The 221065-nt window shown below is 35.5% G+C and overlaps 10 protein-coding genes, 2 long non-coding RNA genes and 1 pseudogene across 12 annotated transcripts; 5 read left to right on the plus strand and 8 right to left on the minus strand.

The window, feature by feature from the left end:
- Positions 1-1232: 1232 nt before the first annotated feature.
- Positions 1233-6327, minus strand: LOC144356522 (uncharacterized). The gene is made up of 4 exons (XM_085498576.1): positions 5718-6327; positions 3051-3201; positions 2560-2704; positions 1233-2316 (listed from the first exon to the last, which is right to left on the minus strand). The coding sequence occupies exons 1-4, from the start codon at positions 6299-6301 to the stop codon at positions 2165-2167; spliced, it is 1032 nt and encodes a 343-aa protein (XP_085354702.1). The 5' UTR covers positions 6302-6327; the 3' UTR covers positions 1233-2164.
- A 246-nt stretch (positions 6328-6573) lies between these two features.
- On the minus strand, positions 6574-17545 carry LOC144356518 (uncharacterized). The gene is made up of 3 exons (XM_078011220.2): positions 17320-17545; positions 11271-11357; positions 6574-6681 (listed from the first exon to the last, which is right to left on the minus strand). The coding sequence occupies exons 1-3, from the start codon at positions 17491-17493 to the stop codon at positions 6574-6576; spliced, it is 369 nt and encodes a 122-aa protein (XP_077867346.2). The 5' UTR covers positions 17494-17545.
- Positions 17546-23291: 5746 nt separating this feature from the next.
- LOC146747225 (uncharacterized) lies at positions 23292-27701 on the minus strand. Its single transcript, XM_085498345.1, has 5 exons — positions 27624-27701; positions 26708-27447; positions 26127-26277; positions 25000-25144; positions 23292-24210 (listed from the first exon to the last, which is right to left on the minus strand). Exons 1-5 carry the CDS (start codon positions 27699-27701, stop codon positions 24059-24061), a joined length of 1266 nt encoding a protein of 421 aa, XP_085354471.1. The 3' UTR covers positions 23292-24058.
- A 9188-nt stretch (positions 27702-36889) lies between these two features.
- On the plus strand, positions 36890-43058 carry LOC144356523 (uncharacterized; annotated as a pseudogene).
- Positions 43059-43838: 780 nt separating this feature from the next.
- Positions 43839-44759, minus strand: LOC146747226 (uncharacterized). Its single transcript, XM_085498346.1, has 2 exons — positions 44258-44759; positions 43839-43999 (listed from the first exon to the last, which is right to left on the minus strand). Exons 1-2 carry the CDS (start codon positions 44757-44759, stop codon positions 43839-43841), a joined length of 663 nt encoding a protein of 220 aa, XP_085354472.1.
- Positions 44760-51496: 6737 nt separating this feature from the next.
- LOC144356520 (uncharacterized) lies at positions 51497-58004 on the minus strand. The gene is made up of 4 exons (XM_078011222.2): positions 57278-58004; positions 56618-56768; positions 53818-53962; positions 51497-53289 (listed from the first exon to the last, which is right to left on the minus strand). Exons 1-4 carry the CDS (start codon positions 57892-57894, stop codon positions 53138-53140), a joined length of 1065 nt encoding a protein of 354 aa, XP_077867348.2. The 5' UTR covers positions 57895-58004; the 3' UTR covers positions 51497-53137.
- A 165-nt stretch (positions 58005-58169) lies between these two features.
- Positions 58170-60780, minus strand: LOC144356519 (uncharacterized). Its single transcript, XR_013421443.2, has 2 exons — positions 60560-60780; positions 58170-58261 (listed from the first exon to the last, which is right to left on the minus strand). It is a non-coding gene; the product is annotated as an uncharacterized LOC144356519 (long non-coding RNA).
- Positions 60781-65353: 4573 nt separating this feature from the next.
- LOC146747227 (uncharacterized) lies at positions 65354-66202 on the plus strand. The gene is made up of 2 exons (XR_014929118.1): positions 65354-65437; positions 65627-66202. It is a non-coding gene; the product is annotated as an uncharacterized LOC146747227 (long non-coding RNA).
- A 6596-nt stretch (positions 66203-72798) lies between these two features.
- On the plus strand, positions 72799-77642 carry LOC100371579 (uncharacterized). Its single transcript, XM_002737085.4, has 2 exons — positions 72799-72937; positions 75828-77642. The coding sequence occupies exon 2, from the start codon at positions 75843-75845 to the stop codon at positions 77640-77642; it is 1800 nt and encodes a 599-aa protein (XP_002737131.2). The 5' UTR covers positions 72799-72937; positions 75828-75842.
- Positions 77643-80559: 2917 nt separating this feature from the next.
- LOC100371422 (uncharacterized) lies at positions 80560-102209 on the minus strand. Its single transcript, XM_085497999.1, has 16 exons — positions 102050-102209; positions 100619-100779; positions 99310-99492; positions 98409-98651; positions 97462-97611; positions 95687-95889; positions 94698-94925; positions 93775-93891; positions 92456-92607; positions 86704-86824; positions 86008-86167; positions 84747-84949; positions 84210-84350; positions 83439-83568; positions 82816-83095; positions 80560-82570 (listed from the first exon to the last, which is right to left on the minus strand). Exons 1-16 carry the CDS (start codon positions 102175-102177, stop codon positions 82480-82482), a joined length of 2691 nt encoding a protein of 896 aa, XP_085354125.1. The 5' UTR covers positions 102178-102209; the 3' UTR covers positions 80560-82479.
- An 873-nt stretch (positions 102210-103082) lies between these two features.
- Positions 103083-114055, minus strand: LOC100371272 (uncharacterized). Its single transcript, XM_085498577.1, has 5 exons — positions 113899-114055; positions 112785-113023; positions 111360-111533; positions 105313-106944; positions 103083-104382 (listed from the first exon to the last, which is right to left on the minus strand). Exons 2-5 carry the CDS (start codon positions 113013-113015, stop codon positions 103822-103824), a joined length of 2598 nt encoding a protein of 865 aa, XP_085354703.1. The 5' UTR covers positions 113016-113023; positions 113899-114055; the 3' UTR covers positions 103083-103821.
- A 5005-nt stretch (positions 114056-119060) lies between these two features.
- LOC100371118 (bridge-like lipid transfer protein family member 1) lies at positions 119061-190310 on the plus strand. The gene is made up of 43 exons (XM_085498347.1): positions 119061-119643; positions 124043-124121; positions 126488-126549; positions 127104-127272; positions 128178-128265; positions 128860-129050; positions 131485-131564; positions 132929-133046; positions 134119-134275; positions 135223-135393; positions 135788-135905; positions 136283-136438; positions 136666-136763; positions 137508-137683; positions 138006-138279; positions 139358-139555; positions 140429-140566; positions 140728-140904; positions 142019-142267; positions 143069-144905; positions 145468-145591; positions 146351-146585; positions 147263-148191; positions 148346-148526; positions 148885-153890; positions 158480-158755; positions 159070-159244; positions 160449-160643; positions 160939-161311; positions 161661-161885; positions 162249-162494; positions 162932-163084; positions 163248-163514; positions 167264-167453; positions 168299-168456; positions 168608-168800; positions 169132-169364; positions 173605-173856; positions 174215-174415; positions 175467-175628; positions 176444-176572; positions 184828-184975; positions 187081-190310. The coding sequence occupies exons 1-43, from the start codon at positions 119406-119408 to the stop codon at positions 187292-187294; spliced, it is 15039 nt and encodes a 5012-aa protein (XP_085354473.1). The 5' UTR covers positions 119061-119405; the 3' UTR covers positions 187295-190310.
- A 9521-nt stretch (positions 190311-199831) lies between these two features.
- LOC144356524 (galactosylceramide sulfotransferase-like) lies at positions 199832-215904 on the plus strand. The gene is made up of 2 exons (XM_078011223.2): positions 199832-200221; positions 212604-215904. Exons 1-2 carry the CDS (start codon positions 200167-200169, stop codon positions 214007-214009), a joined length of 1461 nt encoding a protein of 486 aa, XP_077867349.1. The 5' UTR covers positions 199832-200166; the 3' UTR covers positions 214010-215904.
- The last annotated feature ends 5161 nt before the right edge of the window (positions 215905-221065 follow it).

Below are 221065 nucleotides of genomic sequence, written 5' to 3' on the forward strand. Positions count from 1 at the left end.
CATTGTAAAGCTGGATTGAAATATGACATTGTGAAGCTGTAGAGAAATATGACATTGTGAAGCTGTATTGAAATACGACATTGTGAAGCTGTATTGAAATATTACATTGTGAAGCTGTATTGAAATATGACATTGTGAAGCTGTATTGAAATATGACATTGTAAAGCTGGATTGAAATACGACATTGTGAAGCTGTATTGAAATACGACATTGTGAAGCTGTATTAAAATATGACATTGTAAAGCTGTATTGAAATATGACATTGTGAAGCTACATTGAAATATGACATTATGAAGCTGTATTGAAATATGACATTGTGAAGCTGCATTGAAATATGACATTGTGAAGCTGCATTGAAATATGACATTATGAATCTGTATTGAAATATGCCATTATGAAGCTGTATTGAAATATGACATTGTGAAGCCACATTGAAATATGACATTGTGAAGCTGCATTGAAATATGACATTGTAAAGCTGCATTGAAACATGACATTGTGAAGCTGTATTGAAATATGACATTGTGAAGCTGCATTGAAATATGACATTATGAAGCTGTATTGAAATATGCCATTATGAAGCTGTATTGAAATATGACATTGTGAAGCTACATTGAAATATGACATTGTGAAGCTGCATTGAAATATGACATTGTAAAGCTGCATTGAAACATGACATTGTGAAGCTGTATTGAAATATGACATTGTGAAGCTGCATTGAAATATGACATTGTAAAGCTACAATGAAATATGACACAGTGAAGCCGTTTTGCAATCTGACATTGTAAAACTGTATTGACATCTGGCATTGTGAAGCTACATTGAAAATATGACATTGTGAAGCTGTTTTAAAATATGACATTGTGAGGCTGAATTGAAACATATTGTAAAGTTGGATTGAAATAGACATTGTGAATTTGCATTGTAAAGCTGGATTGAAATATGACATTGTGAAGCTGTTTTAAAATATGACATTGTGAGGCTGAATTGAAATATATTGTAAAGTTGGATTGAAATAGACATTGTGAATTTGCATTGTAAAGCTGGATTGAATGCAGCTTCACAATGCCTTCTTAGCTTCATCAAAATAACCAAATTGTGCGAATAAAAATAATCAAGTTCGATACTACTTTCGCAATAGACTACACACTGCTAGTTTGTTTAGTTGTTTACTTAAATATATTATGGGATAGCCACAAATCAATTGTGTAAACGATGTTCCCTAAACGTCCTTTTATTTCGTAGTAGCTATTTTTATTTATTGTACTGAACAAAAAATACAAAAATTATAAGAACCATATAAAGTTGGATTTGATAATTTATTATATTGAACAACAGTGATGGTCTGGTATAATACTGATAGTTCGTTTCCTGTCAAGGTCTATGTCAGATGAACACTACGATTTAAAATGATGAACACGAAAATATTGTAGAAGAATGGAACACAAAGATATAACAAAAGAAAAATATTATACATAAATGGTTTAAATACAAATCCCGTACTATACATAATAAGTTTGTTTTTTAATTTGTAATAAAGTTGCATTTCAAATCAATTACTAAATGATGTACATGAAGGATCCGGGGAATAAACTTGGCATTCTAATGTGCATAATTATTTCAGCGTATTCACTGCCAAGCTGCATTTCAAATCGATTGCTAAATGATGTACATGAAGGATCCGGGGAATAAATTAGCCTTCTAATGAGCCTAATTATGTATAGTGCTGGTGATTTTACAAATGGTAGCAGCAACGGTATTGAACATAATACAAAAATGAATGCTGTGATACAACTATGTATGTCTCTATTTAAATCAACTCACTACTGTGTATCACATTACGTCAGCGTCTGCTTCAATTATTGTTCTTTGTATATAAACTAGCATTGGTATCAATAATATAACACATGAAGGCGTGAATGAAATACGTCTTAGTCAAAATATTTGATTTGTGACGAAATATATTCAGTACGAAGGCTAATTCTGAAGAACACTTTAGAACTCACAAAAAAATAAAGGGTTGTTCGTCCTGCAGTGCGAATTTGAGGTACGACTATTGACAGTATTATATAAATATTACGACAACCAAACACCACCACCACATCTGTCGCATTTTAAGAAATGTGAACTATTGCGACAATTAGAAATTCTCACTATTTGTATATTATTTTTTTACGATACGATACCCTTCGAGTACATCTTGTGGCGTACCAGGAATGTCTTGATACGTGTGAGTTTTCTTGTTCTGTGCTGTTCTCGTGTATTCAACAAACCCACTCCAATTAGACCACCGATTCTTGATAAATATAGCGGCGTCTAATTGATAATCAGAAAAAGGTTATCTGTATTGTGGTATTTGTGAAACTTTTTAAGGAGCGATGACAGTCTTGTAGCTTCTAAATTTACGCGGGTTACATATCAAATTTGATTTGATGCAACAATTTTAGCAAATTTGATGGGCAAGGGATTTTGTCAGATTTTACCATCTAACGTAAGTAAAGGTCTGGCCCGCTTGCCAAGTTTGAGCGAAATCGGCCCTATCTATAAACTGCTACTTACTAACAGATATCTCTTGTTCCAATAGCGACATTTTGTATGGGTCTTCCAAAAACATCTCCATATCCCTTCCATACTTTGATGTATTACGAAGCGAGTTATTATCTATTATACGAAGTCCTGTGCTCTTGAAAAGTTCTATCATTTTCTGAAATAAATTAATAGTTTATGCATGAACGTGTAATGGTTAATCATTTTGATGAATTGAGAAATTACTTTTGAGCACAGTAGAAGACCATTGAAGAAGATACATGCAGAAATACAATTGAAGACCATTGAAGAAAATAATGTCCATTGAGGATTATAACGTACGAATCAAGTCGCACAGTGTTGAATACAATTGCATTGTAAGTAAGGATAGAATACGGCTCTGTACATCTATTATGTTGTTAACAGCACGTGTGCAGCTAGCGTAAATATTTTCATAATGTTGACATTCAGTTGACACCACCCTCGCCCTTAACCACTTTTTGCAAATATGAGAAATAAATTACCTTTTGTGAAGCAGGAGCGGATATGTACATACATTGAATATGTTGTGATTTTACAAAATTATATGTCAAATTTACGATTTCATTTCTTTTCTTGTTTAACAGCAAGTATGAAGCACATGTTTTGGAAGGTGGATCCGTCATTCTATGACAACTAAAAAAAATCAATAATGAAATTGTTAGCATATATACCATAATGTTTACTTACGAGTACTTAGACTTTGACTCAATGTTGTTAATACTGCTTGCATAAAATTAGATGCATTTTGAAAAACATGTATTTTTGTGTGTTTACAACGTGCTTAATTTTTATCTAAAAGTGTTTTAAAAAACTCTCACAAACACTTTTATAAACAATACTGTTTTGATAGTAAAATACAAGTACTTTATAATATAATGCAGATGTTTTTAATTGCACTGGTGTGATTTACAGTGTATGTACCTAGTTTCATTGAAATGTCTTAACTACCTATAATTTGGTTATCTTAACTTCGGAAGTTAGTACGTATACTTGAATTTCATCGACAAATAATCAGGTCTGCGCATTATCTAAGAGCATCTGTGTATCGTGTCTCATTACAAAATGTCAAATGGTGCTTGAGAAACAAGTGACAATGTGCATTATTCTAGAGCATGTATCAACCAAGTTTTATTGAAATATATAAAATAATACATGAGAAACAAGTACAAATGCTTGAAAACCGGCTAATTAATACCACAGCATTCATGTACCAAGTAAAAATCTGATAATTGGTTCTTGGGATATCAGTTAATACACACACTTAGTATATGTTCCGAGGACTCCGTTTGGATTAACTTTAATATAGTTGAATTCATTTTTGATATAGTTGAATTATGTTTGGATTAAAACGCGACTCTATATGGGATTGTGAGTTCAATTAAACACAATTACATACATAACTGTGTTGTAATTCAAGTTTAATTACATAAAAATTAAACAAAGCATGAATAACATCACACATCATGTGACTTAGAAATATTTGCAAAGCTAAAGGTTAGTAAAGGGGCAAGTAATGGTACAGTTTATATTAATATTAATATAATATTATTAAAACATAATCTATTAATGAAAATTATGTTTCTCGAAGACTATGAGAAACGTTCCTAAAAAGATTGTATGTCCTCCGAAGTTGGTATATATATATAATATGTATAAAATGTATTTGTGTTCTCACAATATTAGGCATGCCAGTACACACACAGACACGTCTAATCGTTGTAACACACATATGATTGCTTAGTATATATAGTTATGCGCTCGTTAAAAATGCGTTCTTATGTAGGATTGTGTGTTTTTTTAATTTAGATGAATATTTACCTATTACCAAATAGCTATGTACTTTATTGTGATCTTGCGTTTTTTTCTTTTTTATTTGAGTTTTGTGATGTGTTATATAGTAGAAATAAACGAAATTAAATATATATAAAAAAAGTTGATCAAAAAGCTTTATTATTACACACTAAGTTTGGCCTGTCACCAGTCTGTTTGTTGGGTTTTGTTCAACACTTCGGGAGTCAACTCCAACCAACATATCAAACCACGGGACGCAATATACAGACACCTAAAAAATGAGATTCAATTATCAATAGACAAAATACCATGTCCACTAATCAAATCAACAGACCGAAACTGTCACCGGCACTATTTGTTAACGCGGCATAAAATGACCTATATTGCATTATACTATACAGCAATAAAAACCGGATGAATGAAAAACACAACTTTCTCCTGAACAGCAAATCCGTTGGCTGAATTGTTTTACGAAAAATATCTACACCACTGTTTATTGCGTTTTATCAATGATAGCAAAGTTAACAAAACAATCATCCACAGCATTATTTTAATCATTACATAGAGACTGCGATGTTCATGTAGTGATCATATCAAGCTGTGATTTTTGACTATATGAGAGCTAAAGTATATTGAAATGACAACTCGTACCGTAGCAGCTTATCAGTAAGAGATTGTCCGCCTGTTATTACCATGATAAATTTGAAAGAATTATCCACCATAATCGGACAAAAACACAAAATGACAACTTATATGTAAAGATAAAAGACCAGAACCATAATTAAATTAACATATGGATGTAAAATACCATCACAAAACTGTAAATTCGATCTTTTAGTAGAGAATCTGGAGGTATAATTGATATAATTGACTGATATAAGGATTAGCATACCACATCTAGTGGCCATTTCAGATTGAATTTACTCCGGTCAAAGATTAAATTTACTTTCTAAATAGTAATTCAGTTACCAATGCATCCCTTAATATAAATAATCACAAATAAACATATTCTCTAATGGCTTCAAAAATATCGGACAGAAATAGGTATTGAAATAACAGCAAACATGTACGAAAAATAGCAATACTTGAACACGCGCTTATAATTACGTTTCTGAGATATTAGATATTGCCTGTAATATTAGATTATTCGAACATGTGTAATAATCTTGTCACTAATACGACAATTTGTGTGTATATTTGGGTATCTGACCTTGTATATTATTAGAAGATTCAGCAAGTAAGTATTGTAGTTCACTGGAAACAAAAGATGTTATATCAGATTCAAAAAGGTGTATCATTGTTGTAATTGCTCAAAACCTTAATTGTTGTACCTTAGTCAAACTAATTGTATTACTTGCCTTTCAACCATTGCTCTCCAGTGCAATGATACGAAGGGTTTACCATCACAAATCACTCTGCTAACTTGGTCTGCCATTTTACGTATATACATTGATCGTGTCAGATATTTGTCGATCAGAGGATAACTCTCTTCATGGTATTTGTCCACAGTACGATACACTAGACCAGCGTCCCTCAGCAATACTGCTATACATTGTGTTTCAAATGAATTTTCGAAATTATTTCGAATTTTTGCTGCAGACAGTCCAGGATCGGGAATAGCAGGGAGTGTCACACCTAATACGTCTTCTAACATATCAACGTCCTTGTATACTTGTAGTTTAATATGCGTCCAATCTTGCGTTAAGCTTTGTTTACCAACACGTAAGTTCACTAAAGATGCCAAAGGTACATTTCTTCCACAGTCTCTTATAAAATCACTAATAGTAGACACAGGAACAAGTTTGGACAACTTATCTACGTCGAATGTTTCATTAAATAGCTTAATCCTCGACATTCCATCTGCCATTGGTGCTGAGCCATGTGCATTGAATGGGACTTGAACTATACTTCTGTTCTCATGCAGAGCGTAATTAATTGCCATACGAATTCCTTGATAAATGGAATTAGGCCCCATTGGACAGTAATAAACAAGAGGAAGCAAGTACCGTGGCTTGTTACTATGTAGTTTACTGTCTTTTGCTGACTCACCCTGAACCGTTATATTTGCATTGTCGTTGCTGGCGGAGGAAATATTCGTTACCACCTTAATTGCGTCCTACAACAAAATACATTATGAAAATACACACAGAAAGGACAATATGTCTGCAGTTTTAACTTGTCTTTATTCGTGAACAATTAGCTTAATTTTTAGAATTAAACCTTACGTACCTGTTTATTTTCTTTTTCTACTCGCACGTGATGTTCCTTGGCAACATCGTTGACAACAGATTCATTGAAATGCGTCAGTTGCAGATTTTCTTTCTAAAATAATATGTAAATATATTCTTATTATTAACATTATTAATATTTCAGGCCAAAGTCCGATCGAAATACGCCAACACTGATAAAGGTCTAAAAATAGTCCAATTTACTACTCTGATTTCATTACAACTGACCATCATACCTTCATGATATTTCACTTCATTCAAATATTGTTTTGACAATTTGTTACACACTGAATGGGGAGATTTATAGTGCTAGACATATTACACATGTTTGTTTGCCTATCGCAACCCTATATAATGGACTGTATAGGGCCAACATTTTTAGCCATATTAACAGAATTTCAAAAGCGCCGCGATTTCTCCCTGCAATAACTTATTAGCTAACTCATCAGGCCTAGCTTGTTCGTCGTTTCTCTTACAAATACATCCCAGTAGTTTAAATTTTGTCCGCATTTTACGCATCATTACAATTACGCTTATCTTACATACATCTCTAGAAATGTAATGAAAATCATGAACTTCCATTCTGAGTTAGTCATTGGTCATTCCATCCTGAGTTAACAGTTGGTATATTATCATTAGACGCTGCATGCGACGATTGAACAATATCAGCATAGTAACAGTTACGAGTGGTCATATGGTCTCGGTTTGTGCGATTAGGATCTCGACAAACCAGTACGTTATTTGGTATATTAATATCACACATACTGGTATATTCTAGCTTGATATAAGTAACCTTAGACCATTTCGGCATGTCTTATGGCAATTTCCACGTCTAGGCTGTGGTTCAAAATTAAGACCAGCACATTTTCTATTTCAACGCTGAGAGGGGAAGTAATTTTAGTACATAAAATCATTAATATTACGTACATTCTTAATTGCATTGTGTGCAGAAGGTGTACTAAAGCAGTGATCTGACCACCCAGTACTAGCATGAGCCTCGATGTAATATGTAGAATTTTCAGTGAACCCACCAAGAAAACGTCTATCAGAAACATCTATATTTTTTCTGTGCAAATAGACGAAAACCCTGTGAAGGCCGCCATCGTGAATAAATATCACGGCATTACAAGGCGTTACAGTCTCGATCAAATCTCGCCTTGATGTCCAGCAAAGGGGAATACCCGTTCGCGCAGTTTATTTTAGAAGAAAAGGAATACTGAAAGCTGATTTTTTGTTCACTTTTCCCTTTAATAAATGTAAAATGAATATTATTCGTATTGGAAATAATAAATAAAGTAATTCACAGTATACTACAGTGTATCAAAAAAGGTTCTCGTGATTTGCATATTACAATTATCTATAAACAACTTGGGGACTCATTAAAAATGACATCTCCAGCACGAGTACACAGTTTGTACAAACAAAAAATTACAGAAGTATTTTGGATATGACCTTAACAATGCACAATCACTGACTGGATTTGGCAAATATCATTTGTTTGTAAATACACTACATTTAATTGATAACACCAACAGTTCATCACATCAAAGATTTTATATTGGACCAAGTGTAAAATTTATCAGCGAAGGGTATTTATTAGTTGTGCTGGGATCTCACAGAAATGAATAAACAAATAATTAATCGACGAGGGGTGTAGTACTTATACAACCCTTAAAATAGTATTCCCAGATTGTAAATATGTGAAACAAATCTCCCACAAGTTAAAAACATAAATAATATGTTTTGCTAAAAAATATGAATTATTAAAGGGACAATAGCTAACAATCATTATTTTTACTTCAATTTTTATTTTTAATAAAACATTTTCTGTGTCATCAGCGCCAATTTGTAATTTGTAATTGCTGAAATATGAACACTGAAAGCATATACTGACGTTATAATATCACTGCAGATTAAACAAAGATGGCCACGGGGGTCACTCATCCAATGAAATGCAGTTTTGTCGAGTTATCCTTGGGGATGACGGTACAAGATAACGTACCCGGGGGCCTGGGCAAAATATCAAATACGTATAAGTTAAGTATAAGAATTATATATGCACTGAAATGTAAGCATACGTTGCCTCAGTATATTAGCAAATAAACACAATTGCAAGTGTATGACAGTTGACATTACGTAATTTTCCTGACTCATTTTTAATAGTAAAAACAAAGTGAGATACATGTAGCCTGAATATGGCGGACAATTTCAAAACAAGTTGCTTTTAAATTAATATGTCACCAAACTTGTACAGGAAAGTTATCTGAGTGCAAGATGAAGATGTTCCATACAGCAGTGATGATATGCTGGACTATATTTTTTATACCTAATTTTAATTACCTATGACAAGCACGGTCTCCACCCTTGGACAGGGAATGTAGACTTGTGTAATAATTTAAGAACAGCTCTGAAAGTTAGCTCATATAAAAACAAAAAAAATGCATTTACCATAATTGTTCTATTAGCAGTGCATGTATTAAGCATATGGCAGAGGCGTGTCTGTGGCCAAAATTAATCATATTAATAATCCACAATAAAGTAAAATAACAAGTTTAGTGTATGTACGCTTAAATTGGGACATTTATAGACAATATTTTGGAAAAAAATACTTTATTATTTTCAATACGATTACAGATCATTTTGCATTTATTATAGTAAAAAGTGAACAAAAAAATCACCATCTTTCAGTATTCCTTTTCCTCTAGAATAAACTTTCCGCGAAGGGGGATATCCCATTTGCTTGGACGTCAAGACGAGATCTCATCGAGACTGACGCATTGTGACTCGACGTCACGATAATTTATTCACGATGGCGCCCTTTACGGGTGTTTTGCCGATGTTTTCACAGCTTCTTACGCTTTCGTTGTGAAATCGACCAATTTTGGACCATCGTCCTCCAATTACGTGGTAAACTAGTTTCGGAACCCATCGACAGTAGAAAATTATAAACTTGATGCCAGAAAAACGACCTGAGTTCAGGTCTGTAAAATAGGATAACTCGCATATGATGGCATTGTAGCTCCGTGGTTTCGCGTTAACACCACGACGAACAAAATAATTCGCAGCGAAATCAAACGAGCTACAGAGCATTGAACGATAATTTGTTAGGCACAGTAGTTTCAGTGACGTCATTCATGTGATATACTATGTAAAATTCACTTGGCGGTAATATACCATGTTATATCCATTTTATTTAATGTCATGTGGCTTAGTCTCAACCAATCTCAGCATGCCCAACTACAGTGAGATGTGATAAAGATGTATGTTAGGTGCAATTATGCACGGTGGGCGTCTGTTTGATATGAGAAAATAAATAATACATGGTCATTCGGGCAATATTACGATTTTTTGTTGGTCATGACTATAATAATGATGAATTCCTCGCCTTCGGCATCAATATTATGGCTATGGCCACCATCCCTTGGGCGCGAAACAGATCGCAATATTGCTCTCTTCAACATGTAATACTATTTAACCATTTTTGATGGCTAAAGTTCATTCAAAAACTTAAAAACAACCCCGGAAGTGACCAGAAACGACAATTTGTTATGTGTAATATCATTGTGCAGTAGTTTCAGTGACGTCATCCATGTGATATATCATTTGATATCTACTGGCAATATACCATGGAATGTACATTTTAGTGTTATGTGACTGAGTCTCAACTAATTATAGAATGCGACATACAACAGTGAGATGTGATAATAATGATACATGCAAAACACAAGAATTCGTATCCGCATATTTTTCCCAGAACATTTTTAACACCGCCTTTCTGAAATTCTAATTCACATGAATAGGATAAGTAAAGCAACAAGTCGTTCAATTCAGGGGAAATTACACAATAACTACCGCACAGGGAGGCAATTGTGAGCGTTTCAAATATTAATGACAAGCCACTCATAGTCAGAATTAGTATCATCAGTGTTGAAGATGGATATACGTGTTTTATTTGTTTACATCGTACACTTATCCACTCCTTGTCAGAGTCAAAGCTGATCATAACATTTACATATACAATCTGGACCACAGAGAAAAAATGTAATAGTTGCTCATATCAGCCTCTAAATACTTGTCATATTGCCACAATGCTCCCTTTCTTCTGTGCAGGCAGTCACTAAAACCTTGATACAACTTATTTTTATTAAAAGGCAATAGATTTTTTAATAATTTTAAATAAATCTAAATCATAGTATTTTCTGAACCAAATTTCATCAACATCGATTGAAGCATTCTCAAGATATCGTTGGAACAAGCTATCTGCACAGGCTCACACACAAATACACTAGCTACAGAGGCTCCCACTGTGTGCTCCGCATACGGGGGCCAACAAAGGAGATCATATAGTAACGATTGTTGCTTGTATTCATTGCTTGTCAACATGATGTACCAACGTTGCGAATTTTTTGTTAGTGATTTACTTTGTCGACAAAGATGACATGTTCTCTCGTCTCGTGCGCTATTGTTGAGTTTGTCTGCTAAAATGGCAACATGTTCAAGGTACAGTAATATATGGAATAAATAATACATGACACACTGCAATTCATGCGTTATTGGAAGACTATTAATTTGTCCTGCAACAAAATATTTTACACAAATACATAGAGAAAGAACAATCTATCTGCAGTCTCTACTTATGTTTATTCTGCAACAAAATCAAGCATTTTGGAATTAGTGACGTACCTGGTCATTTGCTTTGTCCACGTGATGTTCTTTGGCATCATCATTGACAACAGAGTCATTTAAATGAGTCAGTCGTATATCTTCTTCCTAAAATGGCAATAATGATGTTAGTGATGTTTGGAACATGACACAATATTGTTGTCACAGTGAGTGGATATTGATAAATCTGACGTATGTAGAGACATTTGGTCTTTTTAATTAATTTGCTGTAAATCACCTAATGCTCAACAATAAATATTGCGTTTAAGTCCAATCTACATTATAGTTTCAAACAAGCTTTTAGTTCACAAATCCCATTTATGTTTCTTAGAATTGGCAGCCGATCAAAACTATTTATACAGACAAATCCTACCATAATAAAATAGTAACTGATAGAAAAGAAAAGCTTCTTAACTATCCTCGGGGGCGGTGCTACGTCACGGACGTTCTACGTTGCTAAGACGCGCATCACTGTACCACGTATTTCTATGAGCGTTGTGCGCGCTGCTGTGGAACGCCGGTGGAGCCGGTGAAAATTCGAGAAAACAACACAAACTCAACTTTGAAGTAATCCTGAACAACCAAATTCACATATGTTACACACGTAGGGCTAATATTGTTACACTGTTCAGGGGACTCTCAACAACCATCGCAAAGTACCGTTTTCTGCGAGTTTTTGATCTTTGTTTTCACCGCGAGGGTTGCCAGGCGGTAGAAAATGCCCGGATGTCCGCCCCCGAGGATTGGCATACGTTTAAAAATATGGATAACTTCTGCATGTGCCCAACTGTGCCGTCCATATGCAAGTGTAACACAAGAATTGAGTTTTTTCTAGAAAATGTTCAACACTGGGAAAATGGCCAATGACGATGACAAATGGCCAATGTTGTGATCAGAGAAATTGTTTACATATGAGAGTTTCTGCTTACAATTCTTCGAAATGAGATCTGGATTATAACACGATTTAAATCCTTCTTTAATCCCATAATCCTTCCTTTGTGTTTAGTGCTAAACTCCTTATTTCGTTGGTGTTTGTGAGCTCTTGTATGATTGGTCAATGCATGGACAGCTCTTCTAATACTCCCTGTTAGTTTGTGCCTTTTTACCCCGGGTTACGTCTAAAAGACTGTAGAAGAGTTATAAAATTTCCAATCATTTTAAAACCAAAACTGACTAAGATGTTTCGACTACAGTGAGGGGTTTTCTATGCAGATCATTGAACGCCGGGATCGTACGACATGCCTATGAAAAAGAGCATTTTTTAATCGAATTTAAATAAATCAATATAAAGCATAGATTATAGACAGATAATCAGATTTATATACATGCAATTGTATTTTAATACCAGTTGGAGAGCGCCCTCTATGGCTGGCGCATTCTTGTTTAATTGTGCCTTAGAGGGGGGCAGCAACATTGATCCACCTCTTTTGAACTACACCGTCGACTTGCCGGCTTGCAGTTTATTTCTTCTACAATTTTAGTCGCCCTCCACCCCCATTGTAATTATGGCACAGGTGGGTGTGGGCGTTTCTGGGGCCCACACCTTTGTGGGAGATTAATTTGTGCTTAATTGTCATTGATTTATTGTTTTGAAAGTTTTCCTCGCCAGTTGACCTTTGACCTCCTTGGAGGTTTTCCTGTTGTAATCTTTCAGTTTGAGGAAACTGGCGAGGGATTTTTTAAGGTTTACAAGCCTCTCATTTTTCAATAAATGTCAAGAATACTTGGCCTTTCATTCCATCTCATTTGTGTTATTATCGTTTATCTCCCACAAACAGAGCAAAATGACCAGAAGTGGTTCAGTTTAAGTGCAGGAATATAAAATCAATTTCGAATTACTCTTTACTCTACTAATGGTGAACTTTATTGATTCGCTCTAACTACTAAACCATGAATGGTAGACGTTACTTTAATATATATTCTAGAGATAAAATTCAATAAAAAGATAAAATAAAAAAATAGAACAGCAGAGAGATGTAAAAATGTCAAGGAAGCTGAAGACACAGTCGCTTTATGAAAATCAGTGTTTCACTCCTTCTCCTACAGGCAGCTTCAATACCTAACACCACTCTCTCGACTGGAGATCGGTGTTGAAAAGTAATTCATTGTTGTTTCGGTGTGCGCAAGACGATGAACAACGTGTTATGTGTTTAACATCACTTCACCCATTAACGATTCACCCTTACACGTGACATCTCAATAGTACAACTCGTTGTCAAAATAATCACAACCTCATGGGTAGTCAATTTCTATTCTTACCCACAAGCCACACTGTGACTACCCCATGCCATTTATCAAAACTAGTGGACTAGATATACTCTGTCTGTAATGCTATATGATAATTCTAGACCAACCTTCACGCGAAACCAAATAATATACAAACTAAAATAACGTTCTAACACCCAATTCATTCTGGAGTCATTGACCAGAGAGAAAAAATGACCTTTACGATAATAATCGTAGAACACGTCCTGGTTGTAACGTTCGGTCGATGTTACAATAGTACTGATTGGACCTACACGGATACTAACGAATGTCACATAGCCAATTGTTTTTTCTCCGATTTTCAATATATCATTATTTTAGGTAGTAACTCCGAAAACGAAGTCCCATATCTTCAACAGAGCGTAGCGGTTACAACGTGCAAACAAAGTTTGTTAGGTGCGATCGTCTCTTAAGTAGCGTAGAATTTTTTTTTATTTTGGCTCATTTAAAAAATACGAACGGTGTCAATAATATTCAAAGGTGCATTTTTTCTCTCGTTGGCGTACTTCAGAATGATAAATCTTGACCGGTCATATTTCTACAAAGGATCTGCAATTGAGAGGGCCAACCACAGAACTCACACTGAACAAGGGGTTGTTTCACTGCTAGAATGGGGCAGACAAGACAATAGTACTGAAAATGAAATACACATCCAACAAAATATCGAGTTAAAGCCCATGGCTTTAATACCTCTCAAAATAATTACAAGAAATAACGCACATAAAATACAATGAATAAAGTCACTCAAATAGCTGATTGCTTAGAGAAGTGTGCATTGGTGATAACTCACAGTTCCAGGATGTAGAAAAGAACGATAGTCAATGGCTTCTGCAACTGCAACACTACAACGAAGAAATACAGGAATCTTGCTTGCAGAGGAACGCTGGTATCCTGGAGGGCACTGCTGAAAGCAGAAGTTCGCAGAGCAGTTCATACAAGTCTCACAGAATGATGGTTGAAGCGTGTATCACTTGATTCACAATATGGCAGTAGCTACACACACAGGATACACAGTAGAAATAATGGATCCCAACTGTCCTCAGTCTGTCCAATTTATAGGCATGATTCAGTGACACCACCTGGGTTCCTACATGAGCCAATCAGAATGTGATCTTGCTAGCAGCCGCATCACGTAGGCAACTCAGTAGACCATAAACATCCTTTGTTATTCAAATAACAGCACACCTGGTAGATTCCAATTTTCCTTTCAAAGTTGTAAACACCCTTTATTATGTAAATCACAAGCACGCCTGGCAGATTCCACTGTCCTTCCAGAGTTGAAAACAAGTATGACCTGTCAATCACCTTTATGACAGTTATTATACGGCAATGCACACCATTTCTTCCCATGATTCCATGCACACTTCTATTTGCAGAGTTTGAGGTAAAAAACATAAAATGAAGGATGCTGACACCGACCGAATGTACTGTATTAATTTCATCCAACCTCTCGCTCGCTACCACTTTTTGATCGTTTGTTTTCGCTCGCTTTTGCAATCGCTTGTTGAATTTGACCGGATAATTTCCGCTTTATTTTCAACTGCACAAACCCGGAAATATTGCCCACTCGCTCGCATCTTAAGTACGGGTCTTTGGCATCGTTATTTTTGGGAAAAACACATCAATATTTCCTCGTTTCTTTGCCCTAAGTTGAGTTAGCATTGCCCTTATCACGTAACTGTCTTGATAATCATTGTTGAAAGGAGGGAGCTGGATTCAAACGGAAAACAACAACTTCTCATCAACATGTTGAACAAAAGGTCATAGTTCGCGAACGATACAAGGTGTCGTTCGGAATTTGAAAATAGTTAATACTCGTTTTAGCATCAAACGTTACCATTAAAACAACAAATTCGGCCACTCATGTGCCAGTGGTCAGTGTTTAGGCGAGCGGTCGGTGTTTTAAATAAGCGAGCGAGAAAAGAAAGCAATCTGGCCGAAAAAGACCGCGTGGTCGGTAACTAAGCGATAATCGATCGATTAAAAAATGATGAAAGCGGGGGATTGGGCGATATATGTACCGTAGTCCGTTTAAAGCTTGACAAACGTCGCCAAGTGAAGACACGATAAAAGAATTGGTAGTACACGCGGGGAGGGAGTCCGAGAGGGAACAGCCACTACCCCTTTACGAGGAAAACGTGAAATCTCGACGGATTTATTTATTTACATTAGGTTTTGAGGACCGCCGAGTCGGAAAAAGACTAAATGAACCTACAGAATGCGTTAATGACATACATGTGCAGCATTTGGTTTGCCAGTACTTAATTCATGTGTAACACCTTGGTTACATTGGCTGCTTATCCTATTGATTTGGTACTTGAATTGACAGACCATTTAGTGCACGTTTTCGACACGGATTAAAAATCAGTTGTGACCTGAAATGTTGTAAACTCGTCTAAGTATAGCTTATTGTTATTAGGCACGTTCTGCTATGTAACATCCGGAAAACGAAAAATAATAAATAATACTAATTTTAACAATTGAATAATAATTAAAATACAGATTTATCAACATTTTTAAAAAGCACACTGGAAGACAATTTGATATTATATATATTCACAATATTCTTACATAATAATCCACAATCTTTCCTGCGTCGCTAAAACAGAATTGTAAATAATATAGTTCAAATGACAATGAAAAAAGGGTCAGTCATCTAGCGGCTATTATAATTTCACAACTTCAACATAAAAATACATAATTCCTCAGCCAATCCCATAATAAATAAAAGTTCTCTTCGTACGTACTTATAGTGTTATATCCAGTCATGTGGCACTATTCGCATAATACTCTGGATGGGAAAGAGCCCCTATCCTTGGCAGGTAGATGAATGTGTGGGTCAATTCTGCATTAGTTTTAGTAAAACATGCTATTGAATATGTTTTTTATGTTTATAAGTTTATGTTTTCTAGGGCAATATTCCGTATACCATATTTCCTGCATTGATATGTCAGTGACGTGCCTGAATGTTTAATATACATGTAGAAGTGTTGATTTATCATACCATTGCGAATAATTTCAGTAGTAGTGTCAATGGTTGGCAACTAACCACAACATAGCACAATAAGAAAGAAGAAGAAATGCAACAACATTATGTTACAAATTTATTATTATTTTCATTAAAGACATATATAACGGTATAGTGTATCCATTTGTGACTCGCACTGGTAAAAAGTTGTATGAAAAATGTGACCATTTCTATCATGAATTCAAGAATGACATATTTTACCATTATTTTATTATTATGTATTATGATGTGTTGTGTACATTTCGTATTTATACCTCCATTTTCCACTGAAATTGGAAACGCCTAGTTTCTCTCGAATCAATTTAATTAGCACTGTATCCCTGTAAATGTTGGGTTGAGAATAATGGTCAATTGATTGTGTTGTGTTGGACACTCTCAATAGATACATTCATTCCCACACGCCTAATAAAAACTAAATCTGGTTTTATAACAGTCCCATCTGGTACGTCAGGCATAGATTGGCATCAGCAAATGAAAGTTTAGACACGTGTATAGACGTTCATCTATATATATATATAATTACTAATTATAATTATAATTATGGCACCCGTGTTTTCACCATTTCGAATCGAGAGAAATTACTCAATTAGTTAATGATAGATATAAACATTTCCCGACATAATTACTAGTCCACCTACACTATGTGGTTAGATAATCATATCAACATAGTGGATATTTGGATATGATATTATACCGTTTAGTCCTTCATAGTATTGGTGTAACTGTCATTGTGTATCTATATGTTGATATACATAGATTGAGAAAACGTACACTTACCGTTGAATGTACCTTCTCTTTGAACTGTCGAATATATGGTTTAATAGAGAGATGTTTATAGAAATCCAGGTTTGAGAATGAGACAATGATCATTCTATCAACTAGGATACATGCAGATATCAGAAAGAGTCCTCCAATTACAAAAATAAAAGGCAGTCGGGTTAAATTCACCATATTGGTGTTATGTGTTATTAAGTCGTTACTGGTGGATAGGTATCAGTGCAAAATGTACAGATACAGCTGTTTCGAGCAGAACACCATGTCATGTGGCCGATTTGCATTTTATTTAAATTCAATGCAATGCAGTTCATGATGAAGTAGTCAAACTATACTACAACGTTTGAACAACTTCAGAGAAAACTACAACCTAGACATAGTAGATTCATTATTAGCTTGCTTCGATCCTTCATTTCCGAAATAGTCGTAATTAGTGGTGGACACGCCTCTGCAGTTGGCATTACATTATAAAATGATAAAATTGCTCTTTCTCACTTTGTGACGTCAACAATGTGAAATAAGGCTGATAGAAGAAATGTTATGTAATCTCATTTACAATTAATGAATCCATGACGTTTTTCGTATAGTTAGTTTTATTCCAGTGAACATATTTATGTAATTGTGATTAAAGCTTTCAACCCCCAAATACCACGTTCAAGTTGATATTTTGACCTCATTTTTATCATCATGAGCATTTTTGCCGATTTTAGGTAACTGTTTTGCGAAAACGGCAATTTTTAAGCAAAGTGATGTTGAGAACCCTCAACCGAAATTCAAGCGTATTCCCTAGTACAAGTGCCTGGTACATGTGAGTTTCTAAGTTCCATTATTTGTCCTTAGTGTACAATCTTTTTGAATATTGCTCACAAGTCTGGTCGCCTTTATTAAACTATTAAGTAGAAATATATTGAAAGGGAATAAAAAAATCAAATTTGTCAAATTGTTAACAAGTTCATATACCTTTCTGTTTCCCTGAATGCGAAGAATTCAGCAAAACATATTTCCTCACACAGACTTCTTCTACATGATCTGATTAAACGAGCACGTGTTCAACAGCCCTGTAGAGACGCCAGTGATTGATTATGTGTACTTAGAGTTTATTAAATATCATCAGGAGGATCGCGGAAATCAAGGTCTAATTACTCAATGATGATGTGATTCCAGCCGCCAACACAAGGAGTAATCATTTTTTTCTAAACAGCACAAGTCATCGAAGTAAATGAAAAAGTTCACATTAAAAGAAACGGTCATGCGGCTGAACATGCATTCGGTAGACCATTAATAGTGGTTTTATGCTATAAATGTAACCCACCTAATCAATTAAAATCAATTGAACCTGTTGAGATACAATCAATGGATGAAATGAAATGTCTAAAGCCAAGCCCTAATAAGAAAGTTTTAAATGTGGTGAATAACCCTGCAGGGGTCTCTAAATGCCAGTGGTAAAAGCTGTTAACGGTCGTGTAGTAACATTCTCATTATTTCGTACATAATGATAATCCATAGACCCTACCGTACAAGGTTTCCCTGTGTGGCTATGTTTATGCCTAAATCGAGCTAATGAAACAGGCTAGGAAACCTATACGCAACTATATTACACGTAAGTGACCACAAATAATTAAATATTCATTTAATGTTCGATTTAAGAGTGTAGCAGAATATTGCGATTTAAAAACGGTAGACAAACATGTCAAGTTTCAATAAAACATGTCAAGTTTCAATCGAGCTAATGAACGAATAGGAAACCTATACGCAGTTATTTAAGTGACCAAAAATAGCTAAATTTTTATTTAACATCTGATTTGAGAATGTAGCAAAAATTTGCGATTGAAAAATAGGGAGACGAACGATAAACTGAGAGCCATACGCGATCGGTAGTGAGCCATTATATCACCACGAGTAAGTGCACATTACAATAAAGAAGTTATCCGAAGTTGTTGAAAATAACATTAAAACAAGATTTTACAAAAAAGAGACCAGACATGGATGCAGAGTAACAAAAACAGAACCAGCGACGCAACGGTATTAATGAAGTATATGTCAGTGGGATGCTCTTGCTAATTATGTATGCAAAGCAAAATCGTTCCAAGTGTACTATTACTCTATTGTCTTTCGCCAGTGTTTCTTATCCCTCGTTTTTCAGGGTCTATGCCTAAATGAATCAAGACGGTAAATGTTTGACACAATCACACAAAACCACCAGATATCTTAGTTCGAGATGGGGATTTATTGTAATGAAAAACTACAGAGAGCCCGGGAACTATGATCAACTGCACACAGATTCTATGAGCGGGGGGGGGGTATCGGCTGGTATCTAGTGTAAGAAATAGACAAGGAATGAAAGCTCTAACGAGCCCAAATTTTTAAAACTGGAAAAAACTATAAATGCATCTATAACAAATACCATCTTGAAGAATATTGGTTACTCTTTCAAATTTCGCCAAAGCTATATTTGCGGAGTAAGAAAACCATTTATGAATAAATAACGGTTGCCCGAAAGCACGGCACAGTCAGAGGCGTGGCCTATTCAGAATGTGTCAACAACCAATCATAAGACTGGTCACGAACCACACTGAGTTTACGACTCGATTAGCCTCGCTCAACTGGTTCGTAACCAGTCTTCCGATTGGTTCTTATTTTTTCCAGTTTAAACAATATGAGCTCGCCGGAGCTTTCATCCCTTGTCTATTTCTCACACTAGATACCAGCCGATACCCCACCCCAGCTCATAGGGACTGCATACAGTTGATTGTAGTTTCTTGGCTCCCTGTGGAAAAACATTGTACTGTAGTGAATTGTATTGAATTGTACTGCACTGCTATCTGCTGCTACTAGTAGTGCCGGTACAACGGGTGTATTACGGGCAGTAAGCTTCAATACTAGTGGTTTCCGTTGATCAGCAAGGATTACAGCACAGCACGTCTGTATATGTACCTCAGTACAGGGTACAGCTCACTGGGGCCACTAATCAGCATCACAGTTTTAGTTTCCTGAGGATACTCGGGTCAATGATGTCATATATATTTTCATTGCCAACAACACTGGGCTCAGCACATTCCAAGGTGTTTCACAATCACGAATCACCATGCCAATGTCTGAAACATACCATTATGCCACAGGGAGAGACAGGACAGACAGAGACAACACAATCCAGTGACTATATCAGCAGTCTAAAAATAAACATGTACAATGGGTTGTTGCAAAGTATCCAAACATGTGTGCTTTTCATTCACATAGAAAGCGGTTCGTTTATATAAGTGAAAGTGTCATAATACAATAGTCTTCGCAATCTAGCTATTATAATACGGTGGCCTGGATAGTCTAGCTTTAACTAATTGGATGATCTGGGCCAGTAAGGAGCTACTAGTATTCTAATACAATAACCTAAGGGCAGTCTAGTCTTCATTATACAGTGGACTAGCTATCACAATGGTCCAGGGCATTCTAGTCCACAGTAAGCTGGTACACAAGTGCGATATTTACTAAAATGGGGCCGCCATATTGAATACAGCATGAAAGTAAATAAGTAGGAAAGGTTTTCAGATTCCTGTCATGAATTTGTTTTCGCGTATCTGTTAACCGACTTAATTAGTTGATTATTAGCTGAATTGCTGTGTTATGTCTGTCATCGTTTAGGTCTATTTGAAGTTTTGGACGGAACTTGGCTCAGTGATTTGGAACTAATTACAAGATACCGTCGCTATTCTGACGACCGTAGTTATTAATGTAGTGAACGATTAATCAAAAGATATGACGTATTCAGTACTTAGTGTGATTGGCTTTATGATTGAAGGTTACGCCCTAGAGTCTTTTTACTGTTTTGTAATTGGTTAGAGTTTTGAAAATGAATAAAGAGAGTTTGAGTTGGTCTTGGCGAATACAGCACGATAGACGCAGTAGAGAGAGAGAGCAGTCCTGGGCAGTCGAGTCGAGTCCGAGAGAGTCCAGGGGCGAGCCTTGACGCAGTCCAGTCTTGGGCGAGTCTTGGTTCAGCCTTGCGATATAGTCTTGGGGACTTTTCCCCAGGGCGCTGTGTCTTATAGAGTGCTCCAAAAGATCGACTAAGACGAGAGTTGAAACGTATTTCGTTGTGTGTGCCTTATTTGACTGTAAAGTTAAAGTGACTTTCCCGATCCCGTACCTCAAGGGGACGAGATAGAGAGACGAGACGAGTTTCCCCCTGACAAGTGTGGAGAACCCGAGAGAAAGAAGATTTTCCCCCTGATACGTGGTGTGAGAACCCTGGGCATTGCGTCTTACGCACATTGACATCCTGTGAAGAGAAGTGAATTGGCGAAGATGTGTCTTTCTTGTGAACCGAACTAACCGGCTCGATGGCAGAGACGACTCAGAAACCGCGCTCGACGACTAACACCGTTACCAGTATGGCACCGATGAACGACGCTGAAGAGATGAAGATTTCAGAACCCCTTCGGAAGGACCAGTACCGGATAGGACTGTATAATTAAGAATTGAGCGACATTAAAGACAAGAAGATGACAAAGAACGACCCGGACTAACGCGACGACAAGAGAAGAAGACGCTTATAGACTTTGATTAGAACTTTAGCTATTTGCTTGGAGAACCGCTCGTTGGACACTGTAACGGACACTGTAACTCAGGACGTTGAACTCTTTTCCACATTCCTAACCCTATTGCTCAGTAAGGCAATGTATTGTTTGCTTTTTCTATCTTTTTTCTTACCTTTTTTTTGTGATGTTGAATTGTATGTATGTAAGCGCCCAGATCTTTGTTTTGAACTGATATTTGGTGACGTGCGAGGTCCTTTATAACGATTTAAGCGCGCCTCAGTGGACAAGTATTTGCAACACAGTGTTTTGAGTTTTGTGAAGTTTCATGGTGTTTTAATGAGTTTATGAGTATGGATTATGATGGGGAAAGTAATGCCCCAATGAGTTTTTCAGAGTCTTGAAATTTGTCGAGTACAGAGATATCGACGTTTTAAGAGTTGTTTTTGTTTATGTGTTGTTTTCCGGAATACTTCTGACGCTTTTTGAGTGGAGAGCACCTTTGTAACGTTTTTTAATGTCTTTTTGAGATAGGAGTGTGGTGCGCTTATGTAAGTATTGTTTGATATCGCAAGCTTTTGTTCATGATTGACAGGTTTATATGTGATATTCCTACAAATCAGGGGGAAAATACCAATATATCACAGCCAAACGATCCGTTGAGGAAATATTAAGCCAGCCACTAACAAATTTCGTCCAAATTCCTCGTTTTTGTGTGGAACCATGCCTTGCATACGAATACCTAAAATACACAGAGAACATAATTTCCTGGGATATTTGAAACCAAAAATTATCATTCCATCTAAGCAGCCAATCAGCGTCGGCCTTACAGTTAGATGAAAATTTCAGTTTCAAATACCCCGAAAAAAGCATTCTATGTTTTTCGTGTTATTAGGTGTTCGTACATTTTATCCAAAATGGAATTCCAAATTAAATCTGAGCTTGTTTGTTAATTCTTACCTCCAGGTTGTAACACTATTAAAAGCTGAATTTACAAAAATACCACATGATGGGGATAGCTAGTGTTGAACCCTGAACATATTTATAACAGGAGGTTATGCAAATGTGTTACTGTGCATAATGAATAGGTAATATTGTGACTGGCAGATTATTAGCATATCTGTGGCAGGCACTGTGCTAGTAGACAAAATGTGGACAAGGGCATTTCACTACTCGTAGGACGGAGCTATGTCATGCTATTATTTGTTATCTAATGTAATTATCTTATTTAATTTGTATGCAAATTAGTTTATTATTATTCCAATATCGTACTGATCAATCGTACAAGTTCCAATTGATACTAGTAAAATACAATGAATACAGTACAGATAGTTAATACGAAGTTAATATGCAGATAAATGCTAAACTATCATTATACATTGCACCACAAACACAATCTACTTTTGAAATTTCTGATATTAAACTTATTGTAGAGATAGAATAAACTATGTAGACAGATTACCAATTACCATTTTGTATTCTGACTGATTGGTTGGTTTTTACTCATGAGGCTATAAACTAAAACTGTAGTAACAAAATAAATATAAAGTATCCCAATAAAGCTTGATTGCACACACACCTTATACGAGGAAATATAGACGATATCCCACAAATGGTCTTGTTAATTAATACCACTAGTGTCACACAAATGACGGATATAATAAAATCAGAAAAATGCACGTTTTATCAATAAACAAATAAAACACTTAATTTGATGAACCCAAACGATTTCTAAATATTAATAAATGTGTATACAACACAGGTGTCGCTACAAAATAAAAACACTTACCATGTAGCAATTAGCAGTCCGTTACCTACATACAATATTCACTAGTACTTTGCTCCCAAGCAAATCCCCAAAAATTGATGTCAACATTCTCATCAACTGTTATTATTGGTGCCTATATTCTCTAATAAATGCATACTGTCAATGCAAGCCTTGCGGATGACCTACTTAAACGCGCAGACAGTGTACAAATTCCATGAATGAACAAACGCGAATGTGATTTAATAAACATGTATATCAATAGCGTTCATATATTATTTTGATAGTGGTGCATTAAAATAAGATGCTGCTAGCAATTAATATCATTGCTCCCAACAATAAATAATACAATAAAAAAATCATAAAACCTACAGCGAATATTCTATATTTTATATTTGATGACAAAGGTCGCACTGTTCATCATGATTAAAACATTTAGAAAATCTCACTATTTTTTTACGATACGATACCCTTCTAGTACATCTTGTGGCGTACCAGGAATGTCTGCATACGTGTGAGTTTTCTTGTTCTGTGCTGTTCTCGCGTATTGAAAAAATCCACTCCAATTGGACCACCGATTTTCGATAAATATGGCGGCGTCTAATCAGCAATCAGAAAAAGGTTTATCTGTACTGTGGTGTTTATGAACAGTTTTAAAGGTCGTTAATCAAACAAAACAAACAATATGATTTGTTTGAACACGACAGTAAGTAAAGATTGCCGCAGTCATTAGAGAGGACCGAACGACCCACTAAGTAATAGAAAAGTAACAGGCTAGCTATAATCCGATGTATGCATGCCATTCATTCATTTAATCTTTTAAGTACTAGTATGCCATTCATTCACTCACTCATTCTTTCATTCGTTTACCTAATGTAAGACATGCCCTATACATATGTGTCTGTGATCGGTTACAGTGTAATCTAAAATCTACAAATCGATATATTGGAAATACTCACTAACGAATATCTCTTGTTCCAATAATCTAAAATCTACAAATCTATATATTGGAAATACTCACTAACGGATATCTCTTGTTCCAATAATCTAAAATCTACAAATCTATATATTGGAAATACTCACTAACGGATATCTCTTGTTCCAATAATCTAAAATCTACAAATCTATATATTGGAAATACTAACGGATATCTCTTGTTCCAATAATCTAAAATCTACAAATCGATATATTGGAAATACTCACTAACGGATATCTCTTGTTCCAATAATCTAAAATCTACAAATCTATATATTGGAAATACTCACTAACGGATATCTCTTGTTCCAATAATCTAAAATCTACCAATCTATATATTGGAAATACTCACTAACGGATATCTCTTGTTCCAATAATCTAAAATCTACAAATCGATATATTGGAAATACTCACTAACGGATATCTCTTGTTCCAATAGCGACATTTTGTATGGGTCTTCTAAAAACTCCGTTATGTCCTTCCCATACTTTGTTGTATTATGAAGTGAGTTGTTATCTATAATACTAAGCCCTGTGTTCTTGAAAAGGTTCATCATTAACTGAAATAAAAAAAGAATGATTTATTGATCTAAATATATATAATGTGTACAATGGTCGAACAACCTCATTTCTAGTAATGATCACCCTCTTGGGTATCGGCCCAATAACTTATGGTTTGTTGTGCACAAGGGCACAAGGACAATGGGTTGTGTCAGAATACTATTGTATAAGGTTATTACGAGGATATTCCAAAGTATGCACATCTTTTCCATCTACGGATACATCATGGAATGCCGAAATCCAAAAAGTTTAGAACAGAAACAGAAACTTCTTTGTGTGCGGTCGGTGAAACCCTTGTGTGGCAGGCATGTTTGTTTTTATTATTAGAGGACGCTTACGTAATCATTCTATATTCGGAAATATGGTAGAATGAAAATAGCCCGTAAAATACCGCAAAATTACGGCACAATATACTCAATATACGAGTTTCGTATGTAAAAAAAGAACGGAGATTGACTGTTGTCTCTTATGTGTTTTTTACTATCATGCACCAAATTATTATCAACATTATATTTGCAAACTTTATATTTTACGTTCGTTTTATACCAATGGTAAAGCATCAACCTATAATGCAAACTCACAATATTTGGTATAAAAATGAAAGTTGTATAGTGATTTTTCTGTCTACAATTTTCCTGATTATTGATAGTGTATCAACAAATATCACCCCTCATGTGTGTTTATGAGAACGACATTGATTCTAAAGAATGCCCTCTTTGAACTGAAATTATTGAACCTCTATTCAATTAAAACACACAATAAAGTTACGCATTAAGATTATTATCCATCAAGCATTTTGTAATAAAAATGTAAATGTAAATCTTAGGTTCCGAAGCAGAAACCGTTATGATTTTTCTCACTTGTTCGGCAACACCAGACATCACTTCATGTATACCATGGAGTCCATGTATTTGTTCCAAACGAACTTTACTATGCTGTGTAATGTTTTAATGATATATTATAGTACGGGTAGCAAATTACCGTTTGTGAAGGAGGAGCTGAAATGTACATGCACTGAATATCTTGTGATATTACAAAATCATAAGTCACATTCACGATCTCATTTCTTCTCTTGTTTAGCACCATGTATGATGCACATGTCTTAGAAGGAGGATCTGTCATGTGCGGACATCTAGAAAAATCAATGTTGAAAAGTTCAGAATGTATATATATATATACCTTGAAATATGCAAATTATAATATAACATCAGGCTATTTTGTAGATAGTAGCGATATTTGATTATATTAATACTAGAGCCATGGCAAACCGAGCAACGGTATGAATGAGCTTCTAACATGGTTATCTACCTCATATTTCACAATATGGGTACGTGTATACGCTGTTCTAAATGAATAACAATGGTGAAAAGTGAATATGTAATAGTACATTTTTAATGATATTCGCATTGGTTCAAACAAATACGCAGTCAAAATTGATTTCGCGGTTATTTGATAACATTATGACAACTTGTAATATTTCACTAATGTTGTATCGCTTTGAAACAGAGCATTTTAGAGTCGGTATATGTGTCATCTTTAGCCAATGAAAGAAAACAGCTTACCGTTCTACCATGGATCTCCAGTGTAACGATACGAAGGGTTTACCATCACACATCACTCGACTAACTTTGTCTGCCATTTTACGTATATACAATGACCGTGTCAGATATTTGTCGATCAGAGGATAACTCTCGTTATGATAATAGTTCACATTACGATACACTTGACCAGCGTCCCTCAGCAATACTGCTATACATTGTGTGCCAAATGAATTTTCGAAATTATTTCTAACTTTTGCTGCAGACAGTCCAGGATCGGGAATAGCAGGGAGTGTCACACCTAATATGTCTTCTAGAGTATCAGCGTCCCTGTATACTTGTAGTTTACGATGTGCCCAATCTTGCGTTAAGCTTAGTTTACCCACACGTAAGTTAACTAACGATGCCAAAGGTATATTTCTTCCACAGTCTCTTATAAAATCGCTAATAGTAGACACAGGAACAAGTTTGGACAATTTATCCACGTCAAATGTCTCATTAAATAACTTAATCCTCGACATTCCATCTGGTATTGGTGCTGAGCCGTGTGCATTGAATGGAACTTGAACTATACTTCTGTTTTCGTGTAAAGCATAATTAATTGCCATACGAATTCCTTGATAAATGGAATTAGGACCCATTGGACAGTAATAAACTAAAGGAAGCAAATAACGCGGTTTGTTACTTTGTAGTTCTTGACGGACCTTGGTGTTCTCAACATCTCTGCTGATAGACGAAACAATCCTTGCAACCGTCTTTTCGTCCTGACAACAAAACACATTGCACGAATTAATAAAAGGACAATCGTATTTTGTCTACAACTTTGCAATAACTTTTATTTTAGTATAAAAAATGGACTTCTTTCACGGCTTACTTCATTTCCCGAAACAAAGTCACACATTTTTACAGAATAAATAAAATTATTGAAGTCATGACATGCCTTTTCATCAATTTTCGTCTCTACTAACACATTATCTTCTTCGTCATCTTTGTAAACCGATGCATTGATGTGCTTCATTGACCTATTTTCAGCCTGCAATGATATTATGTTATTTATTTATTTATTCATCATTAAAAAAAAACAATATTGTTTTATAACAAATATTTCAACTTGACTAGCCATATAAATACAACAAGGAGGTGCAACTGGTCTCCCAGACTCGGATTTGAATAGAAAGTTTGAATATACGTAAGTTGCATTGTACGTTGATAGTATCAACTAGGCAATAACAAACGAAAGTTTCATCAACCTCATTTTTCATGAAGTTAAAAATGTCATGTTTGAGTTAATCAATAATTTGAGAAGGAAATGGGCATAGATATTGCATCCTACATTAAGAGTTTAAACTAGGCTATACAAATTTTTTCATAAATCTCATTTTTCAGTCAGTCAGTCATACATTAAGTTAACCCTGAAATGAAATGTACTGTTCTATTGCCTGAGTAAGGTAATACTTTGTTCCAAAGAGGCATTTCAAATACAAGAAAAAAATGCTAGCCCGTTATGCTGCTAAATTCATTATTTGTAGCAATTTAAATGCTCGTACGGCAAACCTATTTGAATAACAAGTAAGCGACGCTAATCTTTTCCGTCGACAATGGAGGACGTCAGTAATGAGATGCATATGCCAGTCCGGATGTATAAGGATGAAACGTGTAATACTTATAGATTTTTGTAGTTATGTAAACACAAAAACATACGTATGTTAATCGTCGTTTTTCTGATATCGAAGTTGGGAAAATTTTACATGCATATAAAAACATGCTGGCAGTTTGATTGATTACGTAGTAACAAAATATGAAAAACTTTTTGGTAATTTCCGTGTTTCTGAAAAACCCGAATCAGATCACCAACCCTCCACCTTTGACATAGCAATTCCTAATAAAGAGAGTTTAAATATAAATGGAATGAGCAGTATAAAGAAACTTTTGAATATTACTGGGAAGACGAAAATGGGACTGAGATGGCAACTAAATTTAATGGGACTAATGCTTAAATGAGTGATTTGCTAAAAAAGCAAACAAAAAATCTGTGTATCGTGTCAACAAAATGCTGAGTAGGATTTCCTGCATTCAAAGTGTTTGATTGTAAGGTTCTGCTAATGCATGGCAGTGAAATTTGGGACTTCATCGTTGGGAATGTATCGAGACCATATGTAATCATTTTTGCTGTTTTGGTTTACAATAATGAATTGGTCAGTTTCACAGGTTATCAAGAGCTATCATGTATGGCTTAGACTACCGACTTTCAAGAAGTAGAGAAAAACAAATTTAGTGTTGCTAAAGCTTGGGTGAATTAAGGGTTGGGTAGCTTGACATCTTCATGGTCCTATTATAACAAAAAATGTCGTAATATGGCAATTCAGGAAAAAGTGGATACCTTTTAGAAAATTGGGTTAAAATAACGTTTTTGTTAATTTGAATTAATCTTAATTTTGCTCTATTTTTATGATACTGTACACATTTGGGTCAGCCGGTGAAGTATTGTTGTCCTAAGACAATTGAAAAAACGGTACTATACTATGAACCTAATTCGATATATGTTTGTAAGCCTGCTTCAGGAACAAAAATTATTTAAAGTGATCATACATTTTGTGGTGGAATTAATGTTTGTTTACAAATGTAATGTTTACAAATAACACATACGTATCACATGTATTTAAGTTATATATCAATTTATAGCACGCGCACAATTCTGTAAAAACACATTTAGTTGACTACTAATTGGTCAGGTACTTAATTAAATTATTTGCCGTTTATCTAAAAGAGCAGCAATTGCACAATCTGATATAAAATGGTACCTCGTGTTGTAAATTTGAAAGATTTATGTTACTCGAAATTCGACTCATAATAGTAGAAAATGTATACTGAGCATTTTTGACTGACTCGTACATTAATTATGTTTGCTCATTAGTAACATTTATTCTGCCTTATGTAATTATTATATTCTGTGCATGGGAATATCCTTTTGACAGTATATAATATTTATGTATAGTTTATTTAGTACGAACAAAGAAAAAACGAAAATGCTACATCTCTTTCCCCGGCGTGTCCAGCGAGTCAAAGAGAATTAACAGATTAGAAACAGTGACTTTGACACGCTTTTGGAAGACTAATAGCAAAATAAATAAGTCTATTTTATGCACACTACCTTAATGCTAGCATTCTACAATGCATGCACAGTTATGTAACAAAGAACGAAACAAATATGTGCCTAATAATATATTGTTCAGCTTTACGTCTTTAATGTATATATTTAATAGCTGTCATCTCGTACATAGTGCAATTGTTTTGGCTCTACTAAAAAGCTAAAATTTCATCTAACTTTTTATAGTAAAAGTACACTCTACAGCTACATGAATATACAGTGATAACAGTAAGTACATTTTCTTGTCAGAGTCTTGTTGCTGTAGCTAATTGTGGTGATTTTATATTGTACTCAGACTAGATGCTGCCATGTAAATTTCAAGAACAACAGGAAGGTGAAGAAGCACAGTAGACAATGGATACACTAATAAATAGGAAGAACAATAGAAGACAATCAGTGGAGGTAACTGATTAGAAGAAAACCATATGGAGGCCTCACTTCCAAGTCTAATCGCGCCTAAACATCTGTAAACTCCTAGAAAAAGCAAACAATAAACTGTTACATCTGCATTGTATGACCTGTAATGCACAAACATAATACGAACGCTCAAACAAAGAACAATTAGAACAAAAGAGAGATAAATTGCTCAAAACAAAACACAGTGCTAGCCTACCTAGTCAAATCAGTTAAAATTTTGAATTTAAAATGGCCAGTAATACTTTTGATGTCATAGCACCAATAGCAATAGGATTGAAGGATTTAACTTGTAACTGGGCAGTTCCTTTGGCCAATGTAAAAAGGGCAAAATAAACAAGCAATCAGTTTCATTGATATCAAATAAGAACTCCACTGACAATCGGTTAAGCTGTTTGAGGAAAGCGTACCCAGAGAATCAACACCAATATGAAATTAAACTGACGACATTTAACAAATCCAGAGGGCATACTATAGGTTTATTGAAATGAGACACTGCTGTACTCTTATCACAAATGAATAATGAATGACGGTTTAGCACTGATAAGACATAAACAGCGACAAATACAACTATAAGTAGAAATCAGCAATAAAGATACAGATACAAAAAGGCAACGGATAAGAAGAAAGAACACACAATTTTTAGGGTACAGAGATACTAGTTCAGATGACTCGGAATCTGAAGGGGTAACCACTGATTCTGACAACAAACATCAACCAAATGATGAAACGCTAACTCAATGACAACAAATATTGGAACAAGAACACCAAGCACCGGGCCCAGACAAAGGGTAAGTTGAAAGTGAAATAACAAAAAAAGATAAGGGGATACCTGGAAAGCTATCAAGATCACTTCACTTAAAGATGGTTTACGAAGGAAAACTACAGAAATTGAAAATAAATAATTCCCTGAATCAAAAAAAAATATATTCATTCCAACCATACTCACCAACATATTAAACAAGTGCAGTGACACAAGAAGACAAAGAAGATATGTACTGCCCTTAGATAGAAATAGACCCAGAGGACATGATGAATACATCCATGACACCAAATTACATTACAATTGGTCATTGGAACACTGTTTGTCTAACTCCATACCAAGGCACAGAACATAAGGTTCACTATATCTAGAATCACACATTAAAATATCACCACATATATGGAATAAAAGAAGCATGACTGGATACTGAAAGTAGAGAACTAACTGCACAGCCTAAGGGATACTATACTTATTACAACATTAAGACAAACATATGAAAATTGATGCTTACAAGTCTTAGTAGGGGATTTGGATTATAACACGATCTAAATCCAACGTTAAGCCTATAAACGTTCCATTGTTTTTAGTGCCAAACCCCTTTGTTAAGTACAACAACAAATATTTCGTTGGTGTTTGTGAGCTCTTGTGTGATTGGTCAATGCATGGACAGCTCTTCCACTTCCGTGTTTTACTCCCTATCAATTTGGGCCCTGTTTAACCATAGACAGTATAGTAGTATAGTAACACCAATGTCAAACGCCGTATGCCCAACGTAAGCAGGGCTGGAATATTATGATGAGCAAGTAAACAATGACGTCATATTTACTTCCATACGATGTCACTAATTAATTGAATAAAATTACAAGTTAGTTTCAGACGGCAGTAATGTTTCCGTACATGTTATATTCAGTCTGTACCCCATTTTCGACAAAATATTTGAATATTTTTGTTTTCATGGTGCATGAATCTTATTATGTTATTGTTTACCGACTATGCTCGTTTTTTATTTTTCTCTGCCACGCATTTTTTTTTCAAACAGACTTTGAATCCGTATGTTCTCTCGTCTGTCACCATCTTGACAATAGCTCACACTTTTTCAACCGGAAAAGATTGTACCCCGTTTTCGTCAAAATACTCGAATATTTTAGTTTTCATGATGCATGAATCTTCTTATTATGTTATTTTCCACCGACTGTGCTCGGTTTTTGTTGTTCTCTGTCTTGCACTTATTTTGAAATTAACTTTCAATCCGTCCGTTTTTATGTCTGTCGTCATCTTGACTACTTATTCACACTTTTAAACGGAATGCATGTGTAAGTTTGTGCCCCGTATTCGACAAAATACACGAATATTATTGTTTTCATGATGCATGAATCGTCAAATTTTGTTATTTTCACTGACTACACTTGTTTTTGTTGTTGTCTGTCTCGCATTTTTTTAATAGACTTTCATTCCGTTTTCCGTTTTCACGTCTGTCGCCATCTTGACTACACGTCCAGTCTTTCAGCCTGAATGCACGTCTACCTACGTTATACCCTGTTTTTATTAATAATTTCAACAAAATAACTCGAATACTTGTGAATAAATGAGGCACGATTGTCTTTATTATTTTATTTTCACTATTATCGGTTTTTTGTTAGCGTTTCAAAAGGTTTCTTTTACGTGACGATCAAGAAAACGCAAATCTTCGTTATTTTCGATGTTGATGCCCGGGCTCTGAATCACACACACAGAGTTGTTAACATGAATTGCTGTGTCTACTGCGTTTGGATCTTCTTCACTATCATTTCCACCGTCATCAAAATCCGAAAAAAAACATCGAGCAAATCATCTACACACGGGAACTCGTGATCAGCAACGGCCATTTAGAATACCCATGGAATACCGTAGGCGACTCTCATCAACGAAATTACGCAGTCCGCTTCATTGATTGTTTAGTTTGATAATATATAAACATATATTCAGTGTGAGACTGTTGCTTTCAAGTTGTGTTAATACAAAGATGATTTAAACTTGTCCCTTCCGTTACCAACGTATTCAATATACGGAAATAGCATGTGTGTGCGTTTGCGTGAGTGAAAGATGCAGGCGAAATATCTCGTCAGTTCTATATATTTCGAACGCGCGTGGTCGGCGCCTTTGATTGCGTTTATTTTGTTCTTTCATTCGCAAAATCTATCACTGGCACCGTTTATTTTTTCATGTCTCACAACTGAATGTCCAAGCTGACTTTGTTTTGTCTGTATATAGTTTTGTGGACAAGTGAGGTCATCTTGGTTGCCTAATTAACTAATTAAAATACCTGTCAGGCATCTCTACCTTAACGAGAAATCGAAATAAATATTTAGTTTATGTTAACGGTTAGTTTAAATCAGCTTAACTTATTTCCAGCCTACCCTGCTACAATAGAATCGCTGGAGTTGCTTGTCCTTCCTACTATATTGTCTATGGTTTAACTCCGGGGTTACGTCCAAACGCCACCCTCTTGACTGGAGATCTGTGTTAGAAAATAAACCTTTGTTGTTGCGGTGTACGCAAGAAGATGAACTACTTATGTTTTTAACATCACTTCACCTATTAACAATTCACCCCTAGACGTGATAATTTCATTTCAATAGTAAAAATCCGTTCTCAAAAATCCAAATAATCACAACCTCACCGAAATTCATTTTCTATTCTTGCCCACAAGCCACACCCAGACCATTCATCAAAACGAGTGGTCTGGGGTATACTTAATAATAATTTTATTAACACTTACACATTTCTCGGAGGGATTGGCAATGGTTACAAAAGTTTAAGAAGGAATAAAAGGTTACAAAACAGTGAATAGATAAAAAAAAAAAAAAAAAAAAAAAAAAAAAACAATCTAAGCTAATACATTACAGATAATAGCTAGTATAAAATTATGATACTACGATAGATAGAAAACAAAATGCAAAACTCAAATAGTGAGAGAAGGTTGTCACTGGGGTTGCTGTCTTATTTCAAAACACTTCTTTAGGTACTTTGCTACGGGGAGTGTTAGGCCACTGTTGTTTAGCAAGGCTATGAATTGTGTCTTTAGCGGCAAATTTTTAAAGTTTTGGATTATGGTTTTTGCTATTTCGAATAGGACATTTCTTTCGGGGGTATATCTTTTACATGACATCATGAGGTGATACTCATCTTCTACTTCATTTTTATCACAAAGGTTGCATACTAGTACTCTGACCCATACCGAGGACTTCCTGTTTGTAATGCTATATGATAAATCAGATTAACTATCACGTGAAACCAAAGACAATTGTCTTTGGTGAAACCAAATGAAAATCATTCTAAAATAACGTACTTATACCCAATTGATTCTGGAAAAAAAATGACATTTGCTATAATAATCGACGAGCAGGTCCGGGTAGTAACGTTCGGTTGACGAAATAGACGATACAACAGTACTGATTGGACCTACATGAATGTTACTCTATTTCACATAACCAAATGTTGTTGTTTTTTGCTGTCGTACATTATCTTCGGTAATAACTCCGAAAGTGAAGTCTTATATCTTCAGCAGAACGTAGCCGTTAAAACTTGCAAAACGAGTCTGTTTCGATCCATCATCGCTTAAGCAGCATACAATTTATTTATTTTTTGACTCATTTAAAAAATACGAACGGTGTCAATATTTAAAACTGCATTTTGTCTGTCTCTAGCGTGCCTCAGAATGATATAGATCTTGGCCGATCGTATTTTTTACAAAGGACCTGAATGTACAGCACTAATTTCACCCAACCTCCTGCTCGCTTCTGCTTTTCGATTATCATTTTTAATCGCTTTTGCAACCGCCTGTTGAATAATTTTCGCTTATTTTTTCGAGCGCGCGAACCCAGAAATATCGCCCGTCTGCATGCTCGCATTTTAAATACATGGCCGTGGCATCAATATGTTCCTGGTGTATCTGCTCTCTGCCCTAAGGAGTTAGCATTGCATGTATCACGTAATTGTCTCGATAATCATGTTGTTGAAACGATATAGCAGCCCTGGATTCAAACGGAACACAGTCCCGCTGTACGTTCGCGAACGAAACAAAGTATGATGGTTTGGAAGTGTCGTTCAAAATTAAATAATGGTTAATACTCATTGAATCCTCAAACTTTAGCACTAAAACCACAGGGAGCCCAGGAACTATAATCAACTGTAATACGCAGTCTCTATGAGCGGGGGGGGGGGTATCGGCTGGTATCTAGTGTAAGAAATAGAAAAGGGATGAAGGCTCCAGCCAGCTCACATTTTTTAAACTCGAAAAAACAGACGAAAAAAATAAAAAGAATGAAAAATAAAATCTAAAAAAAATACCAGGTTGAAGAATATTAGTTGCTCCTTCAAATTTCGCCAAAGCCTTACCTACATTTTACCGATATCTGCAGAATAAATCAAGAAAACTACACAAATTGACTCCATTTAGGAATTCCTAACGGTTTGCCCGAACGCACGGCACAGTTGGAGGCGTGGCCTGTTCAGCATTTGTCAACAACCAATCACAAGACTGGTTACGAACCATGTCGAGGTCACGACTCGGTTAGCCTTGCTCAACTGGTTCGTAACCAGTATTGTGATTGGTTGTTGACAAATGCTGAACAGGCCACGCCTCCAACTGTGCCATGCGTTCGGGCAAACCGTTAGGAATTCCTAAATGGAGTCAATTTGTGTAGTTTTCTTGATTTATTCTGCAGATATCGGTAAAATGTAGGCAAGGCTTTGGCGAAATTTGAAGGAGCAACTAATAATCTTCAACCTGGTATTTTTTTTAGATTTTATTTTTCATTCTTTTCGTCTGTTTTTTCGAGTTTAAAAAATGTGAGCTGGCTGGAGCCTTCATCCCTTGTCTATTTCTTACACTAGATACTAGCCGATCCCCCCCCCCCGCTCATAGAGACTGCGTATTACAGTTGATTATAGTTCCTGGGCTCCCTGTGCTAAAACAACCATTTCGACAACTCATGTGCCAGTGTTCAGTGTTTGGACAAGCGGTCAGTGTTTTTAATAAGCGAGTGAGAAAAAAAGGGATAAAAACATGGTCGTGTTTCCGGTCGGAAATTAAGTGATATGTTATAAAATGTTATAAAAGCGAAATATTGGGCGAAATGAGTATTGATGCCCATTTATAGTTGACATGCGTCACCAAATGGGGACATGGTTAGAGTTGGTAGTACCATGGAAGGTACTAATCCATGGTAGTACCAGTACTAGTATACGCGGGGAGGGAGTCCAGAGAGGGAACAGCCAGCACCCCTTTTACGGGAAAACGTGAAATCTCGACGTATTTGTTTCGTTCTCACATGTAATATCAGGTTTTGCGGGCTTCTGAGTTCAAAAATGATGACTAAATCAGCTAAAAAGCAAGCGTTTAGAAACATACCTATGCAGAAGCTGGTTTGCCAGTACTTAATCCATTTTTAACACCTAGGCTACTCTATTGACATTGGTTGTTTATTTCATGGATTTGGCACTTGAGGTAGCTGATAAGCCGTGTCGAAAACGTGCACAAAACGACCATTCTGTGCACGTTTTCGACACGGATTAAAAACCAGTTGTAAGCACAAATTTTCATATGAAAAAGCATTGAGGTCATCAGGAGGAATCACTATTTTCATCCGATTTAGTATTAAAATTGAAGTCAGAATTTTTATTTGGTGTGAAATGTGCAAAGAATTCTTCAACCTTGAAATGGTCATCTACGTAGGTACCATATATAGTCCACAAAAAATTCCAGTTTCTACTATGAAAAAGACTGCAGTCCATATGTCGAAAAACACAAAGTGTAGCCTCAATAGGCCGCCATTTCCGTGACTTTTGCTTGACCCCGAATGTTTACATCCGGGTACTTTTGACGGTGTGCCAAAACAAAATGGGTGAACACAGCAATATATATGCTAATGTCGATCTCCTTGAAGAAGATATTCCAGGCGCAAAATTATTAGTTTCTGACCCAGCAGATGCAACTATCAAACAACTAAGACGGTGGTTACAACGTAGGCGTGGAGCAACTACATCGGGAAGAAAATCTTACCTAGTTAAGAGGTAATAAATCACATCGCGTTGACTTTTAGTTGTCATCATAAAGTACCCTTGTAGTTTAAATGTCTGTCGGTTGCTATGTTCATTATTTCATTTCCCGGTGAATAAAAACATTCCAAATATTGGGTATGTGACTTTTTAAAATTAAAAATAACTGGCTGATTTTACTGGCGTAACTGACATGTTTAAAATCGTTCAATAGAAGTAAAGCTGTGCATCACAATTTATACTGTAGACTTATTACATTCTCAGAACATATTTTATATATAGGGAATATAAAAACGAGTGTCCTAATAAAACCATTCGATTTTTGGTGTGTTCTTGTAAGTTGTATTTGGTATATTTTTGTAGCAAGCATTGTATAGTCTTCTAGACATCCTTGTCAATACCACTGTGTACCTGTTCTCAATTTGGAGATTCTTTTATTATCAGGTGGGACTTTGTAATTTATTGTCTTACACACTTCCCCCTCTATTGTTTTAGAGTTCGTGATTATATATCAGGTGGTTTAGATAAAATCTTGGTGGATCCTGATAATGGAGCAAATATTAAAAGAAAGCTTGAAGGAAGAGGGCTACAATGTCCATCGGCATTGAGCAGTGAATTTATCATCCCACCTGAGGAAGGGTGGATTAGTGATTTATCTAAAGTTTATTCAGCAGTTTAAGTTAGAATAATGTCTGCATTAGTTATTAAAAACAGTTTAGACTACTTTAAAAATAGTATATGATATACATTTAACTGTTTTTTTTAAATTTCATATTTTTATTATTATTTACATTTTTAACTTAATATGTATTAGATATTTTAGTATTTTAACATGATATTAAATTATTTTATTTTATTTACCTGTAACTGAAAAAAATCTTTATAATGGTAATAATGATTTTTATTATTTTTATGATATTTATTATTATAAAACACTTTCCAGTTATAATAACAATCTGTTGCTTTCTGCGCTTTACTCAGGTTTATCAATCGCATTTTCTGTTTCTTCCAGGTACCTGAAGTTGACTACAGTGCTATGTGGCATTTCCTTGTAAACCAACCATATTTAAATGTGAAAGCAAAGGGTACTGATAAACAATTTGGCAAAGGTTATAGAACATGTTTGAAAAATCACCATTTGTCTACCTGAAGGCAATAATTCTCCCATTAATGAAGAGAACTGTCTACAGCACTTACATTGCCATCCACAAAGCAAATTTAATGATCCAGTCTGCCCACTGCACATGTGTGGCTGGTTTGTCAGGGGTGTGTTGTCATGTTGCTGCAATGTTATATGGACTAACTGATTATTCTTAAGGCAAACACACACAGTTTCAAAATACCTCATGCACATCAAGAGCACAGCAGTGGAGTGTACCAACCCGGAAACCAAAGATGGACAACATACCAATCCACCGTGCAGTTTTCAAGAAACACCAACCAGGTAAAACAACAAAACTCAAAACTGTTAACAAACACAGTGATCCAAGACATCAAGACACAGTTGGCAATAATGCTGAGAGAGTACATCATATGCGATATAAATTACAGTACAATAGTGGAAAGACTTGTGGTTTCCTACATGTAATGCCATTTGCATTGTCACACAGAGCTATCATTGCGAACCACACATACTCAGCTTGATATTGATAAACCAGCAAACACTGACACTTACCTAGATTCACCAAGTAGTGATTTTTGATAAGCAGTTTGACAAGAACAAGTAACGTAAATGAAAGCAAAAAAATGTACAACGTTAAGCTTTGGGACCCTGCAAGTAGGCCAATCTCACTGGTTCTCACCACAAGGGGTTACGATCCCCCTTACCAGTCCCAAAACAGAAATAAAACACACAACAAAGTTTAAAAACTACGTGATAATACTACCAGTTGATTTATTCGTGATAAAAAGTGGACATGATTTAAAATGACAGTAGGCGGGTTCAGTGTGTGAAAAAACAATGTTTTATTTGAGATTTGACAGTCACCCGTGACACGACGTGGCAGAGCGTACTCAGGCCACCCAACGTAGCTAACTGGAAGCTTGGTGTTTATAGCACCGTACCAGCAAAATTTGTACAGAGAACAAAAAAAAAAACTGTGAAAACCATCATTGCCACCTAATGGTGTGAGCTGGTCACGTGACATTAGAACAGCGAAACGAGACGGCCAGCCTTAGGATATCAAAATATCCGATTATGCATTCATGTTTGTCATACAATCTTTGCTTCATATATGTTTACAGTAGTAGTAGTGATCGGGAAACCGACCAAAACTTGAAGTGAAAATCAGCGTGATATACATAAAGTATGTCACCCCACGAAGCCGACTTGAAGCCAGGTACACCAGCACATATGGGTCTTCTCAATTGTGACGACCTTACCCGTGAAAACAATACCAATACAACAGACTGGTCCAGGAATATGAATAAAAATGGGATATTAGTGTTCGATTGCGAAAAATTGGCATGAACCAGAAATCTGCCAGTAGTGTATGCTCCATGTATAATGCGCCACTGCAAGTCCCCTTCTAACTTAGTAACCGGGGAAGCATAGCAAGCTATGAAGTTCGGTTTAACTTCTTCCGAGAGATTCAAGATTTCCCGCCACACTGTGTCACATTTATCCGTCCGGATGTCGTTTAATATGAAGCAATGTAATCATGTATTTATACACTGTTCCTTTTTCTAGTTTATATAAGGGCAAGTTTATTTCATTAGAATGATGAAGTTGGTAGTAGTCATTCCAGGGTTGGGGTGGTTTAATCTCGTTACTATTCAGGTAAGTGTTGATTGTTACTTTCTATTTTTCAGGAATACTTTGATGTAATGATTTTAAATGGAGATGTAGTGTGCGTTCCGATCGGATATTAAGTTTGTTGTATATCTCCGTACTCGAAGACCATGCTTTACTCTGTTTATCGACTAGGTCGTGTATCTTGATGATCCCGGCCGCCGGGAGAAATTTCATCAAAAAATTCTCATTGAAGGTAGGAAGACAAAGTAAAGGATTATTAAAAAGTGGCTCATTAAGGAGACTGACCAGATTAGTATCATTGATTTTACGCCTTTTTGCAAGCGAATTCCAGCAGTGTAACAGCCCAGCGTAAACACTAGGTAACTTTGGAAGTGGTAATGTTATATTAGTTGCAAGCAGATGCTTGGTGAGCATCAAATTGCCTACTTTACTGAAATAATAATCTGTGAATTTGAAACTGGGATGATCATAATCACTATACAAATATCTTTGAATATATTGAACACGATTAGCATTAATACGTGATTGTACGATGAGTTGGTGTAAAAGTTGTGATGAAACAAGTTGATTTACAACGAGAACACGCCCTCTATAGGACATTCCTGCGGCGAATTTAGACCAGAAGGCGATTTTGCCTTCAACATTTTGTACTAGTTCTGGCCAGTTTTTGTCCTCGTATGATTTCGTATTAGCCAGATATACACCAAGCAATTTTAGTCCCACATTATTCCATTTAATACTTAGTGACGACTCGTTACGATTGCGCCACCCGCCAGCCCAAAGTCCTTCGGATTTTTCGTAATTTATTCTTGCATTAAATGCTTGTTCATAGACACGAAGCCAATATGCAAGCTTATTGAAATCTTGATCACGTGTCATAGAGAATTCAACATCGTCAGCGTAGGCGGTTAATTTGCATCGGTAGCCGTTACTTTCAGGTATTTAAAGGCCCAGAATACCATCGTCATTTCGAATTTTGTCTAGAAGGGGTTCAATCGCTAAGACATAAAGTTGAGATGACAATGAACAGCCTTGTCTAATCCCTCTGGAAAACATAACAGGAGACGTGAGCGCACCATTAACACGAACAAGTGACTGAGCATTACCATACATAAGTTTGATATACGCAATAAACCGTGAACCAAAGCCAAAGGCTGACAGAGCACACGATAGGTACGAGTGATGTACTCTATCGAACGCCTTTTCTTGGTCCAGAGCTACGATGCCAAGTATGATATTAGATGTATTAGCGTAGTCAATGGAATCGCGTAGGAGGTTTATGTTATCGTGAATACGCCGATTAGGTATACTACAACGTTGGTCGGGATGAACAATAGTGACACAGTGAAAGCGTTTTAGTGAATAGTTTATAGTTGCTATCGAGCAGACTGACAGGGCGCCAATTTTTGAGCTTAGTGTTATCACCCTTTTTGGGGAGGAGAGTTACGACTGCACGCGAGAACGAGAGTGGTAACACGCCATCATCAATAGATGTTATAATGACCGCATGCAGATCTCTGCCTATAACATGCCAAAACGTTTGATATAATTCGTTTGGCAGGCCATCCAACCCCGGCGTGCGACCCCGTGGTAGCAGCTTAAGTGTTTTATTCAATTCATCGAAAGTAATTTCACTATCGAGATCCTCGCGGTCTTCTGCAGCGACTTGGGGTAACCTTGCAAGAATGATATTTTGTGCATTGGTGTCAATTGGATCCGGGCTATACAGATTTTGGTAAAAAGATCGAGTAAGCCTTTGAATTTCACTCGAGTCTTCAGTAATGGTGCCATCGTGTCGTGAAAGATGAACAATGGCTTTCTTTTTCCCATTTTGTTTTTCTAAACTTAAAAAGAAAGAATTACAAATATCGGTTTCATTAAGAAACTTATGGCGCGCGCGAGTTGCGGCACCTTTGGCTGCGTGATTTACTAAGCGCGCAAGTAATTCTTTTTTCTCAGTATACTGCCTAGGAAGTGGTGTGTTGTGTTTTAAATTTTTTTCGAGTGATCGTATTTCAGATTCCAGATCATTTGTGCATAGTTTGTAGTTGTTATGTTTATGATAACAATACTGTTGTGTCAAAAGTTTAACTTTATAAACACTGGTATTCAAGCACCAAAGTGGATTGCGGCGATCAGAGTTATTATGTGATATATTAATAAAAACCAAAGAATGGTCAGAGAGAGCAAGAGATGAATTATGAATTTCAACGGTTTTAACTTTATTACATAGATGTTTATTGATATAAAATCTATCTAAGCGCACCAGTGTATTACCACGGCCCCAGGAATACTGTTTTGTATCACCATGGTAATGGCGCCTACCGTCAACAAGTTTAAACCGTCGCATGATAGTGCTCAATAAGTTTGAAGTCCGCATATCCGGTTCTGAACCTCCATTGCGATCAACGTCGGGCGCAGTAGTACAATTGAAGTCACCTCCAATAATAATAGGATCATCACTTAATGTGTTTAGATGGCGTTTTAACAACTGGAACCAAGTAGTAGTAGTAGTAATTCCGATACACTTTCTACATCTGTGCAAGACAAATTACAACCTGCAGCGCCACCGTCACCTGCTGTACCACATAACCAAGACACAACATACCCATTATCAAAAGACGAACAATTCCAGATATCTTGTAAATCATTTATTGACAAACAAAAGCTTGACAATGAAAAAGTGTTGAATATTGAACTTGAAACCAGGGGGCAGTCGGAAAATGAAAAATGGCTTGAACATAGATGTGCCAGAGATACTGCTTCAGTCATAGGTAATATAATGAGTCGGCGGAAGACAACACCCCCGGATAATATCATTAAAAAAAATCATGGGATACAGCAGGTCAAAATATGTACGAAAAGCTTGCCAACATGGGCTAGATATGGAGCCAAAGGCTGCAGCTGCATATACACAACATATGATGAATAAAGGTTATGGTGTTTCCACATCAGAAGCAGGACTTGCTGTCATGCCTGAACACTCATTGACAGAAAAGTTATAGATACAACAAGCCGACCAAGTGTGGGGTGTTTGGAAATCAAGTGCCCGATGTCTGCTTTGTCAATAGAAAAGCTGTGTGAAGAACGTGGGAATGCATTCTCTCTTAAAAAGCACTCCGCAGGCTATCTGTACCTCAGCAAGAATCACCAGTATTTCTACCAGATACAATGTCAGATGGCTGTCACTAAATCAAAATGGTATACACAGAGACCCCAACTGGTACATATATTCATATTGAACGAATTTTTTTGATGAAGTGCTCTGGAATAATATTGTTTTCCCCAAGATTCTGAAATTTTCTACAGACTTTGTTATTCCAGAAATTTTGAGCTGCAAAATTAAACAGGGTTATCCTCTATTTCCAGAGCTTTTTACCTATAAGCAGAGAAGTGATTAAACTAGCCAGCCCTAATCTGATACTGTAAAATATTTTATTTTAGCTGGAATTAATTTTTGCTGAAAATACTTTTTGGGTGTTTTGTATGCAATTTATTTGTCACTGATTTTTGACAAGTTTTATGTGAAATATAGGAAAACAAGCATATTTGCTGTTTTTATTGAAGTTTTGTTACCGCATAAAACTAAAGTTAAACTGATATTTATTTTTCAATGTTTTTTTTTTACATTTTCCAATGCATACTATTAACAATTACACATCATTTACAACTTATTTTTTTTTATTATTGGTGCTATAACAATAATCACACATGCTGTATGTAAATTTAAATAATTTAAACACCATGTTTTAAGTGTAACTGTTTATTAATTTATTTCTTTATTTAAAATACAGTATTATCTTAATAAATAATACAACATCAACAGTATACACACTGTTTCTTATTAACCTCCGGTATCAAAGGAGGTAGAAAGTTTGTTAGAATGGCACAAATATAGAACATTTGATTTGCTATCCCACATAATGAAATGGGTATGGGTCTATCAAATATAGTTCTTTATTCTTTCCATACATCTTTCTACATGGATTCGAACGGATGCAATACTGCGAGTTTCAATAACATGTTCTATGGACATCTACTGACCTGCAGTTACAAATGGTGGTATATTTAGATTTGCACCAGTAGCTGCCAACTGGTCTTGTATATCAAATCCTTTGTCGGCCATAACACCATCTTCACGCTCCAATTTTTCTGGCAGTTTGCTCAGTTTGGTAATCTGCTTGTCTGAGATTGACCCTGAAATGATAAATTATTTCCATTTGTTATAACAAAATTAGTATGTGTGTGTGGTGGGGTGCATTTTGTAAATTAGTCAATACGGTTATTAAAATATTATTACACCAGAAGATTTATAATATATTAAATTCATCTTAACACATACTTTAAAACAACATACCTGTGTAAAGATCAGACACAAATGGGACTGCTCCACTGGGTGTAATTCCAATTAAAACCACTGTGTTATGACTTTTGTAACAGGAGTATGTGATGGACTGCATGTCAGGTGATGATGGATTTCCATTTCTATCTCAGTAGCATCTATTATTACTCTAGTAGCAGGATAGTTATCCTTAAAACACTGTGGCATATTTATATCAACAAGTTCCCTTGATGGCCATATATCAATCTCTTTGAGGTCGTGATACATTAAATTTACCCACTTGTTGAATAATCTAGACACAGTAGTCTTCGAAACATTAAAACGTTCAGCTAGGTCTTTTACAAACAGTCTAAGTCGCAGTCTACACATAACTATGATGAACTGATTCATGGGTGTCAATTTATCCCTGGGCGAGGTGATCTGGTTGACTGAATTCCCGAAATATTCAAAACAAATCTTAAAACGTTCGAAGTCAGGAAACCCAGTATAGAAAGATATGTCATCGTCATTATTGTTGAACTTCTCAATACCAAACGCTCCATTTCTTAGCTGGTCGACCACATTGTTGAGTTGCATATTTTCAGTGTGCTGTTTATGTTCATTTTGTCTATGCATGTCTAGTTCGCCTTTTAGCTGCTTAATGTCATTCTCTAGATGGTCTACCTAGCTTTTGTTTTTTTCCAACAGTTCCGCCATTTTGCTTACTTGGTTTCGTAGCTCCACAAGTTCTTCCGACTCTTTTTTATCCAATACATTATTACTACGACTGCTTTGGTCATGTGCTGCTTTTGACTCAGATAACTCATTTTTCAACGGTTTACGTCCACGGGAAAATGGTAGGTAAATGGCTTCCCCACTGCTTTTCTCCTCCGTCAAAATGGGCGATACAAATTCGCGTTTGTTTGGACTCCGCCTTTACTGTGTCGTTTCTAATAAGCACTGTATACTTCTTTAACAATGTTTCCTGCTTTGGTAGTCAGTAGAAATGTAAATTCTTATTCTTTGATGAATTATTGAAGCATAAAGGGACACAGCAATTGTAAGGCATGTTTATCTCAATCAGCGACTAAATTCAAAATGGCCGCTCCACACCGTCAAAAGTACCCGGATGTAAATACACCGGGGTCAAGCAAAGGTCACGGGAATGGCCTATGGATGTCATTTATTCAAGAAGAATTTAATGCTAGAGCAAAAGACTTTGAAGATACAATTCAAGATGAAAAGACAAACTTCATATAAACATGCCATTACCATACATATATCCATATGATAACACAGTCAAAGGGCGGAAAATCACTAATTCATGGAAGAATGCATTTGGAGTGGAACTAACAAAACTATGTAAAGAAAATCATCTACGGAAACTAAATGGACGGACTTCAGGCGGTTGGTTAGGTCAACTGACATGCCACGGTTATTGTTATGCAGCAGAGTGGACTATACAACCACAAGAGAAACACTAATACAGAATATCATCCATTTTAAAGATGAACAACTACACCAGGCAAGTGACCACTGTCTATAATCACAACTGTCTTGAAAACACCAAAACACATGAATGAAGTCATAAAACCAATACATCAATGCTATCAATGGAATGCAACAAATAAAAGCACTGGCAAGATATATATGAAGAAAAAGGGGAGAAGATTTGGTGTCATAGTAAATAATACTGACAATACAAGACATTGCAATACAATTCCAAAAGATGATACACAATATAAAAACTGGAAAACTAAAAACAAAAAAGAAGACCATGCATAGGAAAGTTAATTAAACAGACAGTCAATGTAATATGAAGAAAAAAGAACTAAAAACTCTTGCCGATATATTACAAAGAAACCTTTCAGATGGGATTCTTATATACTTTACTACACTAAGAAAAAAAACTGCAAAAATAATGCAAAAATACAAGAAGTGAAAAATATTATCTCGCATAGAGCTCGTAGATGAAAATGAACATGTACAAGAGTTTTGTGAGAAAATGAATTCAATCACAAATACCAAAGTAAATAGCAAACTGAAAGAAATCACACACTTTCAACGAATTAGAAACAATAACTGCCAGATAGAATAAAACAAATTAAAACACAACTAAAAGAGAAGACAACAAGAAATAACAAAGCAAGTAGGCCAGACTGTATCTAAGGAAATTAAAATACAGCAACATACAAATTAAACAAGCATTGAAACATATGTAAATTACGTGCTAGAAACAGGAGGTAACCCAGAAATATGGAACACTGGAGTTATTATCACAAGACACAAGCAAGGAGACAGGATGGGTACAAACAACTACCGTGGTTTATCAGTTGGTAATATCATAGCTAAAGTATTTATGATAATCATAAACCCATTGCATTTATATAGAATGTAATAAGATTATTCACCCAAATGAAGCAGGGTTCCGACAAAAACTCCAAACAAATATTCCGACTCTCAAATTAAATATATTGTTGTTTTGGGACCTTAAAAGTGTTTCGATACAATTTGGAAGAAAGCATTGTACTACGGAAATGTATATATCATAATTAAGAACATGTACACAAACATGAATTTTGTAGTCAAATTAGGTGATGTTATAACAGAACAATTTAAAACTGAAAATGGAGTTAAGCAAAATTGTCCTGTGAGTCCAAACCTGTTCCAAACTTCATAAATGACTCACGGAGCAGAGGCGGCGACCTTACTAGGGGGTCCTGGGGCATGCTCCCTCGGAAAAATTGAAATCCAGAAACTGTTTCGAGGGGCGACAGAACTACCACATTGCACTACTATCAAAATCCTATGAAGTACTACAAACTACATATAATCTCTCCATAAATGCACATCAGACAACAAGTAAACACAAAGAAAACGCAAGTAATTGTATTCAGGAATTCGGGATGCAAACCAGATACAAGGCGATTTGCATGTGGCAAATAAGAAACATTAAAGAGTCAATAACCTGCAGACATACTTGTGGCACTGGAATGTGGCACACCTATCCATATTAACATATACAGGTGAGATGTGTGGTGTTTTCCAAAATCAGACGAAACAGCAACATAAATATATCACCTACACTTTTGTCGTCAAATTCTTAAAATTGGCAACAGAGTGAGCAAAATTGAATGCAGAATGAAACATGGAAGAACATAATGTACTGCAACTGAATATTAGAAACATCTCAAGACGATAGACAGACATGGCCAACAATACTTACACAGAAGCATGTTTTACTATCTTAGAACGAAACTTTAAAATAAAAACAATGTCACAGATTTGACGAAACAATATTACATCAAAAGTACAGACAACAAAAGGGAAGTTCCAAATTATACAGGACATTCAAAAAGAATACATAGAAGTGATGTACAACCAACTGTATGTCAACAAAATGGCTCAACTTAAATTAAATTTTCAGAAACTTGCCATTAAAAGAGGTCGTTACACTAAACCAAAATAACCAGTGGAAGACAGACATTATGCTCCCATTGTACAAAGTTGAAAATAAGGAGCACCATTTAAGACATTGTAAATTATACACAAAACAAAAAGGCACCATGTTTTATACTTTAAAGAGTGCAAATGCAAATTACAATCCAAACATAGACATTTTTATAGCCCTCTATGTGTACTTGAGCAACAGTAAATGAACAAACAAAAGAATACACTTAGCCACACTTTTTTACTTTTTATGTACTCAACTTTTCGCATTATTACCTTTTGTTCATCTTATAAACCAAATTAGAATGGTTGTACTAAAGCTGTTATATATTTATCTATTAAAAATAAAATTAAATATGCTTCATGTTAAATTGAATTGTTGGGTGAGCATGGTAACTACATATCATATGTGTTAAATTGAGAGCAGACTCTTCAGTTATATTATATTTTCTATTTTGTTTTTTACTATTTTCTATCATTAAATTACTATTTAAGGTAGCGAGACTATTATTTGTGTTGAAAATTACGATTTTCACATTTATTTATTAATTGATGAAATGCACCATAAACTTTCATATGATAAAGTCAATATAACATAGAATGTCATGTAAGTTGGTTAAAATATAGATTTTCAGAAGGGAAGCAAGGCAGCCTCAGTAGTGTTTTCCAAAATCAACAACACAGGTTTAATCTGTGTGCCTATAAGTTTCAAAGATAAACTCAAGACAAAGCAATGTTAGGATGTGTTATCAGTAGCTATCTGACACACAATGAGTGTTTCCAAACATTTGAGTGGTTTGTCTCCGCCCCTGTTTGTTTCACAGATTAGTCATTTGCATATGAATGTGTCAGACACAAGGTCACACAGCCACTGAAAAAAAATCATTGATTTTGGTGTTTTCATATGCCGAATTTATCCAATTATAGCTATCCCATTCCTATATTTTTTGGTTTCCAATAGCCTTACACATTTGGATGTCCCTACACATGGTAAAACAGACCTTGATGGGAAAACAAATTGATTGTGCCGATAAACAAGCTTGAAAATCTTTGCTGTTACTTCATGGACGTTTTCTAGGAGTTTATGTTTTTCAAAATACAAGGTCTTTAACAAAAACTAACGTATACTTATTGTCGTCGGATTAACACCAAATTTTCACAGCTTTAAGGTGACAATGAGAGGAACTTGAATGTGTCCAGACAAACTATTTCATCGATTATTTACCAACGAGTTGTGGTTTGAGTTGGGGGCAATGCGACTAAAACAGTAATTGAAATTCAGGACACTATTTTTTAAAACGCGTTGCTTGAATAACACTAACCAGACACATTCAATTTACCAGACTATTGAACAACTAGGAAAAGCGAAAAAAATACTTCTTATCGCCAACATAAATGCGTAATTTTTTTTTTTTACAGAAAAAGTAATTTTTCACCTTTAATTGAGTGACGCGTCGTAGATTGCAGATACGGGCATGCAAAATACACTTGTGAAAAGCTTGAAGTCTGGCGATTCTAAAAATATATACTTTCCCGGGTCTATTTGTAGTCATTTAGTCACAATTAGAAGATGAAAACAAGTATGCAAATAATAGTCCCGCTACCTTAAATACAAACAGTACATTGTATTTAATATATTGAAACTATATTATGAACTTCTGTATATGGACTTTGTACATGGATCGGAATGCTTTCTGTTTTTTACCCCAATTCTTTATCTCATTTTAACTTAATAGATCTAGACGTGCATCACTTAATAGCAAATTGCTGGCATCCCTAGTTGGTCATGTTACATTTTCTACAATATCACATAATACTTAGTAAGGGACACAAGACATTTGTTTTGGTTTTTCTAAGAATAATTTGCATATCGCGATCACATCAGTTCTTTTTGGGGAAAAAGAGTGAAACAAATTAAAGCATATTAAAATGAGTCCAGACTAAGTGTAATTTGGTGTGTCAGAAATGGACAGATCGCCTAGGAGATCTGGTTATTTTTAACTGATCGTGTTATATAATACGGTTACCTATTAAACACTAGTCAAATGAATGAATTTTATAGTAACATATTGTTGCCTTTCCCGCTGCTGTGTTCACTCCCTGGCGTTGAATCACTCCACATGCTGGTCAAATACGAACGAGTATGAGATTAGTGTTATACTTCAACATGACAATCCAAAGATACAATTGTAGACATCTTAACAGCAAATACCACTCTCCCCAACCTATGGGGCACACTACCTAACTAATTATCTCAAATTATTAAATCGAAAGTTTTCAGGTACTTTCCTTACTATAAAAACATTAATTTGTTGGCGGAAGTGGTAAGATTGTCACAATAGTACATAATACGATTCAGCAAGATGTGCTACCCCTTTACGAATAGAAAATTACACTTACTGTTGTCTGTACATTCTGTTTGAACTGTCGAAGTAATGGCTTAATGGAGAGATGTTTATAAAAATCCAGTTTTGAGAATGAGACAATAATCATCCTATCAACCAGCATACATGCAGATATCAGACAGAGTCCTCCAATTACAAATATAACATATAATCTGTTTAAATTCACCATGTTAGACTGTTGTGTTATCAGACTGTTATGGACGGTATCTTTCCAGGTAAACGCAGTCTTCTGGAAGTAATAACAGACTCGTGTATAATAACGTAAACGACTGATAAAGAGAACCCAGCTGTTGATTGCAGTACATAAGTACATTACTCGTTTGCTTGTTTTTTTGTTTTTTTGTGTTTTTTTTGGCTATTGTTATTTCGATGTAAGGTAAAAAAAACAAGGAAAATAGAAATTAGATCACAGTTGTCAAATTACTTATAATATGGAAATTTGTCTTCGAAAATAAAATTATGTCATACTAATATATGCTCTGAATGTCAAGGTGGTTGTCATCTGATTAGAATCAGATGTGGGTATAAGATCTAACTTTTTTCAACTACTACAAAGGTAGTGAGGAGAGACAACAAACAACCTAAGGCACACGCCGAAAACTAAGCTAGCGGCGATGAACGTTGTTCGACTAAAACAAGTTCCTTCATTCGTCGTCTAAATTAAAATGAATGTAATTTACGTTGAATATTTCTACCTCAAATAGAGTTAATTTATATTTGACATTTTATGTGTCGAGCCTGCACATGCGTCGGACGACAGAAAAGACTTTACAATTGTGGGAACCTTCCCGGGAAATATTAGCCCGTTCAAATGTCACCAAAGAAGAATACAGGAAGTCGCGGATCAACGGAAGACGACAAACAAGAGAGAAAAGTCGATGATTGATGAAAGCGAGCAATGAAAATATGGTGATGCAGATACAAGTGATTCAAGATGACGCCCCACAGAACGTTATGCGGACTGCAAAGATAGATCAGTGGATTAGAGCCTATAAGAGAGCAACTTGAGGAACGAATCGGGCATTATTGGTCATTTTTATTCAAAGTTTTAAATAAATTAAAATTTTGGCATAATTTTCAAACTTGAAATTAAAACACTTCCTAACAACATCGAGGGCTGTGTAACGTTAGATTTGGCATATATTATATTATATGGATATTTTAAACTAAAAAGAGGAGTATGACAAGGTGACCGCTGTCACCTATGCTATTTGGTTTTGTCTTAGAAATGCTCTGAATGGCAATTAATACACAAATATGATATGACATGTTTCATGTCAAACACTGAATCTACAGGGGTAATATTTGTGTTGCGTGGGATGTTTCATGGGTGCTCAGGGTTCAAAGTAAATCGGGAAAAAAACTGGGGGAGCGTGGCTTAGAAAGTGGAAGAACAAGAAAGATGTTGTAAAATGACAAATTTCACCGATCACGATTGTGGGAATTTATTTACTGTACAATAAAGAAGATAGCTACAGGGAAATACAAGTCAATTAATAATATGAACATTATACTAAATCATTGGAAAAAATGGAAATTATCTTTATTCAGTACAAACACTAAAGACGTTATGTATGTCACAATTTACATATATTCTTAACTCAGTGATGATTACAAAGAAGACAATTCAGGAAGTTCATTAAATAATTTACAATTTGTATAGGGTGTGATCGAATCTTATATTCATCTGTAGTTAAAACAAGAATGCTGCCAGTACGGTTGAGTGACTTCATCAATTAATGTTAAGATACTTGGGAAGGGGCAACAACATCTCACAGGATAATATAAATCAAATAATATGGAACAACAAGAAAATATTGATGGCCAAAAATATTGTGAAGTCTTTAGGCAAAAAGATATATTGAGTGTGTCAGGTTTTTTATTGATATAATCTGATAATCTTGCAAACTACAAGTCAAGACAATCTCTCCTTCTTGTTGTTATCGCACCGTTAAGTGAACAGGAATTTGAACAGAAAGTTTTCCACTAAATGTAGTACAAAGAGAATTTATTATAAGTTGCCAGTAATGAATACATCTTCATGGATGATCCATGCATTTTGAAAATGTTCTTCAATGTTATTTTTTTGTTGTGACTTTATGTAATTACGGTATCGTTAAAAAAGTACGACGTGCTAAGCTTTTGATATCTTTTTTAATAGAATCAAGTAAAACCAGGACAATATAAAATGTCAGATTAAAATTCATTTTAATTTTTCAAAGTCTTTCAAATTTAAGCCAATAATTTTCAAAATAGAAAACATTGCCTAGCCATGTTTTTTATATTCTCTCTAACAAGCAATCAACACATTGATGTTAATGAGCATAATACTTTTCTTCCCAAACAATGCAGAAACATTCACCATTATTTCAAAAATTCAAAAATAGGCCTTAAAAATGTTTAAAAAAGGCCTAAGCATTAGCTGTTGTACAGGTTTTCGTTAAACAATGCTTGTTCTGTAATATATGGTTGTTGTTGTAACCAACATCGTGTAGTATTTCAGACTTATGATTTCACTGTTGGATTCTGATGTACAACATGAATCTGTGTTCCGGACTGGGTATGTCTGTAACACTAATAAACAGACACAGCTAAGTAAACAAAACGTGCCAGATTTTATTTAGTAAGAGAATTCCTTTCCTTGTGCTTGTTGAAATATGTCATACCCTACTACAGTACCGTTACAACGTAATTTTACCATCGGATTTTAATGTACTGCATACATACGGTGGGTGGTTGGCGTGAGTGAGTGAAAACGTCCTTGATATGGATATAGATATTTTTCGAGACTTGAAAAGCTATACTCATTAGAAAAAAATGGTATTCGTCTCAAATACTCGCAGTCAGGCAGGTAATGCCTGGAAGTAAATAAATTCTAGGTATTTGCATTCATGAGTAGGCTTCTACCTTAAGAAATGTGCATACATTCCAAATGAACAATGTAAGTAAATGCACAGCTAGTGTACATATCTAGGAAACACGTATTCTAATAGCGTTTATATATTATTCTGATGTTGGTGCATTAATATTGGATGCTGCTGACAATTAATATTATTGCTAAAAGCGTAAATAAATAAGACAATAAGAAATTCATGAAACTTACAGCGAATCGCCACACAGTTTATCATTGAAGGTTATTACAATATTTACAAAATGTCACTATTTTTTCACTATACGATACCCAGACAGTACATCATATGGTGTACCAGGAATGTCTTCATACGTGTGGGTTTTTTTGTTCTGTGCTGTTCTCGTGTATTCAACAAATTCACTCCAATTAGACCACCGATTCTTGATAAATATAGCGGCGTCTAAATTAACAATAAGAAAATGGTTATCTGTATTGTGGTGTCTCTGAAACGTTTTAAAGGGCGATGTTCGTCATGTAGCGCCTATACAAACAACGAATTTTATGCGTGCTGTTCATGTCGTATGGACGCAAATCGAACATTACTGGAAGCGACGATTACCGTTTTTTTACAACCTCGGCAATTAGGCCAGTCCGTGACCACGTACAATCATAACCATCCTATTTTTTCATTGGTCCGTTGTCCCTCTCCACGCAAGTCTGAAAACTTTGACTCGATTTTAGCTCGTTAACTATGTAATGTATCCCAACGAAAGGGGCAGTTGTTTCTTTGACAACTGTTGATACAGGGCGTGCCAGAAACATATAAATGTTATAAATTGTTCGGAAAGTTAACATATTCAGATTAGCAGCGTCTATTGACCGTACGAAATCGAGGCAACGTTTCCAGGGACAACTGTAATCAGATACTTCACAATATGTCGTTCATTCATTCATAATCGATATACTTGAACACGTTTTTACTACTTACTAACGGATATTTCTTGTTCCAATAGTGACATTTTGTATGGATCCTCTACGAACACCCTGATATCTTTCCCATACGTTGATGTATTATGAAGTGAGTTACTATCGATAATACGAAGTCCAGTATTCCTGAAAAGGTCGACCATTTTCTGAAATAAAACGTATTGATTGACTGACTGACTGACTGACTGACTGACTGACTGACTGACTGACTGACCAACTGACTGACTGACTGACCAACTGACTGACTGACTGACTGACTGACTGACTGACTGACTGACTGACTGACCAATCAACTGAATGACTGACCGACTGAATGACCGAATGAGTGACTGACCGATTGACCGACTGACTGACTGACTGACTAACTGACTGGCTGTACTAAAATACTTTTATAGGGATGTTAGTTTGTGTTACGCAAAAGGGCAATAGATTGTACTAAAAATACTATTATTAGGGATGTTAGTTTGTATTACACAAAAGTGCAATAGATTGTACTAAAAATACTATTATTAGGGATGTTAGTTTGTGTTATGCAAAAGGTCAATAGATTGTACTAAAAATACCATTATAGGGATGTAAGTTTGTAATACTCACAGGGAAAATCGATTGTTTTAGAATACTATTATAACAATATTAGTTTGTATTACGCACAGGGACATTGGACTGTATTAGAATACTATTATAACAATATTAGTTTGTATTACGCACAGGGACAATCGATTGTTTTAGAATACTATTATAACAATATTAGTTTGTATTACGCACAGGGACATTGGACTGTATTAGAATACTATTATAACAATATTAGTTTGTATTACGCACAGGGACATTGGACTGTATTAAAATACTATTATAACAATATTAGTTTGTATTACGCACAGGGACAATCGATTGTTTTAGAATACTATTATAACAATATTAGTTTGTATTACGCAAAAGGACAATGGATTGTGTTAGAATACTATTATAACAATATTAGTTTGTATTACGCACAGGGACATTGGACTGTATTAGAATACTATTATAACAATATTAGTTTGTATTACGCACAGGGACAATCGATTGTTTTAGAATACTATTATAACAATATTAGTTTGTATTACGCAAAAGGACAATGGATTGTGTTAGAATACTATTATAACAATATTAGTTTGTATTACGCACAGGGACATTGGACTGTATTAGAATACTATTATAATAATATTAGTTTGTATTACGCAAAAGAATAATGGATTGTGTTAGAATACTATTATAACAATATTAGTTTGTATTACGCACAGGGACAATGGATTGTGTTAGAATACTATTATAACAATGTTAGTTTGTATTACGCACAGGGACAATGGATTGTGTTAGAATACTATTATAACAATATTAGTTTGTATTACTCACAGGGACAATGGATTGTGTTAGAATACTATTATAACAATATTAGTTTGTATTACTCACAGGGACAATGGTTTGTGTTAGAATACTATTATAACAATATTAGTTTGTATTACTCACAGGGACAATGGATTGTGTTAGAATACTATTATAACAATGTTAGTTTGTATTACGCACAGGGACAATGGATTGTGGTAGAATACTATTATAACAATATTAGTTTGTATTACTCACAGGGACAATAGATTGTGTTAGAATACTATTATAACAATGTTAGTTTGTATTACGCACAGGGACAATGGATTGTGTTAGAATACTATTATAACAATATTAGTTTGTATTACTCACAGGGAAAAAGGATTGTGTTGGAATACTATTATAACAATGTTAGTTTGCATTAGGAACAGAGCTAATGGATTGTACTCCAATACCTAATAGGGATGTTCGTTTTTATTAGGCACAAGTACAACAGATTGTACTAACAATGTTAGTTTGTATTAGGCACAAAGATAATGGATTGTACTAGAGTCATATTATATCAATATTAAATTGTATTACGCACGGGAACAATGGACTGTGTTATAATACTATTATGACAATGTTAGTTTGTATTACGCACAGAGACAATGGGTTGTACTAGAATACTATTATAGCGTTAGTTTGAGTATCAACGTCTATCACCCTTCTACCGTGTTTACGTGATCGACATTGATTCTAAAGATTGACCTCTTCGAAATGAAATTATTGAATCTCTATCACATTTGAAACATGCAATAACTTCATAAATTAACTAAATTAAAATTATTGAGAATATTATTAATCAAGCATTTTTTTCAGTAAAAATTGTTTTAGTCGCTTCAGATGAATAGTGGTTTAATAGAATAGTGCTTCTGCTTACTTTGTTGTAAACAAGACTGGTGCAAAACGTTTCTGTACTAAAATTTACATTTTACTCATTATCGTGTTTTGAGGATTTAGTTTTCACCAAAGTATCAGCATTATAATGGCAACAAATTGTGCTCCCATGCTGGCTGAACTGTTTTTTATTCATTTTATTCATTATTACATCCAGATTACATCTTGAATTTCTTGATTGCATCCAAAAAATAAGTTCATACATAAGTCTGTGCAAAAAATTTTACATTAATAGTCTGATATCTACCAGACTATATAACAAGAGATTTGTTCACACCTTTACAACAATGTTCCACCCTAAGCTACCTGGTGCTTACACTCGCTATGATCACAGACAATATCATTTTTCCAATGTTGACCTTACGTTGAAACAGGAACCATTAGATTATTAGACTCGGAAATATATTTGGGGGGTGCCACATGTGGAGCAAATTGTGCTCACTCTGATCTTGTGTTGTGTGTGGGTAACAAACAGGCTTCAGGTATGAGTAGCAAATTACCGTTTGTGAAGGAGGAGCTGATATGTACATGCACTGAATATCTTGTGATATTACAAAATCATAAGTCACATTCACGATCTTATCTCTTCTCTTGTTCAGCAGCAAGTATGATACACACGTATTAGAAAGTGGAAACGTCATGTGCGGACATCTGGAAAAATCAACATTGAAATGTTCAGAATGTACATATGCGAGCTTGATTTCATTGTCTATTTTGTCGACAAATGTAGACATATTTGATTACAATAATACTGGAACCAAGAAAAACTGAACAAAAACCTCATAACATCTGTATAGTGTATGCAACGTTTTTTAATAGTACACTTTAGGTGATTCTAGCATTAGTACAAAACAAACGAAATTGAATTATATGTATATTTTATTTACTGGTACTAGTCAAAAAGATCCGATTGTCTGCTTTCAAGCTATTTTCCGATTCCTTTTATCCAAATAATTTTCCTTGTTTTGTATTTTTAGTTATTTATTCTAATATCTTATTTATTTATTTTTAAATATTAGGTTATTGTTATTAATACATTCGGACAATAATAATAATAATAATAATAATAATAAATGTTAATCATGTCGGAATATATATCATCCTCAATCAATTAGAGAAAATACTTGATTTACAAATATTACAACGTAGAAACAGATTACCGTTCTACCATGGATCTCCAGTGCAGTGATACGAAGGGTTTACCATCACACATCACTCTGCTAACTTTGTCTGCCATTTTACGTATATACAATGATCGTGTCAGATATTTGTCGATCAGAGGATAACTCTCTTCATGGTACTTGTTCACAGTAAGATACACTTTACCAGAGTCCCTTAGCAATACTGCTATACATTGTGTGCCAAATGAATTTTCGAAATTATTTCTAACTTTTGCTGCAGACAGTCCAGGATCGGGAATAGCAGGGAGTGTCACACCTAATATGTCTTCTAACGCTTCAACGTCATTGTATACTTGTAGTTTGTGATGTGTCCAATCTCGCGTTAAGCTTTGTCTACCCATACGTAAGTTAACTAAAGATGACAAAGGCACATTTCTTCCACAGTCTTTTATAAAATCACTAATAGTAGACACAGGAACAAGTTTGGACAACTTATCCACGTCGAATGTTTCATTAAATAGCTTAATCCTCGACATTCCATCTGCCATTGGTGCTGAGCCATGTGCATTGAATGGGACTTGAACTATACTTCTGTTCTCATGCAGAGCGTAATTAATTGCCATACGAATTCCTTGATAAATGGAATTAGGACCCATTGGACAGTAAGGAACAAGCGGAAGCAAGTAACGTAGTTTGTTACTATGCAGTTCTTGACGGACATTGGTGTTCTCAACATCTCTGCTGATAGACGAAACATTCCTTGCAACCGTCTTTTCGTCCTGACAACAAAACGCATTGCACGAATTAATAAAGGACAATTGTTTTAACTTTATAAACTTTTTTTTCAAATAATCTTAGTATACAAAGTGGACAGCTTACGTTCTATAACAAATTCATATAAATGCCTAATAAATATTGAATGTGACGTGCCTTTTCTTTAATTTTTGTCTCTACTAACATATTATCTTCTTCGTCATCTTTGTAAATCGATGCATTGATGTGCGTCATTGACCTGTTTCCACCCTGCAATGATAGTATTTTATTTATTTATTTATTTATTTATTTACATCAAATATTTCAACTTGATCAGTCCTCCAAATACAACAGGGAAGTGCACAACTGGTCTCCCACGCTTTGTGAAGGAAGTTTGAATATATGATGCATTATACATTGATAGTACAAACTAGGCAATAACAAACGAAAGTTTCATCAATCTCATTTTTCATAAGTTAAAATGTTCATGCTTGAGTTAATTAATATTTTTTTTCTAAATCAAAGAAAGCTTAGAGAGAACTCCTGTGTGCTAAAGCTATTGGTGCATGAAATACGAATAATATTGTATTTACTTGAAGCACATCTCTTATTCACATAAAAATTGTACCTTATTTTGGTCACATACTTGCCTTTGTGTGAAATATACTATTATGCAACTTAATGAGGTCACATGACCATGCATGACCATGTGGTATGTTTGTCATGTCTCTTGTCTTTATTATATCCCTGATTGCATGTCATTATCTGCATCAGTTCTTCATATATTACAGTTATGCATATTCGGCCATATGAATACATATGTTCATTTGATATTTTAGTCATATCTTTTGTCAAAAAATCTTCTTTGTAGCACTATTTCTGTGCAACAGTGCTTGAGCTATCACATTTATGCATATTCATGAGGTCACATGATCGGATTTTTACCAGTAATTAATATACATGGAAATCAGTTAATCAGTAAGGGTATAATTTAACCTGAACTAAACATTTATATGGCTTATTCTAGAGCACATGTGTAACAAGTTTCAAACCGCTGATAATATTTTGATTATTTAACATCCTTTTTGCCAACAGCATCTGTTTTGGTGCGCGCCTTGTGGTGCAGAATTACCCATGATCGATTTTCCATTTCAGTAAAGAAATAGGAACGAAGTAATACAGGTTGTTAACGTTATATAACGCATACTCGGATGTGTTTCTTATTATGTCATGTTATAAACTATATTATTTTTTTGAGTCATCTGTGAGTACTACGCGCGTCACGTAATACCGAATTGTTTACATCTCTAGTTGGTTATATTAAATGTACTACAATGTCAATTTATACACCAGGACATAAATCATTCTTTTTTTTTTTTGCAAACACATCTGCATATCACTACAATTTGTAGTTTGTCACATTATTTTAGTTTCTCAAAATACAGAAAAATGAAAAAGAAAACTTTGTAAACATCATATTAAAATGAGCCCTGAGTAAATGGATCTTGTTGTGTCAGAAATGACCGAATCTACGAGATGTGGAGGTTTTTGACAAACTCTTGTAAATATAGTAAAAACTATACAGAGGAGTAAATTTTAATTTAATTATATAGTGGCCGTTCTAGTGTGCACACTCACTGGAGTTAAGTAACGCAATCGCAATATCCTCCATCCAAGTATGCACGAATACAATCCGGAAGTGTCATACTATAAGCACAAGTGACTGTCAAAATAAGATGTGTCAGGGTCAACAGTTCGGAGCAACAATATTATGTATGCCTGGTCACGTGATCAACCATAAAGCCCCGACTTCTTTGTATGGGAAGGGCAGACACAACCCAGTCCTCAAAACAAGTTGACTTATCATAACTAGCTATGGAACTGATATTAATCATTCTCTTATAAGCAGCTTATACTTATCCCATGGAGAGAGCAATTAACCGCCTACTTGGTAATTGTAAAGGTCCAAACATGAATAATTTACATTGAATTGACTCTAATAATCACCACTTTACTAGATTTTATAATAATTTATAATTAATTTTCTGAGCTGCGGTATTATGACCCAAGTTCATATTTTCACAAGACAGTAAGTGGATACTTACGTCGCCAATCCAATACGTTGAGGAATGGAATAAATTGATAGCGAATACAAAGCGAACTACCCAAGATAACGGGGCAGAAAGCACAAATGCACTGTAATATTAAGGTGTAACATCTGACCAGTAACTACATTAGGATGTAGTCCAGGCATCGTCATGTTTTATCTTGCGTAGCTTATTTCAAATGTACTTGCTATTATTATTTATGATTTTTAAACCCACGGCGTAAAAGTTCGTGATACTCAACATATTAACTTTGAGCCACGAAACCACGGCTTGTTCACACCCAACTTGCCAGCCTTGAAGGGGTATACACTACCAATGTATTTCATTATTAAATCAAAAGTTTTCAATTACTTTCCTTTATAATTAAGTGGTTGGCAGATGTGGTAACATTGTTACAATGTAACAAAATACGATTCATCAAGATGTGGTCACTCTTTACGAATAAAAAAAATACACTTACTATTGAATGTACATTTGCTTTGAACTGTCGAAGTAATGGCTTAATGGATAGATGCTTATAAAAGTCCAGTTTTGAGAATGAGACAATAATCATCCTATCAACCAGCACACATGCGGAAATCAGACAGAGTCCTCCAATTACAAATATAACATACAATCTGTTTAAATTCGTCATGTTAATATGTTGTGATATCAGACCGTTATATGGTCGGTATCATTCCAGGTAAACGCAGTCTGCTGGAAATAATATCAGACTCGTATATAATGACGTAAACGAATGATAAAGAGAGCCCAGCTGTTGATTGCTGTACAAGGTATTAGTTTGCTTGTTAATTCGATGTAAGAGAAAGAAAGGAAAAATTAAAAACGAAATTACAACGGAATGAAGTTGTAACAAAACTTAGAATTTGTACTAGACAAAAGCAAACCATTGAAAGTTGACGTGGTTATTCCAGCTGTGGTGCATTTGCTTTTAATGAATAGTTTGAACTGCAGTAGAATTAACGCTCTACCCAAACGATATCCAAATTAATAATTCAATGGCCCCAAAATACAAATCAAACAATGCACAAGTACACCACACACGACCTAATAATGCACAGTACAGAAACAAAGGGAAACTACACAGTTAGAAAACAAACGACTGATAAGTAAACAATTTACTAGCGCACTGCACTGTATTAACAATCAGGGACAGAAAGATTTGTGAACCAAAAATGAGTTTTTATATTTTAGTAACACATATTAAATGTATTGTTGTTGATACTGGATGTTGATTACTAAAAGTAAAATTGTGCCTTTGTAGCATACACAACAGAATAACAAACTCTAATACTTTCATACCCAAGAAAAAAAGATTGAAATCCATTCTTTGTGTAAAAAAACATCAAATTTATTTTTTGCCAGAAATCTTTAATGGGTTTCTATACAACAATTGTACAGGTGAAGCTTTTATTCAAAATTGCGCTAACTCGTGCTAAAGTGCGTCTAATTTCGTGCGTTAAATTTCCGAGTGATTTCTTCGTGAAACGCGTTTTCGGCCATGGTTGTATCAGGGGGAAATTATTCTACTCTCGGGTTCTCCACACGTGTCAGGGGGGAATCTCGTCTTCGAGTCCTCTCTATATCTCGTCCCCTTGAGGTATGGGATCGGGAAAGCCAGTTAAGCTTTACAGTCAAATAAGACACACACAACGAAATACGTTTCAACTCTCGTCTTAGTCGATCAGTCGAGCACTCTATAAGACACAGCGCCCTGGGGAAAAATCCCCAAGACTATCGCAAGGCTGAACCAAGACTCGCCTAAGACTGGACTGCCTCAAGGCTCGCCCCAGGACTACCCTCGACTGCGTCTCTCGTGGAGTATTCGCCAAGACCAACTCAAACTCTCTTTATTCATTTTCAAAACTCTAACCAATTACAAAGCAGTAAAAAGACTCTAGGGCATAACCTTCAATCATAAAGCCAATCACACTAAGTACTGAATACGTCATATCTTTTGATTAATCGTTCACTACATTAATAACTATGAATATAAATTGTCAGAATGAGTAGTCTGAATAGCGGCGGTTATCTGGTAATTAGTTCCAAATCACTGAGCCAAGTTCCGTCCAAAACTTCAAATAGGCCTAAACGATGACAGACATAACACAGCAATTCAGCTAATAATCAGCTAATTAAATCGGTCAACAGATACGCAAAAACAAATTCATGACAGTTGACTTCGATAGAATGACGATTCCACAGCTCAAAATCATTCTCCGTAAATTCGGCGTTTCATCGTTCAACTGTAAAAAGAATATTCTTTTTGCAATCGCTAAAGCTGCGTATTATTTGGAACTCGAGGAAAACGCTGATTTGTTACTGTAAATGCATTTATTATTCACATGGTTTTAATTTTGCTGTTTTCGCTGATGAGTAAAATCCGCTAAATTTAATCTGTGTGAACATGTAAAATAACAATAAAAATCAATCATTGTTTGCTGGACAAACTGGTGAAATTGTCATCTACGTAACTGTAAGGCCGCCGTTGATTGGCATCTGAGTTGGAATGACTATCTTTGGTTTCAAATGCTACAGGAAAGTGTTCTATGTTCTTCGTGTAATTAGGGGTTCGTATTAGGGATTTTTATCACACAAAAATGACGAATTCGGCCGAATTCTGTAGGCGGTTGGCTTAATATTACCCCCAGCGGATCGTTTGGCTGTGACAGATTGGTATTTTTTTTCTGATTTGTAGGAATCTGAAAAACGCGTTTCACAACTTGTCTCTTTATTTAGTTTCATGCCGTACTCAAGTTGGCGGTCCCATATAGTAAATATCGCGCTTGTTCGTCAGCTGACTGTGGCCGTAAGCGCACTGTTCAACTCTCAATGTATCTTCAAGTATCACAGATATTGTTTCGTGGTGAGATTTACAGCACGCATGGAAATGTGGTTGCCATCATATTGTACTGAAAGCTTGACAGGTATCGCGTGACTCCACAGGTTGTTGGGGTGCGTGAAGCGTGGTCACGCGCGATCTCGCAGCTTGCGGAACACGGCTTATTGTTATAAATGTACAAAATAATTGTATAATTCATATACTGAAATTTCTGTTCAGTGTTTTGGTGAATGCAAGTATTACGACTGAAAAGTATTTACAAATCTTTCGATTAGATGCTAACGTTGGCACTTTTTATTAGAGACATTCAGAAAATATCACAAATAATAGATTACTACACTGATTAACTCTTGAATATTAACTATTGTCAAAAGTAGTTTCAATTAGTTTATGATATATTAATTATGATGGTGTAAATCATATTTTTGTAACACATAGAGACTCATAAATTGGTTATAGAACCGTAATGCTTCGCCACTTTTATCCTATTTCACTACCGACACCTATGAATGGCCAACGTTAAATTTAGTCGAGTATCCTTTGCACGGGATGTAGAAGATTTCTTGCTCAAAATTATTCTCAATGATACGGCAATTTACAATGCAGTTTTAAAAATACAAATGCAGGCTCGTGAGAACTAATTTTATTAGTTAGAAGAGTTTTATTAGTGGCGCTATGCTAGATATAACCAACATAATAAACGAACTGAAACAATCACTAGCTCAAACGTATTGTGCATTTGGAGATAAATGTACATTTTGGTGGTTGTTCATTTAAGATCATTGTAACGTACCTGTTTCTTAGTCGGAGCACTTATAATAAAGATACGTATTTTTTTTTAATAATACATTATTGTATGTAAAAGTAGAATGAAGTTCCAAACTGTTCTACTTATTCCAAAAGACGACATTGGGTTTCCAAATTTGTTCAAGTTCATATGTCGATTATAGCACGTGTCTCCTGCAATCGGCCATATTAGAAACATGTTTAAACTGTTTGCCTCTCATTTTATTCAAATGTTATAGTGCATCTAATGGATTATTTGGTGGTAATAGGATGTTTTTCTGCATTGTGGAGTTTTATTTAAAGTTAAAACTTTCCAACCGATGATGTGTCATTCTGCAGAATTAGTACTTTGGTTTACAAGAAGTGTCCAGTCATGTCATGTCACTTAGATGACAAGGCTGTCACATGCAGACACTGTTCAGAGAAAACAATTGGGTGTGTAAGTTGTTAGTTTTATGGATCTCTGTATGAAATGGTTGTTGTAGTTGTCATTGTCCTAAATCCTAACCATTGCTCCTTACATACAATAACTAACTAATTCTAACATCCGGATTCACTTCGACTTATTAGTTAAAAACAAAAAGTATGAAGGAGACAGATACTTTAATTTCACATTTAGATATCTTAATGATGTAATTTTCATCAATAATTCTAAATCTAATTTAGTGAATATATTTAAACATTGTGAATGTGTAGCCTGAATTTGACTATAATGTTTTCTTTAACTACTGTAACATTTGTATACATATTAAAGCCATATCGGTGTATAGCTATTATGCCCTCAAAATACATGTATATATATTACCTATTTGCAAACATACTAATAAAAATAAAATAAAATGATTTTTTTGGGTGATGAAACATTGGAATTGTAAACATATGCTAACGGGTTAATTGCAAGTGCCATAGATTCGTCATTGTCTGTTTCATAAAACTGTCTGTTTTAGTGTAGTGCTGTAAATATGATTTATGCCCGCCTGACAGCATTAGATAATATGGTTTCAGCGCGTGTAAAACTGATAGTTAACTCAGATTACAGCAAGCTGTTGATGTATTCATGTCAGCCCTGCGTATAGTTGCTGTAAAATACAACAGACTCGCAACGCCCATTGTTTAAGGTGTTAATCGGCTTAATTGTATATGCATTGGCATAGGCACCGTATTACTAGGTAGTCTGAGATGTAATGTTTAACACGCAAATAACACTATTTTATCACATGTATCATGCACTTTCGGTGTAATAACACCCGTGTGATATTTTTGGTATTACACACTTTGAAAGTGACGTCACACTTTAAGTCTGTGATGTGATTGGCCAATACAGCTAATTTCACCTTTGACCTAATCAGTAAAGTTAGCACTGAATTATGCAACACTTATGATGAGGCAGATTTTAATGACAAATTATGTAGAAATTATTACATATTATACTTATTAGATTTTTAGATTCTATATAATCTCTGATTTTATCGCTGTTGAATAAACAAAATATTAAAGATATTAATCACAGTCTCAATTCTCCCAACCCGAAATTAGTTCGGGCATGATAATGTTTCGTCTGCTGTCAATCGTACAAATTTGCATCTCAAAGTAAACAAACCTTCAGCTGATCGAACGTTCGAAATCATGATATATATGGGCGACTTAGTCAATACTTTTGATATTGACGTGACAGAATTTATGATGACGAGCAAGAAAGACCAAGTGAAGGTACGTTTACGTTTTTTCTTTCGTCGGAACTGATAAACTGAGATCATGATCACTCGGCGTATTGTATGATCGCACAATGCATTGGGTAAAAATACATCACAATACTGCGAGTACTAAATAAAATAATTCCACAACATGAATTTATTTTTATACTTATAATAACAAATGTAACATTTCTTTTCGTCACAGAAAATGCTTCCTTGGGTGAAGCGACAGCACAGACCACTGACAGCGACGGCGCCGAGGTCGGGCATTCACGACCATGTAGATTTGTGCCAGTCACCGATGACGATGTCAGAAGAACAATCGAAACTCAACAAAACAAAAACACAACCAAGAAAACTCTATATGATATGAGATTACTGGGCAATTTTTTGAAGACACCAGAAATAAACGAAGCTAGAGAAATCCACGAAATCCCTCCAAAAGAACTGGAAACAATTCTATGCAAATTGTTTATCAGTGTCCGTAAACCAAGCGGTGATGACTACGAGCCTACTTCCTTACGATCTATGCTTTCTAGCTTTGAACGTCACCTGAAACGACACAAATACATGTATTCACTGATCAGTAGTATTGAGTTTAATGAGGTGCGGGAAACAATAAAAGCAAAACAAAAGAAATTAAAGAAAGATGGTAAGGGCAACCTACCGCGAACAGCTGAGGCGGCTACAGATGAGGAAATCGAAATTCTGTGGAAATCGGGACAGTTTGGGTCCCACAGTCCTGAAGCCATAATAAATACTATGTGGTTTTATAACACAGTACATTTTGGTCTGAGGGGTAATACCGAGCACAATAACATGTGTTGGGGGAGATGTGAGCTTATGTACTGATAGTAGCGGTCGTGAATATATTGAGTTCTCTGAACGGCAAACTAAAACTCGGACTGGAGAAAATCCAAGGGATACCAGAAAAGTGAAGCCAAAGATGTGGGACGTCCCTGCTATTTTCAAAAAATACATCAGTCTACGACCAGCTGGTTACACAAATAGTGACGACCCATACTACATCGCCACGCATTCTCGCGGACTGCCCAGACATTCAGTCCGTAACATTCAGTCCGTGAATGCATACAGCACTATATCAGAAAACCAACACAGAGAAATTTCTGGCATTTTAAATAATCAAGTAGCCACCCCTAACTATAGCACATCAAACCCGTGCCAAACATCAATACCTTCTGTTATGCAACCTCAGCCACAACGTAACATCGCGTCCCAGTTGACATCAACCAATATCAGCCATCATGCCTCGACCTTGAGTTCACAATCAACACCGATATTTGAAGGGGGCAAGGGTTATTTTCGTTCAACGTAATTGCAATATTTTTTTGTTCGTACAACGTAAATAGAAAAAATAAATTCCGTAATTCTGTAATCACAGGCTAGACGTACAACGTAATCAATCAAATATTTTTTTTCGTACACTGTAAAAATGTGTCATTTTTCTCGTACGTACAAAAATTCAAATCCAAATAAAAAAATCGTAAAGAATAACCCAGGGAAATTACATTTTAGAAACTGTAAAACGACTAGATGACACAATTCACTACAAAATTGAATGTCAAGACGTAAAAGGCCCTCGAACCGAATGAAGAGCATTACAAGGGTAATATGCGCATGGGTCTCTTCACACGGCGCAGCAATGGTGGAGAATTTGAGTCGGAGAGCTCTTCGGACCATTCAATGTTCCATTTGTTAACACTGTAAAAACGTCTTTTTTTTCTTCGAAAATTGTGAAAAGCCCTTTTTATTTCCCGTAAAACCGTACCAGCTACCCCCCTTGCCTCCCCTCATATTTGGAGGCCCCATTTCCGGCGGAGTATTTAATGTACACGTACATTACAACATTGCCAACAATGATAGCTCAACAATTCCACCGAAAAGACGTCGGATATATGTGTTTGATTCCTCTCAGTCATCAGATGAGAACTAAATAATAACTTTCAATCGACGCAGCGTTGACTTCCATGTTTGATCTCGTGGACCATGTCAATGACGTCATGGAGTGACGGGGAAACCTCCGATAAATACTTGTAGTTCCTACAGCTTTTTGATGTATTTAATAGTTTTTACTGCTTTCGTTTTTCGCTTTAAGCGTTTAAGTTAAAAATAATGTAATTTGTTTATTTGTATTCTAACTAGTTTGGTGTTTGGACTTTTATTAAAGTTCTTTTTGATCGTATTTGTCTCTTCAATGACTCTTCACTTTTACTTGTTCGACTGAATCAATGCGCCCAGTGTTTGCGTTGTCGATTTCGGCTGCCGACGACAGTGGAAACATTTGGCTTTGAATTACAACAAAAAAGAATACATGTGATATATAGGATCTCAAATTCGTGACCGTGTAATATCGGATTTATTAAACGAGTGTAGTAATTTTCATATGTTCCTTGCCAAAGGCTCGCCAAAGGCTCGGAACATATGAAAATTACTACACTCGTTTAATAAATCCGATATTACACGGTCACTCATTGGAGATCCTCTATTTACTTTTAGTCAGGAAGCCCAGATCTGATATGTTCAGATTCGTAGCACCCCCACACCCACCCCGTGGTATTTTTTGTGAAAATGTATCCTGTTAGGTGTGGTCATTTGTTGGCAGGCATTTGTCCTTTACATCATAATATTGTGACCCTGCCCTAAAATATGATTCACACATCTGTAATATTCGCTGCTTACAGACCAATAATTGCGAACAATGAAAATACAGAAGTAGTTGTTGAGATACAAATGTAAAATTGCACTAATAGAAACCTCGCTGAATTCACTCATCAAAAAATTAATAATTCTGAAGGATGTCCTTATTTCAGTAACGGGAAATAAGATCACACTTACGTTTGTGTCTTGACCATGGAATAGCGCGAATTGAATTGAATTGAGTTTTAGTGTCGAGTCAAATCAAATGCCGCGGTACTAGCGATTTCCAAAAAGGTAAAAGGTCAACTTCGAACAAAACGAAAAGACCACTAGAGGGCGCTACATATCTAACTTTGTTACGAACCGGCAGCAACACATGATACATGTATAGAACTATTTAGTACATGAGGCGGATTGGTTTGGTTGTGTGAAATTTATTATTCGCTTTTTACAATTAATGATTATGTGCATACTTCGAAATGTTGTTCTTCATTTATTATATGTAGACAATAAGTCGATTTATATAATTGTTACTTTGTCTTATGTTCATAGGACCGTATTGGAGCTCTGTATTATGCTGCTAAGGACTGTTTACTCGGAATATCCCAATCGCCATATGACTATTTTCGTTTGCCACACTGCTGCTGAGGTCGATTAAAGGGACATTGTATTATGAGAGATACACGTTAAGCAGTAGTGTTTAATTTGTGAAGGTAGGATCATAAAATATTAATTGAATTTTTAAGTACATATATAGCAAACAAGTATATATTTCCGTAAAAGCTCTGTAATAGATTTCGTATAATTGAGAATAATATGAGGTTATTAAGAGAATACCTCAAGGTATGCACGAAGACAGTACAGCAGGAGTATCTACCGACGCGCAGCGGAGGTCGATGCGACGGCGTACTGTCTGAGTGCATACTTTGAGGTATCCTCGTAATAACATTATTATTATACATCTTTTCCTTCCAAGAATACATCATGGGAATGCCGAAATCCAACAAATTTAGAACAGAATAAGCGAACTTCTTTGTGTGGAGTCCGGTCAAACCCTGGTGGCAGTCATGTTAGTTTTTATTATTAGAGGACGCTCACGCGCGTAATCATTTCATATTTGGAATTCGCATTTCTTAATATGGTAGGATGAAAATACCCCTTAAAATACCGCAAACTTACGGCACGCTGTAACTTATGGCGTTACTGTGACAGATGTATAATAATACTATATTAGTATCTGTTACGGTAAGAACAGTAATTATAAAGCGGGAGCGTCATCAACTTGAAGTAATCCAAGGAGGTGCAATAGAAACAAGTGAGTGCTCTTGTAAATTGCCCAATTATGTATTTAAATTGAAAATGTACTGTACTTCGTTATTTCATATCTTCAGTGAAAATAAAATTCATACAAAACACCCAACATTTATGAAACTGACATTGTCCTCGTTACACTTTCAAACGTTTGATATACAGCCTGCTAGTCCACCACTAGTCAAGTGATACAATTCATCACATGTGTCACATGTTATTATGACATTCTTGCATTTCACAAATACAGTAAAGCTGCATTCTGTGTACCTTCGGTGCACCTCTTGTACGCCGACCAGATTATGCGATCTTTGGCAATGGGGTGAGCGCTTCATTCTGAAAACATACAAGAAGGTGTGTCATACAAAATTCAAAAAGTTATCTAATGCGCACTTCCATTATGTAAAATTTGGCACCCATGTTTGTAGGCTCTGTTTTTCCCACTTTTTTAGATGGCAATTGCTTCAACTTTGGCTCCTGTATATTAGTATTATTGTGGGTGTTTTGATGCTGTCGCTCTTCATCAGGAATAACTTGACGCCACGGCGAGATTTCCTCTGTAAAGGCGCGACAATGTCATATAAATCATTATCGGATAATTATTCGTCTAATAAAATCTAATGAAATGTTGGCATCACTAACTCGTGTTACGGTTTTTTTCGCCGATATTATCGTCTAATAAAGTCTAAGTTATACACCCATGTCTGTGCAACTATTGGGGAAGGTAGTTTTTCTTGATATTATCTGATAATTATCGTCTAATAAAATCTAATGAAATGTTGGCAGAGATGTTTAACTTAGACATTTTTAGACATTATTAGAAGAAAAGAAGAAAAAGAAGAGAGAGGAAAACGAGCTGCCCCAATAGTTACTCAAAAAGAGATGTCTAACATTTTTGGACGTTACCCAAAGAGAGATGTCGAATTTAGACATTTTTAGATATTATTAGACGATAGTGTCGATATTATCGATAATATCGGAGAAAAAACGAAATGCCCAATAGTTACCCAATGAGAAATGTCTAACTTAGACATTATTAGACGATAATATCGATAATATCGGAGAAAAACGAACTTCCCCCAATAGTTACCCAAAGAGAGATGTCTAACTATAGACATTATTAGACGATAATATCGGAGAAAAACGAACTTCCCCCAATAGTTACCCAAAGACAGATGTCCAACTTAGACATTTTTAGACGATACTATCGATAATATCGGAGAAAAACGAACTGCCCCAATAGTTGCCCAGACAGCCCTTGGTCTAACTTATAATATCGGATAACGTTAAAAAGTACAATGTCGCGCCTTCTTATGGAAATTTCAATTATCCGTTTCCGAATCTGTGCGGCGACATAAAAAAAACAAAAATATTTTCCACTTTATAATTCTAAATTCATTCTCCGCTGCTTTGCTTGAAATTGATGCTGGGTATTCGTCGCTTGCAAGACAAACCCGAGTCTCCTCATGATCGACATCAACCAGACGACGGAGGCATCTTTCTTGCACTTTTTGTGAAATTCATTGCAGAATTTACATTGAACATCTTGTACATTTTCTGTATACAGTATATACGGTCCAAACAGAGGACAAACACAGATGGTTGTGCAACTCCACAAATAAACAAACATACAGTACATACAGCTGAGCAGAGGTCATAAAATAGAATGTTACACTTTCGAGGGGTAAAATGAGTCCAGGTTATAACTACATCAAACTGACTAATTATATCACAGAGACACACAAAATCATAAATGTTGTCAGACACAGCAATATTTTGCATTAGAAATGGTAATATTATGTTAGGTAGGCAATGTTAATACAACTACCACTCAAAACAACAGAACGTCCCATTGTGTTTATGATGAACATTTTTGTAGCTAATAAAATAACATAAAGTAATCAAAGTATAATAGAAATCCCCCAGACGGAGTATTTATGACATTTTAGATTTTAAGAGGGGGGAATAAAATCAGGGGAGGCAATAACACCTAGTTATACAAATATAGGAAATACGTGTTACTACAGATGGTGCAATAGGAACTAAGTACTATTGCAGGGGGTGTAGTAATAATAAGAGGGTTCAATCGCAGGGAGCCCCGGAACAATACCACACCGAGTTTACGGCTTGGTTAGCCTCGCTCAACTGGTTCGTAACCAGTCTTGTGATTGGTTGTTGACACATTCTGAACAGGCCACGCCTCCAACTGTGCCGTGCTTTCGGGGCAACAATTAATTATTCATAAATGGAGCCAATTTGTGTAGTTTTCTCGATATATTCTAGTGATATCGGTAAAATAAAAGTAAGTCTTTGGCGAAATTTGAAAGAGCAACTAATATTGCTCAAGCTAGTATTTTTTTATAGATTTTAGTTGTCATTCTTTTCGTCTGTTTATTGGAGTTTAAAAAATATGGGCTTACTGGAGCCTTCATCCCCTGTCTATTTCTTACACTAGATACCAGCCGATACCCCCCCCCCGCTCATAGGGACTGCGTACAGTTGATTATAGTTCCTGGGCTCCCTGTGATTTTGTGGGCTACCTTGTACTACCTCCATGCTTGTACGAATTTTCGGCTTTCGTGTATTTTATGATTTATGCCATGTCGGCGCGGTGTTTGTGTTCCGGGCGTTTGCCAATCTTTTTCTGGAACCATAAAGCTGGCCATAAAGTCTAGAAAAGTGGGCGTTGTCTAAATCCAGGAATTATTAGAAAATGCGAGGTGGTGTATGGGGACAGTCATAAAGGGTTGTATGGCGATACATAGCTCTGTGTACAGGTCTGTGAATGTGGAGGCGCAATATCACCCCTACACAGCCATGTACGCAGGGCTAGGCGATACAATGCAATAGCTCAATTTAGAAACCACCATTTTTATTAATGAGTAAGGTAAAGCTAGCTTGCTTTATCGAAGTTGTAATGAGATGAGCGCCCGGGGGACTACTTCCACATTAAGTGGGTAAGGGTGTGAAGCCCACCTCTCGTAAACCATACTCACTTCTAAACCATTTTTTTTCTATTTATATACCCACTTCTAAACAAAAGTGTTTTAGCGAAAAAAACACCCAGCTCACAACTTTCGCAACCAGTGAGCGCATCCGGCCGATGCAATTTATTCAGCCTTTTCCGGTATTTGGCCTTGAATATAAGGACCTGTGAAAAATGGAATAAATGCTACACACTTCTAAACCAAACCATTGATAAATGACCACCCACTTCTAAACAAAATAACGTGAAATGACACCCCAGTCGGGCGGCACATACCCGTATTGCACTTCTATGCAAGTAGCCAGCCCCCCCCCCCCCCCCCCCCCCAGGATGAGCGATGACTGTTCGTTTCTGATATAAACCCCACCCTTTCACCCCAACGATAATAGAATCGCCCAAACACAGGAAGTACTTACTGTTTACAGGGGTCGATATTGGCTTGTTAGAGCTTGTTATGACTGTAAGCGTCGCTTTGGTCTGAGTGCTTTGGTGTAGATACAGCTAGCGTCTGCTACACCACGAGGTCGAAACGCACCCAATCGTCATATAATTCAGACTTTGCAAGTAAGTCTTTCTTTATTTTCATTTTTTCAGTGAAAAAAATGTCGTAAACCGGCAGTGCAGCGTCTCCCCAGTGCAGCGTTCGCAAGTGAACGCCATAATTAACATTTAAATGTCTCGCCAGACCACAACATTCACTTGCGTGCCTTGACACCATCGTCGCCAACTTCCATGTGGGCGTCTACATTAGATTGGTTGTGATCAACTATAGTCACTGCATTTCTAATAAAATGCAAGAATTTATGAAAAACTATTTACTATCATTAACGGAATGATGTCATTTTTGATAGTGGAGTGTTTTCCCATTGCCATCAATAGTATAGAGTGGAATGGGGGGGGGGGGTGCATAGAAAAAAATATGGAAAAACAATGCCGGAGTTAATTATAAGGAGAAAATATTTTACATAGTGGAAAATAATTAAAGCAAATTCATTATGAAAATAATAAAATTAGTACAAAACTAAGTTAAAGGAAAAAAATTCATGTTCCACAGTTTTTCATTCCCTCCCAGATTTTCTGATGGTCCACACCTTAGTTCCAGCTTGGTGTTTAACACAGGGGTTGGGAATGACTGAATTTTAAGGCTATCAGATAATCTACTATTAATCATAATATTTAGGTTATCTGCACGTTCCCATCATTAGCTGTTAATGATTAAACAAAAAATGCGAATTATGGTCATTCGTTGCATTTACAAATGAATGAATGAATGAATGAATGAATGAATGAATGAAGAGAGGTCAGTCTATTTTTTCAAGTCTTAATTGTAGACATCAATTACTAGTAAATCGGTCCCTAGAAATTGCTATAATACATATTACAACATTTAATGTGGAAAATTCTTTATACACTTACAAAAAAAAAGATATTTGTACAAATTACGGATGAATAAAATAGCTGCATGATTGCATTTTACACCTCGCCCGTCTACGGTTTTATGTTTTTTCATTATTATAAAAATAAAAACAATTGATTACAGATTAAAAATTACCCCTTGCCAACCCTCATTACTCAATAGTGACAGTAATGAGATGTTTTATGACATTTTCCAGCAATGCATGGCTGTTTACCGTTGATCATGAACCAAGATAGTGGACATTTTTAAAATATAACCTAGCACACAAAGATGAGCTTGTTTTAGACACAATTGCATGAGCAAAGTGACCCAACACAAGGGTAGGGTACATATTCGACATTTCGCCCAGAGCCCTCCAGTAAAGTTGTCATCTTTTACCGTAACATCTGAGGTTCGCTTGACAAAACTGGATTTCAATAGATGGTGCCCTCTGGAAACCCGGATGCAACCCTGCAACCTTCTTTCCTGCAACCTTCTTTTTCTGCTGATCTGCACTGGCTCGGAAGATGAATTCTGATTGGCTAAAAAAACAAAAGACTTGTGGCGTTGAATGCACGTTCATTCTCAGTAATGTTATGCAAATTAGAAATTCAAACTAGCTAATCATTTGCAACCTTCCGAGCCAGTGCAGATTAGCCCTTCTTTTTCTACTTGCAAGTGATTTAATGTACAACGTCAGTATATAGCATACAGTGTATGCCATGCTTTCAGTGTCCACATTTCGGTGATGTTCGTCACAAATTGACACTATTAATTAAATGACACATGAAATGTTTTTTTAAAAAGAAAATCGGGTAGTGGATCGACAGTTATAGCTACTGTTGCTTTAATCAATAAGTTCACTGCTATGACAGCTGATAGGAAAGTGTCTCTTGTGACATGACTCAGAACTGCTTGATGGAACAGTGAATGTTGACTAATTTACATATAAATATATACATTATTAGCATATAATTAACTTATTATCTTCGATTATAATTCAAACATGTTCATATATACATGTACATACTGTAAAATACTTTATTTTCACTTGGAATTAATTTTCGCTATTTTCGCTGAAGGAATGATTCAGTGAAAATAAAATCCAGTGAATATACCTTTTTTCCCTCTATATTTTACATTCAACTTGTCAAAAATCAGTGAAAATAAATTCCATACAAAACATCCAAAAAATCCTTTCAGCGAAAATTAATTCCAGCTAAAATAAAGTATTCTACAGTAGCATGTTTGAAGGGCCTTAGATAGAATACTGAATATAGAACATTGTCATATTAAATTTATCAGTGTTTGACACTAAGCACAGTCCTATTATATATAACCTGGCTATTGTCGTAGTTAAGAATTTTATCACTATCATATGGCATTAAATATACAGCAACTAACTAACTTTAAGATTTCACATGTATGTATGTTTATTATTATGACATTTTTCATAACCCAAAAATGTCAACTATTATTGCTCTATTGTAAAAGTACTCAGAAGACAGAAACAAAGTCAACTGAAACATTGCCTATCCACAAGTCCAGTGGCTGCAATATTTATACCTCTTGTAAGAAATGTTGTTGTGAATGCAAGGCTACAAGATTTTTATTTTAATTACTGGGCATAACTTGTGCAGATGCAACTGTTTCTAGTGAGAACACTGTTTTTTTTAGGGTAAAACTAAGATTTTGAAATTATTACATATTAACCTAGAATCTGCTTTGTAAACTATTTTTACAGCACAAATGAAATTCTTCTAAATTTGGTGAACATTAACTTGAATGATTTATTTTCAATATTATTAAAATAATGACAACATTATTGTGAATGGGTCAATGGCTAAATCTTACATGTACATGTAGGTTTGGTTTGCATATTTTAATAAGAATGGATAAAACCAAGAGATCCAGTTTTATAATATTCATAATTTTCATAAATTATTGTGCACTTTTAAAATTCTGCTTCTTGTAATTCTCAAATAACCCATATTGTAGCTGCTCTTTAGCTGAACTACATTTACTAACAAAACTACCGGTATCATGTTTTCTCATTAGTATCCAGACGACAATATGACTGACAAAAATCTGATGGAAAACTGTGATCACTGCAGTGATGATGATTCTCAGACCTTGGAGTATTTGAAATCACAGGGAGACCATCCAGAAAGTGAGAAATTGCCAGAGAGTGCACTGGAACAAGTATCAGAGAATGTGCAAGAAAGGGTCCTTGAGAAATTACCAGAAAGTGTGTCCGAAAACAGACCACAGAGAGGTCCTGAGAATGTACAAGAAAATGCTCCAGAGAGTGTACCAGAGAGTGCTCCTGAGAAGTTACCAGAAAGTGTCTCTGAGAAGGTACCAGCAAGTGGTTCTAACAAAATGCCAGAGACCTGCTCTAAAAGGATGTCGGAGACTGTCAAAGAGAAGTTGCCAGAAAGAACCACAGAAAAAAATGGTAACCCTAACAGTACTGGTGAAACTATAACTGAGATGGAAGAAGATGAAAACTCAAAAGACAATAAGATAAATTCTTTTGTTTTTATGGACTTAGAAACTACAACATTGATACAGTATAACAAACCACTACCCAAAATAACTGAAATTGCATTGGTTGCTGTCAGTCGAGAAGCACTTATGACAGAGGGAGATATTCGCATTGTAGACAAACTTGTAATGTGTGTAGATCCACTGGACCAAATAGTGCCTATAGCCAGCCAAATGACAGGCCTTAGTAATAAAAGTCTGCAACTCCACAATAAACAGACATTTGATGTGAATGTGATGGTAGCTTTGAGACAGTTCTTCAAGCGCCAAATTCCTCCAATTTGCATGATAGCTCACAATGGCAACAAGTTTGACTTTCCAATCCTCAGAGATGAGCTGTTAAGGGTTCGAGGACAATTAGACATTCTCTGTGGTGATACACTGCAAGCATTTATTGAGATTCGTGACGAAGAGGAGAGAACAGCATTCGGCAATTACTATTCAAGCCCTATGCGCCAAAAAGGTGACTTGACTTTAAAGAGCCTACACCAAAAATATCTTGGGAGTCAATTTCTCAGTGCACATTGTGCAGAAAGTGATGCTATTGCGCTGATGAAGATTGTACAGAAACAGCACCATACACTACTTAGATGGTTTGATAGAAATGCAGTTCCCTTTATTACAACCACCTCTGTGCTGCATCCAATGCCAAGTCCATTGACACCTCCAAGAACACCTGTTAAGAATACTGGCCCCACTAATGGAAACAGGAAAAGGAAGACATGTGATGATGCAGACTTCGATAAAGATTCGGCCAATGGCAACCATGTTGTGGTCAAAGCTGTCAAACAATCCACTAAATGCCCAAGTACTGCTGTTGCCCAAACTAATACAAGTGATGTTAGCATCGGCCTTCCTCTGACTGATATTTCCACATCTATAGCAACTCAACAAACTGTCACTCCATCACAAGCGAATGCTAACCACTCTTCATCTGACACTAGGTCATCTGACGAAGCAAGGTGCATGCAAGATGAGGATAATGATGTGGGAGTGGTGCCAGCTTGCAGCACATCTTCTGTTGAACGTCCAGCCATCGATATAAGAAAAGACGCAGTGGCTATAATTAGCCAATCAAATGCAGCAGTGGAAGGTGACCATGCATCTACCAGTGACATGCAAGTTGTCCCATCAGCTGCTATAGTACATGAACCAGCTGATCATGAAGTACCCAAGGCATTCATAACTGGTTCATTGGCAACAAGGTCTTCAACAGTAGCAGAAACAGTATTGACTGATGATGTTACAGATACAAGTCATCCTTCTCTTTTTCCTAGCATGTCGTTTGGATTTGTGCCATCTACACAAAACAATGATACAAAGTGATTTACTAAGTTCTCCCACGTGATGTATTCTTGTGTTCGATAGCATTTAGCAAAGAGTTAACATTTACTCTACCAGATGAAACTTAGGTAGGATTTAAGCAACATTCTAGTAATTAGTATACCATACCTCAGTTATACCTGCATCAATTGAGCTATGTGTACATATGAAGCTTTAACCTTTTTGCCACCAAACTTTCTCGCCCAAATTTTTCAGCACTTTTTTTCTTATATTCCTCAATATTTCTGTAAGTGAACCTTCATTTTGGAGCCAACAGACAAAATTTGAGTCAATTTTCAGTTTGTACTCAAACAAATTTGCTATAATTGTCCCAGTCTTCTGAAGGAAAGTCCAGACTATAAACGGTACTATTTTGTGAAATTGTGATGAAAAGATGGAGCTGGTGGTGAAAAGGTTAACGATCAAATTACAGTGAAAAGTAGAGAGCTAGTGTAGCTTAGTTTTTAAGCAGGTAAATTACTCATCATCAACTTTCATTCAAATTCAAATATTTAATAACGATTGGCTCTTGAACTTCACATTGTTTACTACCATAATGCCAGTCTTCAAGTGACATACTAATTGCGATCCCACTTATTTAAAATAAAGTGTGTGCTAATTGGATGATGTGGAACTACCTTTTATAATATTAATTAGAACTTGAGATGATGTTGCCCTATCATTTTTTGATTGGTCAATTTAAATTCTACCAGTCATTTTGATTTATAAAAAATTATATTATAAAACATTTATAATATCCCCAGTTTTATGCCTTTTCCTGTAGTGGTAAAAGATTTACATATTATATAATTTACTAATTGTGTATCGAGTTTGATAATAGGATATTCCATTTGCTGTTTTAGAAGAGTATATTAACATTTCAGCATTACAAAATCTTGTCAAACAGAGTAAATACAGTATAATATTAATTTGCATCATGGGAGGTAATTATAACAATACATCCCAGGTGGTACCACCTTTGTGACAGCTAACTAATCCTAGACATCAACATGGCTAACACAATCATAACAGATCATTTGAGCAAACTACATGTATTATTTTTTTAGCTCCGCTGTCGACTTTGTCGAGCGGAGCTTATCATATGAGTGATTGTCCGTCGTCGTCGTCGTCCGTGTCAATGTTTTACTTTTTCGACTTCTTCTTGAAAACTACAAGCCTGAATGCTTTGATACTTGGTGTATATGTACCTTGGGTAGACCTCTCTCAGATTTGTTCATTTCATGATGATATCTTCAATTCTCTAATTTTGGTGAATATTTTTGTCATTTTTAGTAAAAAGTGATATTTTCGACTTCTTGTTGAAAACCGCAAGTGCAATTGTTTTGATATTACATATATAGGTACTACATGTGGACCTCTCTCAGATTTGTTCATTTTGTAATGATATCTTTAATTCTCTAATTTTGGTGAATATTTTTGTCATTTTTGGTAAAAAGTGATATTTTCGACTTCTTGTTGAAAACCGCAAGTCCAATTGCTTTGATATTTACATATATAGGTACTACATGTCGACCTCTCTCAGATTTGTTCATTTTGTAATGATATCTTCAATTCTCTAATTTTGGTGAATATTTTTGTAATTTTTGGTAAAAAGTGATATTTTCGACCTCTTGTTGAAAACCGCAAGTCCAATTGCCTTGATATTACATATATAGGTACTACATGTTGACCTCTCTCAGATTTGTTCATTTTGTAATGATATCTTTAATTCTCTAATTTTGGTGAATATTTTTGTAATTTTTGGTAAAAAGTGATATTTTCGACTTCTTGTTGAAAACCGCAAGTCCAATTGCTTTGATATTACATATATAGGTACTACATGTGGACCTCTCTCAGATTTGTTCATTTTGTAATGATATCTTTAATTCTCTAATTTCGGTGAATATTTTTGTAATTTTTGGTAAAAAGTGATATTTTCGACTTCTTGTTGAAAACCGCAAGTCCAATTGCTTTGATATTACATATATAGGTACTACATGTGGACCTCTCTCAGATTTGTTCATTTCATGATGATATCTTTAATTCTCTAATTTTGATGAATATTTTTGTAATTTTTCGTAAAAAGTGATATTTTCGACTTCTTGTTGAAAACCGCAAGTCCAATTGCTTTGATATATTATACATATAGGTACTACATGTGGACCTCTCTCAGATTTGTTCATTTTCTAATGATATCTTCTGTTCTTTAATTGCCATGTGCATTGCTAACAGCGGAGCTATCTCAGCCGACAGGCTGCTTGTTAAATATTTTATTAACAATTTTATGTGCATTTTTATATTTCATTGGTATATTTAAAAAAATATATATTTTTAATTGTATTAGAAATTGCAATATTTGTAGACATATTTATGTTTTATTTTTTTTGTGTTTGAATATATTTCAACAAAAACCCATGGTCTTGAATAATTATCATTAAACATGGATTTTTTCACTACATGCAAATATCAGTGTTTCTTATATCCTTGTTGTATTGGGTGCAGACACACGTATTCATTCATTTGGGAAAGCATGCATGCAAGCGCAGTAGGTGCTAAAATAAACTGATCGTCAAAACTATACTATTATGATCTTCAACAATATCACTTGCAGCCTTCGTAGTGGTATTCGATTTGTCTTTGGAACATTAAATCATAACAGCCGGGACACAACCATTGTCACCAGAATGGTTGGTGGTAAAAACCATATATAGTATACACTTTTTTTTTCAACTTTCAATCAAACTTGCTTGTTATTTTCCATATTTAAATTACAACCATTTACTGATTCTGTATCACATTGCAGAAGGATAGTTGATATTGTCGGCGATCTTTCTCGAAAAAGTTTTCAGACTTTAAGCAAATTAATTGCATGATAAGAGTAATCTACACTTGAATGCAATAAATTAAGTGATCACAAGTGTATAATTAAATATAAAATTTTAACTATCAAATATAGTAGTACATGTACAATTTCTTATCATCGCTAAGAATATTCCTGTATGCAGACAGTGTTAAACAAAATGACAACAAATCTTGAAATCAAAATGGTTTTTATTGAATTTCTTTGATACAATCATGTAAATACTTGTACCTGAATTCCACTTCAAGCATGATGCTTTGCAGAAAATTTCTTCAAAATTAGTAAATCTATGAAATTGCACTGAAAGCACCATCCTCTTGCATTAAATTGGAATTTCATGTAACTTGGTGTTAAAAATGTACTGGTATTTTACATACATTGTATACAAGTAAATGTACATGTATACTAGTAATATAGTATTGGAACCACACAATGCAACACCTAAAAAGTCACATTTCAGAGGTCGCCAGCATATTGCGATTGTTTACCAAAACTAAGTTGACATTCACAGAAACCATGAAAACTTGACAAGTCTCAGTTGTGTTAAAAATGAAAGATAGACATTACAGCAATTAACTATAAAAAAAGGGAGAAATTCAAGTCCAAAATCCAATCATTTGATTTTTGCAGAAGTTTGATCAGTGCATTTCATCAAGAATAAGTTATCTAACTTACAAACTGCCGCATTAAATCATCCATATATTATAGTACTGGGGAAAGACACTTTGCTACCTTTTCCAAATGGAATATGTCCTGGAGCCTTTTTAGGCAATGAGCGTAGGACACTCGGCAGTTTTGGAAATAGTTTTTATTCTCATAAAATTCAAAAGTAGGTTTTAGATTAGAACAATGATGTCAATGACAGGAAGAACTTTTAATAAAAATTTAATTGTATAGTTTGCATACGATAGAAATCTAGAATAAAAACTGTATTATATATATACATGTATAGAAATACTTGTATTTTATAATAAAATTGATTTGATAAAATTTGTTGCAATTCAACATTTCATTTCAGGTTACACACAGATGTGGTTTACTGTTAATTTATAAACAACATTTTGAAACTTAAATGGCAACTGGAAAAAACATTTTGTGGGGGACTCAGCCCTCTCTATACTAGTCTTGAAACACTGCCTCAATTTTGCTGGCAACTGAAAAAAACAAACATTTTGTGGGTTCTCAGCTATCTATACAAGTCTGAAAACGCTGGCTCAATTTCGCTGACAATTGAAAAAAACATTTTGTGGGTTCTCAGCCCTCTCTATACTAGTCTTGAAACACTGCCTCAATTTTGCTGGCAACTGAAAAAAAACAACATTTTGTGGGTTCTCAGCTGTCTATACAAGTCTGAAAACGCTGGCTCAATTTTGCTGGCAACTGAAAAAAAAACACTTTGTGGGTTCTCAGCTGTCTCTATACTAGCCAGGAAACGCTGCCTCAATTTTGCTCATTGATTCTGTAAATTTCTTTGTCTGTGTGTGACAACTATCAATCGATATAACTTGCATCTACTGTTCTGGACAGTAGCGTATTCAGATTAGTAGTGTGCTTCATGTATAATTATCATGTTGTGGTCACCCACTGACAGTACAAGTAAAATCAAAGACAGCATTTCCAGACTGTATGGAGAAGGCCTGAAATCAGTGTACTGCAATGAAAAAGTAATTCTGTTTCCGTCAGAAATTAAAAATGACAAAATGTGGCATGAAAACAAATTTACCAAACCAAAAATAATCCTATGAAAATCAAGTGTGTTTCTAATGCATAAGAACAGGCAATATAATGTATAATTACAGCAAATTAAAGCACTGATTCTATCAACCACTTGTGCCATCTTTATAACATAGACATTACTTGGTTAGTTACTAAAAAACACATGTCAGGTATTGCAATTTGTCATTAAGGGAAATTTTGATTGAATTTGACCGAAACAATCAACCCCGAAGATTTTTGTTTTAAAAAAGTAAAAAGTGTAAACTATTTCTTTTGTTGATTCATCATTTTCTGTCTTCTTTTGGCACATCTCTCCATGCAGTTAGCAATGACAGCAGTCCAGCCTGTCTGGTGACTGTAGAAAAAAAACCCAGTAGATTTTAGGTACAAAAACCTGAAGACTGATGCTGGTAATTTAAAGGCAGAGGTCGTTTGATAGGGGTCTCGAACAACATAAAGGAAAACCGTGCATATAAAACAAATAATTGTTTATAAACGTGTTGCATTTTAATCTTGTGAAATAAATGATCTCATATCAGCTGAGCTTCGTAGCTAGATAAGATAGGATAGGATTATTGCCCAAATATATTCCATATTTACCTAGCTCCACACCCTCTGCCAGTATCACCATGGAAAAACTCATAAAATAGAACCAAATCTTTCCAGTTTGGATCATCTCTATATTTCAAGTTATCCCCATGGCAGGGTCGTTTCCCAGTGTCTTTATCTGGCAAGAACACTTTGCTGAGTCTGTGTGATAACTCCTGTGCCACATCAGATAAACACATCATTTTACCAGACCCTGTTGGACATTCAACTTGGAGGTCGGCTCCGTAAAAGTATTCATATCTCTCTAAAGACTCAATTATCAGATAATTAACTGCAAGATGAAAACAAGAAAAAAAAAAAAACATAGCTTAATAATTTATGATAATTAATCTACTGTAAATGCATTAACTATTCGCTTATTTAGCTGATACCGGTAAGTAAAATCCACTAAATTAAATCTACGAGAACATGTACCGGGGGTAAAATAACAATAAAACTCATTGTTTATTTGACAAATTCGTGAAATTATAACACAGTGAATATGCTCAAAACATCAAAATAGTGAAATGTACTCAGTATTTTGTAAGGATCAGGTGATGGTTGGGTATATCCTTTAGCACATGTACATGTATAGTCTTCACCATGAACAAGCATGACGTCACCATAACACTTACCACACAACCATATTGGACCTCTCCAATTACTATTACCACCAAATAGATATGTATTAGATTCACCAGGTACATAGTCTACTCTATGTTCTTCACCATCTACATGCATTACAAATGGTTTATCTTTGTGAACCTTTAAGCAAAGACAACTTGTTATATACCAGATAAATGGCAATATCATTCTTTGATTCACAAAATACATATAGAAAAGTCACTGCAGGGTAAGTCTAAAACAAGTCTATATTAGTATCAACCACAATCAGTTGCAGACATTTCTATCACATGATGAGATGTGCATAACAAACCAGTCAGGAGTGTTGCTTATGACCTGATGTATGAAAAAATACAGCAGTGATAAAAAATAAAGCCCCCACCCCCCCACCCCCCCACACACACAACACACAGACAAATTCAATAATGTATAAATAATGTAAACTGTTAAATGTTAATTTTCACTGATAGATATTTTTTGTGATTTCAGGATTCTATGCATTCGTAATGAAAAAAATTTGTTGAAAGTCACTGACACCTGCTATAAACAATAATTCCCGGGAGCTTTTGAGTGGCACATTCATCCAGGGTAGATCCCTTTGATGTTTAATCTCAATCACGATTCAAACTTGGGCACAACGAATCATGGGTCTAGCACAACAGCCGCCAGAGCTCATGGCCTCCAACCCTCAGAACACGAACGAGGAAACGAACATTGTTTGGACATGCATGCTGCAAATTTGCGGATACATATATTTTGTTTGAATCATTATTTTAACTAACCTTTGACAATGATCGTATGCCGTAAGGTGCAAGGAACTCATTCTCATCTAACAAATACTTCAAAACACGAAGTAATCGGTCTTTGGATGGAATTGCTAATAACAGACGTCCTTTTACACCATCTTCAGACATGTAGGCAATCTAACAAAACAATCAGATGTGACAAAGCAGAAGTTTTATAACACATAAGACACCCTTATGAAAATCCTACACTAGAATCTGGCACAATCCAGCTTTCTGATTGGTTAATAACCAATTTCACCTACCAGATCAACTCGTGCATGGAAAAACATACCAGACATCGCTTAGCTTCAAGTGTTTGCATGTAGCTGAAAACATTTGCTTTCAATGAAACCAAGTTGAATTTTACTTGCATTTTATAACAAATCAATGGACATATTTTTGTATATTTTTGTACTCTCCCTGGTTTTTTTCTTTCAAAAAAGTTGGTTTGAAAATCTAATTTTTCCTCAAGTTATCCATGCCCCTCCTACATTTCTTAAAAGAGATCCATTAAGAGTACACCACTGAACTGACCTTGGATGCTAAGTCTGATCTGTATTTGAGAAACCACTTGGTACGTTTCATGAAACCATCAAGTTTAGACAATCTTTTTTCATCAATAACAAATATAGCGAAGAGTGGTACAAGGCCAACCATAGATCGTATACGTAAAGGTATTGTATGGTGATGAGTTCTTAGGACATCGTAGTAAAAACCATCTTCATCATCCCATAAACCTAAACAAAGATATTATGTTTCATCATCAAGTCAGTCTGTACAATATATGCAATATTTATGTTCTCAGGTCAGACGTTTTAATATTTACGTTCTCAGGTCAGACGTTTTAATATTTATGTTCTCAGGTCAGACGTTTTAATATTTACGTTCTCAGGTCAGACGTTTTAATATTATAAAGCAGGAGGGTCACATGCGCGGAAATTGAGTCCCAAGCGACGATAACAACACATGCTAAACAGTGACACACTATGGCCATCTGACGCATACACAGGTGACGACTTCCCCGCTTCAACTCAACACATAAAGAGTATTAACATAACAAAGCAGACTAGGCATACTCGAAAAGCAATTGATAACATGCTGAAATATTTACAGGGATTAAAATGGCCAACAGTCACAGGTCAATGAAACAAAAAAAAATTAATGTGTATAATTAAGTATACCGGTATGACATGCATCAGTGATCTATCATAGTGATGCCAATACCAAGTTTGAATGAAAATGGGTGAGGCATGCCTGGGAAACAGTAATTTGGTCCCCACATTGATGTGCATATGTATTCCATATTTGTCTTCGTACCAGCTGTGAACAAAATCAGTCCAGACATGTCTGATGATAATGTCACACAGATGAATAGACAGACGGAACACAAAACACAGGTCCCTGTTTCAAATTAATAATGAAAATTCTGCTGCCACTGTGTCCCAGTGAACTTCAAACATTGAACATTTCATACTTTCTAGATTTGTTGTGTTAAGCATCAGAAGCAGAATTCAAGCTGAATGATGAGATTTTAGGTTGTCCAGAAAAAAATAGTGACTGAGTGGCAAATGTATCAGAAGAAAACTTGCAAACAAGTAACTAGTAAATTTGATCCATGTTACTGCATACGCTAGACCCTTTCAAAATATAGATAATAATACAACTTTAATACAGCCAACATCAGTCAATGCAGTTGCTGTATCTTCATGCATACTTTGCTGCACTATCCTAATATGTAAATAATATATATAAAAGTGTGTGAAACTGACAATGCATTGTGGGAAGACTCACTTACCTCCCCCACCAGCTATCTGATTCATGGCATCTACAATAGAGATGAAATGTTCAAAGAATTTACTGGCCATATCTTCATAACTGGCATCTTCCAGTGCTAATTCCAATGCGATATCCAGCATAACCAGACAGAAAAACGCCATCCATGCTGTACCATCCGCCTAATATATACAATATCAATTATTATTATTATTATCTGTTTCCTCAATACGTTTAAACCATAACTGGGCAATGACGATATCATTATTGCAGGTCATACATCAACAAAATTATGAGAAAAGAAATATGTTGTTTTGAAAAAAAGAAATCCTCGGGATGGCACTATTGAGTCATGCGATAAGAGACTGAGAGTTTATGTTGTTTTGAAAAAAAGAAATCCTCGGGATGGCACTATTGAGTCATGCGATAAGAGACTGAGAGTTTATGTTGTTTAGAAATGTTAATCAGCCATGATGCGTCTTTAAAATATCACAGCTACTGACCTTTGGAATTTGGAATTTCTCAGTGAAATTTTAATGAAACATAATGCATTTTTTTTATAATTCCTTCATTAGAATTTTCTATTAGTAGTAGCTTTAGATTAATTGTTTTTGAAATTTCGGAAATGATTATGTGTTCATTTTGTGAAAAGTGAAAAAATTTGACAGTGGTGTTCAGAGGGTTAAATGAAAACAAGTTCAGTTCAATTGAGACTCACCTGTTCCAAAGTACCTCCAGTTGGTAGAGGTTTAGATCTATCAAATACACCAATATTATCTAATCCCAGGAATCCACCAGAGAAGATATTCTTGCCTTCTGGGTCTTTACGATTCACCCACCTTATAAGAAACAATTAAATAATAATAATAATAATAATAATAATGAAATAATTTTAAAATCTGTGACCAAGTCACTGCAAAATCGCAAATTGCAATTCAGATCTCAAAGAAAACAAGTCATTGAAAATGACACAGTCCCCGTTAAGTTCTCTTTGTGCTCGTCATATTAAAGCGGAGGGGTTGTCGCGAGCGTGTCCTTGAAATTTGAGTTCCAAGTGGCGTATACAACAGATTGTTTATTTACATCAAAACACGTGTTTCGTGTCATAGTAATATGGCTAAAATAAAAACAGCCGTTATTCAGCCATCTTTGATCTGATTATGAAACACACTGATATGTATGATGTATGTGCCAAATATGAATGAAAATGGTACATAAATTGTGGAAATATAGTAGTAAGGCCAAAAAGTCAGATGGCTGTCAATCTGCCATTCTTGACCAGATTTTGAAACAAATTGTCATGGACATGCATCCTAACATATATACATGTAAAGTACATGCATGTGCCAAATTTGAATGAAAACTGACAAAGCATGTCCAAAATACGACATTTTCAAAAAACAAGATGGCTGCCAGTCGGCCATCTTTGATCCAATTGTGAAATAAATCATCATGAACATGTATCTTAACATTTATAATCTATGTACCAAATTTGAATGAAAACTGACAAAGCATGTCCAAAATACAACATTTTCAAAAAACAAGATGGCTGCCAGTCGGCCATTTTGAATCGAATCGCTAAACTACTGCATGTGCATATGTCCCACATAAAGTACTAGGCACATGCAAAGAATGAACAGAATCGGTCCAAGGGATTCTGAAATATGACGTTGGATAGACTGACGCATGGACAGACGGACGGTCGGACGGACAGACTCAGGAACTCACGGATGGTTGGGGACATGTATCCTAACATGTATGATCTATGTACTAAATTTGAATCAAAACTGACAAAGCATGTCCAAAATACGACATTTTCAAAAAACAAGATGGCTGCCAGTCGGCCATCTTTGATCCAATTGTGAAATAAATCATCATGAACATGTATCCTAACATTTATAATCTATGTACCAAATTTGAATGAAAACTGACAAAGCATGTCCAAAATACAACATTTTCAAAAAACAAGATGGCTGCCAGTCGGCCATTTTGAATCGAATCGCTAAACTACTGCATGTGCATATGTCCCACATAAAGTACTAGGCACATGCAAAGAATGAACAGAATCGGTCCAAGGGATTCTGAAATATGACGTTGAATAGACTGACGCACGGACAGACAGACACACGGACGATCGGACGGACAGACTCAGGAACTCACGGATGGTTGGGGACATGTATCCTAACATGTATGATCTATGTACTAAATTTGAATCAAAACTGACAATGCATGTCCAAAATACGACATTTTCAAAAAACAAGATGGCTGCCAGTCGGCCATCTTTGATCCAATTGTGAAATAAATCATCATGAACATGTATCCTAACATTTATAATCTATGTACCAAATTTGAATGAAAACTGACAAAGCATGTCCAAAATACAACATTTTCAAAAAACAAGATGGCTGCCAGTCGGCCATTTTGAATCGAATCGCTAAACTACTGCATGTGCATATGTCCCACATAAAGTACTAGGCACATGCAAAGAATGAACAGAATCGGTCCAAGGGATTCTGAAATATGACGTTGGATAGACTGACGCATGGACAGACGGACGGTCGGACGGACAGACTCAGGAACTCACGGATGGTTGGGGACATGTATCCTAACATGTATGATCTATGTACTAAATTTGAATCAAAACTGACAAAGCATGTCCAAAATACGACATTTTCAAAAAACAAGATGGCTGCCAGTCGGCCATCTTTGATCCAATTGTGAAATAAATCATCATAGACATGTATCCTAACATGTAAAATCTATGTACCAAGTTTGAATGAAAACTGACAAAGCATGTCCAAAATACAACATTTTCAAAAAACAAGATGGCTGACAGTCGGCCATTTTGAATCGAATCGCTAAACCACTGCATGTGCATATGTCCCACATAAAGTACTAGGCACATGCAAAGAATGAACAGAATCGGTCCAAGGGATTCTGAAATATGACGTTGAATAGACTGACGCACGGACAGACAGACACACGGACGATCGGACGGACAGACTCAGGAACTCACGGATGGTCGGGGACATGTATCCTAACATGTATGATCTATGTACTAAATTTGAATCAAAACTGACAAAGCATGTCCAAAATACGACATTTTCAAAAAACAAGATGGCTGCCAGTCGGCCATCTTTGATCCAATTGTGAAATAAATCATCATGGACATGTATCCTAACATGTATAATCTCTGTACCAAGTTTGAATGAAAACTGACAAAGCATGTCCAAAATACAACATTTTCAAAAAACAAGATGGCTGCCAGTCGGCCATTTTGAATCGAATCGCTAAACTACTGCATGTGCATATGTCCCACATAAAGTACTAGGCACATGCAAAGAATGAACAGAATCGGTCCAAGGGATTCTGAAATATGACGTTGAATAGACTGACGCACGGACAGACAGACACACGGACAATCGGACGGACAGACTCAGGAACTCACGGATGGTTGGGGACATGTATCCTAACATGTATGATCTATGTACTAAATTTGAATCAAAACTGACAATGCATGTCCAAAATACGACATTTTCAAAAAACAAGATGGCTGCCAGTCGGCCATCTTTGATCCAATTGTGAAATAAATCATCATGAACATGTATCCTAACATTTATAATCTATGTACCAAATTTGAATGAAAACTGACAAAGCATGTCCAAAATACAACATTTTCAAAAAACAAGATGGCTGCCAGTCGGCCATTTTGAATCGAATCGCTAAACTACTGCATGTGCATATGTCCCACATAAAGTACTAGGCACATGCAAAGAATGAACAGAATCGGTCCAAGGGATTCTGAAATATGACGTTGGATAGACTGACGCATGGACAGACGGACGGTCGGACGGACAGACTCAGGAACTCACGGATGGTTGGGGACATGTATCCTAACATGTATGATCTATGTACTAAATTTGAATCAAAACTGACAAAGCATGTCCAAAATACGACATTTTCAAAAAACAAGATGGCTGCCAGTCGGCCATCTTTGATCCAATTGTGAAATAAATCATCATAGACATGTATCCTAACATGTAAAATCTATGTACCAAGTTTGAATGAAAACTGACAAAGCATGTCCAAAATACAACATTTTCAAAAAACAAGATGGCTGACAGTCGGCCATTTTGAATCGAATCGCTAAACCACTGCATGTGCATATGTCCCACATAAAGTACTAGGCACATGCAAAGAATGAACAGAATCGGTCCAAGGGATTCTGAAATATGACGTTGAATAGACTGACGCACGGACAGACAGACACACGGACGATCGGACGGACAGACTCAGGAACTCACGGATGGTCGGGGACATGTATCCTAACATGTATGATCTATGTACTAAATTTGAATCAAAACTGACAAAGCATGTCCAAAATACGACATTTTCAAAAAACAAGATGGCTGCCAGTCGGCCATCTTTGATCCAATTGTGAAATAAATCATCATGGACATGTATCCTAACATGTATAATCTCTGTACCAAGTTTGAATGAAAACTGACAAAGCATGTCCAAAATACAACATTTTCAAAAAACAAGATGGCTGCCAGTCGGCCATTTTGAATCGAATCGCTAAACTACTGCATGTGCATATGTCCCACATAAAGTACTAGGCACATGCAAAGAATGAACAGAATCGGTCCAAGGGATTCTGAAATATGACGTTGAATAGACTGACGCACGGACAGACAGACACACGGACGATCGGACGGACAGACTCAGGAACTCACGGATGGTTGGGGACATGTATCCTAACATGTATGATCTATGTACTAAATTTGAATCAAAACTGACAATGCATGTCCAAAATACGACATTTTCAAAAAACAAGATGGCTGCCAGTCGGCCATCTTTGATCCAATTGTGAAATAAATCATCATGAACATGTATCCTAACATTTATAATCTATGTACCAAATTTGAATGAAAACTGACAAAGCATGTCCAAAATACAACATTTTCAAAAAACAAGATGGCTGCCAGTCGGCCATTTTGAATCGAATCGCTAAACTACTGCATGTGCATATGTCCCACATAAAGTACTAGGCACATGCAAAGAATGAACAGAATCGGTCCAAGGGATTCTGAAATATGACGTTGGATAGACTGACGCATGGACAGACGGACGGTCGGACGGACAGACTCAGGAACTCACGGATGGTTGGGGACATGTATCCTAACATGTATGATCTATGTACTAAATTTGAATCAAAACTGACAAAGCATGTCCAAAATACGACATTTTCAAAAAACAAGATGGCTGCCAGTCGGCCATCTTTGATCCAATTGTGAAATAAATCATCATAGACATGTATCCTAACATGTAAAATCTATGTACCAAGTTTGAATGAAAACTGACAAAGCATGTCCAAAATACAACATTTTCAAAAAACAAGATGGCTGACAGTCGGCCATTTTGAATCGAATCGCTAAACCACTGCATGTGCATATGTCCCACATAAAGTACTAGGCACATGCAAAGAATGAACAGAATCGGTCCAAGGGATTCTGAAATATGACGTTGAATAGACTGACGCACGGACAGACAGACACACGGACGATTGGACGGACAGACTCAGGAACTCACGGATGGTCGGGGACATGTATCCTAACATGTATGATCTATGTACTAAATTTGAATCAAAACTGACAAAGCATGTCCAAAATACGACATTTTCAAAAAACAAGATGGCTGCCAGTCGGCCATCTTTGATCCAATTGTGAAATAAATCATCATGGACATGTATCCTAACATGTATAATCTCTGTACCAAGTTTGAATGAAAACTGACAAAGCATGTCCAAAATACAACATTTTCAAAAAACAAGATGGCTGCCAGTCGGCCATTTTGAATCGAATCGCTAAACCACTGCATGTGCATATGTCCCACATAAAGTACTAGGCACATGCTAAGAATGAACGGAATCGGTCCAAGGGAGTCTGAGATATGGCTCCGGACGGACACACGGACGCACGGACACACGGATGGACGGAGACCGAATTATAAGTCCCCGTTTTCGGACTTCGTCCGAACGGGGACTAATAAAGTGTACCTGAATTTCAATGTATTAAAATCAATGGCAGAACAAATTCAATCGTGCACATATGGCATCATGTTGTTTTTGAACTTCGATTAAAAAAGAGAATACCCAGTACTGTAAAATCTGTTTTAGAAGCTGCATCCCTAATAGAAGTCGCACCCATTCTTTTTGAACAATTCACACCCCAAAATTTACCATTTCTCATATGTGTAGATGCTCTAATAGAAGCTGCATCCCCTCTGTTGCATTGTACCGTTTTAAAGAAACCGCGGCTTTTAATACAGATTTTACAGTAATAGTCTAAGATAGATAAAGCCGGAATAGTAGTACCCTTTTCATTTTTCATGTTTATTTTATTTTAAGGAATGAATGCTTTGTATCATAATTTATAACTACCAGTACTAGTAATACTAAAGAGTCTCACCATGTGAAGTTCAACATCAATTTTTGAAAGCATCGTTTTAGAAAGAGCAGATCTCTCTGTCTTCTTGGTGCCACCATTTTGAATACTCTGAAGACTGCCCAGGCATGCACAGGTGGATTGACATCACCAAATTCAAACTCATACGCTGGCATCTACAAAATTTATAACAGAATATGGGCTACTGATAAGAAATAGAACCATGCCTATCAATTTCATCATACAATTGGCTGACCATTCAATTTTTATCTGCACCCCTTCGCTCTCATTATTAGTGCATGTTTTGTGTTCCTGAGTAGAACATCTTGTCCGACATTTCTGACTCCATAATTAAACTGGTCCAGTTACCAATGACAGTCTTTTGTAATATTTGTATTGTCGGTACACATACACATTCACATACATGGGACTTGTATTTGTCAGTCACAGTCAACTGGCATACAAGTGTAATCTAATGAATGCAATCTTCAATAAATGTATAAGAAAGCAAGTTGAGAAACAATTTTTCAAATACCCCAGAAAACAGTTGCGTTTCCAGGGAAAAATGTTGAATGTGATCAAATATTTTTAGTTTGGCTTACGAAGCATTTTGCTGTGAATGTTTGGTATAGTTTATGTGTATTGTAGGAATCTGATAAACTTGTTTCTCAACTTGTCCCTTTATTATACCTCAGATGGCAGCTCCATACAGTGAATATTTGTTAATTAATTGCATTCATTTGATACCACTTCTATGCTAGGTGACAGTTGTGCAAGTATACATCATGTGATTTAAATGGCATCTACATCACATATCACAATTTAGGGTTATGTAAGTTGCGTATTATCTCTTTAAAGTTGCACTCTGAGAGTATTCATAAACATTGTAATGCTTTTTCAGCATCTCTGAACACAGGTGATTGTTTTTGGCGCAGTTGATTATGTGTTCAAATTCCCTTTGCTAAGGCTTATGAATAGTACGTATTCCATCATTCATGGATTCCCAAAGGTTTGCTGCAGTTCTCTATTACTGCAGGTTGCAGTGATTCGAAACAAGTCAGAATCTTGGGGAATACTAGTTGTGATTCTAATAAAATTTTATGAAAGTTCTTAGAGGGCAACTTTAACTATCTTAATTTTCACTTATACATGTATATATTCCAATCAATACCAATAACACTATTTTCCCATACAGTAGACAGTATACATGAGTTCCCAAATACGTGTGTGTGGGTGTACCTGCAGGAATGATAAGTGAATTTTGTCATGCACATTGTGTGCAGCCAGTACATTTGTACATACATGGGTTGAGGGTTTACTCTAGGAAGTACATAACAATATACCTGTCCATTAGGAGAAAGATACCATTCCCTGAGAAACAGCAACAACTGGTCCTTGGCAAATTCTGGATCAACTACAGCCATGGGTATCATATGAAATGCCAGATCCCATGATGCGTACTGAAGTGTCATGGAAATCAAAAGACATTAAACATTGTAAATGCATTTATATGTACCAATAAGAGAATTCATCAGACACTCCATATTGTGATGTATTATACCAGCATATGTAACATTTCATTGTGATTGTTTTAAAGTAAAAAATGTTTCAATTTATGATTCAATGTCAAAAATGTTTCAATTTATATGGTTCAAAGTCAAAAATGTTTCAATTTATATGGTTCAAGGTCAAAAATGTTTCAACTTAGACAAACCAGTCTTAAATACTGAAATATAAATATAAGAAACTGTGATATCCACAGTGTCCTACAACAGTACAGCACAACTTCTATTCCATAGACAACATCACTTTTCCACAACCTATACTAGCCTATGTGTGGTATTAGCAAATAACCCATGCTAAAAGCGAAGTCAGCGAGATGATGTCTTGTTCACTTTAGAACATTTTATAGCAATAGTCTTAGGCGATTTCATTCGCTAATGAAGATAATCTAGTGTGTGCATTCAAAATTGTTTGCTAACTTAAGATACAATTTCTGATTTACTGAATATAGTACAGCAAATCATATATTTAACATCACATACTGTATTGCTAAAATGAGTAAGTAATATTACTCTGAACTTTTCCACCAAGGTAATACAATAGATTATTTTTATTCAGCAACATACACATGCTGGTTATGACAAATGTACATAAATAACAGCACATTGGTGGGTTGTAATAAAAAAAACAATGGGTACCATTAGGCTGAAATTTCAGTAACCATTAATGTTACAAAATGAGAGAATTATCAAGAAGTACTGACCCAAGGATATTCCCATTTATCTGGCATTGATATTATATCTCGATTAAAAAGATGTTTCCATTCAATATTCCTTCCTGATTTTCTATCTTCGGGTGGAGCAGGTTGATCTTGATCACCATCTAACCAGTCCTTTATAATGTAATGATAGAACTGTTTGCTCCACAGTAGACTAGAATAGCACTGCCTTGCAACATTCACCTGCTCTGTAGTATATATCTCAGGAAGAATCTATCAAAATCAAAATGTCATTGTTAATGACATAGTCCTTGTTTGTATTATATAAACACGATATATATATATGATGCAATGGAAAGCTAAATTGATTAAGTGTATATTTTCTTAAAATAAAAAAAAAATTATAAAGTAAAACAAGCCATGCATTGCACAGTCCCAGTTAGTTATAAAATCTAAGTTATATAGTTTTGTTTATAATAAAATATATACATCTGACTTGTACTTGTTCATATTGAGAGGAATTTCCATAGAAAAGCATTATTTAAAACAAAATGGCTATTGGTTGGCCATTTTGAATCTGATAGTTAAACCAATACATGTACATCTGTATATCTAAGACATGTATAATGAATATATAAAGTTTGAACATCAGTCAAAGCATGTCAGAGATATTGCTCTAGAATCGCATTCATTGTAACTAAATGGCCACCAGTCAGCCATTTTGAATCTGGTCTGAAAAACAAAAGGATGTGCATCGGGACCCATGATGTCTAATGTATGTACCAAGTTTGAATGAAATCCGTCCATAAATGCTAATTGTCCCAATGTAATATATTACAGAGTTTTTAAGAATCATGAATTGATGATAGACCACGAATAAAGATTTTATTTCAAATTATGTCTTAATACCACATGTTAGAAACATATACATCATTTTAATCCAATCACTGATTTATCCTTATTGTATTTTACCATTGATACAACCTTAAATGCAAACATCATAATAACTACATGACATATCACATGATATTTACCATTTTATAGTATTCATCTGCTTCTTGTATTCTTAATTTGAATACCTCATCAAATGCCTTGCCGAAATACTCTGTGGATGGTTTTTCATTATTACAGAAGAACCGTTGTCTAATAGTGACTGATTGACCAGCAGGTACATGTAAGGTGTAGTATGGTGCAACTTTAGTGCCACGAAGTTTAGGATTGATAGCTTCTTTCTCGTCTACAAACCAAATATACAATGCATGTATGTCATCAGTATATATCATCAATAACTAATTAAAAATATACTGACCATGAATAACACATAATGTATCAGTAGGTATACTTAATAACTATGACTAACATAAGGCATATCGGTACTTACCATTTATATTTATCACTGACATAAGGAGCACACTTATCACATATATTACACTATTATTTACATGGTGGAAGGGGGAACTAATTATACTTGGAAGATAACATCACTGACATTTGTATCTGATCGTCAAACGAGTATTGAGAGATATTGCTCTGGAACAGCATTAATTAAACCAAAATCAGCCATACATGTATAATGAATATATAAAATTTGAACATAATCAGTCAAAGCACGTCAGCACTAGAACTGCATTCATTAATACATAATGGCCACCAGTCGGCCATTTTAAATCCGATCTGAAAAATAAAATGACATGCATCAGGAACCCGTGATGTCTAATGTACGTACCAAGTTTGAACAAAATCCATCCATATAAATGCCAGAAATGCTTGATATTTGATGATTTTTTAGCACAAAAATTTTTAATTGGATCGTCAAACCAATATATCTCTATATCTATGACATAATTTATAATGCATATTTAAAATTTGAACATAATCACTCAAAGCAAGTCAGAGATATGGCACTAGAACCACATTCATTAAAACAAAATGGCTGCCAGTCGGCCATTTCGAATCTCACATGTATCTAAAGAACAAAATGATGTGCATCAAGGTCCTATAATGTCTAATGTATATACCAAGTTTGAACACCATTTGGCCATATTGAACCAGATCCTGAAACAAATTCATGTGCGTATGTATAATATCATGTATGATGTATGTGTGAAGTTTGATTGTGATTGGTCCAGGCATTTATAAGATACAGGTGCGGACGCACAGAAGCACGGAAGTCAAAACATACATGTAAGTCCCCGTTTTCGGACTACGTCCGAACGGGGACTAATAAGGCTAGTACCATTCAGAACTATCACTGACATAGGGAGCAGACTTAACATGAATATTACACTATCATTACATGGTGTGGGAATGGGTGGCTGGTCTGTCATAAGTGGTACTTAGATATCACTCACATAGTGGCACACTAAATCATAGATTCCTATCACTGACATAGGGAGCACACTTATCATATATATTACACTATCATTTACATGGTGTGGGAATGGGTGGCTGGTCTGTCATAAGTGGTACTTAGATATCACTGACATAGTGGCACACTAAATCATAGATTCCTATCACTGACATAGGGAGCACACTTATCATATATATTACACTATCATTTACATGGTGTGGGAATGGGTGGCTGGTCTGTCATAAGTGGTACTTGGATATCACTCACATAGTGGGACACTAAATCATAGATTCCTATCACTGACATAGGGAGCAGACTTAACATGAATATTACACTATCATTACATGGTGTGGGAATGGGTGGCTGGTCTGTCATAAGTGGTACTTAGATATCACTCACATAGTGGCACACTAAATCATAGATTCCTATCACTGACATACATGTAGAGGGCAAACTTACCATTGATAACATATCTATGGAATGCATCTCTCGTATATGGAGTATAGTTATCAAGGTTGTATAGTAGTCTTGTATTGCTTTCATTCTCAGTAAACAGTAACTGTGGTTCAGTTCCATCAGGACACTTATCAACTACAAACGTGTACTTTCCTAAAAAAAGAGATGGTTTGGAAATAGAATATATATCAAACTATGTATATTTAAAGATTAAATTTACTTTTAAAATCAATGTCATGTCAAACTTCACAATTACTGTGCAGCTAGTGTTCAAGTAGAAATAAGCTCAGAGTTATGCACACTGGAAGTTATATTTCTGCAAACAATTTTAGAGACATGACAAATCCAAGTTATTAAATTCAAAAACAGTGACAATAATAAAAAAAGTACTCAAATCTGTTTTCAAAGATCCGGACTAGAAATAAACACCTTTTTCCTGACCAGGTTTACAACACAGAATTCAATTGAATAACACATTGTTTGCTGAAATGAACGAATGGCAATTAACAACATCAGTAGGCGATGTATTAAAGGGGGAGAGTCGTCACCTCCACACGCACAGGAATTGAGTCCCAAGCTAAAACGCAAAGGCTCATGGGTAGTCACTTGTTTGTAAACATTGACACGCTATGGCCACCTGATGCATCCGCAGGTGATGACTCCCCCGCTTTAACAAATAAATGAACAATGAGTTACATAATAACCTGGAAGTAATAACGATTAAAATATTTGCCCTATCAAAAGCGTAGTTTATTGCACATAAACTAAACATTGCATTTATTGTTTACTTCGTCGTCTTTAAATAAATAAATTAACTCATAACTTAAAAATCAATGTCTCAGATTTTTAATTTCACTTTCATATCATACTTCATTCAGCCTATAAAAGTTTTATACAATTCAAAACTTTTGCATGATCACAAGCTGAAGGAGCTGTCCTTCAACACTTACCAAGGCTTTCATGTTGACATAAAACAGAACCGTCTTTCTGTAGTCTCATGCTAGGTTTCATAGTACAGCCTTCATGAGTACACCCCCATATCCATGTATTGCGGTACCATAGTGTTGGCAAAACATGAATAGTGGCTGCATCATTACTACGATTAGAGACAGTTATCTTACATAGTATGTCATTGGGTGAATTCTTAGCATACTCTGCAGTCACATCCCAGTATTTACCATCTTCAAACACACCTGAAAAAAGGACAATTGGAAGCTCCAATAATGATGCTAGTTTCTATAATGAACAATGATATGCTACATTTTCACTCAACAATAAACAAGTAAAGCCCGGCAAAAATAAACTTCTAGTCACAATTTTTAGGTGGTTGATATCAAACCAAGTTTGAATAATTTTTTTTTTTAAATTTTGGTTTGAACTGTGATATCATAAAAACTATAACCTTGTATATTTCTTGTACTATAATAACTATAAAAAGAATTTAACAATATTCCTTTGCATGATATCAGTATACATTTCATATGCAATGTACAAGCTGAGTCTTGAGCTGAACTGATTGAAAGGACAAACTAGCTACAATAATGTCTCTATATATACCCGGTAAATAGTACAAGTTTATTCAGCCATGACCAATAACAGCTGACTTCTCTGATCTAGCAATATGTGTACATATTGATGGTTTGCAACTAGATTGCCATCTCCAGAAAAAGACAGATATATGCATACTATTCAAATATCAAACAAAGTATGAAATATTGCATTAGGTGAATGAACACACATGTGGTTTTGTTGAACTGGCACCTGAAACTTGATGTGAAAAAACATCATTATGGAATATTAAATGGCCAGTTACATGTTTCTCTCACAATGACGTAGGTCTGACTGACTGACCTGAGTCTTCAAGTTCAAACTCGGGTTCATGAACGCCTCTACGTCGGTTTTCATCTACCAACAATCCATAAGGATATTCATTCTGTGGATACTTGTAAAGTGCTTTCATGTAGGAATTAGTTGGGGTACAGTCTAAGTAGTAGTAGTTCTCTTTGCAGTCTTCACCATGGTTACCTTGAGGTCCTATGGAGGAGAAATCCACAAATGGAACTAATTGTATGTATTCAAAAAAAAACTTTGCACACAGTATAATTAACCCTTTGAACAATAAAGTCAAATTTGTCATCTTTTTCAAAAAATAAATCAGCATAATTATTTAGCCTCTGACTAGACACATAGTGGTACCATGTTTAAGATTGGGTTCTGTTTTGTTCATTTGTCTGACACATTTTCTCAGAGGCTCATGGACCAAAGATTGCACATAGTTGATCCATGATAGTAAGGTATATGTATGCCCCTGATTTTTTGTATCAGATTCTTGATGGCCAACTGGCAGCCATATTTGACCAAAAGTTTCCCTGAAAAATATGTGTGTAGAGCATTTACCTTGTGAAAATTATTTCTGTTCAAACTTAGCATATCGATAACACCTGTGGACTTACTGAGGTACATCCATTTTTTTTTTAGAAATTGGCTATCACTAAGTTTATATAACTTCATACTGAAGTATTGAATTGTTTCACGAAAATGTAAGTTAATTTTTGCCATGATCCTATCCAAGACGACCAACTGGAATCCAGTCAATTTTGCACAATTTTGCTAATGTCTGAAAGTTCTTATTAAGTCTAAACTTGGTACATAACATATAGAACTGTGTTTTAGCACATAAATAAAACTTGATCTATGTCACAATCCATTCTAAAACTCTATCTTGCACAAAAATTGTAATTTTTTGTCTAATTAATGCACATCTATGCTTGTATATCAAATGTACACTCTTCAATCAGGTCTAAATTTGGTACATAGACAAATGTGTTTTTCTATTACATCAATGACAAGTTATCTGTGTCACAATCCAATGTAAAATAAACGACTGACAGCCATTTGTTTTAGATATCATTAACATATACATTACATGTTGCAGACCAATGCATGTAGTTCACATTGTGAAATGGAACATGCATTTGATGAAAAAAAAACCTGTAAATACTGACCGTTCATTTGTCATACAAGTATGGGAAGTCATGTCTGAATTGGTTGTGACATTGTCAAAGGCTCAATTGAAATTGTGAGTGTATTTTAACCTTTAAGTTCGTACCTTATAAAGGATAACCATGATTTAGTGAATTAATTGTAATGATATCATTACCTGTTAGTCCAAAGAGGCGTTCTTTCAATATAGGATCTTTTCCATTCCAAATAGCCAATGAAAAACACAACCGGCACTGCCTATCCGTGATGCCTAGCAACCCATCTTCTCCCCATCTATAAGCTCTGGATCTGGCATGGTCATGTGGAAAATAGTCCCAGCTACAAATATTTCAATTTTGTTAGTAAAAGGTAGGTCACGTCCAAAACTAATCACTATCTAATTTTTATCTGTGTATTAACTGCATACATACAGTACAGAAGTACCAACAGATAAGTTTTGGCCGAACCATAATTTTAGTTTTAAAATCTTGATACATCAATAGAGGGTGCTGTTTATGAAGATTTATCCATATCTACTACCGCCTGGCAACCCTCACGGTGAAAACAAAGACCAAAAACTCGCAGAAAACGATACTTTGCGATGGTTGTTGAGAGTCCCCTGAACAGTGTAACAAGATTAGCCCTAGGTGTGCAACATATATGAATTTGGTTGTTCAGGATTACTTCAAAGTCGAGTTTGTGTTGTTTTTCACCGGCTCTTTGACCGGCGTTCCACAGCAGCCTGCGCAGAGCCCATAGAAATGTATGTACAGTGGTGCGCGTCTTAGCAACATAAAACGTCTGTGACGTAGCTCCACCCCTGAGAATACAGGTAACAAATTGACTTGATTGTGTTAAATTTGTTTTCAGTATAAATTTCGAATAAAGTATAAAGTCTGCTGCACATATATAGATTTGCCTGTTCAGCTTTCTGTTGTAGCCACCAGTATATAGCGCCACCTAGTGGCAGCAAATTCTCAGTCTGCTTCAGTATTTTTGTTTTCCCCGGCTGTTTATGATTTTATCTATATACATGCATCTATATACAGACATTGACTAGATTATAGAAGACTGTTTTAATTGTTTGGAATTAAAGAACAAATATGCACCTATCATAGTAATACACTTAGAATAGAACATAAAAATATAGTTAGGACTTGTCAAATTGAAAGCACTGCGATAAACGACATATCGATATAATGCAATATGCAAGTCACTCAGATGACAGGGGGTGCTCAGCTCAAACAGAAGGACCAAATGTAACCAACCCGGAAATTCATTGTACCTAATGATTTAAATAAGGAAACTAAATGAAAAGTGTATACGGCTTTCCAAGAAATCAGGACATCAAATCCGGACGTTGCTCTACAAATCGTGTCCTCTTCCGGACTGAATTTGATTTTGGTGACTACATATTGGTTTTGTATACATCGAATAAAGTAAACAAATGCCATGTGTTAGTCGTTTGAATACATTGATGTAGCTATAGTACGGTACTAAAATTTGTAAATTTAAGATCAACTGACACCGAATGCAGCACATTTTGCAAAATATACAAAGAAATATCGGCGACAAACTTGAACGGTGAATTCCGCCGAACCGTACCTACCAACTGCCGTCTGCACTATAATCTTCTCGAACAGTTCCCCACTGTCTCTCTGATAGAAACGGTCCCCAACGTTTCCAATTCAAATGCCGTGACTTGTCTTCGGCGAGGCGATCTTTCTCAGCGGTCATTTTTAATGCCGATTTTCACAAATTGTACACACACCCACTTCAAGTCGCTATTCAAGATACAAATTTGCATGACTTGGAGGTCAGAGGTCATATTGTTTTCATAGGGTCATCTGAGTTCAGCAAAAGTTAGCAGGATGAGTTGGGGTTTTCGAGACGTTTTTTTTAATTAAACACGTTGGCATTTACTGTATGTACAGTTATATATATAGTTCCATGAAAAAATAATGTTTTTTAAATATTTCAGACTAAATGCTTTCTACCTGAATATGAATGGCAAATCTATTTTTTGTAGAAAATTTAATTTCAACATCAAATATCCATTTCTTCATTAATTTTTATTTGTTTCATCATCCTTTTTACACAAATTCATTTAAAAATGTTCTTCCATTCCTAGAAATTTATAAATATCCATAAAAATGAAGTGAATGGGTTTGTTGTGCCGAGTATTAAGATCTATAATTTGCTGGAAGATGCTAGGAGGGCAGAAGCAACTATAGACTAGAGGCATGAAAATTTACCAGTGGTATTAAAATATCTCATAAATCTAGAATACATTTTCAAAATTAATTTCTTTTTGTTCAAGCTCACTTCTTAGGAATGACTTACCACACCAAAGTACTAATTAGATGGGTTTTTTAGCATTGTTACAATTTTATTTCTAGTCTCAGTGACACTTCCCACTAGAATTTTTATACTTGTGCTGATTTTATTGGCCAGAACTAGAACTGGCCAAGGCTAAAAATAGATCCAATTGGGGCCAGTGCGCACCAGCTCAAAACTTTTCTAGTTTCTGCCAAAGTATTGTTAAAAATGAAAGAAAACGGCCAAAAAAAATAGGTGCTGATAGCTGAAAAGAATGTGTACGTAAATGCATCAAGTGAAATAAATACAAATGTATGTTCATAATAATATTTTTTTATTACAAATCATTCTTAAAAAAAAGTAAGTAGGTAGAATATAAACATTTATTGCCTAAATGGTCCACAAAATATACCAATTTTTTTTCTCAGAACCAGCCTTATATACTGCTGGAAATTTTTTTAAAAACCAGAAGCACATACTAATGCACACCGTAAAAGCCAAAAATGTTTGTTCCAGTATTATTTTTAGTAGAGCAGAGCAAATCATGTATTTGAGTATGCAGAGTAAATCTGATTGGTGCAAAATGTTTACTCAACAAAGTATACATATCCATGGAAAGATGAATTGCATTTTTCGGTTATCCATGGGTTGTATTTTTCAAAGTCTGCACTAATTTGCTTCAGCAAGCATCGTGACTGTTACCAAATGCTCCATACCTGTTAGTCAACTGATAATTCTTAAAAATGGATTTATTTTAATTGCATCATATATAGTCTCCACAATGAAACAAAACATAAAAATAAAAATCATATACACTATGAAACGTTGGATAACATGTTGCCACCCACGTTGCAATATCTCATAATACAGCTGAATTTGACAGGGAGTTATTGCTTTAATAAATATTTTATTACCGGTACTGTATATATAAACTACCTGATATATTTAATATAAACTACCTGATATATTTATAGTACCAGTATTTGTATCCTTGAATCTAGGAGTTGGACCAGCGTGTTTCACCAAAACTTACATTTTGATCAATTATTTATGAATTTTGTTTCAAACCTCTTCCCAAGAAAATGAAACATGATAACTGTACTCCCAGTTGTGATGAGTTTTAGTCTGAACCAGAGCCACTATGAACTTGCACTGTCCAGGTAAAAGATCTGATTGTATTGGTAAATCATGGGACGCAATCATATGTGCATAATCTATATTTATCGTCACATTGTATTTATTCTCCTTGCAGACATTAGCCATTTCCAGCACGCTTCCTGCTTTATTCTGTCTTTCTATTAAATAAACACAATTATTGTGAATGTTTTTGACTGCATTTTCAGTGCTAAGTACAGGTGGCATCCTATCCCAGGCAGGTGATTGGTTCAGTTTCACTGGCTGGCGTGGTTGTTTTAATGAGCAGATGCAAAGTTTGGTACTGACGCCATCATCAGCACAATTGTCGTACTGGCTATAGCTTGACACTCTCTCATAACTTAATAGCTTCATTCTGTGATGCTGGTTCATCACTGTCTCCACGGTAACAAAAAACACATCTTCTGTGTTTCCAGAGTTTTCACCAGCTGGAATATACAAGTCCATTTTGGTCCTAACGAGGTTGTCCTAGAAATAAACCCAAATAACTGTTTATCTGTCTATTAAAACGATATCTTTAATTAAAAATGACCACAGATGCAAACAATATCAATGCTGTGAAAGCCATTCCTTGTGCCCATTTACAACTCAAAAGTGATTCATAACTAGAGATTGTGACTTAATACCAGATTCAAATTTAACTTTGAATTGAAGAGTGATTTTTCCACAACCCACTGCACTCTACAGACAATTATTAGTCAAATAGACGTGTAATCTGGTGACATATAGGCTCTGTAGACAAGGAAGAACTGTTCATAGTAGTTTTGAAACATGTACTGAATCATAATTTTCTTTATATCTTTGGTACTGTCTCTTGGTACACTCAAAGTTGTTTTTGCAGATGTGTGTGCATTGTAATGTAATGTAATGTAATAAGTGATATGTTGATATCACAAAACTCAGTCGTAGAGCACCAACAGTTGATTTACTGATCCTTGGCAGATATTTCATGAAGATTTGTAAACCGAATGCTTCCCTCAAAATCAATTGATTTGATTTTGAGTTTGAACTTATTTTTGTTCACAGCTCAATGTCAAGATGCGAACCTTTCAGAAGAGAATACAGTGTTGAGATACCGTTACTTTATAAAAATTGACCATCATCAAATGGGTATAGCACAAGTTTGGAAATGGTTTTGAATTTGTTAAATCCCTAGAAATTTTGTAATGCTACTACAACAATATGACCCCTGCTTGTTTTGTCTTTCATGTACAATGCACAATTTCACCTCTCGGTGAATGTAAATGAAAATTGGTTGATATCTGGTGCATACGTGGCAAACTGAACACTGCCCTCTCAAGTTCAAATTGCAGAAAACATTGCAAAATCAGTTTTGATATGATAAACAAAAAAGACATACAAGAAAAAAAATCCTAATATGAATGAATATTTTCTCACCTCATTATGGCTTTCTCTAACGCTTCCAAACCGTGTCGCAATGAGTCTTCGACAAGAACCGAATCCAGTCTTGGCCTTTGGGTGGGCTGCTGTGAACTGCTCCTGTATGGCATTGTTTATTTGCCCTAACGCAAACTCCGCAATAATGGCGTGACTGCTATCATTTTTCACCCACGAATCAAATCCCTGACAGATGCATAGATTGGGTTGTATGCGTGGTATGTCATAGCATGATCTGTTGACTGAGATCAGTGACAATAATCCATCTCTTTGTATGCTGTATTTCTTATTTACATTTTCAACTTGTGTTTGTTTCTTGCTTGGCACTAAGGACTTCATCATGTAGTGCAAATCCAAAATGCTGACAAGCCTATATTGATTTTTGGATAAAGCGTTCATTCTCACAGGCCCAAGAACGTTGCTAACTGTCTTAGGAACAATAATAAAGAGAAAAGGATTAAAAAGTTCAATGCGTCCCTCTTCTGTTCCTTGGATATATCTTCCATATGCATTGCCATGATCTGCATACATAACTGTCAAAGCATGCTGTTTAGAGAGTTTATCAACTAATTGTGAAAGATCCTTATCCAGAGTTTGCACTCGTCTACCGGAATCTTCATGAGCCACATTTAGAAGAATATTGTTAAAATAAGGATGGCCAGTTTCATTCATTGCTTTTATGTACTGCTCAATGTACTCAAAAATATACTCGTGTTGGTACCTGCCATTGTAACAGACAGCATCTGGCCCATGAAATGGATCATGGTGATTATTCACCCGAAGAATCTCGCAACTTGATAGTGATGCATCAAATCGGTCAATCCCAGCCTTCTTCAGGGCATGCTGGAATATCCTCCATCTATGTGCTAAACTGCTTTCCTTTGACATCGCCAGAAGATCCTTCACAATTCCCCATTCCCAGGTCCAACATAAATCCTCTATCCAAGTAGTCTCATAGCCAACCTTTCTGAATTCATTCAACATTGCACCTGTGTTCAATGCTTTGGGCGGCAAGTCTAAAATACCAAATGGCTTTTCAACATCGTAGATTTCACCGGAGAAAAATGCTTGCAGATTTTCGTAAGTACGGCCTTTCAATGACTGCAATAACTTATAATCAAAGACGACAGCATGTTTGTGTGTATTAATCTGCTGGAATTTTTCAATTGTTTTTGGCAACGATCTAAAGAAATGATGTCTGGAGATGGAATCTAACATGATCATGTTAATATTAATTTTTTTATCAGTGGGTGCTACTCTCGGCTTATTAACATGCTGAGGCAGTATTAAAAGCTGATGAGCATAGTGCCCGATTTGATTCATTTTACCACCAATAAACATATCGTCTTCGTAAGCTTCATCACTTTCATAGTCATACCCAGCATAGTGTGATTTTTCATCATCCACTTCGCTTGAATCAGACGATAATTTTCTACATTTTATAAAAACAAACCCATAATGTTTTACTTTGCTTTTTCCTGATGTTAAGTCCTTGATGAAATCTTGCAGTTTTGCAATGGATGGAAATTCCTGCCATTCCAGTGTTCCTGTTGAATCATGTATGTTTGCCATGGAAACTGTCTTCTCAGGATCACAAATATCATTGTAGCATCTAACCATGTTATTCGTCTCCTAGTGAGGTAAACATATTTGAGTATTTGAGCACTTTCTTAGGGTCTTATAAAATGGGGGTAATGCCAACTTTACAATCATTGAAGAGTTATGACATGCTACACATACAATTCATGTATTATTAAAATGAATTTGAATTTAAAAGGTTTTCCAAATTTATTTTGGCACTTTTTTCCCGGCATCAAAGCTGAGCCTCCATTTTAAGGATATAGTATATTGTTGCATGTCATTACGAGGTGTAAATTCTTTGTAAATTTCTATTACTATTAGCCCAGTTACATCGCTAATTTTGTAAATCCATGGCCCTAGAATTAAATAATATAATAAATTTGTATTTAATATGAATGAATAAATATAAATAAATAAATTTGTTTTTAATTTGGTATTTTGAGTACCACAACCAAAACGCAGATATTTTAATACAGATTTAGTAGTGATATTAAATATTTGTAAATATTAAATATTATTCAGTTAGTTACCATGTACCTTTAAAAAAGGATTTAGCTCCATATATTGAATCAAAGTACAATGGATTAACACTGTTTTGGATTCAATGGTAATTCTTCATGCTGTTCATTTGTTATTGATTTTTCTACATACCTCATATTGTTGAAAATACTCACAATGATACATGTCACATAAATATGACACTTACACCAAACGATTAGAAATATTTCTTTTTGTCTGGCACTTATGGATGTATTTACAGAGTAACATGTTGCATGGCACTTTGAGTCAAATTTGTGTGCTGCACAAAAGGTTTTCCCTTTAACCTTTTAACCACCAGCTCCCTCTCCACAAAATACTCCTGTTTATAGTCTGCACTTTCCTTCCAAAAAATGGGACAAAAGTAGCCACATTTTTTGAGTAAAAACTGAAAATTGACTCAAATTGTGTCTGTTGACTCTAAATTTAGAATTCATTTTTAGAAATATTGAAGAATATAAGAAGGGCGGAAAAAATTGGGACGAGAAGGTCAATGTGGTGAAAAGGTCAAAGATGGTGTTATCACCATGTCTGTATTATCAAGTAAACAATAGGATCAAGTTATATGCTCATTTTATCTAATGATGTGAGACAATTCATAGAGATTTAATGGGGCTTTGGAACTACTGTATTAGTTATAGTTAATACATGGCAGATCTGATGGTCTGAATGTACACAGATCAGATGGTCTGAATGTGCACAGATCAGATGGTCTGAATGTGCACAGATCTGATGGTCTGAATGTACACAGATCTGATGGTCTGAATGTGCACAGATCTGATGGTCTGATAGTGCACAGATCTGATGATCTGAATGTGCACAGATCTGATGGTCTGAATGTACACAGATCAGATGGTCTGAATGTGCACAGATCAGATGGTCTGAATGTGCACAGATCTGATGGCCTGAATATTCAAATTTCAGTGTGTTTGAAATACTTTATTTTAGCTGGAATTAATTTTCATGCCAAGTGTATGTACTAAGTAAGAACAAAATCTATCTGTAAACAGCCGAGAACTGTTTCCTGAATGTAAGAAATGCTTGATTTTGATTATTTTACAGCACAAAAAAGGGCACCATTCGGCCATCTTGAATCAGATTGGAAACAAATTTCAGTGCATATAAATGGAATCAATCCAGTCATGTCTAAAATGTAGGTCCGGACACATACACGAACACATGCACAGATGTACACACAGAGGTCAATTCATCACTAAATCCGAACGAGGACTAATAAGCTTACTGCTATAATAAATAATATATAAAATTTATTTTATAATTAGAAGCATAAATACAACAGCTGTGGGTATATACAATACATGTATTATATTATGAACAATAAACATTATTTATGAAGCACTGAGCTTCTTGACTGAATGTTTTGATTTGGCTAAATAAATATTAAGTTATAAAGGGTACATGTATTTGCATAAGTCACAAAACATTTGTTAACTGAACCTTGTATGAAGTTGAAACCTGTCCAAACAGAATAGATTTTCTGATAATGGAACAATGAATATTCTAATTTGGGCCATATTACTATCTAACCCATGTCATTAGGTAAACTCCCAGAATACATTGCGCACACACACACATACATACATTGCTATATGTTCCGAGGACCTCGTTGAATTAACTTTTAATATAGTTGCGATATGAACTCAATTAAAATACGTTCCTATATAGGGTTGCGTTTTAATTGGAGTTTAATTAAACTCAATTACAATGCAATTCAATGTAGAATTGCATTTTAATTAAGTTTAATTAAACAAGTCATTGTCAATGACACGTCCCCGTTCCGTTCATATTTGAGTGACATATACATTCAAAGCAGATCATGACCGAAATCTCAGACCACTTTCAGTGGTCTGATCCGAAATGCACCTGCATATGTACAACACATTGTACTAAATCTGAACAAAATCCATCCATGCATGACTGAGATCCGGTTCCGGAATTGTGAAAATACGTGATTTTGATGCATTTTCGGCCTTAAAATGGCCATCATTCAGCTATTGTTAAGCGGATCATGAAACAAATGCACATATCTATTTGTGACATGATGTACCATGTGTGTGTGAAGTTTGAACTTGATCAATCCAGACATGTCTCGGATACGAATCCAGAACTGAATTCTTTAAAACAAAATGGCCGCCAGTCGGCCATTTTGAACTTGATCAGAAAAAAAAAAAAATGTCGTGCATCAAGGTCCTATTATGTTTAGTGTATGTACCAAATTTGAACAAAATCCGTCCATGAATAACTGAGATCCGGGTCTGGAATGGTGAAAATGTGCGATTTCAATGCATTTTCGGCCTTAAAGCGGCCGCCATTTGGCTATCGTTAATCGGATCATGAAAAAAATGCATGTGCATATGTCCCATATGCATGTGCATATGTGCATATGTCCCATGTGATGTATAAGTGAAGTTTGAACTTAATCGGTTCATGCATGTTCGAGATACAGGTGATCACACACGCACGGACGCACACAGGGCAAACCTTAAGTCCCCGTTTTCGGACTACGTCCGAACGGGGACTAATAAAAGTTGAATATTCTGAGACTGAACATAGAAATGTTTGCAAAGCTTAGGTTTAGTAAAAGGGGAAGGTATGGTACAATTATATTAATAATAACTATGACTAAATTTTGCCAAATTCACTATGACTATCAACACATTCAGAATTTGGCGTACTATCAAAACACAGTTTTTGGTCTAATTTATTGAACCTTAAATGCAAATGATTTCTGAGATTTCATTGAGAGATAGAGACAAAAGTTTGTTTACCGTTCAAATAGTGTTTCATTCTTTCTACCGATCTGTGTAATCAAGGTATTAGAACAGTAAAGAATGAAGAGCTTTTTGAGGGGCAAATACAAGTAGTGTGTGTCTCACACTCTCAAATAGATCTTTGTGAGCATTTTTTCTAACACATAGTCTGGTGAAAGCTTCCACGAATATTCAACGGAATGGAGTAGAACGGCATCAACAGGCAATGTGTTTAAGGTCCACTGGAGATTTTCTTATAGAACAAAATGTTTTTGTAAGGTTCAGAATCAAATTTTATTTCACACGGTTTTATTTAGAATTTTCATGAATTTTTCTTTAATTTTTTTCTGAAATTTTTGAAGAAACTGTGCTTATTTTCGGGGGGCTTACCGGTAATCTCTTTACACAGTGATTTAGCTATAATTTTCACACATGTTGTTATCGTCATTTGATAGTAAAACAAAACCAACAAAACAATTTTGCTTATACAAGAAAATAAATGTCAATTAAAACAAGCTGCCTCTTTGCTGAGATAACTCCACTGTTAGCAATGCACAAGAATTGATATCACAAAATAAACAAATCTTAGAGAGGCCGTCCTGTAGTTCCTATATGTATAATGTCAAAGCAATCGGATTTGCGGTCGAAAATATCACTTTTTACCAAAAATGACAAGAATATTCACCAAAATTAGAGAATTAAAGATATAATTACAAAATGAACAAATCTGAGAGAGGTCAACATGTAGTACCTATATATGTAATATCAAAGCAATTGGACTTGCAGTTTTTAACAAGAAGTTAAAACTATCACTTTTTACCAAAAATGACAAAAATATTCATCAAAATTAAAGAATTGAAGATATCATCATGAAATGACCAAATCTGAGTGAGGTCCACCTTCAGTGCCTATATGTATTAAATCATACTACCGGTAATCAGCCTTGCGGTTTTCCAAAAAAGTCGAAAATATTATTTTTTACCCAAAATGACAAAAATATTCAAATCTAAGGAACATATACACCAAGTATCAAAGCAATCAGGCTTGTAGTTTTCAAGAAAATGTCAAAAATGTAAAAAGTTGACAGGGACGACAACGACGGACAATCACTCATACGATAAGCTCTGCTTAGCGGAGCTAAAAAAAAAATGTCCATACCTGAATATCACAGATATTATAGTACTCTTGGTGTTGGCATGTTTCCAATGGTGAGTTGAAAAACAATTCATCAGCCAACTGGCAGGAACCTCTAATGGGATGGATTCGGTGACAAGACACATTCTCTGAATTGTAACTGTGACCAGCAAGATGAGGAATAGAACACCGACCGTCCTGCCCGACAAAAAATATTGTATTACATATTAGATATTACATATTGTATATTACATATACTGTGGAATACTTTATTTTCGCTGGAATTAATTTTCGCTGAAAAGGCTTTTTTGGCATTTTGTATAGAATTTATTTTCACTGATTTTTGACGAGTTTAATGTGAAATATAGGAAAAAAGGTATATTCGCTGGATTTCATTTTCATAGAATCATCCCTTCAGCAAAAATAGTGAAAATAAATTCAAAGTATTCTACAGTATTATAATTTCACCAAGACCTACATTCATCCAGCATGTGTTAAAACACTTACAATCCATTGTAACCTCCTTAGTGTGAAACATTATACCTTTGAGAGCCAAACTACCAAAATTCAGATGCAACATTTATATGCACAATTTATTAAAGCAGAGGGGTTGTCACCTGCGCACCTCGGGAAGCGAGTCCCAACCGACGTGAACAACACATGCTTGAAGCGCAAAGGCTCATGGGTGGACGCTTGTTTGTAAACAATGACACGCTATGGCCATCTGACGTATACGCGGGTGACGACACCCCTGCTTTAACAAGGCCCAGAAAAAGGGCTTCAAGTCAATTTGTTTTCTAAAATAAATATGTGCAGGGTTTTGTTTTTTTATTTTAAAATTGTCAAAAAATCATCCAAAAGATTTTTTTCTGGGGATAATTTTCAGATTAATTTTGAACAAATCTGTAAATAGTGGGCTTCATCACTAAAATTTTATTTGAAATCATATTACAAATTAATGCATTCAATCAATATTAAATATCCTATAGTCACTATGATTCATAATGGCATACATCATTTAGATGCAATGGAAAAATTATTGTTTTTTTGGACATTATTATCATTTAAACTAAAGTTTCATTAATCAGTAAAAAAAAAAAAATATGTGGAAAGATTTAGCTAATTAGTTTATATACAAATAGAGAATTGTCACTGTTTGGACAACATGCTTCAAAACATCCCATCTACTGTAGGTCAGATGGTATGCTGTCATGTAAATAGCTGGTAAATAATGTGCATCATGAATAGGTCTTATGCGTGACCCCTAATTTCAAATATTAAATTGATGTCAAAAATAATGAATAAAATTACATTGAAAGTAAATATGAATTTATCATCCCCATCGCTAGAGTACCAGAATGTTTGTATAAATCATGCATGAATTGATAATAGCCCACTTAACATAACTATGTGAAATATTCAACTGTAGATATGCAGTCACCAACTTACCTGCTTGTGCAAATCTAGTTTCCTTGCGACATTTCCCATCAGTTTGTTCATATTATTAACGGCGTACCTATCACTTGTCTTCAACTTGCTGTCACTCGCATACTCGAAAAGAAATAGCAGAACGAATATGCTCAAGGCAGCAACACAAAACCGAGATAAGTAATGTCGAGTTCGGACTCTTGTATTCATTATTCCTAGCACTCTACGACGTAGATTCATGTCACGCAACATAGTGTGCCCTGTACATGAAAAATGAAAAGTGTGATGAGACGTTGTTTGGGTAGATCATGTGTTAACTGCCACGTACCCAGCACAACCTCCCCACTCAACCTTACCACCATAGCCAACCCCATCCACTACCCGCCACATGGCTGTCACCAATTAATTAATTAATAACTCTTTCTTGATTTTAGAATTCACATGATTCAGATTTAAGTGAAAAATAAAAACCTAAACTTACTTTGATATTTACAGTTTTAAAAGAGTTTTTATACTGTCGTTTGAATTTGGTAGCTGCATAATACTTTTATTTACCCCTAACTATAACCCTATCCTCCAGCACTCCCCAATATAATTGTATGTTACTAAAGTAACTTTTTTCCAATCAGACATTGTTGGGTCACAGATTCGCCCTGTCAAATATGCACACTATGATCTTATAGCCGGCATCCAGATTTATAAATAGAACACGGTTTATAAAGACATACTAGTATTACTACCGGTATTAATAGTAATCTCTGGTAATACCTACATGTACTAAATGTAGCGGCATTATGTAAATACCCTGATCACATTATGAGAGCCGTGATTGTGTGACTGCGAATCGATAATAATGTTCTACTAGTGCTGTATTTTGACACGGAAGGGGTGACACTGAGTGATCGGACATGTTTGTTACAGTCAAGCGAAACTATCACTGAAAATGTACTTTTTGATATAAAACAATTAGATCAGACTGAAGCTACCACGTGTGCACAGAGTATAGAGATCACCATGACAACGGTTTAATATACTGCCGCGTTATTGCTGTGCCATTTTTTAAGTAAAACTGAACCGTTCATCGAGTTCGTCACCCCAATGTGTGCTAAGTCAATGTATGTTTGAACGTACGTACATTACTAGTATTCGAGACTCGTTTCCACGCGTTTCTGTGCACGTCATTGGTTTCAGTTGCAGACGAATATAGAAGCCAGTACATATATTGTTCGTTTATATGTATATTCCTCTCCGTCGTCAAATTCCTCGCCAACTGCGACCTGCAGACCAGATCAACGTACAAAGCCGTGTCGGATAAAAGAATAAGTATACCTAGCTGGGGAGCTTTGTGTAATACGCGTTCACTTAGGGAGTCTTAACAATCTTTCTCGATCCGACTTGATGAAGATTCAGGCTCTTGCGACAAATTGGAAGAAATAACTCACGTTTAATGAAAATACGTATTATTATTTCTTAAAGTAAAGACAAATTATGGACCCAGTCCAATTCTAATAAATAGTATCATGAATGGTCTTTGCTTTGGTCGTGCAGAATATCCAAAAGTGTGTATTTTTGTGTTGCATTTGATGTTGAAGGAATCTTCCATATGGAAACGTTCCATTTCCCAGTGCAGGAAAACATATGCCAAACAATTTCCATTTTTTTTCAAAAAGGACACGCACACTTTTAGTTTCTATTCACATTTCAATTGTTCTTGTACATGTATGTATAATTTTTGAAATAACAGAATTAAACAATGGAATGACTCTTTTTAATTTACAATTGTTGATTTTTATTTTTTTCACAGTTAAAAAAATAATGTGATTTAAGAAGATAAACTATATAACATTCTCACGTAATGTTTGTTCTGTTGACACGAATAGGTTGCCGTGACTACCTGATGTTTATTACTCACTACTAGTGTTTACTGCGTGTTCAAATAGTTACCTTGGTGATGCATGTCTTCTTTCTCTGCATGCCTACATCCTTACACCGAGACTTCGGTCTTAGTTTATATCCGCATGTGACAGACATGGTCTTTACCATCAATAACATGTTTTCAGTTTCTTAGGTAACTGGATTATCATCATGTACACAACGATTTGGCAAGCGATGGAGGCTATTATATTTCTGGTAATCGAGAAGATATGAACTAAAAATGTGTACCACCTTCTGATTTATCAAATTCTCTCAACAAAAATATGCAACAAAAAAGTCAGTAATTTATTTATTTATTCAGTGTCTGTGAATTATTGCTGTACTAATTATGAGAATTTTAACTCACCTGAAACAAATAACGCCCTCTACGGCGCTTACAGAGAAAAACGTCTTTGTTTTTACCATGTACTCCTTCTTACTGTTCACCTCGTACTTAGCCTACATTTTTTTAATAATTGCGTTAAATGACCCTTAACTTAATTATAAAGTTTACTTTATTTATTCTTTCATTCATTTATATATTGAATTATTCAAGTAAAGAAAAACGAGACAACTGTTAGTAATATAGTAGACATGGGCTCTTTTGAGTTACATACTACCGGAAAAGAAATATCTTCGAGTTCTAAACAAATCAAAAGTATTATTTATTAGTTGGCATTCATTTATTTCTTCCTCAGTAGCGGGAGTTATTTTTTCAATGAGAATTTCGTTGTATCCTGTCAAAATACCCTCTGGTATGCCCAACGACATTTTTATCCAAACATACAATTTAGACAAAAACAAACTAAAGAAATGTTAGCCATATTAATAAATTCAGTAAGTTATATATGTTAATATAAAATAACCACACAAACTGTCACACAGTCAGAATGATGAAACGTTGGATCGATCTGTTTACGTCGTTGTCATGGTGAAACCAAAGTAGTACGTCCGCGGGTGCGCTAGGGCAGTGACTGGTTCAAGTTGGCAAGAACCGGTCGTTCGTACTCGAAGATAAAATTACGGCGTTGTTCGCCGTTGTTATTAAATATACATATACAAGGCCGTTTACATATACAAGGCCGTTGCTGTTTATGATGTCAAATATTTCCCAGCCACCCACAGAATTCACACAATATTCTTTACAACACCTGTGAACGTTCTTCCCGAGACGTTCTGTGTCTGCACTTCGGCGGGTGAAGTTATGGACACGATCTAGCATGGCTCAAGACAGACTCAGTGCTCTTGCAATGTTACTAGTACACCGAGACACAGACATCATTTCTTCCCCAGAAGTGATTTATTCGAGGAAAGCTAACTGGAGATAAATTAATATGCTATTGCCTAAGTTGTAAACATAAACTGTGTATTGTACAACTATCAATTGTATTATTAATCAGTCCTGTACATTAATGTTGCTTATATATGAAGATAGAACAAAAGTGTTTCAGGTATTAAAGTTCATCCCGTGTTTTGTATATATTCATAAAATATATCAAGATGATTTTATTGTTAAAAATAGATAGATATACCCACCAGCCTCTACGCCTTTATACATTTATACGCATTTTATAAAAAATACATTGCTGCCCCCCTAGTGAAAAAAGCTAGCTACGGCCCTGATATATGTGTTCTTGTTAATGAAGCAACTTATGAGCAATGTTATCACAGCAGATCACAAGTCTGTGCTGATCAGGGGAGCCACAGTTGTTATCATAAAAAAATATGACGTCACAGTGTATTTCGATGTTGATGGTTGCGCCTCCATGGCAATCGCTAATTTTACTGCGTGGGGGGGGGGGTCTTCCAAGAGCCCTTCAGGGTTTATAAAACTCAACATACACCAAGTTCTCTCAATCGTAGTATTCCATGTGATGTACACTTAAAACAAACATCACAATTGCGTGAAATTAGTTAGCTGCAGTTCTGTAGCTCGCTTGGTTTCGCTGTCTGTCATTTGGTTCGTCGTGGTGTTAACGCGAAACCAGGGAGCTACAGTTCCATCCTATGCGAGTTACCCTATTTTACCGACCTGAAATCAGGTCGGGCCGTAACAGCCGTTTTTTTTTTCATTATTTTCGCCTCAAGTTTCTACTTTTCTACTGTCGATGGGTCCCGAAACTATTTCATCAATTATTTTGAGGGCGATTGTCCGAAATTGGTCGTATATTCATGTATCCAAGTATAAAATATCGTACTTCTAAATATAGTTTCTTTCTGCTATGTTTCGAAAGAACTACTTTGTTATTCTCAGACCTCATTTGCATATGTGGTGTGGAAATACTGATTTTGATTTCAGGGACGAATCAAAATAAACTGCAGTACATATGTAATAATGTGAAATACTTCATTTTCACTGTAAACATTTTTCCGCTAAAATAAATTCCAGTGAAAATGCCATTTCCCTCAAACTCCATTGAGACTTGACACAGCACAGTGAAAATTGGATTCACACGTAATGCTTGAAAACGAAAATAAATTAAGTGAAATTCTATGTTACTTCATGAGAGTTGGAAATGAACAAATTATATGACATCCAACCCTACCACTTTATACACAGTGTAAACTACACCCCAAAACATCCATTCACCGATGTATTCTATTTGACAGGAGAAATTGAAATAAACAAATTAACTTAACTTAATTATAATTTCAGCTTGTGGTTCAGCACTGGTTAAATAAACTACCTCGTTAGTCATTGCCTACATCAGTGACTTTAGAATCTGTGTTTCAATCCCAGGCATTTCACTTGCTATTAATTGCATGGGAGTGCCAGTCTTTTATTTTCTATTGCAATGTCAATTTCTTGCGATTACTCGGAACATGAAGCTGTAACCACAGACCGTCTAGGTGCTGTAATTAAATCCTGTATAAGCACCGGTTAGGCAGGCTTCAACTATGTATTTGAAGCCAGCTGAGAGGTAAATCCAATCCAATAGATTTCTCATTGTTTGGTAACTATTTGCTGCAAATGCAACAAAAATCGATATAAAAATATTACCAACACAGCATTCTACAGGTTACTTGTAATATATAGTATTGCATTGGATTTTGACGATGTGAAACACCAGCAACATAGATAGAAAAGATAATACGGCTATTGCGAAATGTGTATTAGGAACAAACATCGGACATGAGAATTTTGAATTAGCATTTACCAAGAAATAAAAAAATCCATGTCCATTCGCGGCCATCGCATAACGATAGAGCATAATCGATATTTCATATTCCATTAACACAATTGTTATCCCTTGAAGTGTCCAGAGGTATATCAATGTACATGCGAGTATACTCCATATGTCCATTTTCACATAAGTAGAAGGCGTGGAGAATACCAGGTATGAACCACGTAACGTATAATGCGTGTATCACACTTTACCGCTTTGAGCGTTTTGATATTCAACAATCGCATACGATACACGCGGTGATATTTATTCTAACAGGGATTGTCCATTGAAGCACGGGTAGATTTAAAAAAAAAATACAGAGGAAATTTCATGAAACAAATATTTAAATATTTTACGTCACCCGAATTCTACTAGTCGTCCAATCACAAATTCCTCGCACAATTTTACAACGCGTTACGCTGTCCCCTGTGAAAACCTGTCCACTCCCGCACCTCGACACACAGGCAAGATATGCATTCGAAAAAGGCGCACAAAGCCCGGGGATCAGACAAGATAAATTCTCACGGAACATGGAATATGCAAATGCTTTAGGATAAATGTATCTGCAAGAGCTATTCGGGGTTGCGTCTGAATCCGTCGCCGAGGGCGCAGAAACCATGCTGAACCAAGACTGTGTGATATCGATTATTTTGGAAACTAAAACATGATATCGGCTATCGGCTGGTATCTAGTGTAAGAAATTTAAGATACCAGCCGACACCCCCCCCCCCCCCCCGCTCATAGAGACTGCGTATACTTAGTTGATTATAGTTCTTGGGGTCCCTGTGCCGTGACGTCATCGACAACTTGAAACCGATGAGTAGAGTCTAGTGTATTTTACGAATTATTTGCAACTCCGAACACTAGATGACCTAAATGATAATTACACAGAATATTTCCCGGCAAATAGTCACTCCAGTCTCAAAAGCTTTTTTCCCATCCAAGATATCAAATTAACATCAGCAATTCATTAAGACAGAATTGCATAGCTGTTTAGGGGTAGGTGTGCAAATACTATCTTCATGTTTGAAAAGTTTTAAAAAGATCTTAATAACTGAAAAGAGTATACAGTGTTTAAAAAAACGTTCATTGTTGGAATCATTTAGTATCCATTATTGGTGAGTACGACCTCACGCGGTCAAAATTACAAATTCTGGTTGGCATGAAAATAGCGCCACCTAGCAATAATGTTTGTATTCTTTCATTCAACATGGCGTCTACAAATGTGTTACTGTTACAACAATGAGCAGAGCCCCATGAAGTCGTGTTTTATTGGGGGATGTGTTATTTCAAATCAACAAGTACGTAAAAATGACACCAAGATGAGCATGGAAGATCTCAGTATGTGTGTTGCTTCCTTGGATGTCTGATTGTCAATCAGTTTGCAGCTAAACTTGTACGACTACCTGCTGGTGCGGCGTCTCGACCCATCTCTGTGCGTCCTCTCGTTTGCATGAGTTCATCCGGTTTCGCTCATCCGATCACCTGAACACTGCCCAAAATAGCCCGCAACAATACACGATTTCAACCAGGATCGCTTGCTACTACAGTGTTTTGCAACATGTCCACCTCGGTCACCCCAATAATAACAACAATCCCGGACAATGAGACGATACAAACAACCGATGCGCCTGAACTGTCCGAGCTCATTTTCAAATCAGATGTTATATGGTTGATGTTCACGACTCTGATGACAGGTCTCTGGATTCTGTATCTCGTTTATTATAACTCACGTATGTTCGGGTTTGTGCTAACCAGGATTATTAATAAATTTGTAACAGGTGGATACGTTAAAATAGGTAAGTGAACAAGAATTTATTTTGCACTAAGTATGCATTCTTTGTTTGTTTATGAGTATTTACATTGATGTGTGCATTTCAAGGAGGGATATGAAATAAACATGCAGTCATCACTAAGTTATTTTGTATTGTTGTCTCACAGCGTGCAAATTTCTAATTCATTAATAATTAAAAGTTTTGCCATTGCGTAATTTAATTATAATGCTTGCAAGTTCTCTAGTTATTAGTTGTTCACAGTGATTCCCCTCCCCGGAGTGTCCATTGAATGTTCAGTGTAGCCCACACATTATAAATTTATAATTTCACAAGTGACAAATTTTCACAATATTGTAGCAGTGAGAATTTCTCAGAATTCACATGAAGTGAAATTTTCATGAAAATTTGCATACAGTGAACATAAATTTAAGAACCTTGTATACAGTTAATTTTTATGTAGATAATAATAAATAATATTTTCTGTATTTTTTTACTGATAAAAATACATGTAACATGTGGTTTTCAACCTTTCCTGGCATAATGTTTTTTGTAATTAATAACAATCAGGAAATAAAATATAGAGAATTAATCTGTACAATCATAATGCATTTTTCCACACAGGATTTTCCACTTCAAACATTTAAGCATTGCTTTTATTGATATACTCTGTAAGTCGCTCAAATTTCCATTCAATTTGTGTCGTGAGATGATAAAACTAAAATATACTGCAGTTAACAACATCCCTTGGTAATCTGAAATAGATGTATATTTTCATATGCTGGCAGTGAATGTTATTAAACAGTTCAATAAAAAGTAATGGTTTTCTGGGATTTCTCAACATCCAGATTAACTTTATTTTATAATACATACATGTACCCTGTCTTAGTATGTACTTGTTAACCTATTGAATTTTTCCAACCAGAATTTTGTATTTTTCTGAAATTACTTTGTCAATTCATTTTGAACCGAATGGACATCAGTTGTCATTGGTTTACATCACTTGACCAATATTTTGGAAACAGTTATTCAGGTTTATTCAGTGAGAGATGAAGTTGTCTCCATCTTTCAAAGAGTTCATGTGTGCTGTGGAATGCCACACTATTGTAAATAATGTCACAGCTGAAACAGAATTAATGACCTCCTAAAAATATCTGAATTGTTTGTATAAGACAGTATAAAGTTAAAAAACAGCTCTTCAGGTCACTTCAAATATAAGTGACACCAGACAGTAAAGGGGTTGATTTTCACCCATTTTCAAAATTGTCTTTAAATATAGTGTAAAGAAATTATATGAAATTCCTTGGAGACATCAAGGTCAAAATGGTAGAGCACCAATACAATTGGCTTTGATGTCTCAGTAAAATCAAGCCATGACAACTAAATAATAAAATGTAGATATGGTTTTGGCCATATCTGTAAATAAGACATTTCTATGGCAACCAGTAATATAAACTTCTTGAATTTTAAGCAAAATGTGTCACACTATTGTCACACTATAAAACCCTTAATTAAATCACCAAAACTAAAATTTAAATATAAGTTAAATCAGCAAATTTCAACTGTTTATACACAGCATGTAAGCGATCTAATTATATGAAATATTGTATAATAAATAATCGTTAATATGTTTTTATTATTACATTTCATCTTTATTAACCCCTTAATTACATTATCGAATCGTGTACATATAAATTTAATCAATACATTTCAACTATTTACATACAGCATGTATAGTGTTTATAAATATATGAAATATTATATAATAAATAATCGTTAATATGTATCATTATTGGACTTTGCATGTACAAATATAACTGTACTTTGTTAAATTATAAACAAACAAAATTCGGTGAATCAATTTTAAAAGCAATATGGTATGAGTGATTATTTCAGATATAGGACAGCTACATGTGAAAGAGAGAAATGTGTATTATTTGATCACAATGAGGTAAAAAATCCAGCATTTAAATACCCTGTCACAGTCGTCTCTGTAACAGATGGACTCAGTATTATACTGTGGGTTGCATAGATGTATCCATTCTAACTCTGAATTTGATTTGAATTCATTTTCTCTGAATGGGAAAAGAACATTTTATAATTGCATTTGACAAATCCGTGAAAATAGATTATGTTCAAAAATGTTTTCTATTTCCTTCATTTCACTGGTATTTATTTAATTTATATAATATTGACTGATTCTAGGTTGAATATAAAGAAATAGATTTTGTAGAGGATTTTTTTTTTCGTGCTGATCATTAATACAGAGAAAATAGAAAACAATAAATGACAATAAAATAATTTTCACTGTTTTGATTTTTTTTGATTTTTTGCTTATTAGTTACTTGCAAAGCTAAAATGGTTTTCAAAATTGTATGTTGTAGTGTAAAGTGCAGAAACTCATTTTTATCATCAGAATGGTTTTTGCTATTTCTTTAAAATATGTCACAAAATGTTTGCAAACGCTGCCTTAAACTCTGTTTGCAGTGCTCTTAAATTATGTGGCAATTTGAACTTTGACCTCTGAATCTTAGCAATTTCAAATAAAATAGTATGTAAAGCCTGGCAAAAATAAGGCCAGACTTTTATTATCACTTGTTTCGCGAACCCGTTGAATGAACAGGAGCCGAAAATGAAATAAAAAAAAACATTTTATTTCAGCGTAATTTCTCGCACCCACCAACTTGTAAGTGAAAAAAATTGCTAAAAAAAAATTATTTTTATCTTCATTTTTTTTCCACCCGCCGCATAACAAACTCAAGTTGCATTTTCATGGGAGTATCATAATCAAAGTACCAAAGTCCTGCGCAGATGAGAAACAAGGTTATACATGGAATAAAATTGTATTTCATTTCTTCTCTCCGAATGAATGAATGACTTACAATTTGTTGAGAATCACACAAATCTAATGAAAAAAAAGAATTAATTTTATTTTTTTCCCGCCCTCCTTATGAAAATTGCCTTATAAAAACTTGAGAAACAAGGAATAAAAAAAGTCTGGCCTAAAGTTAAAAAATGTGTCCCATGATTCCCTGATGCAATCCCTTGGATTGACAAGTTCCCCTTTAAGTAGGCGTGTCATGTTTATTTCTGTGACTGTGCATGTCTATTGCATATAAAATGTAGTGATGTACTAGTACATCTTCACAGTTGTCTAACACTGCCATCAAGATGTAAATAAAAACACCCACTACTGGTACACTGTAGGCTCACGATTTCTAGTATTTACTGTAAAATGACTAATTTTCACTGGTTTTAAATTTCGCTGATTTTACTATTTCAGGCATATTCAATGGGTTTTATCATTTAGATAATGTGTTCTATGCTAAATTCTACATATTCAGTGGGTTTTAATTTGGCGCAAAATTAAAACCCAGTGAATAATTGACCCCTTCACAGTACCCCAGAACAGTACAGAACAGTAACCACATCATTCATGTATGCAAATAATCACTACATATGGCAGGTATACATAATACTGTAAAATCTGTATTAGAAGCCACGGCTTCTATTAAAATGGTGGATTGCAACAGAGGGGATGCAGCTTCTATTAGAGCATCTACAAAAATGTACACATAACCTTTATTGATATATTTATTGATATCGTATCCCTTCTGGGATCTAGATTAGAATACAATAAGGATATAAGGAACAATAAAATACATATGGAATGTGTAGTTCGCTATAAAAAGTACAGAAGCAAGACCTTCTTGTCTCAGGTTCTCCTAAAAATTCTAATTGCTAAATGAAAGGGTACCAGCATTTTACAGTGTATATATTTGAATAATTTTGTTTTATTGATTTAGTTAATTAGTGGTTATACTATATGCTAAATATAGGGCCAAACAAAACAAACGTGACAATTTTGTGTGTGTCTATTTTTTAATGGCCAAACTGCAAAGTAGCCACTGGAGGGCGCTTATTTACTGTTACCAACTTACCTACCTCATCTATTTTTTTGATAATGTCAGGCATACCAAAAAAAGATGTTTATAGTCCATCTTTTTTTCTTTTTACTTATTTCACCAATGTACAGTGCCCTCAATTGACAAACCTGCAAAATTTGTACACCATCAAATATTTAAAACAATTGCCTCACCACCTGCTTCTTTATGAAAAACTGTTCAAGCAGAAACATGGACATCATTATTAGACACAGTATGGAATGTCACAAAATACAGAAAATAAACAACATTTAAAATCACAAATAATTGCATTTTTCTACATAAAATAGTCACCTCTGGCCCTGAGTACCGTATATTTACTTTACACAGGAAAACTTTCTAGCAGTAGAGTTCCATGATTTGAACTTTGGTTTTACACTACCAGTGAACGGTCTATGTACTTTTTTTGTTGTGTTTCTATTTTCTATTTCAAAAACCAGAGAGTAGAAACAAAACTAATTTTGTCTAATTTTGCCTTTCAGGTTCATTTTCTGTGTCGTTGTTGTCGGGTAAAGTTATGTTCCGTGATTTCCATTTTATGAATGAAGATTTCTCCCTAAGGTATGTACACCAGTAAACTCAGTGTTTGCCTTGCATTGCACACGATGTGAATTCTGTACACCCGTTTTCTCACAAATTAGCAGTGCGATCAATATTCGGCAACAAAAATACAGAAAAAGAAATCAATAAAAGTCATATGAACCATACTCCGCATTACCGACTGTCGTCAAATATCATGTTTTGTTACAAATATGACAAAAATGAAAATGTTTGGTATTTATTTAAATATGTACAGCTGTTTACGAACACAGATGTGTGTTCGGAATGTTTGAGGCCAATTATTCAGTATTTTATCGCATTGTGTGCTGTCAGTAGAATTATTAAACATATAGATATACCATGGTACATTGATATGGTCACATACGACTTACAGTGATATGTGTGTTTGTTAAATAATGTATACTTTGCTCCACTTACATTAAGTTAAGACATAAAAAACACTGATAACTGAAATATATACATAGAAGCTCGTTCAATTAAAGGCCCAATTCCAAGGCAAGTGTGAATTGGAGGTGTGGCTATGCTAATGAGTGTTGTTAATCACTTGCATAGCCTATGACGCATCCTGTTTCAGGGGTCCAACATCACGTGACTTTGATTGACAGTAGTTAATTATTCAAGAATTGTAGCGCGTCCCTTTCCCCGACTTTTATCCGCCAAAATCTCAGCTCGTACACTCTTTATTGTCATAAATATTACACACAGTCACTGCTGTGGTATTCATAGTCACATACATCCACTTTGGCACGACATAATTGACCTGTGAGTTCGAGAAAAACGCGTTTTTTACCGGAGCTTGGCTGGAGTTGTTTACTACAGCGTGACAAGCAAGGAAATAATCCCTATTGTTTAGGAGCGTATTTATAGTATACCTGGGCCTTTAACTGAATTAGTTTTTATGTCCATTGCAACATACTGGCAGCAAAATAATATTCATTGGCCTAACCCTTATATGTATCAACTGAAAGATTTCATGTATAGTACATTCTACATCTAGCATAGACTGTCAACAGTCATACCTAATATTAATCTGTTATTATGTTATTGAATATTGTGTATGAACATAATAGGTGTGAATAAATTGTGAACGCCGGGACAGGAAGTATGGAGTGTCGTTAGGCATGACTGACTGTCCGGTGCTGCAATTCACTGGTAAGATTTCTTACCAGAGCCGGGTACTTTCATATGCAAATGATAGTCGTGGAGATGTCTCTCATTTTATCATGACTACCATGATATTTCTTGCAAAGAATACCAGTGGGACATTATCGTAAACTACACAGAGGGAAAAGATGTGTTCGTCAGCGTGCTGTTGTTGACATTCGTCTTGTCAAAAAGAACTTGTTTCGAAACCAGGGATCCTCCACTTTCAGTTGCCATTCTCTTGGTAGAAAATGCCTGCGACTTTAATTTGTTGAAATTTCTTCCTGAATTCATCCATGTTTTTATGCAGAGTCGACGCTCTCAGTCCACATTTTCTGCATGCATACAAACTGCCAAGATGTAGATCGACCGTCTCTGCCACAACAAATTTGATTTCTTTGCATGTCGTAGTTCTGTTGATCCCCCGAAACAATCTCCTTCTGTTTTCTATATTTTCTATATCACTGCCACAAACAATGCATGTTGTTTCCTTGGTTCTAGGCGATTTAATATTTTCTTTGTTATTTTGGTTGGAGCGACTGTATTCATTGTGTTCATAACGTGAATAACCAATGCATTCAGGATGTCATTTAGAATAAATTTGCATATCATTTATTTTGTGATGTCAGCATCAACTATGAATTATTCATATCAACTAGAAACCTGCAAACGGGGACAGTCTCTCGGGACTAAAGTCGCTCGCGTGAAATGCTTCGCATTTCCCATCTGCGTTTTGAATGTCTAGGATACACAATTACAAGGCCCGAGGACTGTCGACAGTCTACATGTACCAGTATATGATTATATTAAACTTTAATGAGTGTAGTAATTTGGCATCATTGAACAGGAAGTTTGCATTCTACCTTATTTGGAAATCGAATTTCAAATAAGAAGAGACAAACAATATTCAAAACAAAATTAATTTTCATGCTCATTTACTGGTTTCATTATTGAAGCGATTGGATCGAGAAGACATATAATAATAGAGTTATTATAAGTATACTACAAAGTATAACTTGGGCAGGAAACTGGTGCACCATTATGCTTTGGTATATATGCCGAGCAGTAACAGTTTGCTCATGCATGTACGTTGCGATAGATACATATTATGACCTCAGAATATTCATTGGCCCAACCCTTATATGTGCTTAACATATCAACTACATTTATTGTTATGTACTTCACGATGTAATACATTATTAATGAGTGTTCTTAATTTTCAGAGTACAGGATGGCTGGGCTATATTTAGGTGGTGGAGGCCATACAAACCTATGCCAGACCAAGGTTAGAATCATTTTGTTCATAAGGGGTGGGCGAGTAGTGTGATAGAGGGGCTTGATCATGCATATCTTGAGCATGTGGCTTTTCAGTTCAATTTATAACTAAGTGTTAATTACTGATGTTTGATTTATTTATTTATTTGCAATCAACTTTTGCGGTGTACTTTCTCTCTGTACTTGGTTCTATTTTCAGTTAGTTAAAAATAAACTTGGTAGCAATCCATTATTTCAATATTTGTTTAAAAAAATATGGAGTCACCATACTTGATCTCAAAGTAGTGAATCTTTGCACAAAATTTCAGCTTTCTTAAGGGTTTGGGAGACAACTGAAAAAAACTAAAGAAATCCTTGTTTCATTGACAATGATGATTAAAATATTTATATAATCTGTAAAGTTTTATGGAATTATTTGCTAATATTCTTCAAACTAATATTTTTACTGCATATTTCAGCTTTGATTTCTAAAACTAAGAATGATTGTTCATTTTTGATGTAGTTCACTGTTTTCCATGATACTTGTAATCATTTGATTTGAACTACTTTGTGTGTTATTTCTAGCTGATATGTCGCATGCGGAGACCAGGCTAAATATATTACTGAATGGTTTGGAGTATCACCAATACAACAGATCTACACTCTTCAGTCAGATTGAAAAGAAGTTCGGACTTGAGCCTACTATGATACCAGAAAGTGAAAAAGAACGTAAAGAAGCAGCGAATCAGAAAAGGTATTTAGTTCTTAGATATATTCCAAGTCAGATCACATCCTAGTTAAACCAATTAAGCTATTGAAATGAGATTACAATAGCGTATGTTGCTTTTTAATGCAGTGAAACCTACAATGTATCTAAGAAATTGTCCAGTTTACAGGTATTTAGAGCCTGTCTAAACACTGAAGAGAAAATTGTTCAGTTTACAGAGGTGTTCAGTTTATAGAGGTCTTACAGTGAAACCTGTCTAAACTGAACACTGAAGGGACTGAGAAAACTATCTGATACATCAGAATGTTTGTGACCTGACCCATTATCCCTGTTTTGTCTGTAAATGGCAGTATAACTAGATGGTGCCGATTTATCATACATAGTTGTTCTGTTTGTAAATTCAATTATTCAAGGAGCCGATGTGGTGATGACAGTATTTAAGTTAAACTATGCTTGCCATTATTTTGTGTGTTTTCTTAGTGGAACATCATTGATGCATGTATATATGTAGACATTTGAGTTTAATTTATTGCTGTATTGATTGTTGTAATATAGGTACAATGTACAATGGTTGAGAATGGAATGAAGTGTAGTTTTGGGGTCACATGGCATCATGCTATGAGGCATGCTTGATCATGCGTGGGTTAGGATAGTGTTTGTGTATGAGAATCACAGGTCAGGTCAAACAAGGTCAGGGGTACGAGTCTTTCACAGAAGGTCAATACTATGTCAGGGTTGCGCTTGTTGGCATCATGTCATCTGAATAGATAAAGAAATCATCTCAGGTCAGGTTAGGCAAAGTTAGGGGTCATGGATGTGACGGTTATGTCAAGCATGAAAAGTTTGTCACAAGGTAGGTCAACGAAGGGTCACCACAGTAATACCAATTGAGGAAACCTGTGTGATTTTATTTTATTGTTTTTTTTCTCCAGACATGAGCAGACGGCAGCTATTCGTAAACAAAGCAAAGATGTGTCCTGGAGAGACTTAATACCTGTCATTAAAGTAGATGTATCAACGGTAAGTGAAAAATGTCCTGAATTTACCCAAGATGTACAAATGGTTAATTATCATTCGTCACATATTGTAGACATTTAATCAGTGCTTTATTGAAGACGTTGGGCACATGAGCTGATCAACATACTTAACGACCATATATGGCCATGTGACCTCATTAAAAATGCATATGAATATCGTATCTGGAGCACTATTGTAGATACAGAGATTGTAAAATAGATATAGGAGGATCTGATATTACTGATTGTTATTTTATTATTACTGCATCCTACATTACTAGGAAATGCAAACTCAAAATATGGAAAGATTACCAGTTATTTTCAGGATGGCAGCCTTGCTAGAAATTGAAGTTCTTAGTGAGAAAGTGTCACAAATCTTTGCAAATCTTGCCCAATTATGGGTTCCATATGCCAAGCATTTGGGTTGAAATGTTTTATATTAATAAACTTATCACTATGATAAGGCAAAGTATGAAATCAGACAGTACATGTTTGCATAAACCTCTGCTACGCCTCAGCCAACACTCCTGCCAAAATGTTTTCATTCCTATTTTGCGGTATCATAATATCTTCATATTATTTGTATTGCATCTTCCAGGGAAGAGTAGTGTTTGGTAATCGTCTTGTACCCACTACGTTGACTGTTAGTTTTGAAGATGCCCATATTATGTACACAACAAAGCAGGCTTCCACGCCATTAGACCAATTCATGCATAGCGTCAAATGTAACGGCGAGAATGTCAGACTCATGTTTGCACCAAGTCCAAAATTCCAGGGTCAATTGGATGAGTACGTATTCTTTATTTTACTATTACTACCGGTATGTTTTTTCAACCATTTGTATTTGTCCATGATTGTTGCTGTGTTGCCATGGTAATGAATTTGATTTCTTCAGTTTCTCTTTCATTAAAGCTGTTGTGTTGTGTTTATTGGAAGTCTCTCACCCATTATATCAACATTTATGATATTTTCAGATGTCTGGGTTCGCGTAGATTATTGTGTGTAATTTTCAGTATCTTAGGGCATCTTCCTGCCACTGAGTCACATGCTTGATGTTCACAAAATGAAATTCAGTGTGACGCCTATCCAATTAAGATTTCTCTGCACTACACACTTGTTTATTTCCTGTACAGCCATTGTGCCCATCCCTTTATAGGATAACTCTTTTACTTTGAACATTACATACTTGTTATAGTGTTGTGAATAGCTTACTCCCAAGGCAGCAATTCAAAACAGCATTGTATGACAGAATGTTTCAGCAGGGGTCTGTATGGCTTTCATATGCTATATTTTTCTAGATTGTTTGTGCCTTTTTTTTTTAATTTCAAATGGAAAATGAACAAAATAATGCCAACAACACAACTTAAACTTAACACAATAGTAAAACATACTTCATGTAAATTTATCATGTAAACTTGGAATGATATGATGAAGCCAATGTTTCACGCATAATTTGTTGCTTTGTAATTGCCTTACCAAAGTGATCAGATGTTTTCAGTCAAAACGTTTTTAATAAATTGAAATTTAATGATATTTTTTTCAAACTTTATTTATGAATGCATGACATTAGGACACAGACTGCTTTAATGGACTCACCAATGTCAATTGGCAAAGGTCTAGTTCAAAGCCGAGGGTCAATGGACAATCTGATATGTCATGGAAAATTTTCTCAGTTTCTGCTCTGGTTTCTATAGTGATAGTATTTTCTTCATGGAAATTTCCTCAGTGTCTTATACAAAAAAATTCTTATATTTTTATTGATAGAAATCCTAATATTATTAAAGACTTTCAGAAAAATTACACTAAATTTAGTGAGTTTTTGATGTGATCATCTTTTTCCAGTGTATTCAATGGGAATTTCTTCCAGTGATTCGTTGTACACATACTTAATAGCTCAATATTTAAATTTCCTACAGTACTGATATTAGCTTTCATTGATGTGTTACACAACATCTATTAGACGCATTTCACTCAAGTATGTCATTGTGGTGTATTGTAATATGATATCACAGACAGGGAAATGATTAATATTCTGGGATGATTGATAGTAATTATGACTGAATGGTTGACATGGTCTGATGAGATATTGGATGGGTATTTCATATGAATAGCACTTGTATAGTTAACAGTTTTATACACATAATGTAGGGTTAAATGTATGCATGCATCATCTCGTATAATTAACACTCTTCGCTAAAATGGTGCACCGGTAAATGTGATAACATTTTAAATTCAGATCAATTTCAAATTGGCCAAATTTTATCACTTCATTCTTGGGTATAGTATATTTCATGTCATACCACCCATCCTCCCCACCATGCCAAATGGTTTGACCCATTTGATCATCTTCTAAACTATTACCGTAATGCTCAAAGCATGTAGTGGCAAATACATGTATGAATATAAATCTATTACCAGTACTGTATTTGATGTAAACTAATATTTCTATGTAATGTTTTGGTTGAGTAGCCAAGCATAGATGCAATGTAATTCAAATTGCTACAACATTGATTTTAATAGAAAGTAATTCTTGAAACAGTTAATAATGTAAAAAAAAAATTATGGAATCAGGGCTTTGTTGCCATGTCAACTACCTATGCTGGTAGTCTGTCTGGATAGATGCATTAAAATCTAAGATGGGGGAACAATGACGAGTTCTGTATATACAAAATGTATATACCAGGGGTACATGTATTTCTTTGGAAGGAATGTTTTTGTTTATTTGCCATGGCTTATGCTATTCACATACCACAAAGCAATAAATTAAATCCTTTAGTGTGCCCTTCACTCTCTAAATCAGTTCAATATGTTAGTAAATCTTTTACCTGCACAGTTTGGTACTTGTGCCATCCCATTTCTGACCATGACACTCACCCAACTACTCAAATAGAACACCTCAGAAAATAGTTCTCAAGTAATGCCATCCCATTTCTGACCATGACACTCACCCAACTACTCAAATAGAACACCTCAGAAAATATACCATTTTGGTATATTTTGTACAATGTGAATTTCACCAATATGAAAATGCGTATCGAATAGAGACATTTTTTTTTTCATCATTGCTGATTACTAACAACTGAAAAATAAAATATTAAGTGAAAAAATATTTATCTACAGTCTTGATTGGAACATATCATACTATTACCCTATTTGTTATTAAATATATGCACTAAAAAAATGTTACCAAAGCATAACTCTCATTTGTTTTTTTATCTTTCAGACCACCACGGTACATGGGAGAAGGATTTGTCATGTTACAATCTAATGCTGTTGATTTCTATTATTATTGGGATGAACCTGGTGAGCACTCTCACATTAATATATTTTCATACTGTGATATACAAATTTCCCTTTCACTCATTTCATTGTCTACAAAGCATATATGGGATTATAGTAATCTTGCTAAAAATAAAACTGAAATTAGTGTAAAGGTTATTTGCAGGTTACCGCTGAAACAATTTTCACCATTGTTTTCTTTTATTTGCCTGCAACACAGCATGTCCTATTGTATTACATCTTGACAATATAGGGTATATTTATTTCAGTTTTATACACAATCAAACTTTTCCAGCGTACATACATGTATAACTCCATTGCTTGAAAATAAGTTTGATTGAGGACATACAGAATGATATTACATGGCTTCTTCACTGGATATTAAAGTTACAAAGTTACATGCCCATATAAATCCTTGATGGGGTATTATGTTTCTGATAGTGATTTTAATAATTTAATATGTCGACTACAATTCTGAGAAAAGTTTATATGAATTGTGATGTTACATTATATTTTAGTATCACTTACTGAGCTATATATTACATGAAAGGGTCACATCTTTGTAAAATAAACAATAGAGTTCAGTTACCATGACAACAAATAGAGTAGTGTTAATTAATATGTTCTATTATTATGTAAATTAGCAAAGAATACACTATTTTTCAGGTGAAAACGCTGAATGTGTCTAAGTGCAAATTAAAAGGAACTAATTTTAAAAGTAGTCAATCTATAAATGCATGTGTTCATGACCCATAAAGGTCACACATCCTGGTACTTTCTATTGCTATGGCAGTAGTAATAAATTTGTGCAAAATCTCATCATGAAAACATAATTTCACAACAATGTTTTGATATATTTTGCTCAAATTTTATTATATTTATTCTATTGCCAATTTCATTTTTATTAAGTTATGTAATATGTTGATAGCATATTGGTATCAATTGAGATATGTGACTTAACTTTGCCATAAGTAAGGTTCTTGAATAATAACAATATTACTTTAGGTGATTGCAAAAAGTGATAATTCATAAATGAATTAATATTGCATGTAGATTAATAATATTAATGAGGCTTGACAGAACCCTAGATGTAACACAATACTCTTACCGTAAAATCTGTATTAGAAGCGGCATCTCTAATAAAAGTCACAACCATTCTTTTTGAATAATTGAGAACCAAAAATTCACCGTTTCTCATATGTTTAGATGCTCTAATAGAAGCCACATCCCTTCTGTTGCAATGTACCATTTTAATAGAAGCCGCAGCTTCTAATACAGATTTTACAGTACTTGTTGACATTTATTTTAATATGTTTTAATAACTTAATTTAACTATATTACTTTTAATTAACTCAATAAATATTAAATTGTTATTTTTATGTGACTAGGCTTGGTGCCCGATACACTTGAAGATTATGAGATATCACCGGCACCGTGCTGGGGTATGAACGTCAAATGTGGTAAAGGGACTGACCTTAGCTACGGACCGTGGGCAGATAGACAAAGGTATTATATAAACAAATCTATTTATATTTTATTTATGCAAATTTCACCATTTATATGTGTGCTATAACTATCTCTACATATGGATGTTGCATTTGGTTTAACCCACCCACCTAATTTTTACATCATAATTTTGGTTCCAATTTTTATGTATTTGTTGATAAATTTTCAGATAATTTTGGATTTTCTATTAGCTACAAGTCATGATCAACATTTAAAAAGAAAATGAAATGTTGGTTTTTAATTTGTGATTGTGACAATAGTTGACGATGGTGCAGTTATAATACTAATTTTCCACAATATTTTGAGTAATACGTTGATAAATGTAACTATCTGACTGTCACTTTATATTTCTGACTTCCTTCTGAGTTTTGTATTACATAACTGTATCTACTGTACAGTTTGTAGATCACATTTCTATTTCCTTGTCACACACTGTGCTTGTCCTAGTAACCCCTGCTTAGCAACAAGTAATCAGCTGATATTTGGGTGGATGGGTGTGTGTATCTGTGTATGGAATTGGGCTTTGAGCTTTATATACATGTACATGTACATGTACTTGTACATGAATATACAATGTTATATTGACTTTGAATGTGAGTGTGTGTGAGTGCGTGTGTGGGGGGAACTTGTGTGGCTATGGTGTTAATTTCTTGTGAAAAGTGCTTCTGATTAAACAAAGATGTGGTACATTTTGTAAATTGTGTAATTCCATAGACTATTTTGCTCCATCAGTTGCCCATACATGTTAATTACAGAGGCGTTTTTCTATACTAGTTCAGTATACACCAAAAACACTTTTTTTTGTCAGTTTCTGTTTTTGTAGATTAGTTTATTTTTATTCCTTCCTTTCTGTATACTTTTACTAATATCTGTAATCATTGCTATTCCTTCTGGGGTGTGAATATGTGTTAATAAATAAAAAATAAAAAACAATTTAAAAAAAAAAAAAAATATAAAAGAAAAAATTGGAGACTTCATCGTTTCTATTGAAATAGACAAATACGTAATGGTCATAGCTTTTTACGCTGCAATCACTTATATTTTAACCATCATTATCATTTTTTCTCTCCAGGGAGTGGCTTCATAAGTTGTTCTATCCAGTGGATTACCAAGACTTAGTTGTAACCAAACCTGCGCAACCCGGGGATACCAGGCAATCCACAAGTTTTGATTTCAGATTAAATATTATAGCAGACGCTACTATTGACATATTATTTACAAAATGCAAAGTAAGTTTACACCGTGCAGTCTCAGCTACTTGTTTATTTTTGTTTATTTATTCTCACATTGATTAACAAAATTAATACTTTATTAATTAAACAGTCACCAGGTTTACTCATATTTGTAGCTAGCATTGTTTTATTTATTTAATTAGTAATTAATTATATGATTTTGAGTATGAGTTATTGATTAAATAACAATAAATATTTTATTGATTGATAAATTTGTAATATAAAAACCAAAGTATATGTGCAGAATTTTAGGTTCAGTTGTCTGAAAAATTTAGTATCTTTATTTATGAGATTACTATATGACTATTAATAATGAGTATTACTGTATCTGACATAAAAAGAAAGGGAAACAAAATGAATGCCACTGGAGGGCGCTAGTATTAATACTGTAAACCACTTTCAAAGAGCGACATGCCATTTTAGTGACTTTGACCCAGTGCATGAATTAGTATGATTCACTATGTAATGGTATTACATCTGAATTCTTATAAAATGAAATTAAAGTTGTTGATGACCTGTTGACCAGAAATTCGTCTGTTGTTTTTGTATCACAACTGAATGTTATGACTGAACTGTCACTATTTATGCTAATCATGTGATATGTAATGGATAAAAGCAACATTATAAAATAACAAATCACCTCCATGAGAAAATGAACTGAGAGGACTCTTATTTACAACAGAATATTTTAATTTGTAAACAAAAGAAAATATTGTAATTAATATTAATGAGGGAAAAACAAACATTATTGAGTCATGTGATGTGAATCGATAAAATGATTGCATAAATATCATATGAATAAATGTGCATTTTTCACATTCTCAGTTTTGATTTCTGTGACCACATTTACACATCCTACATTGAGGTTGATCCATCTACATTTCATCTTATGTTAACATGACTTTATACTGTTATACCATATTGTTATGTTGTTTTTGTGACAGGAAACTAACGCTATACATATGAATATTGGTGCCGGTTCGTACATAGAGGTCATAGTGCCATGGGTTGTGCATAGTGACGGATATAGGACGTCTATTACGGGGCAGTTATTACATGTAGATTCATCCACAAGTTTACAGTACAGGTCTTTCATTGAGAGTGAAACATTGCAGGTAAATTATGGCAAGGGTTGATGAGATAAAGGTCATGCAGCCTTCATAATAATGCAGATCTCATAGACATCTCATGGTTTGTTGTGGCTTGCATGGAACTGTGGAAACATGAATGCACTTGTAGTGAATGTAGCTACCACGCGCAGATTTAGGAGGTGTACTTCGGCCACGTCAATAGGAGCCCCCCACCCCCCCCTGCTGAATTTCTGGATCCACCAGTGGCTACTACCATAACATCGCAAGTCATCCTATGCATTCATTTTAATGGCACCATCACATTGCAGTTTCAGTGCAAGAAGATTGTTAATAAATAGTTCATCTGTGTGTGACCTTGAGATGCTTGACCATTAATTCAAAATTTTACCAAATTTAATTTCCTGTTTTATTTTGTTAGTTTTCAGTGAATGTGCACTACCCTATGATTTGGAATCACCATCAGACGTGGGAATGTGATTTGACATTCTGTAAAGGAACATGGTTTTTTATTTATCAACATAAAACTTTTCTCCTAGGTATGTTTCTCTTGATTATCTTTTTTTCAATTTTTTTTATTGAAATAACTTTAATTTGTTCTCATATTTAAATCCCCTTTATGTATGAAGACACCTGATTCTGTCAGAATAAGATTTCAGTACAAAATACAAATGCCAATATTTAAGCAGTTTTTGCATTGCTTCAGTTTCAAGTATTTTCTAGGACATAGACACATAGCTCATGTTAACCATAAATTCTGTTTCCTGCATCTGAGACTCAATTAAGACGAAATAAATTTGTCAATTACTCTGCACATTCTCGATGGGAATCTGGCCAAAAATGATACTACATTCCCTGGAACCTATAAAGTTAGTGGAATTTATTAAACTATTAATAGTTTATTTATCTCTTCCAGATTTAATGAATGATTGGTCAAGTAAAAGTAAACCTGATCTGTTGTCATTTACACCCTATACGTGGCAGTTCAATCTTGTTTTCAATGAATTTGAATTAATTCTTCCGTCAAATTTATACAACTGGATTGACTGTTCATCTCAGAATCAAGAGAATGGTGAGAATAATTATAAAACTAGGGGTGCATATTTATCTATTCAACATGTTTATAGCTTTTGTCGCCTACAAATATGTTGTCTGTCTGTTACATTCAGTTAGAAATGAAAAGGTCTGAAGAAGGTGTAGAATTAGTTCTTTCTTGGCACTAATGGCACTCACAGCATTTTTTTAAACTATTTTTCTCAACATTCCCTATGTTAACTCACATATCTCTTTATTGCATAGTTTTACTAGCGATATGCGGTGAGCATTTTGATATATCCTTCAATCTACCGTTTTCTGACTTCTTGCCTGAAACCGTACCGATCAAGTTTTGGATCGCAGTAAGTATATGAAATATGGATCGTTACAAATTCCAGTTAATGAGTTCAAGTTTAAATTGTGCATTTTGTTATTTCTTTTTGTTTTTTAACCGAATGTTGCATTTGCATTTATTTTGTGAATCCTCATTAGTCATTATCACAATTGTAATGTTTGACAAGCAGTATGTATTGTCACATATATTTTGTTCAAAGTCTTTAACATATACAGTAAATTGAGCCGTGAACCAAATTTAGTAGTTTTGTCATTCACAAAGTATGTGTATCAAATCATTCAAATCAATAGTTAATCCTATTATGGATCCCTATTTTGAATTCTGCTTCAAGTGTGCACTAAACAAAACCAACCCAGAAAGTATGTTATGTTTAATTGGGCACTGTAGAAACATGAATACAGAAAGCAGAGTCTAATGGTTATACAGGAAATAAACCGGATTCCAGTGTGCATCACAGATCATTATTTTAATTTTGTGATGAGCTCATTTTTAAATCATTGAACAGAATAACCTGAATCATTGCTGAAAACTCTTCACAAATAAATCTATTAAAATATTTATAACATATATATAACAAATTCAAGACTGGGATATCTTAAGAGTACCTTAACTGTTATGTCAAAGGCTTCAAGCAATATATGCTTAACAATACATGCCTGTTGAACAATTCAGTCAGTATGGTCAAGAATCATGGTGGGTAAAAGAAATGGTGGGGTAAAGTTCATAACGTAATACTTTTTGTTCGTACCAGATTGAGAATGCTGACTTGCGGATTTTCATACCATACACCAGTCGTCATGTATTACTAGCGTTGGATAGATCCTGTAAGGAGGCTGTTGAGAGAATGAAGTGTAAGGAAATGACTGATAATAGTAACACATCTAATAAGAAGATGAAGTCCAAATGGAGGAATGTAACTCAAGAAAGGTATGAGACAGAGGGTCAATTTGGGTCAAGACTGATTAAAACGTTTGCACAGGATATGGTATATGAATTATAATTTGATTAATATAATCTATGATATGGTATTTTTGATTAATATGATATGCATATATGATATGGTGTACTATGGTATATAATTTGAATATTATGATATGGAATATTGTTTATGATTTGATTTAATATAATGAATATTTGATAAAAATGATATGATGTGGTATATGGTATAAGATTGGATTAATACTTACAATACATTCATACTTATAATAATTGAAAACAGCAACCAAACTAATCACTTCTTGCTCACTAGTACTGGTTGGATTGATTGCCTGTCCGTACCTGAGGCCTCGTTGAATCTCGGCTACACGTACTATCCTCTCCCACCGAATGATGACCTACCAATGAAAGTAGCGCCCTCTATAGACAGTACAATAGCAGGAACATCAAAGGACACTAAAGTGGCTGTTGGTATGTTAGTAGATCCAAGTACACTGCCACCAGACGTCATAAGTGTGGAATTTGACATGGGTCCTTCTGAACTCTTTGTTTATGGTTCTATTCTTAGACACTTTTATTTCCTAAAGGTAAGCTAAAGGGTATGCAACTTTTATAACCATGTACGATAATATGCAATTAACTCTTTACGATTTGAAAACATTTGTAAGTGACCCCATTCTGTTGATATTGTCACAGAATGCACTACATGCTTGGAAATATTCAATTGCGTAAACATAAATGAGCTATTAGAAAGATTATTGCCGCAATAAAAAACATGAAGTGCACATATTACACACTTTGTGAATATGCGATGACAGTACCAAAAACTGTCTGACTGAACCATTTTTTTCACGGATTCATATTTGAATTTCGAGAAATGTTTCTAGAAAACTTTGTGATACTACTGCAAAATTGTGTGACTTCTTTTCTTTGTGTGTGATTTTCATCGCATACCACTCTCTTGCATACCATAATCTTATAAAGGTTTGATAGTATTACATGTACGTGGTAATATTCATGAATATTAATTATCGCAAAATAGTTAGCTACTCACAGAGCACTATTCAAAGCAAATGGGCTATTTTGTATTCTGTATGGCATACACTCCATACAAATGATTATGATTTTAAAATAAAAATGTCAAAACAATACATTTATTGATATACTTACATTTATTAAAATTACTGTAATTGGAATAAAATTTGTTGCATTTTAGGCTGAGAAAAAAATATTTTTGGAACTATGCACCTCAGACGTTTTTTTTTCTTCTAAAGCATTCCAAAATGCGCCTGTACTCGTACTTGTCTCAAATTAACCCCCATTTTAGCTCAGTATTAAAAACAAAAAAACAAAAAAATCGCTTCGCCGCCTCATTTTAAAATTTCCATGAAACGAGGAACAGAGAATTTTTTTTTCCTGGCCTTAATTTTGTGCAGGTGGTTTTTATATTAATCTGGCCAAAAATGTGACAAAATGCAATCGGTTATAGAGTAGGGTATATGTACCGGTAAGTGTAAGTGACCTGAACATTATTTTGACTAAACTCACAACTTACATGAGAACACAACAATCAATGTTTTCAGCAGCAGTACAGAGGAAAATTTTATCTATTAATATCCAATCAATAATTTCAAATCCCAAATATCACTAACTTTCCCTTTACAGGAGAATTTTTTCGGTGAAGATCAGATGTTTACAGATCTTAGCAGCAGTTGCCCATCGCAGTCCATGTCACCATCCAGCAGTGTTGCCGTGGATATAACTGATAAAACAGATGACGAGAACATCAATCCACTTACTTTGCGACCACTATGTGTCACTGTATCAGCCAGCATAACCAATGTCAGAGGTTACTTCCCAAAGGTCAGGGGTCAACTAGTTATATTTATCCTGACTCTTACTATACAATGTACTTACTTACTCATTGTTTTTCAAAATAACTGTTCTCAAATTATTATTTGTTGTTTGTTAAGTAAGAATCAATATGTTTTCCAGTTTATAAATCCATATGACATCACATTGTCTGTAATTTGATTGAAATCTGATGTCGGTGGAGGTCACTTTATTTCAACTCAATTCTAACTGTCAAATGACAACACAAATCAATGTTCATCATGCTTACTTCTTACAAGATTTGTCAATCAATCAGAGTGTGTCTCACTAGCAGGCAGCCTGTAACACAAGTTCTGATTGGTTCAGAACATACAAGACGTAAAGGTGACTTACATGATCAGATGTAGTTTGAGGCAATGTACTACATTAATTATAAGTGACCAGAATAAGTTGTCTGCAGTCCTATACTTTTGTGATAGTAAATGTAAAATCTGTATTAGAAGTAATGGCTTCTAGTGGTGCAATGCAACAGAGGAGATGCAGCTTCTATTAGAGCATCTACACGAAATAGTCAATTTTCTATTGTTCAAAATGAATGGGTGTGGCTTCTAATACAGATTTCACGGTACCTTCAATCAAGCTACTTGTTACCCTATCTACTGTAAAGTACCTTATTTTCACTTGGAATTTATTGTTGCTGTTTTCACCCCAAGAATGAATCAGTGAAAAATATTCAGTGAAATACATTTAAAATGAGCAAAAATAAACTGCATACAAAAATGTATTTTCAGCAAAATGAAATTCCAGCTAAAATGATACTGAACAGAATTAGAACCCTAAAATTGCACTAAAGTTGGCTCTAGATGTATTCAATTGCATCATTTCACTTATTTTAATTTAAAGCACTGTGGAGAGAAAGATGGGATGATTCCTGTGGCTCACCTTGAACAGCTGTGCTTTGAAATGCACAAAACCTACCGAGAAACCAAACTACAGTTGTTACTATCACCTGTCACAATACTAATGGCTGATACCTATTCAGTAAGTGGAAAACTTTATAGCACATGCAATAAATATGCAAATGATCTCATTATTTATGCTAAAGTCTAAATAATGTATGGTCTACCCTCACCAGAAATGTCAACAGTTATAGTTTTCATGAAAGAACTGTTCGTCAGATTCTTGTTTTCTCTCTTCAACAGCGACCAGACTCAGACATCCATTTAAAAGAAGGTCACTTAACCTTGTCAGGTCTACAGGTCAGAGGTCATGCCATGTTTTCTGGTGAAGATTTACCACCAACAAGTGAGACATTGGAATATGCCTGGTTAGTGGAAGTTCAAGTAGGATCAGTCAGCGGTAAAGTTACCTTACCACAAGTGAGTTGTCTGCTTAATGTAAATGGTTCTTTCATAGTTTTTTGTTCATGTTAGATTTTACATGCTTTGAGTGCTGTTTTTAGAAAAAGATCCAGGGAATATTGCAATTTTATGTGATGTCTGAGTTGGTGGGTAGTCACACTAACCATTATACCACACATCTGGTTACTAAACCAATGGATAACCACAGTGGTTGAACCAGCAATGCTGGGTAGTCACACTAACCATTATACCACACATCTGGTTACTAAACCAATGGATAACCACAGTGGTTGAACCAGCAATGCTGGGTAGTCACACTAACCATTATACCACACATCTGGTTACTAAACCAATGGATAACCACAGTGGTTGAACCAGCAATGCTGGGTAGTCACGTACACTAACCATTATACCACACATCTGGTTACTAAACCAATGGATAACCACAGTGGTTGAACCAGCAATGCTGGGTAGTCACACTAACCATTATACCACACATCTGGTTACTAAACCAATGGATAACCACAGTGGTTGAACCAGCAATGCTGGGTAGTCACACTAACCATTATACCACACATCTGGTTACTAAACCAATGGATAACCACAGTGGTTGAACCAGCAATGCTGGGTAGTCACACTAACCATTATACCACACATCTGGTTACTAAACCAATGGATAACCACAGTGGTTGAACCAGCAATGCTGGGTAGTCACACTAACCATTATACCACACATCTGGTTACTAAACCAATGGATAACCACAGTGGTTGAACCAGCAATGCTGAGTACCGGTAGTCACACTAACCATTATACCACACATCTGGTTACTAAACCAATGAATAACCACAGTGGTTGAACCAGCAATGCTGGGCAGTCACACTAACCGTTATACCACACATCTGGTTACTAAACCAATGGATAACCACAGTGGTTGAACCAGCAATGCTGGGTAGTCACACTAACCATTATACCACACATCTGGTTACTAAACCAATGGATAACCACAGGGGTTGAACCAGCAATGCTGGGTAGTCACACTAACCATTATACCACACATCTGGTTACTAAACCAATGATTTTTTAAAAGAAAAAATAATATGCAACATTTATTGTTTCCCTGTTCTGTTGCAGATTCAGTCACTTGCCAACTTTGCTCAAATGTTTGTCTTTCTGGCACTGAATTCTGAGAATACCTTCCAACCTCCTCTGCCATACAAAAAATGCCAACACGATGCACCTCAACATTTATGCACTAGAGTTGATGCAAATTCTTCATTACCATGTCAGTTGGTGGAAGACGTCAAATATGAAATGACCAGGGTTTCATTGGATCATATTGATCTCTACTTGGTGGATACAGGGTCCGCATGTCATTTTCAGGTAAGTCCCACACTTCCACGGATACTGGACCAGCTTCAGAATTTTCTGGTTTAAATTTTGAAAGTCACATTCTCATTACCTTGTCATTCATGTACTTTTCAATGCCAACCTGACTAGTTACAGCTTGATCCGTTATTGTCACTGGCTTTTGATGTTTCAGCTGTGTTCCTTTGATGTTGCTATCATGTATGCATAATGTATTTGTTTGTTTCCTAGTCATTTTGTTTTGAAAACAAGTTGTATTAAATTATAATTTTCTGCTATAATGGTATTTGCTCTAAAACACCTCCCCAAATCAATGAAAATGTTGTTTGTAAATAGCAAATAAAGAAAGTGGCCCAACTTAAAACTATTTACCCCTCAGTTCAGTTATGTTTGTAAACCATGCATATTAATGAGATGCACTAGTTGGGTGTACACTGGGTAAACAAAAACTTGGGTATTTGTTTGCACACAAGAAAGATATTTTCTTGTGATTTTCAAAAAAATGTGAAAAGTGCTCAAAAAACTATTCTGCTACCTTAAGAAGAATAATGTTTTTCTAGAAAAAATTAAATCTGTTGAGTACTGTGGAATACTTTCTTTTCATTGGAATTAATTTTCGCTGAATAGGCTTTTTGGGCATTTTGTATGGAATTTATTTTCACTGATTTTTGATGAGTTTAATGTGAAATATAGGAAAAAAAGTATATTCGCTGAATTTTATTTTCACGGAATCATCCTTTCAGCGAAAATAGCGAAAATAAATTCCAAGTGAAAATAAAGTATTCTACAGTAATGCTTGATTGTGTTTCTTTTCAGCTTTATCCTCTCCGAATAGCTACATGTAATCTACATGGTATTAATACTGAGAAGGGAGTCACTGTAATGATACGCAACATAGAAATGAAACAATACATCGCTCACAGTAGTGACAATTATGACAACCATTCAGATTATGAAACATGGATAGAAGCCGGTGGTGTCTCCCTCGGGCCAATTGTCATCGACGCTGCTATGCCACTTTCGCATCCGCAGCTGCACCAGTTACAGGAAAAGTTTCTAAACCTGCACGACAGGAAAACAAAACGATTGTGGTTTTTGTGGCCAATGGATAATACTGTATTCAACCCAGAAGTGATCGGGAAATGTGGCTGCCTGGGTGGATGCAAGTTTTTTGGGAATAACAGCAATGGTGTAAATTTCTTTGACAAGAATAAATTTTCTCCAAACGGGGGCCAGTCAGATACTCTGTTCACTGTGGTACCAGGAGAGGAAGGTGACCAGAGTTATGCATATGGGCAGAGTCTACTGGAAGAGGGACAACTTGTTTTTGCTGTGTGTGAGAGAAGGAGAAGTCCGGAAGGCTCGCCAACAAGACCAAATTTCAAATTTACCCCAGGCTATGTACAAACTTTCAGTCCTCAAGCAAGAAGTCGTGGCAGTAGTAGTGCAAGTGCTAGAGTCCCAGCATCAGGCAGGCATGGCTCACATGGCTTGGTGCATAAGATGTCCACACAAGCAGAAGTCACTGATCAGACACATGGTAGGAGGTCTTCAGAAACTCAACACAGACAGGCCAGTAGGGAATCTAGTCTACGATCTAAATCGAGTATTCACAGCTCGGGGCATGACTTACATGTGAAATACCTAGGTGGGCAACCACCTCTGGTTGGCAGCTGCCACAGTTTACCAGTGGAGGCCTTATATTGGGACAAGTCTGCTCAACACATCAGGCACCATAGCTTTGACATGGGGGAGGTGGAACAAATGGCAAGTCCTGTTGAGGAATCTAAGAGCTCTGTACACTTTTCATTGGATAGCCAAGATGGCTTACCATCTGAGAAAGCCAGGGCATCAAGATCAAAACAATCTGTTGGAAGTAGAGTTAGCGGCCTTCCACCTCGGGGATCACTTGGACAGATCAGACAGACCCAGTCAGAGACATCTTTAGCTGAGAGTGATTTTTTTTCTGCCAGTGAAGATGGCAGCTACACTCCTCCATTTTCCAGTGAAGATCGGTTTAGTAGTCTAGCTAGTCAGAAGTTGATGCAAGAGATAATGGGACTTTCTGCTCCTGGTGCTCCAGTTGTGGATTTAGAGGGAGAGATTGAGAGTGATAGCCCCTCTACAAGTCAGTCAGAAAGCATTTTCGTCACTGACAGTGAACCAAAATCAAAGTCCACGTCTACATCATCAGGACTCTCGTTTGTCTCAGCGGTTTCATCGCCAACTGATTTACTCCCTGAGCATCTAGAACAGGCAGAGATTTTTACCAGAGGTGCAGCAATGATTGGCGAGCCTATGACAGAATACCCTGGACTCATGTCATGCTATGCCAGCCATCTTTCACAGATGCAATGTGATTACTGGCAAACACTACCTCCATCTCAACAACTAGCCTCTAGATCTTCTTCCAACGCAAGAACATCATTAGGGAGTGTGGCTTCGTATGAAAGTATCCAGCTGCCACTGTATACCCTTCACCAGAAAGGCCTTGGCATTCGACTATTACATGACAAGCTGTCTACAACTAGGGATAACTATGATGGTTCTCTGAGTGGTTTTGAGTCTGATTCAGAGTCTGAGTCGGATACATTGGTAGGACTTTATAGGAAGGTGGTCTACCAGAAGCGGCCAGAAAACATAGCTGAACAAGGTAAGTGTACATAAACATACATATGCTGTAAGTTAATATACCAGTATACCAGTGTGTTCTGGGTAAATCTTGATACCAGGTCTTCACACATGCGCAACAGTTTTTTCTTGCAAACTTTTTATTCCTGATAACCTGAAATAAACAAAATAATAATTCCAAAGAAGTTATATTTTTTTTTATAACTTAAATGTTACTTATTACCAGTACAAAATATTTGTATTTGTACTGTAAAATCTGCATTGGAAGTCATCGTCATTTTTTTAATTATTGAGAACCAAAACTTCACCATTTCTCATGTAGATACTTTAATATAATTCTCATCCTTCCTCTTTCATTGTATCATTTCAATAGAAATCAAGACTTTTGATTCTAATTTTACAGTACTTGGCCCATAAAATACACTGTATGGTTGGTTTCCACTTGTACATGGCACATTAAATACCATGAAAGACAATATTCATATTTATGTCAAAGTACAAGTTATTGTCCAATTATAATTACAGTCAAAATACATGTAAATGTGTGCTTTTGTTGATTCTTTGAAGTTATGTTTGTTTTGTAGATGAAGAGGAGGTAACTAATGAACCACTGACTGAAAGTGATGAGTGTAAAACCAGAGCCATTGTACAGGTCAGAGGATCTGTAGATGCCATGGTGTCACCTCTCATGGTAGAAGCTCTACAAAGGTGAGACTGTATTCATGCATGTTCACATATCAACCAGTTTTTGAGACCTGCCAAAATCATGGTGCTCATTCACAAGCAAGCTAGTGTAAATAAATTGTCATAAAGTACTACCGTGATCTAATGCCATATTGCATTTGAATGACTGGATATTTCACATAGGGCATGCAGTGAACAATAATAGAATGCATGCTTGTGCAGTTCTGTTCATTTAATATCTCAGCCATTGATGATCATGAAATGAATTTTTAGCTCCGCTGTCGACTTTGTCAAGCGGAGCTTATCATATGAGTGATTGTCCATCGTCGTCATCCGTGTCCAATGTTTTATTTTTTTGACTTCATCTTGAAAACTACAAGCCTGAATGCTTAGATACTTGGTGTATATGTACCTTAGGTAGACCTCTCTTAGATTTGTTCATTTCATGATGATATCTTCAATTCTCTAATTTTAGTGAATATTTTTGGTAAAAAGTGATATTTTCTACTTCTTGTTAAAAACTGCAAGTCCGATTGCTTTGATATTACATATATAGGTACTACATGTGGTCCTCTCTCAGATTTGTTCATTTTGTAATGATATCTTTAATTCTCTAATTTTGATGATTATTTATGTCATTTTTGGTGAAAAGTGATATTTTTGAATTCTTGTTGATTTAGGTGTATCCATAGAGTCTTTCAGCAGGTAAAGTATTGATCACATAGTTCAATGTGAATTCAATTCTTACAGTTTATTTGATGTTTTTATTGTTATTTCTTTCAGATATGTTGAATCACTGACACCACAAGTCAGCAATATTCATCCATCAACTCTGCTAGATAATCTACATTTTAATTGCCTTGGTGAAGTGAAAGACCATCACAAGATAACCACTGATGACTGTTCAAGTCCAAGTCCAAAACATGAAGAAAAAGAAGACTCTCCAACAACAGGGTCTACTGTGGCATCAAATGCCAGTAAAGTATCAAGTATTCAAGTATTTGTCTCTCTAGCTAGGGTGAGAAAAACTAACTAAACTAAATCTAGACAAAATAGTTCTCCCTGTTCAGAGTGTTTTAAAGAGTTTAGAATTAATCTTGCCATGAAATAAGTTGTGATATTCTAGTGTACCAGAAAATATATGAAATGTTATGTTATTATTACCAGAGGTACATTACTTGGGGTTTGCAACTACGGTGACATGATACCAAGATCCCGTTTCAATCTCGCTCTCACATTCGCGTTTCAACTCAGAAAAATGCAAATGCGCATATCCGAGGTAACTAGGATACAAGGATGTCCAGGTGGATCAAAATAGCTGCTCACGATATGACGGATTACAATAACTATATTTTCTGTACATTTTTGATGTATTACATTTTTTCACTATGAATGTGGCAATACATGTTTTATTGTTTTATTACAAACCGCCTATGTCATGTCAGAAGGTCGTAGCATCAGTCTCGTTATCTATAAGATGAGACTTGAATGGGATCTTTGCATGATGTCACCATACAGTACTATGCGCATTGCAAACCCCAAGTAATGTACCTCTGATATTAGTGTTTTATTTAATACAAAGCAATGTTGCACACTGCTGGAGGGTGTTATTTGTTTATGCATGTAAATGAGCATATACAGTGTAGAATTTTAAACAGAGTCTAAAAAATATTTCTGTCTATCTCTCCCATGCAGGTCAATCTGTGCATTTTCCAGGCTTCTTTAGAAGAAACATGTCTACCAGCGTACCCAGGAAACGTTCGTCAGAAATCATTTGTTTCACTGTTAGCTTTATCGGCTGATAATATAAGTGCCGATTTACTGATGAGAGACAGATCCTTCAAAGCTTTACCTGCTGGACATCATGAATCACCGCAGTCCACGTCTGGTGGTAAGAAACATGATGAGAATCGAGTCAAGTTTCAAGGATCCGGTGATTTACTTGATGAGATCCAGACTGAAGAGTTAGCTGCGCAAGTGCAAGTTGCTAAATTGCATTGTCAGTTCCGGAAATTACCAACACCGGATGAAGACCTGTCAAAAGTTGTTGTGACTGCCGTGGCCGAGGAGCAGTCCAAAGTTATGTTTGCATTTGATCCAGCCAGTTCAAGCTCTTACGAACAAGGTAGATGGATTAAGCGATGTCGGTTTGATTCTGTAGAAAGTGATGACTCTGTTTATTCAAAAGAAGAAAAAATAGGATGGATAATGTTAGAGTGCGGGATTGACGACATTGGACTGAAAGCTGCGAGGAGGCTTGGCTTTGATTCTGTTGATGAAGATATAACATTAATCAGTAGTCCGCAGCCTACAAATGTTGACTCTTGCCCAAGGACCAGACCTGTCTATAAAGCCAGCACAGCTAAATCTAACCAACCAAAAGCGAAACCGAAATTCTATTTCCATAGCAACGATGCTAGTTCTGATGACACCATAAAAGGTGAAGATTCAGTACGGTCAACGATTTCAGTTTCTACGCCTGAAGTTGTTGAAGAAACAAGTAATGATGAGCCAAGGGATCTGCCAGGAAGTTCTTCAAATTGTGTATTCACCATCTCTACTGTTTGGTTTAATGTTCCATCTCCGCCTAAACAAAGCTATGCTGAGATTACCAGTGGACTAGTGTAAGTTTCGCAAATATGAAAAAATATTAACATTTTGTTTGTAGCTAGAAATTTGATAAATTAAGAGAATAAAATATGTGAGAATGAAATTTGGTATAAGTCACTAAATGGTCACTATAACAAATACTTAAAATTTGAAATTGTTACTTTTTAGGTTTGATAGTAATCTACTGAGTACGGCCACACCTGCAATCAATGCATGGTTGACTCCAGTAGATCAGCTAACGGCCGCACTGAATAACTTGACTAAAGCTCAGCATCAAAGAATATGTGGCATCATGGCATGCATCATGGCAGAGGCGTTGGATTTGCAGAGTATACATGAACCTTGCAAGGTAAACAAATCTTTGATCTGCAGAAAATAATTTCTGCATTGTTTTAAAAAATACAGTAGTGAAAAGTTGGTGTTTGATTTGGCATAAGACTTTGCAATGCCCACAGTACTACTATTGTGTCATGGTGTTTATGGAATAAACCCTGAATTTGGAAAACATACATCTTAACTATAACGGCCACTAAGCAAATTTGAATGTCATTATTCAAATGAAGAATGAAGCAAAACAATCATTACTTATTTCTAAAACAATTATTACCAATGAATAGATTTCTAAACAATGGACCTGTGAGATGACTATTGAATATTTGCCCTCCTGCGATATGTGGAAATATTGAATATCCTTCCTTCATTTTCAGAGTAAATACAACAAGATTACATCATGGTCCAAACGTTTACAAGAGGATCCATCATGCCAACTGGTCACTGTTCTGAGAAAGTACTTACATCAATGCGATATACAAAACATTGAGGAAGCAGTAGCATCGGGTGTGATTCCAGCAGTCAGCTCATTAGAGAAAGGAATTCATGCATTAATAAGACAGTGGAAAGTGACATTAGTTGCCCCGGGCGTGGCAGATTTTGGAATGCTGAGCAGAAAGAGTGTGTTTTATCCACCACCATACTTAACATACCCGGTTCCTCCATCCTATTTAGACTCACAGAATCTTGGAAGAGATATCAGCACGCTTGGAGTTAGTGATGCAGATATGAATGAAGCTACTGGTTTACTAAGTAGATACAGTACTCTTGATGCTGATAGCCAAGCTGTTAGACAAAGGAATTCAGTTCCTCTTTCTGGGTCTCTTGGTCCCTCGCTCAAGCCTGAGTACAAGCTGACCTATGAAGAGTTCTCAACTAGAAGAAGGCCATCGCAGACCTTAGGCGCGCCAGTATTGCAACCCGCAAGCAGTGCTTTGCTGAAGGATATTGCATCTGAATCACCTAGCAGGGTTCAATCGCAGGGGTATGCTGGTTCTCATCATTCATCAAATGCGCTGATAGCTGATGCATCGCATGTGGCTTCGTTCTCCAGGAAGGAGAGCAATCCCAGTATGTCTGCAAGTGGGGGAAGCCTGGATCCCAATTTACCTTCTAGTATTTATGGAACCCCTCGACATAAATATTCCACAACCATGAGCAGTTCACAAGAAGCTGGGGTGCAGACATGGGTGGGGCATGAAAGGAGAGGAGAAAGTGTTGGCAGCACTGACCAGTTTTCAGCTGTGAATCCCATGTACAGGCCACAGAATCCATTCGATGTAAATTACCATAGCGATGCAAAGCAAGGTTTAGATTCTAATGCCACCACATTGACAAGTTCAGCCAAAGATGAGTTTATTCCAATTCCTCCCAAAGTCAATATGTCTCCACCAGCCATTCAGCTTGCTGATGCCCAACTGTTGTTCAAACCACTCTTGACCAACATGGGTTTAAAAGTTACAACAGGAACTGAACCATCCAAGTTGAGTGAAAAGTATGGAGACATATCTGTGGCATGCAAATTTGACTGTATAAGAGCAGATATAATTGAAACTGATAGTAGAGTAGAGGAAAGGCCACAAAGCAAGCCAAGGGGTAAGCGTAAACAGAAAAGAGGAATATTCTTTCAAGTGGAACCTGAATTGCCGGCATTTATATGTGAGAACTTCATTATTGAATCAACTGTACGAGATGTTTTCAATAAAGAACAGACAGATGACAGCACACCACATAAGCGCAGACATCTTCTACCTTCAGAGGAAGACATTGAAAGGCCCACCATTGAGGTTCATTTCACTCTGAATATAAATGAAGTTACACAGAATATAAACATGTCACTGTTGCGGTTGATGACCCAAGTGATGGCCATGGTTGACAATGTGAAGCAAACAAGGACTGATCTAAAACTTAACAGGTATACTGCCAGTGCAATGTCTGGGAGTGTGAGGTATAAAACTAGCAAAAATAAGCGTACTGATTCTGACCGGGATGATTCTAAGAAGAGAAGATCATCAAGGGTGGAAAGGAAAATTAGTCAAATCAGCCACACAAGACAACCAAGTGTGTCAACATCAATCAAAAGTACTATCACAGACAGTGATATATCCGAGCAAGGTAGTGATGGTATTCCTAAATGCTGGCAGACTATGTACCATCTTCTAGACTTGTATTCCACAATGCCTGATCCTGGTGCTTATAGTCCACAGAATGTCTTTGTAAATCCTATGTTCTTCATCAATTCAACTCAAGAAAAAGAGAAAGATTCTACTCAGAGTCAGGCAGAGGAACATGTCAAATCTGGAGAAGATTCCGGAAGCCAAGAGGAAGTTAGAGAGCATCGAGTAGAGATTGAACCTGATGCTGACCAGAATGATGGTGAATTGCAATCACCGACTACATCTCAAAGACCTAGACCCTTAGCAGTTAAAGAACATACACATATGCATGTCTTTGGTGTAGCAATGATCCAGAAGACCAGATTACTAGCCACGCTAGGTGGGCTGAATCTAGAAGCTGAGCTTAGAAAGATTCATGGCAGCATAAATCACAAAGTTAAACGAAAAGGGGCTTCACGTCGAAGATCCATGGAGTCATCAGCTTCAGTTCATCTTTCAAAAGCTCTTGTGGTTCTTCTGGAAAAAATAGATTTTGAAACAAAGACTATTGTGAATATTGATGTTAAAAAGTCCAATGGTTTGTATTCAGCTAGTAGTGGAAGAGGCAAAGAGAAAGCAGCTTCAGTGTTGTCAGTAGGTGCGGTTAACATTGACATTCCACAACATCCAGCTATTCTTCATGGAATGGTTGCAAGGAGTACTAAGAAACTGTCATCACAGATACAGCAGCTGAAAAGACCCATGATATCCAAGTCATTTGATGTTGTTGAGGGTGTGGCACCTTCTATGCCAGCTCCTCCACTGACATCTGCTGCAAGGGCTGAACCAGGTGATGATATGACACCCACAACTGAACTGCCTCAGCTGTCAAGCCACACCTTGACTAAACCAACTAAAATGACATTCAAAGTACAGATGAAAGAGATTGCTATTGGGGCTGCAATATTGCCTTCTCTTAGGGCACAGTATAAAATTGGTAGAATATTCAGTTCTGGTATCACTGGAGATGAGGCACAGTTTTCTTTAGTGCTCCCAAGTCATGCTCTCAGCTTTTCATCTAAGGTGTCAATATCAGAAGGTAACTTTCCATCTTCAGCATCAATTGACTTTCCACCTATTGAGTTTAAAGGTGAATATAAGACTGAAGAGAGGATGATTAACCCAGGGCTCATGGGACTTCCGGGTAAGCCAATAGTTAGGTATGGAACTTACTTAGATGCAGTGGCAAAAGTTGGATCATTTGAGCACAGTCTGACAACTGATCTTCTAAACCATCTGATATTTGTTCAGAAAGTTTTTGTAAAAGAAGTTGAAGAAGTGGTACAGAAGATGTCTGATGAGGAAAAGCCTGTTCCATTGTGGTCTGAACATGGAATTCCAATAAGTGCTGATAAGAGTAAACCTGTACTCTTCTCTCTTCATTTCAAGCTTGATGGAATTCAAGTCACGGCTACCACACCATCAACCAGTGCAGTCAGGTTTGAGACTGGTGCTATAGAACTGGAGCTTTCCAATAGAGTCCAGGGTACTTTTGGAGTGAGTGGCCTTAAACGAGCCAATAGCAATCTGAAGCTGTTTGGTAAGGCGCAAGTAGATCTTAATCTAGCATTAGGAGAACTTGTGCGAAACCAAGTGTTTGAAGAAGCAGAGCCAGAGTTTCAACAGATGGCGTACTTCAAGACCCGCATCGGCCTTCGAAATGCTTTGCAAGATGAGATCAGCTCTGCTGAAGAAGACAAAGAAGCTGTGCTGATATCTCTAAAACGACCTCTGTTTTACGTACAGCCAATTGCCTTTGACAAAGCAGTGCTAGTGTATTTAAATTACAAAAATGCTTATGAAAATTGGCATGAACAAATAATTCTAAACAAAGAGGTGCAGACAGCTGCACAAGCAGTGTTTGAAAGGCTGCCATACATTCCACACATTCCCCAACCAGATGTCAAAACCCTTGGAACACTGTTTCTACAGTTGACAGTAGACGATCTTGGTATATGTATGCCAATGACATCTGTGTTGCAGGCTACTGCACCTACTAGTAAGATTTTTGATACAGAACAGGGTTCAGCTCTAGTACTGACATTAGAAAGTTCTCTTATTACTGCTTGTTCTTCTGGATCTCTGGTTAGCAAAGGTATTTTCAAAGGCTTCTGCCTTAGATTTGCAGAGGATTTTGAAACTTCATTAGATGACTGGAAACCAGATGCAAGCTTGGAGATCATCATGAATGCTTGTACTGTGCCAGAAGGAACATATGAAGTTTGTTCCAGGACTACAAGGAAGACTGAAGCAGGTGAACATCTTCAGTCAGTTGGAAAGTGGATTCTCAGTATTTTATGGAAGATGCAGGGCATTGATGTCCAATTGGATACCCGTGTTGGTCATAGTTTGTCAGCATTGTTCGGAACTCTAACCTCATTTACAGGTCATGCAGAAGATGATGATATTGCGGATTTGAACTCTGTCATGGAAAATCCAGAAGATCAAGTGTTTGCCTCGAGCACTGAGGACATCTCCACAGTCAAGAAAGCTCTTTCACCCACAATAGCATCTGAAATGCATTCACAGTACCCGGACTTTGATCCTAAACAAAGAGCATTAATGATCGAGAAGGAAATGAATGAACAAGCTAAAGTTGTTAAAGACCTACGAGACCTTGGTGCCAGCAGTGTCACTATTGAAGAAGAAACAAAACACCTTCAAGAATTAGAAGCAGCTGTCTTTAAAGATTTCCGGCGAGATGTTAGAAAGAAACTTCGGAGACAAAGTGTGAGGGCTACTACCTTCAGAGATCGCTTTGTGCCTGGTTATAAACCAGCCACATATCACCGATCAAAGTCCATAGCTCATCCCTCTCAGGTCACAACTGGAAGAGGAAGAATGCGTTATCTAGATCCAAACATGCTGGCCGAGTACAATGAGGAATTGGATCGCCTACCAATGGGGCACAGCAGAACCAGATCTGATGGAATGCAGTTCATTGAACCATCATCAAAAGTAACATTCCACACTGATGGGCAGTCCTCAACAGATGGACTCTCACAGAGTTTGCAGGATCCTGACATTCAGGATTTGTGGGATGAGGATGATAATTCAGTTTCTCTGAATACGACTGTCAATGACCCTTCCTGTATAAGTGCACAGTTGACGAAGACTCCATCAAAGAAAAGACAACCGAGTAAGCAGTTATCTCTGCCAGAGATGTGGGATAAGGATTCTGATTCCAGCAATGAATGTGAAAGTGCCTACCTCAAACAAGCTAAAAGGTATGATTACTTCCCATATTATCACATTACACTGATGTTTTAAAGTGCCTTCACCTCGATATGTTTAATTACTTTTGGGGATATAAATATTATTATACAGTCAAACCTGTGTTAACGACCACCTGTGCAGAGCGGCCACCTGCTCATAGCGACCACCTCAGTACAGTCCCTTCGCAATTTACACGTTAAAGACACTGGATATAGCGACCACCTGTCCAACGCGACCAGCGACCACCCTATTGTAGACCTATTCACACTTTAACCTTTGTATAACGACCACCAACATGCCCATCAGACGGTCTCAGCAAAAAGACAATAGCTACTTGCGAATCGCTAACAGGAAAGTGGCCATATGTTACGTTCAGATTACCTTGTACGCAATCTGTAGACAGAGGTGACAATCGCAACTTGGACTGTGAAGTTGCGAAAAAGTAAAAAAAACAAAAAAAACAGTTGAATATCATCTGAATGTAACGTCTGGAGACTGGAAAGATTTTAACAACAAATTAAAACAGTTTCATTCAAAGTTGGAAATGAAAAACTAGCTTGTTTCTGATCGGTACTACCCCGGTATACTATCGATCCCCAGCCGGCCAGCGGCACTTCTGTGGACTGTCTCGCACATGAAGAGCACATTCCTCCCATCCCGAAAACAAGAAAAATGAACCAGTTTAATTAAATGAGAGATGTTTTATTTACCCTGTCGACATGAAATACCCGAACAAAATAATAAAACATTCGTTTATTTCGTTCTCATCGCGGGATTGCAAAATCCGACCTATTTTGGCCGCCATGTTGTTTGTTGTTGATCGTTATAAATTATGCTAATGAAGCTAGCGCATGGGCAAAACTGAGGGGTCATCTCGGGGTTATTCTCAACGAAAAATGATTTCTATTTTGATCCTCTTTTTTATAAACGGTAATATCAATAATTCGAGAAAAATTCATTTCGTTTGGGCAGTTTTGATGCGTCGATGCTTGCAACAAATAACTGTAAAATTGCGTGTACGATCATCGTGTTTCATTTCCGGTTCGTTTGACTTTCTGATTCAACGCCGAGAGTTGGAGCAATCGTTACGAGTTTGGTAAATTTTGTTTATTACCAATGCTTCTTCATTTTTAATGCTTGTTTGTTTGTTTTTTCAAACACGGCAACTTTGCCTGTGCATTTTGTCACAGTGTACAATCGACAATACTAACGATGGGACTGATTACCGCCTGTGATGGGCTGGGGAATAAGATTGCATGGCGAGAGTGTGAAAGTCCGAACTGAAACACCAATGCGGCCGATCGTTGACAATCGTTCTTATGCATTAAATACACCAATGAATCCATGGGCAGAATCACTTGGTTTCAGTGAATTTACATGATATAATTTGTAGTAAAAAAGTAAAGCTGTGTAATTATCCAGATGAAAATGAGTGACTTATTAAAAAGACCAATTCATTGTAGGTTTGTTTTGCTTATGATCTCCCTTAAAATTCCCACCCTAATTAATATTCATGATTAAATGAATAAATTAGGCCACCTCTATATAAAGACCACCTGTCTATGAAGGACAGTTTGGCTCAGTCCACTGACTGTCCTTTATAGACAGGTTTGACTGTAGTTTTATACCTTTGAAAACAAAAACAAGTTTCTAAGTTGCTGTCTACTATCAGTCATTTTGTGCATTTTTATTTCAATTAAACCTCACAATGTGACTCCTCATTTGAATACAAAATGTACAACCAACCATCTATATATCTATCTATCTGTCTGTGCACGACTTCTTCTCAAAAACCGCCAAACCGTTTGACTCGATTTTTGCTGTGCGGATGCCTTGATGAGTGTAGATGGTAATTTGTTCATGAGAAGTCAATCTGCCAAAAATTATGCAAATTGCCCCCCCCCAAAACTCTAAAATTTCTTCTATGCTACTATAACACTAAGTGGTCTACAGTGCTGATATTGATAGTGCATGTGCCTTGGGTTATCCTCTATCAGTTTTGTTAATTTTGTGAGGAAATTTTCAATTTCTTAATTTTGGCGATTTTAAAATGATCATTTTTGGTCAAAAATTCTATTTTCGACTTCTTCAAAACCGGTAGCCTGAATGCTTTGATACTTGGTGTGTATGTACCTTGTGTTGACATCTACTGGATTTGTTCATCCCATGGCCATATCTTTAATTCCCTAATTTTGGCAAATATTTTTGTCATTTTGGGTTAAAAATGGAATTTCAACTAACCACTATTTCCAATGTCAACTGTTTCTTATTCTCACATAGCGCATGGGAGTTCTAAGTTTTCTTTGATTGGTCTATTGTGATTGTAATGAAAGCATAACCACTCAACATATTTAAATGTGTATAGACATGATTGTTTTTGGTGGAAAATTAGGCAAATTGCCTAATTTACATACCAATATTTAGGCTATTTTGGTGATATCTTGAGAACCATTTAATATGTTTTAATAAAACTTGGTGCATAGATGTGTTGGGGCAGTTTCCAGATATATTTTATAGTTTTTGGTGGAAATTTATGCAAATTATCTAATTTGCATATCAGCTAGTGAAATTCAAGCTATTTAGGTGCTATTTCAAGAACCATTCAACATATTTCAACAAAACTTGGTATATACACGTATTACGAATTCAGATAATTGCAAATATCATGTTATGTTATTCTCTCAACACGCTGGAGTTCTTTTTAAGCTCTCTTTGATTCTAATTTTATTGAATATTTCTGTTATTTTTGTAAAAATTCCACTTTTAGCATGTGTTTTATTGTCTCACTCACTGCCTTTTGGAGTATTTGTCATGTACAGCACTAATCTTTTGTACAATAGCCATTGAGCAACAGGCCATTGGCCTATTTTTAGGAAATGCTTCTGGTTCCAATTTTTCGTCTGTTGGTTTTAAAACAATTCTACTGAAAATGTGTGAGATTGATACACTGTCAACGATCATGTCCGCCATTTTGAAAGATGAACCCTGAGTTTTTTTGTACCATATATGAATGCATTCAATTACCAAACAGGTTAATGCAGGTTATTCATCAGTCAATCACTTGATCCTGTGTCATATTTAGAGCATAGCAACACAAGAATGAACTTTTACCATAATTTGTAGGGGAGGAGACCTACTTGAACTACTAGAACTACTTGTTTTTTTTCTGGGTGAATCCTTGTTATTAAAGGAAACATCAAGCTAAACAACATAATGACCCCTCAAGAAAAAGCTCCACAAATGTAGGAGAATGCATTTACAGGCTTGATGTTTCCTTTAAATTGGATTTGTGTGTTGCATTTGTTTTCACCAGCCACATCGTGTACTAAGCCATGGTTGTATTTAGAAATTATGCATTGGAACACCAAATGTACAAGTGTAACGCCAGTAGACCAATTGGTCAATGTTCTTTTGCTGGGTTCTTTCCACCTAATGTTGGTTTCATTGTTATTTATAAGTGGTTCTTGCCAGAGTCTTGGATGGATCATTTCTGTTTTGTTGAGAGGCTTATTTATCATATATTTCAATTGATGAAATCTAATCAACTGTCATTTTATTTAAATATGATACAGAGGCAGAAGATTATGAGTTTTATTCCAATTTCTTTTCTTTTTAGCTCCGCTGTCGACTTTGTCGAGCGGAGTTTATCATATGAGTGATTGTCCGTCATCGTCGTCGTCCGTCGTCATCGTCCGTGTCAATGTTTTACTTTTTTGACTTCTTCTTGAAAACTACAAAACTACAAGCCTGAATGCTTTGATACTTGTTGTATATGTACCTTGGGTAGACCTCTCTTAGGTTTGTTCATTTCATGTTGATATCTTCAATTCTCTAATTTTGGTGAATATTTTTGTCATTTTTGGTAAAAAGTGATATTTTCGACTTCTTGTTAAAAACCGCAAGTGCAATTGCTTTGATATTACATATATAGGTACTACATGTGAACCTCTCTCAGATTTGTTCATTTCGTGATGATATCTTCAATTCTCTAATTTTGGTGAATATTTTTGTAATTTTTGGTAAAAAGTGATATTTTCGACTTCTTGTTAAAAACCAATAGTTCAATTGCTTTGATATTACATATTTAGATACTACATGTAGACCTTTCTCAGATTTGTTCATTTCGTGTTGATATCTTCGATTCTATAATTTTGGTGAATATTTTTGTCATTTTTGGTAAAAAGTGATATTTTCGACTTCTTGTAAAAAACCAATAGTCTGATTGCTTTGATATTACATATATAGGTACTACATGTGGACCTCTCTCAGATTTGTTCATTTTGTGATGATATCTTCAATTCTCTAATTTTGGTGAATATTTTGGTAATTTTTGGTAGAAAGTGATATTTTCGACTTCTTGTTAAAAACTGTAAGTCCGATTGCTTTGATACTATACATATTGTTCATTTTCTAATGATGTCTTCAGTTCTTTAATTGAAATGTGCATTGCTAACAGCGGAGCTATCTCAGCCGAGAGGCTGCTTGTTTGTATCCTGAGATCCTAATTCTTCCCACTTTTTTTTCAAATTGATACACATTGGGTGTTCTGATGAGAGATAGTAGCTACTCTATTGGTAATATGTCACTTACTTTATTCCAGACGTATAATTGGAAACAAGGATGCTACAAAGAAAACGGACCCACGCTCGACGATGATACCGACGGAAAAATCTGTGAAACCGTTGCAAGGGTTCCCAGCACCAAAAACACAACAACCAACGTCCTATACACCATCTCCTGCGAAACCACTTGCTAAACCAGAATCAAATGTTGATTTAGAAATGGATGTACAAGTGTTTATTGATAGTGGGAGATTGGTATTGCATCCCAATGCGATGGAGAATGGACAAGAGGAAGATAATCAATCTAAAGGACGGTGAGTTCAAATGAGTTACTGTATCCATGCAACATTTGCAGTACTCTTATCTTGATAAGCATCATGAAAGTGATAAAAAAGGTTAATTTTCTTAATAATGAGTTATTCAAATTATTTATAAAAAAAGTGTTCTCAGCAGTCATTCACAACTTTACATGGTGTCTCTCATCAAATAGAAGTGATGTATAGTACATTTGAGTTTCTTTGATCATGTTCATACTTTAATTAACCAATTCAAAACATGCAAACCAATATCATTAAAGTTATTAAAATTGATGCAAATGTTTTTTTTTTTCATTTTTATCATGATTCAGGCATTCCAAGTTTGCCAAGGTGAACATTGTGAATGAAGTGTCAACACCACAAAAGAAAAAAAGCTGCAGTAAACAGAAATCTACACCGACTCCTGGTGGTAATTACAGACCTGTATTCCAAGGTACAAGTCTGACAGAGGTGACTGTGTTCGTACTACCAGCACTTGATGTCAAAGTAAGTGCAATAGAGTGTTATAGAGTGATTTATCATATAGAAGACTTAAGAGTGTTACAGGGTACAGTGAACAGAATGAAGGTTCCAAAGATTTGCAGAGTTGTGCTTGAAATTATGTAATAAAGGGCCACTCGCTGGCCATTTTTGAGTGATGACAGTGAGAGAACAGTGTTGCATACACTGATTCAATTGCAGTGCCTCAAAAATATTTGAATAATTTAAAAGCCATAATCCATCAACAAATAATTACTGTTAGAAATAATTACAAAATGATCCAAATGTGTAACTAGTTTTCTTTCTCATCAATAATAAAAAGATTAAGATAGATTGTTACATGTAGCATCTGAATGTGACCATTTCCTGCCAATTGGTTGAACTGCTAGAGGAAATCAACAAAATATTGTTTAGTAAAATCAGGTGATCTAACTAATTGAATGATGATAGTTTTAGTTAGGCCCTGAAACCAAATAGAAGACTTGTACATTAGTGTATTTTAGCAACACTTACACTGTTCTATTGAAGCAATCTAGAGTAAATGTCGGGGCTTAGACTTGATACAGAAAAGGTGTACCGGGGGTATAAATGATTCTGATTGTGATGTGTCAATTACAAATAAGTATTTTGTCTTCTATTTCCATGTTTTGGTTCTCTATTGTCCAGTATTGCATGATACACTGCCTTCATGTTGTACTGATTTAACAATGAGGTAAAGGCTGATAAAAGCACGTTAAAATAAAGGTCACAATAAGCTCTATATTTCCAGAAAATAATTGCAGAGAAAATGAGTGATTAGCTTAATACCTAGACATTTGATACTCGTTTGGAATTTGAAAACGAAATGCTGAACTATGTTGATGACTAATACAACTAAAACTATCACTGTGAAAGTATCAGCTTTACTATCTGTTTTCTATCATATGTATTAGTGTCAAGCAAACACAGTCTTGTATTCAACTGCATATACTGTACGTTGCTTATACTGATTCTAACAGCACTGGCAAATTAGTCTACTAACTTTCCTCAAGGCCACTAACTTTTAAGAGTCGGTAGCCCGAGTGTCTACCACATTATTTGTGGGAATTTTTTACATGGCTACAAATGCAATCAAAGTGAGGTGTGAATATATTATGTAATGATCTGTCACATAACAGCAACATCCTCTGTTATTGTTATAACGTAAGTTTCTATTTCTTTCTCCATTTAGGCACATTACAATTCTAAGAATTACCATGCTGAAGCATCAATGGGAAGACCTAATTTTGGGTCACAGTTCAGTAGCGATTCAGAAAGCAACCCGCCGACTGATAGTGCAGATAATACATCCCAGGGCAGCAAGAAATCTGGTGTGGTCAAGAGAGCTTCATTGTATGCGTGGGTGTTGCTGCAGACACCACCTGAGGTAGGTCAATGGTAACACTCATGTATTGTGTATTTTACCGATGCACCATTTGGAAGTATAAAGTGGAAATAACACACCCAACCTTAGATCCTTTAAACGAAGCTATTTAGGGAAATTTACAAGTTCAACAACACAAAACAAATGATTAACATCAATTGACAAAACAATCCACAAGAACAAAATACCGATAACTGACAATTTCTTATGTAACAGTCAAATGTTTAGAAACAAATCTTATTCATTGTGAGCACGAATTGATATCATCTTTAATACCTCTCATATTGTTTTGTTTCAGGAGATAGTCATCAGTCCGTTCCTTTTAGATTTCTTAGAACAGTGTCTTGAAACCATTCCCATACAAACGCCATCCCCAACAAAAGGGGAGAGCTCAGACGGTGTTGGAAATGTGTTCAACATCAACGATTTAGAAGCTTCTGCAACATCACTGGTGTCCTCGTCCACATATGATTATGCTACGTTTCCTGTTGACATTGTCGTTTATCTCTGCGTACAACCCTCATCAATTCGTTTTATATGTTTACCGCTATCGAGAGTGGAGTGTCTTCTCAAGTTACCAACCCTTGACCTATCTCTGTCATCACGACGAGCTCAGTCTGACACCATGGGATTGGCCTCAAGTGGAGAGTCCACCCAAGGCAGGATGAGATGTGAGACTTTGATTATAACATTGGTGTGCATGTGTATTTGATGGGAGCATGGTTACAATGTTGAGGACAGACAGAACTTATTCAATCAGTTTTTATTAGTTTTAATGGATGCAATTAATTTCCAAATATTTGTTGCTGTTTGGAATAAGAGAATAATGTATCCATACAATAATAAACTAACTAATATGTGCGCAGTCAGAGCAACATTTTGTTTTTTGTTCAGGCAGAAATGTATATATTAACTACAGATGTACATTTACAGCGTCATTTGTGAAATATCAATAACATGATGATGGTTATAATGACCCAGGATGTCACTGACAGTTTTGTTATTATATTGATTTTGCAGCGTTACTCAGAGGAACTTGCAATACTGCTCGCACTCGCAATATGAGTGGTCAGCGTACCCGCACCAGTACTGCTGGATCGGATGTCAGCTCTACTGCTTCATCACTGGTTGCCAGTACTAAAGAGGGTGGGCTCAGCTTCACCGCTTGTTTGTCTGAGTTCTCTCTTTTTATATTTCATCCGTATGGTGGCGCTCATACAAAGAAAACGGGGCTCTTTGATTTAGGTACAAAAAGTATTCCTTTTGTTTTGCTTCTAAGAATCGAAGTGCTGTTATTAAGTGACAGTAATTGATTGTTATATTTTTTGTGTACAACTATATGAATGTTTATTTGGTATTCATCTTTCTTGTGGAACTTTTTTTGTGACCACAGATTCAAGTAGTTTCAACATCTATGATGATAGTCAAGATCTGGAATGTGGTCATGATTTAACATTCTTGAGTGTCTTTACATTAATTGTAATACCACAGTATTTGATCTTTTGGAAGCACACAATGTAAATTTCCTGTTAACTGTCTACACTGTTAGTTTGATGTTACGCATGGATTACCATTTCCCAACTACCTATTTATGTTGTTTATTGAAAGGGAGCATTACAGAGAATCCGGGAAGCTCATTTGGCAGGAAAGATTCCCTGAGTCTCAACGTAGAATTTGTAAGAGTGAATCTGTGTCGCAGTCGACTTGGATTACCGTTACCAGCAGATATACACAGTAGCAGTCTTAGTCGTTCCTATGACGCCTTGAGCAGTGGTACATCTACGCCACACTTGCAGACGCCGCAGCATAGCAGAGCAACAGCAGTCGCAGGACCTTCTCTCATTAAATTCTCCAGTAAGTATTGCAGTTATGTTTTATAGTACAAACTAAATGTTGATAAAGATGAGAACATAAAACTTTAATGGCGTCTGGTAAAATCTTATTGAAACCACACAATAAAGGTGAGTCAAATTCCCTTGTATCAAGGGCGGATAAAGAGGTGGGTAATCAGCCTGAGTGACGTGATTAAGATCAAATTATAATTACGCAATGAGTTTGCACACATCATAAGACAAATTGTACATTTATATACAAAAACATGTACAGCTCAGGTGACTTTATAAAAATCTCACACATTGAACAAAATTAATTTTATTGAAAGTACATTAATATTTATTGAACTAGATTTATATGTGAGGTGAAATATGCTACTTATCTCAGCAGTTTGAACTCTGACTCTATTCGCTTACTTTATTTTAACTTTTCTTGCCTATTCCAATTATTTTTGACAGTTGTATGTGACATTGGTTCAGCGTCATTTAAATATGACATGAGGAGACTGACTGAGATACTGGCATTCCCGAAAGCATGGTACAGGCGTAGTATTGCCCGGAGATTATTCCTTGGAGATGAAAGTACACATATGATGTATCCGGATAATTTAAGTAAGATATTTTTGTCTCCCAGTGTTAGAGTGCCCTCTGTGTTGAATGTTATATTTTGTTTTGTTTTTACACTGCATTCTTTTGTACATGTAGTGATTGTCCATCTAACTGAATTTATGCTGGTTATTCTACCACAGATTTTAATCTTCTAATTTTTATCTAGGTTCCTCCGATTCGTCCATTGACCTAAATCTCTCAACTGGGAATATATCTCCTTCCAAGCTACGAGAACGTTCCCTACGCCACAGCATCCCAAGCACACCATTTTCAACCAAACCATTATCTCCTAAAGCACTTGGCAAGAAGTCTGCTGGTGGTGTGAGTCCTACCAGTCCTACAGCTAAGTCATTGTCATCATCCTCTTTCAATTCATCTCCTCCACCTGTTCCATTCCGGCAAAGATCACACACTGTCGCCACTGATTCATCAGGTAAATGTACAATTACATACTTAATATAAACAAATTTGAATAATTTTTTCCTGGAATATGTTGTTTTACTTTTTCTGTATTTTTTAATTTTTCTCTTTAATTTAAAACTGGTAATTTCACAAGGGAAAAATGTTTGTGAACACTTTACTTTAAGACAGTGAGTCACAGAAACTTTTATACATGTAGCAGTGAACACAGGCAGAGTAGCGGTTTTAGCAGTCAAATTTTGCTGCTGTCACAATAACTTTAATATAATTTTGTGTCTACAAATTTTCTTAAATCAACAGATTGGAGAATTGCATGTTTTTTTATAAATATCATGGTTGCACATCATTAGGCTTTAAAGAAAACAATTCTTTTTCAATGTCTTTTTATGTGAAAGGCAATGAGATTGCCCAAGTTTGCAGACATATGTAGATATTGAATGAGCAGACAGCCAATCAATTATGGCAATACACTTTATGCAGATTGTGTAGAATTTATTGTATATTCATGAGTATGTCAAAGCCAGTTTTATTAATTGTAGGACAAAAACTAATCAGCCTACTATCCCAGGATTTCTTCATCATTGATGTCATCTAATACTGTTTTGGATGCAAACTGTTTTTGTGTATTGTAATCTTTGCAACACTTTGGAAAATGTGGACGAAGTGAGGTTATTGGCTGAATTTAATAGGCTAAGTAGTTTTAACACCATGTGACCATATATTTGCCTACAACAGCACCGAGTTTTGATGTGATTTTACTGTACAGTGAAAATTCACAATGCAGTGTATTATTCGTCCATAACCTAACGATAGTTTGTCTTTCTCGCACATTACTGAATTCAATATTGCTTCAAAAAAGCTAAATTTGCATTTCTTTTCTCTAAATGTCTCTCTCTGATATTCCCTCCCATAAAATTTAAACAAATGTTTTCACATTAATTGTATTGTTGTATCACATAAATTGTATTGTTGTATCACATAAATTGTATTGTTGTATCACATAAATTGTATTGTTGTATCACATAAATTGTATTGTTGTATCACATAAATTGTATTGTTGTATCACATTAATTGTATTGTTGTATCACATTAATTGTATTGTTGTATCACATACATTGTATTGTTGTATCACATTAATTGTATTGTTGTATCACATTAATTGTATTGTTGTATCACATTATTTGTATTGTTGTATCACATTATTTGTATTGTTGTATCACATTAATTGTATTGTTGTATCACATTAATTGTATTGTTGTATCACATTAATTGTATTGTTGTATCACAATTGTATCACAATTGCATGAATCTTTTATTGTTTATCAATTTTAAACGAAAGATTTAAAATTGTTTTTTGAATGGACAATGGCTGTAGAAGTATGTTTTAAATCTAATTGTCATATCATGCATGCTTGCATCAATCAATGACACTAAATGATCTATTGTATGTTGGGGTACATGGAAGCCTGCTCTTAATTGTTGAGAAAATTGGTAAAAAATCTCATGCCTAATCCTAACATCTTCTAGGTCAACAACAAAGAATGTTCTGTTTTGACCTGTCATTATTGACCGGCAGCATGAATTCAAATTGTGTATAAGCAATAAGTCGCGTGGGGCCCATATTAAACATGATGTGACACAAAGACTATATTGCTTGAAAAAACTTAGCCAATTGTTCTACAAAAGTTGCTAAAATATCATTTTTTAATCCTATATTATCCACTCTAAGAATTTGGAAAATTTTATTGAATATCGCTATAGCAACAAACCTATAATAAAAAATATTCAAAAATTTACTGCCATTTTCAGTGTTTTCTCAAAATAGATCGCCTTGAATTGCAATGAATTCTGGATATTTTAATTGCTTTACTTGGCTTGTTTCGTAATACACAAAATGATGTATTTAACACATGTGTGTTTGCTTCCTTTAGGATTTCTTCCTAGTTTTAACAAATTCCTAAGACACTTTATCACGACGGACCGCAATGCATCCTCTCATTCAGACGAATCCTCCTCGTCTGACTCTGTTTCATCTTTGCCGTGGTATAAGCGTAAATCTCTTCGAAGTATTCTAAAAGGAAAGAAAGGTAGACAAGTCTTGCGATGGTACCGCTTATCAATCGCATTGTCATCCTAATCAACATCAATAATTAATATTCACTAACTTCATAATTGCTAAATATAATAAAAAGTTTCACCATACATCAAGCATTATTATTGTTCATGGTTCCAAAATAGTATGTAATTAGTATATGATTCATCCATGGTTCTCAAAGGTACTTAATAATCTTCATAAAAGACATTGGTATATGCACCTCTAGCTTGCTCAAGAAAAATACTTGAAAGCCCTCTTAACTTACTGTAGATTATACAAGACAATGAAATACTGCTTTAAGTTAATGGCACAAATATTCACAATTTACAATCACAGCATTTGTATAACACATTTACGATGTTTTTTTTATCAAGAATTCATAGGAACTTAATATGTAAAACAGATTTGCTGTATGCATATTATCAAAGATTGTCAAAATATTTGCCATATTAGTTTTATTTATTATGTAAGCAACTCACAGTATCTCACTTATATATATATATATAAAACTGTGGCCATTTTTTAGTGTTCTGTATTAGACTGACAGTTGTAGTATACCAATGGTATATCCAGTATTTCCAATACATTTTATCGACATTAGTACATTAGGTTAGAGCATATTAAAATTGATCTTCGTTTCATAGAGGAGTGCTTGTTAAATGAGATTTTGTAGTTTGTCGACAAATAGAATCTAGCAGTTTTTCATTTTCTTGGACAGACCATATTATAGATAAATACTGGTATGCATTCTATGATGTACATGATTTCAATTCTTTACAATATTATAATTTTAGACTCTTCATCTATCATTGTGGTGTCACATCACATACAAATATTAACACACACACAGACAGACATTACAAAAGCAGAAACACAGCACACACACACACACACTGTGACACACACACAGACAGACATTACAAAAGCAGAAACACAGCACACACACACACACACACTGTGACACACACACACACAGACAGACATTACAAAAGCAGAAACACAGCACACACACACACACACACACACACACACACACACACACACACACACACACACACACACTGTGACACACACACAGACAGACATTACAAAACCAGAAACACAGCACACACACACAGACAGACATTACAAAACCAGAAACACAGCACACACACACTGTGACACATACACAGACAGACATTACAAAAGCAGAAACACAGCACGCACACACAAAAATACACATACAGACAGGCAGACAAACACATGCACAGACTAGCACACAGATAAATGCTAAGACTGAGAAAGACACACATGAACAGACACAACGAACAGACACACAAACAGGCAGACAAACAGGCAGACTGTTAACAGCCTAATCAGACATGGTGACATTTTCTCTTGAAAGGTGTAATAATTATAACATGTACTAAACCCAACTCAATTTCTTCATTAACACTGTAGAATGCTTTATTATTGCTTGGAAATATTTTCACTGAAGTGGTTAATCATTAATACTAAATTCCAATGAAGAATACATTTGATTCATAACATAACTTGGCATCAATAGTGAAAATAGACTACAGCTTAGAGAAAAAATTAATTCCAATGAAAATAATGTATTCTACAGTGATGAACTATTTTTGTAGATTACTTTGAACAACCTTTAAGTCATCTCATTCCTCAAACAGCTAAGAAAGTTGCATCAGATACCGAAGATGAGGACGCTGCAAAGAAGAGAGGGAAATCGCTGCATACGTCAACGCCAACCTCACAGACTAGCAAAGCGTCGCTGCAGTGGGAAACGTTAGTGGTGTTTGCCGTCAATCTGACGCATCTTGACGTACAGATGAATATGAGTAACGTGATGGGAAATACAACGTAAGTATGTCGCCAACGACATCAACGCTGCAATCAGTGAAGTACTTTAATACCTGGTTGTTTTGGTATTTGGATAATGATATGGTTTGAAATTAGAAACATTATGGTTTAGTTTTCAGGGTAAACAGTCACAATTCTTATTAAATTTTGCTGTAGGTGACTTTATTGTGACTTCAAGATTATATCATATTTGAGTTTGTTTCTTATAATATCATTTGACAGAACAGGTTCATCTTTTGTACTATCCCAGTATACAATGAACCTACTAATGCTAGCCTTCTGTCAAGCATAACGTCATTGTACAAGAGTTATTTAAAATGCACTCTGCCATAAACTACCGGTATTATATACACAACGGTAAAGCATAGTGGAATGCTATGCAGCATCAACTCCAAACAGACATGTGCTTGTTACAATTATGCAAGTACATGAACATTTTAAAAAACAGTATATTATGATCAGATTTTAAGTGAGAATGACAGAAACTGATATTTCTTCTAACACATTGTCTTTGGGAAATAAGTCACTTGCTTTTTTTTAGTATGTAAGCAAACTATTTGTAATGCGTGTGTAAAGCTATATAAGGCTAAAAAAATGCAAATCCAAAAAAAAGAAAATTGTAATTTTTTGGGTAATAACAAATTGAAAATTTGCTCTCTTTTTTTTCACTAAATAAGTAGCTCTAGCTAACACCAACTGATTTTCCAAAACAAAACCTGAACGTGTTTTATATGAAAGGATCACTTTTCTATTACCTGTAATAATCTTGTTTCTTATGACACCAAGTTTAATATTATGTTGAACTAAACCATGTGCTGCAAGATTTCATGTTTTTCTTGTTGTAGATGGTCCACTGGTGGTTTGAAAAGCCAAGGCAGAATATCTGTTGACTACACTGGATACAAAGATATGAAAATATCAGCTGGCCTAGGTAGTTCATCATTGGATGCCAAAGGTGGTGTGATAGGGGGTCTAATTGAACTTGATGATATTGATACATTTCGTAAGTACATAATTGTATTAATTAGTTTCTCTATACACCTTGTGCAGTACAGGGTAAAAAAAAATGATTGTCTTTGTTCATTAGTCGTTCAATGCTCCTGTCCTCGTTGGTAGTGTTGTCAACGTTTCTATTATTTCATATCTCTCATCAGTTCACATACTAGAAGAGCCAGGCAAAGAACCTCAACACAAAGCTGGGGCTAAAATGGTGAAGACGGAGTTCCGCATCGACTACATGGGTTCTAGTATAATTATGGCTAGACTGAAGCTCTTAGAAGTGGTATGCAAAGACGAATGGAAGTTGAACTTTGACACAGGCCCTGATAAAGTTATTAGCACAAACAGGTAAGCATGTCGTGCAGATAGCACATTATTGTTGCCATGGAAAAAGTACACTTGACGGTTAAATACACTTCTTGTATATTAGTCTAAGTTACTTTTGAGCGTTTTGTTCCTCACAGTTCTTGTATGATCTTTAACCTTTTGAACACCATAATTTTTCCCGCCAAAATTTTGTTTAACATTTTTAATGTATTTTTTTTAATATCTTTGTTAATTTTGGATGAAATGAACATAATTTGAACAAAAACAAATATGAAAATAATTAAGCACGTTGTATTTTGTGAAAGTTGAAGGGGTCAATATTGATTTTCATTTTTTGTGTTTTTCATCCTAGGCCGATGTCTATCTTCATAAATACGGAATTAACATGGGATAAATTCCAGATGATGATATCACGGTCAACTACACCAGACCTCATTAAGATCACGTACAAACTGGAAGAATTCTTCAGTCAGCAGTTCAACAGCAGTAAAAGAGTTCTATCCTCTCTGGAACCGATGGCATCTGGCAGGCGAAGCAACAGAGACAGTATTGCTAGCAGTCAGGAAAAAAACAATGAGTTGGAAGGTAGGTAGCGATGCATTTTGTAATTGTATTGTATCTGCTGAGGTTTTACTGTTTCCACTCCAAAAATAAAATTGGTGTATCATTATTTTGTTATCAACTCTGTTACGTAGCTGAATGTAATATATAGTACTGGTACTGGTATATATCATATTTACACATGTATAATGGTTATCTCATAGCTGTTGTTGAAGTCGCATGCATATCAAAATGTGGTGAAAACTTGCATACTTTAATACCAAACGCTTCAGCGTGGTATTAAGAGTTTGTTTTCAGGGGTGGGTGATACCAAGGTGGGAAATGGATGCACATATGGGGTTAATTCCTTGAATTGCAATATAGAGGGTTCAGGCTGAAATACAATATATAGTGTTTTCATGTTTCGTCTGATATTTCTGTGGTATTCTGCTGCTGTAAGTAATGCACGATTTGTTCCGAAATTCAGTATATTGTGTGTATTCCAGGGTTATTCGTTTTTTGCTGAAAACACCCCTATTTTTTAGTGGCAGAGTTTGAATAGTCTCACTCCCACTGGGAAATCTGCATTGTTGCTTGAATGTGAGTTAATTAAACACATTTTCCAGACCGGCGAAAGAGTATGCAACAGCCAATTTTAACAGCCTGTCACGTGATTTTAGTCTGAATGTCAACATGAAGAGGCTAGTCCATTTTACGCAGGAGTAATTGGGAGTAGAATATGTGAGGAATAGTATCAACAGAGATGTGTATAGTGAAAAGTAATATCTATCCTTCATTTACATCTCTGAGCATTTCTGTTTTAGTATATTGGTTTGAAAATGTTGAACTTGCATGATTTGCAATGTGTTTTTTTAATGGGACTCCCCTATTGATCGAATCCCGGGTTTGAACGAGAACGGCACACCACGTGATTCGTTTGAATACAATGCTGATGGCAAACATGCCGTGTTACTGCGGTACTCCACTGACGGGATGAGTTACTGCATGCTACAACTTCGCTTGTGATGTTGCTTGTTAGCCATGGATTACATGAATCTTGATTACCAGTCAAATGTTGCTCATTTGACGTTGGTAATCTTTATTTGGAACTGAGTAACTTCCTGGTACTTCGTACTATGATAAAAATCAGTCAACATACAGCAAGTTCTCTCAATTGTAGTATTCCATGTGATGTACACCTAATATGCCAAAAATGTTGCTGAACGATTTGAACTGAATAAAAATAGCAGACGAAAATTTGTTTACAAAATAAAAATACTTCGGTTGCCAATGAAAACCGGTAAAAAACAAGCAATATGTTTTTGGCTGTTATCATGGAAGGGACATGAACGTGAAGCTAACGTCTGTTTATAACTAAAACCGGGCACCTTATACGAGGTTTGCAAAATAACATGGCAGTCATTAGAAGTCACTTTATTTTATTGTTAGGACGTATTCAGCCGTTAAATGTATAATTTCCAATCGTTTTGCGATAGTATTTTCTAGATTGGAAGCAGCATTTACATTTTATTCAAAGTTCAAAGCTGCGTTGGGATTTCGTTGACAGTGGTAACAATGTCGGCGCCGGTGATCTCTTACCAGTGCGCAACGTAGCCAAAATAAAAGGCATGATCATTTGGGCACTGCTATTACAAGACTTTGGCTGTTGCCATGGTAGCGGTGGGTCAGGATTGTTTTTCCAATTAGTGATGGTACGACCTGCCTGTCAAGTATGAACCGTGACAAAATCAGCCAAGCCAAAAAAAAATCACAGAAGAGTTAAAAAGCCATTCCTGCTGAACAGTTACTCTAACTTCGGGGTCAACTTTCTCATTAATGAAAAAAGATATCAAAAATTCAAATAGTAACTTTTTGCCCACACTCCAGCCGAGTACAATGAGCTATGTCTGAGGTGTTGTATCACAGGGAGTTGGACAAACTTGTGTATTTTAATAAATTATTGAATAATAAAATGTTATATAACTTTTCTTTTACCCCCTCCCCTTCCTGGTATCTATTTCAAGTATTTTTGTCAGGTTCAAATCGTTCACCAGCATTTTTGGCATGTTAGATGTACATCACATAGAATACTAGGATTGGGAGAACTTAATGTTTGTTGACCACCTGGAATCTGAGTTTTATAAATCTTGAAGGGCTCTCGGAAGATCCACCCGCTGCCTGGACCCGCAGTAAAATCTCCGATTAATATGGAGCCGCAACCATCAACATCGATATACCATGAGGTTTCTGCTGGCGACGTTGCAGCGTTACTCAGTTCCAAATAAAGATTACCAACGCCAAATTAGCAAAATTTAACCGGTAACCAAGACTCAGTCTATCCACGACAAGCAAGCAACATCACAAACGAGGTTGTAGTGTGCAGCTCACGAGTCAGCGACGACCGATTTCAACGAAAGTCATTCCGTCAGTGGAGTACCGCAGTTGCACGGCATGTTTGCCAATGCACAGATCTGTGGAGGAACTTTTAACTTCAACATCAACCGTGTATCGTAGTCGCCCAGTTTAAGTTCTGGTTCTGTCGTGGTCCCAACTAAAGGGCGACAGTCGTCGTGTCGCGTCCTGTTCGATATGGGACTCACAGCGACGTATACAATGCGTGTAAAATACATTGTTTATTTACATGAAATTCGAACACGCGCTGTGCTACGACCACCGCGCTTAAACATCCACGAGTTATTTATTCGGACAATGACTTAAATTAGACGTCTGATTATTTTATTTTCACACGTACAGCGACACGCGTTCTACACTGACAAGCGTTGCTAGGTCGCAGCACTGTCTTGGAGCATATTAATGGGCAATTGGGTTCCCCGATCTAAATTTCTATCCCGGTTTGTTGCACGTTCTTTTTTTAATATGAAATAATCAAATATGGGACATGTGTATAATAACAGAACCCCACACCCTCCCCGTGGCTTCGCTCGTGAAAGTACGGCAGCATAATACACCGCATCATTCGTGAAAATAACTTCCATACGCAATGAAAGCCACGGGGAGGGTATCTGTCATAATACTTCATTATCACTGAAAACATTTTTCCCCTGAAATAAATTCCAGTGAATATGCCATTTCCCTCATACTATATTGAGACACAGCGCAGTGAAAATTAGATTCACATGTAATGCTTGAAAACATGTCAGCAAAAATAAATTAAGTGAAATTCTACGTGACTTCATAATAGTTGGAAATGAACACATTACACCCGACCCTACCACTCCATATACAATGTAAACTACACCCCAAAACATCCTTTCACCCACAGTTACTACCGTGTTTCACCAGTGTATTCTATTTGACGTCAGGAGAAATTGAAATAAACAAATTAATTATAATTTCAGCCTCTAGTTTACCACTGATTAAATAAACTACCTCGTCTTTATGTCAACTTGCAGTTATTCGTTGCCTACATCAGTGACTTCAAAATATATGTTTCAATCCCAGGAATTTCACTCGCTGTTAATTGCATGGGAGTGGCAGTCTTTAATGAATTTCTATTGTCATGTCAATTTCTTGCGATTACTCGAACATTAAGCTGTAACCACATACCGCCTAGGTGCTGTAATTAAATCCTGGTGTAAGCACCATATGAACTATAAACAATGCATGTGAAGCCAGCTGTGGGGTATATTCAATCCTATAGATTTCTCATTGTTTGATAACTATTTGCTGCAAATGCAACAACAATCAATATAAAAAATATTACCCACACAGTATTCTACAGGTTACTTGTGATGTATAGAATTTATGTATTTGTTCGAGTTACATGTTGGTGTCAGTCAAGTTTGCTCTGACAAATAGCATCATGGGATACCATGGATGCTCAACAATCCATAACAATCCTACAAGAAACTTATTTGCAACAGTATTTCTAGGAATCCACTTTATATATACATTGGTAGTTTTAACTAATAATTTGCATTTCATTGACAACACTAGCTGTTGCTTTATTACATTGCTAAAAACAACCTGAAAATTACAACATTTAACTATGAAAGTTGGTATTTATGAATGTCATGTCCATTGCAATAAATTCAAAATATATTGAGTCGTTAACTATATTCAGCGTAACTTAATACATCATCTGTGTCAACATATGTTATGTTGAGAGAGTTTGTCATAACACTGTATTTCTCGTAATTTGCGTGGCTGTCAGCATTAACATTAACCCTTATCTAATAATCTCGCAGTTGTGCAACTGATTGTTGATAACATTATCATCATTATTATATCATGTTCTACATAATCGTTTTTTATTTCTACTCAGAGAAGAAACATCATCGACACTGGCCTGGTGTTGCTTCACTGATAACTAAAATCCGATTAGTTAAACTCTCTCCAAGCTACCCAGAGAACAGTGCCATCCTTGGTGGGCATTGCAGTCTCCGTGGCAACCATGCATCATTAGCTTGTTTCCATGGCGTCAACTTCCGTGGCAAATCCTGGGCTTTGTTCACGATGAGGGAACCAGAGATGTTGTTTGAAACAGAAGCTCAGGACATTCCTTCAGTCGATGGAGGTTTGTACAGTTTTTGAGATTTTGTGTTAAAATTTATCATCATGTATCTTTCTCTGCCCCAATAAAAGAGGAAATAATTTAAAGTTATTCCCCACCTATTCCATGATTGGTTACAATTGACCATGTGACATCCCTTGTAACTGCAATGTATCATGGGAAATATTTAAATATCATTTTGCATTGTGTCAAATAATAATGAAGATATATTTCCATATAAATACCATGCTGAGATCTAGGATAATACTACAACAACAGTCAAACAAGGCTAAGGAATTTAATTATTAATATCAGTTCCTGCATTCCATCCATGCCCAGAATCATTTCACTGAAATCTCTTTCCACATGTTCTTTTTTCTAGAATCTTTGGAGACCAATGTGATCCAGGATCTGATATTTAACCTAGGTCACAACCAGACAACCAGGGCTGAGTACCAGTCACAGTACAACTTTATGGCAACCATCAGTCGTATATCACGAGGTCGTCATGCCAACCCACCAGCCTCTGTCAGCAGTGTACAGGAATGGTTTCATTATGCTTGCACAACAGAAGGACCAGAAGGTGAGAAATATTTATATGATCCAATATACATGTACAACAAATGTAATTTTCGATTTATATGTGTGTCTATTAGAGGGGCTGTTTCAGTCAGTGGGCAATACAAGATTATCAGTTAGTTGTGCAATGGATGGAATGATACGACCTAATTGGAGGAATACAAAAATTGAAATTCCCGTATTCAATCGTTTACAAGGACTTGGGATTAGCGCCCTCTATGGCCAGATTATGAAATTACAACGATAAAGAAAAATCATACTGATTTCACCAGTTCATCTTTCTTAGTAAAAGTCCATACAACTTCCCAGATTAAATCAGAATCAGATAAACTTCAGTGGATCACAGAGGAAAACAAATCACAGGCAATAGTGATTTATATCTTGCGTCTAGGTCATTAGATTTAACCTGAGGATATCAGTGTGGCCTTTTGAGTTTTATTATAACCCCCACTGTTCATATTACTCATTGTCCATCTGTGTCGACTTTACTTTTTTTAGCTTCTTATTAAAATGAAGGTACCTTTTCGTGGTTCTCTTTTAGATTTGTTTATTTCATGACAATAATCTCAATTTTCGATTTAAAAAAAATTTGACTTCTTCCAGAGAATGGCTTACCCACTTATATTTAGATTTTCTCAGTATTCGGTAAATCAATTGTTGAGAGTTTCCCCAATTAAACCATTTTATTTTTGAGGCTCCACCAATCAAATCATTCCATTTGTGAGGCTCCACCAATCAAATCATTTCATTGGTGAGGCTCTGCCAATTGTATCATTTCATTGTGAGACTCCACCAATTATATCATTTAATTAGTGGGTCCCCCGCCAATTAAATCATTTCATTTGTGAGGCTCCGCCAATCAAATGATTCCAATTGCTCTGATAGAATATGAGTTCACTCCTTGGGAGTGTGTATGCATTTGTCAGACATTATGGAGTGTTATATGAAAAGGTCGTGTGAACCAGACAATAAAAGAACATGTGTACAATTTTCTATAACAACGTAATGGATCAGTCGTTCCTCCTTGTTACAATGAATAATGTTTCATACTTCAGAGCTTGAATTTTTCTACCGAGAGGACGGTCAGGAACCCAGTATGAGGAGAAGAAAAAGTCTTGAATACAACCACGACTCGGAAACATTGTTTGCTCTGCCGAAACTACAGTTAGAAATGAGAACAGGTCATCTACAGAAACCAAGACCCCCTAAAGATGATGGTAAGTGTGTTTCATTCTTTCAGATTTATTTTGACCTCGAATGATCTTTTAAAAAGTCACATGACATGCTTGATCAATTTTGTGACTTTTAATTTGATGAGTCATTATTAGTCCCCGTCCGAAAACAAGGACTTATGCATTGATCTCTGTGCGTCCGTGCGTGCGACTGGACCTACAACTTAGACATGCCTGGACAGATTACATTCAAACTTCATCAATTTGTTCTACGTTCTGATTCAAGCTGGCCAAATGGCGGCCATTTTTGTTCTGAAAAATCATCAAAAACAAGCATTTCACAGCTGTTTACAGATGGATTTCATTCAAACTTGGTACATACATTAGACATTATGGGTCCATGATGTACATGATTTTGTTTTTCAGATTGGAATTAAAAATGGCTGACTGGTGGCCATTTTGTTTTTAATGAATGCAGTTCTAGTGCTATATGTCTAACATGCTTTGACTAATGTTCAAACTTTATATATTCATTATACATCATGTCTTAGATTTACAGATCTATTCAAAATTGCCGATCGATAGCCATTTTGTTTTAATTAATGCTGTTCCAGGGCAATACCTCTCAATATGAACAAGTACTTGTACTACGGTATATACATTACTATAAACAAAACTATATAATTTAGATTTGATAACTAATGGGGGAATGTGCCATGCATGGCTTGTTTCAAATATTTTTAAAATATTTTATGACAACAAGAGAGGACAGTATGGTGTTACAAGCAACTAATCTTGCAGAAAACAAGAACAAAAAAAGTTGAATGATTATTAGTTTTTTTTTCGTTTTTTTTCACCAGAGCCAATGCCAGTTGTTGATGTGACCTTTGTAACACAGTTTGCTGATCACATTTGTGTTGCCATGGATGTTGAACTGCTTCTATTTCTTCATGACATTGTTAATGCATACATCAACGAGAAAACTAAAGGTCAGTTTGTGTGTGTAGTGGGTGTTTAGTCATCTCCACTTATTCAGTATTAAGTCATGATTAGGACACTGTCAAAACAACATTCTATGAATTTTGTTTCTTATTTATGTTAATTGTCACCAAAATAAACAGGTATCATCACTATAAAGAATTATTATACATCTTGCAGCAAAAACAACATTATTTATTCTACTGTAAAATGGAATACAGAAGTGTATTTTGAATGTCTTCCTTATTTGAACAATGTGCATGTGCAATTGTGGTATTCTCGTAATAACCTTTTAATATTTTTGTTTGTTCATGAAAACTGAGAAATTTGAGTGTCAAACAAGCGTCAGCATATCTGCTAATTTAGCTACCAAAGATGTAACTAATTTATTAGCATCAGCTTATCTGCTCATTTAGCTAGCAAAGATGTAACTAATTTATTAGCATCAGCTTATCTGCTCATTTAGCTAGCAAAGATGTAACTAATTTATTAGCATCAGCTTATCTGCTAATTTAACTACCAAAGATGTAGCTAATTCATTAGCCCTGACATATTTGCTAATTTAACTACCAAAGTTGTAGCTAATTTATTAGCCCTGACATATCTGCTAATTTAGCTACCAAAGATGTAGCTAATTTATTAACCCTGACATATTTGCTAATTTAGCAACCAAAGATGTAGCTAATTTATTAGCCTTGACATATCTGCTAATTTAACTACCAAAGATGTAGCTAATTTATTAACCCTGACATATCTGCTAATTTAGCTACCAAAGATGTAGCTAATTTATTAGCCCTGACATATCTGCTAATTTAGCAACCAAAGATGTAGCTAATTTATTAGCCTTGACATATCTACTAATTTAGCTACCAAAGATGTAGCTAATTTATTAACCCTGACATATTTGCTAATTTAGCAACCAAAGATGTAGCTAATTTATCAGTCCTCACATATCTGCTAATTTAACTACCAAAGATGTAGCTAATTTATTAGCCCTGACATATCTGCTAATTTAGCTACCAAAGATGTAGCTAATTTATTAGCCCTGACATATCTACTAATTTAGCTACCAAAGATGTAGCTAATTTATTAACCCTGACATATTTGCTAATTTAGCAACCAAAGATGTAGTTAATTTATTAGTCCTCACATATCTGCTAATTTAACTACCAAAGATGTAGCTAATTTATTAGCCCTGACATATCTGCTAATTTAGCTACCAAAGATGTAGTAGCGTAGCTAATTTGTTAGCCCTGACATATTTGCTAATTTAGCTACCAAAGATGTAGCTAATTTATTAGCCCTGACATATCTACTAATTTAGCTACCAAAGATGTAGCTAATTTATTAACCCTGACATATTTGCTAATTTATCAACCAAAGATGTAGCTAATTTATTAGTCCTCACATATCTGCTAATTTAACTACCAAAGATGTAGCTAATTTATTAACCCTGACATATCTGCTAATTTAACTACCAAAGATGTAGCTCATTTATTAGCCCTGACATATCTGCTAATTTAACTACCAAAGATGTAGCTCATTTATTAGCCCTGACATATCTGCTAATTTAACTACCAAAGATGTAGCTCATTTATTAGCCCTGACATATCTGCTAATTTAACTACAAAGATGTAGCTAATTCATTAGCCCTGACATATCTGCTAATTTAACTACCAAAGTTGTAGCTAATTTATTAACCCTGACATATTTGCTAATTTAGCTACCAAAGATGTAGCTAATTTATTAGCCTTGACATATCTGCTAATTTAACTACAAAGATGTAGCTAATTCATTAGCCCTGACATATTTGCTAATTTAGCTACCAAAGATGTAGCTAATTTATTAACCCTGACATATCTGCTAATTTAACTACCAAAGTTGTAGCTAATTTATTAACCCTGACATGTCTGCTAATTTAACTACAAAGATGTAGCTAATTCATTAGCCCTGACATATCTGCTAATTTAACTACCAAAGTTGTAGCTAATTTATTAACCCTGACATATTTGCTAATTTAGCTACCAAAGATGTAGCTAATTTATTAGCCTTGACATATCTGCTAATTTAACTACAAAGATGTAGCTAATTCATTAGCCCTGACATATTTGCTAATTTAGCTACCAAAGTTGTAGCTAATTTATTAGCCCTGACATATCTGCTAATTTAGCTACCAAAGATGTATCTCATTTATTAGCCCTGACATATCTGCTAATTTAACCAACAAATATTTCTTAGCACTCATCTTACTCTGTACTTTGGTCTGGTTAGCTTCTTAGATAACCTGGTATGTTTTTCTAATTAAATTTTAGCAAAAATGTTAACCTTACTTATACAGAGATTCATGATAATTAATTGAAATGTATCTCACATTTAATCGGAAAGGTACATAGACGACTGATTTATAATTATTTGTAACGGTTCATGTTATTGCTAGTAATCAATCAAAGGAGCCTTTTTTTTTCCCCCCATCAGTGATCACTCATAAATTACGAATTACATAACACCTTTCAAGTGACCCTAGCTTATAAATGATTGCTGTAATCATTGGCATTTTGAAGTTGAGTGGCAGCATAGCACTTCCACAGACACATGTAATGTTTGGAATAAAATGCCTAGCATGTAATGTTTGTAATAAAATGCCTAGCATGTAATGGGAGAAGCCAGTATTGTGTTTTGTTCATTAGAAATAGCGCAGTGTGCTTGTCAAACAAATTAAAAAAATATTTATTTAAATAAAATATTTCGGTAAATACCGGACAAAAAAACAAACAAATATGTGTGATGACTGGAAATATGAATGTTTTTTGCTGCATCTCAAAATAATTTGTCTCAGTTTTCTAGATTAAGTTGACTTATTCACCAAAGAAAAAAATCATAGTTTGGCCTATATTTTTAGAACCAAAAAGGTCAATAAATTACAAATTTTAGAAGCGTAACGATATTTAGGATACCATTTGTCAGGCAAGTGTCAATGAAATCTGACAGCGAGAATTGTATTAGTCATGATAAGAATTCTAATTTTGTTAATCGATGTCGCTTGAGGTAATACATCACTGTGTCATGTCATGCAGTTAAAAACAAAGTTAAATTTATTTGCACCTAACGTTTAATGCTCACATGCTTCATGGACCCCCAATCACCATGGAAACCCATCTGTCCAATTAGCAGCTAGGGTGTAATAAAAATGGCTAACTAACCACATTGTTTTTTTTTTCTCAATTTGAAACATAAATTCTGGCTGTAAACTTTTTTCTAATTACAATACTGTGGAATACTTTATTTTCGCTAGAATTAATTTTCGCTGAAAAAGCTTATTGGGCATTTTGTATAGAATTTATTTTCACTGATTTTTGATTAGTTTAATGTGAAATATAGGAAAAAAAGTATATTCGCTGGATTTTATTTTCACGGAATCATCCCTTCAGCGAAAATAGCGAAAATAAATTCCAAACGAAAATAAAGTATTCTACAGTATTGCAAATTAAGAAGACTGAGATGTCTGTATTGTTTTTATTTGCATATCTATATCATGCATGATCAATTAATGAATAAATTTCTGTAGTTACTTCTTTATATTTATGGTTACTAAAGAACCAAATACAATAAAAAAAAAACTCAATTCTAGTAAAACTTACCAATAAACTAATCTTACGATTGAAGTCTATAAATTGATTTAAATTGTTGACATTGATTTGTTTTTCATTGATGGTCTATTCCATTTATCATTCCCCATTTTTGGTGTCTGAATAGAGACTAATATACTTAGGGATTGACCTCTGTACACCTGTTTCTTAGACATGGACTAATTACATTCAAACTTCATACTTACATCATCAATTTGTTTCACGATCTGATTCAAGATGACTGAATGGCGGCCATTTTTGTGCTGAAAAATTATGGATGGATTTTGTTAAAACTTGGTGCATACATTGGACATTATGGGACCTTGATGCACGTCATTTTGTTTTTTTCATTCAGATTTTAAATGGCCTACTAATGGTCATTTTGTTTTTATGAATGTAGTTTTAATATCTTCATTACAGATCATGTCCTCGATGTATAAATATATTTGTTTGATTATCTGATTTAAAATGGCCAAGTCGCTGTCATTTTTATGCTAAAAAATTATCAAAAATAAAGCATTTCTGCATTGTGGAACCGGATCCTGGTCATTTATGGATGAATTTCATTCAACCTTGGTATATACATAAGACTTTATGGGTCCCTGATGCACATCATTTTATTTTTCAAATCTAATTTTGTTTTAATGAATGTGGTTCTCTGACATGATTTGACTTAAAATTGTATATATTCATTCTACATAATGTTATAAATAGACACATGTATTCAAAATGGACAACTAGTGGCTTTTTTGTTTTAATTAATGCTGTTCCACAGCAATATCTCTTAATATGGACAAGTACGCCTTTGATGATCAGATACAAGATGACTGAATGTCAATAATTTCAGTGTTAACAAATCACCATAATCAAGCATTAGCTTCTGGATCCATATCTCCGACATGTTTATGTTTGAACTATATTACTATAAACAAAATTATATATCTTAAGTTTGATAACTAACGGGGACTGTACCATGCATAGCTTGTTCTATTCAGACTTATCCCCTTGCCGATATTATGAAGTATGGCGAACATATCACCCAATAAATAATAGCCATTCATTACTACCCATGTGCATACTTTGCAGTATTCAAACCTTATTATTATACATCTTTTCTATGTGCTTGTAAGTAATAATTTGATGAAAAATATCAGCTAAAGATGTCAATGAAAAAAAACATTCTACGTAGTGCAAATGCTCGTGTTCACTTATGGGCAAATGCTCGGGTTCACTTATGGGCAAATGCTCGTGTTCACTTTGCGCTTTTCTCAAAGTCAAGATTGATATTTTGTATTTCATCTCTCAAACACTGCAGCTGAAATGTATTGAGTTTCATTCATTGAAGGATGGTATTATAAATACAGACGGAACCATTATTATTGTGATGCCAGTCATACATATATGGATTGATACTGAGAGCACTTTATTAATAGGGAGTGTTGCTTAGCAACCTTTTTTAATTTTAAATTGTTTCATGTTAGAAATCAAATTACAATAATTGGAAATTTCATAATGTAGAGAGCCACTCCATAAAATACACAAATAAAAAAACGTTTTTGGCAATTTTCTCCTTTCATAGTTGATTTGTAGTACCGGTAGAGTATATTTGTCAACACAATAATACCATATGTGGTTCATTACATGATTTCATTGATTAACATGGGACACTATTTTTTGCTGAAATGTTAAAATTTTACAAAAGTTATATTTTGACACATATGAATTTACTATTTACTAATTTGAGCATATTAGAATAATGCACAGACCTGCTTAATTTGGGGTTAAAATCAGATCACATAAATTACCTAATTTGCATAATAATTCATAATCTGTTGGTTCTAGTCATATTTCAATAAATCTTGGTCCCTATAAACTCTAACACAATGTGACGATCTAATTAGTTTTAGGTTTATAAACATCCATAATAATTACCTAATTTGTGTGATAATTTACTTTTCAGCTTTCCACTAATTTAGTTACAATTAATCATCACATTACATTATGTGCGCCTGAAACAATATACAGACCTAAATCTATGCATAATAATTGCTTAGTTTTTTATAATAATTCATTTGGCTTATTGAGGTAACCCACAGACATAATTAGTTTAATGTTGATAAACATGCATATTGATTATCTATTATTAGCCCATTTCTGATATCTAAAAAATCAAATTTGAATTGAATTCATCACAGAGGTGCTCTGGAATTAATTAGACTAAAAACCACAGATGAATAATCAAATGTATTTTGTGTATGTATTATAAATTTTGATAATGTGAATCACATTGTTTTCATGTTGTGCATCTCAAATAGCAGACAAATATTAGTTGCTAAGCTTCTCGTTTGAAAAGCAAATCTTAAATTTTGAATTAATTTTAATGTTTCTCCAATACTCTCAGCGCATGAGTTCTTTCTAAGCTTTCTTTGATTTGTTATTGTCATGTGAAAGTGTCTCAGCATCCAATCACAGGGTACAGGATGTAGACACTTACTATTATTTCTCTATATCATTTCCTGACATTTCATTTGTTTGCATAGATTCATTGCACATATGTAAAATTAAAAAATAAAATAAAATAAAATGTGTAGCATATTCTATATTATTTGGGGCTTGAACTTGAACTCAATTTCAAAAACATTTTTAAATGAGAACCTTAGAAGAAGATATTTAAGTAGAGTTGATGATGAAGGTACATTCACCAGGTTTTAAATTCACGCTGTATAATATTTAGCACATACACATATTTATAATAAGCTTATAATAAGTATTGAAGAAATATCTGACATTGAGGCGGAGTGTCCATGCAGTGACCTTCAGGATGAACTTGATCTCTGATTATATTCTGATGTGGAAATACATTGTATATATCCACTAGGTATACAAATACTGTTTTGAACATGCTGAAAACACTGATTCACTATAAAGCCCCAAGTGACTGACTGTTCCTCAATTACCTTCACCAATATCCTAAATTAGACGTCAATAATAACGACATTAATTTATTTGATACTGTAACTTGTACTGACACTAAGCTATGGTGTGGGAAGAATAAGGGTTTAGAAATTATGCATGTCTATCTGAGACTCTTATTTTTGTTTTTTGTGAAAAACTATGACGTAAACATAATTGTCTTCAGATTCAGATTTTTATAAATGATAAATTCTTGTTTCTATGTGAATATTTATTCTGTCAGTCAGCTGGCTGAACCTTAAGGATGGTAACAAAAGAAATGATATTTAAATGATGCAGTGAATGAAATTGATTATTTGCATGTACTTCTATTAGCGGTGTATATTTAATATAGCAAATTTGATAGTATGAAATGAGATTTATTGGGATGACTATGGTTTGATGGTGTGGTTGCTCAGAAATACACTGGCAGATTTCAATCAAACGTACAAAAATATGGTGGCTTACAGTGGCTTGTTGCATCGTTTCCTGATTACATTCTATTTTCTATTCTGATATCCGTCCATAAGTATTTGAGTCAACCAGTTTCAAGAATATACATAGCAAAGAATGTTTTTGTCTCATCCAGCTTGAACATTTTGACTTAGAGTTGCCATTTTTTTCAACACCAGGGTGTACTGATGTCAGTAATGTACACTAATGAGGCATATACATGTAGTAGGTTACCATCTGTTTAATTAATTGAAAGTTGTTTTTAGTTGTTTTCATATTTCACATGGTTGGTATGATTCCACTTATCAGATCACAAGATAGCCATGCTATAATTTATATATAAATGAATTTGTAAAATGAACATCATCATTTGGAATAGACTTTGGAACAAATGGAACAAATTGGTTCCTAAATTGTTGTTGATTTGTATGTTCATTTCATTATTAGACGCCATATTGATACTAAAATAATGGCATTAATGGTGTGGTTGAAAGCGAAAGTAACATAAATGACAAAAGTGAATTTGTATTTAATCATTTGTGTCTTAATGATATGAAAACCCTGCATGTGTTATTTATAACCTAGTCATACTTTCAACATGGCCAATACGATAATTATCATTTTGAAAGCTCAATTCTTGAATGGCTTGTCAACTTATTTTCACTTGCTTACTTTTGAGCATTTCTAGTTTTTTATTTGCTTCAGCCATTTTTTATCTTACCTGGTATGATAATGAAGTAGTGCGGTTAACATGTATAGCAGTTACCAATGTCTCATTGCAGTTAACACTTTCTTGTTGCCAGGATAACTTGACTAATTTTTACTCAGTCTTTCTCAAACTTAGTTTATATGTTATCAATCTATCTATAATGGTGCAGTTCAATTTACTAGTATCGGTAGTCATGGCCATGGTGTTCAATAGTTCTATGTTCTAGTAAATGAGTTAGAAGCATGGCAAGGCTTCTATTATAAACTAACTCTAAATAAATGAGTCAGTCAGCCCAGTGCATTCTGACAGAGTGAATTAACCTCTGTACATCTGTCATGCCATGCCTGTGCATCATTTGAATACATAACACGATACATTGTTTTGTTTCAAAATGGCCAAATGGCAGCCATTTTTGTCCTTGCATTTGATGAATTTGCTGCAAGACAACTTATAAGAGTTTACAGTTATCAATGAACATAAACTGAATAATCTGTTTAGCTAAACAAGTATTTGTTGTTCAACCTAGTAGGCTTTTCCAGTTCAAGGGGAGCTGGTTCGAGCGGGAAGATGTTAAAGTCTCCTGACAAAGAAAAGAAACAAGAAACATCCATCAGTGGCATAACAGACTGGAGAGAGTTCAACTGTAAAACATGGCAACTAGAACCTACACTCAGGTAATATAGTGTTATTATTGCTGTATACCAGCAGTGTTATTTTTTAAATTCAGTTATTTCAGCTTTTTTTGTTTATGTGTGCCTGAATTAATTGAGTGAATATTACTCATGGATGTATTAATTATTTTTCTGAAAAGTAAAGGGATGATTTATAAATAGTATTTGTTCTAATTTGTTAATAAATGTGTCACTAAATGCTCTGTACTTTCAAACACTTTGCCACTGAACACTGTGGTACTGAACATTGCCACTGAACACTGCTTCTGAATACTGTGGTACTGAACATTGTCACTGAACACTGCTACTGAACACGTTGGTACTGAACACTGCTACTGAATTCTGTGGTACTGAACATTGCCACTGAACACTGCTACTGATAATTTTGGTACTGAACATTGCCACTGAACACTGCTACTGAATACTGTGGTACTGAACATTGCCACTGAACACTGCTACTGAATACTATGGTACTGAACATTGCCACTGAACACTGCTACTGAATACTGTGGTACTGAACATTGCCACTGAACACTGCTACTGAATACTGTGGTACTGAACATTGCCACTAAACAATGCTACTGAACACTGTGGTACTGAACATTGCCACTGAACACTGCTACTGAATACTGTGGTACTGAACATTGCCACTGAACACTGCTACTGAATACTGTGGTACTGAACATTGCCACTGAACACTGCTACTGAATACTGTGGTACTGAACATTGCCACTGAACACTGCTACTGAATACTGTGGTACTGAACATTGCCACTGAGCACTGCTACTGAACATTGCCACTGAACACTGCTACTGAATACTGTGGTACTGAACATTGCCACTGAACACTGCTACTGAATACTGTGGTACTGAACATTGCCACTGAACACTGCTACTGAATACTGTGGTACTGAACATTGCCACTAAACAATGCTACTGAACACTGTGGTACTGAACATTGCCACTGAACACTGTGGTACTGAACATTGCCACTGAACACTGCTACTGAATACTGTGGTACTGAACATTGCCACTGAACACTGCTACTGAATACTGTGGTACTGAACATTGCCACTGAACACTGCTACTGAACATTGCCACTGAACACTGCTACTGAATACTGTGGTACTGAACATTGCCACTGAACACTGCTACTGAATACTGTGGTACTGAACATTGCCACTGAACACTGCTACTGAATACTGTGGTACTGAACATTGCCACTAAACAATGCTACTGAACACTGTGGTACTGAACATTGCCACTGAACACTGTGGTACTGAACATTGCCACTGAACACTGCTACTGAATACTGTGGTACTGAACATTGCCACTGAACACTGCTACTGAACACTGTGGTACTGAACATTGCCACTGAACACTGCTACTGAATACTGTGGTACTGAACATTGCCACTGAACACTGCTACTGAACACTGTGGTACTGAACATTGCCACTGAACACTGCTACTGAACTCTTTGGTACTGAACACTGCTACTGAACACTTTGGTACTGAACATTGCCACTGAACACATTGCCACTGAACATTGCTACTGAACACTTTGGTACTGAACATTGCCACTGAACACTGCTACTGAATACTGTGGTACTGAACATTGCCACTGAACAATGCTTCTGAACACTTTGGTATTGAACATTGCCACTGAACACTGGTACTGAACACTTTGGTACTGAACATTGCCACTGAACACTGCCACTGAACACTGTGGTACTGAACATTGCCCCTGAACACCTTTATACTGAACACAGCTACTGAACAGTGTTCTACTGGACACTGTTACTGAAGACTTCTGCTAAACATTGAATACTGCCACTAAATACTGTTCTACTGGACACTGTTCTACTGAAGTGTTCTACTGAACAGTTCTACTGAGCACTATTCTTCTGAATACTGCCACTGAGCACTGTTCTACTGAACACTACTACTGAGCACTGTTCTAGGGAACACTATGCTACCAAACATTCTAGAAGTAAGAAAAAAAAATATTTCAGAGATTCTCAGTAAAATGATGCAGTGACATATTTTTTCCTTTCAACTGATGCAGGTTTTGACCGTAAACATTTTTTTTTTCACTATGGTATTCTTAGATTGTTATCATGGGGTGGCAAAAAGATAGACCCTGTTGGAGTTGACTACATTCTACAGAAACTTGGATTCTCGCATGCTCGCGTCACTATACCCAAATGGATACAGAGAGGTGCAATGGACCCTATGGATAAAATACTATCTCTGCTAGCCAAGCATGTGATTGCCATAATGAGTGAAGAAGACAAACACAAGGAAGAGGATACTTTGCCTTGAGGTGCCATATTGTTTTATGTAAACAAGCCAGTGTAGTGTTGCCAGCGTTTTTCAGTGGTGATAATAATCACCTTAGCTGGAAGGATGCTCTGTCTTCTTAATCTTATTGAGACCAATACCTTTTAAACAGCCGCATTGTAAGGGTTTAAATTGAAACCATGAAGAGGGGCTCTTTCAGTTACAATATAAAATAAATATTTATAATTTCGCTCATTATGCAAAGTGCTGTTGAAGGGTACATTATATTTAAAAATTCTGCCTTATACAGCTGTGCTTCATTTCTGAAGGGTAGGACTTACTGAAAATGTGTATAATTGAATTGAACTGTGATACAGTGTACCCCTGCATGACCTAAACACAACAATGTCTTTTTTTATTAAAATGTAAAATCCCATAGATATATTTATTAATCCTCTACAGCTTCACACTTTGTGCTATTTCCATACTTTCTTTTTATTAATTTTGATGGAGAGTGCTTCCTGGTATGTAAAATAAGACAAGAGCTTCCTACATTTTGATGTATTTACATATTAAGTATTAGTCTTGAAGGAGGGGTGGAGGATTTTTTATATGTGCGTTATATTTAGATATATTTCAATTCTAGGTTTCACATGTAGGTTTTCAAATAGCAATGAATGGTTGAGATTTTTATCAGTACTGACACATTTAGGCTGTAATGTAAATATTTTGAAATTAGATTCAAATGAATTACTATTATAAATTTAATTTTGTTTATTAGATTTGTGATGATATCTTCTGTAGAGGATTTTTTTAGGCTAAAAATGCATGAATTTACATAATAAAAATAAGCAGTATTACAGTGCTCATGGTTTATTGAACAAAAGTCTACAAATGCCACACTTTGAAGTTTATTATTCATTGAAAAAATTGTATATTTTTTCGTATTTTTAAATTATTCAACTAACAGCTTTAAGTTCAATGTTATATGTATGTCCAGTATTTATATGTATGTGTAACTTTCATATTGGTGAACTCTACAAAGTGATTTTATTTTATTTCTTATTAATCATTTTACTAGTCAAAGGGAATAATGGCAACATATATTTAAAGTGTGTTAAGTATGTTCATGCCTAAATACACAGTCATCTACCGTATTTTACCATATACACCATATTTTACCATATACAGAGTATTTCACCATACGCACCATATTTCACTATGTACATTATATCTTGTCATATACAGAGTATTTCACCATATGTGTACACCATATCTCGTCATATGTACTATATTTCGCCATATTCAGTGTTTCACCATATACAGCACATTTCACCATATGCACCATATCACACCATATTTTACCATATACATCATATTTCACCATATGCATCATATCACACCATATTTCATCGTATACATCATATCGCACCATGTACACCATATTCACCATGTACACCATATTTCGCCATATGCACCATATCACACCATGTACACCATATTTCACCATATACATCATATCACACTATATTTCACCATATACCTGGTACATCATATCTACAACAGCATTTCCTCTATGTTCAATCCATGCATTTATATAAAGAATGGTGTATTTTATTTTTGGGCTGTATAGTGCTTCCACTAATGTATTAAAGAAAGAATCATTTCAATTCTCACTACTTAACATGAAATATGCAAATTTGGGACATTTTCATTCTGTTTCACACATAGCATCAGAGGAAAAATCAACATTTGGAGCAAATAAAGCCCCTACTAGTTTTAAGATCTAATAAAAGTTTTGCATATTTGTGTTAATGGTTTTGTAGTCAACATATTCTGAATTTAAATGAATAAAAATAAAAAAGTCTAATAATTCACATTAATTCCTGTTCATGTAAACTTTTAATGCTGTGACTTATTTGAGCTTGAATATTTAGATTTGATTAGTGACTAAATCCTCAAAATATTTGTATTTATGTATAATAATTTTTAACTACATGTAGTATAAATTATGCCCATGACATCGCCATGCTTTGAAACCAAAACATGAGTACCGGTATTCTAAATTTGATAAACAAAAAATTGCAATATTTCAGCACAATAAAATTGGAAGAAGCTCAACATAACATATTTATTATATTGATTTTTTTTTTACTCAGACATTAATCACATATTTCATGGAAGGTGACAATATCTGGTACAATATTAAAAAGTATTTCTCATTAAATAATAAATTATGTACCATATTAACATGAAAATCCTAATTCCTTTACCCCTGTTAATATTTGTAGAGGCTAACAGTTTTTTTTTTCAGAGAAATGGGTTACTGCAACTGTATATTAATATTATTTTTTTTCATTTTCAATTATAAGTGACAAGATTTTAATTTTTTTTAGTGTTGCAATTAATGACAATACAACTGTTTTAGTGTGTTCCATTTTTGAAATACATTCCATATGCTGGTTTTTTTTTGTTCTGAGGTGAATTCACTAAAGGTCAAAGGTCATGTAATTACATTTGCATACAATTTGAATAACATTTGCATACAATTAAATTCTTCTGAACCCTTGCTTGCTTGCTTTGCAACTTGCCAGCAGCTTATATATTAATCAGATTATAAGCTTTTAATAATTATAGTGAGAATGTAAACATTTTGGTGTGAAAACAAAGGCTAAATCAGACATTTATATCACACAAATAATTCCATCAACTTTCTGTACATTTGCTGTTATCAACCTTTTTACTTCAACATTTGTTTTTACAAAATTGTTGAACTGTTTAAAACATACCTCGCTTTATATTACAACTAATGTTGCCTGTGATTTCTAATGATATTTCCAGCTCTAATAACACAGCTCCATTCCTGCACAACTATTGTTCCACACCATGTTAAAGTTCACTTCATTAGTGTTGGTGCTAAACATTTGTTGATATTTACGTGGCAGTGTTGTAATATTCAGTATGAGATAGTTTTAGTTTTATGTAAATTGAAAATAATATGTACAAAAGATAAAATTCATGATCGTTCTCAATAAAGTGGTGCAATATTATTTGTAAATATTAAGTTTTGTTGTTTTCTTTCACTATATTATTATACATCTGTCACTGTAACACCATAGATTACAGTATTTTCATCCTACCATATAAGGAAATGTGAATTCCAAATATGGAATGATTATGCACATAAGCGTCCTCTAATAATAAAAACAAACATGGCTGCCACAAGGGTTTGACCGGACTCCACACAAAGAAGTTCGCAGATTCTGTTCTAAACCTTTTGGATTTCGACATTCCCAGATTATTACGAGAATACCTCAAAGTATGTATTCAGACAGTACGCCGTCGCATCAATACTACCGCTGTACTGTCTTTGTGCATACTTTGAGGTTTCCTCATAATAACTTCATAGTATACCCCCCCCCCCCTCACTGCCATATGCTGCCTATAGACAGGTATACTTATTTTTAATGAGGAAATCTATTTCCTAATGGTGTCTTGCATGTAGGTTATTGTAACTTTATAAAATATAATCATGGAAAAGTGAGAATATAGACATCGATCTCCAATGATTGATTTGGCCCGTGAGGTATTTCCCTTATAAACTTAAATAATAACAAATTCATCAGAAAATTAATGCTTCTGGGAAAACCACCTTGGGTATATGTATGGTATTAGAATATTAGAAGATATTTGCAATAATATAATAATTCATAGTAACACAGTGTAAATTACAAGAGCTTAGGGAATGATCATTTGGACTTCTTTGTATCATGGTTTGTGAGCGAAATTGTTGAAAATATGATTTTGTGTTTTCATCTGAATTAGATTGTATTTTATTTGTGCCTTGTAATAACCCATATATTTTCATATTCTAATATAATTTTGACTGCTGATAGAAAATGCTATTTGCATTTGGATGACCCTATTGTGATTCGCTCATTTCATTGTAATATTACTAGTGGTTTTGAACAATAACGATTTTTTGGCTTGTGACTCGCGTTTATTTAGTTGTACATATGTTTAGAATGTTACATATTTTGGTGATTTCTGGCATATACACCGAGGCTGATATTGGTCGAAGTTACATGACGTCTCCCGCCAAATATGCTAATTTTCCCAAGAGAGGCCTAATGTCCGCTACCAAATACCCGAGCGTTCCGTTTATAACCTCGCTACAAAATGCTTGCACAAGATGTGCGCTATGAAATAGCTGTGTACATCGTGTTCCAATTTGTAAATTTTCTGTGTAAAAAAGGAGTAAAAATACAATGATTCTTTGATTTGCGTCAAATGCGCATTTTGGCAATAATAATTCGTATTCAAGTGTTTGTACCAGTTTTCCATGGTATTCGATATTTAAAGGGCGGCGGTCGTCGTGTCGCGTCCTGTTCGACATAGGACTCATAGCGACGTATACAACGCGTGTAAAATACAGTGTTTATTTACATGAAATTCGAACATGCGCTGCGCGACGACCACCGCGCTTTAAGTCAGTTTATTCAGGATCAGGGCGTGATAACAACTTTATACTTCAGCCAATCAGATGGCTAGATTCAGATTAACCATATTATAATTATGTTGCATCTGGAAGACTACATGCACTGAGAAAATGTTTCTGCCAAACGTACTTTTTTTTTTTGTTTAATTTTTTTTCACGCATTCACTTTGCCAAAAACACGCCCCTTTCTTTCCAGAAATATACAAACAAAATGCGTCAGATGCGTACGCGTGTTGAACAGTTTGAAAATAGCCCATTTTATGTGATTATTCATGGAAGATGCGTACCAAACTGAGACCCCTCTCCCTCCACAAATAATATTATAGGTACAAGTGAATAACATTTAATCATATACAACATATAGAGATTAAAAAAATACATTTAATATGTCTTCCATAAAACAAGGTACACATAACAGTCAGTAATTATGAATTCCATCGAAGTTTCCAAGTTGGATTGAAAGAAATAAAAGCGACTAACTGAAAAAAGGGAGAAACAGTAAAATTTAATGCATTGACATCAATACCCTTAATAAGTCATATGGTATTAAATAAATGGGAAAATGTGTGAAGGGTGATAGTTTTGAATAATTTGAATATCACATATGTTTGAGATAACATTAAGAAATAAAACATGCATTCGTAACTGGAGACACTTTATTAGAAAATAGTCACCAAACATTAGGCAATGTTCTTCCTAGAATTGTATTGTTCAATCTGCACTCAAGACAAAGAGATAAATGGGAGATTTATTATAGAACTACGATGAATTTGTTTACGCGTATCTGTTGATCGACTTAATTAGCTGATTACGAATGAATTGCTGTGATATGTCTGGCACCGTTTAGGCCATGTGAAGTTTTGGACGGAACTCGACTCAGTAATTTGGAACTAATTACGAGATAACCGTCGCTATTCGGACTACTATTTCTGACAGTTGGTATTTGTAGTTATTAATGTAGTGAACGATTAATCAAAAGATATGACGTTTTCAGTACTTAGTGTGATTGGCTTTATGATTGAAGGTTACGCCCTAGAGTCTTAATACTGCTTTGTAATTGGTTAATGTTTTGAAAATGAATAAAGTTGTTTTTAGTTGGTCTTGGCGAGGCACACAAGGACAGACGCAGTCCAGTCCTAGAGAGTCTTGGGGCGAGTCTTGAGACGCAGTCTTGGGCAAGTCTTGGGACAGCCTTGCGATAGTCTTGGGGACTTTTCCCCAGGGCGCTGTGTCTTATAGAGTGCTCGACTGACCGACTAAGACGAGAGTTGAAACGTATTTCGTTGTGTGTGTCTTATTTGACTGTAAATTTTAAGTGACTTTCCCGATCCCGTGCCTCAAGGGGACGAGATATAGAGACGAGACGAGATTCCCCCTTGGCACGTGTGGAGAACCCAGAGAGAAGAATTCCCCCTGATAGAACGAGAATTAAATAAGACATATATAGAAATAAATCAGATACCTATATAATGCCTATCCATATAAGGACGAGATTCATATACAGTATGCTGCTATACACAACCCTGTATACATATAGTAGTTTACCAGTATAAAATTGTATTAACAAACCAGATATTGTGATATTATTATGATATTAGTATTATATATATAATTAAACCAACATACTGTATGATATACCTGGCCAGGCAATGGTGTATTGACCATATATTACGTCAGCGCTGCTAGTCTTCGTCAATCACAGTGGGAATCAAGGATTTGGGTTTTGGGTTTTGACTGTCCGCCGGTCTATGAAACCGTACGTCCGACCGTCCGATGTTTCGACCGATTATGGTGCAAAGACAAATTCATAAATAAAATACATAAACACGTCAATTTGTTTTTCTTTTCATAAAACTTTGACCAACTGGAGACCAGTTTTATCCCAAAATAGAACCAACAATTTCCTTTTGGTACGACAATATCTCAACAATTTATGACAATTTCAACAATTTATCAGGTAAGCCTGGGCCGATTTCATTCACGCAAGGTACTTACATCACACATGGTGGATTACTGATGCACGTCATTTATTTCGTGATTCAATTCAAAATGGCCGACCGACAGCCATATTAATCTTGAAACTTCTATGAGAGATTATAAATGTGTGCCTCTCGACTCAGTCTATTCCTATGCCTTGATCCTATATTTGATCGATATACATTTATAGGAACCACCACAGGACTAAAAATAATTGCAGATCTATTATAATATTCCTCTTTTTCAGCAAACTGCTTGAACACGCGATTGCAATCCAGCTTGACTCTTACTTTGATAACGTATTGTTCACATGCACATCGGGTTTCAGAAAACATCGCAGATGTGAAACTTCACTACTGTTTTTGATTGAATATTGTAGGTTTGAGCTAGACAAAAAAGTGTGTTGGTATATATACCCAGATATAAACTTAATATATACCTATTTGTAAAACTAACGATACCCATATATAAAATAAATTATGTATGTGAAACTAACGATACCCACATATAAAGGTAACTTATACCTGTATGTGAAACTAACGATACCCACATATAAAGGTAACTTATACCTGTATGTGAAACTAACTATATCCACATATAAAGGTAACTTTTACCTGTATGTGAAACTAACGATACCCACATCTAAAGGTAACATTTACCTGTATGTGAAACTAACGATACCCACATATAAAGGTAACTTATACCTGTATGTGAAACTAATGATACCGACATATATAGGTAACTTATACCTGTATGTGAAACTAACGATACCCACATCTAAAGGTAACTTTTACCTGTATGTGAAACTAACGATACCCACATATAAAGGTAACTTATACCTGTATGTGAAACTAATGATACCGACATATATAGGTAACTTATACCTGTATGTGAAACTAACGATACCCACATCTAAAGGTAACTTTTACCTGTATGTGAAACTAACGATACCCACATCTAAAGGTAACTTTTACCTGTATGTGAAACTAACGATACCCACATCTAAAGGTAACTTTTACCTGTATGTGAAACTAACGATACCCACATCCAAAGGTAACTTATACCTGTATGTGAAACTAATGATACCGACATATATAGGTAACTTATACCTGTATGTGAAACTAACGATACACACAACTAAAGGTAACTTATACCTGTATGTGAAACTAACGATACCCACATCTAAAGGTAACTTATACCTGTATGTGAAACTAACGATACCCACATCTAAAAGATAACTTATACCTGTATGTGAAACTAACGATACCCACATCTAAAGGTAACTTATACCTGTATGTGAAACTAATGATACCCACATATATAGGTAACTTATACCTGTATGTGAAACTAACGATACCCACATCTAAAGGTAACTTATACCTGTATGTGAAATTAACAATACACACAACTAAAGGTAACTTATACCTGTATGTGAAATTAACGATACCCACATCTAAAGGTAACTTATACCTGTATGTGAAACTAACGATACCCACATCTAAAAGATAACTTATACCTGTATGTGAAACTAACGATACCCACATATAAAGGTAACTTATACCTGTATGTGAAACTAATGATACCGACATATATAGGTAACTTATACCTGTATGTGAAACTAATGATACCCACATATAAAGGTAACTTATACCTGTATGTGAAACTAACGATACCCACATATAAAGGTAACTTATACCTGTATGTGAAACTAATGATACCGACATATATAGGTAACTTATACCTGTATGTGAAACTAACGATACCCACATATAAAGGTAACTTATACCTGTATGTGAAACTAACGATACCCACATCTAAAGGTAACTTTTACCTGTGTGTGAAACTAACGATACCCACATCTAAAGGTAACTTTTACCTGTGTGTGAAACTAACGATACCCATGTATAAAAGTAACTTATACCAGTTTGTGAAACTAACGATACCCACATATATAGGTAACTTATACCTGTATGTGAAACTAACGATACCCACATCTAAAGGTAACTTATACCTGTATGTGAAACTAACGATACCCACATATAAAGGTGACTTTTACCTGTATGTGAAACTAACGATACCCACATATAAAGGTAACTTATACCTGTATGTGAAACTAACGATACCCACATCTAAAGGTAACTTATACCTGTATGTGAAACTAACGATACCCACATATAAAGGTGACTTTTACCTGTATGTGAAACTAACGATACCCGCTTATAAAGGTAACTACATCTGTGAGTGAAACTAACGATACCCACATATAAAGGTAACTTTTACCTGTATGTGAAACTAACGATACCCACATATAAAGGTAACTTATACCTGTATGTGAAACTAACGATACCCACATATAAAGGTAACTTATACCTGTATGTGAAACTAACGATACCCACATCTAAAGGTAACTTATACCTGAATGTGAAACTAACGATACCCACATATAAAGGTGACTTTTACCTGTATGTGAAACTAACGATACCCGCATATAAAGGTAACTACATCTGTGAGTGAAACTAACGATACCCACATATAAAGGTAACTTTTACCTGTATGTGAAACTAACGATACCCACATATAAAGGTAACTTATACCTGTATGTGAAACTAACGATACCCACATCTAAAGGTAACTTTTACCTGTGTGTGAAACTAACGATACCCACATCTAAAGGTAACTTTTACTTGTGTGTGAAACTAACGATACCCATGTATAAAAGTAACTTATACCAGTTTGTGAAACTAACGATACCCACATATATAGGTAACTTATACCTGTATGTGAAACTAACGATACCCACATCTAAAGGTAACTTATACCTGTATGTGAAACTAACGATACCCACATATAAAGGTGACTTTTACCTGTATGTGAAACTAACGATACCCACATATAAAGGTAACTTATACCTGTATGTGAAACTAACGATACCCACATCTAAAGGTAACTTATACCTGTATGTGAAACTAACGATACCCACATATAAAGGTGACTTTTACCTGTATGTGAAACTAACGATACCCGCTTATAAAGGTAACTACATCTGTGAGTGAAACTAACGATACCCACATATAAAGGTAACTTTTACCTGTATGTGAAACTAACGATACCCACATATAAAGGTAACTTATACCTGTATGTGAAACTAACGATACCCACATCTAAAGGTAACTTATACCTGTATGTGAAACTAACGATACCCACATCTAAAGGTAACTTATACCTGTATGTGAAACTAACGATATCCACATATAAAGGTAACTTATACCTGTATGTGAAACTAACGATACCCACATCTAAAGGTAACTTTTACCTGTATGTGAAACTAACGATACCCACATCTAAAGGTAACTTATACCTGTATGTGAAACTAACGATATCCACATATAAAGGTAACTTATACCTGTATGTGAAACTAACGATACCCACATATAAAGGTAGCTTATACCTGTATGTGAAACTAACTATACCCACATATAAAGGTGGCTTATACCTGTGTGTGAAACTAACGATACCCACATCTAAAGGTAACTTACACCTGTATGTGAAACTAACGATACCCACATATAAAGGTAACTTACACCTGTAAGTGAAACTAATGATACCCACATATAAAAGTAACTTACATTTTATGTGAAAACAACGACACCCACATATAAAGGTTAAGTTATATAGGATGTAAAGATGAGCGAATGTCATGGCATCTGCAACACAACAACAAAGTAATACAGGAGTCTTGCTTGCGGGGGAACGCTGTTATTTTGGAGGGCACCGCTGGAAGCAGGAGATCGCAGAGCAGTTCATACAAGTCTCACAGAATGATGATTGTAGCCTGTATCATTTGTCTCATAACATCGCAGCAGGAACACACATGGTACTCAATAGGCATAAATGGCCCAGATTCAGGGACACCGCCTGGGTTTCCACATGAACCAATCAGAATGTGGTCTTTGCCAGCAGCTGTCTCACGTAGGTAAAGCAGTAGATCATAAATATCTTTTGTCATGTAAATCACAAGCACACCTGGTAGATTCCAATTGGCCTTCCGAATTTGGAAACATCCTTTGCTATGGAAATCAGAAGGACACCTGGTAGATTCCAATTGTCTATCCAAAGTTGTAAACATCTTTTGTAATGTAAATCACAAGCACATCTGGTAGATTCAAATTGTTCTTCCAAAGTGGCCAAAAGTATGACCTGCCAATCACCTTTATGACAGTTATCACACGGCAATGCACATCGCTTCTTCCCATGATTCACTTTTGGGGGTAATGGGATTTGGGGTGATATGAGTCTCTTTTCCCAGGAATATTTCCCCCGCCCTACCACTCTCGATGCGCAATCTGCGACCGTGACTATACGAAATCTTCTCAGGGAATTCCTAAAACAATCTTCATCAATAAAGGACAAATATTTTTTCTAAAACCAGATTATTTTATAGAGGCGATATGTGCCAAGCTCAGACAAGGATTTCAGACTTGTTGACCATTGCTGCATAACAATATCAAACGATCTTTGACACAAAAATATTGACATTGAGACCCAATCCTAAAACTACAAGGTATGAAATGCACACTTTAACTCATATCTACACGACTTCTAGGGAATCACAAACCAGGTTATGCAACGTATAACGGCAGCTGATTTAAAACAGAAAATATAGTTTCCTGCAACTATTATGTCGGAAATTAACCGTACTACATAACTGGATGAGGGATTACAATTAGGTTAAATGATGTGAGTTCATAGTATGTTGTCGCGACCCACTGGGTCGTTTTAATTAGGGCATTGTTTTCTATTCAGCAATACGCATTTATATTTAATTGGATTCGATATTTTTATTCAACGAGTCATAACAATATTTTGTTTTCACCATTTTGATTGACTAAATGTTTAGTCTCTCCGTTATTTGTTTTAGACCAAACATTTGGGAACTGCGAAATATTGGTGTAACATTTTATAACAGCGTGAACTCACTGAAGAAAGCCTCCCAGCAAGGCCAAAAACACAAATTTCCGGCGAACTGTGCGTTGCTACGCTGATAGATTTCACTTTACGACAAGCGGGCGTTCTCTATGGCGGCCTTGTCTTGGAATGTCGTCAAAAATGTCACTTAAAAATGTACTTTTTAATATCGGCGGGTACTGTATATTGATGACTGCATCGGATTATTTTGTGGCCTGGAAACGCAGGTCTTGAAACACATTATCTAAGAATTCGTTCGATGAAACAAAAAATTATCGAATACGCATGTAATTATTTCAAATTTGAGACAGTGAGAGATTGTATAATTGATTTTTGTTTTTGAAAAAGTTATAAATACTGCAAAAAATATAAAAAATCGATCGGTAACTATTTTGAGGGCTAATGATTTGTCAATCTTAAATTACTCATATATTGTACTGCGTAACGTAACGTAATTAATATCTTCATAAACATGGTTTATTCTACGATAAACCGTATTCAACTGTTTTAAAAAGACGTAATGTCAAACACAATTATTTAAACATGTTCAAAAATAGGCAAAGTTGTACACATTGTCCGATTTGCAAAATGCTAATACATTTCACATTACACTAATAACTAAGAAATTTCCAGAACAGGGACTATATTTTAAAACCTGGCAACAAATCAACACGCAGCGAGATGACATACGCGAAACCCCTGTGTGCGTCTGACTTTTCACATTGTATTGAAATGATCGTAATCATAACTGTTGACAGATTGTCCTGAAATTGTATTTATGTCTACAGACAACGCAGCAGCTGCAGTCTCCAAGACGCGATCATGATAGCCAAGGACGGTAATAATGCGGAAAAATATTGATCCGAGAATGAATTAAACCGGCGACAACAAATTTAATCCGGTATATGGTAAGCGACATCCATGTAAATGGAGACTCACACGTGGTGTTGTGATATTGACATGCATATGCTATGCTAGATCTTGTGATATTAAATTATATACACTCCATTGAACACGACAATGAGTTAAATCACGTCTTTGGCAACGCGTTTTTTAACGAGTTAGGGAGTTCTGCCGTCATGTGATCCCCAAGTGGTAGGTAAACGCCATTCGCCAGAAGAGATCATTCTCGTGATGGTCTGATAGTGTACTTGATCGCAATACCAAACGCAACAGAACCACGCCAGTGTACCCACAAAGAGGATGTTTTTTTATAATTTCGTTACCATCAGACGTCTAAAAATATCTACCGATGATTCTACAGCCTGAGTAGCTTTAAGTTGAACACCGCACGACCGCGGCGTCGCCTAGCAACGAAGTATATGTGACATTTGTGATATTTTAATACGCCACTGCTCTTTTGACATCTACACGCATCGTGCATGGAGGTAAATGAAAGCTGAACGACATGGGCGCGTATTGGCAGTGACCGGCATTAATGGCTGTACTGGTACAGTTATAAGATGAACGAAAAATGACTGGTACACATATCTCAGGTCAGCGCCTCGCATCTGGTAAATCAAACCACGGTAGGTGCTGTTGTTGTTTATTACAATGTACAGTACGGAAAGATGTGGAAAACAGATATATTCTGTTCTTTGTGTACACAACATGGTCTGCTTAGAGATTGTTGTAATGGACCATTTTGTCAAATAGTTTGAACGCTTGACATAATCACACGTTAGTTGTTTCGTATATTGAATATTTAATATCTACAGTGAATTCCGAAGCCAGACCGAGCATTCCAAGTGGATTAGAGCGAGTCTCACCGAAACATTTACATCAATTGTAGGTCAATATAGTTCACCCAAGCGTCTCAAAAATGACAGATAAAAATGTTGCACGCGAATGAAATAAAAACAAACATGGTATTAAACAACTCATTTTAATATTTAAAACGCCTGATTAAGGATGCCGGGGTATCTCCAAGTCGATTATGTGATATTAGATTGGTATCATATCATGGCCCATATTATAATGGTTTTCTTTTATCGTGGATATCAACCCTAAATCAAAGCGTCGTTGTTTTTTACCAGCTACCATGACGACATACGTCACATGGTCGATTGTTTTTTTATTGTTTCGAAAATGTGTCCATCTGTCGATTTATGTACGAATTGATGCTACCATTACTCTTAAAAAAGCAAAAAACATAAAGATACAGGAAAGAACGTGATTTACATTGTAAATAGTATTTATTGATATTCCACAAAACGCATGAATTAAGAATATCAACTTATTATTTTTGTTGGCAACTAATTACTAGTATCCACCATTATATGTGGGATTATGTGTGCATTTATTCTTGGCGTGTACCTATAATAGCAAGCGTTATTTCTATGTCCTTGACCTGACATGCTGGCACGCCTCGACCTTGGTGCAATTTTGAGCTACAACCGCATCAGTTATTATATGGACGATATTTCAACGAACGCGGCTTGCTGAGGCACTCTGATTAGTAGCGATAATGTCAAAACATCTCAGTTGACGTCAGTCATATTTGTTAAGCTTTTGTACGCGTGTGACTGTAAATCCTTGGTAGTAATATAGAAAGTGGGGGAAACGTATTTCTATTCTCAACGATGAGATAACCGCGATATTCTAGTATTTTGAGATCTCCCATAATGCCCCCAGGCTTCCTGAAAACAGGAGTGGGTCCCCTGAATAAGGAACGCCCAACCCTTAACGATTGTTACTATAATCGAATACACTAGAGAAGTTCTAGTCAATATGGTGAGAACGTCGATCTATAATGCGAGCTATAGTAGTCGATATAGTGAAATTATGGGTCTATATACCACGCGTACTAATACAAGTCGATATGATGAGTACGTCGGTATACCACGAGTACTATTATTTGTTCGGTATGTAGGTGTCATTAGAAGTCAACGTAAACTGCGAAATTATATCTAATAGGCAAATATATTTCTATAGTTCTAAGACTATTCGTATTACTTGCAAAATTAATCCGCTTGAATAATCCATCTCGCTGTCTGGGTCGTCATAGTGATTTCGTCTTAACATGTTTATGTAACATGCATTTACGCATTTATTAACGATCGAAACCCTTTCGATGTGGAATCACGGTTACTAACCGTGGTGGAATATACATCATCTGTACTTTCCTTAAGTGATCTTTCGGGTGTTTATTTATCTACCCAGTAATAATTTTGTGTAAATAGAAAGCAGAAAAAAAGCATTTTTAAAATTCTTTAAACTAGCTGAACCTTCTCAGCTGGCTTAATTAGGTAGGTTAAGCCAACTTATTTAATAGAAACGTTGAGCGAATCTTATTGCAATGCATGGCAATCAATATCAGTTTTATACGATTTTGTATGCCTAATTATTTTTTCCTGGAGTTACAAAATAACAGTTAAATTAAAAAAACTACAATGTACAAAGAAATAGCGATAAGTAGCTCTATTTGACAGAATGACACACCACGTGACAGTCATCAAAGCATTACATGCTAACTGCCAATATTATACATATCAACCGACAAACTAGTGAATTTATTTTACAATAGAATTAGGAAAACACCTTAACTTTTCAAAATCTGTTGTTCGTAATTTTAAAATCTTGCAAGATCACATACCAAATATGAAAATATACCACGGTTTTCATGGTGGCACACACACACATTGGAAGCTCCCCTAGTCGGAACCTCAGCGGGATATATCTATTCAAGGGGAGATAAATAAAGACACCATCTTTAGTTGTTACCTGAAGTAATTTGTTTCGTCATTCGACTGGAACACGTTTCATTCAGACAGATAAACTTAACGTGGGTGTTGTTCAAATTTAACTGTGAACACAACATGCCTCTATTTGAGAATGGCGAGATTTACATGGTGGGAAATTTGTAAAAATGTATCCATGGTAACCATGTATCCATCTTGAAAAGCAATATGCACACTCTCTGTGAAAAAGATTCCTCCCCGATAAAAAATCAATAAATACAGACAATATTGCATGTTCTCTATTGACGTCATTCTATAATCACTTGCAATATCACGTTACTTGCATTGTCATATACAAGTAACCCTCAATGTTACGTTTATTTAACTTTTATTCAATCCACTGTGTCTATTGTCAAAATATATGTATATACTGTTTCGCTTTATAATGTTGCTCGTAGGCGTTTCTGCTGCATGCCACGCTCCGCCGTGATAACCTACTCTAATTATCAGTCCAAATTCGTTCCATCTCGAGTGAAACATTGTACGTAATTATAATTCTATTTTGCTTTTACTTGAAAGTAACAATGCCTCGTACGTAATTATAATTTCATTTTGCTTTTACTTGAAAGTAGCAATGCCTTGGGTCATGCAAAAACAAGAGGCAAAAGTGTACATGGTAGGCTACAGAAGATTTAATATAATTCCTCTGTGCCATTTTCATTACGCTTCTGCTCCCAGTGTTATTGCATGGAGGGCAGTACATGGTGGTATTTTTAAAAGACCTTTGTCAACACCAGACATTGTTACTAATACATTATTCATGTGTCGGCCTTATGTGATTGACTCAATAACGAACACACAGACACAACCCGTTCTTACATGCACAATAACTAAATCGTACTCTACAGTTTCGAGAGAGCGTTTCTAAATTGATACGTTATGCCGTAAAGAATGTTGACTAAATGTCTGCACCAAAACATAGGGACGTAGCCGTGGGCGAACACTTTGTGGTCTCCATCTAGGTTTTGTATTACACACTGCATATAATTCGATGTGTTTTACCCTCAAGTTGACAAAGATTGTCACTGTAATTCTCGTGGCAATTCCATATATGGGCCTCCGTCATGAGAGGAATATAACACCCATCTGTAATCCCCGTTTCCAACAACAGCGTAGTGTACCTCGAGGAGATGATTACCCTTTATATAGAGTCATTATATGGCTTCTCTGGCTACTTCCACGCACCGATTGACGAGATCGCCATGAATTGCCGCTAGCAACATGAATACGGTCACCGGGACTTTCGTTTGTAACTGACAGAAAGGCACATGTTTCCCAGGCAAAGCGGAAAAAATCAATAAAAAAGAAAAACAGTGTCTTAAACAGCTTCAATTGAATTGCGATAAGTGGCGGCAAACTATAGTATAGGCATTTATTTAAATTAAATACAACAGTCCGCTCCTTTATCATTCACATACTCATATAGTTGTCAGAAAGAACACGGAATAATATGACACTTGAATATGAACAAAATAATGATTTATCTGGTATTATATTGCTTGAGGAAGTCGGAATCAGGGCGAATCCTTGACCCTATCATCACATTATTAGGTGAGAGTGTTGAGGCGAATAAGAATGAAATTCAGGCGCTACGTGACAACAGCTCACCTTTATGCGTGATTATATTTTGATCGGAAGTATTCCTAGCTGGCAGGAAACATAGCAATTTGATTCTGGATTTGCTATCAAATGTAGTGATTGGTTTCCAAACGTGTCCAACAGCTACATCAGCTACCTAAAATAATCAATCGTCCATTACTATATTTTAGCAAAATATTGATTATGCTTTATTAGCTCCGTTGTCGACTTTGTCGAGCGGAGCTTATCATATGATGGATTGTCTGCCGTTGTCGTCCGTCGGCGTCCGTCGTCCGTGTCAATGTTTTACTTTTTCGACCTCTTCTTGAAAAACCTTTTTGTACCTTTTTGTAATTTTTGGTAAAAAGTGATATTATCGACTTCTTTTTTGAAAACCGCGTGTCTGATTGCTTTGATACTATACATATAGGTGCCTCATTTCGTGATTGTATCTCCAATTCTCTAATTTTGATGAATATTTTTGTCATTTTTGATAAAAAGTGACATTTTCGATTGCTTTGATACTATATCTATTGTTCATTTTCTAATTGACAAGCTTCAGTTCTTTAATTGAAATGTGCATTGCTAACAGCGGAGCTATCACAACCGAGAGGCTTCTTGTTTTAGTATGAATTCGTTGCGTCATCAGTGAGGCCGCGAGTCTCAATTTGTCTCTCAATTACCACGAGATGTTTTCGAGAAATTGAGAATTAGGTTTTGCATATTAACTATTTCGAAATTTTAGGCTCATCATAGTAATTAGTTATAACCGACCCTACAAATTAATTGTTGTTCCTGAAGGCAATGTCCAGCAATATAATATCATAAACAAATAAATAAGTCATTCAACCAAATAACACAGCGCTTTATACAATACGGGCAAGGTGATATATTAATGGATAAGAAGCAGGTATAAATATCACATAAATCAGCAATTTACTCCAAAAGGCAATGCAAAATGTGAAATTCTTTGAGTCTCTGTCTGTCCCCAGTCATGGCGTTAAAATCAAACAAATACGCATTTTAATAGTAACAGAAAACTCAAATTATTTTTTCAAATACACTTAAACTTAAACATTCTGCATTGAAATACTTATTATATATTAATCAGAATGAATGAATGTATGTAATTTGCATTATGTGTGTTATAAATTATAGACGTTTATGTGAATAGGTCGATGGAAAGCATTTTTAACGTTGGATAGCAACTTGTCATTTTTGAGTTAACGCCATGTTCGGTGATGAATAATGGTTCGGTAATGATTGTATGTAAAGCCTTATAAAATATAAAAACTTTTATATCTTTTAAGTTTTATTAACTTTAATGCACAATGTATTGCAATCTACCGACTGTTGGATAGTGTCCTACACAAGTGCACACTTGCAGCTACTTATTGATATGCAGTCATGGAACCATACACAGACAAAATCAACAATTCGCGACTGGCTTAGAAAAACCGCTTCGCGTGGCTGAGTTGCATGAGCAATTAGAAGGCTGGATTTGTTTGCAACGACTTCCGGTTACTAGGTCAATAATGTTGGTTCTGACGACAAATCTAAGGGTGATCTAACAGGAGACCGAGGAACAATGTAAATTCTGCCCTATTCGGCCAATTGGGTGCTATCAGTGTTATATCTCTTTCTGGAGCTTTTGCGTATCATCATAACGCCTCTAAATGACAGAGCGTCTGCTAATGTGTTTAGTTAACCCTTCAAGTGTTCGACCATTAATGTAAATTGATTGGCCTAGCACCACTGAAGTATTTTCAACATTAGATTGCTAAGCGTTATTTCCTCCCATTATTGAGGTGTTGTTATGTTGTTGTAATGCTGTTTAAAAAGTGCTGGAACACTAATTGTGGCATTTGAACCTCTGGGCTCTCGTATCAATACACCTACACACTGTCCTCGGCACATCCGTGATGATGTAATCGTCAGTCTGGATGGACTTGTTGGGTCTATATCGGTATACCACAGCCCTGCAATGAAGAGCATCCTAAAAATTCTTCTTCAGTAAAACTGTTATGTTAAATAAAAAAAAAGAAGTTTGCATCTACAACGAGCTAGTGTGTCCGGTAATGCTCTCCGAACTGGTCTCAGATGTATGCAAAGAGCCATGCGGAACTAGCTTTCTCAGAGATAATAACACTCATACAATTTCCATTATCTAATTGAAAGGAGTACTCCATTTCAATTGAAATTTCTGTGCAATGCTCTGAACACGGTTCGATTAATCCTTCTACTGTATGTGTCCCATTCCCATGTGAATCTTTGGTCAATGCAGTCACTACTACATGTAATACTTTAATGAAAACTATTGGTGCAGTAGTCGAGATAGAAACAAACATGTACTAGAACTACTTAGATGATGAAGAATGTATTGGTATGTGTAGATAAACATTCTGTAAATCTAAGGATTCTAAATGATCCAATGGATAAGCGATAATGTCTATCAGTATTGCCATTCTGAAATAGTCATTTTCTAAGTATAGATTTAGATTGATTGGGAATCATGCAATGTCCTCTGTTTTCCCTTTGCTATTGGAAATTCGGCACTGTATTGTTCTGCCCCCTTTTTGGTATTTTGTGTCACAACTTCATCTAATATTACCGCACAATCAATAATGAATGATCCGTTGCCTGTTCTGTTAACCTGGGTTAAGAATATATACCTCTTATTCATTTTGGATGATGAAAGAACAAATCCATCCGAAATTAGAATACCAACTGTGGAATATAGTTACATATTCTTTGAGTGATTTAGACGTGCTGCTGTGGACATTTGGGAAATAGTCTGCTTGTTATCACGCTTTCCAACTCGCTTTCCAACTCTGTTGTCTATAAGGTCAATTGCTGCTTGTTGCCATTTTGAGAGCATACCAATTGGGATTATGTGAGTTCAAGTAGGTGAACATGCACTCTCAGTGATATTTCTAGAATTGATTGTAGTAAATTTGTGTTTACCAAATTGAGTTGCCGGATGAGTATAATTGCTCCCCAAGGTGACCAAGAAACATAGCTCTGATTATGTAACTGATTTAGATTGGGCAATGTTGTCCTGCTGCTGTTATTAGATGGTTGCTAGAAATAGGAAATCTGTCCAAATTATGCACCATTTATGACCAAATCAGAAAATATACGCACTATTTCTTCGCATGTCAAAATACATATCCTGGCTAAACATTGGCGTCAAGGTTAGAACCAGATCCTGGCAATGATTATAAAAGGACCCAGAACACTTTGGGTGGTCTTTGCTGACATCAGAATCAGTGTCACATGTATTATCAAAGATGACATTCTCTTTGATCCAAAGCTCGCAAATTTTACAATCGAACTCACCAATACAACACGATGACCGTGGTGTTATCAATCATATGGTCTTGGTTTGATGGCGACATTTCAAAATTGGCCTCCCCCATAATATCTGTTCAGCGTATCCGAACTATTATACACAGCCATGAACATCATGGAAAGGTAGTCCACCTAAATCTGAGGTTAGGTCATACAGATTTAACTGTCGAACCTCGGGAAACTGGCTTCCTTCAAATGTCAACACACTGGGAATGGCGGTAAAATTTTGAAATTATAATAATAATTAAATCCAAACGCCCTCATGCGTTCGGGATTGGAGATGTGGTGAAGGGGTCCACTGCTCCTAAAGTACTCTCATTACTATTTTTAGCGCTGGTAAATCCAACATATGAAATATTTATTGTGTATAAACTGTCTGTAGTTTGCGAAACCATGTGCATTAAGTGTAGACTAAAACATTATGGACAGCATGCAGTGTAGGTTATTGTCTCTGTCGATCAATTTTCTTTTTAATAATCGTAACTGTAGAAAATCACGCGTGACAATAATCTTGATTAATTTATAAATCTCAGGTGAAGTCGTACGCAGGCGTCACCTACGAAACTCAATATGTATGGAGACTGTAGACAAATTGTACACATCAATTTTTCTCTCAACTAAGACTTAAGCTAGATTTGTTCAGGACTATATTGTTGTATTGTGTTGCTTTATGTATTAGACGTGTACCCCGAGTTTATAATGGTATCCCCTTGACATTGATTGATTCATCTTTTTCCCGAGAACGTTGATGAAGTGAGCGAAAACGGTAGAATATATTACAATTCATAATGAATTGTTTCCATGGAAATTGCATATGCTACTGCAAATTCTTCAATTCCGAATGAAGCAATTCCCTGCAAAGAATAGTTCCCAAGGAAATTGATACCCATTGTATATGTTTGTAATCGAGACCGCCACGGGATGTAAAAAAGCGTGTGCCGTGTGTTTAGTATTGTGTCGTGTGTCACTGTCTTATTACGTATATTATCCTGCAATCTTCCACAGAGATGCGACACAATATGCTGGTTAATACGTCAAATCAGCCCAATTTAGTGCTCTGTGTTTATTCGAAGATTCTTCACAGTGTCATTCAAGCACAAAGCACGTATTCAAAATCATCAGCGGTGAATGATGTTTGTATAACCTTCGTCGCTAGAGAAAACTGCATCAAAAACGACCTGGTGTTCCCATGGCAACTGTATTGATATTCATACTATCCACTGCTTCTTTTTTTTTTAAATTCAGGAATATCATTAAATAACTCGTTTACTAATTGTCCTGGGTCACCCGGCATGACTTACTAATTATTATTAGATTTTTTAAAAACGAAATCGTCTGCTAATGAGTCTACTAGGTATGAGTAATACGGGTATAGGGTAACAAGATTGTCTTGCCGACTACGCTTCCCTGGTTGTAGTAATTACTGAGCAAACAGTGGAACATTTTTTTACGGTGCAAGGACGGTGAAGAATGTAGTCACGGCGACGCAGATGTTACTCGTATTAATCATTTCGCGTTAGGAGTTTCCATACAGAATTTGACAGTCGGCGGTAGCCATCTATTTATAGTGAACGATTTGGGAACGCAGACTGGAAGTTCGATTACGTGACCCAATGATTCATGCAGAAGCAGTCATTGATTCAACTCAATTTACGCAATTGCTTTCAGTGACGGCGGCACGGGGGGGGGGGCAATCAACCTGAAACCCAATTTGCCCCCTCAAAATGCAGGAAATAGCGTTTCAGAGGGTCTAGATTTCAAAATTTTGCCCCATGCAAAATTTCGTGCCACCGCCTCTGGCTTTCTCGTCAAAATGTCTCCTCATTGCTCATGGTGACGTTCAGTGGGGACAGTTTAAAATGATATCTCACTTTACGAAGACAAAGAAAATAAATAATTAAAATGAGATAACTCGGAAAGTTTTTGGTATCATTTTTTAGATGTGTGGATGGGCTCAGACCTCCACATGTATAGTGTGACAGATTCCATCCTTATATTTCTTAAACCATGTGAATCCCCGGGAACGAATCTTTGGTTCTGTCAGATTGTAAATTTCTATCTCACGCTGACAAACTAACATGTTACACTACGTATACTGTCCGCCGTGGCCCCCGTGGAGTAAAGAAAACGTAGACTGTGCTCAGTCCCCAGCGGACTTGTCTGTGTGTCGCCGCGATCTCCAAGAGAACGCTGCGTATGTGTCATATGTAGACATAATTTACATTTCTAGCTCTTTTCTTCGTCATTCTGGTATATGCTAATTAGGTCAAAAATAATCATATCATATGAATCCGTTAATTTCCCCTCGCTTGGGCTTCCTCGGGAGGAATATGATGTTGCTGTTTGACGGTATGTACAATGATTTTAAAGATGCGCCTCAAAATACCAGAAATACAGTAGGAAAAAGAAGGATTTACTACAAGGACATTGAGGGAATCAGTCAGGTCAGGAATTAGCATGGTGTGTACTAGTACACAACTCAAAATAGTGGGTAATGCTTCTCGATAGGAGACATCAATCTATCATACAAGACAATATATTATACATAACGACCAGCTTCATACATATCCATTGTTTAATATATTAATAAAAACGCAATATGGACAAGGTTGTTATACGCCAAATTTTGATTTAGGGTAAACTAAACAAGTTGTGTTGTAAACAACATAGTATTCGTTTGACAAAAAGTGACATACACAAATACCCATGCATTCGAATTTATAATCATAAAATCGTTTATCGCCACAGCCTGGTACCGAGTTTAATCAGCCGACAGTTTTAAAAAGTCGGCCTGAAACTGTAATGTCTACTGACAGTCGGTTGAACTGATGTTATGGTATGTTGAACAATATTACTCATGTTCGATCTATGACAAGTGGTTCTCTGCTCTGAAAATTGGAGTGTTTCCGCGAATAAATGTGAACACAACATAAAATTAGCCACATTATGCAGTATAGGAAGTATTTGTATGAAATTAAATGACATAATTGAGTGATTACATAAATGTATTATTATTGCTATCCATGCTGAAAACAAATTCACTTTCAACACAGCTTGTGTAGGTTATCTAACGTGGCGTCGTGGGTCATACACCGGGTCAATATTTTACATTCCCTACGACATGTTTGGCGTTTTAAAGGGCGGGAAATGTGGGTCTCATATAAACAAAGATGGAGACTTTGACCAACGAGTACAAACTGAGACGTCACCAAGGTTTGGAAGGTATCGAAGGAGTCACCGGAGATAATAATTAGTGCAAGTCGCGCCCAGGTCAAAACTCGTACTCGTGATTTCATTAGGAAACACATTGGATTGTGGGAAAACCATCGTTTATCAACACAATTAATAGCACACACGCGCGGCGCGATGACCACCGCCCTTTAACGATTGTTTAGAGTAAGCGTCATCGCCTAGATTGAACTGGCCTGCAATGTAGTCATCCATCATGTCAAAAATGGCGATAAATTCAAGAAAACGAACAGGTCAGCTCATAGCACTGCTATGATGGAATCTAGTTAACAGTACGCATTTTGTAGTCACGTATGCAGTGTTGTCAATGTTTCTAAGCCATTATATGACCATATTTTGTCAAGCAAGTCAAAGCAAAAACAACACGTTTCAAATTAATCAATATATTTCAAAATCGTAATCCATCCGACATATACGTATTGTTTATCCGCATGTTTTAGTTCGGCAATTTAATCCGAGTAGTATTCATTATCCGAAGCGATCGGTGTGATATGCGTAACATAGCTAATTGATGACATATTAACCGCACAGTTGACGTCACCATTGACGTCATATGCGGAGTATAAGTAACTGCAAGGGAATACTATACTATGAATACGTTACATCCGTGAATATCCAGTGAAAACAGTAACAGTGTTGTAAATGAGTATGATGACAACAACTTGCTGAGATGCTTCCAGGAACACTCGGAAAGCTACCATATGTTTGTATTTTCAATATAATTTCATTTGAACAAAAACACTTAAATTCTCTCGTGTCTTTTATATAAACCATTATCCTATCTCAACAATCATTCTACAGTTGTTGAAAGTTCTGTTGGTGGTCTTACTCAATAACTCAACATATGTTGACTTAAACAACTTAATGCAAGCTATATCAATGTGATGCGAACTGCATTTCCATGTGATGCGAACTACATAGCAATGTGATGCGAACTGCATATCACTATATTTACAGTCACAGAACAAATCCTGATCGTGTATTGCGGAGTTAGTCAGCATACACACACAGCGAGTTCTACTACTCGAAGATGAAGAAGTTTTGTCAATTTCACTTTTCTGGTAGAAATATATTACCTCAGAACATACTGTTACGAGTGCCCGCTATCGCATATATTTATGTTCGTGCAGATAAACTAGCCAATCAAAAATAGCATGGAATGAACATCCATGTCCCGAGAATATTACATGCTCAATAATTAGAAAATAGGGAATATTTGTAAAAAAAATAATTAAAAATGTATGTGGATTACCTCAAGATCACAAGCTTCCAAGTCTCAATGATATTTGATATTTATGCGTGGTTTTGAAATATTTGTCGAATGGTAAATAGGTTAATATATGCAGCTTAGACCAGGAATTATCCCAGAGAATTCATGTGCAAAGTGTCATAGAAATCTGATGATTGGTTTTTGAAATATCAGATTTCTATTTGAATTAGTTAATTAATATGCATGAATCTCAACTCTGAACTTATGAGGTATGTGTATTTCCCCATAGCATCATTGAAATGTGATGAGTAGTACTGGAATTATCTGGAACAATCGAAAATTGCTAATTCATGCAAATTAGGCAATTAGTATGCACCGATTTTAAAGCGGGGGGGGGGTCGTCACCTGCGCACGCGCGGAAATTGAGTACCAAGCAACGATAACAACACACACTAAAAACGCAAAGGCTGATGGGTAGACGCTTGTTTGTAAACAATGACACGCTATGGCCATCTGACGCATGCGCAGGTGACGACTCCCCCGCTTTAACTCTAAACTATTTAGATCTGACTATTGACCCCGAGAGTCTACTTACCGAGACTCTTTGAAATAAGATGATTGATTTAGATAACTGAAAGTTGAACAATTCCACTGCAAGGCTAATTTCATCAAATATATTCAAAGATTACAATTAAATAAACGTTTCATCGTAATCAGTAAGTTGATAAAATGATGTGGAATCCTGCATTTTCAGTAATTATTTTGTCTGTATTAATTTCACAGATGACCGGAAAGGAAGTTATTCACTCTGCTGTTGTTTTTCGTTGACCAGAAAAAAGCTTGCATTTCTTCTGCTTTGTTCATTGACTGCTATGTACATGTTTGCAACAAGGACTCCTCAGCCAACACATTCTGATATCCTCACAGATAGCAGCAGCTTGAATACATGTACAGCAAACAAAATCGTTTACATAAAGACGCATAAAACAGCGAGTACTACGCTAGCATCCATAATTCAAAAATATGGTTACATTAACGACATGATCTTCGCCCAGCCACCAAGCGGACACATGTTCTCCGAGACGAAGTTGTTTAAACGGGAGATGGTTCAACCTGTCTCATCGGGCTACTTTAGTCTCATTACAAATCACGCGAGATATAACCGTCATGAGATGGAGGCTGTAGTTTCCAACGCCATTTACCTCACCGTTTTACGGGAGCCTTCCGCACAACTCGAATCAGCATTTGGATTTTATAAAATGGCCCAGCAGCTGAATATTCACCAATACCTCAATCCGTTTTCTCGATTTCTTGAAAACGCCAGAACATTTCTCGTTACCAGGCGAAATTTCCATCTATGGACGCAGATGCGAAATGGACAGATATTCGATCTTGGTTTGGATCATTATTATCACGATAACGAGACCGCTGTTGATGAAAAGATACGCCAACTTAGCATAGAGATAGATTTTGTATTGATCACGGAGTACTTCGATGAGTCATTGGTTGTTTTAAAACGCCTTTTGTGTCTGGACACGAAAGATATACTTTATTTATCTAACGGAATTCGCGAGAGAACGCTTCATTATAAAACGGATGCGACGATTACCCAGAAGGCGAGAGAGTGGAACGCAGCAGACGTCAAACTATACAACCATTTCAATGCAACATTATGGCGCAAAATTTCAGAATACGGGTCAGATTTTCATGAGGATTTAACTAATTTCAGGGATGAACTCCGAAAACTGACAAATGAGTGCATTGTTCCAAACAGGTACACGTCAATAACCAAGTTACGGGAGGACCGTCTCGTTTTGAGGCCGGGTGCATCGGCGATGTGTCGGCAACTATGGTATGGGGATGTAGAATATACAGATCTTATTCGTTCCAAGCAGAAACACCTCTACCCTTGGCTGCCTTTGTACAAAAAAACATCCCTGAGCACATCGCACCCACGTCATGGTGACAACGGTATTGTCTTAATGTGGGTTTGGTTGATAGTATTTGGCGGAGTAGCCTGGTGTGTCATTGCTTGTTGTGTGGCAGCGTATTGCGAGGACCGAGAAAACGATGAACATAGTTACTATGACGACGAAGAAGCAGATAAAGATGACGAGTTAAACACAGCGAGTGACACTGAACATGACCTATATTTACAACGTAAATACAAATATCTATCGGATAGATAACTTTAAGCTCAGGCAGACAACATTTTCTACTTAATAATTCAAGACGTTCACTTGTGTAACACTAGCCTACTTATGATAGGTATACACGTGAGTCACGTGTTCCCGTTACTTCCCAAAGTGTTGTCACACTCGATCCATATTGGTGAAGATAACATATATGAGAAGCAAATGTGTATTTCAAAAATGCGGTATCAGCATTCCAGATACTTATTTTTTCCTTTATAAACCGAGGATTTTAAAAATTCTCGCATTTAAAATACTATTAAATATATTTGTTATAGCCAGGTAAATTATAGAATGTATTTTTACAATTGTTGACAAATTATTGTTTTACACGTACATATTTTGAATTGTGTTTGTATATATTCTATAACATATGAGATTGCGGTAAATGGCCCGTTTTATAGTCACGCAAAAATGTATATTTCTGTTATCAGTTATGACCGTAGCCTCCGGTTGACAGTAATTAACTAACCACAGTAATCCACAAACCAAATTTTCAAAATGTACTCTCTCGGTACTCTCTCGTCAGGAGCAGTTAGACAAACGAAATGCCAGATAAGCAAAGATAAGTTCGACCTATGACCAGGGTCGTCCATGGATGTTTGCCTACCATCCGCAAAAACTTGTAACCTCTGAATGATTTTAACCCGATTTACACAAATTTAACTGTAAAACTGCAAAAGAAGTCCTATCTACAAGAGTCGAACGCCCTCTAGCGGTCGAATTTGGAAAATGTGGTTTAGGAATTATTCGCCCCAACTTCTTTACATTCATTTTCACTGACCAGCTAATTTATAATTTGAAAGATAATTCCAATGTTTTGCTGTTCTAAAACAGCTCAACTTTGTTATTGTGACACCTTGTGACTTTAATAATGATTTAATTATCTAGGTGAAAGGTCAATTCTTTTACATTCTTATATCTTGCGATCATTCTACCTGACTAAAATTTGATGAGCATTTGTTTTATTTTGTATATGCAAATTAGTCAGTCGCGTTTGTTTATACGTAATTCATCAGTGTCCATTTCACCCAAGACGTTGCGTTCTTTACCAAGTAACTGAAGCAAAAAAAAAAAAAAAAATTCTCATTTATATCAACAGTACTGTATTTTATTATTGTTACAGGAATTAGACACAATTTTAGTGACCGTTAAAACGAATAAAATCCACTTCAGAAAATCTCTTTCAGTTAGCCTAAGTGCAATTGACACATCGCAAGTGGCGTTATGTGTTTAACATTACAACAACATTGATTAAGAATCATTGAACAGCAAGTAATATCCTTATAATTCATAACACATTTTTGAATGATAATCAGGGTCCGTGTATCACGGTTTGTACAATGCCACCGCAGCTTATGTCGTGGTGAAGGCATTTTGCAGTCACGGCGCCACAGAGAAAGACATCAGTACAGGTTATTGTAGTAGATGTAGATAAGGAAACCCCAGGACTCGTGTTTATATATGGTATTATGACACTTTGTAGTTACATATATAGACATACTATGTATCGCTAGGTACGTCAATAACGGGACTCCGGAATTAATCAATCAATAGACTTGTTTGCCGAATTGTATATGATTGAGCTGAGAGAGTTGAATATGTCAAATGCATAGATCCCAACTTGAATTTAACGACTGTGGAATTGGTTGAATTTAAATCTCTGGAAGGCCGGAAATAACGTGGTCTTATGTTTCAAAGTAGCACGAACCAGACCGAGTATTCTCCTCGTATGAATGACACAGATAAGTTTATAATAGTCGAATTTATACTTAATAAATGCAATTCAACTTTCTTCTATATTAACTGTATCCAACAATACCATTGCGATTATACTTGCTACTATGATTACTGTATTAAAGAATTTAAATACGACCCAATTTTCACTATAACTACTGCATTGAATTACTCATTGGCAATTAGTCGTCGTTATGGATAATGCACGAATGCACAGTCCCTCTGTGACGAATGGTACAAGTAATTTCAATATCCGTTATTTTCTTACATCACACTAAAAGCAAATGATTAATAAATCACATTAATATAAAATAACTAACTATCCTCGGGGCGGAGCTACGTCACAAGACGTTCCACGTTGATAAGACGCGCACCACTGTACACGCATTTCTATGGGCTCTGTGCGCGCTGCTGTGGAACGCCGGTCGAGCCGGTGAAAATTCTAGAAAACAACATAAACTCAACTTTGAAGTAATCCTGAACAATCAAATTTATATATGATACACACGTAGGGCTAATCTTGTTACACTGTTCAGGGGACGGTCTCAATAACCATCCCTATTAAAGTACCGTTTTCTGCGAGTTTTCGGCCTTTGTTTTCACCGCGAGGGTTGCCAAGCGGTGAAAATGCCCGGATGTCCGCTCCTGAGGATAATGATCTATGCAATTACATTATAATTAAGTAAATGCATTAATAAATGACGATGTATTGGCCATGCCCTCTTTCACACATGAACTTGAGCTTCAGTTTATTCCTATTCACACATGATTTGATGTTGTTATCTGTTATCTATGTCAGTATTTTTAATGTTTCATGCAAATTGAACGTTGGGCATAAATAACAGCGCATGTTTAGCATTTTAACGAATGATTTGAGAAAGCGTCATTGCCTGGAATGTGTACGCAATGCTGTTATTCATTATGTCTGTAATAACGATGTATTCATGGATTAGTTTTACCTTGTCGATGAAATCTAGTTCACAGTACTCAGTCATGCCCAGTCGTGGCAATGTTTGCACACCGTTTTATAGCAGCACGTATTTTGAAATTAAATTGAACAATATATTTCTGAATCGATAACGTCATAGGAATAATCCCCAACCCATCTTATAACCGACATTTATTTATTTGCCTTTCCCCGCCTGTTTTATTACTACAATTCAGTATCCGAGGTTCTTAATTAATGACACGATTATATCGTACTTGGCGCTACTACTGACGTCACACTCGGAGTAAAAGTTAAACTGCAATGGGTTAAATAATCTGAGAGTATTGAATAATGGTACGTACGCGAGTGAAACAACTTGGTGAACCAGCCACGCTGTGGCTGGATTGGACAGATACTATCTCTGGTCGCATTCAGAAAGCTAACAGGTGTTTTCATATTCAATATACCGGTAATGTATTGATTTTTTTATGTGTGAAAAATATTATACTATACGAAGTAATGTTATGTGAAATCCATTTTGTTTTAAACTAAACTTGTTAGCATTTTCAATTTGTATTTGCTATTCAAAAACAATTAGCTTCTTTAATCATTTTACAGTTTTCTTTTGAAAAAACTCATAAAATACCAACCACGTACTACCTTAGTTCGATCGATTCGATCGAGTTGCAGTTATAATGATGTAATCATTGCACACACCAACGTACAAAAGTTTTTTTTTATCAGTAAAATCGGACGGTGACGCAAAGGTGACAGATTGACAGGTGTCGTTGCAGGAATCAGCAAACATAAACTCCATATAAAACACCCAAAAGTCTTTTAAAGCGAACAGTAAGTATACAAATATTTTTACAGGTACTACAAATATATAGTTTCGGTCCTTCAATGCATACATCTAAATTTTTAAAATTAGACAAATACAAAGACAAACCCTGGGCGTATTACGTAGTAAGTTAGCGATTCCAAGTTTGAAGTTATACACAAATGGAGTCACGGCAGTTCTAGCCTCATGGTCGGTGATACTTATTGCGCCCTCGTCGACGTTTCGGATTAACTCGGAATTGCAACTGCATCCGAGTAGAAATCGGATACACTTACCTAGACAGCTTGCAGCAAAAAACAGTAAAAAGTCTAAGAAAAATTGTTCAAAACAATCTTCCCAGTGAAATTACTGGAAAGTCCAACATTATAACCTTACAACAACAAAAAAACAACTAGCGCGTTGCTTGAAATATGGAGAGGTTTACAGTTGATGATAGCACAGGGCTGGAAAAGATATGAGCCCCCCCCCAACGTCCCCTATAGTTCATTTTTCTATCCCATACTCCTTTGCAAAATCCAATATGGAGTTACTAGTAACATTTGTCTTCCTTATAAAGTTGCACCATAGGCAGTATAGTACTATTATACTGTTCATGGTTGTAGTAAATAAAGGACTGATTATATTTGGCCGACTATGGTCATCCGTGTCATTTCTCCACCGTTTAGACTTTAATTAATCTTCTAATTAACAGACAATACGGACCCCACCTTATAGGGAAGTGATGCGTAAACTCCATAGTAGAGTTTGCGAAGGAATGTGGGATAGAAAATTGAACTGTAGAGAGCGTTGGGACAAGCATTATTTTCATAGAGCCCTGTGTTAAAACACGGTTACTTGAAGCCGTGGTTAAAATCAGTTTTTTACAACTCCTGTTTTCAAGCAACTCTTTATTTTTTTTTAAATCATGGTTATATTGTTGGACTTTCCATTAATTTTACTGGGAAGATTGTTTTGAAGATTTGTTACTGTTTTTGGCTGCAAGCTGTCTAACTGTAGGAACCATAGAGAAAGGTAAGTGTGTCCGATTTCCATTTTTCATTCATTCTAATTTATGTTTTATTGTTTTCAATATCACAGTTGAAAAAAACAAAACATGGATGTTGTCTACTAACAAATTTTGGTTGATTTTACATCGGTTTAAAATTAAAACAATGGAGGACTTCACAATTCAGGCTTAATTTGTAAAGAGTGACTGACGCATTTTTTGAGACTGGTGTAACCTGAAGTTGAATAAAAGACCAGTATGTGTGATGAACTGTTAATGTATGAATGTATTGCTGGATTACATCCTGTTACTAGGATTCAATGCTTCAGTTAGGACCTCAGAAAGGAGCATGACTGTCACCACACACTTAAAATGTCTTCTAAGTCGAAACGTTTTAATAGACAAGATAGATTCTAGTATGTATTTGCCACGTTCACAGAGCTCAACGCTAACTTCTCAGGCAATTCGTCCCACAAGTCGATTCGTCCAATTCACATTCATCCCATTTTTTTATTTTTTGTCAGCATTACGATCTTGAGCATAATAGTTCATATTAAACATATAAAGGTAAAAGAAGGAAAATCCGCGCTTGAATTTATTGTTTACATCCATGTGTCGATTTACATAGACACTGAAGGTAATTAACTGAATATACTGTAAAATGATTAATTTTCACTGGGTTTAAATTTTGCCATTTCAGGAATATTCAGTGAGTTTTAAATTTACGGTTCATCATTTAGATAATGTGTTCTACGCTAAATTTTACATATTCACTAGGTTTTAATTTAGCGCATTTGTCAGTCAGCGAAATAAGCAAAATTAAAACCCATTGAATAATTAATCCTTTTACAGTAGTTGGATAAAATACAAGAAACGTTATTAATAAAACGCACCTAGGAAAGTGTGCCAATGGGACGTCACATGCCGGTGCAAACCATGAAATGATTACTTGAGGTTGATTTGAGACAAGAGTTTGTTTATTAACACAACACAGATTTTGGAAAGTACGAAAGTAAGGTCACCAACACAATAGAAAAAGGATTAACAGTAGAAGATAAAAAGTGCACACAAATTACAAAATTGATCAGGTGGGGTACTCCCATAGTTAAGGTATCCTCGGGGGCGGAGCTACGTCACAGGACGTTCCACGTTGCTAAGACGCGCACCACTGTACATGCATTTCTATGGGCTCTTTTCGCTCTGCTGTGGAACGCCGGTCGAGCCGGTGAAAATTCGAGAAAACAACACAAACTCAACTTTGAAGTAATCCCGAACAACCAAATTTATATATGTTACATACGTAGGGCTAATCTGGTTACACTGTTCAGGGGAGTCTCAACAATCATCCTAAAGTACCGTTTTCTGCGAGTTTTAGGCCTTTGTTTTCACCGCCAGGGTTGCCAAGCGGTGAAAATGCCCGGATGTCCGCGCCCGAGGATAAGAGTATGCGTCACGGTCGAGTCGATCTTTCTGACCTCCCATTTTAAGATTTTCGGCCATTTTAGAAAAGTGTTGGCAATTTTGTACAGAAAACGGCAATTTTGGGCTAAACCAAAAAGCGCCTTCAACATAGATCTTTCTGGGACGAGGAGCACTTCCACCCACAATCAAAGTTGATAATGATATATAGATAAGAAGATAATATTTGGTAATCGTAGTCCTAAATAACTATTAAAAATAGCTAGACGTTTCGAGCAATGGCTACGATTACCAAATATTATCTTCTATATATCATATTTATCAGTCCCAGTAGCGTTTATTAATTTATATACAAAATCAAAGTTAGAGGCTTATATATTCCCAAAATAGAAGTCATACCGACTTGGATTACTCTACTCACGAAAATAAAACCTGTTAAATACAAGCCGGATTTATTTTTGATTTCTGAAAGTTGACCAGCGGCCATTTTACTTACATCATAGTACATGTACTCTCAATTTAGCTCCATACTTACACATACAACATCTACCGATCCGGAACATTGCAGGTATCCATGTACCGGTATCACAAATAACGCCCTCTTTGGTACAATTGTAACGATAACTTTGTTTATACCAGTTACATCGTGGTAATCATCGTATCGTTCGTATCAGTGCCCCTAATATAAGATTAGATATGTACGGTTTTGACAATATTTACAATACACATCTCGTATATGATAGTTTATTGTGTTCAAATGCCTCTAGAATTTCCAAAATATAAATAATCCAAATCAACATTGAAACTACAAAATACCATACTTCCAACATAGAGGGAGCCCTTCAATTTGGAATCTACTTACGGTAGTATTTCTGTTACAATAACTATCTAAAAAGAAGATTTTAGTTTGGTCTTTTTAATTTTATTAAGAATTTATGATTTTTTTAATATTAATTGTTTTTCATAATTTTTTTTATTCGTCTATTTGCTGGTAGTTCAGCAAAAATTTAAAAAAATATGAATCACAATCAGGTTGCCACAATAACAGAGTTATTATTTCCAACCGATAAATTTCAAGCAAGATAAGAGTATGGAAACTGAATCAATGAATATAAGCATTACAAATTATAATTTAATTCATTG

Source organism: Saccoglossus kowalevskii, chromosome 4 (assembly GCF_978046115.1).
Source record: "Saccoglossus kowalevskii chromosome 4, keSacKowa6.1, whole genome shotgun sequence".
Lineage (NCBI taxonomy): Eukaryota > Metazoa > Hemichordata > Enteropneusta > Harrimaniidae > Saccoglossus > Saccoglossus kowalevskii.

Coding starts and splice junctions, on each gene's coding strand:
- LOC144356522 (XM_085498576.1), bottom strand. CDS start 6,301: ATGGCAATTAATTACGCTCTGCATGAGAACAGAAGTATAGTTCAAGTC. Junction 3,202..5,717: donor TGGAGAGCAATGGTTGAAAG/GCAAGTAATACA, acceptor GATTTTTTTTAG/TTGTCATAGAATGACGGATC. Junction 2,317..2,559: donor GGAACAAGAGATATCTGTTA/GTAAGTAGCAGT, acceptor ATTATCAATTAG/ACGCCGCTATATTTATCAAG.
- LOC144356524 (XM_078011223.2), top strand. CDS start 200,167: ATGACTGGTACACATATCTCAGGTCAGCGCCTCGCATCTGGTAAATCA. Junction 200,222..212,603: donor ATCTGGTAAATCAAACCACG/GTAGGTGCTGTT, acceptor TTAATTTCACAG/ATGACCGGAAAGGAAGTTAT.
- LOC100371118 (XM_085498347.1), top strand. CDS start 119,406: ATGTCCACCTCGGTCACCCCAATAATAACAACAATCCCGGACAATGAG. Junction 146,586..147,262: donor TATTTGTCTCTCTAGCTAGG/GTGAGAAAAACT, acceptor TCTCCCATGCAG/GTCAATCTGTGCATTTTCCA. Junction 161,312..161,660: donor CACCCAAGGCAGGATGAGAT/GTGAGACTTTGA, acceptor TTGATTTTGCAG/CGTTACTCAGAGGAACTTGC.
- LOC146747225 (XM_085498345.1), bottom strand. CDS start 27,701: ATGAAGCACATCAATGCATCGGTTTACAAAGATGACGAAGAAGATAAT. Junction 27,448..27,623: donor AGACGAAAATTGATGAAAAG/GCATGTCATGAC, acceptor TTTTGTTGTCAG/GACGAAAAGACGGTTGCAAG. Junction 25,145..26,126: donor CAGCTCCTCCTTCACAAACG/GTAATTTGCTAC, acceptor TTTTTATTTCAG/TTAATGATGAACCTTTTCAA.
- LOC146747226 (XM_085498346.1), bottom strand. CDS start 44,759: ATGCATAGACAAAATGAACATAAACAGCACACTGAAAATATGCAACTC. Junction 44,000..44,257: donor CCATCATCACCTGACATGCA/GTCCATCACATA, acceptor TTATCATTTCAG/GGTCAATCTCAGACAAGCAG.
- LOC100371579 (XM_002737085.4), top strand. CDS start 75,843: ATGACTGACAAAAATCTGATGGAAAACTGTGATCACTGCAGTGATGAT.
- LOC144356518 (XM_078011220.2), bottom strand. CDS start 17,493: ATGGTGAATTTAACCCGACTGCCTTTTATTTTTGTAATTGGAGGACTC. Junction 11,358..17,319: donor AAGAGAAGGTACATTCAACG/GTAAGTGTACGT, acceptor TTGCCATTTTAG/GAAGAAGATATACGACTGAC. Junction 6,682..11,270: donor TGGACAAAGCAAATGACCAG/GTACGTCACTAA, acceptor ATATTATTTTAG/AAAGAAAATCTGCAACTGAC.
- LOC144356520 (XM_078011222.2), bottom strand. CDS start 57,894: ATGGGTCCTAATTCCATTTATCAAGGAATTCGTATGGCAATTAATTAC. Junction 56,769..57,277: donor TGGAGATCCATGGTAGAACG/GTAATCTGTTTC, acceptor TGATTTTTCCAG/ATGTCCGCACATGACGTTTC. Junction 53,963..56,617: donor CAGCTCCTCCTTCACAAACG/GTAATTTGCTAC, acceptor GTTTTATTTCAG/AAAATGGTCGACCTTTTCAG.
- LOC100371422 (XM_085497999.1), bottom strand. CDS start 102,177: ATGACCGCTGAGAAAGATCGCCTCGCCGAAGACAAGTCACGGCATTTG. Junction 97,612..98,408: donor ATGTCAACATGAAAGCCTTG/GTAAGTGTTGAA, acceptor CTCTTTTTTTAG/GAAAGTACACGTTTGTAGTT. Junction 92,608..93,774: donor ATCTTTCTCCTAATGGACAG/GTATATTGTTAT, acceptor TAAATTTTGTAG/ATGCCAGCGTATGAGTTTGA.
- LOC100371272 (XM_085498577.1), bottom strand. CDS start 113,015: ATGTTGCGTGACATGAATCTACGTCGTAGAGTGCTAGGAATAATGAAT. Junction 111,534..112,784: donor AACTAGATTTGCACAAGCAG/GTAAGTTGGTGA, acceptor TTTGTCGGGCAG/GACGGTCGGTGTTCTATTCC. Junction 106,945..111,359: donor ATAATATCTGTGATATTCAG/GTATGGACATTT, acceptor TTACCTCACTAG/GAGACGAATAACATGGTTAG.